At 24.5% G+C, this 246,779-nt stretch overlaps 4 protein-coding genes across 4 annotated transcripts; 1 reads left to right on the forward strand and 3 right to left on the reverse strand.

Moving 5' to 3' along the window:
* Positions 1–4,182: 4,182 nt before the first annotated feature.
* On the reverse strand, positions 4,183–31,067 carry LOC145831591 (uncharacterized). The gene is made up of 11 exons (XM_082938897.1): positions 30,910–31,067; positions 28,571–28,787; positions 20,961–21,209; positions 18,661–18,843; positions 15,474–15,564; positions 13,030–13,248; positions 9,488–9,585; positions 7,111–7,187; positions 6,575–6,738; positions 6,191–6,339; positions 4,183–4,740 (listed from the first exon to the last, which is right to left on the reverse strand). Exons 2-11 carry the CDS (start codon positions 28,775–28,777, stop codon positions 4,636–4,638), a joined length of 1,542 nt encoding a protein of 513 aa, XP_082795023.1. The 5' UTR covers positions 28,778–28,787; positions 30,910–31,067; the 3' UTR covers positions 4,183–4,635.
* A 14,953-nt stretch (positions 31,068–46,020) lies between these two features.
* LOC145831518 (uncharacterized) lies at positions 46,021–95,884 on the reverse strand. Its single transcript, XM_082938797.1, has 21 exons — positions 95,820–95,884; positions 95,443–95,521; positions 94,953–95,095; positions 93,565–93,597; positions 92,425–92,554; positions 88,896–89,099; positions 72,516–72,647; positions 72,054–72,245; positions 66,582–66,760; positions 63,968–64,142; positions 63,670–63,705; positions 63,228–63,301; positions 61,435–61,532; positions 61,324–61,369; positions 60,282–60,505; positions 55,331–55,502; positions 54,712–54,854; positions 54,235–54,325; positions 51,599–51,743; positions 50,515–50,666; positions 46,021–46,890 (listed from the first exon to the last, which is right to left on the reverse strand). The coding sequence occupies exons 2-21, from the start codon at positions 95,513–95,515 to the stop codon at positions 46,747–46,749; spliced, it is 2,586 nt and encodes an 861-aa protein (XP_082794923.1). The 5' UTR covers positions 95,516–95,521; positions 95,820–95,884; the 3' UTR covers positions 46,021–46,746.
* Positions 95,885–111,189: 15,305 nt separating this feature from the next.
* Positions 111,190–168,482, forward strand: LOC145831439 (coiled-coil domain-containing protein 146-like). The gene is made up of 24 exons (XM_082938696.1): positions 111,190–111,354; positions 112,766–112,848; positions 114,015–114,099; positions 117,115–117,242; positions 136,512–136,662; positions 139,256–139,413; positions 139,828–139,936; positions 140,343–140,461; positions 140,841–140,930; positions 141,232–141,328; positions 141,955–142,047; positions 146,173–146,282; positions 147,104–147,164; positions 158,838–158,963; positions 160,011–160,138; positions 161,750–161,887; positions 162,223–162,309; positions 162,968–163,087; positions 163,673–163,781; positions 164,172–164,300; positions 165,341–165,478; positions 166,526–166,681; positions 167,626–167,718; positions 168,088–168,482. The coding sequence occupies exons 1-24, from the start codon at positions 111,205–111,207 to the stop codon at positions 168,295–168,297; spliced, it is 2,868 nt and encodes a 955-aa protein (XP_082794822.1). The 5' UTR covers positions 111,190–111,204; the 3' UTR covers positions 168,298–168,482.
* A 9,274-nt stretch (positions 168,483–177,756) lies between these two features.
* On the reverse strand, positions 177,757–185,138 carry LOC145831784 (NADH dehydrogenase [ubiquinone] 1 beta subcomplex subunit 3-like). Its single transcript, XM_082939120.1, has 3 exons — positions 185,056–185,138; positions 181,046–181,178; positions 177,757–177,952 (listed from the first exon to the last, which is right to left on the reverse strand). The coding sequence occupies exons 1-3, from the start codon at positions 185,115–185,117 to the stop codon at positions 177,851–177,853; spliced, it is 297 nt and encodes a 98-aa protein (XP_082795246.1). The 5' UTR covers positions 185,118–185,138; the 3' UTR covers positions 177,757–177,850.
* Positions 185,139–246,779: the final 61,641 nt, after the last annotated feature.

Below are 246,779 nucleotides of genomic sequence, written 5' to 3' on the forward strand. Positions count from 1 at the left end.
GTTGTAAATTTTTAATATTTTAGTGAAAACTAAGTCAACTGTTAAACCTTAGTTGAGTTTAGTATCCTTAATAACTTTTGATAAAAACATAGACTTAAGAATTTAGCTTTCTTTTGCATATTTTAAAATGAATTGATATAGACATTTTATAACTTGGGTACTTTACACATAGTGAAAAGATTGCTAAGTTATCTAAATATGTAAATGCTTATGTATAATATGAATAAGTTATAAATAACTAACAACTTTAGTACTTAACTGTTGATAAAAAAGACATTCAATTTTTCTAGCATTCTTAAGGTTTTTTTTTTAAGAAATGAAATTATCAAGAATATTTATATTACAATATCTTTTGTATTTCACAAAAAAAATCCAACTCGATTTTAAATGAAGTATTTTATTATCTCCTTTAATAGAAAAGAAAGTATAATATTTTGTGTTTAGAACGCTAGTTTTGAAATCATCATTTGAAAAGAGTAATACATTAGTGAAAAGTTATAAATATACTTAATTTTTGATCTTCATATTACATTAAATGCAATTCAAAGTATTGAAAAGTTATAAATTAAAAATAAGTCAAGTATTGTAAATAAAAAATAATTAAACTAATTTATCAACTAAAACAAATTATGATAAGAACAAGTTTCGAGTTTTGTTAAACTTTTTTAACAATTTTCGATTTATTTCCCTTGTCACAAATATCATAGTTTTAGTTTTATCTTATATTAGTAAAAAAAATATAGTTATTATAAGTATAAACTATAGTTATTAAAAGCATAAACTAATATTTACATAGGCTATTTATAACATTAAGAGCTTAACAAAAGAATTTGTCATTTGAAAACCCCAGGTGAACTTAATTGTATATTTAAGAAATAATCTTTTAATTATCAAACTTATAACTTATAATAAAAAAATTAACACTACTTAAGTTAATATATTCAGGCGACTATCAATCAGTTTTCGGTTAGGGGATTTTTTTTGGTTCATTGAACAGAAAATTGGTAAAAAAAAGGTGCTCACCTTTCGGCGGCACCTTCAAGAAGTTTGAAACTTGAAAAAAAATATATTCATAAAAATAATAAGTGGAATGATAAAAATACAGCTACAAACGACAAAAAAAAATGACTCTCTTGAGGTAGCTAATTTGTAAAAAATTGGTAAAAAAAAAGACGCTCATCTTACGATGAACGTCTTTCAAAAAAAAATATGGAAGAAAAAGTTGGAAAAAATTCGAGCAAAAAAGGCCCCAATTTCGCCCGCGGGCGAAATTGGGGCCGTTTTTGCTCGAATTTTTTCCAACTTTTTCTTCCATACTCTACCAATCCTTCACTTTCCATTCAAAATTCAATTCTCACAACTTTTCGAAAAAACTCCCCCTCCCTTAATTTGAAAATATTTTTTCAAAGCTTCTGCTTACACCGCAAAATGCTTTTTATCAGCTCTGATCGTGACGGCGACTGCGAGATGCAGCCGCTTCTCTGCCCGTCACATTTTGAGTGCTTCACCTTTCGCCCCTGCATTTTCTTCCGCCTTCTCTGCTTCAGTCGCCCGCTTGAAGCTTCTATAAATGCACGGCTTTAATCACTTCATTTCTGCACTCGTTCTTTTAACTGGGCTGAATCATCTCAGAGCTTTATGCTTACTTCTATGGCTGCTTTCGGACGGTACTTGCCTTTATTCTTGCTCTAATTTCCCTCCCTACACATACAATCGGGTCTGCTATGCGACCTTAACTGCTGCGCTCTTTCGATGCCAGCTTAAGTCGACGGCCAGTCGACTCAAGCTATAACCAATCCCTGCCTGCATTAACAACCAAACCGCCTTGACGACTTCACGTCTACCCGCCTCGACGCCAGTCGACTCAAGCTATTACCAATCCCTGCCTGCATTAACAACCAACCCGCCTTGACGACTTCACGTCTACCCGCCTCTACGGCCAGGCATTTCCTCGTTAAAAGCCTACAACGCTTTGCATTATAAAATCCCTAAGCGTCAAGTCGACCGAACGCACGAAAGCGTATCTCTTACTAGTGTAACATTAAGCATACGCGTATGATGCCGAAATGCTCTTGTTGGAAATATTCTACTAGGCTACCTCAAGAGAGTCAAACTTTCACCTTTACTCAACTTTTTTTCATTACATGTACTTCTTTATACCTATATAAAATTTGTTTAGTCTTATAAAATTTTTGCCAAACACTTTAGAGACACCGATAAGGTACGCACTTTAAAAGGTACGCACTTGAGTAAAATTAAGTTTCAAATAAAGTGTACATCACCTCTTAACATTTTACCAGCAGTCTAACAGATTGTAAGGTTATCATACCTCTTTATAACAATTATTCTGATAAAAACTGTACTTTGAGCTAAATTGTTTGTTTATTACATAAGTATGCTGTATAATTGTAACGGTATACTATTAATTTCTTGTTTATTTTTGCTAACTAGTTTTTATTTTCTCACAACCAAACAAACGATAGTGGCAAACTTGCTGTGAAAATATCCAACATTCATCTGAGCACATAGCAGTCAAGTTTTACCTGCAACATGCACATTATTTCACGCAATTTAAATCCATGGTGATTGGAAACAAGAGCAGGAGAAACTCACATGTCAAAGCTGCATACAAGACTTTTGAGCTAAGTATATTTGAAGGTAAAATATATACAACATTTACAAACATGTACTTTAAAAGCTATTTGAGAAACCTACTAACTTGTATTAGTTTTTAGATAAGTGAATTTAAAAAAATGTATTATGTTTAAGGCTTTTTATATCAAATCAATTACAAACTGGTATTATTTTTTTCAAGGCAAAACTTAATAGATAAATAGTAATAATGTAATATTTAAACAATATTTAACTCTTTAAACAATTTTTATGACTATATTAAATTTTCACTAGCATTTGTTTTTGTATATTATATGACTATATAAAAGTTTGTTTTAAAGTACTAGTACACAAACAGTTGTTGAGCCTGATACGTTACAACAAGCTGTTTGGATTCATAGATTTGAATTAAAATGCGATATCATTTTTTCGAATAAGCACATTCCTAGTATAATTCAAGTTTTTATGACATATTAATTTACTATTAAATCTTAAACAATTATTTTGTAGGCTTAGAGTTTTTGGATAAACACAATTGTTTGTTAATACTTTGTTTCTCATCTTACTAAGTAGAAACCAATTTATAGTTTAAGCTGTCAATGAACTGTATGCTTCAAAAAACACTAGGTGGTACTTTCAATAACTGTTAAATATATTCTGTTAAAATGTACTTTATATTTGTTTGTCAGTAATGCCAGTTTGTATCCTGCTTAACATAACTGATGTTAAACAACATTTACCACAAAAACAAACATCACACATACAGAAAAGCTTTTGTATTCTACTACGATTGTTCATACCTTTGTTACTGAGAAAAGTGAAAAAGTCTTACAGTATTTTTTTCTGAAATAGCTTTATTTTGAAAAATGTACTACTAGTAAATAAATATGTTGTTAAGTTAATTGTTACATTAATACAGTATATAAAATGTAGTTGTTAAGCTGTAAGAGTTTGAAAAACTATAACAAAAAATGTTATGTCAGACAATTAAAAAAAATTAGTAGACATCAAGATAGTAAGTACTTAATTTTTTTTAAACTTAATCTTGACCATTCTGTTTTTTTAACTATATTGCTATTAATACATCCATTTCGTATTTAGACATTATTTCCTTTCTTTACAGTTTTTCATTGTTAAAAATTGCAATTCTAAATCAAAAAATTAAAATAAAGGGCTTTAATGTTTTCGGATATATTGTTGATTTCGTCAATACTTTTATATTTACTAATGAATTTAATTAAACAAATATTTTAAACTGTTGTTAGTTTTTACAGATATTATAATATCTAATCGTTTTTAAGTATACGATAGAAAAGGTTTGAGTTTTATTTATTAAACTAATTAATTTTTAAATATACAATAAATATTTCATGATTTTCCTTATTTAACTTAATATATTAGATAAGATTTATATTCTTTTCAACCACCATTAGTAACTTAAAATAAAACAAACATTGAAAGTTTTGACTAATTTATTCTCGCAACAAATAACAACTTAAAAATCTAAAACGCTAAGTTTCAAAGCAATAAATTTTCAAATTGTACTTTATTCAAGTTTTAAAAACTATTTTTATAATTAAAAGCTACAAAATTTTCTATATGGGAACTTTTCTTTGAGGTTTAGCCGGAACAAAAAGGTTTTAAGTTTTATTAATTTGAAAAATAGTTAAATATAAGAATTAAATAACGCCTAAAAGTTTAAAACTTTGTGCCTTTAACTTACAGAAACTTAAGAAAGAAATATTTAATAACTGGATAAATCGGTAAAAAAGAAGAAAAATTCAAAAACAATACGTATTCAAACTAAACTAACAAATATATTTTAATCTTTAACCACCAGAACTACAAACAACAAAAACTAAATTCATTAAATACTTTGTTCTTACGATATGTCAGAAATAGAATACTTTTTCGGAATATATAAAATATTTCTTCATGCATAGAAAGTGAAAAGTCAACAAAAGGGGAAATTCCCCGAGTCGAAAGTGGCGGTATTGTACTAAGCAGGGATAAATACGGGATTCAAGAGTGGTGGAGCTTGTGGGGGCAGTGGGACCCTTTTTTGATTCTTCCGTCGCAGCACACAGATATCGAGGGGTCGTACACGTGCAATCCTCCGCAGCAAGCCTGAAAAATGAAAAGAATAAATATTAATACTTGAGAAAAATGGATATTGCATAAAATTTATTTTAATTGATGTTTGCAAAAATAAATGTATTTCGGCTTTGTTATATGTAACAATATGTCAAATTTTACAATACTTGACCAAATAGTCATAAAAATTAAAATATCGATAAAACCAGTTTTTATGCATTTCAGCTAGAATAAAACAAATTGTAACCCTCCACAACAGACATGAAAACAGTTTAGAGATCTAAATAAAAAATACTTGTAAAATTAAGCAACATATTGATTTTTTTTAGGTTTAAAATATTTTTGAACTTTAAACAAAACTAAAATTTTTAACAGCATTACCTAATTTTTAAAGGTTGGTACAAGTAAATTAACCATCTTAGTTTATAACATATACTTAATTGTCTTTATTTCTTTAGAAAAGACACATTGTAATAAATTTCATGGTTTTATTATTAATCAAGCCCTAATCAGCTTAAATTATATTAATTGTACATTTTTTATTGAACACTGTTTTTGTAATTACGTTTAATTTTTTTTGTGTGCTGCGGGTTTTAAATAAAACAAACAAAGATTAATTAAATAAGAAAGACCTCTCCTCTTTACTTTGTTACATAAACACATACATTATTATGATCAGGTAATTTGTTTTTAACCTCAGACAAAAACCTTTAAGCTAAAAATCGTCTTTTGAACAAAAAAAAAATCAGATAAAAGCATTTAAAGAACAATTGCTTATGTCTGGTCTATACAAATGTTTATTTAAATACCAAAAAAATAATTGCTTAGCAGAAATTATGGTGAAGATAAAGATCTATCACGTGCTTTTGTTGTTAAATATCAAATTATAAATTGACTGATTACATTGTTAATTTCACTAGTTTAATATATTGTTCTGATAAATTATTTCAATTTATGTGTTAGACTATAGTAGTAACTAAGAAACAAATAGTTTTAAATTTTTTTCATTAACAAAACAAAGTATGTGTTTAAAAACCAAGTATACTATTTGTTTGACTCAACAAAAATTTATAATTTCTGATTTAATATTTTCGATTATTTTTACGATACGTAAAAAAGAAATAAAGAAATTCAATAACATTTAGTTTTTAATTTTAAGTAAGTTGTTTATATTCTTTATAGTTGTATGATGGCTAAACAAGTCCTAATTTTTTACTACATACCAAATGTTTAGAGTTAAATGGTATTATCCATCTTTTTTTTGGGAAATCAATAAAGAAATAAAAAATTTCTATCAAAGTCAACAGTTTCCTTAAATAATGCACATTACAATAAACAAATTATACCGTTATTTTGAAATTGAGTTTATTTTTTGAAACTTTTGATTGGAATTAACTTTGACATGATAAGTTTTTCTGCAATATTTGCTACTTTTTGCAGTTTATTATTATTTTTACAACCAAAAACTGTTATATTTACTCACTTTTTTAGAACTTGCGTAAGGAACTCCGTTGCAACCTCCGCAACAGGCATCAGGTCTCAGGCTCATGAGGGAAATTCCCTTTTTACATTTCTTTCCCGACCCCTCGCGGAAGAAACATATGCACTGCTGCAAGCACTTGTCTGTGTTTTCTATAGATAAAAAGTCAAGTATTATTTAATTTCAATTATATATAGTTTTTTTTCAGTAAATAAAACAAGAAAAATGCTTAGTTATACATTTAGATTTTCAAAATCATAACGTTTGTAAGTCTGTAAGAAATTTAACTTAATTGAAAAACATAACTATTTTTTATCAGACTTATTTCATTTATTTTGCATTTATTTACTATTAGTTTAGTTTTTACTGTATAAAACTAATACAAACCTTCAACGTTGATGGAATCAGTTTTAAATATTTCCTTCTCGCTGCTCAACAATGTTTTAAGTTGTCCCTGCAGTTCTTCAGCTTGTAGTTCTCTGTTGGCGTATGTTGGAGAAAACAATGAATACTTCACTGTGTATTCATTCTCTTCTTCCACTGCTTCCGATCTGTATGAGAGAATGAATATTAGTGTTAAGGGATGATTTATTAGAAATTTATACAAATACATGAGTTAAGTATAAATTTATGATGTTTCTTGTGAAAAATTGGTGTCGATATAGATTTAGTAGCAAGAAGTATGTGGAATGTATTTAAAAATGTGTAAATCAATAAAAATTAAACTTATATGTAACAAACTTAAGTATTATTTTTTATGGGGCTTAAAACAAAGGTTTAATTTAAAAAAAAAACTAGTAGTTGAAAAAGTTTTGAAAAGTCTGACGTAGCAAGACATCAAAACATCAGCACTAAAAAACCAAAGTTACTTCTTTAACTCAATATTTTTAATGTATAAAACATTAAAACTAAAAATAACTAACGAGATTCCGTTCTTTTTGACATCTTCAATTTCTACAACTATATCTGTCACTCCGGAGTTAGTCAAAACCTTCAATATCTGTAAAATATAGTTAAAGTTTAACTTTTTATCTATTTTACCTATTTAATCTAAAAACCTTCTATCTATTTACAAATATTGACGGTTAAAAGGTTAACAGCTGCACAAAGTGTTGTTTAAGTGATTAACATTCTAATAAACCTCATGAATGGTCAATGGAAGCTTTATCAAATGTCACAATTTACATCAAAGGTCACTAAAGGGCTTTTTACTTAATCGGATTTCTGAGCGAGATCGCCTGAAAGGTCTGTCTAATCTCCTTTTTATTGAGAATTGGCAGTAAAGTTTGTCGTCGTTAGTGTTTTGATTAGTAGTTGGTGGAAAAACGAGCTAAATTAGAAAAAAAAAATTGTAAAAATTAAGTTTGAGTCACCACAGGGAAACTAGTTTCAATTACAACACAATATGAAATAGTAAAGAAACACTGTTGACAATAGATAATGAAATCTTTTTTTTCTTAATGTACCAAAATTCATGAACTAATGTGCAAGGTATGCTAGATATTTTCGTGAAACTTTATGTTTTTGAACTAATGTTTGTTTTGTCAACTGAAATTTTTACGTATGTAATGATAAAAATAACTTATTGTGTACATTTAAAACAAGTATTGCAAAATTTCTGATCAAAGTCTTCTTTAAACAGTTTTAAAGTTCAAAAAAACAACACTTATGAAAGCTTATTTTGTTCATAAGTCTCAGTAAAAATAAAAACTTTATCTGCCTAGCACTGATTTATTTATAATTATTAAAAAAAAGTTGTAAAGTTTGAGAGCAAGATTTCTTCTGTTGTGTTTATAAGTTATTTAATCAAATAAAGATGTGAAAACTAAATACTTTATTCACAACCAGATTTTGGTGACAAAATTTGCGACCTTTTCAAGTAAAATAAAATAATTTTAGTTTAGATTTTTTTAGTGAACACAAATAACTATATAAGTTATTTATTCAAAAAGGCCGTCTAATGCAAAATAAAATCTGTCAAGTAAAGTAAATCTATTAATACTGTAAGTATTTTAAACTGTTAAAATGAAATATTACTAACAACATTACTTGAAAAAAACGTTATACAATACATTATTTTTAACATGTAGCTTTAAATAACTCTGTAAAATAATAAAAAAATGATTGATTGTAACCGAACACGTCAAATAAATCACAAGCACTAAAGTTTCTTGTTTTTGTAACTAGCATCAAAAGCGCGTTGTAAATTCTTTGGAATTCGTGTTTTTGGTAATAGTTGAAAAACTTGTTTTCAGTGAATTTTTAATAGTCAGAGCCTGTGCAATGGTCTTAATCTATGAAAGCGTCAGAAACAATATTTTTTTAAATTTATTTTTATGCTTATGCAAAAACAAACTATTTTTTTGTTTTTATTTATGTTTACAAGATATTAACATTTGATATACTGACAAGTTTAAATACAATTAACCACAAATTAGACTGTTCTTGTATTTATACACTTTATTGTACTTGTTAAAAAGATTTTACTTTTTTTTAAACTTTTATTTAAGTCTACAAAACATATAAAAGATTAATTATGAAATTATTTTACCAAAAATTTAATAAAAAGCATATTTTTAGAGATTAAACTTTGTGTCGCAAAAATACATCTGCTAAGAAATATAATAAATAAAAAATAGAAATATGTATATAAATTTTTTGAAACATTTTATTGCAGACTACATCAGTTTAATATCGGTATTCGAAATTCGCATGTAATAGGCAATTGGGCTACAATAAATAGATTAGAGACCACATATAACATCGGAATTCATTCAAAGTACTGTTTGATCAGCTGTAGAAATTTAACATTCGAACGTTCGTAGAGTTTAAAAATACCAGGGCAAAGTTAAAAGTTTTAAATAAGTTCGTTTTGAAGTGCTTACGTAATACAACAAGTATTGACCACTTAACTTACTGTTGAACTTGTTTGAAAATTAAAAATCTAAAACAACTTCTTGCAGAACTATTTTATAGAGTATTTTTTTTAATACGTTAGTCTTTGTATTATATGAAACATCACAAAAAGAAAAATGATGCAGTAAAAAAGGCTAATTGAAAATAATTAGCCTACAAAATATTTCATTTGTATTCTTTCTACTTAAACTAGCTACTTCAAAGCTAGTTGTTATTATAAGATTTTTTTCAGACTTTTTGCTAACAATTTTAAATCATACAACTCTTAAGCTCGCCGTTTAAGTTTTATTTTAAATAAGGATACGTAAATAAACCTATAAACATTAAAAACTAACAATTATTTTCAAATTTACAACTTTTTTAATTTTAGTATTAAAAACTTACTTCAGGTTTAAGTTCGTCCTTGTCAAGCTGGGATAGGTCCACACCGTTGGGTTTAATGTGGTCCATGGCGACCGTGAACTTTCTGGTGGCCCGCATGTCTGTTGTCAAGCAAATTTGGTTGCTATGGTGATAAAACAAGAACAAAAATGTTCAATTTTTTAAATTTTTGTCCATTGCTTTTAGTTATTTTAATTTTTGCAAATAGCAACTGTATATTTTATTCCATTGAGAAGACAATACTATTTAAATATCTATTAATTATATATCAATTTTTTTACGGAGTAAAAAAACATTTTTAACTTAAAACACTTTAAGTTTAGTGCTCAGCCTTCGAAAAGTAACTTAAATACCAATAAAGTTATAATAGTAAAAAACTATTCGATATAAATTTATTCGCTTGCGTAGATAATTGATTTAGCTACGAAAAAGTGACCGTTCAGACTTTCAAATTGATTTGCTATATATTAAAAACTTTATAAAAAACACTGTTTGAAATTTTTTAGAATTTATTTTAGTTTTATTAAAATTTAACGGTGCTTTAATTTGTATTAAGGCCGCGTGCCCTTTACAGCTATGATTTATTGAATATATTTCGAATTTGTCTGAAAATTATTCAACTTAATGGAAATTAGACGATTTATATCATCGTTACCATGGAAAATGTTTATATGAAAAAGAGTTCTACAATTTTTCTACAAAGAATTTTTTAGCATTTAAGAGTTATATTGAAATTAAATAATGAAATATTCCTACCATAAGGTTATGTAAGTTTAGTGGTAAAAGAATTAGTTGATTACATACTGTATTCAAAATATGACAATCCTAAATTGCTTTTAAAATTAATATAACTAATAAAGTCTTATACTTTTAAAGCCGCTCTGTTAAAGATAAAAAACTCTACTATATAAAAATATTAATATAGTATAAAGTCCATGTTACATAAAACCAATTGTTTTCAGCTTCAAATCACACGCATCTAAAACTCAGAAACGGTCAAAGTTCCGCAACATTTACAACAGAAAAGTGCCAATATAGTATTATCCTTTTAAAATATTACTACATTTTCTAAAACATTTCAAACTTACTTTAACTGAAATTATGTTCAACTAAAGTGAAAATACTGACTACATTACGTAAAAACGTTTTTTAGGTTCAAATGACACACATAGCACTCAGAACAATTCAATATTACGCAACAATTATAACTGAAAGCGCAATTAATTCCAGTATTCCACACAATTTAATCCTCACCATATACGCGATGTTAACAATCGGCTTTTGTGTTTACTGTCCGCGGGGCTTAACACAAAACACGGTTTATTTTCAATTTATTTGATTTCTTTAAAGGCGCGTTGGCCCGCAAAGAATGTTCAAGTTATAAAAAGCCTGATTGATTTTTCGAGTGTGGTGCGATTTTTCTTATTGGTGTTTACGCTGTGTTTTAACCAGAACACGAAAAAAGTGATTTAAATTACTTTTCTGAGGTTTTGTTTGAGCAAAGGGTAAGACATTGCTGTGTAAATAGAAAATTAAGCTGGGTGTAATTACTTTTTAACAATTTTATAGTTATTCTTTGATTTAATTACCAGCAGTAGTTGAAATGTTTTATGCAGTTAGTCTATGTATAGTTGTTTTTTAGGCCCCAAAAATAGGCGATTGTATATATTAAACTCTGTGAAATACTTTAAATCTCTATTCATATTTGTAAACAGGGAAACATAGTGAGATATCTAGATTTTAGAGCGGAGGGTTCAAGGTAAAACTTTGTGCACAGTAATTAGTAAACACTGCTCTTATTGTTTCTTGATTTTTTCATCGGCACATTCTACAAGACACCTCGTAGTCAAAAGTAGTTTTGAAAGTAAATTGTAATCAAAATTAAAAATTTTATAAACAGTTTCGAAATTAGTCAAAACTTCCAAAGCACAATAAAGTCATTTTGAAGCATTCTTCTTTCCGCAGTTAGATGAACACTGGATTGAGCTACAAATGTAAAAACAAATTCAGTGGCTTAATGCGTTTGTGTTAGCTTTTTAGTGAAACTTTAAAGTCATACAGTACACAAAAATGTAATTGTAATTTTTTGGGTTCAAAATAGTTTTGGTCTAAGTCTGTAACTGAATTTGTTACCAACTCTCAATTTAAAAATAAAAAATAAATTTTGAAGTTTTTTAGTAGGAAACAAATAAAAAAGTTTTTGCATAACATTTTATTCATTAAAATCTTTAAGTTTAATATTAACATTTTAGCTGTTCAAAATAAATATATAAAATTGATTTATTATTAATTTCAACCACATTTACGTAACACATTTAAACTTTTAATAAGTGTATAAAAAACAAGATTAAATCAAAAAGCTTTCTAATTTATTTTCCAAGTATTCACTTTTCCAAATGTTGAAAATTTGTTTTTTTTTTTCAGTTAAACCGCAAAGACGTAGGTTCAGAACATCAAAAAATATAACAAAACTTTATTAAATTCATGAAAGCTGACATTATCTTGAAATATAAGTTTAGAAAGTATTAAACTTTAAAATGTTTAAGTGGTTTATATTTAGCAGTATTTCGTAATATATATATTTTTGGAGTTTTACAGGTAGTTAGATGTAATTTTTAGCAATTTTCTATATTAAAAAAATGTCTATTTCTTTCAATACTTTTATTCGTAGCAACTTATGTGATAGAAAACTAACGTTTAAGGTAATAGAAAACCCAGTATGTACATGGTTTCTTAAACGTGTTTAAGACTTAAAAGTTTGAAATATGTATCGCCCTTATAAACTGATAAAACGTGTGGTAACTTCAAAACTTTTGATAGTTTTACAACGAAATCTACTTATAAGTTCATTTTTGTTAACTACAACTGATTGAAAACAATATTTTTCTTATACGCTTTTTAGATCTTGCGTTTGCTACTGTAAACGCAAACATTAGTTCTAAATGTTGCATAATTGCCAAAATAATACTATTTCAATGCCTTCTTTATTTAACAATCTCCTAAGGTATTTTTACAGTTTAAAAATAAAATTATGCTAAAAGAAAAAATGTAAACTTCTTAAAACCTCAAACCATTACTAACTAGTATTAGTAAACAAACTTTACCAAGAAGTACACGTTTTTACGGTTTTAACTTTCTTAAACTAGAAGAAATTTCTATATCAGAAGGTTACGTAAATAAGTCATAGCCACAATTTTTTTAGTTCTACAGGTTTATGAGTAACCTTAATGACTGCAAAACTTTTTTTTAACACTAAAAAGTAAAATTTAAACGCAGCTTTACCCGGAACTCATAAGGTATTATCGTTGTCAAGATATCTTTACAACTAACCAACTAGCCCTTCGATTTCGAACAAGAATATCTAACTCAAAGAATTATTTAGTTAATCGTTTAGAACATTTAGTTTCTAACAAAATCCGTGTAAAATCAATGTAAAAAAAACTAACCAAAGTTACCAATAAAACTGTATGAAACTCTCATGAAATCTCAAACTTAATCAACAATAACGCATATACAATATCTTGTTTTTCAATATATTTACTAACCGATGCACTCTTTAACTTCGAAGTCCCACGCGTACTCGTAATAATCAGGCTCGTACAAGCACTCGATCTTCTGTGACGTCACAGAAGGTGACAGTTCCAACCCTTCCTTGCATTTCAACAGTATGTGGAACGACCAACCGAGCATGTTGGAAGCAGTGTTGCTGAACACAGTCTCAATTGTGGTTCTGCTGAAACTCGGGGGTTCGCCACAAGGTGACTCTGTTGAGTGGTGAAAATTGATTAATTTAAAACGGAGAGGTGATATTTACGTGTAGTTAACGACGTATATCTAATCATTTAGTGTAATTTATAAAATAGTTTATTATATGAACACAGTCTCGTATGTTGTTCTGCTGAAACTTCTAACTTGTACGTCTTATCACGTGATTTTATAAAAAAAAGACTTCTTAAAAACTTAAAGCCACTGTAGCATATTTCCTAAAGCAAAACACGGTATTTGTAAAGCTATTAAAGTGCAAGTACACTCATCAAGTTACTCAAAGTATGAAACATTAAGCGCATAATCTTGACCTGCGCTAATTTAATGTTAGCTTTTATCACTACTAACATCAAAATAATCACGTGTTTAAATAAAAGTTCAGTCCATTAGGTGGATCCAGCGAGCAAGAAACATGTTAACTCTTCCGATCGAGTTATAGATCAATTCGTTTTTGATGGTATTTTAAATAAAACACTTTCGAGGTTTGTTTAGGTATAAACAAAGTTTTTGCGATTTGAAATAAGTTGAACTTTTTGGTTGTAAATAATTGATCACCGTTTGGTAAAGTATTATTGAAATGAATGAAATGGTTTAAATTCGTTTAAACTTGACTCTTAGTGAGCATATTTTCATCGACGTTGTTTAAAACAATCTTAGCTGATTTTTAATAAAATATCAATATTAAACAACTTAGTTAAGTGATGTTTACAGAAACCTGACTTGCGTAGGTTAATAAATACAAATAAGTTTTTGTTTTCTTAAATTAATGTTTTAAATATGCTATCAATAATTTTTTATAACTAGTTTGGTTGATGTTTTGATTTGAACTGAACATATTTATCGATTTTACCGCATTACTTATCTTATTTAGCAAAGTTGTCTCGTTGAGTGAAGTAAACTGAATGATTTTGAATTTAACTTCGTTTGTTTTGGTTATTAATATTTATAAACAGTTGCGTTTTTTTAAGCTGTTGGTGCAAATATTTTATACTTCCGAAAAGTTTTACGTAGTTGAAGAGTAATTTTGTTTCAACTACAAACTCTAGTGCGTTTAAAATGATTTAAACTTTTAGTTTTGAAAAGTATCAAATAAATGTTATATTTAGTTAACTATTTCACTGTTAATGTAAGCAACTACTTTAAAACATACTACTTGGTCCTTACTCTAGTACTTTCGCAAAATAGTACTAAAGCAATATTCATTAGAATTCTAAGTAACTTGAGTGAAAGATTTTTATAAACAAACAAAAAAGCTATGGTAAAAAAACCTTTTGACTAAGTCATTTAAGCTTTTTAAACCTTAAATACTAAGTTCAATATAAGGCCAGTCAATGCAAAAGTTCTAATTAGCTTGACGATCAATAGCAAACTTAGTGTTATTTACAGGTACTTAAAACTGCTATAATACGCTTAAAAAGCTACTTACTGCATACTTTCGTTAAGGTGTGTTGGTCACTTTAAAATTTTGCAGATTGTAGATAAGTTAAATTTTTATACGCTTGATGCTAATTAGCGTATGTTTACCATGGTTCAAAGCTATAACCTTGAAACTAAATTAAATCCTGTTACTTGCTACAAAGACTAATATTCCAGAGCAAATCTTGAAACACAGCTTAGATGTGTTGGTCACTTTGTTTAGATTTCCTGATAAGAGATAATCACACTTACACTGCTAATTAGCTCAATATTTACACAAAACACCTACAAATTCAATATTTTCCAAGTTGTAGCAACGCCTATAATTTATCATTTAAATTTTAAAGGTGTGTTTCCCATAAGCGCACTGGGTATCACGAGAAAACTGAATTTGTGACAAAATTGGCTCGTGACTTTCCTGACACGACTTTGCAGGTGATTTATAAAATTTTTCGTGAACTCCAGTAAACACGGGAAAACCTGATTTCTTACTACAGTGATTAATGAGTGCTGTGCCTAATAGTGCCAAAAACAAAAACTTGTAAGCTTTGCAGAATAATACTATTAAACTTTACAAGTAGGTTTTTATAACAAGAACTATAGTTGGGTAAACATTATTTAAAAAAAATAACTACACTTTATGAATAGAAAACATAAATCTTGTACTTTTGCGCTATCTATAACATACTTATACCTTAAAGCCAATAGTTTTTTTTTTCTATGTTGAGTATATACATAACTATGAAAAGCTTTAAAAATAAAAACAAAACTACAGAAAAAAGTAAATATAAACGAAAATATTACGAACCGAAACTGTAACACTCGAGTGGGTTTGAAACATCAAAAATGTGCTGCCCACGGACCGAAGACCCAGTGGAAGTTTCGGCGACTGTCCAGACCTGAGAATTTTTTTTTACTAATCAATGTTTTTATAAGATAAATAAAATATTTCAGTATTAAATTTTAAGTGTTTAAATTTGTACAAAAACAGTAATGTAACAGACATACTGAAAGGTAGAATGCTACTTTACATTTTAAAAAAATATTGGAAGCACTGTAATTTGTTAAAATTTTAAGTTTTAAATTTTATTTGATCTCAATTTAATAAAGCTTCATGAAAGCAAAGCTGCAATGTCAGTTCAAATTACTGAATTATGATTGATAGCTACTTTTGTAGAAATTTCAGACATTCTATATTGTGGGTTCCTTTAACATGTGTTTTAAGAGCACAAAGCGAAGTTTAAAAGCTGCAATTTGCTGAAGTGTTGTTTGCATACAAAAGAAGTAGCACAAATGTGTGCGGCTAACGACAGATTAAACTGCAGTTTACACCTCTCAGAAACGGAAGCACTTATGGTAGCAGATGTGACAATTTCGAAAACGACCATTCTACCGCAGTACAACAAGAAGTGTTGTTTGAAGACAAAACAATATACCAAAGCTACCCATATAAAGACGTATTAAGTAGCAATTTGCACATTTTAGAACAAGTTGAACAGAAACAGATGTGACAATTCCGAAATCGACCGTTTTAGCACACATTTTAATGAGCGTGTAATGACATAACAAACACTTTCAAAAGTGCAAATATTCACTGGAACCGCAAGACTGTTAGAAGCAATTGTAACTGGAGACGCTGTTTTAATTTGCAGTCTTTTTGTGGCTTTTTAGTATTTTGCCATCGCGCGCTGAAATACGTGATCTTTTTTGCTGCATTTTTCTGCAAGATGAAAATATTTTCAAGCGGTTTTTGCGCCCAAAACAATACGTCACGAAGAATTTTTGGTTTTCGATTGCATAAGGTTTTTTTTTCGGAAGTGTGTCATTGAATTAATTACTAAAAGTTAAGATATTTCTAACCGCAAACCTATTGCATAACAACTAATATTTTAACATTAATAAATTTCACTTTGACTTTTTGGCTATAGCTCTAAGTAATATTAATTAAACATAATCATACACTATTAGTCATAATGAAAACTCTGCACCCATTTTAGAACGTTGCAAATAAAAAATGCTTATATCCACAATTGGTTGTAATTTGTTGGACCCTAAAAAAATAGATACTACTTCATAAATGACAAATTAATGTATTTAATATTTTTTTAAAGAAAAAAAAACAGAAAGTTATTTAGTAGTACTGTTACAAAAAATTCTAAAAAAACCTAGACTTACAAATTGATCAAAAAAGTGAAAAGAAAGTTGTAAATTAAAAGCACTTATGTGTGTATGCCAGCGTTTAACCAGAGAGAAAGCTTCAACTTTCCAAGAAAAAGTAGTATAACGCCACAGATTTTGGAAAGTTGTTTTACTTGTAATACTTCTTGTTTCTCATAATAATTGTGCTCACAACTTGCTTTCTCAATAACACGACGTTTAATTTCTATCCAAGCAATTATTACCACTTTTTTATGAAAAAAGGAGTTTCCAATTTCTCTTACTTTTACTTGCTTTTTAAGCATTGTTAAACTTATCCTCTAAATAAAATTGAAAGGTTTTAATTCATGTTAACGTGTACACTTTTGAAAAACTAAATATTGTGTTTTAATGTTTTCAATTACTACATTTCACGGCTTTAAATGTCTTAAAGGAAACCAAAACATAAGTTTTTTTCAAATTGAGAAACAGCTGTTTTTAGTATAAGTGCAAATACAAAACGTTTCAGTTTTATTTTGGTAATTGAGTAAGTATTACCTTTAGCTATATGTATTCAAAGTCATAAGAGTTGCTATTGAGAAAAGTTATTTAAATGTTTACAAAATAGTTTCGCTATCAAATAGCAATCTTTGTAAAACTTTCAGCGTTTTCATATAACCTACGGGTATTCATACATTAGTTTAAAAACACTTAAAAAAAAACTTTGAATGTTCAATAGTCAAATAAGTGTTAATGTTTGTAGTTTTTAAACATTTGTAGAAAAAATAACAGAGTGTTTTAGAAACAAATCTATTGATAGTTAAAATTAGAACACCTGTTTTTAAAAAAGTAGTACATTAAGATTATTTGTGAATTTAAATAACTTTCAAAAACAATTTAACTATACTACGCAACTTTATAAATTTTAAACACGGAATAACTCTGGGTAAGGAGACAGTTACACCACGGATTTTTAAACTTAAAATTTATTCTCAATTTATTTTTTATAATTGACATAATCTTTTTACAGCCGAATTTTATGGTTTTTCGTGTTACCCTGTCAAACAAACGAACTTACATTTATTTCATGAAACGTTCTCTAAAACGTTTTTTTTACCAATATTTAGTGATTAACGTTTTCAAAACACGAATTTTTTACATTTAGGAAAACGTTTTGCCTAAAGTAAAGCTTATATACCCTTTCTATCAATTATTTTTGCAGGCGTTTTCTAAACATGAACTTAATGATCTTGCGTAATATTTCAGTTTATATATACTGCTTGGAATTTTTTTCAGATAATCATTTTATGGTTTCTTTGTCTAACTTTACAAGGCTTGAAATTTAAATTTTACGTAAAGTTTGAAAAGTTTGGTTGAACTTAGTGTTTCGTTGAAAAAACTAAGCGTTTTAATTATTATTTAAAAAAGTAAAATTTGAAACCCTAATCTGTAATGATATTTTAGTTTTAATTATGTAAGATAAGGCACCTTGACCTCAAAAATTAAAAGAAAACTCTCTTTTTGAATGAGCAGCCACAGATACAAGTTTTATTATATATTTAATTTTTTGTTTCGGTCAACTAATCATTTATCGAATCAATACATACCCTAAACACATTTTCCAAATATTAGTTTTATCTTTTTCTTTTTCATTTTATATTTTCGTTTGTTTAACAAAATACTGTATCGATATGCATTTGAAATGAACAATTTCTAAATAAGAAAAAATTTCAAATGTTATTAAGTTTGGGTAAAACCCACCGAAAAAAATTTATAAACTATAAAAAAAAAAAAAAATAATTAAAACAACATAAGTCTGTTTTAAATTGATCAAATAATAAAATCAAATTTCAACAAACCATATCAGTGCCCGAATTGGACAACGGCCTCCCGCACTTTTCCAGTAAGTCCCCGGATGCGAAAATCCCCGCGAATGCGAACTTGTCAACGCCCGACGACGTCCACGTGATGGCGCCGTCGTAGTTGATCGTGACGTAGGTGCGAGTGACGTCACTGGCGAATACTATTTGGTAGGTGTTAACCTGTATTGAGGAAATTGTTAAATAAAAGCTTGGTGTAATACATAACTTTATCTTTGTTTTGCTGTTTGTTGACCTAGAGAGAACATAAATTGTAAAACGTATAAAATTGATTGTATTATGTGTTTTGAATATTCTTATAACTGGTAGGTGTTAGCCCACGAGAAGACTTAAAATTAAAAGCTATGAAACAGATGAATACTTATCTAATGTACTATCATTAAAGTTTAAACTTTGAGTACATAAAAGTTTTAATTTGGGAAGTTCTGAGTAAACTGCCAAGAAAAAAATTTAATTTTGTATAAAAACGTATTGTTTAATAAGTACGCTTTAGTCATGGAGGTAATTATTGGCAAACTAAATATTAAGAGTAAAATCAATCCAATAATTAAAAAAAATTAATCACATAAAAACTTGTTAAAAATAAAAATCATATTTTTAATTTATTATACAGCTATATTTTACTAAAAACCTCTATAATGACAGTATGATTTAAAAAAAAAACAAGAACAAGATTAAGTAAACAGAGAAAAAATTGAAAATTTAAGAAAAGTTAGTTGGGTACTATTTTTGGAAAAACACAAGTCTTAACAAATTTTCTAAGTTAAACTTAAGTTTTTAGATATAGTTGTAATTAACTTTTAGATTAAAAGACAAAAAAGATTATATAAAAAAGTTTGGCAAGTGGTTAACAAAATAATTTAGAAAGTAAACCTCATACCATTTTTATGGTAAAAATTGATGACTTGGTATAATTTACACTTTCGATATCAAAGTGATAAGAAAACATTTTATATTAAAAAGTCAGTCACAAGGTTTAAAAAAACTTTAAAATGTAAAGTAAAACAAGCGTGCTTATTGATAAAGTTCTAACTTTTGGTTTCATTTGCGTTGTGAAGATTTAATCGTTTTCAGAGAAAAAGTTTAAAAACATGAACTAATCTTTAAAAATAAACATTCTGAAAGCAACACATTTAAAACAAAAATATATTATGTTTATTTGTAAAAATAATAGTGGAGTAGAACAAAACATAATATACTTTAAGAAGCTAAAAATAATAAACTATTTAAACATCTGTGAGCTTCCGTTATAACAAAAATCCACGGCAACTTACCAGAATTAAATTAAAATGTGTAACTATTCAATTAACACAATCAATTATGCATGCATTAACATTAATAACTAGTAAATAGACCACGAAAAATAATTTGTTTAACCAACAACAACTAACATATAATATATTGTTTAATTTAAAACAGTGTAACTTTAATCAAGTGTAACCGTACCTTTGAAAAAGGCTTAAAAAGCTTTTAGGAGATTTTTAAAATTCAGTATTTGTTATATTATACATCTATAGCTTAAAATGACTTAGCTTTATTGAAAATACTTAAGAAATATGAAGAATTTATTGTGATTTTTATGGTAAGTTCTAGCAATAAAATTGGTCACAGTGATTATCAATTTCAATAAAAATGTTTCTACTGTTGAAACTATTACGTGAGAATACTATAATTTAGATTTATCTTTTAGTTTAAAATGTGTTTCAGTTAACTTAAAAGATAAAATTTTGTTAACTAAATACACTTTTTTATTTAAAAAAGTTCAAACGTTTTTAGAATACCTTATCATTTAAAATCTAGTCTCAGCCCTTTAAAAAAGACTTTTTAACAATCCTTCAGACAAAGTTTAAAAACTAAAGCATATAAAAAATTTTGTTTACATCTAAGCTAAATGTTAAACACGAATTGAGTTTGTTTAATGACAAAGGTAGTCGTATTAAACGTCAATTTAAGATTATTAATTTTGAAATTACATTTAATGAATGCTGAATCTTAAGCAGCTTTAGTGAGCCAAATTGAATCTTAAAAATACAAAAACACCTCAACAAAATTATTTTACACACACAAACTTTACTAGAACCAGTACTTTACTAAAACTATAAATATAGTATGATGTAACAGAAGCTAAATTTTTACTACTAGTAACTAACATTTTAGTTTGCTTAAAATTAAACTTAACAAAAATAATTATAATAAACCAGCCAGTTCAGCAGCACTTAGTTTTTTTTTAAAAATCAAAAAAGTATAAAAACCAAAAAGTCCCCTAAATAAAAACTCACTTTTCCTTGCAAGTAATTGGAGGGCATGTTGGCCCACGTCGCCACGACGACCACTTTCGATTGGAACCCGTCAACGCCTTGATCCGCCAACACCTGATCAATTGTGACGTCACCACCACTCTGCCGGTACCACACGTCACCCCCCACGCCGGGCTCGGCCATGAACGGGGTCATTATGACGTTTGAGGTGAGTGACGTCAGCTTCGAGTTCATCAGCTTGTTGTAACTCAGTGTGCCGATTGAACTCACCTGTAGGCAATACGTAGTTTAGTTTTAAAGTTTCTGGTCGAAAAGTTTATAAATCAGTAGTTTTGTAAAAAAAGTAAATTTGTAAAAAACATTATTTTGTTTGTTTATCTATCCAGCTGTAAGCCTAGGTAACTTTAGCATTAAACCAAACTAAAAAGAAAACAGGAAAAGCAAAAAAAAATTTGGAAATAACATTAGACAAAGAACATGCCTGTAATAATATTTTTTTTTGAGTTACTAATTTTTTTTATAGTTTAAAACATTTCTAAAATCAAGCAAGAGTTTTTAAATTTTGTTTTTTTTAAATCAGTTTTTTTAAATCATTTAAATTAACAACTGTGGATAGTATCTACTTGGCTTGTATAAATTTTAAAAATCAGCTGTTAAACTGTATTTTATTTAGTAAAGTTCTTCAAAAGGACTACTGGTAACTTAAAAAAATTATTTTTCGACGCATTATAACATCATAAGTGCCATCTTTAGTAAAAAAATGCAATTTTTGTGAATAGAAACACAGATATTCAGAAAAAAATAGTTCGAAACCTTGCTTTCTAACCTTTGCACTAAGAAACAGAATACTTAATAACGTTTCCAACAATTTCCTCCTACAAATTAAGCATGTTTTTTCTATGAATAACAGATGATTACATGTGTAATAAAAATTACATATATTCTATTTGTAAAATAAACTTAAAAACGCATTTTCAACAAGTATCACACCATCTTAAGCTGAATTTGATGACTTTCTGGTGCCAGAAGAAAAATGTGTGGTCTTCAGACCAACTTTTAAAACCTGATACACTAATTATAACATCCATCAGCATTACTGTGATTTTATCTTGTCCCATTAAACAGAACTTTGCCAAGAAAAAATTGAAAGCTACTTAGAAGAAGTGTGTAATTCGATACAAGGTAAATTCCTATGAAGTTTTACAAAAAATTGTGAAATTTTTGTTAAAAACTGTAACTCTTGAAGTTTATTGTATATTGATGTTTATGCCTTTAGTCATTATAAAGTAATTATAAGTTTAAAAAGGTAAGTTAACTTAGTATAAAAATATTGATACCATATTAATTGTATTGCACTTAAAATAGTTTAAAAAATAACTAAGACTTTTGTGGTTTATGTTAATGTATGTTTATGTCTTCATTCATTATAAGCTTGTTAATACTTAAACTAAATTTTATTAACAATTAGATGCTTACTCTAGTAATACTTTATAACGTAGTTATAGATATTGCAGACAAATATTAAATTGCAAAAATGTTAACTTTAGAGGTTAGCAATTTATAAAGATAACAATTTGTCTAATAATCTAGTTATTAGTTAAATATCCTTAAAAATTAATATACTTACATCAAAGTAAAAAATATATTATAAGTAAATTAAGAATTAATATGTTTAATAATAACTTTTTAGGTTTTATCATTAAGCTAACCAAACTTTAATAAAATTAAACGTCTGAAGATGAAATAGAACTTAAGTAAAGTACAATTACTTAGTTAAATATTTAGGCTAAACGAATCTAAATATTTGTTTTTGTCTATTAAATAAAAATTCTGCGGAAGTATTTCAACAGAGTTTAACTTAAATTACAACTATACAACTATAAGTAAAAATCTTTGCAATACTGAGCAAAAACAAAATAAAAAAAGCTTAAATCATAAGATTGCAAGGTTTAAGTATAAAACAGAAGCATAATAAAGGTTTAAGCGCGTAAGTTCTTGACAGAGTCGCTCATTTTCAGTAGCAAAGTTTATAAACAAAAGAAGTGGCTTTCTTCCAAACAATTGTCAGAACTTTTAAGCATCTTTGAGTTTTTAGTTTGTCTTTTGATGGTAGAAATGTTTTAAATAAAATTGAAATTGTGTGATGTTACACCATGCTTGTTCATTAAAAAATATTTTTTATATTTATTTTATTTAGATCTTTCAAAAATTTTTGACAGTAGGTTTTGTTTTGAGTCAAGAAAAGAGTTCTGCTTATAATCAGCTTTATAGAAGAACAGATTGAGATATACAAAACAAAAACTCTAACAGCTGGTAATTTTTTTGAATGTTTTCAAACCAAATCAAGCAAAAACACCGGTATTTGTGTGAAACTAACGAAAAATAAACAAAAAGTGTTTTTACTCTACTTTTAGTTTCTCCAGCAATTTTTTGCATTATAAGAAAAGTTGAACATTTAGTTTTTTTTAGGAATTTTTTATGTAATGAAGTTAAATTGATTGACTTTAAAGACATTAAAAGTACTAATTTTATTGGTTGTTTTTAAAATAACATTAGTTATTTAGATATGATGAATTAACCTTAATTTTTTATTGCATAATCTTCAATTTATGTTGCAAACCAATAGTTTTAATTTTATAACCAAATGAAACACTTTTATTACAAAACTAAAAGCTCTTTTTAACGCTATTGTCAGTACAAAAACTTGAGATATTTATGGAAGCAAACAGTACAAAAATAAACAACAATTTTGCCCCGAAGACCTTTACACCTGTAAGCATAATTAGCAGTTTTTCCACATCTAGTATCACCTTATCAGCTTTAAGGTGATAACATAAATCTCGTTTTGTCAACAATTTCCCTTTTGATAATGGCTCTTTAAACAAATCGTGTTACTGAAGGGTTCAGCTAAAGATAATTTTCGTGTAAGCTGGAGTTTTGACATACTTTTCATCTGAATTTTTCGTGTACGAGGAGTTTTATTCTCAGGTATTCGTGTTTGGAACTGTTATAGAAACTTTGAAGTTTTTAATTGTTTGTCAGGTAAAATGTGTTGTTTTAATTGAGGCAAAATAAGTTTAAGTATTCCTTAATTTTTAATTATGTTAACTAATTGGCCATAATTGTATTTATAAAACGTTTTCAATACAAGTTTCTCCGTTAACAAATACCAATTAAATAGTTATTTGTTTCTTAAACCTGCTCTTGTTTCAAAAAGATAGAATATATTTTTATACAAATAAGTGAACTAAAAACAGGCTTCGTGTTATTATTTTCAAATGATCAAGCTGTTGTTTTAAAAGGAATTAGTGATGGATTAAAAAAGAAGCTATAACTTCCTTAAAGTCTAAAAGTCTAAGGAAGGTAAAAAAAAACTACAGTTGTCGAAACTAGCTCTGTAAAGTTATACATAAGGTTCAACGAAATGTCTTACCAATGTGATTTAATAAAGTAAAAAGTTAATTGATGTTTTTATAATTGCAAGACATTTTAAAACTTGAGGTAAACGTGCTTAAGTACCAACTTAAAATTGGTTCCCTTTTCATTATCAGACATTATTGGAGTAAAACATACAAAATACATATTAAACCACCTTTTATTGATACAGTTTAGACGTTGAAATCTGTTTAGCGCACGATTCTAAAGTCTGAAAATCTTAAACAACATTCATGCTTACAATCATTCACGTTTTTTTTAGCATAAATGTCAGTAAAATTTTGTTTTTAAGTTTTTTGAAACTAAACAATATTAAAGTAAAAAAATGTTTCAATATTGCTAGCCAATAAAGAGGTACAAATTCTTAAACGGTCTTTCAATATTAAAGCGTAATTTAAAAGCTTACTTGAAATAAACACATCAAATCTTAAAGCGGTCATTATAAATTACTGTAATACTTATTACTGGTTGGAAAAATCTCTAAACTAACTTAAAAACCGCGTTTTCATCACAAACAACGCTAAAACCTTGAAAATTTCACCAACTTGAAGGCACTAAGCCTCGGTAACACTAGAAGGCTAGTGGATTACTTAACTGCTATTTAGGCTCAGCAGGTTTTATTTAATTTGCGAGCTCTTCATGCGGCCCAAATCCTGTTACCACGGATCATTATTCATTATAACTTTTGGTGTTGTTTATTGCTAGTTTGTGTTTGCGAAACAGTGGACTCTTTTGTTAATTGGTTGCTGAATAAAGTTGTTTGTGAAGCAGCTGTTTTGTGAGTTAGCGAATTTGCATGCTTGGTTTTAATATGGTAATTATCGTTCAGAGGTCAAAAGAGTGTGATGTATTGTAAAATGAGAGTTCTAGCAATAAACTTAAGTTGTAGAACAAACAGCTTATTATTTTGTAGTACTTGCATAGTAAGTGAGATAAACTTTTGCAAACAATCTTAAGTTGATTTAATAAATATTTTTTTACTTAGTAGCGAAGATACTTTGACGAGAATAATTGTTTTTTATTTAAGTAAAAAGTTATTATGACGTTCTGGTTATATAAAAGTTTTGGTTTTATTTTTCGAAATACAACTTACTTTATTTAATCAAAAATATAACCACGTTTGTATTTCCTTATCATAGGAAATTAAGAAAGGAAAGAAAATTCATTTTATTTATTTAGTTTGAAATGACCAGAATTTTCAAAAACTAGTTTTATACGTTTGTTATTATTGGTACTTACAACTTTTCATTATATTTTTTACAAAAAAAAATCACTGCTCTAAAATTGAAAAGGAGTCAGCTAAAATAACAACTTTAATGTATGTAATTCTGTGTATACAAAATTATATAAAGCTATATAAAGTCTACATTTTATTAATAAAAAACTCTACTTGACACCCTATTCATAAGGTGAGCGTAAACACATTGAAGATACTCTAAACAAGGCTGACACTTTTATAATGTTGTAGTTTACAGCAAATTTGTGTGTTTACATCATACTCAAAATGCTACTAGTAGGTGTTAGGTACGCTGTATCACTAAACCAACTTGAACTTTTTTGTTGAGTAGTTTAACTACTTTTGTATACAAAGTTGACTTAAAGCTTTTTAGTGAGTAATGTCTTTGAATGAAAACAAGTTGTTTCAATTATGAAAAGAATTTAAAAATACTTAAGATCAAAATTAAGCATTGCAATAAACTAGTTCAAATTTTTGGACAAGAATTCTCTCTAAATTTTGTAAAAAAAAAGTAATTTAACGTTTAACTTTTGTACTTTCAGATAGTTTTTTTAGGATGCTTCGAGGCATAATACTTATCAATTGACTAGTTTACCTCTTGTCACTAAAAACTTTGATTGATTTTAAACTCGAACATAATCTATTGAATGCTACTGTTTTTTTATAACTTAGATTAAATATCAAAGTGAAAAGTTTCAAAGTAATAGTGTTTATTTGTTCGCCGTCACCTTAACCTACCACTTTGAATGTAACAAATTTATCAATCACTTTAAATAAAAGTATACATAACAAAAGAAAAAGAGTTAAAGCTTTATCTTTAAACTAGCTTGAACCTATTTTAAAGTGCTTTTGTCTGTTTGATAAATTAGATAGTTTTTAAAACTAAAAAAGGTAAATATTAAATGCTATAGCTAGAAATTTAAAATTAATCTCTTTTAAAATCTACTCTAAATTAATCATTTAAGAACCTATAAACTTGTGGTATTTCAAACCAAAAACATAACTAAAATATTGTAGCAAAGTTTTTTTATAATAAAAATAAAGCCTTTAAATAATATTCTGCTAAACTACTTATAATTACGATAGTAAACAGTTTAAAATGGTCGGTTTATAAAAAAAGCTAAGTTCTTAAGATAGTAACATTAAGATTGAAACATTTAAACATTTAAAGCTGTAATAAATCATATTTAATTTCTCAAAAATTGTTTTAAATATTATTAGTATATTTCAGAGTTTAAGTTAAGTTTTAGAAACCTCAAAGTTATTTCAGTACATTAAATAAACTATAAACTACTACTTAATTAAATACTAGATTTTAACCATAAACTCTTCTAAGAACTAATAAACATTACAGTAAAATAAGTGTGCTATAAATTAGCTATGCATGGCACTGTGCATACTAAGCACATGATTAATTTGTTCAGATATATTTTCCCAGTAAAAGTTTATAAAAGTATTTAACCACAAACATATTTGATTTACTAACTTTTATATAACGAAAACAAGATACCACATTGCATGTTAAGCAAACTATTTTGCTGGAAAATAATTGTTTGTATCAATTTTAAACCCGGTTAACTTTAACTTATACAAAGTTTTTCCTAGTAAACTAATTGTTTTGCTTTGAAATAACACTGTTATTTTGTTCTTAAGTTATTAAGTTATTTTTGTAATGTTTTGTGTGTGTTATAAAAAAGAGTATAATTGTTTTTGTTTGTGTAGTCGAAATTGGAAAACTATTCCAATTTGTTTAACTTAATGACAATTATATCAAAAGAGTTTGCCAATTTCTTGAATATTATTTAGCCAAAAGTCTATACGGGAATGTATATTATTAAACTATTGTATTGTGCAAAAAACACTGATCAAAAAATTTTTATAAAACTGTTTTACTTCACATCAAAACTAATTTTTAAAAAATTTAAAACATAACAACTAAAATAAATAAACAAAAAGTTCTAAAATTTTGTTAGATACAAGTAAAAAAAAAAACACTACTATTAAACCTAATTTTTTAATTGTACATCATGTTTTTTATATTTAAACTTAGAAACTTAAATCAAATGTTAAACAATAAATATAGTTGTTTTACATGTTAAAGTACAACAAATTCCTAATTTTAAAGCACAAAAAACATGGTTTACACCTATTTTTCAACAATCAAGCACAAAGTTTAGTGTTACAAACGCCAAGAAAATATTTTTGTCACAACTTTAAATAGCCGCATCACGAGTGAGTAATTTGCACGACATTAAACTGTACTTTCCTCCATTGGATAATTCGAAATCAATTAAGCGAAATTGACAATTTAAATGTGAGTTTGCACAAAACGACCTGTTTTCAAGCTTGATACACAGTGAAGCTTGTTGTTTGGAACTTTTTAATAAGAATAAGACTATTGTGATTTCATAAAAATGTTACTGTTCTAAACGCACAGTGTTTTTAGTATTTTATGGTTTTGGATTAACAAATTCTAACCATAAGTTACACAACTGTCGGTCTTAACAAAAACTTCATTATTTGTAGTATTTTATGTGGTATAAAAAGTGGAGGTTACAATTTTTGAATGAAAACCTTAAAAAGAACAAGGCGTTTTTATCTCAAATGTCAAAACAAAGCTAATAAACTTCAGCAAAAATACATACTTTACTGTCAAAAACTTTGTATGACCGCTTCAAATGTACTACAACATAAAGTGTATAAACAATATTGAATACCATTGGTTTAATTTTTTCTTAATCTGCAGGATTTTAAATTTAAGACAAATAAACTGAAGTTCGTTTGTGCCAATTTGTATACAAAAATATCACTCTTGTTCTGTTCATAACTTGAATAACCAACGTAAACACTGGCTTTTAAGAACATTTGTGTTAAGTAAAAAATCAATTGATGAATATATATTAAAAAAATTGTAAAAATATATTGATAATAGATATTTATAAAATAACTTAGAACTAACGTGAAGCTCTGACACAGTACCAGGTCCCATGAACCTCACAGGCTGACTCAAAGTGATGACGTCAGAAGCTAAAGTGACGTCATAATTCAACCTCTTGTCGCCCGCTTGATCACCGTACGGCAGCAACTCCGCATTCGTGAGGGAGGAAAGGAGGAGTATCAGGAAGGGTAAAACCCCCAAGTAGGAACCGTCGCTCAGTATACCCATTCAGTATTTCCTGTTGGAAGTATCTACATTAAACTTTTTGTAGGTTAACATTAATCTAAACAAATTGTTTTTCTTTTCGAAGTCAGTTTTTTTTTGTTAGATAATAGCAATCTAAACAAGTTATTTTAAAAATATTAAAGTGAATAATATTTTACAGTTTTTTATTAAAAAAAATCAAGAAGTTCACAACAATAAAAAAATTCTAAGATGCAAAAGAAAAAAAAAAGGTTCTTAAAATTAAAATTAAATACATAAGTACAAAGGACTGTTTTACAACATTCAAAACTAGTTATGGCTTTAAACATACGATTTAAAGCATAAGACAACAAACTTAACTATAATTTTTGTTTTAAGATAAAGGTAACTTTGTGTACCTACCTCTAATGTTTACGTTTGAAACTTTCAATTTATCACAATACATTTACACTCTTTTGTCTACATGTAAACAAAAAATATTATTACTTTAACCAAGCATAAATACACAAGTTCAAAATATACAAAATTAGTCACACTTATATTAAACCAAAACAATTCTTATGACACAGGTCTGTCAGAATAAAAGATTATAAATTAACTTAAAACTTTTTCATAACAATCAGACATTTGTAGGGGCGTTTAAACCCTGAGAGAAAACATATTTTTGATGATAAGCGTAAAATACGAAGTTTAATTTTACAAGTGAAGCTTGTAACTTAGAGAGGTTAGACAGTTCAGAACACGGTAAATTTTCGTAAGTTTTATTTTTGTGTTTTTATTTAAAATTTAAACTTGACGTTTTAGGTGTTGTTTGAACTTGACATTGTTTTATTTTGATGGAAAAGCATAAAATTATGACAATAAAGTTGAATTAGAATAGCAGACCACGTTTCATACAGTCTACAATTTATATGCTTTTTAAACAATGTATTTGTATTTAACTTTTAAACACTTTAATTTTTAAGTTGAAAAAGGATTTTGTTATGACAATGATAGTCTGTAATAGTTTTAGAAATACTTTTTACATCTAAAAGAAGCAAATGAAAAAATTTTTCATTATCATTAATTTACTAAAAATTGTTTATTAAAAAAAATCTTTTAATTAAGTTAAAATTTTTCTAACATTTTTAAAATTATTATATTAAAAAAATTGTTTTACAAAATTCAAGTTAAACATTAAACTATGACCTTTTATGCAACTTAACATGCAATTCGCTAAATATTTCAAAACTATCACTTCAAGGTGTAAAAGATAGTATCTTGGAGCGAAATTGTAAGCAATTATATATATTCGTTCGTCATACGAAATACACTACAAGTCTAACAAGAATGTTAACACCACATACATATATTTGTTTAATCAAACGTATCATTAAAACTCGTTTTGCTTCGCGAAAACTGTGAGAAATATTTCCCAGGTATGTTTTAGATTAATTAAAAAAGAAACCAGAATCATTATTTGTACAACTTGGTAATATTGTTTGTTTGACTTGCTAAATGTTGTTCTAATAGTTTTATGGTGACTTTATAAATTAAAAGCTTCTTTCATGTATTTTTATATACGATTTGAATGGTATTGGAAAAATTCCTATCTTATCTTCTAAAAATATTTTTTAATTTTAAATTAATATGTTTTAATAAGGTGGTTTTTAAACGATATGAAAACATTAAAATACCGGTTTTATATGAATTCTTATAATTAACAACAGTAACAATAATAAAAACTCAAACAACTTTAGCTAACTTATGTAGCTTTTATATCAATTTAAATTTAAAAAAATAGTAATCATAACTATGTATATTTAAAACTTGTGGTTTAACTAGTCATACTTCACAGTGTTATAAATTTTTGTCACTAGTTTAGTTAAACAAAAGAACGTATGGAAACTTTATCATTTCTCTACAAAATAAACTAAAAAATAAATTCGCATCAAAATCTAGCTTTTAGTTAATTAGTTTTAAAATTGCAAAATAATTAATTATTAAATCACACTAGTTGTTTAAGAAATCATAGATATGCCTTTAATCTTTTATGTATATGAGATTAAAACATTAACTATCTTACTGTTTTTTACCAGTATTCTTTTTATGCATTAATAGCATTACAATCTTCACATTAAACAATTTCAACGTTTTTACAAAACAAATCAACCCACCAACTAATTTGTAGGTTCTTTTTGTTGTTATCAACGATCAAATTCGCTTTTTTGATACTTCACTTTTCGACTTAAAATTTTAGGTCAATAGCATTCCTTTCTCTGAGAGCTGGCTAAAATACGTTTAAATCTTGCCAAATTAACTAACTGTTAACAACCTGTAAAAAATGTGCATTAGTTTTTACTAGTATTATAAAATAATCTAAATATAAAACCTTTTTTGAGATGCAAAATTCTATTGAATATAATTTATAATTTAATTAGTTTGTAAATGTTCTTGATAAAATATGTTAGCTAAAAATACAAGCTACATATTTTTTACCGTATAGTTTAAAATAAAATATTTAATTTTCTTCGAAGTTCATTTTTTCTACCATTACTTTAAAAAAAACAAATGAATAGAGCTTATACCTAAAAATAAACTTTTTACTTTTAAAGTTTTTACTAGACTGAGAAATAAAGTAAGTTCACAAAGTACAATTTGTAAACAATTTACTTCGATAAAAGCATCAAAATAATTTGAAAAAACAAACAAGATCAACAAATACACTATATCTTCAAAGACTACTGTATGCACACGCTTAAGATCAGGGTTAATCAAAAGATTATATCAGAAAAGAGCAAATAAAGGGGGAGATACAAATCGAAAAATAGTATATTGGGGAAGTTAATGCAATTTTTATAGCATGTTAATACACCATCAATAATAATAAAAATTCAGGGATAATGTGTTCTATTTTTTATTGCTACTTTATAAGTATAAAAAACTAGTTTAATTTTTTTTAAGGATTAATAGGAGAAAGTTATTACCAAACTGTAAAGTTTTAATAGTAAACGTTTAGCTTAACTTGAGCGTTTCATAAAAGCTCTGAACAGTTTACTGTCAATCTTTAAGGTGGTTAAACAATTGGTACAGGTGGGATTTTCTCTTTCATTTTTCTTCAAAGTAGTTAGTTTCAACTTTAGACTCTAATTAGTGTTAAGTAAAGTTTATAAATTTTCATAAACATATATGAAAATGTCATAGTTGCTTATAAAAAGAATTAACGTTTTTTGTTTTGAGCTTATCAAATTTTCTGCACATTTTCTTTTTTAATTATACAAATGTACTTTTAAAATTACTTATTAAATTTATGTAAAATTAATTATTCTTCAAAAGTCAAAAATTTTTACCTTTTTTAAATTGTTTACGAATTACATAAATAACTTGCAAAACTTTGCTTACTAAGCACTTTAGAAAACCCATAATACTAAGTAAAAAATAACAAACCATAGAATTGTACTATGTTATCAACAAAAGTCAGTGTTTAAATATTTTAGCGTGTTTACAAATTTTAATAATAACTTGTAATGAATAAATGAAAGTTGATATCTCAGCCACTTATAGTGGCGAATTCTTTTGTTATAATCAACTCTTTTTATAACTGCAGGGCATATTACTTGTAGTGTCAAACATCAGTAAGAAAAATGTGAGATTAATAAAATGCTTAACTACTTTGCACTTTGAAATTTAATAAATACTTTTGTATAAAATTGTTTAACTTTGTCACGTTAAATTGAAAAAGTTCTGAAAAACGTGTTACTCGTCTGTTCCTTTTAACAAAAACTTAAAACTTGAAGTTTTTTTTATTAATTTTATAACTTTGACTTAAGCTTAAACAATTTTTGCAGTAAAATAACAAATTTTCTTCCTGGCTAAAGTATAAATGTTTTTATGCAAAACTTTACTACTTTTAAACATATGCTAAAACAAACAAAACTTCAATCTATAAACCCTACTGAAAGTCTACTAGATCGAATACAAAAAAAAACCTCAAAGTATGTCTAAAATGAGAAAAAAAAACTAAATTCAAAGCTCTAATAAAACTAAATTAAAAAACAAAACAAGCTTTTCACTGGTTACAAACCAAATTAGTCAAAACTTACACTTAAATTTAGTGCCAGTCGTATAACGGTACAAAAATAATTAAGCAGCTCATTCGTTTGGCAAAAGAAAATTCTCCATCACTCAAAGTAGAACTAGATCCAAATGTTTATGTTACTCACTACGACCTATGTGACATTTTAGTACAAAAAACATTGTAGCTTTTGTTTGTATCATTTTGACTCTTGTTTGTATCATTAATTTGAGAATTAAAAGCGATTCTTGTTTTTGTGTGAAAGTTTGTATTTGACTCCAAGGTCACTGTTTACAGTAAACAAGCAGAAAACAAAAAGTTGTTTTTCCGCAAACAGAGTTGAAGTTTGTATAAAGTGATGTGAGAAAACTCTTCTGTTGTTTGTAACTTGGTTCAGAATCTTTCTATTAAATACTATGAAGTGGCTACTATAGAGTAAAAATCAGTTTCTTGTTTATTTATCACTTTTTTCGTTGTAGTATAATTATATGTACCCTTATAAACATACAAATTTGAAACAGCCTTTAAATTCATTTAGTCTATGTTATGTTTTAGTCAGTTCTATAAATGCATCTTTAAAAGTTTTATGGTGTTTTTTTTTAGCTGATTAAGAAATAAGTGCAGTAAATCGTTACAATCATTACGTCAGTTATATTAGCTGACTAACATCAAATTATGTGAGAATGTAAAATTTTTATAAAATAAAACAAATGAAAATTTATCAATAGTATCTCGAAACATTTTAACTTTTACCTTAAAACTTTTGAATCTGAATATTAATCCTTTTCACTTTAATATCAATTGAAGACTGTTTCATTAAATAAAGTTGAACAATGCACTTGTCAAAAAAAAAACTATAATCAAAACTGTTATTAAAAGTAAAATGTTATAATTTAAAACCAGACAGAAGTAAAAATAAATACGTATACAGCACTAAAATTTTAAGTATGGAAAAAAGTACAAATATTAAAGTTTTGTATAAAGATGAAATAGAATGTAACGTCAAGAGACACATAAGATCCCAGTAAGACTTTAAATAGATTAAGTAAATCTTTTAACTGCTGTTACGTTACTTGTAATAGCTCTAACAAGGTGACAATAAGTATAAGTATTTTACATTAATACGGATCATATTACCATGATTAGTATCTGTAGCTCTTTTCTTCATTTAAGTTACGTAAAAGAGATATCAAAGAAGAAAGAAGATTTCCAAGAAAAAATTGGGCACAGCAGACCGCAGTAGATCGAATAAAAAGGTAAAAAGTTCTATAGATGTCTAGAAACAATTAACACTTTACTGATTATTATTTCAGTTTCAAACAGTAACAAAAGCTATATTTTTAATATTAAAATTAACTAACTTTTAGTGACTACTTTTACTGATTACATAAAAACGATATCAATAAAAATAGAAAATTTCCAATAAAAACTTTCTAACAAGACTAAAAGAGACCAAAAATTATCGCAACAATAAGGAAGAAGACCTAACAGTTTAACAAATTACTAATGCTTTAAAACTACACATCTTTCACCGACTACCTTTACTGATTAAATAAGGAAAGACGTCAACCAAGAATGAATATTTTTAGTAAAAGAGACCCTCTAACAAAATTTTTAGTAGATCACAAAAGACTGAATAAAAAAGTATCAAAGCCTAAAGTTGTTACGAAACAACATGTATTACACGAACTATTATTTACACAAAATTTAAAAAATAATACAAAAGTTTATACTTGTTTTACCACAAATTAAATATCTTTTACCGACTACTTTCAGCGATTACATAAAATGGGGTCTAGCAAACTAGAAAGTTCCGAGTAAAAGAGAGAGGCCCTCTAACAAGACCAAAGCTGACCGCGAAATCGTTAAAATTAACATTAAGAACATAACACGTCCATACATTTCGCCATAAAATTAATATTTACACACAAACACCAAAAACCATGGCACTGAGCATGCCGAAGACGTGTTCCATGTTTTCTTTTGTTTCAATTAAAACTAAATATGTAAACTTTCCAGTTTTTCCTTTTTTCATTCTATGGCACGCGGTTTCCTTCACATTTTCCTGATCAATTAGCGACTAGAATTAAAAGTTCTGGAACTAATGCAGATATACAGGTATTGTTTATACTTTTACACAGGATGGTAGTGTGTCAATTTTCTGTGATTGATTACCTTTGTATCTGCAGGCTGTGTTTATGAATTGATCCGAGGAGACAAAAACAAGAAGTTTAATTAAATTCAGATGCGTTATTCTTGCGGTGTGGTGTTTTATTGTAAAAACACAAAAACAATGAATCAAAAAATATTAATAAATAAAAATATTCCTGGTTTTAACTAAAATGCTTATGCAACAAGTGAATATTAATGAGGCTAAACTTAAAAAAAAGAAACTTCCTTAGATACATTATCAGCCAAGGTAAAGAGGAACTTATTTTTTAATTACGTTGAAAATTGTCAGAGACTAAAATGCTTAAATTGTTACTTCAATTGCGTAATTGAGTACATTAAAAATGTAAAAAATTATTAGTTTTAGTACGACCAGAAAATCCCTTAATATATTTAGTAAAAAGTAAAATTAACATTTTAAAAACTTTTCAGTTTAAAACTTTTTTAAATGTGTATATATTTCTTAGGAGAAAAGATTTGAAAATTGTTTAATAAAAAAATGTTTGTCCTTTAAAAACGTTAAAGTTGAATAAATATCCTTGAGCTTTTGTATACCTAAGACAAATTATGAATTGAGATTTTCATTGTATGATTTTAAGTGTAACAACAAGGTTATACAAAAGTTGTTTAAAATCAACACTTGTATTGATAACACACATATTTTTACAAAACTATGCTTTAAATAAAGATATCAAAGAAATATAAACCACTTGGAATAAAGAAAAAAAAAAGTTAACACATATCATAAATTTTTAAGAGTTATTAGTCACGAAAACACAAAAAGAAACTAAAACAACTTAGCATATTAAAACTATAAACAACATAATAAAAGATCAACCAAGTTCTAAAAATGTTACATGAGTTAACCGAGAGTCACGACTCATAGGTTTGCTTTAACTGTAAACAAGGGAACAAGATTTTTAATAACAAGTCATTGCATTATGAGTTATGTAATGTTTACTGTAAATATGATTCCGTTTCAAATCTTTATTCGACTTAGTTTACTACAAACAATAATCCTACAAAGATCTGAAACAACAACAGTTACGTAGTATTTACCATACTCGTAATCACTTCAATATCCTTGTTTAGATCATACTTAAAAGGGTTTTACATATAACTAAAAACTGTTTACTACACCATGGTTTACGTAATATTTTCTGTAAACATGACCAATAAAACTAGGTTTAAAGTTTTCTTCTTAGAATTTTACTCATAGTATTAAATATTTTCTACATCATGAGCTACGTAATGTTTACAACGCTTAAAATAACTTTGTTATGATTCTATTAAGTATAATAACTTAATGGTAGTCAGCTAGTTATTTAAAACGAGTCACTACACCATGACTGACATAATATTTACTGTAAATATGGTCGCTTACATGTAGGTTTGATGCTAGCTTTTAAAGATTGTAGTTAAAAAGGATTTACTAGTCTAAAATTAGTTGCTACACTATGAGTTGTTTAATGATTTTCTGCATTAATTCCCACTTTAGTATACGTTTTTACTCCATATTAAAATTAGACTTTGGTAGTTTTATACTGGGTAATAAATAATAAATCTTTTGTACCTTTATGATCTTTTATAAGATATAATGATTTTTTTTTATTAAATACCTATATTATAATTATGACATAATAACTTTTGTATTAGAGTACAACTTAGCTTTTGTAGTATAAAAGTATTTTAAAAATGCTTGATTAAAAATATTTTTTAATATTCACAACAAACTAGTTTTATAGTTTAATAAAAACCAAATTATATGAACTTTAATTGAGTACTTTTTCAGACTGTTTTCAATTCGACTTATTTATTTTGTTCTGTACTTGTTATTGTAAAATGAGCTCATGACTTGTTGAAGAACTATAATTTATCAACAGTTTAACATTTAATCTTGAATTTTCAGACACACAAACTATTTTATCAGTTTTGCAAATTATATTTAGAAGAAATTATGGATTAAAGCGTAATTTGTCATACATTGTGGCTTTCATTTATAACTTATTGGTTATTATTTCGTAAGGCATGACAGTTGTTGTGCAAATACAAAATGAATTTAAACTTTATTTAGAGTTATATATTTTACTTTGTTTCTTGCTTGAGTCTTAGCGTTAAATTAACTGCTAAAGACGAAAAATGTTTAATTATGGATTTAGTGTAGCTATGAATGTCATTTTTTATTAAATTTTGTTTAACAGTTTATTTAATTGTAATTTGTTTCAATAAATATTTTAATAAATTTATATTGGCTTAATAATACTTTCAAGAGTAGTCTGCCTAACAAGAGTACAGTTCAATAAAAAGCTTAAAACTTATTTGCAAAAAATATACTTGCATTTTGTAATAGCAAAAAGGCTTATTGCAAAAACCACTCACAGAATATTCGCTTACAAAAATTATTCTGCACACTTAATATCCAGTTACAATCAAAACAACTTGAAATCACAGAAACACCAAGCAATTATTTGTCAGGGTTGCCCAGGTTTACAAAATAGCTTAATCGCTTATTTCTGCATTGCTAGAAAAATAAACAATTTTTAAAGTTGTCGTTTATTAGCACAATGTAGCTAACGGTTTACCAGGAATTTCAAATATAGTATATATTTAGAAGTGTTTTAAAAAATAATTACGGATCATTTTCAGAAAGTATAAAGGTAAAAGTAAACTATTACCGTTTTCTTTTGTATATTTTTAAGGTTATCAAATACGATGACTTTATACTTTATTCAAAAATTTTAGCTGATCTTAGTATGAAATTTAAATTGTTTCATTTACTTTACATAAAAACAGTAAAAAACTCGAATAGTTTTATACAGTAGAGTTAGAATCAAACATATTTCTACTATTTTTTTTGGTTTTTCAAAATTCTCAAATCTTTAAAACAAAATTAATATGCAGAAACTTTTTTCTCTAATCACATTTACCTACTTCTAAATCAATTACTTATCACCAACAGAACAATTGAAGTTTCTTACAAACTTCAAATGTCGTAGTTAGTCACAGTACACTACGCGTAGTAATTACGTTTCGAAATCCCGTATGAACACGGCATTATGACGTAACAGAACGAAAATAAAGCAGACCACGTGCTGAGGGCAACATCTCTGAGCTATCTTACAGGAAAATGTGCAAAACAGAAACACTGTTTGTTGCTAGAGAAAATACCACAGCAAAGTAAAAACATTCCGGTGTAAAAGTTTCAATGAAAGTGTTGTTTGTATCTTATTAAAAACCTTATTTTTTGCAGTCACATGTATACACACGTATAAATAACATTCTTGCGTTGGGAAAAACTCGTGTTTTTTACTGTTTTAAACATGTTTCTTATGCTAAAAACAAGCGGATTACGTTGGCAACCGTGTAAAAAATAAATTACAAGTGTGTCTAAACAATAAAAACTTTGCTAAAAACAAGTTTAGGGCTGCTGAAGAAACAGAAACATTACATTTTAGCTGACAAAGCAAGTTTAATAACAAAATAAACCAATATCTATGTATAAAATAGTTGTTAGACATCTTATGTTTAACCTTTTAAAACTAAATTCAATCTTATTTTCCGAAAATAACACTTAAATATTTAGGTTAAAATCTTATTTCTATAATTATTTTTTTAGTTACAAAAAGACTATAGAAAAAATTTTAAAAGTACACAACTAATTACAATTAAATAAAAAAATCTAAAACTATTGAGAAAGCTCTACTACAAGTAGCTGCAGAACAAAATACTCTTTAATTTAAAGGCTATGAAAACTAAAACTAAATTATTTTATACTAACTAATTTTTTTGCATGCTTAAAAGACAAAACTTTAGTTTTATGGTTCGCAAATAAGAAAAAATAAATTTGAAGAAAATTACGAAATGAAATAAAATAGCTCATATAAAACTATTATTATAACAACAAAAAGTAATTACTTGTAGTCTAGCTAAACCGAAACTAGAATACAACTTTGCTATTATAAGGCTTTTATTCTCAAAGACTAAAACTTTGATTTAACAAGTTACTAAAGAATGATAAATTAAAAATTATAAATAAATTAAGAAATACTATATTTCTATTCTGTTTCAACTTTCTCTTTCACACTTTCTTCAAAGTGACGACGATCATCTCAAGTGCATGCTACTAATGCGCAATATTCACCACCAGGTGTCGCTGTTACCGCCCCGGGCAAGTATTGTGACGACACAAGCGAGAGAGAGCCTTCCTTCATCTCTCGCCGTGACGCAACAACCTGTTCAGGTTTTGTGACGTCACAATGATATTTTGTCGCGCGCATTTTGTTGCAATTTTGCGCCCGGATTTTTATCTGAATGCAGTCTGTCGGCTCGTGATCAAAAAATGATTGTGTTATTTTGTTTGTAATTAATTAAAATTTGTTTTTGTCGATTAAACATTGTTATTATATAGTTTGCACACTTTTATAGTTCCCAATAGCTTTTGAAGTACGAACATCGTGCTTTGTTTATAAATGATTATTTATTTATAGGTCGATTATAATTTAAATATATTACATGTTTTAAATAAACTATTTACTGCCTATTTTATTAAATTAAATGCCTATTATTAAGAAACTGCACGCATCTGATGATCAAAAGATAGTTGTTTTGTTTATAAATCATTTGATAAATATGTTTGTATACTTCACATTAACTACTTTTTATTTACTTATTTATCTACAAGTTTCAATATTGTGTGTGAACAAGTAATTTTTGTTTTTAATTAGTGGAACATTGTTTCATGATTACAATTGTATGATTATGGGTTAATAATCGATGATTTACTTTTTTTCTTAATTATATACTAGTATTCTTAATAATTTTTGTTCAGTACTGACTTCAAATAATTTTCTATTAAATAAAAAAACATTTACATTATTTCAATATATTTTTGACAAAAAAGATAGTTATCTCGTTTTATATGCAACTATTAGATCAAATATGAATTTTTTGTCCAAAATTAGTTTAACTAATAAATAAAACTAACTCAGGATGTTTTGTTTATGCACGCTTTTTTATTTTCTCTATTGGTTATTATATTTATAATTAATCAATTGTAAGTTTTTAATGTAAACATTAATGAATCTAAAAGTCTGATATGCACACTTCTGTAAATAATTCTATTAATGTTAGTCAACTTATCATAAACAATTTTCTAATTTTTGCTATTAATGCGATGATGTTTATAAACAATAAATAAATGATTGTAAAGTAACAGCTGTTGTTAAAAAAAAATAGGTGAAGTTATAAAAATCTATATTTAAACTTTTATGACAATTAGATAGATTATGTTTGAAACTTTGTACTAAAGATTTTATTCTTTTCGCTTATTACTTTGCTAACTTATATGATTTCTATATAATCAACTTTATGTTAAATTTTTAGTTTCAAAACCTCTATGTCAAGATTTTTATATATCCTTTTTAAAAATTGATGTTGTTTATCAATTACTAGTTCTAAGTATAAAAAATGTAAGAAGGTTTTCGTCATACTTTTTCATAATTAAAAGTCAAAAAACATAGTTAAAATCTTTTAAAATTGTAGTTACTGCTAGTATGCTAGTATTCTAATTGTTTACATTTATTCAAGACGATTAAATTACTTCAAGTAATTTTTGATTCGGTTGTTCAAATAATTTGTTGCAATTTAGTTAAGATCTATCTGATAAAGTTTATTAATCACTCAACTACTTTTTACTTTTTTGTAAACTGTGTAAAAAATTCATTATTCTTTTTAAGACTTAACTTAAAAATTAAATTTAATGTTTAGTTTTCTTTTCTTTTAACTAATTTTTAATTTTTTTAATGTACGTTATTTACAATATTGTATCTCAAATTTTATACCACCATTTTAATTAAATCTCTTTAGTTAAGTTTAAAAGTATTGATGGTTGTCATCTGTTAGTTTGTTTTATGTTTATTGTCTTTGTGTGCATTTTAATTGATTAATTTTTTTTTCTATGTATAACTAGTAAAGTGTTTTTTTAAAGTTTTCTGAATTTAAATGACAATTTAATGACCACTGAAACATCACTAACAAGATTCTGTTAATAGTGACAAAAACTTGGAGCTTTTCTATACGCGTAGTCTTTGTCGTAAACTGTGCAACATTTGTTTTTTGTGTATAACTATTTTGCTGCAAATTAAGTTTATTTACTAAAATATATATTTTACTATTACAAAAAATTTTTCAGTGATGCACTTATTAACAAAAAAATTATTAAAATTTTTTAACTTTTTTACCTTATCAATCAACAGCTTAAAAGGCTCTTTAAACAAAATATTGAACGCCTAAAACTTCACTCGTGCTAATACACACACCCAAACAAACATGTTAGATTTATTGTCAAATAAAAACTAATACGTCGATTTACACGACCACAGCTATATGAAATTACGTTTGTAACTTATACCCTTTTTATCCAAATTTTTGAAATTAAAATATTTACTTAAAATGTTTTTCCGTGTTAAAACTAATAGCTAAATAAGTTGTACGAAAGTTTGAGATCATAATTTTACTTTACTTTTACTTTGTTGTTGACTTAAAACGCTGAAAATATTTGTCGACTGTGTGTTTTGTTTTTGCTTTATTTTTCTAATGTAACTATTTTTCATAACTAAATTCTTAAAACTGCGCAGTTTAAACACAAAATGAATATTTCAAGCAACGTTTTTGTTAGTGTAAACTTTGCAAAACTCAAGCTAACTAATAAAAAAATGTATACTAAAAAACAATTTGAATTTAGCATAACTAAACAATTGTTGACAAGTAAAAAACTTTGTAATAAACCTTTTTAATGCAACTTCAGTTAATGAAAACCCTTAAGTATTACTAACTAACAGTTGTTTTTGTTTTAACAATTTAAAATTAAAACTTATCGAACTTTTCTTAACCTTTATTTACTAGTACATATACTCTTGCTTTTAACAAAAATAGTGCTTCTTTTTTAAACAAACTACATACCTGGGTACTTTAAAACTTAACCAATTTTTTAGAAACGCATCATGATTTTTATTGCACACAACTCAAGTTATGCACTATAAACTTTTACATCGCTCGTCCAATGTTATATAACAAGAAAACTATGCAAAGAAATAACAAGCAAATTACATTTTATATTACGTACATTTGATATGCATGTTTTATAAGTTGAATTAACTAAACATTTTTTATTACACACGAAAACTGAGCAACTTTTATAGAGTAAAATACATTTCAAATCACTTAGTTTGTTTGACATGCATTCTTACACAATAAAACGACCACTTTAATAATTTCTAATACTCACGAAAAGGGCAACTTTTATTAGCCTATCAATTGTCCATCAATCATAAGTGGCATGAAATTAGCACAAGATTTGAACTCTTATTACTTAGTAGATTACGAAGACCGCCATGTATTTATCCAACCAAAAACAAGGTATTTAAGTTTCAACCATTTCGGTTGCCTTGGTAACATAAATTTTCCACTGTCGCCAGGCAAAGAAAGTATTATTTCCATGGTAACCGGATACCCAAGGACCCTTTGGAAGTTATTTGAAGTTCAACATTCGAAATGCACGCTTTATGCGGTATTTGTAACGAATATATAGTTTGAAGTTTTATCACGTACTTCTTTGATGTTATTTTCGCTTTCAAATAATTTTGCTTCATATTACTAGGTTTGGAGTTTATTACAAATAATATTGATGAACTTTGTTAAAACTTTTTTTTTCGTCTTTAGAGTAAAATTGTTGGATAAAAATTGTTTTTAATGTACATGTTGTCTGTCTATTTTCTTTGCGTAAATCCCGCTTTAAACGTTTATTTTTTGTGACATGATTACCTTTTTTATCCAGATTTAAAAACCTCTGTACCAAACTTAAAAGTTTTAACAAGAGTTTATAACCTTTGTGATTTTATTTAACTTTTTTTTTTTGCTTTTTTTTTCATTAACATTTTTTGAGGTGCTTAACGTAATTTGATTTACTTTGTATCTAAACGTTTTACTGACAATTTTTGCTGTAACATGAATACTAAACTTTATTAAGATTTGAAAACCTACTGGTGCTAAAACTTTTTACAAGATGTTACAAACTTTTAAACTTTGTTATTACTTTTTAGAGAAAGTTTGTTGGCATTAAATATAATTTGACTAGATTTAAACACTTTTAATAATCGTTTTTTTGCAGTATAAATACTATTTATTAGTTTTAAAAAGATTACTTATTTAAAACCTCTACGGCAAAGCTAAGCAGTTTTTCACAAAAATTTACCAGCTTTAAGTTTTTAATTCCGTCTTAACTTTACTTAGAATTAAAAACCGTCATTTAAATGTTTTTCTGTTAAGTAGAAAATAAAGTTTCGAAATTAAAACTTTTTAATGTGATGTTTTTTCTATTTGTACAAACTAAAAAACCTGTATTTATTTAAGTTTTATTTAATTGCATAAACCGTTGAAACTTGTTAAATATAATCCGACTTTATCGCATACTTAGCAAAATTTGTATTGCTGGAAATATTTTTGGCTTCAGTTTAAAGACTAAACATATTTGTATAACAAGCAAAAAATTATTAATGTTGATATTGAATAATTTTGTACCGATGTTGTTTATTACCTTCACATTTTCCGGCGCTTTTATAACTTATAAAACAGTCTAAGTTGTTGCTTCCAAGTTTATAAAGTATAGCTAATAAAGTGTTCCATTTTATTTAAACATTCTTAGAGTAATACACTTCACTAAATTTTTAAGTTTGGAAAATAAGGTAAGTCACTAGTATAAGGCTTCAGGCCGAGTTAGATGTCTTATTACAATTGTGTTATAACCAACAGTTTGATCGATGATCTTATTATTTTTACATCACTCACAGCGCTTTTGTAAAGTAATAAAGTATTTGGTGTAAAAATGTTTAATTGAAGGTTTGATAAAGTTGTTTTCTACTGATCTAATAATATATTTTCAAATTATTATTCGCATTTAAACAAGGATTGTTAAAGGTGCAAACCAAGTACGCATTTTCAATGTATGGACTAATAACTGTTTTACTGTTGGTAAAAAATTTCTCTAAACCTAGGTTTTAATTAATTTTTTTTTATTAAATTAGTTTAACTACTCTTAAAGGTCGTTTGGTCTGAAAATCAATTTTAAAGCTACCAAATGAATTTAGAAGTCAGTTTAGTTTAGTCTGCTTTCCAAAACTTTTGCAAATGAAGCTTTTGTCTAACATTTCATTTTTTAAACAAAAGCATTTAATTTTAACTACCTTTGAAATAAATTAAAGAGTAAATTATATCAATATCTTATGTAGTAGTTTAGAAATTAACAAATAAATGACAAAATTTAACAGCCAAAAGGCCTGTACAAATCACAGCTTAGAAATATTAATTATTTTCCAACAACTAATTGCGTAAAACTAAACTAAAGGGTATACAAACTGGAAAATAATCACCTTTGATTTCTTTTAATATAACTTTTAAAGTAAGTTAGATTAAAAACCATTTTGTTTAAGTTTTTTTTTTTTTCGATTGCTCTAAATACAAACTAATTTCACAGACTTTTAATTAATAAAAAAGTTTATTTCAAATGTTTTTAGCTAACTACAATTTTCACTTACTTCAAAGAGAAGAATAAACGGAAGTTAAACAAACGGTGTAATACCATTCAGCATTTGTTTAAATTTGAAAATATCTTATCCCGCAACGAATTGTACTAAACTTACAATAATTCAAAAAACTTAATTACTATACTGAATGAAATTAGTTACAGAACAAACTTTTCAAAAACAAAAATTAGTCTAAACAAAAGATCCAAGTCTAAATGTCAAACAAAATACATTGACAGAAACGAAATCTAAACTAGTGTGTTACATTTATAATAAAGCTTGCAAAAACAATGTTCTACAAAATACAACCTACTGCCAAAGAAAACTTTGAAGTAAAAGCCAAAGTACATCATGAAATTATGAGCACATGATATCAGATGGCACAGAATTCCCACCTAACTTGAATAATTACCTGTGACGTCATAATGAAAACAACGCCTAAATGATGAATGCTACAGACACCAATGTACTTTGCTGGAAGATATTTTATGTAGGATTTTTAAATATAAATTCATCTAAAAGAAGTAAAAATTTTTAAGGAGTTTTAACAACACTTTTTAACGCTATTAAATATTGCTATTTTCGTTCAAAACAAACGTAAATAAAAATGAAAATTTACTTGTAATATGACTTTTTTAATTAAACCTGTGCAATTAAAACTATACAAAACATAAAACTATATATAACACAAAAGCTTTTTAAGACTATTACAAAAAGGTTTATGCAAACAATTTTAATGTTATATATCAACTTTAGCTAAATTTATTAACAAAATATTTGTTTTACGACTTTTTTTGGTTTATGCTTAAGAGTCAACTTGAAAAAAGATTGTTTACTTTAAATTCCCTACTTTATAACCAAACAGATAAATAGTTGTTGTTAAATTTGTTATTTAAATGTTAAATGTTAATAAAAAAAACTAAAATTGTCTACTTTAAGCAATTAAAATTTTAAATTAATATGTTAAGTCACCTTAATGAAGTTTAAAACTAATTTTGAAAAAAAAAATTTAGATTTTTATTTTAGATATTTAAAGCCATTTTAACTCATTGTAACTACATAACTGTTTAAAAAAAAGTACTTTTAAAGTTTAAGTTTTTTGTTCAGTTTATTACTAAATTCCTTCTACGGAAAGCTTATATAACCAGGTGATTAACAAAAGGCAGTAGTTATTTAGTTTTTCTAAAACAATTTATCTACTTTTGTTTAACGTTTTGGAGTAATTACTTTAAACACACTCACTTTAGGTCTTATAGTTTTTTCGAAAAATATAAATAATGCTATTTTATACTTTGTATGAGGATTAAACCAATAAAAAGTGTGATCCTCAAAGTATGAGCTATAAGTTTCAAGGTATATATATATATACATAAGCTGAACAAAATTTTAAAAATAGATAGATATTAAATTTAAATATTTATTTATCACACACCATGCGTTTATATTTTCTAGTACGTTTTGTTTTATTTTTTTCAAATCGAAAACATTGGGACATGCTAAAAATACATCAAATATAAACAGAATAAAGTGTTACGATACACAAAAAACAAATTAAAGATTTACTTAATAGAATACTATTCAAGTAAAAGATGTAAAACCAATTAACTTTTTTTGTCTAAAAACAATGGTTAATAAAATAATATTTATGAACTCTTTTATACTTTAAGAAAACTTGGTTTGAATAAATTGTTATAAAAGACGTTCAACAATTTTTACCTTAAAGTCATGCATGACGTTTCGTCAATACACATTTGTTACGTCATCACTTCACTTTAAGATATTTAAACTAAGTGAATTATAGAAGTTAAAACTTTTGTTAGTATACAAACTAAAACAGCTAAAATACTTGATGTTCTCGGCAAATGAAAACTAAAGAAGAAGCTTAGATTTAAAAACTGTCTTTTTTTAAACATAGAGCTTATAAGAGCACAAATAATACCAGTGAAGTCGTAAAACCGTGAAGCTTTTTAATTTATAACAAAATTAAAAAGTAAAACAGTTAAAAGACGTAAGTAAAGTTTACAATATAAAAACAAGTAAATTAATTGTAATGTTAATTTTCATTGTGGTTTTATTAATACTAATGAAGTCCTTAAACTCTTACAAAACCTTTATTATAAAATCAAAGTTAATAACTTGACAGTATTTTGTTTGAAACTTATACTTTTGTTATAATCATTATTATCATCTTATTACAACCGGTCTTCCTGCACTCCATCTTCGCTACTAGATGGAGTTGCTTTCTGCTCGACTCTGGAGGAAACGGACAATGTTTCGACGGTAGGAGGGGTTATACTGGGGACGGGGATATGGTTCTTAGACACTTTCAGTTTTGTCTGTTGATAATATTTAATTAGTATACCAGAGAAAGAAATATACACTAGAGGTATTCAACTATGTATTTAATTAATAATAAATATAAGTATTCTAATATTGTTATATTTATAACAAATAAATAAATAAATAGATAAATGATATTTTCAGTATATATAAGTACTTAAGCAGTTTATGTCGAAAATTGGATTTTAAAAGCAATAAAAGTTTTCATGATCCTATTCAAATTTGATTAATTTAAAAACCCTTCAAGTAGGCTCTGTCAAAGATGATTTAGTTAATCTAAATATATTATTTTCTAAGTATTTAAATATATATTTATGTGTTTGTAAGATACTGCTTGCTTTAAATTGCTATTTAATTTTCTTAGTGAGAGTATTTAGCTTCAGTGAATTGTGTAGATAGTTAATAATAACATTAGTATAATTTCTGGAAGTGAACGTTTTTTGAAAACTTGCTAACAAACTGCTGATTTTAAAATACTTTTAAATAAAGTATGTTTCTTACAGGTCTTACTAAATATTATGTTGTGAAAAATTAGTTTATATAAATATAAGTTTAAAACTTTAGGCGTTAATTTTTAAATTAACATAAAACATTTAACGCTACTTTTAAAATATTTAAACTAGTTTTATTTTTTTCACGATAATTGTTTTAAGATACTGCTTACAAGATGACATGATGTTAATTGTTTATTATTTTTATGTTAAAAGATTGAGTCATTCCAAAATTAAAACACGTTTAGAGTAAACGAACTTAAAAATTCCGATTACTTTTGCTATAAATAAATCCTGACCACAAATCTTTTAAATTAAATTCTTTAAAAACTGTCAATCAAACACTGAGAGTTTGTTCTTAATGTATTTGCATACTAGCTTTAGATTATATTGTGTTACAATAAGTCTTACTCAAAACCAGTTTTAATGTTCCATGTAAAAAGATCAAATAGCGGACTAAGATATTTTAATTTTGTAGTCTGTTATTAGCACCTTGTGGAACTGTTTGCCATTTAGCTTGATTTTAAAGGTGTGTAATTCCAACATAAAACCATGGAAAATTTGAAAACTGTTAATTAAGTCATAATAGTTCATTTGTATTCTAATTTTTAGCTACTTTTTGTAAAAATAGACTCTTGTAAAAAACCATGCAATAAGATAAAACAACTTAAAAGTGTAATATTTTAATTAAAACGGATTTTCAAATCCTCAACCAAGTGTGGCGGTTTGGTCTTTACAACTTGTACACCCATTTGCATTTTAGCTTTTAATATATCTACTGTAGTAAGTCTTAATAAAAACCAAGTGTACCATAAAATTTGAAAAGGGAAAAATTCAAAGATTGTTGTTTAAAAGTTAGAGAACTATTTGCACTATAGCTTCTTATGTATCTACTATTAAGATAATTTCTATTCTAAATTAGCATTACTCTACAGCAAAAAAAAAAACAGAGTCCGTAGTGTAATCTTCTGATTAAACTTTATGAATGTTGTAAAAAAATCTTGAAACTTTGTTCTTAACCACAAAGACAATTATTTATACTCTAGCTTTTCTTACATTTATTGCAATTATGTTAAAAACTCATAACTTTTTTCTATAGAACTATCATTCAAGTCTTTAAAGCTTAACCTTTAAGCATTAGAAGAATATTTGCATACATCAATTGAAATAACTGATTTTAAAATACTAAAAACTGAATTTCTGGGTAATAGGTTCTGCAAAAAAGCGAATAATAAGCTGTGGTATGTTTTTGTTTGTCTAAGGTCATTTTATAAGGTCATTCTAAATAAAATTTAAGTTGAAGTTACAAAAATTGCTGACAAAGTCTCCAAACATACTCAATATTGTAGGTATTTTGTTTCAATATCTTAGTTTGATTTATTAGGAGCTAGTAAAAAAAATTCTAAATTAAAATAGGCTTGTGTGAGTAAGGTTACCTACACAATTTTGAACAAAATTTCAGTGGCTATTATTTTCAAAATGCTGACACAGGTATCAAAAAACAATTAGTTTCTATTATATGTTTTTTTTTCGGTGAAATTTTGAAAAGTTTTACAGAAAGAAATTAAAAATTAAAATTGAAAATATTTTAAAACTCATTGTTTATACGTATGTTTATACGTCATTGTCATACGACACCATAATATCGGATTTTCGAAAATTAACACGAAAATACAGTTGAGTAAAAAAACTTAAAAATTCTGTTTATTTTGGCTAAAAGTAAATCCTAACCATAAATATTTTAAATTAATCTCTTTGAAAACTGTCAATAAAAAACTTTAAGTTTGTTGTTTACGTTTTTTGCATACTAGCTTATGGTAATTTGGTGTTACAATAGATTATATTGAAACCCTATAACAATTTGCCAGATGTTCTAATTTTATAATCTGTAATTAACACCCTATTTAACAGAACTATTTGCATGTTAGATATCAACTGGAAGTTTTATTCAAAACCAACACACCACCATAAAATTTTCAACGCGTAAAAAAATTCAATCATATTTTAAAAGTTGTTTGTAATTTAGCTTTTAATTATTATTTTTTTAAATCAGATCATGTTAAAAACCATGTGATGAGATAAAAAGTTTCACAATATAATAACTTAATTTATTTTTAAATCCTCAAACAGTTATTAATAGTTTGATTTTTACAACTAGTTTCACCATCTGACTTTTAGCTTGTGAGTTATCTATAGTACACACGACCTAATACTCGTTAAAACTAAAATATAACTACAAAAAAAAGTTTACAATAAGTAAAAATTGCATGTTTGTTCTTTAAAAAGTTGAGAATTATTTTTATTTAAACTCCTTTTATATCTACTGTTGTAGTGAGTCTTTTCTACAACAATGTAAGATAAATAACTCCTAATATGATCGTTTGATTTAACCTTTTGAATGTTGTAACAAAAATTTGAAGCTTTGGAATTTTTATAGACTAGTTTCGAGGAAGTTTATAGTAAACATGTTGAAAGCCAATAAGTTTTTACTATGAAATTTTTTGATTTTCTCAATCAAGTTTTAAAAGCTTAAACTTTACAATTTAGAAAATTGTTTGCATACTATGATCAATTGAACCAAAAAAAAAATTAAATACTAAAAATTTTAAACCATAGTAGTATATTTTGCATTTAAGCAAATCATTAACTGTATTTTTCGTTTTTTCAATCTTTTTTTGTTTGTCTAAGGTAATTTTTATAAGATTTATAAAAACTAAAAATAAAAGAAAAGTGGAAATTCCAAAAAACCCTAACACAGTCACCAAAGATATTTTTTTGTATGCACATTTTTTAGATATTTTATTTTGATTTATTGTAGCCTGTAGAACAAGCTTAAAAATATAAAAGTAAAGCAAGGCTTTAATTACACAAACACCTGAAACTCAGTGGCAACTATAAAAAATGCTGACACAGGTATCAAAATAACAAAATTTATACTATATGCTTTTTTACGTATTCCTTTTAAGAAATTTAACAAACTAAAAAACTATTAATGAAAGTTGAAAATTATTTTAATAACCTATAAAGATATTTTATCTATAAACACATATTTATCTACAAGAAATTATAAAAGAGTATATATATAAATTAATTAGAAATTTTTTATTATCTAAAAAAAATTAAACAAACGTCATTGTCGAATGATGCCATAATATCGCTCTTGGTTCTCCTCATCCTCCAACCCAGCTTAACGATGACGATTGTTGAGAAGATGATGACGAAAAGCAAGACTATAATAGCGGCTATTATGATGTCATCGCTGCTGTTCGATTTGATTTCCTCTGTTAAATATTTGCTTGGTTGTTAAAGAAAAGTTATTAAACCAATAGTTTCTTTTCAATTTCATAAAATTATACAAAAAGTTTTAACTTACTAGTATAAGTATTGTGTTATTTTTTTTTAATTGTTTTGTATTTGTATTTAAATCTGAGGTTTTTGGACTTGCAAAAAAATCTTCAAGTCTTACTGTATTATTTTAACTTATATGACGCTACTTGCCAATATATTACAATTTTTATATAAGTTACGGAAAAAGCAAGTATTTGGTTTTTTTTTTTATAAAAATAATCTGATTAACACTTTTAGTGTAAAACAAATCCAACGATCTCTTTTTTTGTTAGGTTTACGAGTAGTTTTAGTTACTTAAAAGCTTCGTACAAAAACATTCATGCTAAAAGTTTCTTTTAAACTATGATTAAAAAATTGGTATCAAAACACAATTTGAAAATTAAAGTAATTCAAAAAGTTTTTACGTTACTAATAGTCAAATTAAATTACCTCACATTGCAATTTGGGTGTTACTTTGATCAATGTTGTCACGTTTTAGACCAACAAATTTGCCATAATTGACGTTAGATTTAATTTACAAAACTTTTCAAAAAACTTTATTCGAAACATACGTGCAAAACGACTCTTTAAAATACTCAACTATATGAAAATGATGAAACTGATGTTTAGTAAAAACTAACGTTTCAAAACAACTTAAAGCAATTTTTGAAATGGTTGAATGCATACGTTCATTTGCTAAAATTTGTAAAATTTTTCAAAGATTATAAACGAGTCAAACGAAAAATTGTTTTTTTTAACTCAAAAACTTAAAAATTTTAGCCTATGAAATTATCAGCTCTAAGTTTATTCTTCAAAGGCTCGTAAAGATTTCAGCCGTATTTTTTACACTTTTTAAACAATTTTGACAAAATGACGTCACACAAACGTTTAGGCGCTTCCTTGGTGGTTGCGTCATCGACGGTCATCCTGATGACGTCATCCTTCTTGATGGGTCCTGCCGAGATGACGTGGCTGTCAGGATCTTGTGCGCTTCTCCTGTTGCGAGCATCCACTTGGTCATCGGGACAGTACTGAAAAATGATTTTAAAAAAGTTGATTTTATAGTTATCATTGCAGTTTTTAATTGAAAAGTGTAGTTTATAAATTTCGTTGTATATTTTGATGTGTAAGCATCAAACCTGTATCATTAAAAAACGAATCTTTGTTTTATACTAAATATAATATACTGTAAGAAACAAATTTAAAGTTCATGTTGGCTAAACTGTTTTCAAGTACATGGTTTATCTTCTTATGTTTGAAGAATTTTTACTGTCTTTAGGACAAAACTAAAAAGATAAGGTTTTTAGCTAGTATAGTATTTATTCAGTTTTTCCTTACAATTTTAAAAAGTTAGAGATTTTAGTGTTTATGGGTTTTTATGTTTGTTATCTTTAGTAAAACTAATATTTGAACTACTAAAGATATTCTATATTGTATAGATTTGTAAGAAATGTAAGGGTTTTATCTATGGACGGCAAAGAAGTATAAGTAAAATATTTTGCTATAAAAGTTAACGTGTTTAAAATATCTACAAGTTCGTTACTAAGTTCGTTTTTTGCTGAACTTCTGAACATCTTTATGTTTAACTAAAACAAACATTTAAAGCAAATAGAAAACTAATATTTAAAGCAAGTAGAAAATTAAAAAGTACGTTTTTAAACGCAGTTAATTTGCTATGTTTAGCTTATGTCAATCAATGTTTTAAACGTTGTAAATAGTTTTCAATAATTGATCGTTTATCTCAATAACAGTATAAGTTATTAAAAACTTAAACTTGAAAGTTGGTTTAAGTTCAACCTTAAGAAATACTTATACGATTTTAAAATGCAGCTTTATATAAATAGTTCAAAAAAATGTTAAAATAAGTCATATGACTTCAAATGAAAGTAGTTTATTTTAAACTTATTATAGATAATTCTTACGCTTAAACTTTTCATTAAGTGTTTTTATTTTGCATCATTTTTGTGCAACATTAAAAAAAATATATATAAAATGTTACAAATTAATATCTTTTTAGATATTTAGCACTAATCAATCTTTTACCATTGTTTAGTGTTAATTAGTTTTCAATTGTTCTATATACAAGAGTTTATTATTACTTTTAATCGTGACTTGAAAGTAATTTATCTTACAGTTTTGTAAACCTTGACTAAGTTTTCACCACAAAATCTAAAAAGATGAAAATATTGTTTGGAATCCAATTAAAACTAAAATAAGTTTGGTTTTGTGCAATCAGTTTTAAGGTGTAGCCGCTATAAATAAATGATTAGCCTTTTAAAAACTTTATCTAGACGATGTAGAAAAACTTGATAGATTAACCAAAGCACATAATGAAAGTTATAAGGTAAAAATAAAAATGTTCATTTTAAAGAACACATAAAAACTTCTTTCAAAGTTATTTTTAAGTTGCTGTCTCAATAGAATAGCTAAGATTTTATTCAAACCAAGTGTTTAACACTTTAAGTGCCTTTATATTTTCAGTAAATGTCTGTTACTAGTATAAATACTAGTTACTAGTGTACTATTTCTAATTTGAACAAAGTAATACAAGACTATGCTATAACAATACTTAGTCGTCAATCCAGGTAAAAGTTTAGTAATGATATTTTTTTTAATCTTAATGACTGTATAATTATTAACAAAAAAGTTCTTGCAAAAGCAAAAGTTTAACTGAAAAAACACAACTTGTGAACAATAAGTTTAATAAGTTTACAGGTTCGCAGTCCTCATGAAGGAAAACTTGTAAAGAGCAATGCAACCAAACGATTACAATAAACAAACAAAAAAAAATATTTATTTATTTATTTGATTACATAAAAAACAATAGGTTTATACGACCGTTTCGTATATGAGATAAATAACCTCATATACTTATCAGTAAAGTTTAATTACAGTGTTTAACAGGAATTTAGAACTTAAAAATTTTATAACTATAATATTTTCTAATAAAAGCTTTCAAAACTTCTCAAAATACATAAGTTCTTAAACTAACAAGATCATATTTTCAAACTTAACTTACTTTACTAAAATCTTCATTATTACTACGTCATAATTATTAAAGACATTTTCAAAATCTAAATTTCTGTTTAACTTTGTTAATAAACTTTAGCTTTCCTGATGAGTATACGAGGTTATACATCTTATAATATGAAAGGGTCGTATTTTTTTATATTGTTAATTTGTAACCAAAATGTAAAAATAAACAATTCTTAAAACTGTAAGTATTCAGTTAGCTGTAAAGCTAGTTACACCAACTTTGCTTTGAGATTAAAACCACTTATATAAAAATATGATATATGTTTTTTATATAATCAAACAAATATTTAGCTCCCATTCGAATTCTCGAGCGCTATCGACCAGAACGTTTTAAAAAATCTGCTAGTCTATATATTTATATATATATATTTATAAACTCACCGGCTCACAATCTTTGTGAAAGCACACTTGTAATGAACAATGCAATCAAACAAATAAAGATGTATATATATATATATGTATATATACATGTATGTATATACTTACCGGCTCACAATCTTTGTGGAAGCACACTTGTAATGAGCAATGCAACCAAACTTTTTCATCATCGACAAACTTGAAAACCGGTCCCTCCCATCTGCGCAATTAAACATACAAATATAAAAACATATATAAATATTAAACATATTCGAATAAGGTTTCATCAAAATACGCAACATATACGTATATAACAAAACAAAAATATTACTAAATATCTTTTCAAGTATGCATTTTTTATTGTATGTCCTAACTTTACGAGTTGTATACAAAAGTTATTAAGTGTTTAAAATAATAGATAAAAATTAACGTTTAGTACAATATACAAAAGCATAAAATTTATATAAATGAACTAACTAAACGCTTTCAATAACAAGAATTTAAGCACACTTTAATATATCAAGTTATGTAAAAAAAAACAAGGTTTCATTAAATTTTTTCAAAAACATATACCAAATTGGTAATAAAAATATATTTATCCCCAACCTAACATGGTGCCCAGCCCCGTTGTCAGTAACAACCAACCCACCATCCATGGACCCTGGTATCGGGCATCGGTCCTCGATTATCGGGTAACTTACAGGGAAGTTCGGGTCCTCCTGTGGCGTTGCCCAGCAACGTTTCACTACCTGCAGAAATGTTTTGATTTAGGGGATTTTGTTTTTGTTTATCTTTTTACTTGTACTTGACGTTTTTAAGGAACTTTGATTTACCCTATTTCTTTCACCTGATAGTTTTAGAGGAGTAGATAGCATAACTCTTAAGTCTTTACAAGTACTAACAGAAAAATGTTTATAAACTTATTAACTTTTAAGAAAACAGAACATAAAAGAACAGCAAAGTTTCACATATGTTGGAAAATTCTAAAAAAATGTATTGCTTACTGTTAGTAAAGTTTTTTTATTATAATGCTGTAATATTTTTTTTTGAATTTAAAGTTTAAAAAAATATAAAATTATATATGTTACAATTATTTAATTCATCTTATTTTGTTAAATTAAGCATTGTTTTATTTATGGAAATAAATCAAAGTTTTACAAACTGATGTTTAGACTAAACCAACTACTTTTTTTAATTATTTTAACAAAACTAAAAAATCACTCACAATTTTAGTATCATTGTCAGCTTTGAGCAAATCAACTTGGACGTATATAGTGTCATATGCAAGTAACGAAGGTACGTATTTATAAGGCTCTGTATACATTCCACTCTTGAACAATCTCATTCTTGCAAAGAACTCTCCGTATCCTTTCTTCTCGAATGTGGTCACTGAGTAGCTGTTGGTAAATTGTTAGCTAAAATATCTTAGATCAAAAAACGGTTTTGGAAAATACATCTAAATGTATTATATAAGTTTTGAAAATTTATATCTGTTTGTGATAAATATTAACATTTGTTATTAATATTTTAACTGCTTAGTATAAAAATAATATAATAGTTTTATATTATTTTAAATAGCTTAACCTAGTGTTAAACCGTTTTTAAATTTTTTATATTTGCATGTGAAAACTATGAATATTACAAACTTTAAGTTAAATAAAAAAATAATTTAAAAACGATTATAACTAAAAAAGTACAAAACCCAGCAGATTTTAAGATTACAAAAGTAAAAAAAATAATAAATAATAAAAGACGTTAAAGCGCTTATACTAAAGTTTTAGATTGATAAATTTCTAATTATTTACTTAAAATTTGTTCTGTTTATTATTTGTTACGTAATAAAAGTTATAAAAAGTTCAAATAAACTGTATACTATCAGTTTGAACTTCAAGAAACTACCTAGTAAAAGTAATTCAAAACTCTAATTATTATATAAACCTAAACATTTACAAATGTTATAGATAAAATATTTAATTTTTACAAAGTCTTTTCTTCATTGTGATAATGTTTTTTAATGCTAAAACAAAAGAAACTAAGGATAAAAATAATCTATCAACAATTTAATAACTATAAAATAGACGTTTTATAACAAAAAGTCAAGATTTTAATAAAAAATTAAACTTTGTACAGTCATAAGCGAAATTACTTAATAAAGTAAAAATTTTTACCGCAAAAACAGTCTAATAGTTTTATAAAAAAACAAAAGAAAAACTTAAATAGTAATTGTTTTAAAAGCTAATTTTTAACTCTATGTATAACGGTATAACTTTAGATAATTATAAAAAAATCATTATGAGAAATAAGATAATTCTAAACAGTTCAAAAGTATTAATTAAAGGCTTCAAGACTATAAAAAATACGTTCCGTATTTTATTTATAAACATTTTTTATTTACATTATTACCAATAAAATAATTAATTTGTAATAATTATCAGTCAAATAAGTCCATACGTCAGTTTAATAGATTTTGCTAATTTTAAGCTGTTTACATTAAATAAGTTCGTTTGTTAACTAAAACTTTTTTAATGCGTTAAAAAATTTTCAAAATTAAAGTTTTTTTTGTATTAACTATGAACTATTAAATATATTGTGTCTTAAATTCATCAAACTTAACGAATTGGTTTAATATATAAAGTGGTTTAGAACTTTAAATTTCAAGTGTTTTTAAATTTGTTTTTGTTTGTGCATAATAAACTTATAATCAATATATTTTTTAAACTTTTTTCACTTCAATTCTTAATTCAGATTAAACTGCATGCTTTTAAAAGTTTAAATTTTTTTGTCCCTTTTTAGCATAATGATAAAAATTTTGAAATAAAAACTGGTTTTTGCTAAAATAAACATATACTCCCTGATATATAAAGTTCGTATACTTTTTTCGTACAAGCGTCAACAACGCACGATTTCCAAAAACTTAAAATACGCTTTTCTTCTTATTAAAACAATAACACTTTTACATAAAAGACAAACTTTTGATTAAACATTAAAAGAATAATACTTAAAACTTAAACATTTTAGAATAAAAAATATCAAATTTTGCAAATTTAAAAAAAAATAAAAAATAAGATTTTTAGCTTTTAGATGCTTAGTTGCAGAATATATCAGTGGTATAACAATGAAAAAAGATATTAAAATCTTTTAAAGATCAAACCAAAAATGATACACTGAAGTTGTACTTGTATAAAAGTATAAAGCTAGTTGATTTTTTCCATACAATCGTCAACAATGAAAATGTTTTATAGGTTTAAAATACTGTTCTATTAATGTTTAAATGATAACACTCTTATATAAAATACAAACTTTAAGATTGAACAGTTAAAAGTTCTTTTTGTATGTAGTTGAATAAATTTTTTTTTTTTATTTTAAGTTTTTCAAACTTTAAAAAAAAACTAAGATATACGATCTACAGCTAATTACAGCATATATTAATGGTACAACAATGAAAAAGCCATTAGAACTATAAAAGATCAAACCAAAACTGATAACCAAGTCCTAAAAGCTTTTGGAATACATTTTAATTGCAGCAAATAGACATTACAATGGTATAATAAATCCATAGTTATGAAACTTTTAAACATTAAAAAATAAATTATACTGATGAAAATTACTTTGGAAATAAACCTCTAATATATTAAATGTACCGATTACAGCCACATTGTGTGGCACTAAAAGATTAAACTTGCTGATTTAATTGTTGATTAAATTTTAAAGTTCGGTATAAGATCTTTATCAAATTAAAGGTTTTTTTTTCGATACCGTTTTTAGTTTCAAATGTAAGTAATCATTTGTAATTTTTAGTTCCATAACTTTCAAAAATTTTATAAAGTTTTTTATTTGTTAAACACTGCAACAAAATGCTTATTGGATGAATTTATTTTACTTTGGTTTATAATTGTTCTTTTAAACTAAATTGAAAATTATACACTTAGTGTTTTAAAATTATTCTCTGTAATGTTTAAGATAAGTTAGTGGGTGTAACTTTATGGCAATTTACAGTAGGTTTTTACTTATCTTCTTGAATTATTAAGCTTTTTTTATTAATTATAATACAAGTTAAAATATGTTAGACTTAACTGACACTCTATTAAATTTTTTTTTTATTTTGACTGATAACAAAATTGTGACAAATATTAAACATTAGCTTTAAAGCTTTAAGCTCGCAATGATAAATGTTAAAGCTTTAGGTAAGTAATTTAATGAAATTTAAGCTCCTGGAATTTAATCATAAGCATGAAAAAGTGCACTTTAATTATCAATATGATTAACAATAGCTTTCTTTTAAAAGTTTGAATAAGTATCGCTAAGTTTTTATACTTTTTCAAATTTACAAACTTTTTGCTTAACTTTATTTTAAAAAAGAATTTCACATCATTATGTTTGTAAAGTGAAGTTTATATTAAAATAAAAATTTTTATGACACAAAGTGTAACAAACTTAGCTATTAGTTCTACTAACATCATAGCACTTGATTGTAGATATCAAAGTATTTGTAATAAAAAATGTATCAGTTTACGATTATTTTTAATTTAATAAAAAAAGGACTTAAACATTAATTAAAATCATTTACCTACAAAACGCATATTTTATATTTTAATCATTAAAATCCATTTTGATTGTAAAACACTCATAAATATATGCATAAAAAAATATCACTTCACAGCTAAACAATAAGGCACAATTTGTTTGTATAGAAAAAATAACTTTGTTAATTTCCAATTAACATTTTAAAGCTTCAAAATAACTAGAAAGTGTCTCATCAAAATAAATAAATTTAAAGTATTTTTATTAAAAACAAGGTTTGTTTATGCAAAATATTTTACGAAATTAAGAAAAAAATTATGATAATAATTTCATAACATAATCAAAAAACCAGAAACTGTTGTGTGGTCTTGTAATAACAATATAAATGTTATACTTGTTTACGATATATTTTATTTGAAAATTGAAAAAATATTTCTTGTTTTAAAATAAAAACTTGAATTAGTCTTAGTTGATTTAAGAGTATACTTGTTAAAAAGTAGAAAATGTCTTAAGATATGAGTTCGATTTTTCTTCTGCTTTAGTTTTGATGCTTAAACAGCTTTGTTTACCATAAAGTATTTGTTTACATTCAGTGTCTAATAAAGCCTATAAACATTATCAAACTATATTGTGGTATTTTAACGATGTTTTCCATTTCATTTAACTAATTACAAGTTTGAAAAAACATAAATGTTTTTAATTTTGCTTAAACATAGACTTTAATTTAAAATTTATATCTTTATGCTGTATGATCAATCAGTTGGTCACCAAGTTTATAAGTCAGAAAAATCTGCATCAGACTACATTCCAGTAAAATCACAATTCATACAAATATTTAACATATAACAAAGGAAGACAGTCGGCTCTCTCCTAAACTTATCATTGTTTATTGACTAATTAATGAAAATCTTCCAAGCTTTTTTTTATTTATTACTTTTTATGTGGTCGTGTTTTTTACAAGTCTGATAACAATCAAGCCGCGTATTTGTAAAGTAATTTTCTTTATAACTGCACATTAGTTGTACTTCAAAGAATAAATTATAATTAGACATAAATGCGCAATACTCACTTTACAAATGCTAATAAATACACGGCGTGATTATCACAGTTTTGCAAACAAGACTAGATAAGAAAGTGTAAGTAAAAAAACAACTTATTAATACGTTTATAAATCTATAAACAATAATAAACTTTGCACTTTATGAATAGAGGTAAAAAAGTAGAGTGCAGACTGTAATCGGTCTTTTAAGATAAATAACAACTCAGTATAATCGATGTTTTATAATAACTTAGTACACAAGTACATATCTTTTTATAAACAAAAACTATTACCCAGTAAATAAAAGCAAGTATGCGGTATAAACATTAATACCCGTCTTGTAAGTAAAATAATAGAAACCAACATGATAAATGCCTCACTAAAGTCAGTGTTGTAAATAAATTTATAAAGTAATAATGCTTTCTTAATTAACATAGCAGATATTTAAAGTCAGAAAATATAATCGGTTTCGTATGTGCACCTCACTTTATAACAGATTAGAATAAATAAAAACATCAATAAATGTTTAACCAACTTGATAAAAGCGGGCAGGTATTTGACGTGCACGTTGTAGTCGGTCTTGTACAAATTATATTAATAGAATCATACTACTTACTTGATAAAAGCGGGCAGGTATTTGACGTGCACGTTGTAGTCGGTCTTGTAGATGCACATCACGTTCATCTTGAAGTCGGGCATCTGCTCGTTCCCGCCAAACTGTCCAAACTGTCTCCTGCCGAATATGACCGTGTTAGAAGGGTCAGTCACTCTCTTCATGTACTCCTCTCTTGCCAGTCCGTTGGTTAGCACGTTAGTGTAGTTGACGTGAGTGTCGTTCACCTGTGTGACGTAATAGTGTTGGTTGATATGACGTCATAGATAGTTTTCAATTGAAAAAGAAAGTTTAAGATCACTATCTCAAATATTGATGTTCTTAAGTATTATTAACTGTATGTCCCCACTACAAAATAGTTAGACTTTATTGTTGAATTTACTTTAAAAACCTTAAATCTATATTTTGATGTTTCTACTTCTATCAGACTAAACGTTCACAGGTTGTTTAATAATTTTTAACTTGTCAAAAGAATTTACAGCAAGCAAGCGTCATTAATTGATAACATTGAATAAGTTGAAGTAATACAAGTTTTCAGTATGAACACCATACTTAATCAGTTCATGTGAAGAAAAACTATTTTTCTTCTAAAATTTCAAGATGTCAGCTGCAAATGTTAAAGTATGTACTTGTTTGCAATAATAAACTAAAACATAAAAACAATTTGTTTTGATCATTGTAGTTATTTAAATACGTCATTCAAAACCTTTTTTAACATAGTTGAATTGACATAAACTAATGTTTAAGAGCAGTGGTAGATTTTTAATAAAGAACAAGTATAACTTAAACGTAACACTAAATAAAGTTGTACATATTTCTTAAAGTTTATTTTAATTTAATTGTGATAGTTGAACAATATATCTCTTGAAAAGATAGAAGATACAACAAAAACTTTAGTATAGTAAAAGAGTAAACAAAATTAATTTTTTGAACATTTAAATTAGAACTTTCTTATTCGTAACAACAGTGACACATAGGTAAGGGCATGTCAAGTGTGCTATTAACTTATTTGTATGATAGTTGTCTACTTAAAACTTTAACTCACAGTGTAAGCAGTGTTGCATGACGTCAGGGCTGGTCCTATGTGGTATCTAAAAACGTTTTGAAGTTTTAATCAATAACAAAAACCAACATTTAGAATAAAATGTCATCATACCTGAAGTAAGTCTTGAACTCGGTACCATAGCAACTAGGGTCGTCACCATCACCAAAATAAAGGGGACCAAATTTCTTTTCGAACTTTTCGTACATCACCTGTCGGAAATCCAATATATTATTAAATAAAAAAATTCAATAGTTTGAAGTTTATAGTTAAAAAGTTAATAAAAAAGTAAACATAAAGTTTATGAGTTTGAAACGAGAAACTGATGTGATTTAAACTAACATGCATAAAGATGTATAAAAACACGTATTGATATGAATTTTTAGTAAAGAGTATGTATATACTTACTTAAAGTATAATTAAATTTTAATTTAGATGCTTGGTTTAAAAAGCGTGAAATGGCGTATTGTGATCATGTACATATGTTCTAAATATTTTTTAGATTTAAAACGACTAAATACTAAGACTTATCATACGTAAACAGTTATAAGATACTTCAGTGTACCTTCAGAACCTCTGCTTGCTTTAAGAGTTTACATCTCTAATTAATGAGCATACTAAAAATGTTTCTTTAGTTTTATAAGTATTTGTTTATAATTAAGAATTTTTAAAAGATCTAAGAAAGTTACACACAGTTTTTATGTAAATTTTTAAAGGTTATATATTAAAAAATTAGTATCTAATCTTGTTATTTCCATGTAATTTATAGTTTTTTTTATTATTTTTAATCGTTTGAATTTTTGATTTTTAGACACGTTTTTATATTATATTCTCAAATTACACATATTTTAAACCAAAATAGGTAATAAAGCAACGTAAAAAGCAACATATCCTTAACAAATATTTTTTGTGGTGGTATTCAAATTACCTTACTTTAATTAGAGTCTAAAATATCCACTCTATACTTAAATAAAATGTAAAAAAAAATAATATTAACTTTAAGCTGAATGTTTTAGTTTTAACTTTAGATTACGTTACGTATTAAAGCTACTTAAATTGACTATCAGTTTTACAAACATATGCATATGTATTACGACTACTCTACTAATAACGTTTATAAAGCTTTTTTAATGATGAAAAATTAGTTAAAGTTAATCTAAAACTTTTTTAAGGTATTTTATAGTTGTAAAACATTGACAAAAAAAATAAAGTTTTAATTAAAATTTCAAATATGTTTGTTTAATTTAGTTTATGTAAAACAACCAAGAATTCTTTTTATAAAAAAAATTGCTCTGTCCATATTTTAAGGTCATAAACCAAAATTTTGTAAGTAATTTCCTTATTTCCATGTAATTTTGAATTTGTTTTACGATTTTCAATCGTTTAATCACATAACTTCGAGGCACGCTTTTGGATTAACATTAGTTTTTTCCGGAACTTTACTTGAAAAAATCCATGCAAAATTGATGTTCAAGATTATACACGCATCAAACATCAAAAACGAAATTAATTTTAATCTGTATTAATTTAAAGCACTTTACTGTTATCAAAATTGGGTTAAAGGTTATTGTTAAAAAACTGTTATTGCGCAAGATTTTTTGATAGAGTTTTAAGATATACAATTTAGATAACTTATGAAACCAGAGTTTTTATACACTTATAAGAATTTTCCAAGTACAGCACAAAATCTGTTTGACCATTTGAGCCACGGGTTTCATAAAAAACTTTCATGGACGCCCCCTTTAAGAACCTTAGTAAATAATAATTAGTTCATTACCCATTTTTATTTTTGCCGCCTCACTAACTAACGCACCTTGATGGCCAACCCTGACACCCTTAAAAGGCGATATTTTTCACTTTGAAAAACCCTGGTTAAAGCGTTGTGTATAAATTATATTTTAACCTACCTTTTTTAGATACAAAGTTATTCCATTTGATTCGCACATTATTGTTGCTGTTTTGTTTTCTCCGAGAGTAATAGCTGTGTTTAAGTAAAACAGTTTTAGTTTTGTAAAGGTAAATTCGTACTACATTTTACTAATGTATTAACTAATTCATATGAAAAGTATACTATGTTAGTACAAAAAACTTACTAACTAAACTGATTACATTATTAATAATATTAATTTGTTCTAACTTATTTTAAAATAATAATTTTATTTTTCTAATTACAAGTTTTTTTGTACTTTTTGTGATAAGTATATGAAAATTTTTTTTTGACACTAGAAAAAGTTTTAACTTTGTGTAAATAAATGAAAAACATTTATAAATTTTTTTAGCACTATTTTATAATATTTATCTAGTATGTTAAAAACTAAAATATTTTTTAAATATAGTAATTCAAACTACCGTCAGGAGCAACTCCATGGTCAATCGGTTTCGGAGCTGTAAAAGTTTTACGATGATTTATTTTGTTTATATGTATTCTTATAAGTCATTTTAGTACTTTATTAAACTAAAATTCATAGACTTTGTGACACAGTTTTGGAATAAAAAACCGTAAAAATAAACAGAACTGTTCGGTATTTTTACAACTAATTAAGCTTCACTCCAAAAGCTCTACACCGTTTAAGTGTTTTTAGATTTTCTTACTTGGTTTAGTTCTGTAACTAAATCCATTTAATTATTTATCATTTGTTGTTCTCACCTTGCTTAGTGAACACTGACGTCACAGTTGGGTTCATGCTCCTCACCCCGTTGCTGTATGACGTCACGGACAACAAATACTCCGCTCCCTCCTCCAAATCACTCAAGCGGAACTCTTCATCGTTGACCTTTAAAACGATTGAGGGACCGTTATCCTCCGGTTTGCTGTACTCGACCTAATCGTTATTTATATATATAAGTAAACTAAAAGTTCACGATTTTTTTTATTGTATTTATCTATGTACTTTTATTATTACATATACTATTTTTGTTTGTTGACTTTAAGTACGATGGAGGCACCTTTGTCCTCCGGTTTGAAATATTCGACCTTAAAATGGGACAAAATAATATTTGTTTGGTCCACCATCTTAATATTAATTTATTAACTTTTCAATTAATCTTAAATAGTTATTTATAATGTTTTACTAATACTTTTTGTTATACTTCAGCACTATGGAGGGACCTTGTCCTCAGATTTACTTTTATTCGACTTATAGTTGAATAATTGTATATTAAACTGAAACTTGTACTCGAACCGAGATAAGATAATAGTTTTTATAGTTGTTTACATATATTAGTAAATCGAAAGTAATGTTGTTAATATTTAATTTTTATATAGTAACTAATCATTTTTATTTTATTTCAGTAAATAACACGTTAGTATATATGAAGGGACTGTTATCTTCTGGCTTGCTGTATTCGACCTGGATTATGATACTTTAATTTTTATTTTACTTGACCTTAAGTAGAGTAACTAATTTTCTACTTTAACTAACAAATTAATATTACATTTACTTGAACAGAACTAAAAATACTAATTAATTTATTCGTCATATTTTTTTACTCAGTTTAAATTTGTCGATTTTTAATATGATAAGGGTGGGGGGGCGTTTTATACCACTGTACCCAGCCTAAAAAAGTGCAACTTAACTGTAAAGTTAATAAGGCTGTATGCAACCTAAAGTACAGGCGATTTGTTTCACACTCTTACTTTAACTGTTAGGTCAAGAATAATTAATAACTTTTACTTGAAAACAATGAAAGTATTTTGCACTGGATTTGTATTTGTCACGTTTTGATAAATTGTTCCTAGTTAGCTTTGAAGATAAGCAACTTAACTTGTTATTTTTACAATAAGTATAAGTTGTTTTAAATTACATTCTCTTTGATTTAAAAAAATATTATAACTATCATTAATCTAATATCATTAGTCTATAATCTAAAATATCATAATTATTATAAATATCAGGTTATAACGTTTTGAATTTTGCGTATAGAAGATTTACAAAAGGTATAACAAAATCGCTTGAACTGCAATACCGAATGACTTTTTACTTAAAAATTCTATATACTATATTTTAATGGAAAAAACCGATACTGTGTGAAATTAACTTTTAATCAGCGATATAAAGTTAAAAGTTTGTTCTTAGTACTTTTAAAAGCGAATTACTATCATTTAAAGCAACAAAAAAAATACTTAATGATAAAAGTATTTCTCGAAACTCAATGACAAACATTTTTTTAAAGCAGTTTAATCATAAAAACTTAATCCCTAAAATTTCGTGTTATACAAGCGATTAAGTAATTAGTTTTAGTTCGTGTTAATATAAAAACATGAAAAAACAGGTGCTCCGAAATTCCTGAACACTAACATGTGTTTGACATGAAAAATATTTTGTGAGAATTGCGAAATTTGTAATTATGTTCTGTTTAAGTTTAACATATTTCATTAATTGACTGAAACTTTACATCAAATTTTTACTTTGAAACGAATGTGTTGCTTAGTTTAGTTACATATGTTTCGTTAATTACTGGAGCTGGGTGAACTTAAATACTTTAGTAGAGTTCATATTAAAAATATTTCGCAATTGATAGCATACTGCTATTAAACTTGTGTAGTTGACAATTATTTTAATGACAATTAAGCGTTTCTGTTATATAAACTGATACTACATAGATAACTGTGTAAATGTTCTTTTTTAATAATCTCCATCATACATTATCATACCTTACTTTTAAATCATTTGTCATTACCAAGTAATCATTTAAACTTTTAATAACTTGTAGTTTTGATTTTATTTTTCTATAAACTTACAATTTTACTTAAGTTTTAGTAATTTGAAAACCAGTTTTTATAATACATCTTTTAAAATACTTTTAAAATATTTTAAACCAAAAACATACTTTGATTTTTTTTTTATCAAAGCATTATTAAAACTATAGTCTCAAAATAGTTTTCAACGATTTGTAAGTATCATTTAATTTTTAACTTGACTTTTTTTATGTAAAACTATTTAAATATCAAAAATTGGTTAAAAGTTCAAAATGTCTTTACAAGTATTTAAAAGTTTATTAGTTCATAAACAGTTTTAAAAAAATAACAAAATTCTGAATATTATACTGTTTAAAAAACAATGTGCCTTTTCTACAACTATTTAGTATATAAAAGGATTTAGGCTGTTTAAGTATAAAAGTAAACAAAACTTTAAATAAAAAATAAAAAAATTTGAAACTTTTATAATAACCTAATTTATATAACTGATTCGCTATATGTTTATTAAAAGTAAAATATCAAAATAAAGCATTTAATTATTTTAATAAACTATTTCTTTCACCTGATAAAAGTCGACTTCTCCCATTGGCTTGTCCCACTTCAAGTCGATAAAATTGGCGCTTTTCAGAACTTCCCTGACACTAGAGGGCGGAAGAGGGGGAGCTGTCCATCGGAGCACGGACGCGTTGTTCGATCTGGTGTAGTTAGACACTGACCATACCGCGAACTCGTAAGTAGTTCCTGTGAAAATTCTATGTTTTTAATGACTAATTAATTAACAGTTATTCGTATATAATTATATGATTTTTTTTATTATCAATATAAATTTATATATTTTATTTTCTTTTTATTATGCTATTGTTCGATTTGGTAAAGTTGGATACACCACGTACAGCGAACTACTATAAGGTTCCTGATAAAAAAAAAAGTGTAAAACTCGTTGGCTAATAAAAAGTTACAAAGATTTTAAACTAGAAAATCTAACTGTGTGTACATAATAAATTGATTTGATACGATCCGAAGTTAAAACTTATATGCAGTACCTTTGATAAGGTATAACAAACTTTAAACTACTTTAAGAGTTAGTCTACTAAGTCTTGAAGTAGTACCTAATAACTAAAAGGAAACAAAGTAAATTATTATATCAACAATGTAGTTGATTTTAAAAATCAGGTTGTCTTATATAAGTAAAACTGTTATAAAATCTGTTTGCCAGTTGTTTATGCTAAACATGCTGGGTCATAATGGTTTATGAACTAAAATATAATAAGTTGTGTCGAGCCATTGAGTTGCTAAACCCTGCACTGTTACTAAAACTAAATAAAACAAATACTAAAATGTAAATGAATTAAACTAAATGTAAATAAATAACTATGATGTAGTTAGGTAAGCAATATAAAATTTGTAAGTATAGTATTTTTGGTCAAAAACTGTTTTACAAAATCAAATAAGTAAGAATTTTTACTTTGAGTTTTGTTGGTTGAAGTTATCTAATTAGAACTACGCACCAATGTTGTTTTTAAAAAAAAAACAGCTTAAGTAAATGTTGTTTACGTTTTTAAATTGGATATAAATTATAAGCTATACTCTAAAAAAATTCATATGCAAATTAAATACCAGTTTATATAAACTTTTCAACATAAAAAAACACAAAATTTGCTTAATTACACTTTTTTATACTGTGTGAGTAGTATTAGTTTCGTTTTAAGAAGTAACCACAATAAAATTTATCATTCATGCTTACGATTTGTTTACGACAGTTCTAATTAGTACAACCAAAAATTCTAAAAAATAAGGTAGCAGTACAAGTCGGTGGTTTGTAAGGTTTTAAACACTTGTTTTAATTACAGCATTGTCACAATATAAAGAAAATAAAATGCTTTTAAATATTTTTTATTAAACGTTGTTAATCCTCTTACCACCATCAAAAGGTTTTTATTAGTTTATCAAACTTTGGTTTTTCGTTTTAAAAAAACTCAAGCTTGAATTTTTACAATATTACTTTCTTCAACAAATAAATTTCAGAAATTTATTTTTATTACATCTAATGACAAAATCTTTATTAAACTTAATAAAGTTTTATCATAAAATTACTCTTGTTTATCTATTTTTCATTTGTAAATTGCTTAAAATTGAGTTACTTTCGAAAAATCTTAAATTTTATTTCACTTCTAAAATTTCTAAAGTATCTAGGTCAGAGGTAAAAAATTTTAAACAGTTTTAAATTATGATCTTGGCGAACTTCTGATTATTAAATAAAAAAGGGTTACTTTTAAAATCATCTCAACACATTAGTTATCACGAAGCCAAAACTAAACATCATAAACTTACATTGAAAAGAGTAAGGCAAATAATTTATAATTTTAATAAGTTGGTTGTAACTTCTAAGTTAAACATAAAATAGATCTCTGACTTTAGTTACCTTTTTAGATTTGGAAAACGGTGCAATATATAAAAAGTAACTTAAGACTGTAACATATGCTTAATGCATTTAAAATTGTAATATAACGTCTTGTATACGGAAAAACCTTAGCTTACAAGCTTAATAATACAAATATTTTCTGTAGAAGGACTTTGCGTGTTTGAAAATGTATGCTTAACAGTTTACTCTCTTAAAACATTTTAAGTGCACAAAGCTATTTGTCACAAAACACTAAAATAAAAGGAAAGTAATCAAATACGGATTATTTTAACGCTTTAAAAAAAAATTAAAGCACCAAAACTAAAAAATGTATATTTAAAAACTGGCTAAAGTAATTTGAGAAATTGAATTGTTTTTTATATATAAAAATTATCAGAAACGATTTAAAGTTTAAAAAAAGAAAATTTACACAGTATCAAAGTATTTTTTGAATACTTTGCAAATCAATCACATTCTATAAAATCACTAAAATCACCAAATTTTCAAAAAGTGTATTTTAAAGTGCTCAAATTGAAATAAAATGTGTAATTTCAAATTTACCAAGATCTTTTAATGATAAAAGCCGTGTAAATTTCAGATAAGAAATTCAAACATTAAATTAAAACACAAAAAACTTGGAAGTAAGACCGCATACAGGTTATACTGCATTGTTACTTCTTGTTACTTGGTTACCTCTATGCGCAGTCACACCTTGCTTGTATGATTGAATTTTGTGTTTTTGAAGGTTGGAAACCTATTTTTGTTAATCTGTTTTTTACTTGTCGCTTTTGTGGAAAGGAGCTTTGATGTCATGTTTTTGAAACTCAGTAAAACGCATAAGTACTACTGATTTACTATAAATACACTTAATTAAAACTACTTTCTAATTTCAAATACGTTTTTCAGTCTTGTTTGATTACGATTACAAGAGTTCAAGATGTTACTGTTACTCTATATATCTTTTATACATGTTACTAAGTTGAGTATAAAATAAGTTGTACTATAATTTAAATTTATTTATCCCTAAAGTTTCCAAACAATACTATAAAAATCTTTATACATTTTCTTCTTAATACTTTTCCTGATTACTTTGTTTTTTACTAAAATTTTAAGTTAGTTTACAATAAGTTATGTAAGTTCAGACAAACTTTGGTATAAAACAAGACCATAAATTTTTGAAAATTTAAGTTGCTTTTAACAAAAATGTCATTTTTAATTTAGCACGAGTTATTAAAAGCTTTCATTGAATATTACCAATAAATTGATTTACAAAAGTCAATAGCGCATGCTAGTGTAAGTTTTAGTTTTACTAAGTTTCCATTTGCTTAACTTATGAAGAATATGACTTTACTACCCACTAGAATTTGTAAAATATTAAAGATTTGTAAGTAAAGTTTTATTTAGATTAAGGGTGGGCGAATTGTTTTGAGTTTAGTTGAAACTTACATTGCTGCAAAATTAAAAATTTTTAATACTGCTATTTTGAGGTTTTGTATTTATCAAATTGTAATTTTGGTGCTTATTAACAACTGAAGATTTCGTTCGATTAAAATACTGCTTCGACAATAAAATCAAAAAATGAATAAAGCTATAAGTTTTAATTCAAATTAAAAAAGAAACCGGTCAAAAGTTTATATTAGTTGCCTTAATTTACAACTTTTAGACCATTTTGCGAACATAATTGTTCAATTTTTTTAGTATTAAAAAACATATAAATTACAGTTATCTTTTTTAGATAAAAACTTTTTATTAAAACAGTATGTATTTTAAAACCATATTACCACGTTTATTTGGTAGAAATACCAAAAAGAGTATTTTAGATGTAAATTAAGTTTTTACTACGTATATTTCACACGTTTTAATTAAATCGAAACCAGCATGAAATCTCATTTTATTAGAAGATTATTTCTGATCAAAGAGTTAAGTTTTCATGCACTTTGAAAAAATTGTTTGTTTTAAAAAACTTTAGAAAAATAAGTTGTAACATTTTTCCAACTAACTAACTACCTTAAACATTATTTTGAAACATTTTTTGCAGCATAAACCAAACACTTTATATTGCATTAAAATTTATCTAAAGCGTTTATTCTCTTCTTAAAGTGTTTAATTATAATGTTTCTGCAATACTTTTAAAAACTAGTTTCAATAGCATCTTCCGTACAGACCAATGCAATTTTTTTTTTTGCCTACTTAATTGTTATAAATATGGTAAACACGCATTAACTAACCGCGGTAATTTAAAATATGTGGATATTAATCTTATATAATTACACTAAAACTAAATTTTGTTTTGTATAAAGAGTAGGAGTTATATTTTCTTTTATATTTGCTTTTGCTTTGCGTTAAAATATGTTTTTTTAAAAAGCTTGTGATGTTTTAGATAAAACAAACAAAATTAAAGAAAAATCATATTGTCTTGTTGTCATTTTTGAGAATTTTCTAGTCTTATATATCTTAAATATTTTCATTAACCGGAATGTTATTTTTTTATATACAGCTGACTAAATCAGTTTGATAAGCAAGCATTAAAGAACTCTTGAAGTTTCAAAATAAAAGCAAGCTTATTTTATTCGGTCATGTAAACTTATCATTACGAAAAATAAGCAAAACCAAATTTTATAAGACTTCAAACAAAACTATTTTAACAACGTTTACATTTTGTTTATTTTAACTTTATGAAACTTTTTTAAAGCAGTTATGTGGTTTTTATACATTTTCTTGTTCTTTTAAGTGAAGTAAAAGAACATAGATGGTAGTTTATGAAGTTATATTATATATTTATATATTTTTATATATTTGACTTTTAAATAAGCATTCTTAGCATATTAAGGTCGACGTAACTTCCAGCTGTTCTACTTAGATAAAAGTTTTACCGAAAGGTTACAAAACTGCAAACTCCAATATTAAATGTACAGTATTTTACCACGTATATATCACACGTTTGCCAATTGTTTGATCAGAAATTAAACCAGCGTGAAAATCGTTTTTATTGAAAACTTCGACAACTTGCTATTCTATACACGCTTAGTAAAACAAACTATTTTACCATACAACAAAAAGTTAAACTAGACTTTTATTTAAACTTACATATATAATAGAATAAAAACTTTAGATTTTATGAAAGCTTTTATTCTTTTTTTTTAAGAGTAATCATAATAAAAACAAGAACTTTAAAGTGTAAAGTATAAGCAACGATCGACAATGGCTACCCACCTTTATACTTATTTCGAGGTATTTTATCCAAGGCAATCTAACCAAGTATAATGTTTTAGATATCTTTGGCTTATTTTATTGAAAACTTCGACAACTTGCTATTATATACACACTTAGTAAAACAAACTATTTTACCATAAAAAAAAAAGTAAAACTAGACTTTTATTTAAACTTACGTATAGAATAGAAACTTTAGATTTTATGAAAGCCTTTATTATTATTTTTTAAGTGCGATCATATTAAAAAAAGAACTTTAAAGTTTAAAGTATAAGCAACGATCGACAATGGCTACCTACCTTCATACTTATTTCGAGGTATTTTATCCAAGGCAATCTAACCAAGTAAGGTGTTTTAGATATTCTTAGTTTTTTTATTAAACTACTTACAACTAAATATTTCAAATGTTATCATTTTTCAAACCTGGCACGATGTTTCTGATGACTCTGAACTTCTGGTCTTTCTTCTTCGCCTGTTCAATTATGACGTCACCGCCTTCCACCATTACGTCATAGTCGTCGATGTAACCGATGTGGGGAGAGTTCCAAGTCAGGTAGAGTTCCATCGATTCCTGCAGGTACTTTTCTATCTGCAGCGTCGGTGGAGTTTGGGGCGCTGGAAAGATAACTTTTATTTATAAAATTATTTAATATAATTAAAAAAAAATTTAACTCTATTTTTTAATTGTTTATTAAGTGAACACATTCTCAGTCGTAAAATATTGACCAAAGGTTTGTCAAAGTATTTCAGAGAAAGAAATTTAGGACAAACTACTTAGTATCAAAATAAATTCAAGTAATGGATAGTCATAGCAGCTTTTTTCAAACGGAAAATTGAAGTTACGCATTTTTATGTGTAAACGCTTAATAAATATTATAAACTAACGAATAATAGCTTTCACGGATGATGTTTCACTCTGGACCCCATTACTCTCTGTGGTTACCATGACAGTGTACTCCAGCCCTGGCAACAAGTCAACTATGACCCTCTCCTTCGAAACATCCAAGTATCTTTTTGCTGTTTGGAATAAAATGATAAAACATTATAAGTATGTAGTTTGAAAATAACAAACTAATAAAAATTGTATATTGTACGTTGTTTTAAACTGTTTGTTATAAGTAAAATAAACAGTTTAACTCTTTCCTTCAAAACATCCAAATACCTTATAGTTGTTACGAATAAGATGACAATAATTAACAAATAGAAATATTAAATAAAATAAATTGTTTATTACAAATCAAGTATAACCATTTCTTTCGAATCGTCCAAGTTTTTGATGTTACTGTTCAAAATAATAATATTAAATATTATCATAAACAGACGTATAATAATAAATTTTAAAGAGACCTTTACAATAAAAAATACATCGAAATGATTTTGTAATTTCCAACCGGGTCGAACAAGCTTTTTAAATAATTGTTGAAAAAAAAAGAACAACAACTTTTAAAAACTTAATATACTATAGATAAGAATAGTAAAAATACGATAATAAAATTGTAAAGAGAGCTGATATCAAAAACCATGCTGATGTTATTTTGGGTTTGTATATTGTTTGCCTGCCGAATCGGGCAATCTATCTAAATAACTGTTGAGATAAAAAAGAACACCGACTTTTAAAACTTAATATAAAAAAGTAGTAGTTAAGAATAGAAATTTTTTCCAAGCAATAACAACAAACCAAAACATAGTGAAGCATCTAAAAATAAAATTAACAATAAGTTTCGATGAAGACTACTAGTACTATTCATCTTTTACTAAAGTTATTTAGCGAGTTTAAAATGTGTAAGGTTACAAAAGGACTTTTAAATATAAGTTAAACACAAAAAAAAGTTTTTGCCCGGGCAAAAAGTAAGTTTTAAGCAATATTTATCTAAAAACAAAACTCCTTGAAAACTAACCATATCTTATTAATCTATATGTGCTAATTGCATTATTATTGCTTTTGGTCAAATAAAAACATTATAGCTTATGTTGCAATATTATTTGGTCACATTCTATTAAATGATAAAAATTAAAGAACATTTTAACGTAAAAGTTGAAAAACGTGAAAATTTAATTGTCTCTGGTTGAATTTTGCTAGTTTATCCCAAAACAAAAGAAAGTTATATTTTTCGCTTAAATCTTTCCGCAAGTTTACATAAATTAACACTTCATAACAGATAAAGGCATTTTGGGTCAAATACAAAACTTTTTCTTGAAATAAAAACCGGTAGAACAAGCAAATTTACACGTAATCAGCTACCTTTTACTTAAAAAATACACTGAAACATTTAGAGGTGTTAGTTTGGTCAGTATTGTCAAGGAAAACCGGTATTTTTACCTTTAGAAACATTTAATACATCACGATCTTCCATAATTAATTGATGTAAATTAATACTGGTCAGTGATCCACCATTTTGCCAGCGTAAAGTTAAGATTAACTTTTACTGACCAGATAAGTTTTCCTTATGCCGAGTATAATCATGACTGCTTTATTTATTTTGCATTGAAATACTAATATTTATACTGATTTTTTTTAATTGTTAACTTTTTAAAACAGTTACAGCTACAACACGTGTGTATATTTTGTGTAATTGATTTTAGAAAACACCGGTTTTTGCTTTGAAGTATGTAATCTATTATTCTCTGCTAATGTAAAAGAATGAAAATTTTGCTGTATTTTTTTTTTGTCATTCGACGGTTATTCGTCAAAAGTAATCAAAGAACAAACCGGTATTTTTGTTTTCAAAACAAGATATCCATCAAGGTTTCAGAAAAAATCTATGTCAATTAATATTGGTCAATGTTCCAATATTTCGTCAGTATTCCAATGTTTTACCAGGATTACGCAAGATGGCTATGTCTGCTGACCATAAACTGACCAAATTAGATGAGGTTTGTCTTATGGATCCGTGAGGTTTTCCACATGCAAAGAAGTGTGCTATAATCGTGATTAGGCACTGGCTAGAGCGTGTTTTGTAATTAAAATAGTTGAACCACGTTTTGTTAAAATCTTACATAACTAAGTTTCAACAATTTGTGTTGGTTTTGTATTACTAAAAAATAATAACTGTTTTTTTATATAAAAAGGATTTAAATACTTAGTTTAGTAGCTTTTTCATGTGTTTTCATTTAAATCGCTGGTAATATTGTTTTTACTTCAAAACAAAAAATCTACTTGTATCATAATGCTGTAGCTTTAAGTAAAGTAGTGTTTATTCTTTACTAGTAAACAAAGCTTGAAAATTGGCAAAATACTCTAATAAAAACAGCTATTAGTTGTTTTGTGATTAACATTTAGTTGATAAGTCACCAATGATTAATATACACTTAAAGTGAAAAATAGTATTCTTATAGAAAAATTGCAAAAATGTTTAAAATACATTTTTGATTTTAGTCAAAGTTTTTAGCTACATTATCTAGTATTTAACCAATGAATAAATTTGATTGTTATCAAAATGCTTCAATCTTCACAAAAAAGTTTTATAACTTGAGATTAATCAGATTAACAAAGTATAGCACGGGCAAAAAATTAGAGACATCCCTTAACGCATATTTAACTACTACAAACGAAAAGTTTAAGTGCAAATTGTTTAGCATGAGCGATTTAGACCACAATTGTGTTGATAAACTACGAATAAAATTTAATTAAGTTGTAACTTTTGTTATCTATTTTTAATCAAGTTGTTTTTGGAAAATTAAGGCTGCTGTATTTGATAAGTGTGCAAAGGAACTTTTAAGGATTATTGTTTAATTGCTAAATACATAAGCTCAGTAATACTGACTGATGTAAAATAAATTAAAACAAACTGTGCTACCTGTTTATGTAAGTAAAAAATTTAGTATACTTCACTTAGATTAAAGCGATCAGCTGATGAAAAAATAAACTCACTGAAACTAAAAATTCAAGTGTTTAGTTATAGCTAACATTGGATAAAAAAATATTTACTATTTCACCTAATACATATCATAAGTATACTCATATTACAAATAAAAAATATACATCCCTTTTTCAAGGTATTTTATGAATTAATTAACTAACTATTATTATTGTCTTATTAAACAGCTTCGAAAACTGTTTTTTCCTTTCTAATTTTTTTTTTTTATTTAGAGCTTGCACATAATAATAAACACAAAAGAATTCTTTTACATACTGTTTTAAGTATAAGATAATAAAGATGACTTTAGTAAATTAGAAAAATATATGAACTAAAAAAGTTATAATAACAAGTCAGACTAAATTTTTAAATATTTAGTTTATTTTCAAGAAATCAAAGAAGTTAGTTTTTCTATTCAAAAATACACACAGAAAGTAATAATAGTCTAAAATGAATGAAAAATATTGAAAAACAAATGTTGGAACACCAACACAGTAAACCATTTTTGGACAGATTTAATTTTAATGATAAACAATCGACAATCGATAAAAGGTCTGTAATTTTTTAGTTGTTAGTCTCTAAAAAAGTCTACTAGAAAACATCTAGCGATATCTTTTAAGAACTAGTTTGCACTAAGTACATGTTTAGTTTGTAATAAATAATGTATTACAGATGCATCGCATGTATAAGATAAAATGAAATGTATATTGTATTAATTACTAGAAATCTACTACAAAACATAAACTTTACATATTATGTACAAATGTTTAAAACTTCTTAAAATAAAACATACTATAAGTTTACTTTTATAAAGAGATACCGACAGTTGAGCCGATTTAGGTTTTGTTTTGCATTAACAATATTTGGTATTACCGATTATTTAGCATATTTAAGTAATAGAAGCTTTAAAAAAGTAGACCTAAAAAATTTTTAACTGTACGCAAAAGTGTTGGTTAATTATTTTGGCTTAAGCAAGTAAGTTGCTATTGAGTAACATTTATTACAAAACAACGGTACTTAATATCAATAACACCATTATCTATTAATTACTCTGTTTCTAACAAACTTGGTCATATTTTTTAATAGAGACAAAATTAGAGCTTATGTTGCAATTTCAATTCGTCAAGACTCATTAATTAATACAAATAAAGAACGTTTTGACCGAAACTTAAAGAACATGAATACTTAATTGTCTCCGGTTATATTTTGTAGTTTACCCGTTAACAGACTTAAGTTTTGAGCACAGCTCCAGCTAAACCTTTCCCGCAAGCTAGCTTAAATTAACAACATTGAAAAGAAGAAAACTAGGTCAAAAAAAATTTTCATTGGAATACCGTTTATTGTTCACCACAAAACCAGGTATTTTTCGTTCACAAAAGTATATTTTCATAGAAATGTAATTTTATGTCGGTGACTCTATAACCGGTAACAGTCTTTAGTGTGCTTCTTGTTTAAAAAACTTTTGCGTGTAGTTTATTGTTTTTAAATATGAAAATCTGCTGATCAGTATCCATTCAATGTTACGTAATAAGAAGGTCGATAAGTAATGTATTTACAAGGTAAAGTTTTGTTATACTGAGTAGCATATTATATACATTTGATACTGTTTTTCAATTCATAGCTAGTAAATAATTGACTCGACCAGCATTGCAGTACTAAAAGATGCAATGCTTTAAACGTCATAAAAAATAACGTGTAATCTATCACGATTTTTGATAATAAATTATATGTTAATTAAGAGTGGTCAGTATTCCAGTTTGTCCACAGGATTGCGTAAAGTTAAGGTCGTTTCTACTGACCATATAAGATTGAGTGGCGAGTTTTTCCACATGCAAAGATACGTGTTAAAGTTGTGATTAACTGATGATTTAAATGTGTTTCATGTTTAAAATGTTTAAAACATGCTTTGTTTGAAACTTATAAAAACTTACATAATTAAACATTCCATTGTGCTTTAACACTTTGTATTGGTATCGTAAGTTGAAACACAAACGATTTGACTTTGTATAACAATAAATATCTCTACTACAATGTTTTTATGTTAAAACGTTATTTCTTACTTTACGTATTCTTTTTACATTTACTAACATAGTTGTTAGAGTTTTTTTATAATTTAAGTTAAATTAAAATATTTGATCATTATTATCTAACTAAAAGCTTGACTGTTTGATAATTAAAAATATATATAACGCAATTCTGAAAAATTTAAAAAACGTTTTAACCAAATCAACCCGAAAATTGCAAAATTTTAAGTTTAAAAACTTGCAAAACTTTTATCAAAGTTAACTAGCTACCACATTTAAAACTCAAATATTTTAATATAAGTGGTCATTATTGTAATGCTTAAATCATTAACTATTATAAAGAAGTTATTTAACTTAATATTAATCTGCTTGATACGCGTGCAAAAACTAGACAGACGTCAAATAATGAATGTTTTAACTTTGATACAAAATAAAAAAAAGTTTTAATCTTTGTTATTCGAAAACCGCATTTGTTCTGATTAAGTACAACTCAATTAAGTTGTAAATTGATTGTTATGTTTTGATTGAGCTGTGTTCGATAATTTAATTTGTAATTTATTTAAAAAACATGCAACAACACAAATATGTTTTTGTTAATTAACATTGTAATAACTTTGATAAGTTTTTAAAATTCAGTTGCTTGTGTATTAGCTAACATCACTTGACAATAGTTATACAATATAATTATTTCTTCTGTAACTAATTTCATTGATAACTGAATTTCATAACTATCATGAAAACAATAGATTAAGTTATAAATTCTACATGATTCGACTAGCTTCGGCCTTTTTTTTATTAAAAACAGTAATAAAGTTAAACAATCTACAATGTACATTATTTTAATGAAGATTTGAAAATGTACTGTTCAACTAAAATATAAGCTATATTCTAGGTCCATTGCTTTTAGATTGTGTTAAAATAAATTAAGAAAATAATTTTGAAAATGAGTTTACTAATATCAATTGCCCGCAAACTTTTTAAATGTAAATGTCAAACTAAACTTCAAAGATAAATTAAAAATTACATGACTACATAAAGTATTTAAGTTTCAAAATAAAAAATTTAGCAAAAGAAAAAACGAGCTTAAACAACTTACTACACATAAACAAGTTAAAGAACTTTTTTAAACAAAGTTAGTTTTTAATTTATGCTGTTTTTAAATTATAAACTGCACAAGAACAACTTAATTTTGTAAAAATTTTGCAAACGACTAACTTTTTGTAAAGCTTTAAAATCACCTCTTAGTAACTTGAATAACGCAAAATGTTTTACATGCAAAAAAAAAACAAATAACATTAGTTATAATGTTTATTGTTGCTTTGTTTGTTTCATTAGTATTATAGATACAATATTTTATCGAAAATTTATCGCCTTGTTAAATAATAAGCGTGCTTAAATACAATACATTATTTTTTTTATTTACTCTGTGTTTAGTTTTTATTAATTGTTCAAATTCTAACTGCAACAAAAACTACAAATTTCTTACTTATTACAACCTCAACCGCGATTTTAATGGTAAGTTATAACTGTATGTTAATTAGAATTTAATATGTATTGTTAATGGTTAGTGAAGTTGTTGTGGTATTTAGGTTTCCGTTATTTGGTAACCATACTACACCATATTAATAGTTTACTTTTAACAAACTTAACTGTTGTAGGGTGCTAGTGTAAATGATTAAATTTAGCAAAAATATTTGCTAAGAACTGTAGTAGTAAAATTTTCCTTAGACCTATCTAGCAACACAAAACAAAAAAGTTTAATACCAAACCATGACAATGCTGCTTAAGGCTGATATTATTTTTTTTTCATTAGCCAAATCATATTTTCGTAAAGTGTTATAAAGTGGCTTTTAAACGACAAAATATATTAAAAACTAAATAACAACGTAATGAATTGAGAGTCACAAGTGCGAAAAGTATTCAGTAACTACGGTGAACATAAGTAGTTAAATAATATTTAAAATCATAATCCAGCCGTTTCCGGATAGCAAACCCGGTAGATCACTACTTACAAAAAAATACTTATCAACTAATATTTCTAAATAACAATCTGTTTAACAATTTTACGCATACAAAGAAAAAAAATTATTGTTTTATAGTTATAGTTATTTTTACCGCAACTTTTAGAAAAGTTATATTTGCACTGATCAGATTTTGTAGTGAGTGAAAACAATTTTTTACAAAAAAAAACTACCGTTAACGGTGATTTTTCTACCAAATGATAAAGCTTATCTGAATTTAAATTATTAATGATTTTTAAATGTTTTTGTTTTTGAAACTAACTGTTGAAAGCGAAAATAGTGTACCGATTCACAGAGAGTGGTCCTACACAGACAAATGATTTTCTCTGTATTGAATGTATAAAAAATAAATACCAGCAAGTATAAGTTTTATTAAATTTTGCTTGAGAGCTCAATCAATAAAGGCAGTATTACTAGCTAAACGAAAAGTTTAGTTTAAATATATATATGTATGTAAATATGTTGTATGTCTACGTACAGGCTATACTAAAATAGCATAAAATATTAATATTACCTATAATACTAATATATTAATATATATATATATATATATACTATTAAAATAAACTTTAGGGCATATAAACTGCGCTTTAACTTAATGCGATGAAAAGGGTTATAACTATTTTGTTTTTTTACAGGTATAAAGTAAAAAATAATTAAATGTTTTGTAAGTTAGAAATTTCAAAAAAGATTAAGCAGTTTTTGCACGATTTAAAGCTGTATTACTACATTATTTTAAACTACGTAAAACTTCAAAGCCTATCTTTAACATTAATAATATTTCCAAACAAACGTACTTTAAATTACTTAAACAATTAAATTTTGTAGTTTATGATGATTAAAGAAAAATTATGTATATTTTCATGATTGATTTTCAACAACGTTGGATGTGATTTAACTAAAACTTTTTTGCACGATTTCAAAAGTAAAATTATTGCATTTTGAACAGCACAGTGGTCTAAAAATTTTTACTGTTTTAAGAAATAACAAGAAAAAAATAAAACATTGTCATTATTGACTGAAAGTTATTAAACCTTTTAGTATTTTTTTTTCTTTATTAATGCTTTTTTTTAAGGATTTAATAATAACTTGGAGCAGTTTTCAACATTTTGAAAATAAAGACAATTAAAACCACATTGTTAGAAATATTAAATTTTATTACATTAATAAACTAATTAAAAGTCAAATTGTGCAATACATACAAATACTAATCCCTTTCCAACCCTATTAATCCTTTTATTTAACAAACAACTTTAATTTCTTAGATATACAAACGACAAACAACAACCGTAATTCTAAGCTGACAATTTTACTATTTTAAAGATAATTATATCATGATTAAAGTAAAGTAATGAACATTTCCATTAGATAATTGATTTTTAAGAAGGTTAGGTGTGTTTTAATTAAAACTATTTTGCACGATTTTACACTAGAAATACTGCATTTTGTAACAGCACAAAAATCTCAAAACCTTACTGTTCTTTAAAAATATTTGAAAAATATTATAACAAATATAGGTTGAAAATTTCTATTTATATTTAAAAAACAAAACAAAAATTTTTTTTGTTTGGCTAAAAGTTAACAATGCATCTTCAATTTTTTTTCCTGAAATATTTGCATAAATGATTTTTGATAAAGGTTTCAATAAAGCTTAGAAGCAATTTTTCAAACTTTTGAAAATAAACCGACAACTAAAACCAAATTCCTAGTTAAATTAATTTTTTCTCAATTAATTTATTAAAAGTCAAATTGAGCAATACATACAAATATTAATCCCATCCCTATTAATCCTTTTATAAAACAAATATTTTTTATTTTTTCAGACAAACAAACGACAAACAACAACCGTTTCGATTCTAAGCTGACATTTTAAATAGGTTTTAGAAAATAATTCGAGCAACAACCGCTAAGCTACTTTTTGTATAAATTAAGTTTAAGATGAATGCGATAAACGTATTGGGGTTTATTCGTTTATTGGAGTTTTATCAATAGGAAATAAATTAGTTCTGGTGAAAATTTTGCACCCAAAAAGCATTATTTTAACAGTTATTTAATATAACATTTGCATACAGCTTTGTTTTAGTATTTAAAAAATAACTCATGAACGCTACTTGGATATTGTTTGCCTGCTACTCAATTAGACCGTTTGACGTTGATAAACAGAAAACTATTTTTCAATAAAGTTGATTTATTGATTAAGCAAAAGACGTAATTAGAGATTTATTATGAAAGTTTATTAGTAGCTGTTTATTTTCTACCAAACTTATGAACGCTTATTTATTCTCATCTTAAATTAGTATTTGATAAAAGTTAATTGTAATAATTATTTCGAGCTAAAACACACTAATGATTTATAGCTTTGGATTTTTCAAATTTCAATATAAACTGAATAGTCTTTGATTAGAGTTTGAATTGAATGATGCAAAAGTATAAAGTCACAAGTAAAAACTAACATTCTTTTTTTAGTAATAATGTATTACACTATTGTATCGTATAAACTAATGAAGTATGTACTATAAAGTTTAAATAACTTAGATAAAACTTATACGAGTTTTTTGTTTTATGAATTTAAAACTACAAAAAATCAATTATCAACTACAAATTAATCTTAAAACAAGCTAAATTAGAGTTTGAAATTATCTAAGGTTGCACAATAACATAAAAGCTTAAACGTTAAATAGAATCAAACAAATACTTACAAGCATTTAAATTAATTTAAGACAAAAAAAAATGTATGTAATTAGAATGGAGAATATTAATTATGATTTTTATATACAAAAAGTCAGTAGTTCCAAATAGTAATCTAACAAATACGGGAACGGGTCATGAAAGCACGGGTGACACTTTAGCACAGAGTGACACTTTAGCACGGAGTGACACTTTAACACGGTATGACAATTTAGCACAGAGTGACACTTTAGCACGGTGTGACAATTTAGCACGGAGTGACACTTTAACACAGAGTGTCACTTTAGCACAGAGTGTCAATTTATCACAGCGTCACCTTAGCACGAAGTGACACTTTAGCATAGAGTGTCACTTTAGCACGGCGTCACTATAGCACGGAGCGACACTTTAGCACGAAGTGTCATTTTAGCACAGAATTTTTTCTGTTTTTTTTTCTTTGCTTAAATCACACTAGGTACTGTACTGTTTAAAAATCTAAAAACGAACTATGCAACATGTAAACTAAAATTTAACAAGCTTTAAATGAGTTACAAGTTTAAGATTTACTTAAAACTAATACATAAGTTTATTTAAAAACTTTATTAATTTGTTTTAGTATTTAAAGTTAGATGAAAACATTTTGATACTTTTACTTTAAAGCTTTCGGCATAAAACTATTTTGATAAAGCTAGCAATAAATGCAAGCTCTAAGATTATTAAGGACGATATTTTAAATGTGTTAGAACAAATTTTCACAATTGTTTGTTTGTTAAGTTAATTATTTTAGGTAATAAAACATCATTTAATTAAACATTTTAAAAGACTTAAAGTTTTTACGTGCAAAAATGTCATTCCGTGCTAAAGTGACGCCGTGCTAAAGTGACACTCCGTGCTAAAGCGTCGTTCTGTGCAAAAGTGACGCCGTGCTAAAGTGACACCCTGTGTTAAAGTGTCACTCTGTGCTAAAGTGACGCCGTGCTAAAGTGTCACTTCGTGCTAAAGTGTCACCCCGTGCTAAAGTGACGCTGTGCTTTTCTGACATCTACCCAACAAATATTTTAAGTATTTATATCTTAAAAAGGGATTTTTTAATCATGTTAGCTTAAAAAAATCTAGAAAACGTAACTTTGAATACAAATTTGTAACATTATAACAGATTATACAAGTCTAGTAATTATGACGTTTTATTTTCTATGTAAACTTTCAGTTCAAAAGTTTACTTTTTGTGATTGCATTTAAGATTACTTCTAGTTAAATGTGAAAGGAAATTTAAAATATCTAGACACTAAGAATCAATAAAATTATCAAATAGATAGGAGTATAATTTGAAACTAATTTGTATTTTTAAGCAATTTTGTAACAAAGTGTATTGGAACAAATATTTATAAACATACAAGGTCACAGACTGTATTGAATGAGCAAATTACTTTATATGTAGCAAAGCTGGACTATTTTAAGCCGACAATCGTAAAGTTTATTATACTAAAGTTATATGAAATAAGGTAAACAAATTAAATTTCTTACTTAGTTTTTGTATATACACATTTTAATAACTTAAAGTAAATACGAAAATAAACTTTTATGAATTAAAAACATAGTAAAATCAAGTTTATAAACCTTGTAACAAATTTAAACTAGAATTAAGTTTAATGTAACCGCTTAAGTTTTTACAAAAATACAACTTGGATAGTTATAGTACACAACTATAATGTATCATTGTAAAATATAACTTTTACATGTCATACTGTTATTAACGATTCTATATGAAATAATATTTTACTATTTTATTCCTTAATTATATACTAAAATGTATATAATAAACAATATAAGCATTTGAAAAAAGTTTCAATTGTTGATTACTACTTATAAAGGCTTAGATAGTTTTCTAATTTATTTCTACTTTCTCAGTACACCAGTTTAAAAGTAAAGTGATTAGAGTAAAACAAAATCAAGTTTAAGCTGAAAAACCAAATAATAAAATCTTTTATAAAATTAAGGTTTAGGAATGTTATAGTCTTATTTTATAACGTTGAAATTTTTATAACTTATGATACTATCCGGTATTTTCATTTCGAAACTTAACTTTTATTGATTGCTATTTAGATAACTACAAAGTTAAATTATATCGGAACGAAGTATGCAAACAACTAGGTAAGTTTTAGTAGTAATAAAAAACGCATTTTTATAAATATGTCTTGATGTTGTCAAGTTTTTTTTTGAGTTTTGTTACAACTTCATTTTATTGTCTAAATAAAGTACACCTTTTTTTGAAAATGTACGTTATACTTTAAATCATTTTTTTTAATAAACTATCTAAAATTTGACTTAAAATTACAAGTGTTATACAAAAGTTGATAAATTATCTTTGTTAATAAGTTTTGTTACATTAACGAAAAGCTGTTCTTAAAAGTTTTTAGCTAATACTGGATTATGAAAAGAAAAGTAAATTATAAAACTATGCGGTCATAGGTAGACAAAATTTTTTATAAAAAATTTATAAAAATGTATAACTTAAATGACCTTCGTATTTCTAAGAAAACTTTAGTGGTTTAAATAAATACTTTTAAAACTAATTGTCAAGAAAAATGATGTACAATGATTGTAAAAGCATTTAAATGCAATTACCAATTATAAAAATAAGATTATGGTCAAGCTAGAGTTTTCAAAGAAAAACTTTAACTGTGATAAAAAAAATAGATTTAATGATAATAAATAATTGTTACCAATAAGTCTAATTTATACAATTTAAAAAAATTTACGCAAATATCAAAATTTCTAAACAAATACCGTAATCTAAGATTATTGAAGTTTACAGGAAGTTTTTTTTTTATAATTAAAAGTAAACAAAAGGAAACTTTTGTTGCAAAATTTATATTACAAAAGTATTTGATGTTTTACAAACCTGATCTTTTTAGCGATTAACATTTGCTTTTATCTAAATATCTAAAAACCTAACTTCTAATAGCTCATAGAATAGTTTAGCCTATTATCAACTTCGTACTAAAAACGTATTACCTATAAATTTTGATTAGTTAAATAAAGAAAAATAGATATTTTGGAAACAACAAAAAGAAATCTACACACAGATAACTTTTATGGTTTTATTTGTTTAAAACCAAGTATTTTTTAACCTGTATACTTATTCAAACTTTAAAGCTAAACCCTTACTAATCCTAGTGATTAAAAGTGAATATTCTCACAGTTAAGAGCATTTTATTTTAAATAGAATGATTTTGTACATGTCTTAATGCATAAATGTGGTAAAATTATTATTTTTCGATCTTTCAGGGTACACTCAGGCTTAAACAAGCTAATCCTTGTTAATACATAAATTTGTTAATTTTGTATTATTTAACTTTGAATAAACCTGCTGCTTATTTTCTAAAAAATATACATAAAAATACAAATTAACGAAAAAAAGTTGCATAAAAACGTATTTCAATACTCATTTTTGGTCGTTACTTAAATTACTTACAAACATTTGGATTTTAAATTCATATTCAAAACAAAAACACTAGGTTAAACATATAATAATGCTACAATAGTTGTACTACTATTTAACTATTTTGGTTGTAATATACTAGATAAGTACAAATATTTTTTATCCCTTTTTATCAAGATTTTAAATCATAATAAAAAGCTTTTTATATATCGATTTTGTTTTCTATAACTAAGCTCCTAATAGGAAAATAATATCTTGTACTATGTAAAGGGTAGAAGTTACAAAATAGTTAAGTACTTTGCTTTTTTTTAAGCATCTTAATGTTATCAAGGTATTTTCGATTTGAAGTTATTTTGGTTGTATAGAATTAAACATGGGGTTATGAAACAAAAAACCTTCTATCACCACAGTTCAAAAGTGTTTAGTGTTGGTTTTAGAGTTTTATGTGTTTTTAATCACTTCCAATATAATGTAACACAGTTAACCTTGGTAAGTCGAAGAATTTATTAGTGACTTATCAAGTATTTGTAAAATAATAAGTTCCTAGACATTGATTGCAGCAAGAATTACGTATAAATATTATTGTACATATATAATAACGGTCTAAGAGAAAATTTTAAACTATGAAATTGAAATTGTCTACCAAAACGAGGATTATAAAAACTTATGTAATACATAAAATTTATATCAAAATACATTTTTATGATCGTATTTAGTTTTAATAAAGTGGAATTATTAGTAAGTAGTTTATAACACCTTATTTTTTAATTACTGTAAGTTTGGTTCAAGTAATACAAGAAAAAAAATACACAGAAAACATTTAAAAGATCACAAAACTTTTATTTTGAGATTTATCTTGATGGATTTTTTTTTGGATAGATTAAAAATTTTAGACATTGTTCATAATGATAAGTATAAATACTTAGCATATAGCAATTATATTAACATGATTATGGTCAAATATACAAGAAATAAAACAGTCTTGTGTTTTATTAAAACAGACTTATAGACTGACTTAAAAATTTAAATTCATTTTTTCATAAAAAGCATGCGGTAATAAAAAAGTATGTTTAAAAAATATACAGCTGTATGGTTTGTTTATTAAGCTTTTATTAAAAAGTTTGATTAATTATACGTTTTTTAACAAAACCCAATACTTAACCTAACAAGGTTTTTTTCCATACACTTTTATTTTGTTGAAGGTTCTCGAGTTTGAGCAAACTAAATAAGCAAGCTTTTTAACGTCTACCTATTTTATATTAGCTTACAGGTTTCGAGTTATAAAAATTTTATAGAGTATAAAAACCAAAAAACTATGAATTTATTTTAAGTTTGGTTTAATTTAAAAACAACAAAGTCGTTTAAGTAAAGTAGAAAAATGTAAAAATATGTGTTATCATTCTTTTTAATGTAGTTAATTCAAGTAAACTCAGAAGCATAATTAACTGATAAATGACTTATGCTGTCTTTATCAGTTTTTATATAAACAAAAATTATTGTTTTTATTTCTAACTGGTTTTGAAACACAAGTGTTACAATTATTATTACAAAATTAAAGTTTTAGTAAAACACTTCAAAACAAGGTTTTTTATTCCAATTTAACTTTTTGCGTTTTTTGATCGCTGATTAGATTATCAGTAAGTTTAATGACGTCGAAAGTTTAAAAAAATTACAAATGGACAAGATAAATTAGTAATACGTCTGGAAATAAGTATGACTTCAAACTAAATTGCTTGCAATAAAGTACATTTGAAATTCCTGTTTATTTGAACAAAGGTCATGACTAAGTATGTAGTTATATATTTGTTTGTTCTAAAACTATTTTATAATTATATTTCCATTTCAAACAGATCGGGTAACATGACAAAGATAAAATGAAAATAAATAAATAATTTAATATAATTAGTTTTCTACGATTTGTGCACAGTATTGTAAAAAACTTGCTTTTAAAGCTTTTGTAGACATTATGCATGAAAGTAAGTAAGTATTGTTGTAAAATATTAGATAAAAAATTGTTTTTTTTGCGTTAAGTTCAGTAGTTTTTTATTTTCACATTACTTAAGTTAAATTTTATTCATTTTGTTATATAAGACCAAAAACACAAACTATCTTGTTTTTGTTACTTCAATGAAGTATAAACTTTGTATACTAAAAAGTAATATGCTATTGTGGTGCTTTTGCATAACTTCAAGATAAATTAAATACATTGATTACAACACTGGTTACGAAGAATTATAAATTATACAAACAAGATTGCGGTCTTGTTACACAATGTTATGAAATAAGTTTTTTGTGCAAGTGCAGACAAAAAGTACAATTGCATTTAAAAAACGGATGCACCTTTTCAGACTAAATTTTTGCGGTGCTTGAATTAAACAAACAACTTCTTTGGTTTTACGTTAAGACCCCTGACTAATCCTGGTGATTAAAATAAATTTCCCACACTGTGAATAAAGTTGGCACAATAAAACAATTGAATGAACATTTTCAATCAAACATGTGTGGTCATTTTTTTAGTCTTTTTTGAAAAGACGAACTTGGGTTAAAATAATGCTATCAAAAATTAGTCGGTTTATTATTTTTTCTAACCTGCTATTGTTGTAAAATAGTTACTACTAAATAAGTTTAATATACTTCTCTTTGTTTATGTACTACACCACCGTAACTTAGTAATCAACAGTTGGAAGGAGTGTTTATTTTTTTTATAAAAACAGAATAACCAAAATATTTTTATAATTTAAAATTCAGTAAACATAACCAACCTACTATCGTGGTCAAACCGCTACAAAAGTAATATCAAGCAATTGAGAATTTAAAACATATTAGTATATAAAATTATTTAACTGTTTGTTGAAAATAAAATTTGAACACCTTATTTTTTTCAACCTATAACAATTTACTATGATGTGCACCTAAACTCAATAACAAAGCATAGATATACCAACCTCTCCTCTTGATCTTGCCAATTGCTGACTTTAAACATTAAATTTCTTTCAAGTTTTAAGACGTTTAATACATTAGACCTTTTTTTACCTAACTACCGATCATATGATCTAGTTTAAACGAAATAAAATTGTTCAAGTTTTACTTTAAGTTGTTTCAAAATGAGTTCAAGTCGCCCTTGTATTATCATGGGGCAGAAATCAAGTAGAAGAATCACACTTAATCACCAAATACGAACTTATACTATTTGTACAAGATTACTAGATAAATCAGATGTAAATTTTATATTTAAATGAATCAAAAAAAATCACCTCTCTTCTTGATCTTGCCATGCGGGGGGTACAAGGACACCATGAAGTGGTCGTAGAACCCAACAACCGGTTCCTCCCAGCTAACCATCAGACCGTAAGTGGGGTTGTGCTCTAGGGTGTTCTTGTCGATGTTGAAGTCGTCCAAGTACATGACGTCGTTCGTGGAGAAGGGGACTGCTGAAAGGTCTGACGGGGGCATCGGTCCTGATGAAAAAATATTTTGAAGAACATGTGTACAACACAGTGGTGATTTAAAAACATGAGGTTCAACTTGAATAATGCATACATATACCGAGGGGGGGGTGCCGACGCGTGATGACGTCATAGATTTTTGGAGCAATTTAGATAACATCTAAATTGATAGCATGCATTCGTATATGTTGAATTTATTACGTTACACCGGGGGCGACGCGTGATGACGTCATAGAGATTCAAAGAAGTATAAAAGTTTAATGGAATAAAGATAACATCTTCCAGACAGTAATATGAAAGTAAAAAATAATCTATTTAGCTATTGTAAAGCATTTTTTAATAACTTATCAAACTAAATGTCGATTTTAAAGTTGCAGTTTACTTTGAAATACCAGTTTTGTATAAGAAAACGTGCTTAATTCTACTAATTACAGTTTTAAAGTCTAATTTTGATTGTAAAGTAGATCTCGTACAAAATGTTGTTTGTCGAAAAACAGGTGTCTTTGACAACCGTGAAACTTTCAAACTATTTAGTAACGTTTTTAATATTTTTGAAAATATGCTACACTTTTTACAAAGCTTGATGGAATTAAATTTAATTTTTCTAAGTCTTTTTTTTACAGTAAATATTCAAAGTTTACTGATATAGTAAAGTAATTTTGGTTCAATTACCAACATGTTTATTTTTTCAAGGATAGAAGATGCGTTTTAGAAAGCGTTGAACTAAATTTGAATTGCGTGTATATGCTTTAAAAACAAAGGAGTATACGAATACAAGCTTAACATAAATACGTTTTTCTAACTATTTACGTTTATTGTTCATTTAGTCCTTGAAATAACTAAACTAAAAACATTTTAAAGTAAACTTAGTAATCTAATCTTTCATTTTTTAAATTTTATTTTTTAAAATGTATCAAACAAATTGTGCTAAAATTTAGTAATGCTATAACTACAATTGTCTATACATTTTATCAAGTTTGTTGTTACAGCAAAACATTAAGATATTTCAGGTTGTAAATAAAACTTATATTACCTAATATCTTGCATTAAATACTTTTTAGAAACTTTCTTTTTTAATAACTTAACTTTATTTTCGAAACACCTTTCATTGCCTGTTTCTTTATAAATAAGTATAGTAAATTATATTATATCAAAAGAAACTTCTAAAAGTTTTTTGATTAAGAAAAAAAAACACAAATTAATTAATAATAAAAAGTCTATCTCACATAACTTTATATATTTCTCTACGAGTTAGCTGTACTTCATAAAACTTTAGAAAAAAATTTCAAGTAAGCTGAAAAGTAATCTAACAAGCCTTTAATTTCTGAAGCTACCTTGTCATTTTCTCTTTATATTTTATATACTAAAATTTTTAAAAGTAAGCACAGTATTGGAAATATTCTTAAGTTATGATAAAACGTTTAGCCTAAATATCATTATATATCAAACTCCTATTCTTCTGGTTTCCTTTTTGCTTGTTTTCTATTTAAGTTTTCTAGGTTTTCTTCTTATATTAATGTTTTTAGAATTTCTTAAAAATAATAAATAAAAACAAATAGAATAAACACTGTTTACCTTATACTTATTGACATACTAACTGTTTGTTGATATTATTTCAACTATAACTTATTGCGGTAAATAGTGTTTCTAATTGCTTGCTTGCGGCTAGTAACTAGCATAACTTGTTGATATTTATCAAAAATCTTGTTAATCGATAAAGCTTCAAATATTTAACATCTGTCACTAGATAAGCAGTTCTTAAACTTTTTGAAGGAAGTTAAGATACTTCGCTAGATTGCTTAGTGTACACTTATTATAAGTATTTTTAAGAAATATGCTTTTAAATTTGTCAATTTTTTTTTATTAAAAACCATATTTTTTTGAAAATGTAAAGTATGTATATAACTATATACAAATTGTTAAAATACTTTTAAATTTATACCTGTTTTGTGTTCAATTTTTTTTTTTTTGCACAAAAATTGATTATAAGAGACAGGACTTTAGCTTATAAGCTTACTTTTCCATACTGTGTTGTTTATATACTTTCAATACTTGTTAAACTAACTATTAAGGATGTAAGCTTTCCTGTTAAACTTGACACAAATTTGTACTTGATGATATTTTTACGTATAAAATACACGGTGACAGACTGTTATTAAAAACTTTAGCTGGTAGTATCATGTTTATTTTTCAAATTTATAACATTAGATAGAGTCTATAAAATATATTTCCTATCTTTTTAGCTTTTTTATAAGTAACTAAGTACGACATAAATCTACTTATTTTAAGTGGATTACTTTATTCAAAATAATGGAGTTAATTTAAAAAAATTTACTTAGATTAAATGAGCAGTTTTTTTTTGTTAAATCAAGAAATAATAAAAGTATTCGAAATATGACATAGATAAGTTTCGTTAGAAATATTTTTGGTATAGTATGATAAGTCTTTTTAGCTGAAAAAGTAAAGTAATAACATATTGTTTACTATATTTGAATAAATTAAATAATTTACTTGATATTATGTAATCTATATGGGTTTAGGCCTGTATGTAAAAAATATAGTTTATCTTACAAACCAATATATAAATGTAAATATATCTAAACCTAAATATACCTACAAAATGTATAATCGTTTTCTTTCTATATGTTTTATTTAAAAATGTTTGCTACTCTGTACTATTTTTGTATGATTTTTTGCAAACTTAATTATTTAACTTAAACAATAAGTATATATGTATAGTTAGGCTTCAAACTTGTAGTAATGTTATTGATGCTTTTATGAAATATAAAAAATATAAGTACATGCTTTAATAAAGCTAACTTTTGTTTGCTTAAGTTTTATGGCATATACATTTTGTTGTTTGATTTGTTCTGTGAGTATATAAACATAAATGCGTAACTAAGTTGTTGTATCAGTTTTTAATAAGAAAATACAACTAATATAGCAAAAAATATATTATTAAGCTCAAGTCAATTTGTAGTTTTATCGTTTTTTGTTATAATTCTAACTTCTCGTAGTACCAGTTTTATTGTAAATACTTTGTTGTTTGAAATTTGTTATAAGTTAGGACCTAATTAGCAGAACTATTACCTTTAATTAAATAAATAGTTTGAAATAAAAACAATATTTTTGATAAAGCTAACTTGTATTAACATCTGCTTATCCGTACATATTTTGTTGTTTAACTTTCACATAAATATATTTTTATAATTATACATATATTAACATTAATCTTAACAAAACAAGCTTGTAATAATATCGGTAGTTTGTGATTTTCAACTTGATAATATACAATAAGACTTACAATATATTATACACACTATTGAATAAAACCAACTTGTAGTGATATCGGTAGTTTGCTGGCTCTCACTGGACACCTCTTCTTCCTGAGTTACGGATACCACGGATATCTGGTAAGTTTTACCTGGAACCAGGTCAGTCCATGTGGCAAAACTCTCGTTTATATACTGTTGTAAATAATAAATTATGTTCTTGGTTATCCAAACTATAAGTGTATTTTATATAAACGATATTTAGTAAGATTGAGTAGTTTTGTTTTACTATAATCTTGTTTACACACTCTGACAAGTAATATTAGTATTGTGATTTGTGATAAACATAAAATAAGTATTAGCGATGTAATATTTAAAAAACTATGACGCTATTAGTAGTCTAATCAGTAGTTAGTTTAGATATAGGGCTCACATAAAATAATTAGCTGTAGTTAATTAGTTTTAAAATGTATAATTCATTTGCTTCTTCACAAACTAAACTTAGAGTGTCGCAAACGAACGGTCTAAATAAGATAAGTTTTTCAGAATAATTTTTTAGTCTTAAATTTTTAACTAAACAATACAAGCTGTGTATTTGCACATAACCTAGAAATAGGTGTTGCTTATTCATTATTTATACTTCTTTTTGAAATATTTTAGTTGTAAAGTTGGCATTTTATTTTTCAAATAAAGTATTACAAAAACTTAATTTTTATACTTAGTAGCTAAAATACTTTACAAAGTAAGAGTTTTTATTTTTTTCAACAATTATTTTTTTATCGAGTATTTTGATGGTAAAGTATTATCACACTCTAGTGATAGCTTTATTTTTAAAAAATAGTTGTATATAACGACTTTTTAAACCGTTTGTTTTTAATAATATTATACAAAACTATAGTAAACTATGATCTTCATTTAAAAAAAAAGATAAAACAACTACTAGTTTTTAAATCAAAACTAAATAAATTTAAACCGAAAAAGTAAACGAGTTCATTATTCCAAGCTCTTAATTTAATTCAGTTACTTTTTAAAGTAATATTAGAAGTAAAAGTTTAATAGTTTTGCTTAATACAGTTTAAACAGTCAGATAGTAGTTTTAAATACTTAAAAAAAAAGTTTAATATAAAACTTCTAGTCTTTTATTAGAAACTAGAAAGTATTATTAAAAATGTTCACCTTAAAATGTATAAAATTAATAAACTCACCACTAGTAGGCAGTTTTTTATAGCTTCCACACGCTGAAAAAAGGTTATACAGTTAAAATAATTAATCGATGTTGATAAATATATAGTAAAAATATAGTTACTTATAAATTAACGTAAAAACTAATGCATAACATACCTTCTTTCAGTTTATTTCTACAAAAAATGTGCATGATTTTTTAATTTTTCGGGTATTTAAATTTTAGGAGTTAAAAACACCTCAGGAAAAACTCTAAGATGAAGCATCTTATGATATTTTTTGTCTTTACAAATTTTGTACATGATTACTATGTATCAACTTTAATAAACAGAAAAAAATCAGAATGATATCAAAAAATCTTAAGTTAAAACCAATAGAGAAAGTTGTTTCAAATTAATCTAAATACACTAAAATAATAATACTATACCTTAAAAGTATGTAATACATACATTTAAAGTAATTGATCTACATAACTATAGGAGCTATATTTGTTAAAAGCTACATCTTACTTTTTATCTGAAATTATTAAAGAAATGACAACTAACTTGGGTAGAGCTACTCAAATTTCAAAAAAAACTAAAAATAAATTATTAAGCAAAATTAACAAGTTATAAATGCTGTTGGATGAACGGCTAATGGCACTAAAAGCATGTATAAATGTTTGTAAAGTTAGCAACTAAAGCACTAAACTCTTTTAAACACAACTTTAACATTTTCATTGCAAAATGTTTAACTTTTTAAACAAGTTAAAAAGTGCTACTAGAAGTTTTTTGAAGTCTATTTCTAACTTCAAAAACAAACTTTTAGCTAACTATGGGAATTGCACTGATTGTAATTACTGTAGGCCGACAAAGTAATAAAACAACTTAAGGTGATTTATCACAATTCTATTAAATATTTAGTAGTAGAACCCTTGTCTACAAGATTTTTTTATAATTTTTTTTTTGTAATACTAAGACAGTTTGTTATTATTTTAACTAAAAACTTGGTTACTTTTTATTAAAGTATACTACCTTTAAACCAAAGTTTTCAAGTTTAAATACATAGTTATTTTAAATAAAATTAAAATGAATAAATAAACAAATTAGTGTTCTTCTAAGATTAATCAAATTGAAATTTAGTTATTTGTTTAATGGTTTTTACGATTTTTCAAAAGCATCTACTTTTTAAGCGTGATATGTATTTTTATTTCTTAGACGGTTCTTAACTCGTACTTGCCAGGACTTAACTAACTTGCACTTTTTTTTTTTTTATTTGAGGAAAAAAATTGTTTAAATACTATAATATGAAATATACGTAACAAACTATTTTAACAACATGAATTAGCACTATTCATAAAAAATAAATTTATTTAATGTCCAATTTAGTTCTTTGATTGGTACGAATATTTACAAAACAACCATTTTAGTACCTTGTAGGGCTCCTGAGTGGTTTCCCCCGAGTCGAGAGGACTTATGGTCGCCACGAACGCCTTGGCTTTCTCGTCGAATGATTTCCAAGATATTGACAAACTGTGAGTTGACAGTTCAACAGTCCGCACTTCCTTCGTACCATCTGGTAAAATGTTGTAAATCTTTTAAATAAATTCCATTCAGCCTTTGAGGGGCAATAACTATCAAGGGTAGAGAGCGTAAAGGGAAAACAAGTATTGAAGGGGTGTTTTTTCATAAATGGGGGAAGGCTACCCATTTTTTAAGTTTCTGTTGTGTTAGAGATTACAAAAATAAGTTTATGATCTAAATCAACTTTTTTTTTTAATTTAATTTTTTTTTCTTCAAAACTATGACTTTTGATCTTTTAAAACTATAATCAACTTGAACTAAAAACAACCCAAGAGCTGATATACATAAAAATTCTAGTACAAGTTATTCTTCGTGCAAAACAGTTTCAGTTTAACTTACCTGCTTTAGCAAATATTGAACAAATGACCCATATGATGAACAAATTTAGTGAAGTTCTTTTTGAATTGTGCATTTCACTCTGTTGAAACAATAATTTATTAAAACTAAAATCTAACAAAATAAAACTGATATATGTAAGGCTACAAAAAACACAAAATATAACTATGTGCCAAGTTCGAGTTATACATAAATTAACGCAGGTAATATACAAAAACAATAAAAAAATGTTTGAATTATTTATATAACCTAAACAAACAAGAAAAGTACTAAAAACACAAAAATCTTGATGCTTTAGCTTGTTTTTTTTTTACTTTTTGTCTGCATTCAAATTTAAAGAAATATCTAAAACTTATAATTAAAATTTTTTTTAGTTAAACCTTTATTTCAAAAGGAAAACTTTGAAATATTTTTACTTCTTTTAGCAAACTATGTTTAAGTTCATTCTGTAAACTAAAACAAAAACTACTTCTAAAAATTTACACGTACACACTTTACTTTAGAAATTTTAAAACTTTCACCAGACGTTTTACTTTTATCTAAATTATAAATCTTATAAAATTTATACTTTTTATTCCTAATTCTTGGCACAGTTTGGCTTTTTAGGTAATTCCTTGACAATTGTTATGGAGCGAAAACGTATTAAGGACCTCATATAAACACTGAATTGATGAATTATGAATGTCGAACGTCGTGAATTATTAATAGAAGAAACAAAAAGAAAACTTCAGCGCTGACAGCGAACGTTTACTAATTAAAGATAAACTCTTTAGTAAGTTAATTTGAAACTTTCTAAATATAGGGCATAAACTTTGTTTATATATAGTTATGTATACCGTAAGTAACTTTAAGACTTTTACTTGAACTAAACATTTTTTTTAAGTATATTAAAAAAGTTTATTAAAATTATTGCTACAAAGTTTACTAATTAAAGTTAAAAATTTTAGTTACTTAATTTTGTTTAATTTTTAAAATAAGTTTTATAGGCCTTAATGTTTGCGTAAATAGAAAAGTAATTATATTTAGAAGGCATATTACTTTATTTCTTTGCAAAAGTTTATACCATGTCATAAAGTAACAGTAAAATTTCAAAAAGAAGTTTAAACTAGCTGTTTATTACACGTATACATATGTTTTAATAAGAATTTTAACACGTTTTAAACACATTACATTTTTTATTATAAAAAGTTTTGATAAACGATCGACTTTTTTATCTTTCTTAGATTCGTTATCAAAAAAAAAATTTTTGTTTAACATTTTCTACTTCCCGAGTTAAAGTATTATATTTAACGAAAATGCAGATAACTTTTATTTGTTTAATATCTTTACAGTAAGTAAAAGTTCTTCAGTAGTAAAGTTATGTTTTAAAGATTTTCAATGAAGCAAAAAACGTTAGACTTTAAAATTTACAGCTTTTAATATATAAAGTTTTGTTGTGAAAAAAGATTTCAATAAAATACAAATAGATTTGTTAAGTTAATAAAATTTAAACGATTAACTTTGAATTAAATTTTGGTATTCAGCTAGCACAAGCGAGTAACTTCTACTTTCAACTTCGACTAAATATTAAGCTTATTTGACTTCAAAGTTTACAGCAAACTGAATTTGTAACAGGAAACTTGAACTGTATAAAGCTCAAAACCATATAGTAAGACTACAAAGACCGCACGAGTTTTGTGATTAACAGTATGCTTTAAAAACTTGATAAATTTAAAATTATTAATTTTTTTAAGCTTCAGTTCTCAACATAAGGAGAGGTAAGGCACCGTTTTAGTAATTGTAAGCTTTAGTTACGAATTTAGGTACAAATTAATGATACTTTATTCCCAAAATATGACAGTGTCGCTTCTTTGAAAAAAAACTCTCTAAAGCAAGGCTTTCCTAAGGGTGCAATTTAGAAATTTTTGGCAGTCATAGAATTTTTAAATTTTAACTACTTCACTAACTTTATATTGCTTTTTTATGCCTTTCCATGAAGTAAGATTTAAACCAGGGTTTCTAAAAGTGAGCAAAACTACTTTAAGGGGTGAAAAAGTGAATGGGTAAATAATAAAGGGTCGATATCTAACAATAAGCGATTGTAAGTTATTTTTTGCCTAAGGGGCGACAATGAAAGTCACTTTGAGAAACCCTGCTTTCCTAAAACAATAACTACATTTCCAGTTACAAAAGTCCATGTGTAGTTGTTTTATTTTTATAGATTTGATTAGTGTTTTAATTTTCATTTTAAACTAACTACCAAAGAAGCCAAAAAGCTAAACTTAAATTTAAGTGCTAATATTTGCAATTTGTTAGTAAAATTTTATAAACAGTACAAAGCTGGATTAATTTACATAACAAAGTTAAGAAACATCTTAACTTTAGTTGACTGAAGTTTATCCTACTTTTAAAAATCTAAAGAAACTTTTGATCACCTTTTATTTGTTGTCATCTATTTTTTGAAATTTAACATAAGGCTAGATGGAATTTCACACTATTTTAGTTTGAAAAGTATAATACTATATTAGTACTTTCTATAAAGATATTTATTTTAAGATAAAAAAAATAAAATTATTAAGTTTATACAAGTATTTATATTCAGTTTGTAAAACTTAATAAACTTTGTTTTGTAAATTAAGCCAACTTTGTACTGTTTATAAAATTTAGCTTACTAACTTACAAACAAACAAAAATTTAAGTTTAGCTTTTCGGCTTCTTTGGTAGTTAGTTTAAGATAGAAATTGAAATACTCATCACATATTAACAAATTGCACAAAAAACACAGTAAACATGTAATTTTTTTACATTAATTCGTAAAGTTTAGACCTTTTAGCTTGTTTCATTTAAAAAGACCCAAGTTTTGGAACTAACATTTCTCGTTCTTGTTCTAAAGTTACGTAATAATGCTTTTAGTAATTTTTTTCACAATTTCTTAAACTTGTGTAATTTTATTTTATGTTAAAGTTTGAAATCAATAACTTAGTAAACCTTAAGAAAAACTTAAGCTTAGTTTTGATCATTTGTAGTAGGTGACCAAATTTTATTTGAATTCTTCTAATGGAGTTTACTAACCAAAAAAAAAAACATTAATCTAATCACTAATTAACTATTTTTATATAACTTCTGTTGTTGTTAAGTATATAACGTTTTAAACTGTAAAGTTTGAACAGAGAGTTTTTAAAACGTATCTTAAGCTTTTTTTAACATTTACAATTAAGAATTATTATAATGAGCAAAAAAAATTTTTGTAATAAACATTGTGACATCATTTAACAGCGTATATTAATTATTTTCATTAATCAAATTTTTACATTTATTTAAAAAACACAAAATAAAACTTCGTAAGATATAAGTTGTACTGTAAACAAACCTTTAGTTTATATGATATTCATACCGATTTTAAATATACATACAGTAACCTCTCGCTTATTCACGCGTATTGTGTCCACAGAAAAAATGCGTAAAGATACGAGATATCGTTAAGATACGATAGGTACCAAGTATACTTACTATAATGGCTGTTTTTCGATATTGCTTCTAGTTAAAAGCAGACTGGGTACTTTCCCACTTTTAACAATTTGTTTACTTTATTTATAAATTTTAAAACAAAAGATAAAACTATACATCTATTAAAAATGGAGGATTTAAGTTTATTTAAAATAATAATACTTTTAGAAAATTTTTACTAACTTTAAAAATAATTAGATTTTATCTTTAACTTTATTTATATGTGACTTATTTGATACTTAACATTTATATTCTATTCCTTTTAGCAAATTCAATTTATAGTTAAGCATATGTTTACAATTAAGAAACGGTGTGATGTATATATTACTTTGTTTCCACAGCCTTCTACAGAAATATCCATTTGGTGCTGTAATGGATTTCTTTTTTTGAACAAAAATATATTAAATTTAAAAAAATGTTTAATAAAAATTGTTTATGTTAATTTGACTTTTTCCAACTTAAAGATAAACTTGTCTTGCATTGTATCAAAGATATATAAATGAAATTTTTGAGTAGGAATGAAATTTCATGCCATAAAAATTTTGAGGAATTGAAATAAAAATTTTTACCTTTTGAATTTTTTAGAATTCTAAAAAGCGTAACTAAACGAGAGTGCGTAACGTCACGAGTGCGTAAAGATGCGAGAGGTTACTGTACTCAAAAAATTCAACTTTTGTAAAAATATTTATACTTAAATTTAGTTTTTATACGAATTAAAAACTGAAAGCTATTCACAAAAAAACTTATATAAATTAATTTCTATTTTTTTTTTCTTTTAACACTGTTTCAACTAGACAACAATAAAATAATTAACTAACCAAGAATAAATTACTTTCAGAATAAAAAAAATTCAATTCTTTAATGACTCAGACAAATGAAATAGTGCTAAAACCGCACATAGGAATTCAATTTCAAATTCAAACTTTTTTGTCATTTTTCTTCCATCACCACTTCTCTCTTAACAATAATATAAACCATATCGTCACAAAAAAATTATCACTTGAAAAGTTGGCACACCGTTCGAAAGTCCAAATAAGAAACTTGAACGAAAGAAAAGAAAAAGAAAATTTGCATGCAGGCCGCGAATGAATATTTAATCAGCTTTTTTAGTGAAATTTTGTTTTTGATCCAATTTCTAAAGTGTTATTCTATGTAAACAATTTAGAAATATTGTGTTTCGAGCTTATAATTTAATTTCAGCCTTTAACGAGCAATTGTTTGTAAAGTTAAAATTAAAGTTTATTAATAATATCGTAGAAGTTGGGCTTCCTACTAAAATAAATTAGTTTTGGCTTTTTACACTATTCTTTTTTCTCTTACTTCCAAACGTTCTGATTTTGCAGAAGCATAACAACAACAAACATTGACTAACGGTTTTACAAAAAGTTTTCCATTATTAATTTAACCTAAATATTAAAATGTAAACTCATTTAGAACGGTGCTCTAAATAACTCTAATACTTTTACACAAAGAGTTTTTTGCTTAAGTTATACTACAATTAAAATTTTAGTTATTCTAAAGCTTTTGTAAGCATTAATTAAGTACCGTTAAATAGTAATCTACTAACTTTTACAACCTTAAAAATGATTAAAACTTGTTTTATTTTTAATACTTGCAAAATTAATTTCAACTTTTTTAATGTTAAAGAACTATATAAACATTTAATTTAATCTTATATATTTGAAAAAATGCATTAATAAATGGATCATTAACTCTATCAAACAGTAATATTCAACTATTCTAAAAGTTTGAGCCACACTGTTTATGAAATAAAGATATCATTATGTTAAAAGCTAAATTAATTGGTATCAAACAAACTTTATAACAAGTTCGTTTAAGTTTAAACTGTTAAAAAACTTGTTTTAACTAAATTTATTACTAGCTTGGAAATAGAAATTTTATTAATATTTAATGAAGCGGCCTTTTTGACAAAATATTAGAAATAAAACAATGTTTTTGCCAAATTTTCATTCAAACTGTTACAAGTAAACAACTTTATAATTTACGCCGCTAAAACTCATAAACTCGTGTTGACCTTTTTATGTTTTATAAACTGTTATTGTCACAAAATACTTAAGTTTTTCTTAAAGTAAACTTAGAAGTTACTTATCGTTGCTTTTTTAAATTTCAAATAAAAACTGGTTGCTAAAATCAAAAACTCGTAAACGTTTGTATACGATATGTATTTTTTGATACAGACTAAGCAATTAAAAAATTACCTAATAATAAAAAAAAACTAATAAAAGTTAAAAATGAAGCGAATTAAAACATTTGAAGTAGTGAAAAAAGTGTATATTTTTATGATATCTTAAAGCAAAAAATTCAAAACTAGATCACAAATTTTGAGTAGAAACTGCTTAATTCAGTAGCTGTACTAAAATATAACACATCGCGTGAAAGATTAAATCACTACAAACTAGCTTATTACATTCATGAATATGATAAACATGACAAAATCTGCTTTCTTGATAAAAATTGAATTTTATCATAACACTTATGTAGAACAATGCATTAATATAAACTATCAAAAAAATATTGTTACATAACAATTACTTGTAATAAAGCTCCATTTTAAAGAGCAATTAAACAGTAAGGAAGCGTTAGTGTAGTAATTTTGACTTCATTAAATTTTTGCTTCTAGCTATCTTGAAGTATGCTTTTATGGTAAATTTTTTTGTTAAACAGATTGTTTTTAATTTGTATATTAGTCAGTTTATGGTATTTGTTTTACTTTACTTACTTTGCTATATTTTGTATGTTCGTTTAATGATTTTAGTAACTTATTGTGTTTATTTTTAAACTATTACGATTAATACACCATGATTTAGTTTTGTCGTAACAAGAAGTTTTATTTTTAGCCCTTGTGTTTTAAAGTAGCTATAACTTTTTATTATATTTTTCATGTTTGCCGTTACATCTGTAAAACAACTTTACGTTTTATAACACAGATTTTTATTAATAAAATAAAAACAGCTTAAAGATAAACTTAGTTTAATTTAGTTTTTAGAAAATGGTCGGTTATATTTATCATGAAACTTAGTTAACAAGATATAGAAAATAATAATTATAATAAGTTTCGGTATTTTTTAAAATTTAATTAAACTTTATAGATATTGAATTTTTTTAAGCTAAACATAATAATTTATATAATAAAAACTCAATTAGCTATATTCACGTTTAAACCTAAAATATCCATTTTAGCTAACCTATCAGTTTACATTAAGTTATTTTGAAGAAATAAGCAATCAAGTTGCTGTAAAATTCATTCAATAAAGTACAAAACTAAGTTTGCTCTTTTACTGGTACAACTAAACAAATCAAAAGTCTGAGTGTATGTTTTAAATACTCTAAACATTAGTAGATTGGACATGTTGTAAAATACTTTTTTTTGTTTTTATGACTCACTCTAGCGCAAAAAGTATTTTAAAAGTTGTTACTTTACTTTTTTTTTCTATATTATGCAAAATCGGATATTTCAATACATATTTCACTACATAGAAATTAAAATATTTATTGACAAAAAAACTAGAGATTAAAGAAAGAAAGTAGTATAAAAAGTTTTGTATTCCAGTAATCATAATGGTACTACCTTTAGATACTTTTAAATATTTCTAAATGTTACCATTGGTTTTCTTGTTCATGCATTTTAGCTGCATTAATTCAAAGCAAATAATATATGATAAAATACATTTTAATAAGGAGCTAGGAGACGGTGAGATTATTTCATTCTCGTTGATGTTTTTTTTTTTAATAATTTTATCAAATATTAGTTTGTACATGGTATGGTAGAAATGCTATTTTGTAATAAAAGAGTGTGCATGGAAACTTTTGGTTAGCAATCAAATGACTTTTAATACATGTTTTATTTATTTAAAAAATTTTAAATTTTGAACTATGAGCAAATAAATTCATTAATATTAGCAAGCTGCTATTTAGCATGAAACTATTTTTTTTTAAATGACCTTAAGTTAACTGACAAAACTTTAAAATGACCTTTAAGGAACAATATTCAGAGTTCCGACATGAGTGGTCCAGTATCATGATAGCTTGCCCAGGCGGCGCTCGATGCAGAGTAAACATTTGGGGTCTGAGCAAAAAAGGAGCTATGGCAGAGTGCTACTGTGATGGTCAGAAATTGCTGGTCACTAAGAGCAACAGTTAGTTGTAAACTTTTTTATTCTGGTCCGTTTTGGATTTTGTTTTCATTTATTACGTTTTAGTTTAAAAATAAATAGTTGGTGATGTTTGACAAAGCTTAAACGCTTGAAAAACGAGTAAAAAAAAATCAGCTTTAAGTCTACTTATAAAAGTTTAAAAAATTGTTTTTGCTTCCATTTTTTAGATCATCATAAGTTCATGGCTTGCGAAGAGTCAACAGATCTAGTTTCTTGTACTTCCCTAACGGATAAAAAGTTAAAAAGTAAGTGGCTTGTTTTAATAATTATTAATTTTTGGACTAACTTGGTTATTTAACTTGAGCCATTATTATCGTTAAAAAATAGTATTTATTAGTGTATTATTTTAGTATGTCCTAAAATTAATTTTAAAACATTTGGTGTAATTTTTGTCAAGTACTTTAAAATTTCACATAAAAAATTCTAATTGGATTCAAAACGTAACTAAAAGTTTTCTGCTTCGTTTGAGACTAACAGTAAGCTAAGCACTGAAGCAAAAGTTGACAAAAAAGTTGAAGCATAAAGTATTTTAGCACTTTAATAGAACTCAACGTCCTAGATTAAATTTATTTGATGAAAGTTGTCGAATTCAATAACAAATTGTTTTATGTTACAAGGCATCGGTATACACGAAAAGTCTTACAGTGTGTAAGTAACTCAAAACATTAAAACGATTCTAAACGAAATCTACATTTTAAAGTCTGTGTACAGAATTTATTTTCAAGTAACATATTGTGAAACTTTTATAAGGTTTGAAGAAGTTTTACAGTATTAATTATAGCTAAACTTTAAAAAATGCTCACTTTAAGGCCAACATTTAATATTCTAATTGTTTTATTTTTGTCTAACTTTACAAAACTATGATTTTATACAAAATTGTAGCGAATTTTATATAGCTTCACAAAGAAAAGTATCAAAAGTTTTTTTTACGCACAGACGAGTATTGTTCTTCTGATAAATTTTGGAAATCAACCTATTGTGACCCTACATATAAAGTATGTTTGCAAAATCGGTACATTCAAGTGGATGGTAGCTTTCAAGTCTTTAGTCCGTCTACAGCAAACTATTCAGGAAAAATCGAACCGAAAGTTAAATTTCATGAGATATGGTGCATGGAACAAAGAGAAATGATAGATCTTAGCATGGAAGTTGATAGTATAGGTTTGAAATTATGTTTAGTACTTATGACTCATAAGTTATGAGTCTCAATTACATTTAAAATTACATTAATCTTTCAGTTGAATCTGAACTTCAACGATAAGCACCTTTGTGCAAAAAAAAAATTGTTCAAAATTCAATTATCCGTTTCTCCACTTCTAGGTACGCATTATTTTAAGTACGTATCATCTACTGTGTTCAGCGGAGTATTTAACAGGAAGATTAATTAATTTTTTTATATAGCTTATTTAAAAGTTAAAGTTCCATAGAATTTAAAATTTATCATAAATAATGTTAATTATATTATTTTCAAGCAAAAAATAATAATTCATTAACTGAATAATATTAATGGAAAAAACAAACATAAACTAAATGCTTAGATCTAGCGACAGAAATTTTGCCAAAAAAAACAACCTATACACTTATAAAAATATTTTTTAGAAACACCGATGACTCACCTAGAAGGAAGTTTCAACTTTTTGAGATTTACTAATTCCAGTACAAAAAATTACTGCTATATTTATAACAAATCTACTTACTGTAAAATCTTGAAAGGCTTTATAGCTATTAAAGGTATACATACGAGTTTTATTTTATATAAATACTAAAAAAAAAACAAATGTAAACAGTAGTATTTTTATGTTTAAACTTATGCATCTTCACTTATTTTACAAGTTAACTTTTTTTTTAAATTATTTTCAGTAAAGTTTGGTAATATTTAAAATTATTTTGTACGCGTAATAGTAAATATCATTTTTATTAATTTTCAATATTGTATTCACAGGTTAAACCATATAAGTAAAATACCTGCAACTTAGAAATATATATTTATACTTATTAGTTATTATTATTCAATTTTAACAGGTGCAAAGCAACATATGTATGCGAGGGAAATATTAATTGAATTTATGGTATGCTCTGCTTCAATTTTACAAAAATATAAGCCATGCATAAAAGGAAAAGGTTTATTGAAGAAAATAGATAGTTAGTTTCAAAACCGAAGTAATAGTCAATTCTAAACAAAGCAAATGTATAAACAGTATTAAAATAACTTACAGGTGATAAATGTAAAAAGGAACGTATAGAATCTGGATATAATTGTCTAGCGCACAAATACTCTTTCAACAACTTAGACTTAGGTAGTCGCGAGCTTTTTAACATTTTCGAAAATTCTGAATTTGTTCTACATGAACAAACTCTAAGAACAAGTAAGTTGAACTTAAGTATAACCCTACACTTAAAACTTGTTTGATTATTTTTTAGTAGAAATTACCAGTTTTAGGGAAATTTATATTGGTAGCTAAAAAATTATTTAAATTTTTCATAAAGTGTTAAGAGAAGAATGTTTTATTAAAATAAATATAGATTAGACCAAACTTTATTTTTTTTACAACTTTTGAAATAAACTTACAATTTTTATTAAAGTCTATAAGTAATTTTTATCTTTAACGTTTTTGCATAATAGCCACGGAAACAAAAATTGAGGAAAAAAGTACAAAAACTTCTGATGTAACAGTACCAGCAAATAAGCATAAAAAACAACAAATGACGTCAACTGTACATACACACAACTTTACCATAAGTAGCGCAATAGCTAATTTTCGTACCAGCAAGAGTAAATCAAACTTTCAAACTTCTACAGAAATAAACAAAATAAGAGGTAAAACATTTAAAAATAATTTACTTCTAAAAATCAGAACAAAATATTTAGCAAAATAACTTCGTAAAAAACACAGAAACAGAGCTACTTGAGATTTCATTAAATACAGCAATAAACCTAAAGCCTAACAATTCTATCAAAAGAAATAGAGAACAAAAAGAAAACAAAAGTTTAGCAGGTAACTTGTATGTATGGATAACTGCTGTGTTATCTGCTATTATTGCAGTTTTTGTGCTGATGAAAATTGTAAAAAAGTAAGTTAACAATACATTTTCTATTTTATTTTTTTAATTTTAATATAAACAAGTAAATATTTTTATGTTAAGTTTGGTAAAAAAAAACATTTTTTTTCATAAAAAAATATTTTTTATAAATTTAATTTTAACAAAACCTTTTAACCAAAAACAAATTATGATTTACCCGAAAATTATTTTTTAGGTTTTCGAAATTAAGATTTCAAGCACAACGAAACAAAAATCATAGAAAAGTTCAAAATAACAAATTTAAGGAAAATATAAACTCCGAAGACAATTATGAAACAATACCTGAAAGTAACCGAGTAGATAACGAAGTCTATGAGTCAATTAATGATATTAATGTGGTGTACGAAGATTTTGACAACAATTCATAAGCTTACATTTAAGTAAAACTGTTTTTGTATCGGCTAATTGATACACCATGGTCTACTAAAATTTAGAAAAATATTATTATTACTAAAAAGTTTTATTGAGTAAAAACTATTTTTGTTGTCCAATTTTGTATTATAAACAAAAAGTTAGCAAGCCGCAAATTTATATTCGGCAGAAACCTTCATTTTTTAGTTAATACCTCTAAAACACTGTAATGACATTGATGTTTTTTGTTTAATAGCTTAAAATATTAGTTATGATTTATATGATTTATATTTGCTTTATAACTTTTCATTTTTTACAAGTAAAATAAAACTAGTCAAAAGTTATTTTCAAATTTTGTCCGAGAAACTTTTTGTTTTAATTTTCAGCTATTGATAATTATTGTAATGTTTTAATTTTTTGAAGGTCTTTTTTTTTTAAACTCACTTTACTATTGCAGTATTTATATTTAGATTAAAATTTGCGTAAAACTAATTCAAAAACACTTTTAAATACATTTTGTTAATAAAAGTTCTTATTTTAAATTCTTTTCTATATTTTTTATAGTAGAAAACTTATGACTTATGAGAGTATCTTTAACTTTACCTACTTTCTGATCTTTAGTTTTGTTTTAAACTATTAAAAAAGTAAAAAATTGTAAAAAAAATGGAACTCGTTCAAAATCCACTTGCGATCTAATTCACCCAGTCAAATTTACCTCATCGAAAATTCGAGAACCGCATACCGATCGAGAGTAAGGGTTAAGGATAACTTTGATAATGTAAAAAATGAAAATTAAGTACAAAAAGGGCAAAAATATATAAAATAAATAAAAAAAAAAAGAAAAAAAAGGTTGATTTTGATCGGGTGTATTTAAAACGGGTGGGTTTTGAACGCGGGCGGATTTTGATAATATACAAAAGAAATGTACTTAATAAAACTAAACTAAACTAAAAAGTTAAAAATATTTTTCAAATAATTAAAAAAAAACATTCCACAAAAAAATTGTTTTGTAATTTTTTTGATAATAGATGACATCAATTCCGTTACAAAAAAAAGATCACTGACATTACAAATCTTGCCACAATAAAAGTTGTACAACAACTTTTATTATATATCGATTTAATTATGGATATTCCAGTCGTTATCATTAGCTACTATTTTTTTTTGTAATTTTTTTAGAAGTATATAAGATTTTAATCCGATATAAACTATCAATTGTTAACATTCAGATTATTTTGGTTTATTTTATAACTGCGAAAGACTTGTTGAATTGTTAATCTTTTTTTATTTTTGAATGATTTAAATAAAAAATTAATAGTCAGAATAATGTTATCTACAAAGTTTTGACAAAAACATATATACATCATATTTAATAGTTTTGTAAATATTTTCTCTTACATATTAAACTTATCGAAAAGTAGTTATTTATATTTCTTCACAAAAGCAAAATTTTCATACAAATTAGAATCACTTAACTTTGTTAAAATTGAATTTATTTTAAGTTTTAGTTGCCTAATGCTTTTTGTTTTTCTTACAATTATTTTTATACTTTAGAATTACTTCATATGCTTCTTGAACTAGTTTTGTGCATTTTGTACTTTTTGTGCTTAAGCTCACCATCACCATAGAGCTAAAATGCTGTTGAAGGGGAATACCCACAAAAAGCTGACAAAAGTTTTTTAAATAACAAAGTAGTGTTCTAAAAAATAAAGTCTCATAATTACTATAAAAAGCTTATTAAGAACCAAAGTGGTTTTCAAATAGTTTTTCTATAACTAAAAGTTTTATTATTAATAAAAAATAGGAAACTAGTATATTTTCGATAAACAATGGCAGTGTTCACATTGTTTGGTTGTAGGTTTGATTTTTTGTTGTACAGCCTGGTAAAAACTAGCTTGGGGATTTGAACTTAATGATTTGTCAACATTTTGGGTTTTTGTTTTGATGTTTTGGGATTTTAATTATTTTCAACAATGGTTTTTTGTTTAAAGATAGTTTTGTTTTTAATTTATTTTTCTATAGTTAAAGTTTTGACATTAATGGAGTAGCTTAAAATGATGTAACTACTTTACTTTTTCCCAGAAACTGTTGATCTTTGCTAAGGGTGGAGTCTTAGAATGATGCTCTTTCACCATTCATAATATATTGTTTCCTTTATCTCTGTATACAACCAAAACTATGTATATATATAGAACAGTATGTTTAAGGTATTAAGTATACTAGTTTAGAAAAAGAACAATTGACCATTAATTTTCATGCATAATTGCATTTGATGAGTTATATGAAACATTAAAAAGAATTAATTATGTATGTTTTGAACCAAACAAAATAAATTAACATTTCAAGTGTTTTAGTTACTCTAAAAACCCATTGTTTTAACCCATTGCTGCAAAATATGAACTTAAAAACTGTATGCCACTAGTGACACATATTGTTTCCTCTCTAAAGTTTTGATTTTACCTTCATTATTGTCCACACATCTGTTGCATTTCTTAGTAACTTCAAAAAGTACAACACACGACTAGATATTAATTAAAAATCAAAATAATGTGTACTTCAAGTTTATTACTGCTTTAATTTTATAAAAAAAAAATTTAATAGTTACTTAAATTTATATGAAAAAATATAAGTTCAAAAACAAAAAGTTTTTGTACTTTTAAAAAGTTTTACTACTAAAATGATACTTTTCTAATTTATTTCTTATTATTTCTAAATGCTAAATCCTGATATTTCATCAATTGTACAAACAGTTTCTAAAAATTTTAGGGTTTTAGCAAAAAAAAAAAAGATTTTTAGTAATTTTTTTTTCAGTTTTCTGAGAAAATCTTAAAATTTTTACTTAAAAAAACTTGAAAAACTTATACTTTCATATGTAGGGATTGTATTTTTCTCAAACCTTATTATTTAAAAAAAATATTTATTATTTTTTATCTTATAAATAGTATCCTATAAGTTTTTACTTAATGCTATTAAATAGGGGCTGAAAAAATTTTGGGGCTAAAAAGTATTTTGGACGCTCTTTGGCTTTTATTAATGGGTAAGTTTCAGATATTTTAATTTAAACTAATGAGTCCAATTTTTTTTTAAGTTTTGCATGGTCAGACAAAGGAAATACTGTGCAGACTAGGAAATAAAGTAAACTTGTTTGCATACATAGTATAATAAGAAAATAAAGGCAAAACATAGGTTGTATGGCATAGCTTCAAAGTCTGGTAACTTACAATTTTTAATTCTTATTTTATGTAAACAGCTAATATACCAATAGATTTTTACCATGAAGAATAACTCTCTGTAACTTTAAAATATAAGGAATTAAAATTTGAGAGTTTTATAAATAGTTTATTGAGGGGCAAGCTTAAAAGGCAAAAAGCAGTATTTGACTAGAAGTTTATCTTCTACAATTTTTCAGTAAATTTGAAAGTTTTCCTTAGTCATATGTTTATAAAATTAAGAATATACGTTTCAGAATAAATTTTAAACCGATTTTTGTTTATCTATAAAAAAAGATGTTTCTGCTCTTTTTTGAAAAACATTAAATTGTTTTAACTTGTTCAAAAATTTACTTGTTCAAAATTATTTCATATTGCAAGAAAAATTTGAGCTCATTAGCTCAAAAACTAAACAAGTAGAATTTTATCTATTTTGAGGTTTCTTAAAAATTTTACAAAAAAATAGTGTAAGACCTCTTTATTTCTTTAATATGACTTGTTGTGTTTATTACAAAAAAAAGTTCTCAAATTTAAAAAATAAAAATATTAACTGTTTAACTTATTCAAAAATATATAGTTATTTGAGACAAACTACTGATAATCAAGTAACGAACAACTGAAAACTTCCAAACAAAGTTTATTGAAACTGTAAGAAAAATAGATTTTTTTTGTAAATAATTTTGTTTGTTATTTTGGTTTGCCACCTAAAAGAACCTCTTGAACTTCTAAGGTTGATACAAAGTTTTGCTAAACATTCAAAAATGTATCAGATAAGCAATACTCTATATAATAAAACTAACTTGATAAAGTCAAACTGGACTCCATATGCCCCTATTATAGATAATAAATATAATTACGTAAACAGTTTCGTAAATACCTGTCTCAATCCTTATTTTCATAAAAAAATATCTTTTTAATTAATTTTTAATACTCAAATTTTAAATTTGTCAGTAGTCAAGTTTTAATAGTTTAAGATTGTTAGTAATGGGTGAAAATTTACTAATTTTTTTTTATTAAAAAAAAAGCTTTTTTAAATATATCTTTATACTTAGTAAAACTTCCAAAACTTGCTGCTTTTTGTTGGACTATGTAACATAATATCTTTTATTTTGCTAATCAAGTAAAATTATACACCAAGATACATATACAATTAAATGATATTAACTAAATAAAACAACATCTTTTCATAGCAAGTGAATAGCACTCAGTGTTGACAGTTTATATACATAATCTGTTTATATATGTATACTTGATTATCAATAAATAAGTAGATTCAAAATGCATGTTTAAAATTTAGAGCAGGTAAATAAAAACAATGAACAATAAGTGTTGAGGGCTTATTTAGTAAATATAAAGTTATTTCAACAATGTTACATTTATAATATATTTTTTTAAAGTAACTGATTCGAATAAATTAAAAATAAATACTCATGTATTTTCACAGCAACTAACAACAATGTACAATGAGTAATGACAGCTTATCAGAAATTTCATCTGATGTTTCAGATGAGAGCAATCCCCCCTTATACGCAATTCCTCCTCAAATGAGGAGGGAGGAAGCATCTCATCGTCATGAGGTTGGATCAAGTCCCGCGTACCAGTGCCTTGAAGAGGTAATATTTGATGTACACTGCTTTCAACTTTTCAACTCGAAGTATAACTACTGTTACAATTAAATTAAACCTGTAGTTTTTTTTTAAACAATTTCAAGTTTTTAAAACAAGTTACAATGTCATAAAGACTTATCTAATGATTTATGTTTATAATATTTGGACGTTTTGTTACTTGTTTTATTTAGTTGAGGCCATAACATAAGGGATAGGGCTCTTTTAAATTTTGGTTTTACTTTGCAGTTATTTTAACTAGAGTCACTAATAGTTGTTTACTTCTTTAAAACTCTTATTCTATTTTGAGATATAGTGGGTAAAAGTTGTAGAGCTTAAGGCCATAGGGGGGGGGGTAGACCATGTTTTTTACAAGTTGATCTTGTTTTATAGAGTTTTTACTAAGCTTCAAGATGCTTTTTACCGTTTTAAAAAATTCGAATTAGTTTTTGAGATATGACCGGCCAAAGTCGGGCCGCATAACAGGTTCCTTATTGGGAAGGAAAACTAAAACGGCGAAAAAAGACTAATGCATTCAAAATCTATCTCCTCCTTCATTTTTTAAGCAATCTTCTTCAAACTTTCACAGTCTATTCTTTATACAATAACAAAAAAACGTTATTTGTGACTTTGAAAAATTTCAAGTAAAAATACCTTTTTTTTTGTAATTTTATGACAAAAATTAAAAAAAAAAGTGAATTTTCATCAAAAAAAATTTTTTTTTACAAAAAAAAGGTATTTTTACTTGAAATTTTTTAAAGTCACAAATAACTGTTTTTTGTTATTGTATAAAGAATAGACTGTGAAAGTTTGAAGAAGATTGCTTAAAAAATGAAGGAGGACATAGATTTTGAATGCATTAGTCTTTTTTCGCTGTTTTAGTTTTCCTTCCCCATAAGGAACCTGTTATGCGGCCCGACTTTGGCCGGTCATATCTCAAAAACTAATTCGATTTTTTAAAAACGGTAAAAAGCATCTTGAAGCTTAGTAAAAACTCTATAAAATAAGATCAACTTGTAAAAAACATGGTCTACCCCCCCCCCCCCTATGGCCTTAATATGTTCTATATTTAAATAAAAAAAATGTATCTTTTTAAAAAATATCTCTTTTTATTTGTTCAAGTACGATTATTGAAAATTATCACAGCTTTACTTGTATAATAAGGTAAATGAAATATTATTTAAAATGAACAAAATTAAGACATTTTATAACTATATTAACAAAGGAAACATTATGAAAATATTTATCTATAGAAAAAAAAAATATTTATAATAGCATAAAAATGAATCTTTCAAAGACTTTAAGACTAATTTCTGCTGTACAGAGGTACAATAATAAGTTTTCTTAACTAAATAAAGATAAATTGAATATACTTAATCATTCCTTAACTTTTTTATATTAATATCTATCTTTTAAACAGTTGTTTGAAGAGGGGAAGATAAGTAGCTCAAGAATGATGGAACTTAAATCAAAGTATGAAGAACTTCATAATAAATTAAAAAAGTTAGTTATAGTTTGTTAAGTTTTTTAACTTTAATTTTTTTATTTTTTATATATACTATCACTTTTACATTAACCCTTACCCTTGGTCGGTAGCTTTATTTTTTTATTAATATTTCTATTTTTTTATTTTTGTTAATAATTTTTATTAGTTATTTTTCTATTTTTACCATCACTATTTCCCCTAACCTTTACCCTCGGTCAGTAGCTTTTTTTTACTTTTTTTTTATTAATTTATTTTTTATTTTCATTTTCTGATTTTTTATTTTTTCTGTATTTTGTTACTCTTGTGCAAAATTGTCTTTGTGCAATTTTGTGCCCTGGTGAAAATTTGGCTTTGTGAAATTTTGTGCACTCGTGCAATTTAGTAACCTTGTGCAATTTTGTCTTCGTGCAATTTAGAACTGTTCACGTTTTTTTGATATATATATATATATATCAAAAAAATATTTTTCACTACAGTTTTATTAATTTTGGCTTTTTAAATTTTAAATATTTTTACTTTCATATAAGTTTTCGAGGTATGGCTTTTTGGAAATCACAGAAGAATTTGAACTGTAATGTTACCCAAGTAAACATGCTCACTCTAACTTCTTTAGTTTGAGAACCTTTTTTTAGTGTGTAAAGTTTTAGTTAAGTGTATTAGTTGTTTAACATACATATTAGGATCAAATAAATTTTACCAGTCTTGTATACAACACTTAGTAAGTAAATTTTTGTGTTGCGAATATGTTTATTCTTCCTACTTTTTTACTAGCTTAGATTGAGAAACTAAATAATAGCTTTCCTAATTCCAAACACAGTATTTAAAAAAATAATTTTACAATAAAGTTTGTACTAAAAGTTGACAGTCTAGATTAGCTCAACCAAAATCTTGAAATTTCAAAACTCTTTTTCATAATAATTGAAAAGATAAAATGCCGCTTTACTAGTTATTGCTTCCTGCTAACCAAAATTACCCATGAGGGTTTATTTTGTTTATTTGTTGCAACAGGTTTTATGTTGTGCTTTTTCTGTTTTATTTTTAGTTTGCTTGTCTTAAAAGATTTAGATATTTTACACTTGGATACAAAGTATTTATATTTCCATATTCAAATTTACAGCAGCTTATACATATTTTGACTCATTATTTACGTTTTAAAAAACTAATTTACGTTTAATTCTTACAGAGTACGTCAATCTGAGAGTATCAACATGGAAAGAGCTAAAAGGTACACTTTAATGTTAGAAAAGCAAAGAGAATTATTACAAGATGCAAGTTTATTTAAATACTTACAATTTAAAGCCATAGGGGAGTTCAACATTATTTTTTACAACAAATAACATTATCTCTTACATGAAAGCTTTAAGTATAAACTACAAGCCAGTTTTTTAATTAATAAAAGTTATTTTTGAGATTTTGTTTCTGAAAATTTTTCTGAAAAGTTTCTGAGAAAAATGTATGAACGGTAAATTTTTTACTATCAATATTTTTGGAAACTTAAAAAATCACTAAAAGTCTATATTCTCCTTCATTTTTTGATCTATGGACGTCAAGTTTTGCGGAATCTTTCTTTATATAGCTTAAAAGGCTTAAAATTTTGAATTTTTTTTAACAAAAAAAAAAATGTAGGTTTTTGACAATAATATTTTTACTCAATATTTAAAAAATCCCTGCCTTCAATACACATTCTGTAAAAGTTCAAGAAAAACTACTGAAAAAATGAAGGAGAAGATAGATTATTAGTGAAATAGTCTTTTTTAATGTGTTTTTGCTCTCATAAGGAACTTATTGTACTCTCTTTTTTTCGATGGGTTACATCTCAAAAGTGAGTTTGAGTTTTGTTAAGCGGTTAGAACAGTTTGATAGGTAAGTTAAAACTCTACAAAATAAGATAAACTTGCAAAAAACAAGGTATACCCCCCTTTAATCTTAATAAGTTTGTGCAAGATGTAAAAAATAAGTTCTATCTTTATATATCTTTATTTTAACAATAGTTTTGAACTTTTCAATGAATTAAGTCTGTAAGTTAAAGTTTATGGTTATTTTTAGTTTTACTGGTGTGTAATTTTAGTTTGATGCTAAAAAAGCAAAAACAGTTTCTACAACATGAAGTTTGACAGTACTTAAACTCATGAACTAATTACTTGTTTAATTATTTAAATTTTTAATTTTTACACATTGAATGTATGAAACATGTAAAAAACTGTAATTTGACAATTTAGGAAAAAAAAGGAAAAACATGGGAAATGTTGAAAATAACCTGGAATTTTAACAATTTTGACATGTTCAGTAGTAAAATTTTGATCAAAAAACCTATCATACAAATGAAAAAACTTTGTCTACATCAAATTCTTTTTTGACTAAAAAAAACATTTAAAGTAGCTTTACAGTATCTTTTCAATGTTTTTATACTACTTAACACAGTTTCTTACCTTATACTTAAGTTTAAACTAAAAATAGACCTAGAAATGTGTACATCTAAAAACCTGGAAAAATTTTTGAAAAAACCAGTGACGACCCTGTTGAAAATAAATTAAAAAAAAGCGAAAACAAACCATCTAAAAGTATTTTGTTTTTGGTCTAAAAACTTCTCAAACTTTCTAAGCAATTTTTGAAAACCTAGTAAAAAAAAACTGTGATAATTAAAGAAAATTGGTTTAAATTGTAGCAGAAAAGAATAAATTTTCAATTAAATAGTTTTCCCACCTATTTAGTATGAACCTACTGAACTAACAAATTTGTTAAGTGATATTTTAAAAAATACGTTTAGTGTAAGCTGTAAAATTAACTGCTAGCTAAGGTTGAAAATAACAAAAATTTACCAATAGAAAAAAAGCTATTATAACCTCTGAAAACATTAACTTAAGTTTTGTATCCTATAAGTCATGAAAAAAACTTTGAGATTACAATAGTTATGGCCATAGGGGGGGGGGTCCAACTTTTTTTTTACTATAATTAACTTTGGCTTTTATATGAAAGCTTTAAATACAAACTACAAGCCAGTTTTTATAGAATTCAAAAATATCGTTTAACTTATGACATATTTAATGTTTTGTAATAATTTTCCAAAATAAACGTATGGACCGCAAATTTTCAAGGTCAGTTTTCTTGGAAATTTTAAAATTCACTAAAAATCTATCTCCTCCTTCATTTTTCAAGCAATCTTCTTCAAATTTTCAGGAAACATTCCTTATAATAAAATGAAAAAAATATAATTTAGAATTTTAGTAGTTTAAAAAAATTAAAATTTTGTTACAAAAATTAAAAAAAAAGTGTTTTTTTTTTCAAAAAATAATATTTTTACAATTTTTTTTTTTAAATTCTAAAGTAACGTTTTTTTGTTATTGTTTTAAGATTAGACTGTGAAAGTTTGAAGAAGGCTGCTTGAAAAATGTAGGAGGAGATAGATTTTGAATGCATTAGTCTTTTTTCGCTGTTTTAGTTTTCCTTCCCCATAAGGAACCTGTTATGCGGCCCAACTTTGACTGGTCATATCTCTTAAAATAACTCGAATTTTTTGAAACGATAAAAAGCACCTTGAAGCTTAGAAAAAGCTCTTTAAAATAAGATCAACTTGTAAAAAAACATGGTTTACCCCCCCCCCCCCCCTATGGCCTTATTGATTAAAATGAATAGCTGGAGTTTAGAGAAAAATAAATTTCTTCATTATTTTTAAAACTCTGTAAAATTTGTAGTTATTCATAATTAAATTTATTTAGATAATGCAGTGGTTCTCGAAAGCTGTGAATAACAGATCACTCAAAAAATAATTACAATTGATTATTTCGAATTAATTTAATGGACAAATCAATATTTACTATAGAGTGTTAATCAACTAAAAAAGCTTTTAAATTTTAAACAAAATTGGACACATACCAAAAAATAAAGCTTATATTGTTATTTTTTTGTAAAATATTTATTTATTCTACAACAAGAAAGTCTCTTTTTTATAAAAACCCTAGTGCACACTACTGTGCACACTTTCAGAACCACAAAGCCAATGTGTTTTACATAATATTTCATAATTGTGAAAACTTTACTAAACGATAATCATGGTGTTAAAAAGAAACTAATGTTTATTGCTTTTATTGAAATTACTATACTAAAAACGTTTTTTAGTAGTATAGCTGAGCAATTAAACATTATCCTTTTAAATAGTTTTGTCATACGTAATAACTACATTTATAATACATATTTTTTAAACTCTATTGACTTTTGCATAGGATATTTATCACTTAGTTTTCAATATTATTTGTTTTATACTTTTTATTTCTTTGCAATCACAGGCCGACGACTCATCACTGATAAACGAAGATCAGGAAATCGGAAGGATCCGGCAGGAATATCTGAAAAAAATAAACGAACTTGATCAGATTGAAGACAGGAACGAATTGTTGAGAATTCAGACTGAAACGTTTGTTTTGTTTTAATTTACACATAATCATAAGTTAAGGAATTACGTCAGGTTTTAGATAGAAACGGGTTGTAGAAAGTTGAACTGGAACTTTTGTTTTTGTTTATTTAAGTTTTTAATATTCACCTCAAAAAACTTTAAATGAACTTGATGAAAAAGGTAGTTGAATAGACAATTGAATTAAACTGTATTTGTTTTTAATTTTAATTATATCTAAAGATAACATAGGAAGTCATTATAAGTGAAATGCTGTCTTTGCACTTACAATAATTCAACTCTACTTTTCACCCCTATCTTAAAAACTTGACTCCTGTACCTACAAAACTATGAAACTGAACTATTTTTTGTTTTAGCTTAACTCTATACTTCTATCAATTATACCAAAAACTTTTAAGTTGAAGAAAATTTTTCTTTTTTATCAACTCTAGTATAAAAACCCAACTTCTTTTACTTATAACCTAATCATCAGCTTTTAACCATAGTTGCCATAAATTAACCTTTATTAAGTCTAGTGTTTGTAAAATATGTTTGATTCAAGATACTTTTTTTGATGAGACATAATTACAATTAATACACAATTTTAAAAACGTTTTATTTTAAGAAGCTTAAATTTTGAAAACTGTTCTTTTCAAGCAAAATAACAGAGTATGAATGGCACACTAATTGACTTGTATAGGAATTTATGTTACCCTTATAAGTCAATGTTTAATTGGATTTAAAATTGTTTATCTAGAACAGGTTTTCCCAAACTTTTTTTTATATGACCAATTTAAAGAAAATTTAAAAGGCAATGGGCCCCTCCAACAAGATTACTCGAAATACTACCATTAAAGCCAACTAAGACCTTTTTTTTTACTCTTTATCATCAACTCCAGAATATCTAATGTAAGATTAAATTTATGATCTCATGCCCCCCTGTGGCCCCTTTGCTACTCATGTCCCCTTTATATCTGTTATGGCTTACTTTGGGAAACCCTTATCCAGAATAATCTTGAACTTTAGCTTCTTACCATTGTACTTCATACGTAACTAATTTTTCTTCCGATGTTTAATTTTTTTTTACCTAGCCTTTTTTTCTTGACGCTGCAACCTTAGCGCTTTAAATTTTTCCAATAAGAATAAATCTGTTGACTTGGTTAAAATGAATCAATTTTTGGTTGAAGTTTTGAAACGTTTCTTTTATTGTTAAAACGCTTAGATTTGTTTTTGACATTTAAATTGATTTACATGTATCTAGTAAAATTAATTTATTTAAATTGATGCACTGACGAGCGCTTTAAGTTGTAAACAAACTTTTCAAAGTAAAAGTTGCTACATTCAAATAAAAAAGTTCAATTTGTTTGAACTTTTTTCGTTAAATTTTTTTTTATATTTATTGTAATTCTGTATTTAAACCTTAATAGATGGAACTCTTACTTTAAATTAAAATATATATATCAAATCATTGAAAGTTAAGTCGTTGTGTATGTGTTATACAAACTAGCAAAATTAGGATAAGTTTACTCAAATTGGCTTTTTTATCAGTTTGGTTTGTAAATAAGAGTGTTAAAAAAAATTTTTTGGGGAGACTTTTTTTCAATGCGCAAAAATAGTTTTACTTAAACTTTTTGTTGATATGATCAATTTCGTCGGCTCAAGTTAAATCGTTTTGTTTTAGAATCAAAAAATGTTATCGTTTGTAGATAGCCTCATTAGTGCGTTTCTTTTAAATTTTTAAAATAATTTCCACTGAATAAGCATTTTAAAGTATTAAGATAATATAAATTTAGCAGCATTTATTTTTTCTTTCGAATATTTGATATACAATATAGTTTTTTGTCAAAATAAACTCTGCCACGCTTATTGACGTCATTACTTTTTTACACATAATTTTTGATTTAATTTTATTTTAAATATTAGTTATAGATTCAAATACACTTGTGAGAAAATCAATCAATAACAGTCTTGCCGATAAAACAATAACAGATATATGACAAATTAAAAAAATTTAAGTTGTTTAATATCTTTATTTTAAATTAACTATATTGTTAATTAACTCAAAAATAAATTTTCTGTTTTATGTAATTACACTTATTCTGAGTAAGATGTTTTATGTAAGTTTAAGATTTGAACGTAAATCCAAATTTTACTTTTAAATAGTTATATCCCTTATAAAACTTAGTGTAGAAGCTTTGTTATAAAACCTTAACTTCCCTGTGAATTTGTGCTTAAACTTTGATTGTTTTAAACTTGAACCGTATTTTGTTTACTTGTTAGGATCAAAAAATAATTGTAGCTAGCCTCAGTAATTTTTTTATGTTAATATCTTTATAAGTTTCACTGAACAACCACCAATTTACATTAACTGTACATAAGCTAAATAAATGCCTATCTGCTCATAAAAACTGTCTATTTAAACAGAGTAAGATAATTTTACGGAAGACTGTTTTCCTCTAGTATTACTTGTTTCAATAAGTTTCACTAAACAGCCATAAGTTAACATAAATTGTACATATTCTTAATAAACGGTTATCTACTCATTAAAGTACGTCTATTTAAATAGTTTGTTTAATGCTTTTATGGCGAACTGTTGTCCTCTAGTATTTGTCTTGAAATAAAAAAACACAGTAAATTCTCCCAAGCTTAGTTACGTCACTATGTTTTTAAACACAAAAAAATGTTTGCATACATATAAATAGATACAGTATACCATAAGCATTACTATTGCAAAATTTAATTTAAATTTCAAAGGCAATAAATGCATGCATTTTTACCTACAAAAATAATCACAACTTTTTATTCTGGGAAATAATTTTGTCAGGTATTAAATAATCTTGAAATTTCTATCATCGAAATATTTTTAGGAAAAAGTTAAATGAAGGTTTAAAAAAATAGTGATAAATGTTCACAGACAAATACTTTTTCAACAGTAAATTAATTTTCATATTTTTTAAATTTTTTTTAATGAATCTTAATTTTTTTTATACATAATATATACGTTTACTGTCCGTTTAAACGATGTCACCTTAGTCTATACCCTCACAGTAGTTTAAAATTGAGGATCCATTGTTTTTTGTGACATAAAAATCAAACCAATTTGTAAATTGTTGAATGGAACTGAATTTTTATTTTAAAAACTGTTTTTTTATTTTTTTTTTTTTTTTTGCTTTTAGCATGTTTAAGGTTTTATTTAACAAGTTTTATATGCATTACAATTTTTGACCAGTGGGGCTCAGGACAAAACTTTAAAAAAACAAACCCAGTTCTATCAAGCAATGCAAAAATTTAAGTTTGATTTCTATCCACCGTAAAAGTCAATTTTACTGCTAGCCGGCGTAACACTGTGTACCTTACATATAAAAAACTAAATTGAAAACAAACAATTGTGTGAAGATGAAAAGTCCAGCAAAAATTACGAATGTAGTATATTTAATTACTTATTTTATCAAATAAGTACAAAAAGAACTGGGCTTTTGTTTGAACGCTCTGTTTTGTTTGTGTTTATTTTTATGTGAGCAGATTATATTGTTATTTTATAATTTTAAAATGTTTATTATCGTAGTGTAAGGTATGCTTTTATTGTTCAGCTTTTGCTTAAGCTTTTATTGTTTCTTTTTTGGTAAGTACAATGAGAGTAGATGTTATGCATTACTAAAATGTACGTTATTAACTACCATATAAAAATGTTTTTAGACTTATATTTAGCAAACAAAACATTAAACTAAAAAACTTACAATATTTACTATTTTCTTAATAAGCTTAACAAATTTCTTCGTGCAGTGAAAAATGTTTGAAATAACTAGTGTTGTTAAGCCCGAGATTTTGCCTAGATTTTACTTGAAAATTTAAACTAAAAAAATATTGGAGCATTCTGCCACGTTTAGTGACGTCATTATTTTTTTGCACACAGAAAAAACGATATATTTTTCTTTATTTTGTGCTACAACTTAATACACAATTTATTTTATATACTTAACATATTTGAAAGGCAATGCATGTCATATTGCCAAAAAAAGGAATTTTTTGATTGGAAAGTCGAATACTTAATAGCACGTATTTCTCAGTTATTGAGTACAATCATCGAAAAGTTTGTATTGAATAGTTCAACCGTTGGTGTATTAGGAAAGTTAACATTTTTTATAGCTTACTGATAATTTTTAATTGTAATAAATAAACTTTTTAGATGTTTGTGTCTAAATATTATTTTTATAAATAGTATCTACATCTACTATGCTACCTAAATGTTTATCTTAAGCTTTTTTTGACGTATAAACTGGCACTTTTAAACAAATCTATTGAGAAAAGTGCTTTTCAAGTATGACAACTCGTGAAAAATTACAAATTTAATGTAAAAGTTCACTTAAGTTATTAAATTTTAATTTAATACTTCAATGTGTTTCTGTGTTTTGTTCAATTTTTTTTTTTTTCATATTTTTATAATAATAAATGTACTTTTCACTGATTTATAGTTTAGTGTTGCTTACAGTTCAATTATGTCCTGTTATATATTGTTTAGAAATATTGTGCATCAAGTAATCAAGTAAATTGTGAAATATAAGAACATTTTTAAGCTTCAAATTCTTTTAACGAATTATATTACATCAGTGGCTATGTTTATAACAAAAGTTATTGCTTTTTAAAATGTATTTTGTTTTGATAGGTAAATAAGTTTTCATTATTTTTATATATTATAAAGTCTTATTGTAAATAATAAGTTTGTGAATTAGTAATAAAATAAGGTTACTATAAGTACTTTTTTTTGCATTTTACTTTGGAAATAAGAGTTACTCAAGAGTTAAGTATGCGAAATACGTTTCTTCATTTAAAAATTTGGTTATTTACATGGTTATTTTTCTCAATTTAAGTTGTTTAAAACAATGATACTGTTTGTATTGAAATAGTTCTCACTTCTGACATTATTGGATTTTTTTTTAACTGATGTTATAAAAGCAAACTTTTACTTCTTTGTAAACAAAGTGTACAAATTTCTCTCTGGAAAGATAATTTTAAAGAATCAAACATTAAATATTATTGAAAAAAAATTTTTTTTGAAAGGTTCAAAAATAAAGTTTTTTCTAAAAATCAGAATACATTCTGCCACGCTTAGTGACGTCATTAATTTCTTACACATAGAATGAAGACAGTTTGTTAAAAATAAATTGTGCTGTAAACATTAATAAATAAAAAAATAAGTATCTATAATTATTTTTAAAGGCAATGCAAGCTAAATTGCCTATAGATGTAATCTTCTCATAGTTTTAATTATATCATGGGACAAACATTTATTACTTTCGGACTTTCAATCATAAATAATTTTTGACAACTACTTTGGTGTTATTGAAATTTTAAGATTGACTTAATCATTTACCTTGCAATTAATATTTCTTAACTTTGATATGTAAATCATAGCTTTTGTAATTATGTATAATATCTACAGTACTATTCTATAAAATATTATATCCTAGTCTATACCAATAACGTCTAAAAATAAAAACAATATTTTTAAGATTGATGACTCAGGCCAAAGTTAAAAATGTAAAATGAAGACTTTGAAATATTCCTTATGCTGTTTAGTAGAAATTAAAATAATTTTATATGTTTCAACTCAGAGTTTTTTGATTGTTTTTAGATTTTTGTTGTTGCTTGTGTATTTTTATTGTAAGTAATAAGTTTATATTGACTTTTAGTGTATTGGTCACCTAAGGTTTTGTTATGTCTAGTTAACTAATTTTTAGAACAACTATATATTAAGATGCAAACGAAGCAAAACGTTTTAATATATCAGTGGCTGAGTTGTAAAATAGAATAGAAGTAAAATCAGTATTGTTTGTGTCTATAGTTTGGTAAATAATTAAGTTTTTTTTATATACTAAATGTTTGTTTTAATCAATTGTTAGATTGTTTTGTTTATGTTCTACAAATGCAAAGTGATATATAAATGAGTTCAACCAAAACCTATTAAAATCATATTATTGCAGCTTGGCCTATAAAAAAAAGAACCATTCAAAAATGCGCAAAATCTGTTGAGCATTTAATTTTCAACATTATTTTGATGTCAAATCAATTTATATAAATCAAGCATCTTAATTAACTTGGAAACCAAAAGTAAAGATATTTGGTAGCTCAAATCAATAGTTTCCTTCTACAGATATTTTTTTATTTGTAATTTTTACAAGCTTCAATTTGTCAAGAAGTAAACGTTAAGCTCAATAATTTTTTTTATAACAATAAACTTAATAAACAACTTTTTTTTCCCTTTAACTGTAAACATAGAGTCCTTTTAAATATAAGTACAACTAATTACTTATAGAAATTATTTGTAATAAAACTTTCTGATAAAATAATAACAAAAGTATGAAAATTTAAAAACTATGATTTATTTGATATCATCATTTATTAATTTTACTGTTACTTATTAAATATATTTAAAGCATTTAGTGTTATTAAGCTCGAGTTTTTATCTATAATTTAATTGGCCTGAAAGTTCAAACTAATGTGCATTCTGACACGTTTAGTGACGTCATTATTTTTTTTCCACACAGAAATTTTTTGTATAGTTTTGTATAATACTCGATACAATTTAATTGTGACGTCTAATTATACTATTCATAGAATTTGAAAGGCTCAATGAATTGCCTAAATAAGTTATATTTAATTGGAAATTGAAGTACGAAGTAGCAAGTATTTCTCAGTTCCAAATTACAATCATCGGAAAATTGTATAGATTAGTTCAACCGCTGGCGTATTAGAGAATTTATTATTACTTTTTTAATAGCCTACTGATAATTTTTAACTATAACATTTTAGTTACTATACATTTGTGTATAAATTTTATCTTTATAAATAGTATCTACATCTATTATACTACCTAAATATTTATGTTAGGCTTTTTTTGACGTATTAACTTGCATATTCAAACAAATCTGTAAAGAAATGTGCTGTTCAAATGTGATAACTCGTGAAAAATTACAAATGTAATGTAAAAGTTCATTTAAGTTATTAAATTTGTAAGTTTAATACTTCAATGTGTTTGATTTCTGTGTTCTGTTCCATTTTTCCTTCAATTTTTTATTATAATAGATGTACTTTTCGTTTATTTTTAGTTTATTGTTGCTTACAGTTTTCATTAAACTTGGAAAAATTATACCTCAAGTAAATTGTAAAACGTAAGAAATTTTTTAAGCTTAAAATGCTTCAAACGAATTATATTATATCAGTGGCTATGTTTATAAAAAAAGTTATTGTTTTTTAAAATGTATTTTGTTTTATCATATTATCAATTAATATCAGAATTAGTAATAAAATAAGGTTACTATAAATATTTTTTTTTTGCTTTTTACTTAGGAAATAAGAATTATTCAAGAGTAAAGTATGCGAAATATGATTCTTCAATTAAAAAATTGATTTACATGGTTATTTTTCTCAATTTAGTTATTTAAAACAATAATTTTGTTTGCATTAAGATAGCTCTCACTTCTGCCTTTATTGAAACTTTTTTAAACTGATATTAAAAAAACAAACCTTTTACTATTTTGAAAACAAACTGAACAAATTTCTTTCAGCAAAGATGACTTAAAATTATCAAACGTTTAGTGTTACTTAGAAAAATTTTTTTGATAGGTTTGTCATAAAAATCAATTTATAATTATTGTACAATTTCATAAAATAATCTATTAATAATTCAATAAAATCAAAATACATTCTGCCACATTTAGTGACGTCATTACTTTTTTGCACATAGAATGAAGACAGTTAAAATAAAATGTGCTGTAAATATTTTTAAATATTTAAAATCAATAAGTTTTAATGATTATTTGGTAAGGCAATGCATTCTACATTGCCTATAGATGTAATCTTCTCATGGTTTTAATAAAATCATGGGACAAACATTTACTGTTTTTGGACTTTCAATCATGAACAATTTTTAGTAACTACTTTGGTGTTATTGAAATTTTAAGATTGACTTAATCATCTACCCTGCTGTTAATATTTCTTAACTTTGATATGTAAATTCTACCTTTTGTAACTATGTATTTATAAATCTATATTGATATTTTAATAGAATAGTATCTATAGTACTATTCTGTTAAAATATTATATCCTAGCCTATACCAATAGCCTCTAAAAATAAAAATAAAATTTTTTAATTTAATGACTTAGGCCAAAGTTAAAAATTTAAAATGAAGACTTTGAAATATTCCTTATGCTGTTTAGTCGAAATTAAAAAAAAAATATTCGTTTCAACTCAGAGTTTTTTGATTGTTTTAAGTTTTTTTGTTGTTACTTGTGTATTTTTATTGTAACTAATGTGTTTTTATTGACCTTTAGTGTATTGACCACCTAAGGTATTGTTATATCTAGGTATGTCTAGGCTGTAAAATAGAATGAAAAGTAAAATCAGTATTTTTTGTGTCTATATTCTGGTAAATACTAAAGTTTTTTTTTTATATACTAAATGTTTGTTTTAATCAATTGTTAGATTGTTTTGTTTATGATTTAATTTTCAAGATTATTTTGATGTCAAATCAATTTATATATTTCAAGCATCTTAATTCACTTGGAAACCAAAAGTAATGATATTTGGTAGGTCAAAACAATTAATTCCTCTCTACAAATATATTTTTTATTTGTATTTTTAACAAGCTTCAATTTGTCGAGAAGTAAACAATAAGTTCAATAATTTTTTAAAACAATAAACTTATAAACATATTTTTTTTTGCCATTTTTGTAAACATAGAGTCCTCTTAAATATAAGTACAACTAATTACTTATAGAGATTGTTTGTAATAAAACTTGCCGATAAAATAATAACAAAAGTATGAAAATTCAATAACTATGATTTATTGATATCTTTATTTATTAACTTTATTGTTACGTAACTCAGAATAACTGTAATAAAACAAAACCAACAATTTTGTTTTGAGGCAAGTTAAAAAAACTGAAACGTAAAACCAAACATTGTTTTTAAATAGTTATAACTTTTATAAAATTTAGTTATAGAAACTCTATTATAAAACCTAAGTTTCACTATAAATTTATTGTAATTTATGCTTAAACTTTGATTGTTTTAAACCTGAACTGTATTTTGTTTACTTGTTAGGATCAAAAAAACTTTGTAGCTAGCCTCAGTAATTTTTTTATGTTAATATCTTTATAAGTTTTACTAAACAACCAAAAATTTACATTAATTGTACATAAACTTAATCTATCACATATCTGCTAATAAAAGTACGTCTGTTTAAATAGTTTGTTAAATGCTTTTATTTATCATTCCGAACTGTTATCCTTTTTTATTTGTCTTGAAAATAAGAAACACAGTGAACTCTCCCAAGCTTAATGACGTCATTATGTTTTTAAACACAAAAAAAAAACCGTTTGTATACATATAAATAGATACAGTATACTATAACTAGTTTTTACTGAACATCTTACAATTTTAAAGGTAATATATGCATGTATTATTGCCTATAAAAGTAATCACGTCTAACTAACTTGGGAAATAACTTTCGCAGGTAATAACTAATCTTTAAATTTCTATCATTCAAATTTTTTTAAGAAATAATTCAACTGATTGTGTTTAAAATTTTGGAAAATAGTTAGAAATGTACACTGACAAATACCTCAACTATTAATTAATTTTAATATATATTATACCTTGATGAATAAATTCTACCTTTTTTTATATACATAATATATACGTTTACTGTCCGTTTTAACGATGTCACCATAGTCCATTTTTGGGGGTCCATTTTTTTTAGACTTAAAAATCAAACCAATTTGTAAATTGTTGATTAAAACTGAATTTTTGTTTTAAAAACTAGTTTTGCTAGTTATGTTTAAGAATTTATTTAACAAGTTTTAAATACATTACAATATATGACCAGTAGTGCTCATGACCATACTATATAAAAATCAAACCCAGTTCTATCAAGCAATGCAAAAGTTTAAGTTTGATTTCTAACCACAGTAAAAGTCAATTTAACCGCTAGCCAGTGTTACACTGTGAACGTTACATATAAAAAAACTAAATTGAAAAGAAACAGTTGTGTGAAGGTGAAAAGTCAAACAAAAATTACGAATGTAGTGTATTAACTTATTTATGTTATTTTAAAAGTAAAAAAAGAACTTGTTTTTTTGAACGCTCTGTTTTGTTTGTGTTTATTTTCATGTCAGCAGATTATTGTGTTATTTTTTGGTTTTAACATATTTTTTATCGTAGTGTAAGGTATGCTTTTATTGTTCAGCTTTTGCTTAGCTTTTATTGTTTTTTTTTTGGTAAGTATAATGAGAGCAGATGTTATGCATTACTAAAATGTACCTTATTAACTACCATATAAAAATATTTTTTGACTTATGTTTAGCAAACAAAACATTAAACTAAAAAACTTACAATATTTACTGTTTTGTTAATTAGCTTAACAAATTTCTACGTGCAGTGAAAAATGTTTGAAATATTTAGTGTTAAGCCCGAGTTTTTGTCTAGGTTTTACTTGAAAATTTAAACTAATAAAAAAATTGGAGCATTCTGCCACGTTTAGTGGCGTCATTATTTTTTAACACACAGAAAGTTTTGTATAGTTTTATATAAATTGTGCTACAATTTAAATGCTACAATGAAAATAAAGTTAAGCGATTTTGAAAGGCAATGCATGCAATATTGCCAAAAAAAAACTTTTAAATGAAAGTATAGTACTTAGTAGCAAGTCCTCAGTTTTAAAGTACAATCATCGGAACATTATAACGGGTTTGTTCAACGCCTGGTGTATTAGAAATAATATTATAAAATTTTTTAAAAGCTTACTGATAATTTTTAACTATTTTATCTATAGTTATTAGATATTTGTGTATAAATATTAACTTTATAAACAGCTACATCTACTATGCAACCTAAATATATATCTTCGACTTTTTACTTATAAGCTGGCACTTTTAAACAAATCTATTAAGAAAAGTGTTGTTCAAATGTGATAACTCGTGAAAAATTACAAATGTAATGTAAAAGTTCACCTAAGTTATTAAATTAAAAGTTTAATACTTTTACGTGTTTGATTTCTGTGTTTTGGTCCCTTTTACCCTTCATATTTTAATTTTAACAAATTATAAATTTCATTGATTTTTAGTTTAGTGTTGCTCACAGTTTAATTATGTCCTGTTCTATATTGTTAAAAAAATTATTATAAATTGTAAAATGTATGAAATTTTTTAAGCTTAAAATTCTCTTAACGAGTTATGTTATATCAGTGGCTATGTATATAAAAAAATGTTGCTTTTTAGTGTGTATTTTGTTTTTGAAAAGTTTCTATTATTTTTTATATTATTAGTTTTAATGGTAGTTAATCAGTTGTTAGAAGTAGTAATAAAATATGGTTCCTAAAGCTTATAAAATCTTTATTTTACATTTTACGTTGAAATAAGAGTAAAATATGCGAAATATTTTCTTCAATTTAGAATTAGATTTACATGGCTATGTTATTTAAAACATTCATTTTGTTTGTGTTAAAATAGTTCTCACATCTGCCTTTATTGATTTTTTTTTTTAAACTGATGTTAAAAAAGCAAACATTTCACTATTTTGTAAACAAAGTGAACAAATTTATTTCAGCAAAGATAACTTCAAATAATTAAACGTTAAGTATTACTTAGACACATTTTTTTGATAGGTTCAAAAAATAAGTTTTTTTCATAAAAATCAATTTATAATTATTGTACAAATTCATAAAACAATATTAATAATTTAATTAAATCAGAACACATTCTGCCACGCTTAGTGACGTCATTACTTTTTTACACATAGAATAAAGACAGTTTGTAAAAAATAAATTGTGCTGTAAACCATATTAAATATTTTAAAATCAATTTGTCTTAATTATTGTTTGGTAAGGCAATGCATGCTACATTGCCTATAGATGTAATCTTCTCACAGCTTTAATTATATCATGGGACAAGCATTTATTATTTTCGGACTTTCAATCATGAATAATTTTTGATAACTACTTTGGTGTTATTGAAATTTTAAGATTGACTTAATTATATACCCTGCTGTTAATATTTCTTTACTTTGATATGTGAATTCTACCTTTTATTAACTATGTATAATATGTATAGTACTATCCATTGAAATATTATATCTTAGCCAATACCAACAACGTCATCCACTAAAAAACTTTTTGAAATTCGATGACCTAGGCCAAAGTTAAAAATGTAAAATGAAGACTTTAAAATATTCCTTATGTTGTTAAGTAAAAATTACAAAAATTTTATACATTAAACTATGAGTTTTTTAGAATGTTTTTAATTATTTTTTGTTGCTATTGATGTATTTTTTATTGACTTTTAGTGTATTGACCACCTAAGGTTTTGTTATGTCTAATTAGTATTATTTAGAACAATTTATTATTAAAAAGCAAACTATGTAGAACGTTTTAAGGTTAAAATATATCAATGGCTAAGTTTTAAAACAGAATAAAAAGTGAAATCAGTATTTTTTGTGTCTTTAGTTTGGTAAGTAATTAAGTTTTATTTTTTTATTTACTAAAGTCTTCTGTTAAAAAAATCAGTTGTTAGAATGTTTTGTTTATAATCTACAAATGCAAAATAATATTTAAATGAATTTTTCAAAACCTATTAAAATCATATTTTTACAGCTTAGTCTATAAAAAAAGAAATATTAAATTGTGCGCAAAATCTGTTGAGCATTTAATTTTCAACATTATTTTGATGTCAAATAATTTTATATAAATCAAGCATCTTAATTAACTTGGAAAGCAAAAGTAAAGATATTTGGTAGCTCAAATCAATAGTTTCCTTCTACAGATATTTTTTTATTTGTAATTTTTACAAGCTTCAATTTGTCAAGAAGTAAACGTTAAGCTCAATAATTTTTTTTATAACAATAAACTTAATAAACAACTTTTTTTTGCCTTTAACTGTAAACATAGAGTCCTTTTAAATACAAGTACAACTAATTACTTATAGAAATTATTTGTAATAAAACTTGCTGATAAAATAATAACAAAAGTATGAAAATTTAAAAACTATGATTTATTTGATATCATCATTTATTAATTTTACTGTTACTTATTAAATATATTTGAAGCATTTCGTGTTATTAAGCTCGAATTTTTATCTATAATTTAATTGGCCTGAAAGTTCAAACTAAAGTGCATTCTGCCACGTTTAGTGACGTCATTATTTTTTTTCCACACAGAAATTTTTTGTATAGTTTTGTATAATACTCGATACAATTTAATTGTGACGCCTAATTAAACTATTCATAGAATTTGAAAGGCTCAATGAATAGCCTATATAAGTTATATTTAATTGGAAATTGAAGTACTTAGTAGCAAGTATTTCTCAGTTCCAAATTACAATCATCGGAAAATTGTATAGATTAGTTCAACCGCTGGTGTATTAGAAAATTTATTATTACTTTTTTAATAGCTTACTGATAATTTTTAACTATAACATTTTAATTACTATACATTTGTGTATAAATTTTATCTTTATAAATAGTATCTACATCTATTATACTACCTAAATATTTATGTTAGGCTTTTTTTTTGACGTATTAACTTGCATATTCAAACAAATCTGTAAAGAAATGTGCTGTTCAAATGTGATAACTCGTGAAAAATTACAAATGTAATGTAAAAGTTCATTTAAGTTATTAAATTTGTAAGTTTAATACTTCAATGTGTTTGATTTCTTTGTTCTGTTCCATTTTTCCTTCAATTTTTTATTATAATAGATGTACTTTTCGTTTATTTTTAGTTTATTGTTACTTACAGTTTTCATTAAACTTGGAAAAATTATACCTCAAGTAAATTGTAAAACGTAAGAAATTTTTTAAGCTTAAAATGCTTCAAACGAATTATATTATATCAGTGGCTATGTTTATAAAAAAAGTTATTGTTTTTTAAAATGTATTTTGTTTTGAAAGGTAAATACGTTTTTAATATTTTTATATATTATAAAGTTTTATTGTAAATAATAAGTTGTTAGAATTAGTAATAAAATAAGGTTACTATACATATTTTTTTTTGCTTTTTACTTAGGAAATAATAATTATTCAAGAGTAAAGTATGCGAAATATGATTCTTCAATTAAAAAATTGATTTAAATGGTTATTTTTCTCAATTTAGTTATTTAAAACAATAATTTTGTTTGCATTAAGATAGCTCTCACTTCTGCCTTTATTGAAACTTTTTTAAACTGATATTAAAAAAGCAAACCTTTTACTATTTTGAAAACAAACTGAACAAATTTCTTTCAGCAAAGATGACTTAAAATTATTAAACTTTTAGTATTACTTAGACACATTTTTTTGATAGGTTCAAAAACAAGTTTTTTTCATAAAAATCAACTTAAAATTATTGAACAAATTCATAAAATGATCATTAATAATTTAATAAAATCAAAATACATTCTGCCACGTTTAGTGACGTCATTACTTTTTTACACATAGAATGAAGACAGTTAGCATGAAATAAAATGTGCTGTAAAAATTGATAGAATAATTAATCTAGCTAACTGTGTTTTACAATTTGGAATGGCAATGCACTCAATATTGCCTACAAACACAATAATTCATAATAATAAGTAAACTTATTCGGACTTTCATTCATGAATAACTTTTAATGACTACTTTTGTGAATCTTCAAAAGTAATCATTTAACCTGCTGTTTATATTTCTAAATTTTTGATATGTATATTCTACCTTTTGTAACTGTGTATGATATCTAAAACACTGTCCCATTAAAATATGATATCTTAGTCTTTATCTATAACGCCAAAGCATAGAAAAAAACTATTGCAAATGCGATGAACCCAGCAAAAATTACAAATCAAGTTTGAAGTTCTAAAATGTTACTTTTATTTAACTCTGAATTTTGTTTGAATGTTTTTTATACAAAATTAAGTATATTTTATTGTGTTAAATTTATTTGTAATTTAAGGATTGCTATGTCTTTTTAGTTATTGTTTAAAACAATTGTAAGTTAATATACATTTAGTAATTGTACAATTTTTTTAAGCTTAAAATTGGATTCGTATCACAATACAGTTAACAAAAAAATACGTTTTTTTCGTACGTACTTTGTTTTTAATAAATAAGTTTTCATGTTTTCATCTATTATACTTTTATGTTTTAAAAAATCAATTGTAAGATTGTTTTGTTTATGATCTATAAAAGTAGACTAGTATTTACATAAGCTTACTCAAAACCATTTAAGATTAACATTTTGAAAATTATTTTGTAAATAAGAGTAATACAATTGTAAAGTAGGTGAAGTATATTTTTATGTTGAGCATTTGATTTTTATGTCAGTTCAAGTAATTTAAACCAATATTTTTTATACATTTAAGATCTGTATTTTGCCACTGTAATTTCTTACATTTAACATTATAATTTCTTACACAGAGTTGGTTAGTATAATAATTCAATAAATAAAGCAAAAAAATAATGATTTAAAAAGCAATGCATGCATGTCATATTGCCTGAAAATTAGAACATCTCAAAATATTGAAAAAATGTTTGAAAGCATTCACTTATGGTATTTAAATCTAAACATTGCAACTAATTAATCATTTTAAAGATTAGTATGACTTATTGATTATTAAAAGTTGAAAATCTTTCAACTTTTTAATAAGTTGCTAATTTAAGATCTTACCATGTTTCTAAAGTTTTTATATATGTCGTTTACTTTTATATACCGTATCGTTATCTACTAATACTTTTAACATATTATTCTACCCTTTATCGTAAACTTCTAAACCAGGGTTTCCAAAAGTGGGGGCGATTTTAGTAAGTTGGGGGGCAATAATTAGTAAGGGGCAAAAGGGGAGGCGATTTTAAAATTTCGAAACTTACACTAGAGACCCTTGGAGTTGCAGGTGAAGAGCAAAAAGAAAAAGTTCTTAGACGTTATAAATGGTAGCTGAGTAGTGTTGTTGGAGGGGACAATAGCCTTTGATTTATCTAAAGGGGACCATTTGAAAAAAAAAATAGGAAACCCTGGTCTAAACCGTGACACTTAAAAAATAAAGTAATAAGAAACAATAATGTGAAAAATTTCGAAAGTCTACTTTTGTTATAGAAATGAAAGTAAAATAGCTAAATTTGTTTCATTTCTGAGTTTTGTTAAAATAAAGTTTTTGTGTGAACGGTATATATGTTTATTCTGAAACAAAAATTCAAATGCTTAAATAACTTTTATTGAGCTTTATCTTGTTATGCTGATAGTTTTATCATGTCTCTTTAGTTTTTGTTCCCAATATATTTTATTGTTCTACTTTTACAAAATAATACAGTTAATATATATTACAGCAGTGGTTGTGTATCGAAGTAGAATAAAATGAAAACTTTAAAACTTCTTTCTAAATTCAATATATCATTCAAGTGTTTATTACAAAGTTCACTTAAATGTAAAATAAGTCAATATGTATTAAAACTTATTTGTGTCTTTTACATTGATTGTTGTTCGCAATATAGGTTTTTTATTCTCATGGCTTTTTTCGCCGTTCAAAATTATATTAAACAAGCATCTTAGTTGATTTAACTTCAAAAAACGCTTAGACTAGTTAAATAGTTTTCTGCGCTATATAAGTTTTATCTAAGTTTTCATAAACAAGTATATTAAAACCATATTTTTTGCCGAACTTTGTTTAGATATAATTAACAGTATAAATATAATGCTATTTAGAGCTTTTTGCATTTGTAGTAAAAACATACATTCTGCTACGATTGGTGACGTAACAATACTTTTTCACACATAAAAGTTGTTGTTACAAATAAATATGCTGTTCAATCTCATTAAGTAAAGGTAATTATTTTGCTAAAAATAAATTTGTGAGGCAATGCACGCTACGTTGCCCATTAAGTACCAGTTTCAAATGGATTAGAAAAATGTTTTTGTAACAAGCATTTTTATTCAAATTACTAGAATCATATCATTAAGAAATATAATTAACTGGTTTTCCTATTAAATTGAAAGTTTATCTTATTTTAATAAAATTCAACTTTTTACTATGTTGTTATGCTATTTCTTGAATTTTGAAATCCAACTCCCTAACTCATATATCTATATATCGGGTCGGTGTCAAACATGCGTTTTTGTTTTGCAAAAGTTTAAAACTTGTTTTTATTTTTTATTATCAATGTTACCCTTGGCTGGTATTTTTTTTTATTAAGATTGTTTATATTTTTACTACCGTGCAAAATAACCCTTTGTGCATATTTGACCCGTTACCTAATATATGTTATCCTAGTTTACTCACTTGTATATAATATTACTCTATTTTTGAATATATTTCCTTAGCCTTAAATATTTATCTTTGACTTTATTTTTAACTCCTAAACCTTGGCACCTACACCTATTCGAATAATAAACAAAATTTTGTACTTATGTATTTACTTGTTTGTACGAAATCTGATACATTTCTTAATTGATGTACTTTTTTCTATACTTTTGATAATTTGAATGACAATGCGTGTTATGTTTTCTACCAACGCAATCTTCTAAACCTGATTAAAAACTCTAGAAAATAGTAATTTTGCATATTTAAATAGTCAGTATCATCGAATATTTTTCTTAATTAGTTCGACCGATTAGGTGGTAAGTTTTCAAAATCTTACAAATAATGAATATTTTTCACCCTATTGTTTATATATCCTAAAGTTTCATTCTTAACATCTTACTCTCCTATATATAGTAAAGCATCTACATTTATTAGTCCACTTCAATATGTTACCATAATATTAAGTATATTATTTTAGTCTTTATATATTTATTGTTTAAATCTTATTAATATATTACCGTATAATGAGATAAATATTAGGTTAAAGTTTTAAAACTTTTCTTATCGTGATTCAAAATAAAAAAAAATCATTTTGTTTCGATTCACAGTATTTTAACTGTGAATAGTTTTATTTTTTTCTTTTTTAATTTTAGTTTATGAATTGTTTATAGTTTTACTACATATTCTTAGTTTTGTTCAAATTTGAATTAATTGAGCTTTAATTACATTATGAAATGGTAAAAAACGTCTTCAGCTGATAACTCTTAATTCAAATTTTTAAGGTAGTCTATGTTTTAAAAAATTTTACTATTGTACTCGCTGCTGTATATACTGGATATACATGTAATAATAACTTTGTTTTAGTTACTTAAAACAGTATTTAAACTTGACTGAAGACTATTTTATAGCTATTCTAAGAAACATAATGCATTCTTCCAAAAATTGACGTCATCGTTTTTTTTTACACAAAAAAAGTTATTTTTTGGTATAAATACCTCTGCAAATCCTAAAGGAGTGATATAATATATGCCATCTAAATTTCAAAAGCATTGCATGTTATAATGCTTACAAAATTAATTACTTCAAATCGCTATTCACAATAGTTCAGTAGAGAGCATTCAACAAATCCAAATCAATACAATTAACTGCTCGTTGATATGTTTAAATAATTATTTTTAAAACATTAAATTCTAAATGCAATAAAAAAAATTTTTACAATTTGCAAATCTTTATCACTTCAAAAATTATAATTTTAACATTTTATTTGATACATATTAGTTATCTTTAAAAACTTATTTCTCGAAATATTTATCAAAAACTTACATCTCAAATTAAAAAATTCTTTCTAATAGTTTAAAATCTTTATAAAAATGACAGTATTTTCTTAACACTTTTTTTTTGATTAAATTTGGATTCTATGAAACTGTTTTTTTTTATTCACTTGTTAGTCTTTACGTTTAAATATTGTTGTACAATCTTTAGTTATAGCTTCAAATGTAAGAAAATCTGTTTACCAGCGGAACTTTTTGTCCTTAAATTTTTGTATCAGTCAAAACTTATTAAGCAATAGTAAAAGTTTAGTAATTTTGTAAATTTTTAAATGATTTTTTATAAATATCACTAAATTTCTTTGTGATATTTAGTAAGGTTCCATTGAAGTTTTTTTTATATGTTAGTATTTCATAGTAGTTCAATCATTACTTTCACAGAAAGTATGAAACATAGTTTTCTACAACATCTTTTTTGGTAAGCTATATAAAGAACAGTAATAAGTATAATCTTTAAATAGTCAAATATTTCTTGTATTTCTAACCTTGGTTGAAATGTTTCACTATTTAATTTTTTCTGTAGATTAAACGAAGAAAGATAAGAAATGCGCATAATAGTCTTGGAATATTCGAGAACTTAATTTTTTAATTTTTTTTTAGATTAAACGAAGAATTGCGAATAATAAACTTGGAATATTTGAGAAATTTATTAATTTTATATTTGCAGATTAAACGAAGAATTGCGAATAATAAACTTGGAATATTCGAGACTTCCAAAAAAGCACGAATTGGAAAATAAAGAAAAAAACATGAAAATTGAAATAGACGAGATGAAAAAAGAAGTTCAGCAGATTAAAATTGACATCGTGAATCAGAAGGTTTGGTTTAAATTTCTAATTAATTATTTTGTTTCATTAAAACATTTTTTAAAATATAAAACTATTTTTTATTAAAAATTGATATTTTTAATCAGTACGATTATTTTTATAACACTATTTTAACTATTATTAGTTTTGTATATGTACTTTATAAGTAAGCATTGAAAATGAAAATTGATATTGTTAGTAAAAAAATTTGTTCTTACTTAGTTACTATTTTATTAAAGTTTTGATTTTATATAATCTTTATTAACCTTTTAATAAGATATACTGTAATAGTAAGCATAGAAAATATATACTTGCTCTTTGAATATTATTATCTTAAATTGCTGTTTGTTAGTACTTATTTATTCGTCTTTGTTATTAGTGAATAAAAACTAATTGTAAAACTGAAAAGTTAGTTTCAACTTACTTGTACTAACTGTAAAGACTAATATTTTTCATTGTGTTTCTAACAAAAAACAATTTATATTGGTCTTTTATTTTACATATAAATGTGTCGTACTGTTATATACTTTATATGTAAACAATAAGTTTACTTGTATTATTAGGGTGCCACATTAAACCACGACTTTATGGTAAAATTTTACGGTAGTTACATATGTTATTTTTTTGATCACTTTTCAGTGATGTCAGTAGTTAAAAATTATGTAAACGAAAGAGGATTTAAGTGCTATCAGGTATTTATATTTGTCTTGTTTGTCATAAAATGTTAAATATAAAAATTTAAAATTTTGAGCTCAGTAGTCATTCCATACAATAGTAAATATATGATTAATACTTTTAAACTTTAACTTTATAAACTAGTACATTTATTATTCAAAATATTTTTTTAAGGTTTACAGGTTTTTTAAAAACTCTTTTAAACGTTTAATAAGTTCTTAGTTTTAATTTCAGTGAGTTTTAATTAATACAAACATTTTCAGATATGCTATTTACTATAATTGCTTTCAAATCATAATTTTTGAATTATTTTATCAGTGCAGATCGTAAAGCAAATTTCTATAAAATTTTAACGCCTAAAAAAAAATTGTTCTGTAAAGCTTAGTGACGTCAGGATCATATACACACAAAAAAAAAAGAATACATATATTTGTTTATAAAAATGAATAGTATTTTTTTTTCGATTTTAAACAAAGCAAATATTTTGTACAGGCCCTCTAACTAGCCTGAAAAGTTTACTTTATAAATATTTAACCGAGCTTTTATTATGCATTTTTGTACAGATTTTATCATTCTTGTAATTAGTTCGTGCATAAAGTCAACCGAGAACGATATTTATGATAAAACATATTTTACATTTCAATTTTTCCGCCTTTCTTGCTAAAGAGTGGAGCGGAATTTGTATTGTTTTTTTTTTAACTTTCTGAACAAATCATTCACGCGATTCAAACTGGCCGTTTCTCAACGAAATTAGTCATCAACAGGAACCCTCAGTCTACGTAGGGCTTTTGTTTTGATGATCGGAGTGGTTTGATCAATCCCTTATGTGTGAACTCGAGCTTTTTCACAGCACACTCAAATCCAGACTTTGCCCTGGTAGACCTTAAACGATCAAAAAGATAATTTACAACCACATAGGAATGTCACTAAGCATTTTGATAAGTTTTATATTTAAAGCACTTAATTTATTTATAGGAAATATTTATAAATAGTTTTTTAAATTTTTTACTAAGTTACAAAAGTTTTTATTTTATGTTACAAATACGTAAAAATACATAAAAAATTTCTACTGCATCACACCAGGTCATAGTTAAATAAAAAACTATATAAATATTCTAATTCTTAATATCGTAAAGTATAATTTAGTTGTTACGTCACTTAACCAAATTAACGACATAAAAGGAGTCAATAATGGAGCAACTGTTAATAAAGCTTATCAAAAAAATAGTTTTCAATCACTCAAAATTATAAAGATTAAAATGTAGTGCGAACCGTTATATTAAAAATATTTTTAAAATCTTAACAACTGCATTCATAACAGGAGTCGTTGTTACACAAGTAGCAACTTTTGCACGCTAACAAGCAATTATTTCATTATTACGTCACTAAAGATTATTGTTGCGTCATAGGAGTCATTGTTAGACAAGAAGCAGCTTTTGCACGAATACAAGCAGTTATTTTATTTTTACGTCACTAAATTTATTGTTGCGTCATAGGAGTCATTGTTAGACAAGAAGCAGCTTTTGCACGAATACAAGCAGTTATTTTATTTTTACGTCAATAAACTTATTATTACGTCATAGGAGTCATTGTTAGACAAGAAGCAGCTTTTGCACGAATACAATCAGTTATTTTATTTTTACGTCACTAAACTTATTGTTACGTCATAGGAGTCATTGTTAGACAAGAAGCAGCTTTTGCACGAATACAAGCAGTTATTTTTTACGTCACTAAACTTATTGTTACGTCATAGGAGTCATTGTTAGACAAGAAGCAACTTTTGCACGAATACAAGCAGTTATTTTATTTTTACGTCAATAAACTTATTATTACGTCATAGGAGTCATTGTTGGACAAGGAGCAACTTTTGCACGCTTACAAGCAGTTATTACATTATTACGTCATACTTAACCTAATTATTACATCATAGGAGTCATTGTTGGACAAGGAGCAATTATTGCACGCTTACAAGCAAGACGTTGAAGCGAAAGATGACGTACTGACGAATTTGAAGGGAGAAGTTCTCAACATTCAACATGAACCTGCTTTGATCATCAAACATACCGATAAAATATACAGGCATGCAAGGTTGTAATGATGTTTTTATTTTTGACAATACTTATTTGTTGCTGTTTTGATTATAAACATACTGATACAATATACACGATTAAAAAAATATATATCTTTTTTTTTAAGTTGAATTATTAATTGCTATTTTTATTGTTAAACACACTGATAAAACATACATTTTTCAAATTTTTTTATATTATTTATGTAATGTTACTTATCAACTCAGTTTTGATTATTAAACACGCTGATAAAGCATATATGTAGTTATACGTGTATGTGTCTAACTTTTTATTGCATGTATCAAAACTAATTGAAAATAAATTAAATGAAGTATTACGCGAAAAAAACGAAATAGTTCGAGGTTAAATATACTTTTAAGCTCAATAAATTTAGTTCACAAAGTAATTAAGTTAATATATTAATTACTTTCAGCGAAGTAGCAAGCGAAGTCAAGCAAGAAGAAAAAAGAATAGAAGAATTAAAAGACGAATTTATTTTGTTGAATGCCAAACACCACAAATTGGAATATGAAAAAAATGAGGTCAGTTTTAGTTTTTTATTGAAATAAACATAAATTTTAAAAGTTAAAAACTTCTAGGCTTCTTTTAATCAATGTTTTATTATTTTTAAGTCATCGCTTTAAGTGTTTAGTAGAACATAGTTAATTCTCAACAATACTTCAAGATTAAAACTAGTTTTTATAATGCTTAAAACTGTTAGAGATTACCTTTTATTTATTTACAACTTTTAACTGCAAACATTTTTTTGTTCTCAAACATTTGCTTACAACATATAAACTAAAGTAATCTACTCAAGTCATCTATACTTATGAAAATTAATGATAACTTAATATTTTGATACCGTGGTTTTTAAATGACAGTTTCAAACCAATTCAAGCGTTTTTTAAGATCTAACGAGTATGAAATTAATTTATCAATCTTTATCAGGTTGGTAAAGATGTGGAGCATTTGAGGGGGCAACTGAAAGCCAAAGAGTATGAGTTCAACACTCTGAAAAGAGATTACGAGTTTGAAAAGGAAAGGGAAACTTCTTTGTTTGGTGATAGGTTGGTTTTGTTGATACATGTGTCGTGTTTTGTGTACATGTATAATCGAGTGTATTTGGGTTCTTTTATAAAAGATTAACTGAAAGGTTTGTTTTTTAAACACCAACATAAACCATTAAATTCTTTAAAGAAAGTTCAGTAAAAATTTGCTTTCTAAACATAAGTTTTGGAACAAATAAACTGTTTTTTTTTTGCATATCTACAATACACAGTTTTTTTTTTATATACCATTTAACAAACTTTTTATGACCATAGTCCAAAATCTTTCTGTCGTATACTCAATTATCTTTCTAGACTCTGATAATAAGACAAATGCGTCTATCGGCGCAGTAATTTTTTCCAACTATACTTATGAATATTTTTTTATTCTCTTAAACAGAGCTGTGATTGAGATGAACCTTCGACACGCTTCGATGAACAAGAAAAGTGAACATGACGAATTGTTGAGGCGCCAGAGAGGAAATGACAGGTGAGAATTTATTTAGTTAAATAATATTATTCATTATGATAAGATGTTTAACATAAAGCATAACATAATTAATTTGTCAAGTTATTTACTTTAATGATAGTTATATGATGATGTTATAGTGAACTATCTGTTACGCTAATATGAAAATAAATGTATGTAGTTACAATCATTGTATGAAATAGTTATGACAAGTTAATAAATACTTCTTTTTTGGTAAAGTTTATCTAATTTTAAATTAATAACAATTTGTAAAGAAAAAAACAGTTATTAAAATACAATGAGATACATATATTAACGACAGGGATCTGAAAACATTGAAGGGGAAAATCATACAGGAACAATATGCTGTTGAAATATACAATAAGATGAAAGCGCAGTTGGATAAATTAAATGAAGAAGTTTGTTTGTTTACTTTTATTTGTTATTAAGATTTAATTACTTCAATTTATTTAATAAAATTTTGATATTTATAACAAGATGATGGCGCAACTTGATAAATTGAGTGAAGAAGTTGGATTGTTTATTTTATATTTTAAGTAGTATATTTTGGTAGTTTTAAAAAATAAGGGTACAAATCAATAGCTTGTTGCTTAAGTTTTTATCTTAAATTTTATTAAGTTTATTGATAAACGGCTGCTGAAAAATTATATAATTGGTAAGATGAAGGCACGAATGGATAAATTAGTTAAAAAGATTCTTGTGTTTTAATTTTTAAAAATTATTAAATTAAATTTAATGACGGCTTAGGTCTTCATGTGTAACTGTATCACCATGAGTAGATAAAACAACAATAAAAAATTGCTTAAAAAAAAAAACAATTTTTTGTGCTACTATTAACAAGTTGATTTATCAGTTTGAAAAAGTTACGAATTTAAACAAAAAAATAAACAAAGTTCTTCAATCAATTTCAACATGAAAAGTAATATACATAAAAAGAAAATATTGTTTCATTTATTTAAAACCAGATAAATCTACAACTAGGTTTGAAGAATTGAAATAATGATAAATTATTAAATTCCAACAGAAAGAAAAATACCCGGCCGACGGGCCTTATTATCAGAAAAGAATAAAACTTGCAAAAGAAGTTAAAGAATTAAAAAAGAAGTTCGCTCAAGAAGTTAGTTTTTTTTTTTAATTATCTCCTTCTAGTTTTACTTTTTAAAACCTATAATTATGTTATTTTTAAAAAGTAGTTGAATTCCTTACTAAGAAGTTTATCCATTAAGTTAATTATTTTACATAAATTATACTAAAGTTGTTAATATTTTTTTCACTTGCTGCTAAAAAAGTTAAACAATGTAAAAATAACTTTTTTTATGAAGCTATTTTATCAAAACATTAATTAAGATACTGATAGTAATCTAACAACTACAAAGTTTAAATCGATTCTTTTTACCCAATTAATGATTTAACATAAGATTTCTCGAAAACTTACTTTTCTCAAACAATTCAAGAGGTTATGTTTTAATTTTTAACATAGCTACTTCATACATTAACAAAACTACAATGATTCTTAAATGCATTGTTTTGAGATATGTTTTTTATACTTGAAAATCATTAATTATGTTATAGAATAAATTGATTGCTTAAATTATTACAGTTTATTAATATAAATATACTACTAACTTAACTTTTTTACACGATTAAAGTTGCACATTTTTATCCTTACTTCTGTCTGTTCGTGTTTAAAATCGCTCAAAGACAAAGAGTGCAACTCTGCCACGCTTAGTGACGTCATAAGTTTTTTTTTCTCGCGCATAAAATTTTTATCTGCATGTATTTAGCCTTGGTAATTATAATTTTAAGATAAAATTTTTAATTGTTGTTGTATTTATAAAGGCGTTTATACTGCCTTGAATTATCTGCCGAATACCCGTACTTAATTCTATTATGGAGAATATATTCAAGTAGTAGCGACATTAATGCTTTAGTATTCACCTAGTTTTAATTATGTTTTGTATTACAGACTTTATCATTCTCGTAATTAGTTTGTGAATAAACTCAACAAAGTAAGATATATTTTTTAATTACAACAAAACTACTAAGCACCGCTTAGTAGTTTATTGTATTAAAATTTTGTTTAACTTTTGTCAAAAGTCAGTAAAAAACTGTGCAGTAATTTTTGTAATCTGTTTTGATAAGTTGTCATAAACCTTAATAAGTCGCATACTTTTTGTCCGTGTGTGAAATGTGAATGCATTTTTTCTACTTGATTTTATTTAATAACTGTCTTACTTTAATTCAATTTTATTTCGTCAATATTTTTTTAGATAGTTTTTAAACTTACTAACTGGTTAATTAAAAGTTTTATTTAAGGTTATATTAAGTTATTATTGCTTCAAATTAAACTTCTGTTACAATATCACCTTAAAAATTGTTAATAGTACTTTAAATATTGTTTTAATTTTATTACAGTTTTGAAAGTTTTGCAAACTTTGTTTAGTATTTTTTTGTGTACTTTTTCTTTTGTTAATCTTTGTGTGTAGAAATTAGTCTGATTCTAAATTTAGCGAAATATTGCAATGAAGCAAAGCTTTTTAACTTTCTTAAACTCTTGTTAAAGTGTTTACTTATTTTTTTAAACCTTTTAATATAGTTTTCTCTAATAAAAGTATAATTTTTTATTAAATTTTAAACTAATTAAAGTTTTCTGTTGTAATTTCTCATACTTACGAGCTCGATAAAAATAACGCAGTTTTATTTTCGTACAGTTAGGTTTGTGCTTAGCAAATAATTTTTCGTCTCATGTTAAAAAACGCTCGATTATCTCAACGATAATTGGTGCTCGCTTAGTGACGTCACAAGTGGTTTTTGCGCAGAAAATTTTCATTTTTAAATATATTTTCAGTTAAAATTTTAAATGAGATGAAGTTTTCCACCTCAATTAATTTAGCTCTATATTTTAAAGGCATACGTGAAAATCATGCCTTAAAAAGTTTTGATTTTAACTATCGGTAATTCTTAGTGTGATAGCAAAGCTTGTTTAAAATATAATTTTTCAATTTATATTTTTACTATTAATATTGTGTTTAACTTCTATAAAAAGTCATATAAAAATATTCAACAAATACCTATTTCATTAATATTCCATCAATTTGCATTTTTATTTCATAATTCGTAGGTTTTTACCTCACCTTTTTTGTGAATATACTCATTGTTATTTTAATTCTACTTTATTTCATCAGTTGTATTACTGGATCTTTTAATAAAAACCTAACTACTGCCGACTTGTTAGGTTAATTTCAAATAATAAAGTTTACTTTGATCAAACTTTTACAAAATTTGACACTAATTTAATTTGGAATAAAACATCTTAAACTTTTTAAATACATTAGTGTATGCTTTTTTTTATTTAAGTTAACATTTTTTTTTCTATCAATATTTTAAAAATAAAAGTCGAAAAAAGTGTTAGTTAATAAATAGTTTATTTCAAAAATGCAAAATGGTTTATTAACACAAAAACTTAATTTAATCAACCCTCGAATGTATCAAAAAATAGCTATTATTTATAATACAGTTTATTAGTGTTATAACATTCAGGAATATTTATTTTTTGTAAATAGTTTTGGATTGTTTTAAGAACTTTTGATACTTTAATAAAAAGTAAAAGCAAATCAGTAAGGCTTCAAAAGGTATGTACTCAGAAGCATAACATAGTTAAGGGCATAAGGGAGGTAAATCACTTTTTTTACAACTTGATCTTATTTTATAGAGTTTTAACAAGGCTACCAGATGCTTTTTACAGATTTTAAAAGTTCAAAATAATTTTAGAGAAATAGCCAGTCAAAGTCGGAGGCAACAATAGGTTCCTTATGTGAGGTTCAAATTAAAACGGCAAAAAAAGACTGTTTCACTAAAAATCTATTTTCTCCTACGTTTTTTTAGAGACTATCTCAAACTTTCAGGAAATGTTCCTTGCAATATTAAGAAAGTTCTGTCGGAATAAAATTTTAAAAAATAATTAAATTAACAATTAAAACAGTTGTTTTTTTGTCATAAAATTTTTTTTTAACTTTTTTAAATTTTGTATCCACAGAATTTTTTAAATATTGCAAGGAACATTTCCTGAAAGTTTGTGGTAGTTATCTCAAAAAAAGTAGGAGGAGATATATTTTTAGTGATTTATAGTTATTTGCTGTTTTAGTTTGCGCCCCACCCCTTATAAGGAACCAGTTGTAGTCTCCGACTTCGACCGGCTATTTCTCAAAAAATATTTTGAGTTTTAAAAATCTGTAAAAATCAACTTGTACCTTATATAAAACTCAATAAAAAAAAACTAAATTGTGAAAAAAGTGATTATCTCCCTATGTCCTTAATTTTATTTATTTAAAACATTAAAACTGTTTGTGAAGTTTGTAAAAAAATAACATCCAAAATTCATTTATCACTATTAAATCAAAATAAAACATACAAGAGGCTCTTAACTTGTTTTGATTGTTTGCAGGCTTCAAAAACAGCCGAACATTACTTTTTGGCCTTTGGTGTTATAATTTAAAATTCAATATAGTTTTGAATGAAGCTTTACGTTCAAGCTACTGATTTGTTAAAAATATTTCACAAGGTAATTTTTTATTCAACATCCAGGGTTGCCACTTTACCTGGAAAAACCTGGAATTTAAGAATTTTTGAAAAAACTGGAAAAACCTGGAATTTTGAACAAGAATCACTAAAAAAACCTGGAATTTTAGCAATTTTTACATATTTAGTAGTAAAATTTTGATTTGACGCAAAAAATCTATCATATAAATAAAAATATTTTGTCCTCGTCAAATTTTTTTTTTATAATAAAACATATTTAAAGTAGCTTCACAGTATCTTTTCTAGGATTTTATACTATTTAACACAGTTTCTTACCTTTAACTTAACTTTAAACTAAGACTAGACCTGAAAATGTCTACTTTTGAAAACCATGAAGAAATTTGGAAAATCCGGAAAAAATTTTGAAAAAAACGAGTGCCAACCCTTAACATCGCTAACTTCAAGTTGTAGATTTCTTAAATAATAAGAGAACGACTAGAAACTATTTTAAATTAAAAATAGACCCCGAAACCTGTAGTTTTAAAAAGTGGAAGAAAATTTGAAAACCTCGAGAAAATTAGCCAAAAACAATTAGCAACTCTGAAATATATGTAACAAAACAATGAATAATTTTAAGGCCTCACTAACTGCTGAGCAACAAGTAAAAGATTTCTTGAATATCTAACAAAATTACATAATAAAATAAATAAGTATTAATTTTCAGGCCTCACTAACTGCCGAACAACAAGTAAAAGTTGAAGATTTTATGAATGTCGAGCAACGACTCGTCAAACAACAGAACGAACTCAGAACCACCGTGGTCGATTTTCACAGGTAACTAAAATTAAATTAATTAAATTGTTATGTGTTTTAATTTTAGAAAACAAATAAAGAGATCTCAACTGCTAGAATGGAAAAAACAAAATATATATTCTTTAAGTCTTTTTTATGCAAACTAAGTTTCGGTCAGAGACCTTGCCAGTGCTTTAATAAAAAATGTTAGTCAAATATGAATCAATTAAATTGTTTAAAACTGTTGATTTCAGGAGCTTAAAATTTTTACAATTTTATAAATGTTTTTTTAAGATGTAAATAGGTAAGTTGCTTTAAAGTATTGGACCTTCACATTTATAAATTAAGTGAAATATTGAATGTTTTTTTTTATTTTCACGGGTAAAAAGTTTTTAAAAAACTTGAAAATTTTTTAGTTGTCATAGGTAGAATACTATATTTTAAATTTAAACTACAAGCGTGCTATATAACATAGTGGTGAACAACTTATGGCCTGCAAAAATACTAAAATGTCGAGTATCTATTAGCTTGAAAGTTTTTTGTGGAAAGAAAAATAAATAAAATAACCTAATAGCAAAATTTAGGAAACAAATTGTGTTTTTGTAAGAAACAGTGGTAAATAAATAACCGTTTTTCTTAATATTTTCTTATACTTTATACCCTATAATTTTTTTTATAGTTTTTCGGCCCGCGAAGATTCATTTAACAAGAAAATGAGTTTTTTTAGTAATTTTTTTTCACGATCTTGGTTTGTTATATTGGTACAATATGAGACGTTTAGCTTAATAAAGCATAAAACTTAATTCACTTGACACTATACGAGACGTTTAACTATAACTTGATAAAGTATAATACTTTTACAGATTGGCGCAAATAAAGTCTGATGAAAGGGAACAGAAGAGCAGAGACCTCATGAGAGCCACGGTTGGTTTTTTTTTTTTTTAGTTTTATTAATACTTTAATTTGTTGTGAGATTTACGGTTTGTTTGTTTTTATTTAAATATCAGTAAAATCCAGTAATGTTTATTTATTTGTTTTTTAATTAATGTGACTAGTCGATAATTCTAGTTTTTGTTTTAACTAGTCTTTTAGTGATCACCATACTTTTACTATTTAACAAATATATTTTCTAATGTGAAATAACAGTTGCGAATACTTTAACTGTATAATTGTAAGAAATTTTAATTGTAAAAATACAGCTACCTATTATGTAACTTCACATATTGAATTCAATGTTTACTTTACGGTTTTGTGACCTTAAGTTGAAGTTTAATCTAACTAGTTTTGAGATAAAAACTTCAATTAAAACTGTATAATTGCCATCAGTCTGCCAAGCTTAGTGACGTCATCAATTTTTTTACCCACAAAAAATAATTTTACAGCTAGAATATAAAAAGATGTATTTTCCCTGAAGCATAAGATAACGACTTGACAAAACATTTTGTAAAGACAAGGTAATCAGTCTTAGCTCCCTTTGCGATATGTATGTATACCTGTATTACAGCAGCCTAATACGATATGTTAGTTAAGTGTCAGAATTTTGATTTTTTTTATCTGAGAATAATTATCACACCTTAGAAAAACTCCAAAGTTTAAAAAGCTTACTTAAGCTTAGAAATTGAGTGTAAAATTTTGTGTTGCTTTCAAATTTAAATCTTTACGATTTCATTTGAACATTTCACAGAAATATTAGGATTTTAAGCACAATGCTTTTTGCCAATTGTAGTAGCATCACGAAATTTTAAAAAAAAAAAAAAAAAAACATCGCCTAATATGTATTACCACGATGTTTTAATAAGTCACACATTTATTGTATTTAAATCGATAAAGGCTAAGTGACTTCTCAAATAAACCTGAGTTTAAAGTGCAAATCTATACACCAAGTGCTTTGAATAAATAACTTTAGCTTTAAACGTCATCTTCACGGTTTTTTTTTATGTTTATTTCAAGCTAACGTGATAGTTTTGAGTATGAAAATTGTAATTTTTAATAGAAAAAATAAGTTACTGACAAAAATGCATTCTGCCAAATTTAGTGACGTCATAAGTTTTTTTACACACAAAAAATATTTAAACTGCTTGTTTATTTTACGCAACAAACTGCAGTTGATTAAAAATAATATTTATCAGTAGGTTACTTAGAACTTGTTAAGGCAAGTTAACTTGCCTCATAGTTCGATCTCATTCCATGTCTTTTGATAGGGCTTTATACCTTCATATGAAAGAAATCACAAAGTTTGAAGTTTTTATTTTCATTCTGAATTTTAAACAAGTTTCTTTAAAAAATTCCAAGAGTGTACGGTTTATCTAATTCCGTTATTTCTTTTATTGTTTTTAAAGTAACGGACTTCAACAAAATGACGGACAACTCTGTAAATAAAAGGGTTGATCATACCAATTCGATCATCAGTCTACCTAATGCTAGTGGTCTGATGATTGAATTGGTATGATCAAACCTTATGTTAAACTTGAGCTTGTCTCACGACATAGGAAAGTCCAGGCTTAAGATCTACAGACTTTCGCCGGTGTTTTTGTTACTCTGTGAATATATATATACATACTTCTTAACTTTAAATATTTCTACTTGACTAAAACAATTTTTGTAAACTGTTGCATCAAATACTTAGGCATTAAATGTTTGATTTTTTTATCTTACATTTAAAGTTATTATCAAGTTGCTACCAGCTTGATATTCAAGTTGCTATGTTACCAACCTTGGCTGAGTGAATTCGGACATCCACTGTAGGTCCATGTTGCAAGCCAGCACAGGAACTCTCTGTTCCCCGTAACCACTGGTGTCGTTACTCAATGAACCGTTTGTCATCAGGATGTCGATTATGAGCTGGAGATTTGTCTCCCAGTTTGTAGGTTCTCCCATGAGCACAACTGCGTCAATGATGGGAAGGGTTTCAGCACTGTACTTTGAAGGCTGTTTGGAAAAAAATAGTAATATATTTTTAAAAACCACTGGTAATATTTTACTATCTATTTTTAAAACAATAGTGTTTCATCTGTATTTTGATGGTTATCAAAATAAAATTTGTGTACATACTGTAAAAGTTGAAATACACAAAAATATTTGATAATGTCTCGATACAGATGTGTTATTAGGAGGGTAATAAGATTATTAAAGTAGATTAATACAACAATCAAAACAACACTTATATTTATTTACATAAACTAAACAACACAAAGATACAATTACATCACTCTATACGAGAACTAAAGTTAAACACACAAGAAAATATTAGTTCTTAAATCTAACGTGTTTAAAATGCATTTTAACTTAAAGCACACTTGCCGAAACTGCTACTGCACTGTAATTGCAAGTCAAATTCCGTTTTATAAGCACTAAAACAAATGTAACTCCTTTAAGTAAACAATATTGTTTATTGTTTTAGAAAATTGTTTTAAGAGTTATAAAAATTGTTTTGCAAAAGCTTGTTTTGAGAATAATGAAAATTGTTTTTATTATTACAAAAAATTCCATATTTATTCACGAGCTTTAAAATATTAAAATGAGATGCTAATATCATTACATTGTTTCTTTTTAAATTTTCAATTTTAACGTTTAAAGCCTGGTAAAATTAATTAATTAAAAAATAATTAAAATCCTTAAAATTCTACTTAACTTTAAACTTTTTAGACAGTATCAAAAGTCCGGTTTAAAAAAAGTAAGAAAAAGAAACTGTATTTCTTATTATCTCAAAAATTACATAATCTACAAAAACTTAGATAAAACACAACATAAAGACAAAGTAAGTAACAATGATAGTCATTTAGTTGTCCTCCAGCTTCTTATCCTTGGGGTTCTTGTCCTTGTGCCTGTTGTCCTCGGGCTCGTCGTCGGGCTGTTATCCTCAGGTTGTTAATAGAGGCTTATGAACCATCAATTGGATCATTGACAACGTCTTGTTTCTTTTAGGAAACATTTGACTTTCTGTCTTCTAGCTGGTTTGTTGAATCAGCAAAACACCACATCGATTGGCTTCGGAAACAATGACAGCAGGAACTTGATTGTGACGTAATAGAACAAACACAAAATCTTCATTCAATCTTTTGTTTATTGTCGTACTTATAAACAAAAAAAACTTTTAAAGTTTCATGCAGTAGCAAGGTGTTAGGTGTGCTAAAAAGTTGTGGTTATCAAACAACAATTTGCTTCAAACAATGTTAAAAAGATATAAACGCAACAATTTATTTAACAAACGACGACTGCTAAATTTAAGGGGAGTTTATTTTTGATTTCTTTCAAAGGGAAAATTTTAACACAACTTTATACTTGAACTTGAAACGAGTAATAAAATGTGGCAAGAAACTTGCCATTTTACGACTAAGAAAGATGAAAACTCATTCAAACATATTTTTAAACTTCAGAAACATTCTAATTTAAAACAAATACAATCTATACTTTAATACAATCAATCAGCAGATCAAAACAATAAACTAGTAGTAGTAAACAAATAGACAAATTTGTTTTATCAGCTAAAACTCAGACGTTATTAAGAAGAACAATTCTGCTGTTGTAATTCTAAATTTTAATGCGGTTCTTACTTTACATTTCTATGCTAAGAAAAATATAATAACTGCGCTCTCTTGGCAACTTATAAAATGCAAATTTGCACTAAAGTACTGCGTCCCCTGACGACTTATGTAAATTGCAACATCTTCAAAGAACATTGTGCACTAGAGTAAAAAGACTGTGCTTTTTATAATCGAAATACTGCGCCCCTATGCGACTTATGTTAGTTGCAACTTATATTATACCCTTAGCTAAAAAGATTAAGCTTTTTAGGATCGAAATACTGCGCACCCATGCGACTTATGTTAGTTGCAACTTATATTATACCCTTAGCTAAAAAGATTAAGCTTTTTAGGATCGAAATACTGCGCACCCATGCGACTTATGTTAGTTGCAACATATATTGTGCACTAAGAAGAAGAAATATTATGCTCATTAGCAAATAAAATAAGCACCTAAGCACTAAAAAAGCATATATAAAACTATACATAGAAATCACCGCAAAAATTATATAGTACTTCCAGCAAAAAATCCTTGACATCAAGCTTCACTTTTAACAAAACTAAATAAACCACTACCACACACTTGTATTATAATTGTAGACTTGCTGTTTCAAAGTAGAAAGTTATTCACACAATTTTTCTTACTATTATCATAGTGAAATGTCGCAAAGTAAAGTATTATCGCAAATTATACTGTCAAAATTTTAAACTCGTTAAAAAGTTGTTTAGTAATAAACTAAAGTTTTTTTTTCGCTGCGTTTTTTAATTGATAAGGCACCTAATTCCTAAATATCAGAAGATTCCTAAAATACAGGTCCCGGCGTGGTCTCCAATGTCTCGATACAGATATGTTAATAAGGGGGTAATAGGGATTAGTTAAGTAGATTAGTACAACAATCAAAACAACACTTATATTTATTTACATAAACTAAACAACACAAAGATACAATTACATCACTCTATACGAGAACTAAAGTTAAACACACAAGAAAATATTAGTTCTTAAATCTAACGTGTTTAAAATGCATTTTAACTTAAAGCACACTTGCCGAAACTGCTACTGCACTGTAATTGCAAGTCAAATTCCGTTTTATAAGCACTAAAACAAATGTAACTCCTTTAAGTAAACAATATTGTTTATTGTTTTAGAAAATTGTTTTAAGAGTTATAAAAATTGTTTTGCAAAAGCTTGTTTTGAGAATAATGAAAATTGTTTTTATTATTACAAAAAATTCCATATTTATTCACGAGCTTTAAAATATTAAAATGAGATGCTAATATCATTACAATTTTTTGAATAATGTGATTTTCTTCACATATTCAATTATGAGTTAAAAAAGCGAGCATAGGCTTAAAATGGTCAGACTAAGATTTTGTGATGTCAATTGTGAATATATTCAAATACATTTTAGTTAAAATTTTTTAACTTTATTTTTTTTCAATCAGTTTGAAAATAAAAATGCACTTTGCCAAGTTTGTGACGTTTAGTTATTTACATATGGAAAAATTAAATAAGTAAATTGACTACCACAATTTGTAATGACAAAGAAATATGGCTTAAAGGTTGACTTTTTTTAGATTGATCGATTAGATTTATTTATTTTAGAAATTTTGTAACTTTATTTTTTAACGAAAATTTCAGAATTTAAACTTATTTATAAACGGTTAAAATATTTCAAGTGTTTTTATTTTCGGATTTGTTTATCCAGCAATGTTAAAAAAATTGATTTAAAACTATTTTTAATTAGTCATACTTAAATACTTTTAAAAGTATCAATTCTTTTTCTTTCTAGTGTTTGAGGAAATACTAGTCTTATACAAAACTTAAGATTAATCAAATTACATTATTAAAATTAACTTTTTCTTACGCTGTTGCACGAATTATTTTGATAGAAAATAACTCAAAAGTATTATTGATCTTATAATACTTTTAAGTTATTTTTAGCTTTAAAGCTCAATTATAGTACTAAATAATTTTATTAACGTTTAAAATATTGCACATTAGTAATGTTTGTTAACAAACTGAACAAAAAAAGTTTGTTAAAGTGTAATAACATATAATTTTAAAAATATTTTTCTGATTTAAAACTGATAATTTTTCTCAATGTTTAATTAACTACCACTTTTTGGCATAGTTTTTAAATTTTTTACTAGTTTAAAGTAAACAAAAAACGTAAGTTAAAATAAACTGAACACCATTTAAACCTTCTTTTTGTGATTTTTTTTAATAAAGTTAATAGTAATTTTCTTTAATAATTTTATAAATTTATTATCAGTTAAAAGACTGCACTCGGCCTGTTTTAGTGACGTCATTATTTTATAAACACATAAAATTGAATCATATAAATAATATTAATACGATTACTTTTTTTTGTTAACATATCACGACTGTTGTCGTCATTTTAAAATGCAATAACTGCTTATGCTTATATAACGATCGAAAATAAATGAAAAATTGTTAAAGTATTGGATCGCTCTAGAGCTGTTAAATTATCTTTATGATATTATTATACGATAAACAACTGTTTGTTATTTTCGTGTATATACACTATGTTAGACATTTAGAAATACTTCTTTTTTTTTCTCGTATAAACTGCATTATTGTAAATTTTTTTTTTATATACTTACTTCTGAAACTAATGTGAATTTAACATTGACTTTAAAATAAATTCCATTTTGGTTTAAAACAAATTTTATAACTAACAATTAACTTTTATTTTCTTTAAAGGTAACTTTTCTAACAAAGTTTATAAAACTACATAAAACAAATTTTCAAATAATTTCACAAAACAAAAACGTATTAGTTATATTATTCGTCAAAACTCTTCATGATCAATAGGCATTTGGAAATCGCTGCTTTCATTTAAAGCGTCAAAATTCTTAATTTTACTTGCATAAAAATTTGATTCATTTTAATTTAACTAAAGTTTTTATCCCATAAGGGCTTAATTCAAAATTTTATTTACAAATTCCTTTACAAATGATTTTAATTTTTGAAAAATTGCTGCTTTATTTTTATTATGGAATTTAAAACGCACTTTTCTAAATTAAAACTTTGATTAGATTTTTTGAATTAGCTCACATTTAATATTTTTTACCTAAGGTTCCGTTAAAAAAATATTTCAAACTTTGGTTGAAATCTACTTTTGTTAGTTGACAAGCATTTTATTATATTCACAGAACTAGATAACTTAAAGTTTAAAACATCTATAGTGTTCCAAAAGACATTTATGATTAGCATCAGTAACAAAGTGAAACATGTAGTATTAAGTGACGTCATAAAGTTTTAACACACATTAAAATGTTATAATTGCCGAATTTTAACCTATACAATTTTTAATTTGTAGGTTCGCTGGAAAAGCTTTATTTTAAAGGCAGAAAAATTTGCCTTAAGTTTATATATAGATATTAACAATATATTTTTAAGCAGCTGCTTTTTTTTGAACTCACTGTTTCGTATAAGCATCATATTGTTAGGTATTTTCCTAATAAGTATATTCTTTTTATTTAAATGGTGTGAAGTTTCTACTTGTTTACCAGTTGATTTGTTTAATTTACTAATTACTTATCAATGACATAAGTTGCCACCGCTACCAATGACTTTATTAACGTCTCATTCGTGTTAATTTGTTTCAGTTTTGTTTTTTGTTGTCTTTCTTATTTTCCTTTATTTTACATTCATATTTATTTTAGTCATGGCTACAAATTGGTAATTTGTAAATTTCTATCTACATGCTTTACAAACCCGTATAACTACATTCACCTACCGTGTAACTTCGCACTTTTAACTCCCAAGTGCGAATTTAAAGTGATGTGTGATGTTCGATTGAACTTAAAGTGATTTTCATAATTTCTATTAAAAATAAGATCATTGGCAAATGCATGCTGCCAAGTTTAGTGACGTCATTATTTTTTCAAACAGAAAAGTATTCAATTTGATTATTTATATTGACACAACTTTCTAAAGACTGTTATGAATGCATTGGAAAAAATATTTTGTAAAGGCAAATTAGTTTGTCTCAAAAGTCGTACTAAATGTATTATAGCCTATATTTAGAAATAAGAATTTGTTGGATGCGTTTATTCTACGAAATATCTGCTACAAACAGTTTATTCCTATACACTTATAGATGTGTTTTATTATTACAGTGACCTACTGCGAAACTTCGTTTGTTTAACCTTTAGTTTAATATTGCAAACTTAGGCTTAAAATATTGTAACCAAAATTTTATGATGAATAATTTATAACAAACTATGTGTATTAAGTTAAAAAATATTAATGAACAGTTACAATATACACTCTGCCAAGTTTAACCTTTATAAAGAATGGTTGGCCTTATGAGCATAACAGAAGAGTTTTTTATGTAGTCTCTTGTTTTATTGTTTTGTAAATCCTATAAGCTTTTTTATTCCTGTTTCAATAACTACATCAAGGTTTGTTTATTCTATAATAGTAGTTATAGCTGCGACTCAATAAAATTTCTATGTAATTTAAAGCTAATAACTTTTCAATTATAATTTATTTTTAAGAACTTAAGGCCATGAGGGGGTAAAACACTTTATTTTCCAAAAAAACAACTTCGGTTTTTATATGAAAGCTTTAAGTACAAACTACAAGCTAGTTTTTATAAAATTCAAAAATATCATTTCACTTTTGAAATATTTTATTTTTTGTAAAAAGTTTCCGATACAAACGTATGGACCCAAAATTTTTCGGGTCAATTTTCTCAGAAATATTTAAAATCACTAAAAATCTATCTCCTCCTTCATTTTTCAAGCAATCTTCTTCAAATTTTTAGGAAATGTTCCTTATATTAAAAGAAAAAAAAAACGTTACTTATGAATTTAAAATAATTTAAAAAATATATATATATTTTTTTACATGAGTTTTTTCAATTCCAAAGTAATCTTTTTTTGTAGTTGTATAAAGATAAGACTGTGAAAGTTTGCAGAAGATTGCTTGAAAATGTAGGCGGAGATAGATTTTCAATAACTTAGTCTTTTTTTGCTGTTTCAGTTTACCCTTCCCATAGGAAACCTATTATGCGGGAGACTTTGACTGGTCATATATCAAAAAATAATTTAATTTTTTTAAACAATAAAAAGTATCTTCAAGCTCAAAAACAACTCTTTAAAATAAGATCAACTTGTAAAAAACATGGCTTACGCCTCAATGCACTCTGCCAAGAGTAATTACGTCGTGAGTTATTTACGCACAGAAAAACAATATTTTCGGTTTATTTACAAAAGATGTTCTTCCAACCTGTAAATTTTAATGAACTACTACATTTTGTAAAGACAAAGTAATGTGTCTTAAAAGTTGTCCTAACTAAATAATTTAGACTTATAAAATAAAGATCTATTAGGTTTTTTAGTTTTATCTTGGCAGTTTTGAAACTTTATTTTTATCGAAAATCCCAGAATATAATACTTGTTAAAAAACGGTTCTTTACCTAAAATTTTTATCGCTTGTTAAGTTAATTACTACAGTGGAATAGTATGACTAGAGGTAACAAGTACTTATAAAAAAATAAGTATTTCTTAAGTTCAAACATAAGATACTTGATTTTTTTTAAACAAACGTTTTTCATTAAAAAAACATATTTTCGAGTTTTTTACGTTCAGTTGTTTTTTGAATATTTTAAAGTTGAATGAATCAAGTTTGAATTTTACTTAAGTTTTATGGTAGTGTTTAGGCAAGTTCGGTTTAATTATATTAAAATAGTCCATAAATGTTTTACTAAAACATTAAAACGTTTGTTATTTTTGACAAACTTATCTTATGCTTTATTTTTTAAGTTATCAAATTTATTTGTGTTTTAATGGTGAACAAAGTCGAGTTTATCCATGATTTAGTTTATAAAGTTTTGTTTAGGCGCTCTCAAAAAAATTATTTACTTGCGTTAAAATTTTAGTAAAAGCTATTTGAAGACAAACTAAAGATTAATTAAAACCTGATGAAAATAAACTTTTTGTAAACTGTAGTATCAATTATTTCAAACTGACCGTCATCTTAATGATGGTACTCATAAAAGTTTTTATCACGGTTTGGAAATGATTGCGTTTCTATTTATCTTATTCTATAGCTTAATATTTTTTTAGCTTTTTGTTTGATATCCTGTTCTACTATAAATTAAAAAAAAAACATTCTACAAATATATAGATATTTGATAACCCAATGTTTTTGTTTGCAATCTAAGTTTTAGATTTGCTGAATTGAAATTTTTATTTTTTTTGTCGATTGCTTCGAGCAAAATACATATCTGATAGTTTTGTTTTATGTGATAGCTGCAAACTTAAACTGTAAAAGTTCAATCTAAGATTTACTTAAAAATTGCGTAGTTATACTGTAGCTAATTGTACTATAACAAAAAAATGTATAGTTACTTTCATTAATTGTTCTAGAAGTCAGATGTTTTGCGTGTCAAACACAACTTTAAAAAAAGTTGGTTAAGCAGTAATATAATTGTTTTATATAGTTTTTTGTGTTATTCTACCGATTTTTTTTTTAAGTAAATGCATTTACTTGTTACTCTACTTCATGTCAATAAAACTAGTATTTGAATGTTAAAATGTTTGATTGTGTTGCTATTTATTTTTCTACATATAAAATTTCATTTATTCCTCAATAACAGCTATTAAATAATCGAATTATTTTTGAAGACTATAAAATATATCTATAAAACAAATCATATAGAATAAATTTGTAGTTGTTAATCAAATTGTCATTCAATTTTTTATCTATTTGATGCCGTGAAAATCACAAAATAACGTTGACTGTTTGTTTGAAAGAAGCAAAGAGGTTCGAGTGTTACATTCTGCATATAAAGCTTGATTATAACAGTATAAGTTTTAATGGATAGTTTAACGTGATAAAGGTTGATTTTAAACTTTTCGTAACTTCATATTTTTTTTTTAAGTTTAACACCAGTTTATATATAGTTTTAATTTACTAAAATATAAACTTAAGTTGAACCACTGTTGTTATACTGATTTTGTTATAAAATTACTTTTTCTCAGAGTTTTTTTTATTAGGTTCTATATGTTTGTTTCAATCTTCTTCTAAATATAAATACCTGTTTATAGTTATAAATAGGTTTTCATGTTTGCTAATTTGTAAATCTTTTGACTGATTTCTGACTTACCAGCTAAGAATGCTTCTTTCTAAGACTTTTTATTTTTAGTGTTTTGAAGTATATAAATACTCATTTTGTTCAAAGTGATAAGGTTTTGCTTTTTTACTGATTTAAAAATTATAATTGTAATAATAAATAATAATAGTTACTACTTGAAAACTGTTAATATTTTAAAACTTGTTTCATGTACTCAGAAACAGCCTAATCTAATTCTATTACATGTATAGGTAAAACAATAACAGCAGACGTAGATTTCTTTAAAAAAATATTTAATAAGTTTAAACATTTCTATTCAAATAGAATGTTTACTTGAATAAGCGTTTTTGAATAGTCTATCTACTTAGATACATTGTAACAAAACTGTTGTTGGACAGATTTAACTTTTTTTAATACAGATTAGTTTTATACTTCAAAAAATATATTTTATGTTTTTGACCGAAAGTTAAAAGCGATTTGATAATTATAATAAGTACAAGTCATTCAAACTCATACTTAACATAACCATTTTATTATAGCGTCATATATGTTAGTTTTTTTTTATAAGCTATACTTTTCAAATTACATTTGCAATATTTTTCTACAGTTTATATTTTTTACTTACTTACTGGATCGTCTGTGACGTCATTATTTTTTACACACAAAAAGTATTAAGACAATCTAATATATTAAAAAGACGTTATTTAGTGAATGACATGCTAAAATTACATTTGAATTTGTAAAGGGAAATTAATTTGCCTTAAATTTATCGTTCGTAACTGCCTTATGAAGGCAGTTGCATATAAATAGATGTTTAATGTTTTTTTTTTAATTAATGTAATTATCGAACAAAAAATAAGTAGTTGTTAAACAATTATTTTGTTTAAGAATAAAATTTAAATATAAAATAATAATCTTGCCAATTTATTTCATATTTAAATAAGTATATATAAAACTAACAGACTCGATACAACAATTCAGTTCAAGAGTTGAGAAATAAGAAACTGTCTCTAGTGGACCATCACAAAAAGCATATAGAAGTCAGAATAAAACAAGGAGAGTTCGCTAAACTGTACAATACTATAAAGGTAAAATTGTTTAAATTTTTTTAAATGTATATTGAAATATGTTACGTCGTTTTGTATAAAATAATCATATTTTTTGTGAGATTTACGTTTATGAAAGCCAGAAGAGTTTTCTAAATTGAATAATACAATAAAGGTAAAAACAATAAAATAGCTCTGCTTGAATTTTAATAGATCTTTATTTAAATATTTGTTTTTGATATAGTTTTTTTTAACTAGAGATTTATTTTTACTTAAAAATATACAAATTTCTTTTATGATTTATTTGCGCTCAAGTAAAACAAAACGTATTCGCCAAACTTTGTATTACTACATTTTAAGAGGCCATAGTATAAAAAAATCCGTTTAAATTTTTCATGTAATCGTTGTAAATAGTAGTACACTTTAAAGTTCTTCAAGTTTTAAAGATATATTTTATTATCTAAATTTTGAATTGAAATTTATCAACGAATATGATATGCAATTTCTAAATTGAGTGTCATAATAAAATGTAAACATATTTGTTCAACAAAATTATTAACTATTCTGTAATTTTGAAACACAAATTATTTAATTATTTGATATTTAACAAGTATTCGCTTTAATTTTAGATACTTAACAAGAATTAAAATCTCAAAAATATTACGATTTAATAAAGAAGAAAATACTTTTTATTGAACAGTTTAATGAGTTGCATTTTGAATATTTGGATTAATAATGTTGACTTATTTTTATTTAACCATTAAAACTTAAATTGAGTATCAATTAAGAGCTATTAGTCTAAGATTTATATGCTTAAACTATTTATTTAATTTCAAGTTGTCTTTTAAAAATTTTAATTTTTCATGATACATAAAAAAGCTTTCAGGAGCTGAAAAAAATTTTACAAAAAAAATAATAGTTTCCAGTTTAATTCAAAGCTTTTAGTTGTTTTGTGACGTCAAAATCAAGCTGATAAAACAAATAAGATTTATGTTAAAAAAGTTCTGTAACTAAGACAAAAATGCAAACACAAGAAAATGACATGATTTATTTATTTAATAAATTAAACATATACATATATTTTTTTAGAACGAGAGGAACAAATTGGTGAATCAAATTCAGTCGTGCACACAAAAGTCGGTGGAATTGAGGGAAAAGTGCAGGATACTAGCAAATGAGTTGGAAATATTGAGAACTTCAGCTGTTAATTACGATAAGTTTGTTTATTTATTATATACATTGTAGTAAAGTTTTTATATTTTTGTTGAATCTATTAAGTTTGTTAGTATTAAAATTTAAATTATTAAGTTCATGTGTTTAGTACTTAACAATGTTTTTAATATTTAAATTTGAAACAACGTTTTAATTTATTAAGTTTTTTAGATAAATTTAGTTGATTTATATTTAAAACTTTTTTGTTTGTATTAAAAGTTAAAGTCCTCAGTCACCTTTATTTTTATGTCTAAAATTAACTGTTTTATTTACTATGTTCAGCTAACATGAAGTTAATGTATTTTTGAATTTTTTTTGCAATGTCAGCTAAATGCATTGTGCCTCGCTTAGTGACGTCATAAGCGTTTTACACACAGAATAAAGTTATGCAATATATATATATAAATATTTCTCAAGATAAAAGTTTAGAATTTCCTCGGTAGAACTTTGCAGAATTTTTAAAGGCATGCACATCCTACTATTCACTCTATTACAATTACATTATACCACTGTACTATACGAATTTAATTTTTAATTATGAGAGTATAATAAAACTACTAATTTCGTATTTCACTATAGTAATGATTAAAATTTTTTATTAGGTTCCACAGTGTTTTACATAATTAAGTTTGTTTTAAAAAGTCATCAAAACTGTATTTTTTTATTTTAAATAATTCTGTTATAAAATAATTTTTCACTCTGTTAGAGATATTTAGTTGTAATTTAAAAATTAAGCTGTAATAAAGACAGTTCCTTATTAAAGATAAATTGAACTATAGCAGACTTTTAAATTATATCTTGTACAAACTAACATTAATTTTTAATGACAAATCAATAGACAACTTAAATTATATAGTTTTACTGTTATAATATACTTGTTAAATTAAGTTAATTTTTTTTTAGTTTTTAAAAACTTTCTTTTAACTTATTTACTCTTTTAGTAAAAAAATTTTTCCCAATAAAATTTGTTAGAAACGATTAAATTTTATAATATAAAAAGTTATATTATTTATGTTATTAGATTTTAATTTGTAAAAAATCTGGCTAACTGTTGTAATAAAACTATTTTTTCTTTTTTCAAAAAACTGGCTTAATTCAATCTTTAAAAATATAAACTTGTTAATTTGTTTTACTTATGACATTTAAAGTTTTATAGTAATCATAATATTATTTTCTTCCTATTTCTTTAAATAAGTTTCAAGTATAAAATGTACAGAAAAAAAAGTTAGAATTTGAAAACTAATGCACTCTGCCAGCTTTAAAACGTCATTATTTTTGCACACAGAAAAAATATTGTTTGCATTTTTATATACAAAAATAGTTTGATTACAAGCAGCATACCTACCATATATAAAATGTTGTATTAGTAAGGCACTGCGCAATAAGTTCTCGAACCTCAATCATCATAAAACGAACACAGAGCCAAATTCGTAGAAAATAAAATTACCTTGCTTGCTAAATTAACTATCGGTATTTATTCATTTAATTGTGTGTTACACACATTTAGTTTACTATTTTGTCACAATTTGATAATTATTACATTACGGAGAAGTACAAAGAATAAGACTGGTGAACAATATTTAATTTATCATCAAATTAATACTTTTTTATTACAGAGAAGTACAAAGATCCACATTACGGTTGATGAACAATATGGTGGGAAGAGATAACTTGAGAGGAGAAGAAAATCGACAAATTAAGGTGGAAGAACAAATTCAGGAGGAAAAAGAACAGCTTAAAATGGAAATTGGAAGGTTTGTTAATATTTTAGTTTAAAAAAGAATTTTGAGTAATTGTAAAGAACAAGTAGTTATAGAAATTTAAAAGATCAAGTCTGTTTAGTATTATTACTACTAAATTTATTGTGAAAGTTATTTGTAGTTGTAGGAAGAAAACGAACTACTTAATATCAAATGTACAAGTAATTGTAACAAAACGAATATTTAAACCTATATTTGAAGTTAGGTAAGTTACTTCGTTAACAAATGCCACCTGTCCAGTTTAAATAACCATTGAGACTTTATTTAAACCTTTTTGTATTGCATAAACTCCATATATCTTATGTAAAATGCTGTATTTTAAATAACAGATTGAACATGTTGAACAATCAAGCGGAAGACCAAATGTTGCAGTTGAGAAAAAAATACGAACAAAATGTACAACATAGAAATGATCGGTTTGTTTGTTTTAATTTGTTTTATTTAAAAAAGAGTTAAAAAAATATATTTATCAACTTTTTATTTCAAATCACTGCTTGAAGTTTGCTATTAAACCCTATTTTGTCGATGAGTTGTTTTTATTACAAAAATACTCATAAAAGTATGATATTTCAAACAATTTTAATGTAACTATCAGGAAAATCTAATTTTTCCTGGGTAAAAAAAAACTATCGTTAGTAATTTATTTATACGTTTGTTCCAAGAAAAATATTATACTTTTATAAAGTTTTAAAAAAAATATTTATTTAAAACTTGATATATATATATAAAAAGGGACTAATATAAATAATGCTGTGAAATAATCTTTAAGATAACTTTATCATAGTATGCTATTAGTAGAACAAAAACAATAATTTTCAATTTAATGAGGTATTAAGTAAAATAAAAATCATATTTAAATTATAACTGTTCAAAAATATAGTACATGTTTTACATGAGTTTTCTTTCCACTAACAACCCAGTTGAAATGTGTTGATTCGTTAACACACAGAAACATATGTTGGTACAATAAAGGAATATTACTGTACAATTTGTTTTTATTTAAGTTATATAAATTAATATGTGTATATATGCATATATAAAAAGTTGTTAAAATAATTTATATATTCATTACAGAGGAGTGCAACTAGTAGAAAGAGAAGAAGAAGTTTGTATTTTTTACGAAAAATTAAATGTACAAGAATCGATAATCACAAATGCTGAAGTGAAGCTTCACGAAGCGCAAGATGAAGCCAAGTTGCTATTTTTATATTTATTTTAAATCTTTATTATCATTAAGTTTTGTAAATATAGTGTTTTTAAATGTATTTTATTTATATATTAAAATTTGTTCAAAAAAGTTTGACATAATTAACTAACATTAAGTTTTATGGAGTTTAAACTTTGAAAATGAAGTTTTTTTGAATTTAATTTTTTAGTGCAACAAAATTCTACAGTTAGTGTTAAATATTTATATTAGTTTTTTTGTTTAAAAAATCAACCATACATATTTAATATTTTATTTAAATTGAAAAAATATATTTAGTAAGTTTTTAGGAAAACAAAATTCTCTGTTTATCTACCTAGTTTAAAAAAGTATTGTTGTAAAGAGCATATTACATAAGACTTTTTAACATTGTTAACTATTATTTTTATAATGGTTGTAGCTTTTTTTTTGTAATATGTCAAGTATATGTAAGAAATTTTCATTAAATACTTCATAATTTCGGGTAATAAAACTAACAAAAAACAAAGAGACTAGTTCTATTAAAATTTTTCTAAATTAAATTATTTACGGCTTCAGCTATACTTTTTGTTTGACGAGTATTTATCAATTAACAGATATTTGAAATTGCAAAAATCAGAAGACTTGAGATTGTTGGAACTGGCAAGAAAGCAAACACCAATGTTGAAACAATTAAATGAGGAACTAGTCAATCTACAGATACAAGTTGGTGATGTTTTGTACAAAATTATTTTGTGTTATTTTGAAATAAATATCAATACACCAATGTTAAAACAACTAAATAAGAAATCAGTTAATCTTCAGATACAAGTTGGTGATGTTTAGAATTTGCTTGTAAATCACTCTTGTAAAATTTTTTTGTGTATATCTTTTATGGTAATTTAATCATACTTACACAACAGTTAACATTTTTATATAAGGTTTTACAACTACCCCAAAGTAAACGTCAGCTTGATATAAAATGCAAACTAATATTTTTTCTCATACTATTATTTAATTTGCAGTTATCTCAATGCACTAATAGAAAACGTCAGCTTGAAATTAAATGCGAACTAATATTTATTATTCATATTAATTTACATCAAACATTTACAGTTATCTCAATGCACTGATAGAAAACGTCAGCTTGAAATAAAATGCGAAGATTCGACGAATGATGAGAGATTCAGAATGTTGGGAGGATGCGATCCCAGCCCGGAAGATCTCAATAAAACAATTCAAGATGTAAGTAATTGTTTTTATAAATAAAAAATCATTAATGCGACCCAAGTCCTAAAGATCTAAACAAGACAATACAAAATATAAGTAATTTTGTTAATAAAATATTGTAATAAGAGTGCTACATATCACTTAAATGCGATCCTACTCCGGAACAATCTCAATAAAACAATTCAGGATGTTAGGGAACTTTTTCGTTAACTTAGTTTATTAATAATTATTTTTATTAGTTAATTAATTAATCAATTTAACAGTACAGGGTATAAGTTATTATATTATTAACAAGTTTAAAAAAAAGTATTATTTATGAGTAAAACTCGATCCCAATTAGACAGATCTTAATAAAACTATACAAGACGTTAGTTGGTAAAACTATTTATAAAATTACTTTATATATTTTAATTATTATTACGCTTTAACAATAAGAACCCTCTCCGGAAGACCTTAAAGATTTTAGTAAAAGTTTTTGTATACAAAGACATAGATTTTTATAAGTTTTACAAAATATATACTTAATCAATTGACTCATAAAAACTCATTGATGAGATTTATGATATTTTAATTTACTTGTGTTTTCATTGGAAAGTTTTATTTTTTTTTTTTATTCTTAAAAATATCAAGTCCCACTGTGTGTAGTTTTAAATAATTTATACAAAATCTGGCTGAAGTAGAACTTTATTGTTAAAAGTGTGTGTTTATTAGTGATATAACTTTAAACTTACAGTTTTGCCTGGCTGTAATAAGCGATGTGTTGGTATTTTTATAATTAAATAAATTGTAGTTGAAAACATAATGTATTTAGTTAATTAGATCCTTTGAAGTTGGAACAATATTTTTTATTATTTATTAGGTAACAGTAACTAAAGTCTACTTCAATTCTTACTGTAGATATATGCAAATACTTTGTCTTTAGCACCTCAAAATGACAATTGTCTGTTTATGGAATTTAATCTAAGAATTTTAAATGGAACAATACATTTTGGTATTACAATCAATTTTAAAGGATTTAAACACAATAAATAAATTAATTGAAATTTTTATTACAGTTGGAAATGAAGTTAGCTGAAAAGGAGGAGAAGTTGTTAGAAATGGAGCTTGTATTCGATCAGAGTCAGAAGTTAGCTGATAAGTTGGAAGAAAAAGTTGAAAGTGGGAAGAGTGATTCACTCGGATTAGCTAAGAAGGTTGTAAATGTTATAAAAAAAATATTATTATTTTGTATATTTTATATTTTTTCAAAAGTTGACAGTGGGACTTGCTAAGAGAGTTTAATGTAATATTAGATAAACATTTCATACAATATACAATCATGGACCAACTATCAAAATTGTAACAATTATAATAGCGCTATATGTTATACATATAATAGTGTAACAGTAAACATTTTATTTATTGTGTATACTTATAAAAGAAAAATAAGTATGGAAAAAGTGATTTACTGGAAATTATTGAGGGGGCTCTATGTTAACAATTATTATAAGTTTTACAACTAACTTAAAAACTTTTACATTTGGACAATAGAACAAAAATTAGATAATATATGTTTGTTTATTTATTTATAAAATTCTGTATATTTTTTTTTTCTAGATATTTATCAAAAACTACATTTGCTTTTACTGAATGCTTCAGATTAGTTTCAAATTTTTTTGTTTTATTCAAGTCTAAATTAATCTTTATAACTTATGTATTTAATATTACAATATAATTTATTATTATACGGTTTTTTATAAAGGTAAACAAATACTAATTATACTAACTTCAAGCTAAAAAAAATCATACATAAAATGATAATAATTTATATGTTTAACCTTAAGTATGTGGATCTCAAGTAGTAAAATTACATATAATGTCCTTTTGAATTAGAAATATCGATAGTTTTAAGATTTAATGTTAGGTAAATAAACATCAATCCAAACCTATAAATTTACCTCTTTAAATGATTAGTATTCTTTAAAAGTTATAATAGTTTATGTCATTTAATACTAGGTAAATTAAAACAAGTCTAAGGCTAAGAAAAGTTTTCAAATATTAGCAATAAAGTAATAACAAATAGTTCATATAGTTTAATATTAAATGAATGATTACCAATTTTAAACAAATAAAATCACATTAAATATTAGCAACAAACATAAATAAAACATAGTTCTTGTTATTTATTTTGAGGTTAAAGATCACATAAAGAATTAGCGTTAAAATTAAAATAATTAATAACTCTAATTGTTAAATACTAGGTGAACGATTATCAATCTCAAGCGAAGAAAATAACTCGTAAAATGATGGCCATAGTATCTGAACTTTCCATGAAGCAAGCTCAAGTTATTCAGTTGCAACAAACTGTTAAGAATCAAGAAAGTACAATACAACTTGCTTATCAAAAACTTGAACAAGTTTGTTGAAAAATTTCATATTTATTTAAAATATACAAACTCTTAAATATCAAGTAAATACAATACAACTATCTTATCAAAAACTTAAGCAAGTATTTGAAAAATTTCATTATATGATATTACTATATATAAGTCCTTAAGAAAGTACATTTAAGCTTGCTTGTTAGAAACTTTAAAAGTGTTTAGAAACAAATTTACTTTTATTTATTTTAGATAAGGTTCGTTAAAAATATCAAGACTTAGGATATTAGAAATTTTATCTAGTATGTTATAATTCTTAATATCTATATTAGTACTCCCTGTACTACTTATGTAGTACTAATAAAAAGGTTACATAAAGAAGTTCCCTGAGTCTTTTTTGCAAGGGTGTCTTTTTTAACTACATCTTAATGGTACTTATCAATTGTTGGTGGATTGATTATTACAAACTTAGCACAATTATTAGTATTGACTTGTTACAAATTTATGGATTAAAGAAATAAGGGTTAGAGCAGGGGTCGTCAAACTGTGGCTCAAATGGTATACTTACAACTCCCTACCAATTTTTTTTTACTAACAATATTACCCCTTGGTCGGGAAGCGGTTTTCAGGTTTGATCGGGTGGGAAATGATCGGTTCCCGACTCAAATGGTTTAAGTTTAGTAACAACTATATAAAAAGTAGCACGTTTAAGCCTTATATAGTATAATTTTACAAACATGCTTTTTGTTTTTTATTAAACAGTGCAGATTGCCTTGTGTTTGTTTCATATTCTTTTTACTTATGTGTATACAGTTTTTTAGTATATGCTATTCCTGCGTAGTGCTTTTTCAGCTGGCCCTTTTTCAGCTGCTAACTCCAGTTTTTATGTTTACAGTAGATTTTAGGATAAGTTATCCTTGCAAACTTGGTACCGCTGATTTATTTAAGGAGATTTATATATATATATTTATTTTTTTTTTAAGGGAGAAGCTCCTACTGAGGAGATTGAAAATGAATGGATTAAAATGGTGAGGAGGCAGCAAAATGAAAAAGATGACAGAATGAGAGCAGAAATGGTTTGTTAAAATAAAATCAATTATCTTTTAAATTAGTTAACCATTTTCTTCAAGTAGAGGCTTTTTTTCATTTTTTAGTAATTAGTATTTAAAGTACTAAATTTATGTAAACAGAATCTATAAATACAATTAAAACTAAGCAGTAGCTTTTCAAGCGAAGTATATTTATATATGACCCTTACGAAAGTTATACTACCATGCCTAGGTTAAGTGTATGACATATTTCAACAAAACATAAATATTTAGAATACTAACAAAGTCCTAGAAATCCAAAATAAAATCATTGTTTATTTGGTAAACTAAGTTATTTAAAAAACAAATGAAAAATCCTATACATTTTTCAAAATTTTACCATATTTTTTTCCATAGCAACAATCGTACGAACCTGAATACCACCAACTTCCAGACGGTTCCCTGACGACCTGCGAACCCCGACCCAACGCCTACCTGCCCACTAGCGGAGATAACACTTTGGATATTTCGAAACCTTACGGTAAACACCAACCGTTCAAACCTAACAAGCAAGGAGCTAATATGAGGCATATTAGGAAACCAACACTTAAACCTATTGAAATATAAATATTGATAATAAATAGTTGTTCTGTTTTTTTTTATGTATCTGAGTCTCTTTTAAAAACTTTAAACACTAGTGAAGTACAGATTGTTTTTCAAACGTACAAATAAAATCAGAAAACTACAACTTAAACCAATAGAAATACAGGTTTTTGTTTTGGTCAAAGCAATTTAGATGCTCTATTTTAAGACATATGTGTTTTTTTCACTTTTTTGTGTCAAAATAGTTTGTTAAGCTTTTTAAGCCTTTATTATCAATTAGAAATTTTATAAGATTGATAACAAAAAAAAATTCTAAGTTTTCTGTAAATTTATTTTTTTAAACTTCAGTGTTGTTGAAAAAACATAACTTGTTTGTAGAACTGTTTAATTGATTATTTAAAATCTTCAGTACTATACATAGTTGGTATTTACACTCATTACTGTGCCTTAACATTTAATTATTTTAAGCGTATGTTTCTCTAAAAAACTGTGAATTTTTAAATTAATGTGTCAAAACTTTATATTGAATTTAATGTTGTCTGTATTTATTTGTTATAGAATTAATTGCCAACAATTTAATTTAAAAATATATTAGTTTTTATAAGTTTTTTTCAAGATCAATTATAATTGCCTTTATAAAAAATACTGTGGTTTTTGTAAAAAAGTTTCTGTGTAATTTTTTTATGTTGCAATAAATATATAGTCACATTAGTGTTTAGTTTGTTAAATTAAACAACCAACAATAATTCATTTTCTCACATTGAATTTCATAGCATATCATAACTCTTTTTTTTTTCTAATTTTAGTTTAAGTAATGGTTGTTGTAAGTAGTTTATTTTCATCGTTTAGATTGCGTAATACAATTTTGTTTTTTAAGTTTTAAGTGTATTTAGCTCAGGGTTTCCCAAACTTTTTTTCATAATGTCCCCTTTAAAGAACTTAAAAAAGCTATGGCCCCATCTAACAAGATTTCTCAAAAAATTACCACCGAAAGCAACTAAGATTTTTTTTGCTCTTTATCACTAACTCCAGAATATCTAGTGTAAGTTTCAAATTATGGCCTTGTGGTCTCCTTTGCTGCTTATGGGCCACTTTGAGAAATTCTTTTAACCTTATAAAATGTAGTTCAATTTGTAATGTAATAATGAAATTTTATGATTATTTCATAATCATATTATTATTTTTAGAAAAAATGAAATTAAAATTTTTTTTTTTTAATTGTAGATTATAGCTAAGTATGAGTATTTAATGTTGTATAATAATTTTAGAATTTTAAGAGTAGAAAGAATCTAATATAAAAATAAAGTTTAAAAGTAGAGTTTTTTAGTAACGTTCCTAACGCTTAAGTAACACTTTAATTAAAATTTTGAAAAAAAACACCAAGTTTAATACTGTTGGTGATATTTGTTGTTTTTACTTACATTCCTTTCTAGATAAACTTTATTTTTATAAATAGTTATAATTTTAGTTCACTATACTCAAAAAGTGAAAATTGTTTTAAATGTTGAAAGGTTTAATAATCAATAAGTGTTTGTTTTTATACTTTTGTATTTACTTTAAACGTGTTGTTTATAAGTTTTCATTGGAAATGTCAGTTATATTCTTAAATAAAAAAATGTAAATTTTATTACTAAAAAAAATATTACACTTTAAAAGCTGGACTATGAGTAAATTCAAGGCTGTTATTGATTAATTTTTGGAATAGTGTATTTTATAAAACAAAAACGATTTCAATATTTTATAAAAAACATCTAACAAGTATTTGCTTCTTTTAGTTTTTAGTTCATACTTTTAATAACAAAAGAGTATTTTTTAATTTTCTTATATATGAAGGCTTAAGATTTATTTTGTTTGTTTATACAGTTAATAAAATAAATCTTAAATATTTTTAAACAAATCACAGAAAAATTGTTTAGCCATACTTGCAATAGAAATCATTCGAACAAACATGATCTAAACAATCATACAAAAGTTTATTCATAAGGATTTAAATGTGTTATCCGTACCAAAGTTTTTTTGCAGAGAAATCAAAACTTCAATGACATTCAATAACTAATACAGGAGAAAGACCTTTTGTTTGTCAAACTTATAATAAAAAAATTTGCTTGGGAATAGAATTTAGTTAAACATTAAGCTACTCAAAGTAATAATAGACCTTTTAAAAGCAGTATTTGTCCAGAAGAAATATATTTTACAGCAAACAAACACATGGTTTATCACTATACGCTTGTAGCAGTAATGCATGCTTCACTGCTTTCTTAATTGTATAAGAGAAGAGATTGCAAAAAAAAGATTAATTTCTCAATGCTTAAATATGACAACTTTGAATAAACGTTGCTTTTGGTAGAATGGTGAGCCGAAGCCACCTGTTAACTCTTTTTAAGCTGAGTATTATTTAATCAACTATTATGTTTATGTATTCTTTATAGTGTGTGTTTACTTTGCATATAACAAACTGTGTAATAAATTGTAAAACTTATTGAACAGTACTTAAGTAAATATCACAAAGAGATCCTATTTAGAATCTATTAGCAAGGTTGGCTTTTTATAGTAATACTTAGTTTATATAACAAGTCCTCAGGTCCTCTATCACTATACGCTTAAATTTACATGCAGTTGCTGTGATCATCAAAGTTTTGCAAAACGACATTATACCAGACACGAATAAACTCATGTACACAGTAAAACACTGAGTTAATATAAATGGGTGCGCAAAATTACAGACCCAAGACAAAATAATGATTGTTTCAGACTTGAAAATATCTTTTCTAGAATAAATTTTTTGTATACAAAACACAATCTATCTTTAAGTATTTTGAATTTATTTCATGAGTTTACATTTAACTTTTTGTGAGTAACCTTATTAATTACTAAACATATTTTTGTTTGTAAGTTGTAACATACTTTTTTGTAATTTAGATGTTTAATAAAGTTTAGAAGTTTACCATTCTAATTAATCGAAAAGAGTTAATTTTCCTAAAAACTGTTATAGTTTTGTATGATTCAATAAAAAAAAGTAAATTAAATGGGTAAATACAAAAGACTTCTTAGAAGTTTTACCATTTAAAGCTATAATAAGTTGTTTAACTTTAAAAGTAAAATGTCCATCTCTTAAAGTTATTAAACTAGCTAAAAAATGGTTTTAATTTAGGTGAACTATTGAAGTTCAAAAGTTTTTCCGCCTTCCAAAATTTTTTTATACTTCACAATATTTCTTCTAAAAAGTATCAAAAATTAAATTTGTAATTTTCTAACATATTAAGAAGTAAAAAAATCTAAACTTTATTTTTTTTTCGATGCGCCGTAAAATTAAAGTTAAAACTTAAAAGATTACAAAATTCAGTTTATTATATTTCTTTTCAAACGTTTGTGTTTTAATTTTTACACAAGATGCATGTAGAAGTAAACTGTTTAAAATATTTAAAACTTAGTACGTTACCTTATTAGATTATACTTAAACACTAAAGTTTAAAAAGTTCTACTGTCTTACTATGAAGCTGCATGTTAAAACTATAAAAAAAAAAAATCATATGTTAGATGATATTTATTTGAGCACTTTGTGTTTGTTTATGACTTTATGTTTATGAATACATTAAGTAAAATCTAAAAATCCTTTTCAGTAAGGGATCTATTTCTTTTTTTATATTAAGAAATGATGGTAATTGTTAATTTAAACTACATGTTTTTTATTACAGGTTAATTATAAGTAAGCAAGTTTAATTAGTCTGAATTATTGCTTTTTTTTTTGTCTTTATAACTTTATGAAAACTTATAAAAATAATTACTCACTCAGAGGTAATAATAGAAAATATACATACAAATATCATTTCAACATTGTTGGTTGGCAAAGTTCTTTTTTTTTATTGTTCGGTAAAAATGTGGAACGAACTTCAAAAAGAACTAGAATCGTGCAAAAATCTTGAAAACTTTCGATTAAACTTTAGAAAATTTGATTTAACTAAAATACTTACCAGTAAAGTTTATAAGTAATTAGTTTTGTTCATCTCTTTAACCATTGATTTGGTGTATGGTATGTAGTTTATTGGTAGTTTGATTTGTAAGCAACACCTTCCCCTTATAGATCTTAAGTACTTTTTATTTTTGATTTTTTGGCAAGTCTATTGTTAATGTGCTTGGGGCTATTGGATGCTCAGTTGACTCGTAAGCTAGATTTGTGAATTGTTTCTGTCACATGTTTGAAGTGATTTTTAACTGAATTTGCCGTGGTGAAACTTTGAAAACGTTATGAATGGCGAATAGTTGTTGAGATCAATTTTCTGCAAAATGAAGATTGTCTAAATTTGAATATAAATGTCGTTTTGAAAGTTCTTGTTTGATGAAGAGTGGTCTTCAAGATGGTTCCTAGAGTTTCGAAGGTTCTGAAGAATTTTGACAAGAGGTGCTTCTTTCAAAGATTTGTTGTTTTGGAATGTATAATTGGAGATTGGAGACTTTGGAATCGTTTAACATTTTGGTTGTAAAAGTTTTAATTTATTCAGTTTGTGCCTTGTATAAGTTTTATGTTTATGTTTATTTAATCACTGTAATTTGTTTTTTATTTTTATGTTAGTGTCTTTCAGTTTAAGTGGCTTAGGTTTTAATGCCTAGGTCCTTCGTTTGACAATAAACTTCAATAATAATAATAATAATAACAATTACTTTTTTACTCATTAACTTTAAAGTACAATACATCTTTAAATTTAAAAACAAAACCTGTCCACCGAAAGCTCATGGTCTAATGATTGAAGTAATGTGATCAAACTTTATTAATAAACTCTCTTCATTAATAAAATATATAAAATACTATGGTTTTTATATTTTGTTTAAAACTATATTTTAGTCATTAGCTAACTTTACATTCAGTAAAACAACAAATAAGAAAGTACATTTTATGTATTTAAACAGTAGTAGAAAAAATGTATGATATAGGTCGAAATATTCTAGCAAAATCTCTTTGCCAAAAAAATGTGTTTATTTCATATCAGTGTATGTTTATCAGAAGTATCTTAAAATGTAAATATCATAAAATAAAATTTAAAAAAAAATGTTATCAAGAGGATACGTTAAAACTGGCAAAGCAGTTAAGATTTTAAATAAAAAATATACCAATAAAATGACAACGACAACATATATGTGTACAACTTCAAACAAAGTGAACTAGAAACTGTGGTAAGATATCTGCTATGGCTACTATATACAAATACATTTTTCACTTGTGCAACTAGACAAATATTTTAACACAAACGGTAGCATTCAACCTCTATAAGCTGGAAAAACTTTAAAAAGTTAAAATTGACAAAAAAATACCCATCGACGGAAACGGGTTGATATGTTGCAGTTCCAACTTGTGATCGTTCCCATCTGCGCACTATTCCCATCCCATCAAATCGTAACGGTGATAATAAGAAACAAATGAAAATTTAAAAATTTAAGATTTAAAAAATAGTGAAAATAAAAAAAAAAAGTAGGGGGGAATTTAGCCTAGTGGGAAATGATCGCGGGTGGGAATTGCTAGTATACCACTGCAATAGTTCAAAAGACAATTTAGTAGGGCCGTTGCTTGAAAAACCTCTCGTCCATCTGAACTTTTTGATAAAAATTATGAATCAACGGAAGTTGTTCCCTCCAAAGTTGTCATGTGGAGCTTGTGGAACAACTTTTTCAAGATTTTTCAGTTTTGTCAAAAAATAAATAAATGTTGAGTTTAATAAAGCAGTTGATCACGCTTTAAAAACAAACTCTCAAATATTGTCTATTGAACAATAAAAAAAGCACTAAAAACGTTTGTTGTAGGGACCTGATGTACAAAAAAAACTTTCGGTTATCGCGTCGTACACCACAATGGTGGTTGGTTTGGACTCAAAATATTTTTGCGTTGAAGTAGCACGGAGCGGTTTACTGTGAATTGGCCGTTACTTTGCGGTAATAGACAAAAACCACATCGACAATAATATTTTTTAAATTTGCAACCTTAGGGTAAAGTTTCATTGCTTGATATATTTTTTTTTCCTAAAAACTTTTCTAATTTAGAAATGTCTTACTTTGACAACAAAACTTTTCAGTACCAAAAATAATATTTTTTGTTAAATTACAGCATAAAAAATCAAAATACGAATTCGTTTCGTCGGTTGTAACTTGATAGTTATTAAGAACAAAAAAAAAGTTCTTACTAATTTTGTTGCAAAACCCAGTATTTAAATAACAAAATACTTTTTCATTGCCACAAACGGTGATAAAATGACTGAAGTAACAAGCACTCTCGCAACGATCAAAACTAAAGATTAATATAAAGGTCGTTCAGGGAAAATTTGAAGAGTGAAAAATACAATTCAGTGGTCGTACTGACAAATGCGGTTCAGACTTGAAAGCTGTGAGAAATGCAGGAAGTATTTAGAAAACGGCAGAAATGAATTTATATTTGGCTGGCCGCGTCAAAGGAGTACTCAGTTGAAAAATCAACGAAAAGAAAAAGTGAAAAAAATTTAGCAAGCGCTGATTTACTGGTATTTTGCAGTTTTGTTAAAAATTATCTTATACAAAGATACTTTTTTAATTTTATAAAATAATAGTTAAATCAGACTTTTTATGGTAGTTATAACATTTTTAAAAAATTAAACTTTTTTCTAATTATAATTCTTCTTAGTAAGACATTTAGTAAACGGGTCAACATATCTTTTTAAAGACATTAGCTGTGCTAAATCTATCAACGAAAAATATTCTTCAAAAAAAATTGTTTTTGAATGAAGTATATGTATGTCTTACTATAAGAAATGTAACCAAAAATTGCTTGCATTTTAGTCTGTTGTTTGTCTAGAAAAGTTGATAGCTAATTTCCGTTTAAAGTAACGGAAATGTAATAAATTTTCCACCAATGATCACGTTGCATTTTTTTTATTTAATGTTATTTTTAAAAAGCCAGATCGTTTATCTGTTTTTAAATTATAAATAACATTTTTATCTACACGAAGTTACAGAAATGTATATAAGAGCTATAAATAATACTTGAAAGTATTCTGATTCTAATTTGATTTGCAAAATATATGTAAATTTGTAGTAAATACTTTAGTGTTTTTTTTTTCATTTATTTACTTTTTCATCAGTTGTTTTGCTTTTGAATTTTAGTAAAGTTTTTTTTTTGACAACTTATATGATACACTTCTAATTTTAAAGAGTGTTTTAGATATTGACTAAAAAAAGATATGTTTTGTCAAAGACAGGGTTGCCACTAGTTTTTGAGAAATTATTTCCAGGTTTTTTAAAGTACACGTTTTCGGGTGTACTTTTAGTTAAAAGTTTAAAACTATGTTAAATAGTATGACAACATTATAAAAATATTGTGAAACTAGTTTAAATGTGTTTTTTATTTTAAAAAAAAATTGTTGTTGATGACGAAAAAACTTATCTATAAGATAGATTTATTATTTCAAACCAAATTTTACCACTTAAGAATTAAAAATGGTTTTAAATTCCAGATTCTTTAGTTACTGTTGTTCGAAATTCCACGTTTTTATTTTTCAATTTCCAGGGTTTTTAGCCTTAAATTTCAAGTTTAGTTGCAACTCTGCAAAGAAAATTCAAAGTCGTTTTATGAAATATTTTGCTTGTATCGATAAAAAATTTACAAGAATAATATAAAAATTACTAACATTTTAGTTTTATCCAGTATTAAATTGTACAAGTAAAAAAATTTTTTAACAACTCTATTTTCATAGTGCAGTACTTTTATATTGCTTAAATAACTAGTAAAATAAATAATAAGTATGATAAACATTTTAAAAAAGTTTAATTAAGTTATCAAACTGTAAACTCTTGTTAGTATTTGTAAGTAATTTATAGAAGATGTATTATTATTGTCCTACAGAAATCTAATTTTTTTAGTGACTTTCTTCAACTTTAAACAAACTTGTTTATAAGTATAAGTTAAAACTAATAACTAACTAGTAGAAGCTTAGTTAGAAAAATGGTTAACTTAACACTGATTAGAAAATGCATTTAGGAAAACTATTCAAAGCTTTAAACTTACTGTATAAAGTTTCAATTACTACTGAAGAAAAAAGGGTATTAAGTAAACAGATTACAACAGAATAATAGTGATTAAAAGCAAATTTCTAAATTAAAAATCTTGTCGAGCCGTAGCTGTAGTCAAAACTTTTTTACTTTTCATTAACTAAAATCAAAATACAAAACAGATTTGTCAGTTTTTGTTTTTTTGAAAAAGAAACAACTTTTATAATTGACAATTTTCGTGAAAGTTCAAGACCTCAGATCCCACTACTACTTTAATCGTGTTTTAAGCTTTTTAAAACAATTTTCATATTGTAATGAAGGACTGTAAAAAAAAGTATAAAAAACTAAAAGGATTTAAACACTGACACTTTATATTGTTAGCTTTGTAGAGAATTATCATTTATACAAGTCTGCTCAAAATAAAGGTTTAAGTCTGTTCCTTTGAACCAAAAAAAAATAATAAATCACTTGAGTTTTAAAGAAAAAAAAGTAAGAACTTGTCTTAAACCCTTTTGATATTATATTCTCAAGTCTAAAAATTGTTATGCATATGACCAGAAAACAAAACTGTTTAAAGTGAAAAAAAAATCTTATTGAGTGATTGTGTAAGCTAGATTTGACTTCACATAATTTTAATTTAGTATTTACAACTATATTTTTCTCTAGATATTTTAAATAACTAAATCAGTTAAACAAAGTTAAAATTGGGAATTTAAAAATAAAAACAATTTCAATTTAACTTCGACTAGTTTGAATTTTTTAAAGTAAAACTTAGATAGAATAAGTTCAAAGATATATATAGTTTGGAGAAACAGGGTTGCCAAATTTTTTCAGAAAATTTCCTATGGTTTTTAAAACTTCCTCCAGGTTTCAAAAGTATAAGTTTTTGGGTCTATTTTTAGTTTGAAATTAAGTTTAAGGTAAAAAACTGTGTTATATAGTATAAAAATATTTAAAACATACTGTAATTAAAGCAACTTTAATTGAGTTTTTTAATAAAAAAATTTTAAATGATGACAAAAGCATTTTATCTATGTGATAGATTTTTAGAGTCTTTTAAGTCGGAATATTACTACTTGACATGTAGATTTTGTTTGAAATTCAAAATTTTTTTAAACTTTTTCTTAAAATTTCTGAAATTCCAGGTTTTTAAAGGTATTTTAGCCTAAATTGTCAAATTCTAGATTTTCCAGGTTTTTTGGCAACCCTGAAAAATTGCAACTGTGGAAAATTGATAACATTTCCTAGCTACACTGGAAGCTTTTAACAATAAAGTTGTATAAGCTTAACAACTATACATTTTTTAACTGATTAAAAAGAGTGTGGTAAAACTGAAAATAAGTTGAATTAAAAAAAATTTTATAATATAGACAATACAATTACAAAACATTTATTTTCTCAAATCATATAAGCTAATATTTAAACTAATCTGATAGTCAAAATATTTTTAAATATTTTCTAAATAAAAAGAAAACACCATAAAAAAAATTTTTATTACTACAATTTGAAAACGCATAGAACTGATTCAAAAATTATCGTTAAATATTAATCAATAATACTAATTAATTAACTAATGGTGTGCAGAGTGCAGTCTTTCAGGGAAAAATGTTCTCTCGATGACGCAAGCACCTACGAATAACACGAATCCTGGAACCAACCCAGCTCTGAAACTCTGTTGGAAATAGTGTGAATGTTTAAATTGTATACTAGTTATGTTTCAGTTCACGTTCATTATTGTGTCTACAAGCATCAATAAGTGTTTTGTTTACTTAAAATTTTGTAAGTAATTATTAACATCTGTTGAAAACATTGTGAATGTTAAACCTTAATATCAATTTATTCAGTGTAGTGTTAAGGCCATAGGGGGGGGGGGGGGGTCCACTTTGTTTTTCACAACTTGATCTTATTTTGTAGAATTTAATCTGAGCTATCAGACACTTTTAACCGCTTAAAAAAAACTCAAACTAACTTTTGAGATATAAGCGATCAAAGAAAGGGCGTTCAATAGGTTCCTTATGGAAGGCGAAAACTAAAAATGCGAAAAAAGACTATTTCACTAAAAATCTATCTCCTCCTTCATTTTTTGAGTAATCTTTCTCAATTTTTTACAGAATGTGTATCATTAAACTTTAAAGAGATCTATTGTAGGATTTTTTTTAATTTTGAGTAAAAAAAAATTATTGTCAAAAAACTACCCTTTTTTTAGTTTTTTGTAGATAAAAATTTTATCTTTCAAAATTTCTAAAATTCCAACATTCAGATTCTTCAAAATATTGAAAGGAACATTTCCTGAAAATTTAAAGTCTCTAGGTCAAAAAATGAATGAGGAGATAGGTTTTTAGTGAATTTCTAAATTTCCGAGAAAATTGACCTCGAAAAATTTGCGGTCCATACGTTTGTATTGGAAACTTTTTACAAAAAATAAAATATCTCAAAAGTTAAATTATATTTTTGAATTCTATAAAAACAGTCTTGTAGTTTGTATTTAAAGCTTTCATATAAAATCCAAAGTTATTTTTTGTAAAAAAAAAAAGTCGGACCCCCCCCCCTATGGCCTTAATGGTTTATCTTGCTATATTTCAAGTATATATATGTTTGTGACATTATTAAAATCTATGAAGGTTACGGCCTGAACAAAATTGTGGATGATGCTGACATATGAGTTTTTTTTTCTCATTAGCACACCAGTTGCAACGTGTGATGATGTCATAGGGGATCTATTTCAACTTTCTCAATAGTTTTTTGTAGTTTATGTTAGTATATGCAGTTGTGTTAAAACTACAACTAGTATGTAAATAATTGTAATAATGTTAGATTAGGTTGGTGACGCTGCTTTTATGACGTCATCACGCGTCGCCAATGTTAACTATTAAGAACTTGAGTGTTTTTGAAATTTTGCTGGTTTATTTTCAGTATAGAAAAATTATTTGATGTAAACTATTATTTGATGTAAAACAACCTTTCAACACATAAAGAAACATAAAAATGTTTATAAACAGAAATTCTTAAATAAACAAATTTTTTTATAAGTTTATCATCTTTAATACCAATGCTATTAAACTTTTGAGCTAATATTGTATCTGTAACAGTCACACAGAAAATTTTGTATTTTGTAAATTTCTAACTTATAAGTAACCTTATTACTAGTTAACAAGTAAGTTAATTCAAATGTGCAAAACGTTCGAAAAAGATAAACTCAAAATATTTGAATTTTAATAATTCTAATAAGGTACTTAATCCAGGTATTAAATAATCAAAAAGGCTAAAACTAAAAGCAAGAAGTGAAACATTTTTAGAAAAAAAAACCTAATTAAGTTTTTATAATATTTATACATACAGACAATTGAAGACTATTTCAAAAGTAATTGTAACTTAAGTATTTTTTACAATGCTTGACTTATAAAATTTGTGTATATAAAGTAAAAACAAGTAAAGTTAGATTAAAAACAACAATAAACTTGCTTTCAGAACATTATAAAAAATATCTTTGTTTAACACAAACACATACTAAAGACTATAAAATAATAATTATGCAGTAAAAAAATATAAACAATTACTTTCAACAAACATCAATTTACAAAAATGAAAATTGGACATCTAGTTTATAATTGAGGTACAAAATCTTTTTGTTATGCATAAACTACTTTACCTTTAATAAAAATGGCTAGGCAAACAATCTTAACAAATCAGTAGAGTATATATTTTATAAAAGATTCAAAGATTTTATAAATTGACCGACATATCTACTACACATATTTAGAAACGTAAATAAATAAAAAATTCTAGAACTATGATTAGCACAAAGTTTAACAATGTTTAGAAAAAAAAGGACAGTCCTACGAAGGTAAATTTTAACACTTCAAGAATTGTACTAAACTTTATAATTCAAAAGACAATAAACTTACAAAAATTAATGACATAATTAAATTGCATTTTTTGAGGAATTTTATAACTACATATTAAAACTTTGATAGAAAATGCATAGTTTTTACTATATTTTTAAAATAAACTGTATCTAAATTCCTTAGAAAATAATTATTTTAAAAATCACTGTATATAAAAACTAGAAATTAAAAACAGATAAAATTTTAAGTAAGATAATCTCTTCAAGTACAAAGAAACAAAAGTTTTAATTATTACATTTAACTAGTGGATATCAAAATTCACAAAAACTTAAGCTGAACAACTAAAAAATGTTCAAACTTTGAGAAATACCTTATAAAATGTCTAAAAAATTTGTTGGAGTTCCATATACTTACTAATTGACGAACACATGGCTAGTAAGTTTTTTTTTGAAAACACATACTATATAGATATGTTATCAAACAGAAACAAAAGTACAGTTAAAAAATAAAAAGGATACAAATATAATAAATGTACACAAACAATACAGTTAAACAATAAGTAAATGATAACTACACTTAATTAATAGTTACTCACCCTCGTAAGTTGCTGGCTACTGAAACACTTCGGGTACTTCCAATACAAATATAACAAGTACTATATATACAGGGTTGCCACCCTTTAAGTCTAAAAATCTTTCCAGAGTAACCTTAAACTTCCCTGAGTTTGCTTAAGTTTTCTCAAGTTGTTAAAAATTTTATTATTTATTAAAAATTTACAATGTTAATTCTAAGAATATTGAAATACAAGCCGCAAGGGTAAAATTTTTTAAATAAGCACTTGAAAATAAATACAGTTTTTAAATTACCCTTTCCCTGAGTGTGTGGCAACCCTGTATATAAACATAACAAATTTTACTCACCCTCGCAAGTTGCTGGCTGCTGAAACACTTCTGGTACTTCCAAGCCTCGTTTCTCAGCCACGGATCCTTCAATCCCTTCTGCGCCAGTTTGCGTTGCACCTCTTCCAGTGGTGTGCCCTCAATCTTCCATACACTGTTGAATAAATTGGTAATAAAATTTTAATAACAAATAAATAATATGGTAAAAATTTCAATACACTGTTAGATAAATATGAACAACCTAGAAAATAAATCAAACTAATTTAATTTAAATTATAAGTTTTTAACTGTTTTTTGTTTTTTTTTTTTAATCTTCTATCTGACAGAATTTTCTAAATATTGCAAGGAATATTTCCTGAAGTTTAAGGTATTTATCTTAAAAAATGTAGAATAATATATATTTTTAGTGAAAAAGTCTTTATTTGCAGTTTTAGTTTGTGCCTTCTGTAAAGAACCTATTGTTGCCTCCGTTTTTGACCTGCTATATCTCAAAAATTATTTTGAATTTTTAAATCTGTAAAAAGTACCTTGTAGCTTAGTTAAATTTTTATAAAAAAAGATCAAATTGTTAAAAAAGTGATTTACCCCCTCCCTCTATGCCCTTAATACAAATTTTCCATTTACCAGTTATCAGTTTATGCCCTAGTTAAACTAAACCTACTCAAAATTCAGGGCAGACGTGCCTGTTTTTGAGTCAAAAACATTTTTGAGTGACCAAAAACTGTCCTGAGTCATACTAAAATTTTTAAATGTTAAAGAATTTTTTTTTAGTTTTTGAAACTATCAAAAATAAAGTTTTTCAAAAAATAGGTCATAAAAAAAATATTGAAAATAAATCAACTAAATTTTATTAAAAACCTAAATCAGTCCTAAGATTATTAAAAAAAACTAAACCTGAGTTTTCCAAAATAAAAAACAAAACTTTTTTGAGTAAGCCTGACAATGAAAGTTCAAAACTTCTTAAATTATCTTGAGCTGTCTCAAATCATACTGATATTTTTAATAACTTCAAAAAATCCTTTGTGTGTGGCAACCTTGGCATTGATTATCTTATTTGCTATTATATTTAAAAGGAGATGGTGATTTGTATTTAAACATATATTTTCCAAATATTTAATTATTAATCTGCATATTTTTTTTTACTTAAAAAACCTAGTTTACTTCTAACAGAAAACTTGTTAAAACTTAAGTATTTTCTCAAACAGCTTTTCATTCTACAGTTAATTAACTTTTTTATATTGTAATACATATAAACTAGCTTTAGCATAAATTATATCAATAGTAATAACTAAAGTTTATTATGTACAATTTAAATCATTATTTTTATAATATATTTCTAAATTTACTCTAATATTCTTTAGTGCGACAGCAAACAAGCTAAAAAATCAATAAGAATTTGCTTTTTATTTTAACTTTAATAACATATAGGCACCTATTAAAGGACCTTTTATTTGTTATTTTAAATGTTAATTACCCATGATTAAATCAATAAGAAATAGTCTGAGTTACAAAAATTTACCAGATATTATGAGTTTAGCTAAATTTATTTTTAAATTATCAAAATAAGAAACTTAACATTTTTCATGTTATAATTATAGGTTTAATTTGATTTTATCAAAACCAGCATACTATAAAATTTTAAGCTTGTACTTAATTCCATAGTAATGTAAATTTTTATAAGACCACAATTTTATATATTAATTGTATTTTTTAGTGTACAAAACAAGTTTTTTTATTGGTAAAAACATGTTAAAGAAAGAAAAAAAAGCAAAATTTAAATTATTATGAAATAATTTTAAAATTCATACAAATTTAAGTACACAAGAAATTAATGTCAATGATCAAACATATGAATAATTTGAGATTTTAGATTTCAAATTGTATTAACTTTCATTACAAGTAAGGTAATTTATTTTTTACTTCTTTTTTTTTTCTTCTTCCAGTATTGTTTGTATTTTATTTTACTTTATATTTATTTTAATATTTTTCTTACTTACAATGAAGTTGATATTAATTATTAAAAAATTTATCATTAAATATTTTTTTGACTTCTAGTAAGGTCTGTATCTTTATTTATTTAGACTTAATTATAATATTATTTCTTACTTCTACTATAGTTGGATTTATTTTTAATATTATTTTTATTATTTTTAATGTGGCAGTTTTATTATCTAAGTTATTATAATTTTAATATTTTTTTAATTTCTAGTTTGGTTTGTACTATAACCAGGGTTCGTGCGCGAAATTTTTTTCATTTAGCCTGACTGAGACCAATTTAGCCTGACATTTTTCAAAGTAAGGAAAATCCCCTTTAGATGTCAATTTAGGAATTGGGGGGTCTTGATTAGTACTATTATAGTCTCCGACTTCAACCAGCTTTATCTCAAAAATATTTTGAACTATAAAAATCTGCAAAAATCAACTCATAGCTTAGTTACAACTCAATAAAATAAGACTAAATTGTGAAAAAGGTGATTTACCCCCTATGCCCTTAACATAACAAATTCAGTGATAAGTTTTAAAATGATTGTTATATGTCATATTACTAAACACAATTATTCAATTTAATTAAGCACTAAGTAAACACATTACAACTATAAGATTTATAATAAAAAGACGTGCATTGTCGTGTTTTATTTAAAATGAAACGCTTACATTAGTATTAAAATAAGTAAAAAATGTTTATTAAAGTATTTTGACTAATACTTAAAATTGATACATAATTATGAATCCTAAAATTTAAATAAATACAGTGATTGTTGATGTCATATCAGATTTAAAAAGCTTACACTTAAATAAAAATAACCTTTAATATTTTGTTCTTGTAAATAAAAATGAGTAGTACCTAAAATTTGTACTCCCACAAAACTTAGTACTTATATCTTAAAGCTAAGTTTTAGTGTTGTGAATATCTCCAATAACTTTAAACAAACAGTAAAATATATGAATAAACTACTAAGAGATTTAATTTAAAAACTATTTGGTATAAAGTCTTTAAGCTAGAAATTAAGACAATTCAACCAACTAAGCTCTGAGAAACATAGCTGATGTAAACAAATTCAAACAAACAGCTAAGTAGTTGAACTAAACTGTAATGTTTAACTGTATTTTTTTTATGAATTTTCATAATTATGACGTGTACAATCTACTAAAAACAAAATAATGAAGATTCTTAATTTTTTTTAGAGATTAAACAAAAGGTTTTAAGCATTTATTTTTACAAAAACTGACTGATTTTGTCTTTACTCACTAAATATTTATTTAGAATTAAATTCACATCTTAATTTGATTTTTAAAAGATTTTTCAATTTATCTATCAAAAATTTTCAAGCATTTGAACTGAGAAAAACTGAGATTCTCAAATATTTAAATAAAAAAACTGATTTAGCCTGACGTTTTTCAACTTTTTTCAAAAAAACTGATTTAGCCTGACTTAGCCTGATTTAGCCTGACGCGCACAAACCCTGTATAACCCATTTAAGTTATTCTATTTTGTTACTTCCAATGTGATTTATATGAATTACTTTTATTCAATTAAAATACTTATTTTTACTTCCAGTGATACTTTTTTTCTCTTAGTTTCAATGAAGTTTGTATTAACCTTCATTTATTTTAATTGATATTTTAATTTTTCTTACTTACAGTTTGTTTTGTACTTTTTGGTTTTATTTGTGACTATATAAATTTTAAATACATAATAACATAATATTATACTTTTTCCTACTTCCATTAAAGTTTGTACTATTGATATTAAATTATTAAATCAAATTTTTACTTTCTTCCAATTAGGTTTGTTGTATAAATTATTCTACTTTTTTTCTATTTCCAGTGAGGATTGTATTGTAGTTATATTATTTTATCTAAATACTTAATCAAAAATTTTAATTCAAATGAGGTTTGTATTCTTATTTACTTTTTTTTACATATACTTATTTAATTTAATTTATACATTTTATTACCAACAAGGTTTGTATTGTTATTCATTTTATTAACAGTTATACTTATATTATTATTTATTTTATATCTCTTACTTCCAATGGGGTTTGTATTCTTTTGGCATTTTTGTCCATTCTTCTGGTCCGCCACCACCCATTTTTATTTTTATTTATTTTCTGTGAAAGATTATAATAAAAAAATAATTTACTTCTAATCAAACTATGTAGTTAAATTGTATTGTTTATAGTATTTACTTTTGGTTACAGTTTGAGTTTATATTGTTTTAATATACTATTCACTGGGAGAAAGAACATAGTATATTTATTTTCTTTAAAAAGATTTAAGGGCATAGGGGGGTTGAAACTTTTTTTTCACAATTTGATCTTATTTTATATAGTTTTTACTAAGATACAAGATACTTTTTACAGATTTCAAAAGTTCAAAATAATTTTTGAGATATAGCCAGTCAAAGCCGAAGGCAACAACAGGTTCCCTATGGGAGGAGCAAACTAAAATTGCAAAAGTAGACTTAATCACTAAAAATCTATGTTCTCCTACGCTTTTTGGGATAACTACCTCAAAAATTCAGGAAATGTTTCTTGCAACATTTTGAAAATTCTATCGCACGGACTTCAAAAAAAATTAAAATAACTAAATTTTATTTAAAGAACAACAAAAAAAAATGTTTTTGATTTTTTGTTAAAAAATGTTTATATATTATTTTTTTAAGTTTTGTTCCGGTAGAAATTTCTAAATATTGAAAAGAACATTTCCTGAAAACTTGAGGTAGTTATTTAAAGGTAGGGAGATTTCTAGTTATTTAGTTTGCCCCTCCCATAAGGAATTTATTGTAGACTCAGACTTTGACCACATATATCTCAAAAACTATTTTGAACTTTTCAAATATGTAAAAAGCATCTTGTAGCTTATTTAAAACTCAATTAAGATATTAAAAACCATAAGACAAAATTGTTAAAATGTCAATTAACCCCCCTATGCCCTTAAACTAAAAATTAGAAGTATTATTCTTAGTTTTTGTTTTCATTTATTCAAAATACAGACTGTTTATAACACAGGGTTGCCACTGACTTTTGGCAAATTTTCTCTAGGTTTTCAAAATTTCTTCCAGGTTTTTGAAAGTACTTGTTTTTGAACTATTTTTAGTTTAAACTTAAGTTTAAGGTAAAATACTGTGTTAAATAGTATAAAAACATTAAAAAAGTTACTGTAGAGATACTTCAACTGTGTTTTTTAATAAAACATTTTTGATGATGACAAAAATGTTTATCTATATGGTAGATTTTTGTGTCAAATCAAAACGATCTACTTAACATGTAAAAGTTGTTTAAATTTCAGTTTTTTTTTGCCTAAATTGTCAAATTCCAGGTTTCCAGGTAAAGTTGCAACCCTAATAACAACCAATTTTTGTTGTATTTTTTTTTGTAATTTTAAACTTTCAATATTGCAGCACTTTATCATTCAAAGGACTACTCATTGCAAAAAAGCAAAAATCGATATTAAGTTCAAGGTATAAGTTTAAAAATATATAAGTGTCATTTGGTTTAAGCCACCTTCATGTTATGTTAATTTGTAAGAAACTCATCAAACCAGGAAACAAATGAAATAGTAATATTTTATACTAAGCGCCTTTCATCAGACTTTAAACCAGAGTTGCTACTTTTTGAAAAAAAAAGCCTGGGTAAGAGGGACTCTTAACCTATCAGAAGCAATAATTAGTAAATAAAACTAAATAAGTAATTTACTAGTCAAAGGGAAACAGTTTCAATTGCTCCTCCAAAGTGAGCAATTAAATTTGGTAGACCTTGTTTATATTGTTTCTTTTATGCTGCATATTTTACTTAATTTGTAATTTTCAGGGTTGCCACTCTTTGAGCCAAAAAATCTTACCTGAGTGACCAAAAATTTCCCTGAGTAACCTTAAATTTCCCTGAGTGTCCCTGAGTATTTTTCAAATTTTAAAAAATATTTTTTCTCATCTAACACAAATTATTAATACCTCATTCTCATTTTTCTTCTTTAATAATAAAAGGAAGGTTGTATGTGTATGCTTCTGCATTAAATTTATGAAAAAAACTGTTTTCAAAAACTCAATCTTAAAAGGTTTTAACCAATTAAAAATTAAAAACTAAATTTTTGCAAAACTTTGTGTAAACTTGTTAGTTAACTTTCTACATAAAAGAGTAAAGTTTAATTTGTTTGACATTTTAATTGACAAAATTTAATTATACTATAATAATAATTTCACATAAAGAACTCACTTAAATGCATACATAATAACTTCATTATGACTTGTATGTCTTTCCTAGCAACTGTTCTGAATGCAGTAAATAAAACTTAAAAGCTTAACATTATTGTAAAAAAACCTGCAAAAAGAAAGTTTAAAGAAATAGCTAAAGAAATATCTCATATCAAAGTACAACTTAATACCTAACAACTGATACAAAATAATCTAAAATTTTTTTTTATGTCTTTTAGATGTTCATACACAATCTATTTTAAATAACTAAAAACATAATTTTGATTTTAAAACAATTTCACATTACCTAATAAAAAAATCTTAATACTGTTTTTTTAAGTATGCAATTTCTAAATCTATAGTTTTAGTTTTGTTTTCAAGTTTATTTGCGTTGTCCTTAGCAGCTATTTCTCTTGCTAATAATTCTTTCATTGCTTCTAAATCAGACTGTTTGTTGGCATCTGCAGTATATTTATCATAGTCTTCATTCAAACATTTGAGTTGCTTTGTAAGTTTACTTTTTTGTTCTCCTAACTTGCTCAAAGCATCACTTTTATTTAAAACATTTTTAGCAAAGCACTGTTGCTCAAGATATGCCAAATATAAGGGCCCTAGAAGATTTTACAAATTTTAACAATTTAGAACTTAGTTCAACTGTGCTTGGTTCTAGACTGTTTGCATATAGATGATCTTTGATCATTCTTCGGGACCTTATTGTCATCTCTCCCATATTAGTTGATACTACTTACTTATTTAAGCTAAAGCCCCGTTCAACACTTGCCTGGCCATTGTGAAGCACAAAAACAGCCTCAAGGACTCTTGTTAAATCTTTATACTTGCTTGGGATATTATTATAAAATTGGGATATTATATTAAAACATTCACACTAAAAAATTAATTACCATTACTGCTACTACTTTTGAAATTATTATTTATAAACAAAAATTTAACCTCTATTTTTTTAACAAAAGTAATACAACACTAATCTGTATTCATTTTAATTTTTTTACTGAAAACAAGTAGTTGTAAACAAATAACAAATAACTTTATTATTTAAAAACTAAGAACTAATAGTACAACATAGTTTTTTTTAAACTACATAAGTAACTAAAAATAAAAAGTTTATCAGAACTTTTCAATGAATAGTTAACAACAACTTTCATTTCTCTAAACTGTTTGATTTTACTCAAATAAATATAAATTTAAAACTTAAAAAAAACTACAATGTTAATACTAAGAATATTGAAGAACTAGCCACAAGGCTAAAAAATTTCTAAATAACCACTTAAATAATAAAAATTACTACTTTTGAACAAAATATTGAAACTGGATTAACTAAACCTCATTCTAGATCTAGAAAAAAATTTCCCTGAGATTTTCAAAAACTTCCCTGAAATTTAGAGAAACAATCAAAACTTCCCTGAGTTTCCCTGAGTTAAAAGAAAAATGCCAAAATTCCCTGAGTTTCCCTGAGATTCCCTGAGTTTCCCTGATATTTTCTACAATTTGAAAATTCCCTGAGATTCCCTGAGTTCCCTGAGTGTGTAGCAACCCTGAATTTTAAGGAAAATTTAAGTTAATTAGTTTGACAGCATAGCCACTAGTTTTTTAGAAAATTCCTCAGGCTTTCTTAATTTCTTCCATGTTTTTAAAGTACAAGCAGTTTGTTATTTTTGGTATGAATTTAAAATCTGTAAAAATTTTTTAAAGAGTATAAAATTTCTGAAACTATAGTTCAAATGTGTTCAATGGCATAGGGGATGCATATTTACAAAAGTTTATATTAGCTCTTATATGAAAGCTTTGAATTTTTACTACAAAGATATTTATATAGAACAAAAACAATATTCAATTAGTTTTGATGTATAATCAGTTTTGTAAAAAGGTCTGATACAACTGTACAGAATTAAAATATTTTAAGGCTGATTTTTAATCTTGTGCCTTGATTGTGCAAAGTATATCCATAATTGAAGTACTTACACTTTGAGGCCATAGGGTTTTTATTAAATCATTTGGACCTCAGGCCAAAGTTGTTTTTCTTGTTTGAAATAATTTTAATAAAATAACTATAGTATTGTGGGGGTTAAAAAATACAACTAGTTGAAATGGCAGTATTAAGTGTACCATGTAAATGAGAAATGTCAAATTTAAATGTGGTTATCAAGCTGAAAAAGAGTTTGATCTTGCATTGTTCTACTCAAAAGAGTTTTTCAACCACTCAAGCCAAATTGTTTAGATATTAAAAATTATATATCATTCAACTTTGTTAAGTTTTTTTTTTAGTTTTCATTGGACTATTATCTTCAATAAAATTCCAATTAAGCAAGCATATGCAAATAATTACTAAGGATAATTTATTATTTTTGTAGCATGCTTTACAATGTCAGGTTATTGTTGTTTGTAGAATATCAAATGCTCAATGTTCAAAACTTACAAAAACACAGTGATTAGATGAACTTATTAATAAAAATCTATATAAATTTATAAATTATTTTTTTTATAAAAACCTACAACTGTACCATAGAAACTAAATTTCAAAAATACATTCAATAACTTTTTTTTGATAGAAATAAAAAGTTAAAACATCTAAAAACTTTTGAAGTAATTTCTAGCTAGTTACGCCTTTACCTATAATTCCATTTATTTTAAGAGTTAAAAACGCGAAATAAAAAAAAAGAACAACTTGTGTTTGTTTTAATGAAATAAAGTTTATGCACCTTTAGTTTTAGAATAAAAATTCTAACTAACTTTAAAAAAAGAAGAAAACTTTTATTTTTAAAGTTAATTAAATATTTGAAAATAAATATTTAATTTCCTTTTTACAAATCCTAATCATGGTAAAACATTATTACCTCAAAATATTTTAGACACTAAAATACAGCAGATTATAATTCACTTAATACTTCGTTATTGTTTAAAATACTTAAAAAATAAACGACTTATGAAAAAATAACAGCTAGATTTATTCTTATATAAGTTAAGTTCAAGTGTAACTAAGAATATCTTATTTTTGATGTTATTTTGTTTATCTGTTAGAATATTTTGTCTGACTTTTTAGAAATTAAAACTAAGCATGTTACAGTCAAAAAATGTTTTTAGATTTTTGGCCGTATTGCCGTAAAATCAATGTTGATATTAAGGATATTAGTTTATTTTGTTCACTTCAAAGCATTATACTATCTCTTGAGTATACCGTTTAGTTATACCGAGCATTTACCGTTTAGTTCGCAATATTTCCCAAAAAACATTGTGTACAATGTGAAAATGTGTATTTTTAAATATTAATAATAAAAACTCTAATACTATTTAAAAACAAATAAAAAACATTTTTTTTAATCATAAATTTAACTATTTACTCGAACTTAACAAAAAGACAACATCTAAAAATACTGATAACGCCTTAGTAAAACCAAAAAAAAGTAAAATAATAAAACATACAACAGTGTAGTTTACATCTAAAATATCAATATTTTAAATAAATAAGTTTTTTTTGTACTGCATGGAAAATTTTAAATACTACTAAAGGTATACATATGTGCGTCGATGCTAAAAATGTAATTTATTAAGTGTTCAATAAAAAAATATTTGAAATTGACTCAACGAAGTTAAACCAATTTGTAAATTAAAATACTGATTCAAACGTAAATACCAATTTACATTTAAGTTTTATAAAATATTATAACATAAGGAATTTTATTTGAATTAAGAATTAAAAACAGTTTAAAGATATTACAAAAATTATGAAGTTTGAAGTTTGTATTGATTGTCCGTATGTATTATCAGGAAAATATAAATATTTTTAGTTTGGTTTTGTTTAAAAAAGTACAAAAAATATTGATTACAAACAATTCGTTAGAATTTAAGCCTAGTTATTTATAATGATAATACTTTTTAAACGTGTTTTTAGTATTACCCGAATTGAACTTCTAAAGTTTAAAGATCAAATTTTATTTGTTTAGAACGGTATTTTTGTTCAAACTTTATAAAAGTTCCATTAGTAGTACTTTATTACTGGTATAATAAATATACACTAATAAGTATAATTTCAGTTTATGTTTTAATGATTAATGTCCATATTCATTGTATAACACATTTAAAAAAAAAGCTACTTTAATGCAACAGTTAAAATTTATAGTCTTAATATTCCTAATAGTCTTAACAGTCAAGAAATTAATTTAATAGCCTGACTTAAGATAGGTTTAAAAATCAATTACTAAACTATTGTACTTTTACAAAAAAAATCGTATACAATAATTATTATTTATAATATTCCGAACTTGATATATTTTGTTGCTACTTTTCGACTTTCAATTTTTTTCAAATAAAAGATATTTTATTGCTTTTTTGTGTAAATAAAAACTGCGTACATTTTTTTTACTTGTGCAGACTAAAACGTGTTATTTCACGTACTTCCGCTTTAGTTTAGCGTCACAACTTCCTGCTCAGTTATCAGTATCAAAGTTGAAATAAACTAAAAACATAATTTGATCGTTTTATACAAAACTGTTTATTTATATGTAACTTTTTGGTAGCAAAAATCACAATTAAAAACTGTAGGAATTTAAAGAACTTAGTTATCAATAATAAATTTAAATAATTTTTTAGTACCTGTTAAATTTATAAATTTATTAGTTTTTGTGATCTTAATTTAAATCTTTGTTGATAAAATTCTGTATCAAACGTCAAAATTATGCACCCTTTTTGATAATTTATTGTTAAATTAAAAAATTTAAAGTTTTATACTTGTTAATAAGAATTAAACAAGTTTATTTTAAATTTCTTTTTTTCCGTATTGTATTATAGAAAATATCAAATCTATCTCCAATAGTTGAAAAATTCTCATCTAATTTTAAAGATTGTTATACAGCTAAATGTTGCATTTAAAATACCAAGCAAAATACAAACTTGATCACAAAGTTTTTAAATAATAACTAAACTAAAAGGCAGTTTTAAGTTTTTTACAATTTAAAATAAAATTACCTTCATGTTGGCAAGATTTTAACTTGTAGCTTTTTTATAATAAAATAGTTTAAAGTTACTTGTTGCCTGAACTAGTTGAAATATTGATAAGACTAGAAGTTACGTTATATAAAATTTTAAATCAAAATAATTAAGCAGAAATTTACATCACTTATACACAGCTTTAAAGTATTTTATAGCAAACAAACAAAAAAGCATGTGAAAAATTTCATAAAAGGTTGTTGTGTTTTTTGAATAATTAAAATCTATAAGTACTTGTTTTTTCTTAACTATATAAGCATCGATTAGAAAACTTTTTTATGAAAAAAAATACTTATAACTATAATTAATTTAATTTTACTCAAACTTTAATACGTCTTAAAAATTATAATTGAGAAGTTTTATAGAATTAAGGTAATTTGAAATAAAACAAAAGTTTAATATTTGGTTAAAATAATTAAAAAATTACTTTTATACCTTATACTAAGCGAGTATGAACATTAAAACTGTTTTTTTTTTTTTAAACTTAATAACTACTATAAAAAATAGCTAGTAAACTAATAAACTCTAACAATGACTGAAGTTAACGGAAACATGTGCATAAATCACGTTTAAACTAAAAGTTTTTGTCTATACTAGTAAAAAATTGTATGCAATTTTGATTTATTCAAAAGTTTAATTTTAAGTATATATAATTTTTTTAATATTTAACCAAATTTTATACCTCAAAAAATACAACAAAAAAATTTTTGTTAATTTATCAACACACATAAACATGTAACTGTATAAAAGAGAAAGAGTACCGTTTAGTTTTTGTTATTAATTATATATATTCCAGTGAACTTTTTTGCTAGGATCTTTATTAGCAAACGGTTAACATTATATTTTGAATAGCTTTACAATGTTGTATTAGTTCAAGCAAACTATAACTTTCACATTGAAAATATTGTATGGAAACTTGTTTATAATAATTGAAACGACCCTTTTTTAAACCAAAACAAAATAGATATACTAAATAAATAGTAAAGAAATTTCTAAACTCAACAAAATCGACAAATTATTACTTTTTCAATTCAAAACTGTTGAAAACACTATCATTTAAAACAAAGAAAACTATAACTAATTTTTGTTTGTACATAAATAAAAATATTCTTAAGTTAATCTAAACTGAATTAAACATTTAATAATTGAATTTCCTTTAATCTAACAAACACAAATGATTGCTTCACATGTTTCTTATAATTTCTATATTATACATAAAGTTTCAAGCGAAAAAAACACCAATAGTGAAAATAAGTTTTATACAAGCGTGAGCTTGGTATATCTTTTTAAAAAACCTTTAACTTGTTTAAAAATCATTTTAAAGCTTATTTATGATCGCTTATTTTTTATTTTAAAATTTAGTGAATTCAATACAAAACAACTGAAAACTTTATTCTATAAACTATTAATTAAAAAAAAAACATCTAGTTTTTGTGTTTTCACTTTTTTTGTTAAAGATTCCACAAAGAAGCCACTATAAATACTGACCCGGATACAAAAAGTTTTAAGTATTTTTTTCCTAACCTAGATCAGTTTACAACTAAGTAAAATTTTTGTTATCTACATTTGTACATTTTATTAATTTTATCTAGGCTTAAATATTAACTACTACATCAACAAAGTTTTACTGTTGGATTGAATTTCCTTTTCATTTTTTTTTACTTACATCGTATGTATTCTTTTAAAACTGAAAACAAACACCTTTAGTGGCGTATTGTAATTTGTACTCGATAACTATTTAACTCTTTAAGTTTAATTATTTTAATTTATTTAACACAAAATTCTAACCACCTATGGCGTAAACGAGTTTATTTTTATGACTCACCATAATGTGAGTGACATTAAAATTAATTAAAAAGTTTGAGTAAATAGAAAAAAAAACAATATATTTAACTTCTTATAAGCTGCTTTATATATAATTACTCATTCACAAAAAAAATTAAATATTTTTCAAGCTTCTAAATTTTTTTCTTACAAATAAGGTTTTATATAAACGTTAGAAAAAGTTTTTGTATTCAAACAGTTTGTTAACTTAGTTTTGTTTGATTAAAAATTTATTTCTTTTTTTAATACAAAGACAATTTCATTTTCTTTAGCTTAATATGCTACTTTTATAACTTTTTTCTTTTGAATTTTGTTGGTCTAACTTATTAATATTTATTTTTTAAACTTTAATTTATATTTTTAGTAGTTAGCTTTTTTAAACTAAACAAAATCAAACTTTAAAACCTTTTAAAACTATAAAAAACAACTGATTGAGTATTACAAAATGATAACAATTGCCTGATACTACTTTTACTTTATTAATCTCATCACTATTCATCAAGTTTTGCTTGCTAGTAAAGTAATTATAATCTGTAGTTGTAGTTGTTTTATTTTAACAAATGGTTTATCAAGTATGATTATAAAATGCGTCAACACAAAATTACTATTTCAATGTTAAACAAACATAAAGTAACATTTGAAGTGAAAAAAATTATATTTAAAAGGGTTTACAATTGTTTTAAAACACCTGTTAAAAATAAAAATATAAGTTTTAATTTAAAAAAAATAAAATAAAATTAATTAGTTTTATTGAAACTGTCTTGTTAATCTAAAGCAAGTTATATTCATAAAAGTTTAAAACTTAAATCGCGTACAATTTAATCAGTTCAGACTTTATTTCACCACCGATTGAGTAAACTACATCATCTAAAATTTTTAAATTCATCATTTTGTGGATAAAAAAAAAATAAACAATATACTTAAAAATAAGAAGATACTAAAGTTAATTACCAAATTTGCTAATATTTATAAAAGATAGCTGATTATTGCGCAGTATTAAAACTTCAAAACACATTTAAGCTTTTAAAAAATTTTATTTTTTAACCTTCAACTAAAGACTTTTGTTCAGGTATTTTGTTTGCTTAGTTTTGTTTTTTTAGCCTATAAAAATTGTTCTAAAATTAAAAGGTTGGAAAAAAGCTTTAGTAAAAGATTTTATTAAAAGTTATACAACCGAGTTTATTTTATGTTAGTTTTTCTAACAGAAAGTAATTTAAACCATGCTAGATAAGTAAGCTGTTAAGTTTTAAACTTTTATAAAGAAGCTAAATGTATCACAGTATCTAAAAAAAATAAATTTTTTATTATTTAATTTAACCATTAGTTGCGGCACTTACTTTTAGATTTTGTTTAACTATATGTTTTTATTTACTTTTGTTCGCATGGCAACTTAATACAAAAATAAATAGTTTGTTAAAGTTCAACACTAATAAAATTTATACTTAAAGCTAAATTTAAAGATATTAAAACTTTAAAGTACTTCTAGAAATAAACTTTAATTTAGATTAAAATAGAAAAGTTTTTCAAAGTTCTAATTTTGAGAAGATTTTATATCTAAACTAAAACTTACTCAAAATGTTCACAAATACTTTTGTTTTTGACTGAAACTTAAAAAAATAAATGCAAATGTCTTGTTTATGCAATATGATCTATGCAAATAAATTTTAAATAAAATAAATTTACTTATATTAATTCAATTTGTATGAATTTTCAACCTCCTATTAAATGCACTAAACTTTTTCACACTCATTGTAGTATGAGTAATAATAAAGAAGTTTGATTATTTGTTTTACCATATTTACTTACTTTATTAAATAATATATACTTAATTTGATTAATATCTATATTTATGTAGTAAGTTTCATATTGTTTGTTGAAAATGTTTGTTAAAAATGTACATTTTTGATGATAACTTCAAACTATCTTTATTCGCTTTATATAAAACATTGTGATTCTAAAACAATAACATAAATCTCTTGTATGAAAATTGTTTGTTAGAAAATTTTTCTTAAAAACTTAAAAATTTATTTAAAACTTCAAAGAATTTAAGTTTCGTCTGTAAAACTTTAGACTTTGATTTGTAAAAAAAAGTTTTGTTTGTGACAGTATCTAAATTTGAATTTAAACTTAAGTGTTAAAATTTGTTGAGATATAAAGTTGGTTTTTTATTTACAGATTACATGCAATATAAGAATTGCAATTATTTAATCTTTTATAAAACTTATAGAAAAGAATGTTTTAATAACATTCTTGTGAAGTAAGCTTAGTTTTTCTTGAAAATAAAAATTTTAAGCAAATTATAAAAGAAATCCCAAAAAGACTTTAAGTATTTTATTCTAAATAAAAACCTTTTTTATTGGTTTTAAGCAAAATTTTATTATCTTTAGTCTATTTTTTCCCATCTTTTACTAACAAAGAGTTGTGTTAAAAAATATACAATAGAAAAATTAACTTAAAAATTATTTGTGAGTTAAATGTGAGATAAATTTACGAAAACTTGAAAAAACTTAAAGTAAAAAGTAATATGTTATTGTTTATTAAATATAATGTTAAATTGACTTAAAATAATCTTAGTTTGATAAAAAAATACTAAAAATTCATGTTAAGAAAAGCATATAGTTTAAATTTAAGGAAGTATTATATTTTTCAAAAAAAAAGAGAGATTTCTGCAAAATAAATCTTTTATTACATTATTTAAATTACATTTGCAAAGAATAAATAATGTAAAATGCATTTTAAATACTTTTTCATCAAAAATTTTTAAATTCACTTTAAAAAAATTTATCAAAACATTAACAAATGTTTTTTTAAACTTTTTTTTTATGGGAAAAAAAAACTTGCTGATATTTGTTTAAAATAATTGTTCCTTGTGTAGTTAGTAAAATTTTCAAAACACTTATTTAGCTCTTTAAATGATCTTGTTGTTTCGGCCGAACAACATAGAAGTCTTTTGTTACGGTGTTTTGTTTGCTTAGTTTTGTTTGAACAGTGCATGAAGTCAACGGCTTGAAACAGTTTATTGTAAACGTTTTTTAACTAATTAATTTGTACAAACATGTTTTGTTTTCTGTTAGATTTTTTATCTTAAAGCCATAGAAAAACAAGCTAGTTAATTTTATTTAAACTTTTAAACTTTCATAAAGGTGGTAAGTGTACCATAACAAGTAGAAAACTAAAAAATTATTTATTTTAATCAGTCGTTTTATCAATTAGTTACAAATTTTGTTCAATGTTAATTGTTTTACAGGAATTTAAATAAAATACTTTATAATGACTAAATTAAAATTAAATTTAAATAAAACTTATATCTACAACTAAATTTAAGATTATTTAAAGCTTCATAGTGTTATAAGGATTAAAAGCTAAATTAAATTAAATTAAAGTGCTCATTAGTTTATTAAAAATTATAATTATATAATATTTTAGAATTAAACTAAAACTCCTTTTAAATGTTTTCAGAAAACTTATTTATAATTATTACTTTAAAGTTTTAAAGCAAAGCTCTTACCTACGCAATGTAACTCTAAACGTATATTCAAAATAGTTTACTTTACTTATATTAAAAAAACAAAAATCTATTATGTTCCACCGATCGCATAAATGTAACTTTTTTATACTCATCATAATGTGAGTGATAATGGATTAGTATAATTTTTTCTTGATTTTTATTCATTTTTGTTTATGGGTAAACTTACACACTATTATGTTTTAAATAATATTAAGGTTAAAATCCTTATAACTGTTTTAATTATTTGTTTATTTTGTAAAATTATTATGCAACAAATCTCCCTTTTTAGCCTATTGTTTTTTTTTTTACTTAAATTAAATTAAAATAAAATTTTACTTAAAATTTTTAAGACTATAAGAAATTTCTGTAAAAATATAAACTTTAAATTTATTGTAAATTTACTGTTTTAAATTAAAAGTATCAAACAAATTAAAAAAAGTTTTAATTTTAAAGTTTACACTAAAAGTTTAGTGATATCAAATAAAATAACTTACATGAAAAATATAATTTGATTGTAACTTATATTATTTATTCTTAAAGTTACGAAAATAAAGTATTTGTTTAGAATTCATTATTTCGTAACAATTATTTCTAGAACAAAATATTTTGATAAAAAGCAGACTTACTTGTGAGATAGAGTTTTAAGTTTTTGTTAGAAATGCAATTTTTGAGCAAAAAGTAGATAACTATAAAAAATATGCTTTTTGTTTGAAATTTAACTACTTTTAATACTTTTTTAAAATAAATCATGTTTTTTCACGTTTTTTTTTGTTTATCTATTCTTGTTTGCTTAAAAACATACTTGACAACAATTTATAAAAAACAAACCTTTTAGATGCTTTGTGACGGGTAAAAGTTAAATTTGTAAAAAAATATTTTGTAATTAAATTAGTTTAAAAAAAGCTCAAACTTTTTATTTAATTTTACAGAAATGTTTTCATTTTGTTTTTTGAATGTCAATTAAAAAGTGGCTGCATATTTTTATGTTGAATATGCCTACAAAAAAATTATAGTTAAGATTTTATTTACTAGTAGATAAAATAAATAAAAAAGTAATACCACAAGGCGTGTAACAACTCAAAAGCTTTTTTTTTTTATTTTGGTTCATAAAATTTGATTTATTTTAATTTAAACAGTTTTTAGCTTTAACAATGGATAAATTTTCGAAATATTAAAATTATAAATTTAATTTTTGTGTTTAATTTGTTTCTAAACCTGTATTTTAGAACTTTTTTTTTAGTTATCAAGTTTGTTTAATTTTAAAAATTTTAAACAAAATATTCAATCAGCTCAAGTTTCTAATGGCTTTTATGAAAGTACTAAATTGACGTTAAAAATAAAAATTGTTGTTTTATAATATTTGGACGTTTAGTGACTAAAGTTAGGTCTATTTATTCTTATTTGCTAAGTTTCAGGTTTTGAGAAGAAAAAAAAAATGTTTTTTAACACTTTAATGATGGAAAAAATAATAATACTTTTAGTATACTACTTTTATTACTAACTTATTTTATTGTAATTTTTGAATACGATTGCGAAGCTGCCATCGTTTTTTTTTCTGTTTTTCAAAACTAAAACTAAAAGCGTGTTTTTAGAATACTTTTACACCAAATATTTTAAACACTTATATGTGCAATATTTTCTGCTTTAATATTGTAAAGTAAAATTTATGAAATATTGACAAATTTCATAAAATTTCTACTCTCAACTTAAAATGAAGTTTAGAAAATTTAGTTTCAATCATTTTTGGTAATTATTAAACAAAAAATTGATGAAACTAGGAGTTTATACAGGGCTGCCTAAAAATAATAAGCTCAAATATTTTCAAAAGCCACATTTTAGTAAACATTTAAAGTATAAATTATTTTAAGAGAATTAAAATAAAACTTCTTTCTTTTATAATATTTGCTTAAACGAAAAAGAAACTCGTTGACATAACATCTTAAAAACAGTAATTTTCAGTTTATGTATTTATATGTACTACTTGTTTCTTTTTAAATATATATTTTAAAGTATAAACTTATTACAGTTAGGATTAAAACAGACATCTATTTTTTATTTCAGATATTCTTAAACACCCATTGACGTCATATTTAAAACAAAAATAAAGATAAACTTACATACGTATAAAAACTACTTGCTTTATTTTTATTTAACTAATGTAGAATTTGATTTTCCATGCACTCCAATCGTGAGGTCTTAAACTGAATTTTAAAAGTCACAAAAGTGACTATATTTATAAAAAAAACACTAAAAAATAAAAAAAACTGGTTTAAAGTTGAAAGCAATGTGCGTAAAAGAAATAAATAAAATACAACTAGTACAAATAAACAAAAATATTAAACAGTTGCAAAAATTCAAATAATTTTTAATAATAAATTTTAAAACTTTAGATGGTGCAGCTTAATGCTTGCTTGATTATGAAAAAAAAATGTTTGAATAACAAAAAAAAAAACCTCAATTTTTAAAGTAATATATTTAAGTTTCTTTTGTTTCAAATTTATGATAAAAACTACTGATTTAAATTTGAACAACTAAGTATTTGTATACTATTTGATAGAGTTGTTTTTGTTCTGATCAAACATACCACGATGTGTATTTATGTTATAATTTTGACGAGCTGTATTTAATTTTTATGTTTATTAAATGAAATCTATAAACTCTTGATACAAACAGATTTGAGTGTTTACGATTTTTTTTTCTGATTGAAATTATCATATATTGAATTTAATTGACAACTTTCTTTAAAAAAAATAAAAGAAACCTTTAACTTTTTTTAGGTAGTAACATGAAAGGTTTAGTATTGCTATTAAAACAGTTTGTTTTTTATTCACTTCATTTTATTGAAGCAAGATTAAATAAGTTGAGCCAAATTTAAACTAATAAGAATAATTTATATGTAAATAGAAGTACACTCTTGTACTCTAAAAAAATATTTCAATATAATAAAAATTTATTCAAGTTTTGTATGTAATTTGATGTTATTAAAACATTCATTGTAATGCTTATATTTGTACGTTAGTGTGATCAGGAAATACCTCTTCTTCAAGTTGCTTTTATATTGAAATAGTACAAAAAATAAAGTGATTAATTATGTAATAAAACAATATTAGTTATCAAAACTAGAAAATTAAAACAATATCATTTTATTTAACAGTAATAATTTGTTTTGAGTGTAATTTAGATGAAAAATTTCAAATTCAAAATTTATATATAATATCTTTAGAACGGTAGGTTTAATTAAACTTTTAAGTAGTATCAGTAGAATGAATAAATATCAACATGTATTATTGTATTTCCTTTGTTTTTTATTCTAATATTTTTATTTATTTTAAGACAAATATTTTTTACTTGTTATAGCCTAAAAACTAATTTAAACAAGTTGTAGTATACTGGTTCTAATTATTAATATTTTTATTATTTCTATTTAAAGGTTAATCGTTCATTGAGTTTACTTTAAAAAGTAACTTTAAAATAATTTCATTGTATTTTTGTACAATGAAAAGTCGCTTACAATACTTTTTATCTATTATATTCAAACTTGATTTTTTTTTTCACTTGTAACAGTCATTAATTACGATTTTGATTGGTGGGTTTTGTTACTGATAAGCTGCTCTTAAATAAGATTATTAATAACGGTTATTTAAAATATTAGAGACGTTTAGATGGAACGCCGGCTTAATTTAATATACTAGTACTTACTATAAAAATAATGTTATAAAACTGGTTATATTAGTGAACGTGATTTATGTAAATGCACAAGATTAATAAACACACTGTGAAATAAGTGAAATAAATGAAAAAACAATTAATTAAAATACCAATGACTTCTAAAGAGCCCAATAGTCACATATACTAACTACTAAACATTTTCTTGATATGGACAGAAAATAGATAAGATGGTAAAGTTTCCTATCCTCGTTTAATTACCAAAAGTCTTAAACAAGCTTCATTCGCCTAGCCGGCTCACTCGCCTTTCCGTCGTTGTGCTGTTTCCACGTCGTTGTGTACGTTCGCTCCCCCGGCAATAATCCGCCCGACTCGCGTCTGCAAGCTGAGTTTTAAATTTTTTTTTATCAAATTTATTTTAAGCTTCTTTTTCTCATTTTTATTCTCAATACCAATCGTGACGTCAATTAAAACATAGAATTTTTTAAATTTTAACTCTTCTGAAATAAAACGAATCATAAAATTTAATGAGTGGTTTGTTACACACTTTTCGATTAAAACATATTCTAAACAAAATATTTTATACTGTACTTTGTGTAAATTAAAACTGAGTACAACGCAGACTAACCGTGATATGTGATGATTATCTGCTTGAATAAATATCCTGTTCGGTTATCAGTATTTAAAACTACAAAAAGTAAGTTTATTTGATATTTTTAAACAAAGTTGTTTATTTTTATATAACTACTGGTAGCTAACACTCGCTCTGCAAAAGCGTTTTTTTTTTAATTTTTAATATTCACGAGCTGTATTTAATTCTTTTGTTTATTAAATCAAATCTATAAACTCTTGATACAAACAAATTTGAGTGTTTAGGATTTCTTTTTTATGATTGAAATTATTATATTATATTCTCTAATTGATAATTTCCTCTTAAAACAAAGTGAATAACCTATAAATTATTTCAAGTACTAAACATAAAAGCTTTAATATTGCTAATAAAACGTTTTTTTTTTTTTAATTCAGTTTGTTTTATTAAAACAAGCTTGAATAAGTTGAGCCAAATTAAAACTAATAAAAATAATTTATTTGTAAATAGAAGTACACTTTTGTACTGTTAAACAACGTTTCAATATAATAAAAACTTTATTCAAATTAAGCCTGTGTAAAATTTTAAGTGATTAAAAACATTTATTATAATGCTTATATTTGTATGTTAGTGTTATCAGGAGAATCTCTTTTTTAAGTTTCTTATAAAATGAAATAGTACTAAAAATAAAGTGACTAACTAAATAATAAAAACAATATTAGTTATCAAAACTTTTAATTTTAACAATATCATTTTTTTTCGACAGTAATAATTTTTTTTGAGTATAATTTAAATATAATATCCTTAGAACGGTAAGTTTAATTAAACTTTTAAAAGAATCAGTACAGTGAATAAATATCAACATGTATTATTGTATCTACTTTTTTTGTTTTATTGTCTAATATTGTTACTTATCGTAAGACATTTTTTTTACTTTTTAAAGTCTTAAAACTAATTCAAACAAGTTATAGTATACCAGTTTTAATTATTAATAGCTTTTTTTCTATTTAAAGTTTAATCGTTTATTGATTTTACTTTAAAAAGTACTTTAAAATAATTTCATTGTACTTTTGTACAATGAAAAGACGCTTACAATGTTTTTTATGTACAATACTCAAAACTCGATATTTTTTTGTTTTCACTTTTCGATTAAAACTTTTTTCAAGTAAAACATTTTATAGTAATCTTCGTGTAAATTAAAATTAAATACAACGTAGACTAAACGTGATGTGTGACGAATATCTGCTTGAATAGTTTTCTCTTCTTTCATCAGGATTAAAACTACAAAAAAAGTTTAGTTGATAGATTTAAACAAGATTGTTTATTTTTATGTAACTACTGGTAGCAAAAGCGTATTTTTTCCTGATAAGTTCTCAATTTTAAAGTTTTATAGTTTTTAAATATTATTTGTAAGTTTAAAAGTGTTTTTTGTATTTTTTTATGCAAAGATCAAGGATGTTAATTAAAAAAAAAATCTTAAACTATGTTATTTATAGCAAATTTGGACAAGTTTTTTAAAACTGTTTAAATTAAAAATTGTGGCTAAAAAATTTAGTTAAAAAAATCTTAAAACTCTCTTTTATCAATGAAAAAATTAAATATTTATTTTGATAAGTATTTTGATAACATAAGCTGAAACTTAAATTTTTCTTGTTGGTTAACAAAAATCAAATAAGTTAATTTTCACTTTTTATTTCTATTTAATGTTTTTTTAAATTTATGACGTTAAATCTCGAATAGTTTGAAAATCCACTTCTTATTTTTCACATTCATTTAGTAGTAAATATCAAACTTAAAATTCTAAAAAGGCTGCAAGGTTGATTACAATTATTTTATATAAAAACCACGATAAAGACAGGTTTCGGTAAGTTTTTAACTATTTTTTAAATTTTCTGAAATTGCTTGCTGCCTAAACTAGTTGACATTAGAAGTTAAAGTACCTAATATTATAAATAAAATACTTTAGCAGAATTTATATACATCTTATAATTGTTTAGCACACAAGCTAAACTTTTGCACACAAATGACTGTTGTGTTGTTGGTTTTCGGAGTATACAACATTTAAAAGTACATAACTGCTTTTTCTTAGCTGAATAAGCAACAATTATAGAAATTTATTTTTTTTTCTTGCTAGTTATAGTTATTTTATTTTTGCTCACATCTAAGTGAGAATTAAAAACATAGATTGGGAAGCTCAATAGATTTAAGGTTGTTTAAAATTATAAAAAAATTAATGTTTAGATATAAAAGTTAAAAATTTACTTCTCTACTTTGTATTGAGCCAGTAAAAACATTAAACTTTTTTCTAAAACTCAATAAGTACTATAAGAAATAGCTAGATTATTCGCAACAACTTGATAAAAGCTCTAAAAATGACTAATATAAACGGAAACATGAGCTTTCAAATAGCATCATTAATCTTGTCTAGTCTGTACAAGTAAAAAACTGTATACAACTTTAGTTTACACAAAAGTTTAATTTAAAGTACACATATTTTTTCATTACCAAGCCAAGTTTTTGTCTCAAAAAATACAACAAAAAAGGTGTTTAGAGTTGTTAAAACACAAAAATATATATAACAAAGAAAGAGTATTGCATTGTTTAAATTTGTTACTATTGTATACTCCAGTAAACTCATTTCGATAGGACCTTTATTAGCAAACAATTAACTTTAAATTTCGATTAGTTATCTAAGTTTGTATTAGTTTTAGTAATTTATAATTTTCACATCGAAAATACTGAATAATAGTTTGTTTTCGTTAAAGTAAAACGACCCTTTCCTAAATCAAAACAAATTTACTATTTTAAATAAATAGTTAAAAAAGTTCTAAGACAGATTATTTGAACAAAAAATACTCTGAAAAAGTCAAAAAAACTATTATTAAAAAAAAAACTAACTTTTGTTTACAAACAAATAAGTAATTACTTGAATCAGTTTAAATTGAATTAAACATTTAATAATAATAATTTCTCTTGTCTAAAAAAACACAAATGCTGGCTTCACAAGTTTTTTAATATTATTATTTATTTACATTAAACTTTATATCTATAGCGAAGAAAATTCTAATAGTGAAAATAAATTTTGTAAAAGCGTAAGCTTGGTATATCTTTTTTTTAAAACTTTGATTTGTTTAATGATTTGTTTAAAAAAAGCTTGTTAAAGCTTTTTTTTGATCGTTTAGTTTTTACTTTATAATTTTATGAATTCAATACAAAACAACTAAGAATTACAGTTTTGTTATATACTACAAATTAAAAACAGCATTAGGTTTTTGTATTTTTTTTTGAAGGGTCACACAAGGATATCAGTATAAATACGAACCTTATACAAATTGTTTTAAGTATGTTATATAACATATTTCCCAGTTTATACTAATTTGCACCTAAGCAAAAGTTTTATACTATGGATTTGTACTTCTTTTAAATTTTTTTATTTTTAAATATTAACCATTCCACTAACTAAACTTTACTCATAGATTAATTTTCGTTTCATTTTTTATTTACATACACTGTATTCTCTTAAAACTGAAAACAAAACACTCATAGTGGCGTATTGTACTTCATCCTTGATAAATTTTTAACTATTTTAATGTTTTTTTTTTGTTTAATTAACACAAAGTTGACCACCAATGGTTAGCTTACACTAAGACTAAAGAATATATTTCAAAATATTTTAGTTGTACTTTTATCATAAAAAGTCGCATACAATACAATTAATTTATAAAATTCAAAACTTGATATTTTTGTCGCTACTTTTTTGCAAAAGGATTTTCAAGCAAAATATATTAAAAAGTACTTTTTGTGTAAATAAAAACTGAATACAATGTTTCCACTTGTGCAGGCTGAGACGTGCTGTTTTACGTATTTCCTCTTTGCTTCGGTGACGTAACTTTTTGTTCACTGCTAGTTTTTTAATCACACATAATTTTTAATTATTTTTTGTTAGTTTCAAATTATTTATTACGCAGCTATAAAGTTAAAAATCAAAGTTTTTATTTTATAAAAAAATTTAAACTTGATTATCAACAACATTTTTTTTTTCTAAGTACCTATTTAATAATAAAACTGTTTAGTAATTGTTGCTTAAAGAATTCTAGTTAGTAAAAATGTGTTATATTTTTAATCAATATAAAATCACTGTAAACTTTTTAATAACTATTTGTTAAATTAATTTAAAAAATTTTATTGTTTAATAATAATTAAACAAGTTTATTTTGAGTTTTTATATTTCCATATTGTTCTTACAATTCAATATGCTTTATTTTTATTAACTATAACAATCTCAATATTAACAAACAAACCTCATACAATTTTTCAGGGTCATATAACGTTTAATACAAAATTTAAAATACTATACAAAATACACTATTGATAAGAAAAAACAAAATGATAACTAAACGAATAATAGGTTTAAGTTTTTCACGGCTTAAAATAAATTTAATATTAGTTTTTGTAAAATTTTAAACAAGCTTGTTGCTTGTTTGTAAAAAAACAAATGAAAACTTTTGTTTCTTAAACTAGTTGTTTATTAATAAGACTAGAAGTTAAAATATCTAAAAATGTAAATCGAAATATTTTAGCAGAAACTATATAAACAACTTTAAATTATCTACTTGTTGTTTAGCACACAAATCAAAAAAGGTTGTTTTTACTCTTTTGAGTAAACAAAAACTAAAAGTACTTGTTGTTTTAACTGAATAACCATCGATTACAACATTTAAACAAAACTATTATCTATAGTTTCAGTTAGTTTTTACTCACATTTTTATGATCTTGAAAATTTAAATAGTTAAGTTTAAAGTTTAGTAAAGTTAAGTAGTTTAAAGATTTAAAGTAATTTAAATTAAAGAAAATTAACATTTGAATTAAACGATTTAAAACTTACTACTCTACTTTAAATTAAGCCACTAAGAACTTTATATGTTGTTCTTTTAACTTAATAAGTACCATAAAAAATAGCTAGTTTATTAATGAGATTTTGATAAAAACTCTAACAATGACTGACGTAAACGGAAACATGAGCCTTTTAGTAGGAGCATGAATCATGTTTAATCTATACAAGTAAAACTGAGTGCAATTTAGATTTATGCAAAATTTTAAGTTAGAGAATATTTTTTTTAAATATCAAGCCTAGTTTTAAGTCTCAAAAATACAAAAAATAGTGTGTTAACTTGTTTACACACAGAAACATGTAAAAGTATTAAGGAGAAAGAGTACTGTTTAGTTTTTATTATTTTGTTATATATTCCAGTGAATGCTAAGATTTATATTAGCAAACGATTAACTTTAAATTTAAAATAGTTATATAATTTTGTATTAATTTCAGCAAGTTATTTTTCACATTGAAAATATTATATGCAAACTTGTTTTTATTAAATTAAACAGACCCTTTTATAAATCAAAACAGATTTACTATTTTAAATAGATAGTAAAGAAACTTTTAAGCTAAGTACCAACAAAATATTACTTTAAACAATTCAATACTATTGAAAAACACTATCATTTAAAACAAAGATAACTATAACTAGTTTTTGTTTGTACATAAATAAAAAACTTAAGTTAATCAAAACTGAATTAAACACTTAACAGTTAAACTTCCTCTAATCTAACAAACACAAATACTTGCTTCACATATTTCTTATAAATTCTATATCATACATAAACTTTATAGTGAAGTAAATACCTATAGTGAAAATAATTTTTCTACAAGCGTTAGCTTGGTATATATTTCAAAATAAACTTTTAACTTGTTTAAAAAAAAGCATTTTAAAGCTTATTTTTGGTCGTTGAGTTTAAAGTCTTTAAAGTTTGGTGAATTCAGTACAAAACAACTAAGAACTAGTGCTTTTTTCTATAAACTATTAAAAAAAAAGTTTTTGTGTTGTCACTTTTCTTATTTTTAGGTTTTCCACAAGGAAGCCAGTGTAAATACGGACCCACTAACAAAAATGTTTAAGCTTTTTTTTACCTAACCTGAATCAGTTCACAACTGAGTAAAATTTTTGTTATTTACATTTGTGGCTTTTATGAATTTTATCTAGGCTTAAATATGAACTACCACAGCAACAAAGTTTTACTGTTTTGTTATATTTCATTTCAATTTTTATTTACTTGGAGCGTATGTAGTAATTTAACACTAAAAACAAAACACCTTTAGCGTTGTATTGTAATTTGTGCTTGATAATTATTATGCACTATTAACTTAATTATCTTAACATTATTTGTTGCAAAATTCCAACCACCAATGACGTATACGACTTTATTTTTATATCTCATCACAATGTGAGTGACGTTAGAATAAATAAAAAAGTTGTTAATAACTTATTGGTATTTATCAACCTTTCTTCATTTTTTGTAAGTGATAAACTTTTACATGATCATGTTTTTTAAATTGCTTTTTTGTCATTAAAGTAATTCTTGACTGTAGTTCTAGTTGTTTTCAACAAATAAAAACTTTGTAAATTATAGTATATTTATATATTTTTTTCTCACCTAAACCAGTTTACAACTAAGTTAAATTTTTGTTATTTACGTTTTATGACTTTTCTTAATTTTATCTAGGCTTAAATATTTCAGCAACAAAGTTTTACTGTTTTGTTATATTTAATTTCAATTTTTGTTTACTTGCAGCGTATGTATTCTTTTAAAACTGAAAAACAAACACCTTTAGTGGCGTATTGTAATTTATACTCGATAATTAAAAACTTTTTATTTTATTATTTTAGTTTTATTTAACACAATATTCCAACCACCAATGGCGTAAACGACTTTATTTTTGTAACTCACCACAATGTGAGTGACATTTAAATTAATTAAAAAATTTGAATAGTTTAAAAAAAATTACTTTACTGATTACAAGTTATTTTAGTTATAGTTACTCATTCATAAAAAAATCTAAATATTTTTTCAAGCTTTTTAAACTTTTTTCTCACAAACAAGCTTTTATATTAAGATTGAAAAAAAATCTCATTTTCGAACATTTTTTAACTTAGTTTCGTTTGTTTAGATATTTATACCTATTTTTTAAATACAATGACAGTTTCATTTTCTTTAACTTGAAGTACTACTTTTTTAACTTTTTTGCTTTTGATTTTGTTAGTGTAATTTATAATTATTTCTATTTTTGAACCTGTTTTTTATACTTATATATTTTGTTAAAAAAAACTAAACAAAATGAAATTTCAAAAAGTATTACTAATAAAAATAAAATAATTATTTAAAAGCAATAACAACAACCTAAACTTATCTAACTTGACAAAGTATTAGTATTGTTTCGTAATTAGTTTATTGTTTTCCAATTCTTTTTTCCAGTAGTGTTTTTCTAACCTATATTTCTAGTTGTTTTATATAAGAAATACTTTATAATGTATGATTACACAGTGTAAAAAAAAAACCAATATTTCAACATATAGAGTAAAATTGAAAAAAAAAAGTTCACAAAAGTTTTGTAACACGTGTTAAAAAGTGTTTAGTTTATAAATGTTTAACCAATAATTATCTTTTTAAAACAACATCTAACATTTTTTTTACAAAACTCTAGTTGACGTAACGTAAGCTATCGCCGTAAAAACTTAAAACTTAAGTTGTATTTATTTTAATAAGTTATAATTATAATCAACCGCCGATAGCGTACACTATATCATCTAAAATTTTAAAGTTCACCATAATGTGGATGATTCAAAAAAAAAGATTAAAACATGATAAAATAAAATAATTAAACATTTACTTTTGCAGAACGTGATTAAAAATAAAGTTTGTTGTGTGGTTGAACCTATTTTTAAAATAAATTTTGAACTCTTGAAATACTCTCTTTGCTTCAGCCTTCAACAAAAGCCTTTTGTATTTTGTTTACTTAGTTTTGTTTGTTCTGCGCATAAAATTCCTTATGATTTTGAACGGTTTGAAAAACAATTTAGTAAAGTTTTTAATTAAAGTTTTATACAAACGAATTTATTATGTGCTAAATTTTCTAACAGAAAGTGATTTAAAATATGGTAGTTAATCAAACTGTTACGTTTGAAACTTTTACAAAAAAGTAAAATATATCAAAATACTAAAAAAGATGCTATTGTATAATTTAACCAGTAATTGCGGCAATTAGTTACAAGTTTTGTTTAACTATATACTTTTATTTTTTTTTGCTCGCAATGAAACTTTGTAAAAAAACAAGTACTTTGACAAAGTTAAACATATATAAACTCTATACTTAAAGCTAAATTTAGAGTATTAAAACTTTGAAGTACTTCTAGCAATTACCGTTAAATTAAATTAAAATAGAAGAAATTCTATTTTTGAGAAGCTTTTACATCTAAACTAGAACTTACTGAAAACGTTCCCAAAACCTTTTATTTTATACTGAGATTTAAAAATTTTAAGTACGTCTTATTTATGTAATATGATCTGTGCACATGGATTTTAATTAAATAAAACTTACTTATATCAATTCAATTTGTATAAACTTCCAACCTCATATTAAATACACTAAACTTTTTCACACTTATTATAGTATGAGTGTAAATAAAGAAGTTTTTTTTTTTTTTTTTACCTTGTATACTTACATTATTACATAAGTATATTTGATTTAATTAATATTTAGGTAGTAACATTGTTTTGTTGTTTAAAAATGTACTTTAAGATAAAACTTCAATATATTTTGATTCGTTTTATATAGAATATTGTGATTCTAAAAAATAAGAAAACTCTGTGTATGAAAGTTTTTTTTTAGAAAATTCTCCTTTAAACTTAAAAAGTTATTTAAAACTTCAAAAACTTTAAGTCTTGTGTGTAAAGATTAACCCTTGATTTGTAAAAACAGTTTTGTTTGTTACAATTATTAAACTTGCGTTTAAACTAAAGTGTTAAAATTCGTTGATATGTAAAAATATGTTTCTTATTTACAGATTACATACATTATAAGAGTTAAAGTTTTTGTAACGCTTCTTGAAAAGAATATTTTAAAGAAAGAAATCTTATGAAGTAAGTTAAGTTTTTCTTGTAATACAAATTTGGAGCAAGTTATAAAAGTAAGCCCAAGAGGCTTTAAGTATTTTATTCTAAAAAAAACTTTTTTTTTACAGATTTTAAGTAAAACTTTATTATCTTTATTTTTTTTTTCATCTTTTGCGAACAAATAGTTGTGTTAAAAAACATACAATAGAAACATTAACTTGAAAATTATTTGTGAGATAAATTTACAAAAAACCTTATTCTAATAAACATTTAAAAAATATTTTAAAATTTGATGTTTTTTAAAGATAATGTTAAATTTACTGAAAAGAATCTTAGTTTGATAGAAAATACAAAAAATTCATGTTAAGAAAAGCATCTAGTTAAAGTTTAAAGTAGTAGTATATCTTAAAAAAAAAGGTATTTTTGCAAAATTATTGTTTTATAACGTAATTTAATTACATTGCGAAGAATAATTAATTAAATATTTTAACTTCTTTATCATCTAAACTTATTAAATTTACTTTAGTAAAATTTATCAAAACGTTAACAAATGTTTTATCTAAACTTTTTTTAAAATAAAAATAAATAAAAAACTTGCTGATATTCATTACGTAGTTTTAGTATAATTTTCAAAATAGTTTTTGAGCTTTTTAAATGATCTTGTTGTTTCAGCTAAACAACATTGAAGTCTTTTGTTCGGGTATTATGTTTGCTTAGTTTTGTTTGAATTGTGCATAAATTCAACGGCTTGAAACAATTTGTTGTGAACGTTTTTAACTAATTCTTTTTAATTTGTACAAACATGTTTTGTTTTTTGTAAAATTTTTTGTCTCAAAGCCATCGAAACACAAGCTAGTTAATTTGATTTATACTTTTAAACTTTCATAAAGTTAGTAAATGCATAATAACAAGTAGAAAACAAAAGAGTTCATTTATTTTAATCAGTCGTTTTAGCAATTAGTTACAAATTTTGTTCAATGTTAATTTTATTGTAGGAATTTAAATAAAATACTTTATAATGACTAGATTAAAATTAAACATAAACAAAGTTTATATCTACAACTAAATTTAAGATTATTTAAAGCTTCTAAGTGTTATAAATATTAAAAGCTAAATTAAATTAAAGTGCTTATTAGTTTATTCAAAACTATAACTTAAATAATATTTTAGAATTAAAGTAAAACTCCTTTTGAATGTTTCCAGAAAAAAGTTATTTTAAATTATTACTTTAAGTTTTAAAGCAAAGTTCTTAGTTACGCAATGTAACTCTATACGTATATTTAAAATAGTTTACTTTACTTATATTAAAAAAACAAAAATTTATTTTATTCCACCGATCGCATAAATGTAACTTTTTTATACTCATCATAATGTGAGTGATAATGGATTAGCATAATTTTTTCTTGTTTTTTATTTATTTTTGTTTATGTGTAAACTTACACACTATTATGTTTTAAATAATATTAAGGTTAAAAATCCTTATAATTGTTTTAATTATTTGTTAAGTTTAAAACATTATTATGCAACAAACCTCCCTTTTTAGCACATTGTTATTTTTTGTAACCAAAACAATTTTACTTAAAATTTTTAAGACTATGAGAAATTTCTATAAAAATATAGACTTTAATTTTATTGTACATTTTTTTAAATTAAAAGTATCAAACAAATTAAAAAAGTTCTTTTGTTAACGTTTACACTAAAAGTTTAGTGATATCAACTAAAATAACTTACATGAAAAATATGATTTGATTGTAACTTATATTATTTATTCTCAAAGCTACGAAAAAAAAGTACATGTTTAGTATTCATTGTTTTGTAACAAATATTTCTAGAACAAATATTTTGATAAAAAGCAGACTTACTTGTGAGATATAATTTTAAGTTTTTGTTAGAAATGCAATTTTTGAGCAAAAAGTGTGATAGTTACAAAAAATATGGTTTTTGTTTGAAATTTAACTATTTTTAATACTTTTTTAAACAAATCATGTTTTTTCACGTTTTGTTGTTAACTTATTCTACTTTACTTAAAAAAAATTATATTTAATTCTATAATTAATTTTATAATTGATAAGAATTATAAAAAAAAAATTCAAGATACTTTGTGTTGGAATGTAAGTAAAATTTCCAAAAAAAATTTTTCTAATAAAATTAGTTTAAAAAAAGCTCAAGTTTTTTATTTAATTTTACAGAAATGTTTTCATTTTGTTTTTTGAAAGTCAATTAAAATCTGGCTGCATATTTTTATGTTGAATATGCCTACAAAAGAAATTATAGTCACGTTTTATTCACTAGTAGTTAAAATAAAAAAAGTAATAACACAAGGCGTGTAACAACTCAAAAGTTTTTCTTTATTTCAGTTTATTAAATTTTATTTATTTTAATTTGAACAATTCTTAGTTTTATCAATAGATAAATTATAAATATTAAAAGAATAAATTTATTTTTTTTTTAATTTGTTTCTAGAACTTTTTTTTCTAGTTTTCAAAGTTAGTTTAAACTTTAAACAAAAACATAACATAATAAAAGTAACATAACATAAAGTCTAAAATAAATAACAAATATAATATAAACAAACAACTTACGTTAATAGGAAAATTAGGTGGCCTCATTTACATTGTGACGTAATTATTTTTCGTTAGTTAACAACCGTAAATTTTGATTTAGTTATCTTTCCTATTAACGTAAGTTGTTTGTTTATATTATATTTTGTTGTGTAATTTAGCTTACTTATTTATTTTAGACTTAATAATTACAAATATCATATAATTTTATAACAGTCGGATTTAATGTTAAGTATTTCACCTATTAATAACTATTATCTGTAGAATATATCTTATTTTAATGAAAACATATATACACCTACTTTATTCTATGCTTCTATTCTCTCATTACAGTAATTATTTTTTTACAGAACCCAGTTGAAGTGTGTTGATTCGTTGACACACAGAAACATATGTTGGTAGAATAAAGGAAGATTACTGTATAATTTGATAAACTTACGTATGTATAAATGCTACTTGTTTTTTTTTATTTAACTAATGTAGAATTTGAACTTCCATTCACCCCTATCGTGAGGTCTTGAATTGAATTTTAAAAGTCGCAAAAGTGATTAAAATTAAAAAAACTATTTTAAAATTTAAAAGCAAAGTGCGTAAAATAAATAAATAAAATACAACTAGTACAAATAAACAAAAGTATTAAATAGTAACAAAAATTTAAGTAACTGTTAATGATAAATTTTAAAACTTTAGATCGTGCAGCTTGATGCTTACTTGATTATGAAAAAAAGTTGTTTGAATAATTAAAAGAAAAAACAAAACCTCGATTTTCAAAGTTAAATATTTAAGCTTCTTTTGTTTTAAATTTTCTGTTAAAAACTACTGATTTAAAGTTAAACAACGAAGTATTTGCATACTATTTGATAGAGTTGTTTTTATTCTGATCAAACATACTACGCTGTGTATTTATATCATAATTTTCACGAGCTGTATTTAATTTTTTTGTTAATTAAATCAAATCTATAAACTCTTGATACAAACAGATTTGAGTGTTTACGATTTCTTTTTTCTCATTGAAATTATCATATATTGACTCTAATTGATAATTTTCTTTTAAACCAAATAACTTTTTTTAGCTACTAAACATCAAAGCTTTAATATTGATAATAAAAAAGTTTGTTCTTTATTTAGTTCATTTTATTGAAACAAGCTTAAATAAGTTTAGACAAATTTAAACTGATAAGATTAATTTTTATGCAAGTAGAAGTACACTCTTATACTGTAAAACAATGTTTCAATATAATAAAAATTTATTCAAATTAAGTTTTATATGCAACTTGAAGTTATCAAAAACATTCATTGTATTGCTTATATTTGTATGTTAGTGTGATACTCTTCTTCAAGTTGCTTTTATATTGAAATAGTACAAAAAGTAAATGACTAATTAAGTAATAAAAAAATATTAGTTTTCAAAACTAGTTAATTAAAACAATATCATTTTATTCGACAGTAATAATTTTTTAAGTATAATTTAGATAAAAATTTTCATATAAAAATTTAAATATAATATCTTTTGAACGGTAGGTTTAATTAAACTTTTAAGTAGTATCAGTAGAATGATTAAATATCAACACATATTGTTGTATTTCCTTTTTTGTTTTTTTGTCTAATATTAATATTTATCGTAAAACAATTTTTTTTTTACTTGTTACAGCCTTAAAACTAGTTTAAACAAGTTATAGTATACCAGTTCTAATTATTAATTGCTTTATTATTTCTATTTGAAGTTTATTGATTTTACTTTAAAGGTAACTTTAAAATAATTTCATTTTAATTTTGTACAATGAAAAGTCGCTTACGATACTTTTTATTATAATACTCAAAACTATATTTTTTTGGTTTCTACTTTCCAATTAAAACTTTTTTCAAACAAAACATTTTATACTATTCTTTGTGTAAATTAAAACTGAGTATAATGCAGTGTAAACTTAACTTGTGACGAGTATCCGCTTTTAACAATTTTCTGTTCAGTTATCAGTATTAAAACTAAAAATTTGTTTGATATTTTTAAACAAGATTGTTTATTTTATGTAACTACTGGTAGCTAGCAACCGCTCTGCAAAATCGTAATTTTTTCCTGTTAAATTCTCAATTTTAAAGTTTTATAGTTTTTAAAATAATATTTGTTAGTTTAAAAGTATTTTTTGTACTTATTTATGCAAAGATCAAGGCTGTTATTTAATAAAAAATCTCAAACTAATTCATATATAGTAAATTTGGACAAATTTTTATATCTGTTTAGTTTAGAAATTCCTTAGCTGCGTGGCTAAAGAATTTAGTTCAAAAAAATCTTAAACAGCTTTAATCAATGTACAAATAGCATAATGTTTTTGATAAATATTTTGATAACATAAACTAAAATTTAATTTTTTTTTTTGTTGGTTAACAAAAAATGAACAAGTTAGTTTTCACTTTTTAGTTTTATTTAATGTTTTTTTAAATTTAATACATTTTATCTCAAATAGTTTGAAAATCCACATCTTATTTTTCACATTCATTTAGAATTAAATATAAAACTTGGAATGCTAAAAAGAATGTAAGATTGATTCCAATTATTTTATATAAAAACCATATTAAAGACAGCTTTCGGTAAGTTTTTAACTATTTATTAATTTTTTTTTAATTTCTTTTTGCCTAAACTAGTTGACATTAGAACTTAAAGTATCTAATATTATAAATAAAATACTTTAGTAGAAGTTATATATATCTTGTAACTGTTGAGCACACACGTTAAACTTTTGCACACAAATGACTTTCGTGTTGTTGGTTTTCGGAGTATACAACATTTTAAAGTACATAACTGCTTTTTCTTAGCTAAATAAGCACCGATTATAAAAATTTAAATTTTTTTTTTTTCAAGTTAGAGTTATTTTATTTTTGCTTAAATTTTAGTGAGAATCAAAAACATAAGTTGAGCAGCTTTACGAGCTTAAAGTAATTTAAAACTAAATAAATACTTAATGTTTAGAAACAAAACTTCAAAATTTACTTCTTTACGTTATATTGAGCCAGTAAAAACATTAAACTTTTTTTTTTCTTAAACTTAACAAGTACCATAAAAAATAGCTAGTTTATTCGTGACAACTTGATAAAAGCTTTTACAATGACTGGTATAAACGGAAACATGAGACTTCAAATAGCATCATGAATCACGTCTAGTCTGTACAAGTAAAAAAAACTGTATGCAACTTTTGTTTACACAAAAGTTTAACTTCAAGTATACATATTTTTTAATATCAAGCCAAGTTTTATGTCTCAAAGAATACAACAAAAAAAGTTTGTAAAGTCGTTAAAACACAGAAACATGTAAAAGTACAATAAAGAAAGAGTATTGCATTGTTTGAATTTGTTACTATTGTATATTCCGTTAACTCATTTTGCTAGGATGTTTATTAGCAAACGATTAAATTCGAATTTTGATTAGTTAGTTAAGTTTGTATTAATTTTAGTAGTTTATAATGTTCACATCGGAAATACTGAATACTAATTTGCTCTCATTAAAGTAAAACGACCCTTTCTTAAATCAAAACAAATTTACTATTTTAAATAGATAGTAAAAAAAAATCCAAGTACAGATTAATTCAACAAAAAAATACTATGAACATGTCAGCAACTCTATTGTTTAAAACAAAATAAAACTAACTTTTGTTTGGAATTAAATAAGTAATTACTTGAATCAACTTAAACTGAATTATAAATAGTATAATTGAATTTCCTCTAATCTAAAAAACACAATTGCTGGCTTCACAAGTTTCTTATTATTATTATTTAATTACATTAAACTTTATATCTTTAGCGAAGAAAATTCCGATAGTGAAAATAAATTTTGTACAAGCGTAAGCTTGGTATATCTTTTTTTAAAAACTTTGATTTGTTTAATGATTTGTTTAAAAAAAGCTTGTTAAAGCTTATTTTTGATCGTTTAGTTTTTACTTTATAAATTTATGAATTCAATACAAAACAACTAAGAATTACATTTTTTTTTATATAATAACAATTAAAAAAAGCATTAGATTTTTGTATTGTTTTTTTTTTGAGGTGTCTCGCAAGGATACCAGTATAAATACGACCGTTTACAAAAAGTTTTAAGTATGTTGTATAACATATTTCCCAATTTATACTATTTCGCACATAAGCAAGTGTTTTATAATTTAAATTTTTACATCTTTAAACTTTTTTAGAATTAAATATTTACCATTCCACTAACTAAACTTTACTCTAAGATTAAATTTCGATTCAATTTTTATTTACTTAAACTGTACTCTCTTAAAACCGCAAACAAAACACTTTTAGTGGCGTACTGCAGAGATGCCATAATTTAAGTACTATAAGCTCGTCATGCTTGAAGAAAGCAAGAGTTGCTAGAGTAAATTAAGTAAGGAGAAAGTAGTCAAATGAGCTTAAATAAAATTTTAGAATAGAAGTTCTATCTACATGTAAATTAATGATTTTAGGAAACAAAAAAAAAAGTTTATAAAACAGTTTTGACGTGTTAAGCAGTGATTTAATAAATAGAAAACTAAAAATATTTAATTCTTTTTATTACATGACATAATTAGTTAACTTTTAAATAAAGTAAAGTATAAAAAATTTATTGCAAATATAGTGACTAATTTTAATTATTTTACTAAACGATTTGTAAAACATGTTTATTAACAATTTAAAATATATATTTATTTTTGAGTACATTTTTTTGATCACAACACAAATAGACACGTAGAAATTTCTACTTAAAGTAAACAGTTTTATGAGGTTTTAGAGCATAATTTTAATATCAAAAATATTAAAATAAGCTCAAAAGTCTTAGCAAATTAATTAAAACTTATTGCTTAGCTTAATTAAAAACTAAAATTTTAAGATGCAGATGAAATCATTTAAAATTATTCTAATTAATTAAGTGAAATTTGATATAAAAAGTTTTTGATGTAAATAATGGCAATAATTAAAAAAACAATTTTTTTAAGCTTAAATAATTATTGTTCAAATATTACTAATAGTTTAAAAACAATGTTATAAAAAGAAAGAAGCTTAGTAAACATAGCGATAAGAAATGTTATAAATGTTTGTATTAACAGAAAGAATATAAACAGTTCAACATTTAAAAACTTCAGTTTTTAAGAAAATTTTTACAGACTATTATTTAGATAGCCAAAAAAAAATTATCTAATAAAAGCATTATTTTAATTTTTTGCCAAGTTTTGTAATGTGTTTTTGTTTATCATATAAATGAAAAACATGTACATTACAGCTTTTAAAATTTCATGCTTTTTTCATACTTTTAACTAAAATTTAAACTATAGAACAATTTTTTAAGGTACAAAATTTAAAAGGTTTCATAAAACAAACTAGTTTAATAAACCAAAAACTGTTAAACTATAATTTTATTATCAACTTAATCAAAGTAAATAAAAAAAATTAAATGTTGTAATTGGTGAAAAAAATTGTTGTGTATAAACTACTGAAGTGCGAAATTAAAATACAGCTTGATTTTCAAATGAAAAAAAAAACATAAAACAGGATAGTTTTGAAAATAAACAGTTTATATCTAATTCTCTTAGTTTGAAAAAAAACTGTTTTGTTCTATTAAAAACAATGGCGACGCGTGTCTTTTTGTAGGGGATTGGCATGGTAAAGTAAAAAATATTCTAGTTTAAAACATTAAAATGAAACTCATAATAGTTTTATAAAGAAAAAGCCAATAACGAAGTGATTAATTTTTAGGTTGTGTATAAGTGTGTATTGGTGAAAAAAATTGTTGTGTATAAACTACTGAAGTGCGAGATTAAAATGCAGCTTGATTTTCAAATGAAAAAAAAAACATAAAACAGGATAGTTTTGAAAATAAACAGTTTATATCTAATTCTCTTAGTTTGAAAAAAAACTGTTTTGTTCTATTAAAAACAATGGCGACGCGTGTCTTTTTGTAGGGGATTGGCATGGTAAAGTAAAAAATATTCTAGTTTAAAACATTAAAATGAAACTCATAATAGTTTTATAAAGAAAAAGCCAATAACGAAGTGATTAATTTTCAGGTTTTAAGCAAAAATTTCTTGTTCATAATAAATTGAATAAATTTTATTTGAAACATAAACAAATAAATACATTAAAAAAATTTTTCATGAATTTATATACAATTTTTAAATAATACGCTAAATTTTTTCAAAAGTATTTCAATACACATAACATTAATAACTGTATTTCAATAAAGTAAATTTGTTATAAGCTACTAAACATTGTTATGATCATACAGCTTGTAAAATTAAAACATGTCATAAATTTAGAAAAAAATTGTAGGAATAAACATAACTTAAATTCAAGAACAAAATAAGTATGATTTTACAAAAGTTAAGACTAAAATACTTTTTACAAACAAACTAAAATTAAAACATGTTTCTAAAACCCAAAAAAAATTCAATTTACTACACAACATTTTTGTTCATATAGTATGTATAAATTCTTTTTTTTTAGTATATTTTCTGAGGTAGAAAAAATTAAATTACATGTTGTAAGCAATTTACTACCATCTAGCTTTAGAAAAATAATTAAAAACTAAGCTTTTATTTTAAAAGCACTTTTTAACTGAAAATTAGTTGGAAATTTGTTTGTTCTACATATAAAAACATTTTAAAACAAGTTTTACTGTTTTTAAACGAGGGAAAGTTGAGATACAAGATCAAGGTCTAGAAAGAACTAAAATTATTATGTAGTTTTTCAGAATAATAAATTGCAACTTAGAAAGCAAAAGTCAAAACTTTTGGTGTTTCAAGGTTTCTTTAAGGCAGAGGTCAGCAAATTAATACCTGCCAAAAAATAGTAAGAGGTCATTAAAGTGTTTAATTCACTTGTATTTCAAAACTTACTTTGAATTTTTAAAACAGTAAAGAGTAGCTTATTAGTGAGTTTAAAAAATAGTACTAACTTTTGAAAAAAGTGATTACTTACTAACACCTTAACAATTCAATAAGTATTTTTTTAACTAAAACTTTTCAAAAAATAAAAAATAATATACACAGAAATATAACAAGAGTTTTTTTTTCCCAAATTTTAGTATTTCAAAAGTTATTGTGAATTAAAACCTAATTTCCCCTAGGTTAAAATAACAAAACATTTAAAATATACTTTGATGTAAATCAAATGCACAAAAGTTTTTGAATTTTTTCTTAAATACCAAAAAGCCTCCTTAGAACATTAGAAACTAAAAAAAAGTAAGTAAGAGTACATGCTGAACAAAAGAGTATCTCAAGCCTTAAAAAAATCATAATAAAAAACTTTGACATGATATCTAGAGAAAGATGTAGTTTAAGAAAAAGTTAATTAAAGACTCAGTGATTTATGAAAACTTACTCTTACTTTTATTTAAATTTTATATAACATCTTATGTATTGGCGACAAGAAAAGGGGTTTAAAAGTCTTTTTAAACAAAATTAAAATAAGCTCTTGTATGAATACTCAAAGTATACATTATAAAATGTTTTCCTTTGAATACTTGAGTTGTAATTAAGTATAACTTTGAGGTATAGTTCAGTAATAAGTTTCTGATACAAACTTACAATGAAGAAGTTCTGTATTTCCAATTTTATCAAATTTAATATAGATCAAATAAATATAATACAAATTAATTCTCTTCTTATTTCTCAAGAAAATAAATGCAAACTTTTAGGAAATATTCCTTTCATTAAAAATAAAATAAATAGTAAAAATTACAAAATATTGAAAAAATAAACATTTTATAACCAACAAGTAAAAAATTATCATATAGTTTTTTAAGTGAATTTATTCAATTTTTTTTAAAGCCTAGAACAGGGCTTTTTATTGATAAGTCAATGTACACTGAGAATGTTTAAGAATGATTGCTTAAAAACTTTATGAGGAAAAATATTTTCAACGAAATAGCCTAATTTAGTTATTGTAATTTGTGCCACTGTTTTAATAAGAAATGAATGAACTCTCTGACTTTGTTCCCTTCAATATTAAAAATTAATTTAAGCACAAAGTGACTGTAAAAACTTAATTATAGTCAAATTGAAAACCTTAAATTTCAACTATTTGTTAAAAAACTTTCTTACCCCTCTTTGGCCTTAACTATTGTAAAAAATATCCTCTTATTACCTTAATCAATTATTTTCTATGAAACTTAATGAAAATAATTTAACAATATCAAAAAAATTTAATCTGCTTCATAGTTTTGATTAACTTTCTTAAATATAAAAAACTAGTTAAAGTAAGTATTTTTATATACAACAGTTTTACAGCCTAATTACTTAAATAAATGCTTATGTTTGATTTTTCATTTGACAAAAACAGATGGCAAAAAATCTAAACAATGCTCCAACACAAATAATTTTTTGTAAAAACATTTCAAACATTGGGACGTGTTGTTATACTTACAGTCAATATTTTTTTTATTGCCCTGATAATGTATAAAAATTTTACAACTTTCCAAGATTAATTTATAAATAATACACATATTTGCTTTTACAAAGCGTAGGTCATTACTAAAAGCACTTTAACACGTACATTTCTTCTGAAAAAAAGTTTTTATTTTACAGACATGTTGATAAATGTAGAGTTATTAAGGCATATTTTTTAAAATTAATGTATTAAAAATATTATGACTACCTGAACTTTACCTTAAGAAAAACCTATACTTGTCCAGTTTTATTTTTAATACAAAACTATGTAAATAATTCCTAACAAAATAGTTGAATAATACTTGTAATAAAATAGTATAAGAAAATTATTCAAATGATAATTTTCTTCTTTTTTTATAACTTTTGCTAACTTATTTAATAACATTTACTGGTTATGTGCTCCTAGAGTAAATGTAGTCAAGTTGAAAATGCTGAAGCTTAAATCAAAGCTTTAGTAATGATATTTCTTTAAAACATTTTTTTAACTTTTATAAATTTTAGGTAACATAACTTTTAAGAAAATTAACATGTTAGTATAAAGCTATCTTATCTGATTATAAGTTGTTTATTGTATATAATTTTTTTAACAAATTTATAGAAATTTGTAATGTTTCTGATGATTAATCAAATATATTTAATAAAATGAGATTTTGTTATTAAAATAATAAAAACTACAAAAGAAACTCTTACACACAACTTTAGTCAATTGAAAACAATTCTAAATTAACTTAAGAAAAAATATTTATATACAAAAGTTTAAAACATATTTTTAATTTTTATAATCAAAATGAAAAAAGAAAGTTATTCTAAACTCATGTTTTAGTAAAATTATACTGTTAAAACATGATACATCAATATAAGCTATAAAAAATAATCATTGAACAACTTACCTGATTTTTTTTACTTCAGCTGTACTTATTTTCAAGTTAAAATGTTTTTTTTATATGATTCTGTATTTCAATATTTGAAGTCATGTGCACTTTGAAGACAGATTTAGAATTTCTTTGGTAAATCCCCTTTTCATTGATCTTAGTTTTGGCCTTGAGTCTAAGGTCGGATCCCATTTATGCCGTACTGTACTTAATACTCGATAAACGTAAAACACTTTTAATGTTTTTTTTTTTATTTAACACAAATTTGACCACAAATGGTTGACTTAAACTAAGATTAAAAATTATATTTCAAAATGTTTCGATTGTACTTTTATAAAAAAAATCGCATACAATACTTTTAAATTATAAAAATTCAAAACTTCATGTTTTTTTATCGCGTATTTTTACTAAAATTTTTTCAAGCAAAAGATGTTATAAAGTGTTTTTTTGTGTAAATGAAATCTGAGTACAATGTTTCACTTGTGCAGACTGAGACGTGCTATTTTACTTATTTCCGCTTTGTTTTGATGACGTAACTTCCTATTATCTTCAAAATTTTAAACCACACTTAGTTTTTTTTTAATACTTTTTTGTAACCATTAAATTAAAAATAAAAGTTTTTATTTTATAAAAAAAAATTCTAAGTTAGTTATCAACAATATTTTTTATTTATTCTTCAAGTACCTGTTTAATAATAAAATTGCTTAGTAATTGTGGCTTAAGAACTCTAGTTAATTAAGATTTTAAAACTTTTTAATCAATGTAAAACAACATAAACTTTTTGATAAGTATATTTTAAATTTATAAAAAAAATTTTTTTATTGTTTAATAATAGTTAAACATTTTTTTTTTCTGTTTTTATATTTCCAAAATTTTTTTACAATTCAACATGTTTTATCTTTAATAAGGAGAAAATCTTGTACAACTTTTCAGATTTATATAAAATATAGTACAAAATTTAAAATACTATAATGAATACACTATTGATAAAAAAAATTGAATAATAACTAAACTAATAATATGTTAAGTTTTTCACAGCGTAAATTAAATTTAGTATTAGTTTTTGTAAAATTTTAAACAAACTTGTTGCTTGTTATTAAAATAATTTAATAAAATATTTAAAAATTTTTGTTCTTTAAACTAGTTGTATATCAATAAGACTAGAAGTTGAAATATCTAAAGTTGTAAATCAAAATATTTAAGCAGTATTTATATGTACAACATTATATTATCTACTTGTTGTTTAGCACACAAATCAAAAAAGGTTGTTGTTACTCTTTGGAGTAAACAAAAACTAAAAGTACTTGTTGTTTTAAATCAAATAACCATCGATTTCAACATTTAAATAAAACAGTTATCTATAGTTTTCATTAATTTTCACTCACATTTTTATGATCTTTAAAATTTAAATTGTTAAATTTTAAAGATATAAGATAATCTAAATCAAAACAATTGTTTAAAACTTGAATGAAACATTTTGAAATTTTACTACTCTACCTTATATTGAGCCACTAAGAACTTTATATGTTTTTCTTTTAACTTAATAAGTACCATAAAAAATAGCTAGTTTACTAATGAAACTTTGATAAAAATCTAACAATGACTGAGGTAGACAGAAACATGAGCTATTTAGTAGGAGCATGAATCATGTTTAGTCTATACAAGTAAAAAACTCAATGCAATTTAGATTTATGTAAAATTTTAAGTTCAAAAATATTTTTTTTTAAATATCAAGCCTAATTTTAAGTCTCAAAAAATACAACAAAAATAGTGTGTTAACTTGTTTACACACAGAAACATGTAAAAGTATTAAGGAGAAAGAGTACTGTTTAGTTTTTATTATTTTGTTATATATTCCAGTGAATGCTAAGATTTATATTAGCAAACGATTAACTTTAAATTTAAAATAGTTATATAATTTTGTATTAATTTCAGCAAGTTATTTTTCACATTGAAAATATTATATGCAAACTTGTTTATATCAAATTAAATAGACACTTTTATAAATCAAAACAGATTTACTATTTTAAATAGATAGTAAAGAAACTTAAAGCTAAGTACCAACAAAAAATTACTTTAAATAATTCAATACTATTGAAAAACACTATCATTTAAAACAAAGATAACTATAACTAGTTTTTGTTTGTACATAAATAAAAAAAAAAAAAACTTAAGTTAATCAAAACTGAATTAAACATTTAATAGTTAAATTTTCTCTAATCTAACAAACACAAATACTTGCTTCACATATTTCTTATAAATTCTATATCATACATAAACTTTATAGTGAAGTAAATACCTATAGTGAAAGTAATTTTTCTACAAGCGTTAGCTTGGTATATATTTCAAAAAAAAACCTTTAACTTGTTTTAAAAAAAGCATTTTTAAGCTTATTTTTGGTCGTTGAGTTTAAAGTCTTTAAAGTTTGGTGAATTCAGTACAAAACAACTAAGAACTGGTGCTTTTTTCTATAAACTATTAAAAAAAAGTTTTTGTGTTGTCACTTATTTTTTTAGGGATTCCACAAGGAAGCCAGTGTAAACACGGACCCACTAACAAAAATGTTTAAGCATTTTTTTTTACCTAACCTGAATCAGTTTACAACTGAGTAAAATTTTTGTTATTTACATTTGTAAATTTTATGAATTTTATCTAGGCTTAAATATGAACTACCACAGCAACAAAGTTTTACTGTTTTGTTATATTTTATTTCAATTTTTATTTACTTGGAGCGTATGTAGTAATTTAACACTAAAAACAAAACACCTTTAGCGTTGTATTGTAATTTGTGCTTGATATTTATTATGCACTTTTAACTTAATTATCTTAATATTATTTGTTGCAAAATTCCAACCACCAATGACGTATACGACTTTATTTTTATATCTCATCACAATGTGAGTGACGTTAGAATAAATAAAAAAGTTGTTAATAACGTTTGGGTATTTGTCAACCTTTCTTCATTTTTTGTAAGTGATAAACTTTTACATGATCATGTTTTTTAAGTTGCTTTTTTTTACCATTAAAGTAATTCTAAACTGTAGTTCTAGTTGTTTTCAACAAATAAAAACTTTGTAAATTATAGTATATTTATATATTTTTTTCTAACCTAAACCAGTTTACAACTAAGTTAAATTTTTGTTATTTACGTTTCATGACTTTTCTTAATTTTATCTAGGCTTAAATATTTCAGCAACAAAGTTTTACTGTTGAATTAAATTAAATTCAATTTTTATTTACTTACAGCGTATGTATTCTTTTAAAACTGAAAAACAAACACCTTTAGAAGTGTATTGTAATTTATACTCGATAATTAAAAACTTTTTATTTTATTATTTTAGTTTTATTTAACACAATATTCCAACCACCAATGGCGTAAACGACTTTATTTTTGTAACTCACCACAATGTGAGTGACATTTTAATTAATTAAAAAATTTGAATAGTTTAAAAAAAATTACTTTACTGATTACAAGTTATTTTAGTTATAGTTACTCATTCATAAAAAAATCTAAATATTTTTTCAAGCTTTTTAAACTTTTTTCTCACAAACAAGCTTTTATATTAAGATTGAAAAAAAATCTCATTTTCGAACATTTTTTAACTTAGTTTCGTTTGTTTAGATATTTATACCTATTTTTTAAATACAATGACAGTTTCATTTTCTTTAACTTGAAGTACTACTTTTTTAACTTTTTTGCTTTTGATTTTGTTAGTGTAATTTATAATTGTTTCTATTTTTGAACCTGTTTTTTATACTTATATATTTTGTTAAAAAAAACTAAACAAAATGAAATTTCAAAAAGTATTACTAATAAAAATAAAATAATTATTAAAAAGCAATAACAACAACCTAAACTTATCTAACTTGACAAAGTATTAGTATTGTTTCGTAATTAGTTTATTGTTTTCCAATTCTTTTTTCCAGTAGTGTTTTTCTAACCTATATTTCTAGTTGTTTTATATAAGAAATACTTTATAATGTATAATTACACAGTGTAAAAAAAAACCAATATTTCAACATATAGAGTAAAATTGAAAAAAAAAGTTCACAAAAGTTTTGTAACACGTGTTAAAAAGTGTTTAGTTTATAAATGTTTAACCAATAATTATCTTTTTAAAACAACATCTAACAATTTTTTTACAAAACTCTAGTTGACGTAACGTAAGCTATCGCCGTAAAAACTTAAAACTTAAGTTGTATTTATTTTAATAAGTTATAATAATAATTAGCCGCCGATAGCGTACACTATATCATCTAAAATTTTAAAGTTCACCATAATGTGGATGATTCAAAAAAAAAGATTAAAACATGATAAAATATTATAATTAAACATTTACTTTTGCAGAACGTGATTAAAAATAAAGTTTGTTGTGTGGTTGAAACTATTTTTAAAATAAATTTTGAACTCTTGAAATACTCTCTTTGCTTCAGCTTTCAACAAAAGCCTTTTGTATTTTGTTTGCTTAGTTTTGTTTGTTCTGCGCATAAAATTCCTTATGAATTTGAACGGTTTGAAAAACAATTTAGTAAAGTTTTTAATTAAAGTTTTATACAAACGAATTTATTATGTGCTAAATTTTCTAACAGAAAGTGATTTAAAATATGGTAGTTAATCAAACTGTTACGTTTGAAACTTTTACAAATAAGTAAAATATATCAAAATATGATGATGCCATTGTTTAATTTAACCAGTAATTGCGGCAATTAGTTACAAGTTTTGTTTAACTATATGCTTTTATTTTCTTTTGCTCGCATGGAAACTTTGTAAAAAAACAAGTACTTTGACAAAGTTAAACATATATAAACTCTATACTTTAAGCTAAATTTAGAGTATTAAAACTTTGAAGTACTTCTAGCAATTACCGTTAAATTAAATTAAAATAGAAGAAATTCTATTTTTGAGAAGCTTTTACATCTAAACTAGAACTTACTGAAAATGTTCCCAAAACCTTTTATTTTATACTCAGATTTAAAAATTTTAAGTACGTCTTATTTATGTAATATGATCTGTGCACATGGATTTTAATTAAATAAAACTTACTTATATCAATTCAATTTGTATAAACTTCCAACCTCCTATAAAATACACTAAACCTTTTCACACTTATTATAGTATGAGTGTAAATAAGGAAGTTTAATTTTTTATTTTACCTTGTATACTTACATTATTACATAAATATATTTGATTTAATTAATATTTAGGTAGTAACATTGTTTTGTTGTTTAAAAATGTACTTTAAGATAAAACTTCAATATATTTTGATTCGTTTTATATAGAATATTGTGATTCTAAAAAATAAGAAAACTCTGTGTATGAAAGTTTTTTTTTATAAAATTCTCCTTTAAACTTAAAAAGTTATTTAAAACTTCAAAAACTTTAAGTCTTGTCTGTAAAGATTAACCCTTGATTTGTAAAAACAGTTTTGTTTGTTACAATTATTAAACTTGCGTTTAAACTAAAGTGTTAAAATTCGTTGATATGTAAAAATATGTTTATTATTTACAGATTACATACATTATAAGAGTTAAAGTTTTTGTAACGCTTCTTGAAAAGAATATTTTAAAGAAAGAAATCTTATGAAGTAAGTTAAGTTTTTCTTGTAATACAAATTTGGAGCAAGTTATAAAAGTAAGCCCAAGAGGCTTTAAGTATTTAATTCTAAATAAAAACCTTTTTTTTACAGATTTTAAGTAAAACTTTATTATCTTTAGTCTTTTTTTTTCATCTTTTGCGAACAAATAGTTGTATTAAAAAACATACAATAGAAACATTAACTTGAAAATTATTTGTGAGATAAATTTACAAAAAACCTTATTCTAATAAACATTTAAAAAGTATTTTACAATTTGATGTTTTTTAAACATAATGTTAAATTTACTGAAAAGAATCTTAGTTTGATAGAAAATACAAAAAATTCATGTTAAGAAAAGCATCTAGTTAAAGTTTAAAGTAGTAGTATATCTTAAAAAAAAAGATATTTTTGCAAAATTATTGTTTTATAACGTAATTTAATTACATTGCGAAGAATAATTAATTAAATATTTTAACTTCTTTATCATCTAAACTTATTAAATTTACTTTAATAAAATTTATCAAAACGTTAACAAATGTTTTATCTAAACTTTTTTTAAAATAAAAATAAATAAGAAAACTTGCTGATATTCATTACGTAGTTTTAGTATAATTTACAAAATAATTTTTGAGCTTTTTAAATGATCTTGTTGTTTCAGCCAAACAACATAGAAGTCTTTTGTTCGGGTATTATGTTTGCTTAGTTTTGTTTGAATAGTGCATAAATTCAACGGCTTGAAACAATTTGTTGTGAACGTTTTTAACTAATTCTTTTTAATTTGTACAAACATGTTTTGTTTTTAGTAAAATTTTTTGTCTCAAAGCCATGGAAACACAAGCTAGTTAATTTAATTTAAACTTTTAAACTTTCATAAAGTTAGTAAATGCACCATAACAAGTAGAAAACAAAAGAGTTCATTTATTTTAATCAGTCGTTTTAGCAATTAGTTACAAATTTTGTTCAATGTTAATTTTATTGTAGGAATTTAAATAAAATACTTTATAATGACTAGATTAAAATTAAACATAAACAAAGTTTATATCTACAACTAAATTTAAGATTATTTAAAGCTTCAAAGTGTTATAAATATTAAAAGCTAAATTAAATTAAAGTGCTTATTAGTTTATTCAAAACTATAACTTAAATAAAATTTTAGAATTAAACTAAAACTCCTTTTGAATGTTTCCAGAAAAAAGTTATTTTAAATTATTAATTTAAGTTTTAAAGCAAAGTTCTTAGTTACGCAATGTAACTCTATACGTATTTTTAAAATAGTTTACTTTACTTATATTAAAAAAAACAAAAATTTATTTTATTCCACCGATCGCATAAATGTAACTTTTTTATAATCATCATAATGTGAGTGATAATGGATTAGCATAATTTTTTCTTGTTTTTTATTTATTTTTGTTTATTTGTTATTTTATTAAATAATACTAAGGTTAAAATCCATATAATTGTTTTAATTATTTGTTTAGTTTGTAACATTATTATGCAATAAACCTCCCTTTTTAGCACATTGTTATTTTTTGTAACCAAAACAATTTTATTGAAAATTTTTAAACTATAAGAAATTTCCGTAAAAATATAGACTTTAATTTTATTGTACATTTATTATTTAAAAATAAAAGTATCAAACAAATGAAAAAAGTTCTTTTATTAAAGCTTACACTAAAAAGTTAGTGATATGAACTAAAATAACTTACATGAAAAATATGATTTAATTGTAATTTTTATCATTTATTCTTAAAGTTACAAAAATAAAGTATATGTTTAGAATTCATTGTTTCGTAAAAAATATTTATAGAAAAAAATATTTTGATAAAAAGCAGACTTACTTGTGAGATAGAGTTTTAAGTTTTTGTTAGAAATGCAATTTTTGAGCAAAAAGTGTGATAATTATAAAAAATATGGTTTTTGTTTGAAATTTAACTATTTTTAATACTTTTTTATAATTAATCATGTTTTTTTAGGTTTTGTTTTTTATTATTCTAGTTTGCTTTAAAAAAAATTGATAACAAACTATAAAAACAAACTTTTAAGTTGCTTTGTGACGGGTAAAAGTTAAATTTCAATAAAAATGTTTTGTAAATAAATTAGTTTAAAAAAAGCTGAAACTTTTTATTTAATTTTACATAAATGTTTTCATTTTGTTTTTTGAAAGTCAATTAAAATCTAGCTGCACAATATTTATGTTGAATATGTCTACAAATAAAATTATAGTTACGTTTTTATTTAATAGTAGATAAAATAAAAAAAGTAATAACACAAGGCGTGTAACAACTCAAAATCTTTTTTTTATTTTGGTTTTTTAGATTTGATTTATTTTAATTCAAACAGTTTTAAGCTTTATCAATAGATAAATTTCATAATATTAAAACTATAAATAAAATTTTTTTAATTAATTTGTTTCTAAACCTGTGTTATAGAACTTTTTTTCTAGTTATCAAAATTTGTTTAATTTTCAAAATTTTAAACAAAATATTCAATCAGCTAAAATTTCTAATGGCTTTTATGAAAGTACTAAATTGACATTAAAACTAAAAATTGTTTTTGTTATAATATTTGGACGTTTACTGACTGAACTTAGGTCTATATGTCTTTATTTGCTAAGTGTCAGGTTTTGAGACGAAAAACAAAATGCTTTTCAACACTTCAATGATGCAAAAATTATCAACACTTTTAGTATTTTACTTTTATTACTAACTTATTTAATTGTAATTTTTGAATACGATTACGTAGCTGTCATCGTTTTTTTTTCTGTTTTTCAAAACTAAAACTAAAAGCGTGTTTTTAGAATACTTTTACACCGCATATTTTAAACACTTTTATGTGCAATGTTTTCTACTTTAATATTGTAAAGCAAAATTAATGAAATACTGAAAATTTTCATAACATTTCTACTCTTAACTTAAAATAGAATTATAAAAATTTAGTTTTAATCATTTTTAAGAATTTTTATACAAAAAACTGATGAAACTAGTGGTTTATACAGGGCTGCCTAAAAATAATAAGCTCAAGTTATAAGGTTAAAACTTTTTTATCGAAAATTTTTTTTAAAAGCTAGATTTTAGAAAACTTTCAAATTATAAATTATATAAAGAGAATTAAAATAAAACTTCTTTATTTCATAATATTTCCTTAAACGAAAAAACACTCGTTGACACAACATCTGAAAACCAATAACTTTAAGTTTATGTATTTATGTGTACTACTAATATCTTTTTAAATATATATTTTAAAAGTATAAACTTATTACAGTGAGGATTAAAACAGACATCTGTTTTTTATTTCAGATTTCTTAAACACCCATTGACGTAATGTTTAAAACAAAAAAAAAGATGAACTTACGTATGTATAAATACTACTTGCTTTCTTTTTATTTAACTAATGTAGAATTTGAATTTTCATGCACCCCAATTATGAGGTCTTGGATTAAAATTTGAAAGTCACAAAAGTTATTAAAATTAAAAAACTTTAAAAGTTGAAAGCAAAGTGCGTAAAAGAAATAAAAAAAAACAACTAGTACAAATAGAAAAAATATTAGATAGTTGCAAAAGTTTAAATAACTGTTAATAATAAATTTTAAAACTTTAGATGACGCAGCTTAATACTTGCTTGATTATGAAAAAAAAAATGTTTGAATAATTAAAAATAAAAAAACAAAACCTCAATTTTCAGAGTAAAGTTTTTTAGCTGCTTGAGTTTTGTTTTAAATATACGTTAGAAACTACTGATTTAAAGTTAAACAACTAAGTATTTGTATACTATTTGATAGACTTGTTTTTATTGTGATCAAACATACTTCGCTGTGTATTAATGTTATAATTTCGACGAGCTGTATTTAAACACTTTGTTTATTAAATCAAGTTTATAAACTCTTGATACAAACAGATACGATTTCTTTTTTCTAATTGAAATTATTATATATTGACTTAAATTGATAATTTTCTTAAATAAAAAATAAAAGCAACCTTTAACTTTTTTTAGGTACTATCATGAAAGGTTTAGTATAGCTAATAAAACAGTTTGTTTTTTATTCACTTCATTTTATTGAATTAGCTTAAATAATTGAGCCAAATTTAAACTGATAAGATGAGTTCATATATAAATAGAAGTTAACTCTTATACTGTAAAACAATGTTTCAATATAATAAAAATTTGTTCAAGTCAAGCTTTGTATTTAATTTGAAGTTATTAAAAACATTCATTGTAATTCTTATATTTGTATCTTAGTGTGATCAGGAGAAATGTCTTTTTCAAATGTCCTTTTCAAGTTCCTTTTTTATTGAAATAATACCAAAAATAAAGTGATTTGTTATCTAATAAACGCAATATTAGTTACGAAACTAGTATATTCAAACAACATTAATTTTTTCGACAGTAATGATTTGTTTTGAGTATAATTTAGATAAACTTTTAAATTGAAAAATTTAAATATTGTATATTTAGAACGGTAGGTTAAATTAAACTTTTAAGTATTATCAGTAGAATGAATAAATATCAACACGTACTATTGCATTTACTTTATTTTGTTTTATTTTATAATATTAACATTTATTGTAAGACAAATATTTTTTACTTGTTATAGCCTTAAAACTAGTTTAAACAAGTTATAGTATACCAGTTCTAATTATTATTAGCTTTATTATTTATATTTAAAGTTTAATCGTTCATTGAATTTACTTTAAAAAGTAACTTTGTAATAATTTTATAGTACTTTTGTACAATGAAAATCAACTTACAATAGCTTTTATTTATAGTATTCAAAACTTGATTTTATTTGTTACTTTTTGATAAAAACTTTATTTAAAAAATATATTTGAGACTATTCTTTGTGTAAATTAAAACTAAATACAACGCAGACTAAACGTGATGTGTGACGAAAATCTGCTTTGAATAATTTCTTGTTCAGTTATCAGTATTAAAACTACAAAAAATTATTTGATATTTTTAAACAAGATTGTTTATTTTTATGTAACTACAGGTAGCTGACACCCGCTCTGCAAGACTATATTTTTTGTCAACTTCTCAGTTTTAAAGTTTTATAGTTTTTTAATTATTATTATTATGTATTTTTTGTATTTATTTATGCAAAGATCAAGGCTGTTATTAAAAAAAAATCTCAAACTAATTTATGTATAGTAAATTTGGACAAGTTTTTATACGTGTTTAATTTAGAAATTCCTTAGCTGTTGTGGCTAAAAAATTTAGTTAGAAAAATTTCTTAAAACTCTTTAATCAATGTAAAAACTACATAATCTTTTTGATAAATATTTTGATACCATAAACTAAAATTCAATTTTTTTTTGTAGGTTAACAAAAATTAAACAAGTTAATTTTCACTTTTTATTTTTATTTAATGTTTTTTTAAATTTAATACGTTTTATCTCAAATAGTTCGAAAATCCACATCTTATATTTCACATTCATTTAGAATAAAATACCAAACTTAAAATGCTAAAAAGAATGTAAGATTGATTACAATTACTTTATATAAAAATCATACTAAAGACGGGTTTGAAAGTTTTAAAACTGAAAATAAAATTAATTTTTGTTTCGGTAAGTTTTTAAACATTTTTTAGATTTTTTGAAACTGCTTGCTGCCTGAACTAGTTGACATTAGAAGTTAAAGTACCTAATACTATAGATAAAATACTTCAGCAGAAGTTATATATATCTTATAATTGTTTAGCACTTAACCTAAACTAAGGAAACAAATGACTGCTGTGTTGTTGGTTTACGGAGTATACAACATTTTAAAGAACATAACTGCTTTATCATAGCTAAATAAGCACCAATTATATAAATTTAATTTTTTTTATTGCTAGTTATAGTTATTTTATTTTTGCTCACATTTAAGTGAGAATTAAAAACATAAGTTGAGCAGCTTTATGAGCTTAAGGTAATTTAAACTAAATAAATATTTAATGTATAGATACAAAAGTTCAAAATTTACTTCTCTACTTTATATTGAGCCAGTAAGAACATCAAACTTTTTTTTCTTAAACTTAACAAGTACCATAAGAAATAGCTAGTTTATTCGTGATAACTTTATAAAAACTCTAACAATGAATGATATAAACGGAAACATGAGCTTTTAAATAGCATCATGAATCACGTCCAGTCTGTACAAGTAACAAACTGTATGCAACTTTGGTTTACACTAAAGTTTAACTTCAAGTACTCATAACTTTTTAATATCAAGCCAAATTTTATGTCTCAAAAAATACAACAAAAAAAGTTTGTAAAGTTGTTAAAACACAGAAACATGTAAAAGTACAATAAAGAAAGAGTATTGCATTGTTTGAATTTGTTACTATCGTATATTCGAGTAAACTCATTTCGCTGGGTTCTTTATTAGCAAACGATTAACTTTATATTTTGATTAGTTAGTTAAGTTTGTATTTGTTTTAGTAATTTATAATTTTCACATCAAAAATACTGAATACTAATTTGTTTTCATTAAAGTAAAACGACCCTTTCTTAAATCAAAACAAATTAACTATTTAAAATAGATAGTTAAAAAATTTAAAGTACATATTAATTCAACAAAAAAATACTCTGAACAAATCAACAACACTGTTATTTAAAACAAAAAAAAACTAACTTTTGTTTGCAAAAAAATAAGTAATTACTTGAATCAATTTAAACTGAATTAAACATTTGATAATCATATTTCCTCTAATCTAAAAAACACAAATGCTGGCTTCACGAGTTTTTATTATTATTTAATTACATTAAACTTTATATTTATAGCGAAGAAAATTCCAATAGTAAAAATAAATTTTGTACAAGCGTGAGCTTGGTATATCTTTTTTTAAACTTTAATTTTTTTAATGATTTGTTTTAAAAATGCTTGTTAAATATTTTTTTCGATCGTTTAGTTTTTACTTTATAAATTTATGAATTAAATACTATACAACTAAGAATTACAGTTTTTTTTATATTTTTCTAATTAAAAATAACACCAGGTTTTTGTATTGTATTTTTTTAAGAGGTCACACAAGGATACCAGCATAAAAACGACCCATCATACAAAATGTTTTAAGTATGTTATATAACATATTTCCAAATTTATACTGATTTGCACCTAAGCAAAAGTTTTATAATATGAATTTTTTACTTCTTTTAAATTTGTTTATACTTAAATATTGACCATCCCACTAACTAAATTGTACTCATAGATTAATTTTTGTTTCATTTTTGTTTACATACACTGTATTCTCTTAAAACTGAATACAAAACACTCTAAGTGGCGTATTGTACTTCATCCTCGATAAATATTAAAAAATTTAATATTTTATTTATTTATTTAACACAAAGTTGACCACCAGTGGTTGACTTAAACTAAGATTAAGAAATATATTTAGAATTATTTCGATTGCACTTTTTAAAAAAATAAAAGTCGCATACAATACTTTTTATTTATAAAATTTGAAAACTTGATATTTTTGTCGCTATTTTTTATTAAAAGTTTTTCAAGCAAAAGATATTAAAAAGTATTTTTTGTGTAAATAAAAGCTGATTACAATGTTTCTCTCGTACAGACTGTTTTACGTGTTTCCGCTTTGATTTAGTGACGTAACTTCCTATACACTGCTAAATTGTTAAATCACACATAATTTTTGAATTTTTTTTTTGGTTTCAAACTATTTTTTACGTAGCTATAAAGATAAAAATCAAAGTTTTTATTTTATAAAATTTTTTTAAAATTAGTAAACAATAATATTTTTCATTTTTTTAGTACCTGTTTAATAATAGCTTGCATAGTAATTGTGGCTACAAGAATTCTAGTTGAATTTTTTCTTTAACTTTAAATCAATGTAAAAACAACATAAACTTTTTGATAAGTATTTGTTACACTAATAAAAAGTATATATTGTTTAATTATAGTTTAACAAGTTTATTATAAATTTTTATGTTTCGATACTTTTTTTACAATTCAATATGTTTTATCTTTAATAAGGGAAAAATCTCATATAACTTTTCAGATTTATATAAAATTTGATACAAAATTTAAAATACTATAAAGAATACACTATTGATTAAAAAAATTGAATAATAACTAAACTAATAATAGGTTTAAGTTTTTCACAGCTTAAAATAAATTTAATATTAGTTTTTGTAAAATATTAAACAAACTTTTTGCTTGTTTGTAATAAAATTAATTAAAATTTTTGTTTCTTAAACTAGTTGTATAATAATAAGACTAGAAGTTAAATTATTTTAAGTTTTAAAACAAAATATTTAAGCAGAAGTTATATGTACAACTTTAAATTATCTACTTGTTGATTAGCACACAAATCAAAAAAGGTTGTTGTTACTCTTTGTAGTAAACAAAAAATAAAAATACTTGTTGTTTTTAATTAGATAACCAAGATTTCAACATTTAATAAAACAGTTATATATAGTTTCAGTTAATTTTTACTGACTTTTTATTTACTAGAAAATTTAAATTGTGAAGTTGTAAAGATTTAAGGTAATTTAAATCAAAACAATCGTTTAAAATTTAAAAAGAACATTTCGAAATTTTATTACTCTACTTTATATTGAGCCACTAAGAACTTTATATGTTTTTCTTTTAACTTAATAAGTACCATAAAAAATAGCTAGTTTATTAATGAAATTTTGTTAAAAAATCTAACAATGACTGAGGTAAACGGAAACATAAGCCTTTTAGTAGAAGGATGAATCACTTTTAGTCTTAGTCTATACAAGTAAAAAACTTAATGCAATTTAGATTTATTGAAAATTTTAAGTTTAAAATAATTGATTTTTAAATATCAAGCCTAGTTTTAAATCTCAAAAAATACAACAAACATGTATAAGTATAATAAAGAAATAGTATTGTTTAAATTTATTGTTATTATATAGTCCAGTGAACTTGTTTAGCTAGGATCTTTATTAGCAAACGATCAACTTTATATTTTCAATACCTATATAATTATATATTTAATTAAATTAAAATTTTCATATTAACAATATTGTATGCAAATTTGTTTATATTAAAGTACAACGACCTTTTCTTTAATGAAAACAAAATTGCTGTTCTAAATAAACAATAAAGAAATTTCCAAGTTTAGAAAAAAATCAATAAAATAATACTCTAAACAAGTCAAAACTGTTGAAAAACTTTATCCTTTAATAAAAAATATATTTAACTTTTGTTTGTATAAAATAAAGTTTACTTGAATTAATCTAAACTAAATAAAACATACAATAATTTAATTTCCTCGAATCACAAATGCTAGCTTCACAAGTTTCTTAATATTTTTATTTTATACATAATCTTTATAGCGAAGAAAATTCCAATAGTAAAAATAAATTTCAAACGAGCTTAAGCTTGCTTATCTTTTTGAAAAATCCTTTAATTTGTTTAAAAAACACATTGAAGCTTATTTTAGGTTGTTGATTTTTTATTTTTAACATTTAAAAATTTCAATACTAAACAATCAATTTTAAGAGAAAAACATCAATTTTTTTGTGTTCTCACTTTTCTTTTATAGGAATTCCACGAGGAGGCCACTATAAACAAGGATCCGGGGTACAAAAAAAAAAAACATTTATATATTTTTTCCTAACTTAAGTCAGTTAATAACTAAGTAAATTTGTTTTGTTATTTACATTTGTAAATTTTCTTAATTTTATCTAGGCTTAAATATTAACTACTACATCAACAAAACTGTTGGATTAAATTTCCTTTTCATTTTTTATCTTAAATTTCTATTTAAAGAAATAAACAATATTCTAACTATATATATGTTTAACTATAAAATATTTAACAAACGAAGTTTTAATTCGGTTTAATATTCTTTTGTTTTTATTTACTTACAGCGTATGAAATCTATTAAAAGCGAAGAACAAACACCTTTAGCGGCGTATTGTAATTTATACTCGTTTAAATTAAAAACTTTTTTATTTTATTGTTTTAGTTTAATTTAACACAAAATTCCAACCACCAATGGTGTAAACAACTTTAATTTTGTGACTCACCATAATGTGAGTGACATTAAAATAAAATAAAAATATTAATAGTTAAAAAAAAATACTGATTATAAGTTATTTAAGTTATAACTACTCATTAATATACTTATCGGTATACTTATATATTTTATTTAAAAAACTTAACAAAATTAAGTTTCAAAAAGTATTACTAATAAATATTAAATGATTATTAAAAAGCAATATCAACAATCTAAAATTATAAAACTTGACAAAGTATTAGTATTTTTTCGTAATTAGTTTATTGTTTTCCTTTTTTTTTTTCCAGTAGTGTTGTTCTAACCTGTAATTCTAGTTGTTTTATATAAAAAATACTTTATAATGCATGATTACACAGTGTAAAAATTAAAACCAATATTTCAACATATAGAGTAACATTTAGAAATAAAAAAAAAGTTTACAAAGGTTTTGTAACACGTGTTAAAAAGTATTTAGTTTATAAATGTTTAACCAATACTTATCTTATTAAAATAACATCTAACAATTTTTACAAAACTCTAGTTAACGTAACGTAAGCTATCGCCGTAAAAACTTAAAACTTAAGTTGTATTTATTTTAATAAGTTATAATTATAATTAACCGCCGATAGCGTACACTATATCATCTAAAATTTTAAAGTTCACCATAATGTGGATGATTCAAAAAAAAAGATTAAAACATGATAAAATATTATAATTAAACATTTACTTTTGCAGAACGTGATTAAAAATAAAGTTTGTTGTGTGGTTGAACCTATTTTTAAAATAAATTTTGAACTCTTGAAATACTCTCTTTGCTTCAGCTTTCAACAAAAGCCTTTTGTATTTTGTTTGCTTAGTTTTGTTTGTTCTGCGCATAAAATTCCTTATAAATTGAAACGGTCTGAAAAACAATTTAGTAAAGTTTTAATTAAAATTTTATACAAACGAATTTATTATGTGCTAAGTTTTTTAACAGAAAGTAATTTAAAATATGGTAGCTAATCAAACTGTTAGGTTTTAAACTTTTACAAAAAAGCAAAATATATCAAAATACTAAAAAAAGATGCCATTGTTTAATTCAACCAGTAATTGTGGCAATTAGTTACAAGTTTTGTTTTAACTACATGCTTTTATTTTATTTTGCTCGCATGGAAATTTTGTAAAAAAACAAGTACTTTGACAAAGATAAACATATATAAACTATATATCTAAAGCTAATTTAGAGTTATTAAAACTATAAAGTACTTCTACCAATAAACGTTAAATAAATTCAAATAGAAGAAATTCTATTTTTGAGAAGCTTTTACATCTAAACTAGAACTTACTGAAAATATTCCCAAAATCTTTTATTTTTGACTGAGACCTAAAAATTTTAAGTACGTCTTTTTTATGTAATATGATCTGTGCACATGAATTTTAAATAAATAAACTTACTTATATTAATCCAATTGGTATAAACTTCCAACCTCCTATTAAATACACTTAACTTTTTCACACTTGTTATAGTATGAGTAAAAATAAAGAAGTTTGATTTTTTATTTTACGTTGTATACTTACTTTATTACATAATTATATTTGATTTATTTAATATTTAGGTAGTAATATTGTTTTGTTGTTTAGAAATGTACTTTTTAGATAAAACTTCAAACTATTTTGATTCGTTTTATAAAGAATACTGTGATTCTAAAATATAACAAAATTCTCTGTATGAAAGTTGTTTGCAAGAAAATTCTCCTTAAAAACTTAAAAAGTTATTTAAAACTTCAGAAATTTAAGTCTTGTCTGTAAAGTTTAGACTTTGATTTGTAAAAAAAAATTTGTTTGTGTCAGCATTTAAATTTGAATTTAAACTGATGTGTTGTAATTCGTTGATATTAAAAGTTATGTTTATTATTTACAGATTACATACATTTTAAGAGTTAAAGTTTCAATGTTGTATAACGCTTCCAGAAAAGAATACCCAAAAATCTTCAAGTATTTTATTCTTAACAAAAACCTTTTTTTACAGATTTTAAGTAAAACTTTATTATCTTTAGTCTTTTTTTTCCATCTTTTGCGAACAAATAGTTTTGTTAAAAAACATACAATAGAAACATTAACTTGAAAATGATTTGTGAGTTAAATGTGAGATAAATTTACAAAAAATTATTACTCTAATAAACATTTAATAAATACTTTAAAATTTGTTGTTTATTAAACATAATGTTAAATTGATTGAAAATAATCTTAGTTTGATATAAAATACAAAAAATTCATGTTAAGAAAAGCATCTAGTTTAAGTTTAAAGTAGTAGTATATCTTCAAAAAAAAGATATTTTTGCAAAATTATTGTTTTATAACGTAATTTAAGTTACATTTGCGAAGAATAATTAAACTAATATTTTAACTACTTTATTATCAAAATTTTTAAGATTACTTTAATAAAACTTATCAAAACGTTAACAAATGTTTTATTTAAACTTCTTTTTAAATGAGAAACAAAAAAAATTACTTGCTTTATTTAAAATGATTGCTCCTTGTCTAGTTAGTAAAATCTTCAAAACACTTTTTGAGCTCTTTAAATGATCTTGTTGTTTCAGCCAAACAACATAGAAGTCTTTTGTTCGGGTATTTTGTTTGCTTAGTTTTGTTTGTACAGTGCATAAAGTCAACGGCTTGAAACACTTTATTTTAAAGTGTTTATTTTTTTTTTAATTTATACAAACTAGTTTTGTTTTGCGTTAAATTTTTTATCTTAAAGTAATAATAACATGCTGGTTATCAACTTTTAATAATAGTTGACTTAATTTTAACTTTTAAACTTTCCTAAAGACTACAAATGTAATATAAAAAGAACGTTTTATATATTGTACCCAGTCTCTGTAGCAATTAGTACGACTATTTTATTTTAAGTTTTATTACTTTTATTGTAAAAAATTTTAATAAAAACTTTATAGTAAATATATTATATTAAACATTAATAAAGTTTATATCTATAACGAAATTTAAGAATATTTAAAGCCAAATAGTATAATAAAGTATAAAAAAATAATAAAATTAAAATAATAAGCTTAAGTTCAAAATTCTACTTAAATTTATATTTTACACTTAAACTAAAACTCCTTATAAACGTTCCTAGAAATTAATTTATAATTATTACTTAAGATTTTTAAAGCAAAGTTCTGAGTTACGTAACATAACTCTTTACGTATATTTAAAATAATAACTTTACTTATATTAAAAACGCGAATACATATTTTATTCCTCCTATCGCATAAATGTAAATTTTTTATACTCATCATAATGTGAGTGATTTAAAAATTTCATTTTTTTTATTTTTTAACTTTTGTTTAAGTGTTAACTTACACACCATTTTTGTTTAAAATGAAATTTACGATTTAAGCTAAAATATATTAAAGTTGTTTGAATTCGTTTGTTCAATTTGTAATGTTATTATGCCATTAACAATAATTAAAATCCCTTGTTTGAATATTATTTTTTTCTTGACTAACAAAAATTTTATTCAAAATTTCAAAGAATTCAACACTTTTATGTTAAAGTCTAGGCTTAAAACTTACTAAAATAAAAATATATTAAAAAAAAAAGTGTTTTACTTAACCTAATTTAACAAAATATTTTTTTCAATGGTAAAGATAATCTAAAGATCTTATTTAAAATAAACAAGTACTTACAAGAAAAACATAACTTAAACGTATTTTACATTATATTATAAACTAATATTTTTTTAAGTTGTAAAAATAAAATAAATGTCCAGAAATCTTTTATATGCAATAGTTTTTTTAGAACAATATATTTTAATAACAAGCAGACTAACTTGTGAGGTATAGCTTTTAGTTTTAGTTAAAAATACAAATTTTTAGCGAAGTGTGATATTCATCACAAAAAGTTTTAGATTTTATTAGAAACAATTTTTTTTTTTCAAATAAAACATCATGCATTTTTTTAATCTTATAGTTAATTTATTCGTGTTTGCTGAGAAAAAGTTTTGGTCAAAACAAATTATTAAAAAAAAACTTTTAGAACACTTTGTGAAGAAATATTACTTAAATTTAAAAATAAAACATAAAATTTATAAATAACATAGTTTAAAACAGTTTTCTAAATTAGTTTCTTAGATAAATTTTCAAATTGTTTTTTAAAGTTCAACCAAAAACTGACTGCATAAGCATAACTTTTATGTGGAACATTTCTACAAAAAATTATAATTAAGTTGTTATTTTTTTAGCTGATTGTTTTAAATTAAATCTAAAAAAACAACAAAAATACAAGGCGTTTTACAAGTTAAAAGTAAGTTTAACTTTGTTTAACAAAATTTAATTTGTTTAAGTTTTTAGATTTATCAATAGATAAATATCAAAAAAAATAATACATTCAGCTTTTTAATTTAGTTTGTTTCAAATTCTGTATTTTATATACTTTGTTTTTACTAATTATCAATATTTGTTTAATTTTTGAATTTTTTTAACAAAAAATTCAATCAGCTCAAAATTCTTATGGTTTTTAAGAAAGTACTATTTGGTTAAACTAAAAACAGATTTTAGTTATATTATTTGAACCTTAGTTGATTTATTTTAGCTAATTGCCTGTTTTTGAGACAAAAAAAATTGTTTATTCAATACTTCAGTATATCAAAATTTTTACTTTTAGTATTATACAATTCTGAAAATTTTTTTCTTTGTGTATCTTGTATACAAATATAAAGTTTTTCGTCGTATTTTGTTTTTAAAACTACAACTAAAAGCGTGTTGTAAGAATACTTATACAGCATGTGTTTCAAACACTTATGTTTGCAAAATTTTCTTTTTTAATACTGCAAAATAAAATTTATAAATACTTCATAAAACTTTTAGTTTGTCTTAGAATTAAGTTATAAAAACTAATTTTAAATAGTTGTTGATATTTTTAAACAAAATGTAGATAAAATTTAGAATTTATACAGGGCTGTGCAAAAAATAATAAACTGAAAATTATAAGCTTTAAACGTTTTTTATAGATGATTGTTTTTAAAAGTTATATTTTAGTAAATCTTTAAAGTATAAACATACTTTAAGAGAAGTAAAATAAAGCATCTGTTTTTTATTTCATTTGTTTAACCAAAAAAAAAACACGTGGACATAACGTCTCAAAATTAATAATTTTCTACTCATGTATGTAAATATTCTACTTGTTTTTTTTTTTTATTATTTTTAAGTATAAATTTATTATAATGAGGATTAAAACCTCTGCTTTTATATTTCAGATATTTTAAAACACGCGCTGACGTAATATTGAAAACAAAAATAAAGATAAGCTTACGTATGTATAAACACTACTTGTTTTATTTATGTACACAACTAAAGCAGAATTTGAATCTCCATGAACCCCAATCGTTAGGTCTTGGATAAAATTTTAAAAGTCACAAAAGTGACTAAATTAAAAAAAAAAGATTTTAAAGTTGAAAGCAAAGTTCGTAAAAGAAATAAATAAAATACAACTAGTACAAATAAACAAAAACATTAAACAGTTGCAAAAATTTAAATGATTGTTAATAATAAATTTTAAAACTTTAAATGATTCAGCTTAATGCTTACTTGATTATGAAAAAAAAAATATTTGAATAACTAAAATTAAAAAAGACAAAACCTCAGTTTTTAAAGTAAAATATTTAAGCTTCTTTTGTTTTCAGTTTACGTAAAAAACTATTGATTTAAAGTTAAAAAAACTAAGTATTTGCATACTATTTGATAGAGTTGTTTTTATTCTGATCAAGCATATTACGCTGTGTATTTATATCATAATTTTAACGAGCTGTAGCTAAACCCTTTGTTAATTAAATCAAATTTATAAACTCTTGATAGAAACAGATTTGAGTGTTTACGATTTATTTTTTTCATTAAAATTATTATATGTTTACTTTAATTGACAATTTTCTTAAAAAAATTAATAAAAGAAACCTTTAATTTTTTTTAGGTACTAACATGAAAGCTTTAGTGTAGCTAATAAAACATTTTGTTTTTTATTCAGTTCATTTTATTGAAACAAGCTAAAATAAGTTGAGCCAAATTTACACTATTATGAATAATTAATTTGTAAATAGAAGTTCACTCTTGCACTGCAAAACAATATTTCAATATAATAAAAACTGTACTAAAATTAAGTTTTGTTTGCAATTTGAAGTTATTAAAAAAACTTATTGTAATGCTTTTATTTGTATTGTAGTATGATCAGGAGAAATACATTGTTCAAGTTGGTTTTAAATTGTTTTAGTGCAAAAATAAAATAAAAAAATAATTTAATAAAAACAATACTAGTTATTAAAACTAAAAAACTTAAACAACATTATTTTTTCGACAGTAATAGTTTGTTTTGAGTCTAGTTTAGATAAAAAGTTATATTTTGAAATTTTTTTATATTATACATTTAGAACGGTAGGTTTAATTAAATTTTCAAATAGTATCAGTAGATTGAATAAGAATCAACACGTATTATTGTATTTACGTTCTTTTGCAATAGTTTGTTAAACTAGTAATTATCGTAAGACAACTTTCTCCTACTTGTTATAGCCTAAAAACTAGTTTAAACAAATTATAGTATACCAGTTCTAACTATTAATAGCTTTATTATTTCTATTTCAAGTTCAATCGTTCATTGTTATTAATAAAAATAAATTTCAAATAATTTAATTGTCCTTTTGTACAATTAAAAGTCGCTTTCAATTTTTTTTATTTATAATATTCAAAACTTGACTGTTTTGTTTACACTTCTCGATTAAATTTTTTTCAAAATAATTACTATACTTTGTGTAATTTAAAATTTAACACAACGCAGACTAATCGTGATGTGTGACGAATATCTGCTTGAATAACTTTCTGTTCGGTTGTCAGTATTAAAACTACAAAAAAAAAGTTTATTTGATATTTTTAAACAAGATTGTTTATTTTTATGTAACTACTGGTAGCGAACACCCGCTCGCAAAATCGTAATTTTTCCCTGTTAACTTCTCAATTTCAAAGTTTTATAGTTTTTTAATTATTATTTTGGGAGTTTAAAAGTATTTTTTGTATTTATTTATGCAAAAATCAGGTTGTTATTATAAAAAAAATCTTTAACTCAATTATATATAGGAAATTTGGACAAGTGTTTTATACGTGTTTAATTTAGAAATTCCTTAGCTGGTGCGGCTAGAAAAATTAGTTTAAAAAAATTCTTAAAACTCTTTAATCAATTTAAAAACTACATAATCTTTCTGATAAATATTTTGATAACATAAACTAATTTTTTTTTTGTTAGTTAATATAAAATAAATAGGTTAAAATTTACTTTTTGATTTTATTTAATGTTTTTAAAAATTTTATACGTTATATCTCAAATAGTTCGAAAATCCACATTTAGAATTAAATACCAAACTTAAAATGCTAAAAAGATTGCAAGATTTATTACAATTATTTAATATAGAAATTATTCTAAAGACAGGTTTAAAAGTTTTAAAACTGAAAATAAAATTAACTTTAGTTTCGGTAAGTTTTTAAATATTTTTGAAATTTTTGAAATTGCTTGCTGCCTGAACTAGTTGACATTAGAAGTTAAAGTACCTATTATTACAAATAAAATAATTTAGCAGAAGTTATACATATCTTATAATTGTTTAGCACACAAGCTAAAAATATGTAAAAAAAAATACAAGTGACTATTGTGTTATTGGTTTTCGAAGTATACAACATTTAAAAGAACATAACTGCTTTTTCTTACCTAAATAAACACCAATTATAAAGTTTTTTTTTACTTGCTAGTTATAGTTATTTTATTTTTGCTCACATTCAAGTGAGAATTAAAAACATAAGTTGAGCAGCTTTATAGGTTAAGGTAATTTAAAACTAAATAAATAAATAATGTTTAGATACAAAACTTCAAAATTTACTTCTCTACTTTATATTGAGCTAGTAAGAACATTAAACTTTTTTTTCTTAAACTTAATAAGTACCATAAGAAATAGCTAGTTTAGTCGTGACAACTTGATAAAAACTTTAACAATGACTGATATAAACGGAAACATGAGCTTTTAAACAGCATCATGAATCAAGTCTAGTCTGTACAAGTAAAAAAACTGTATGCAACTTTGGTTTACACAAAAGTTTAACTTTAAGTATACATAATTTTTTATTACCAAGCCAAGTTTAATGTCTCAAAAAATACAACAAAAAAGTGTGTAAAAATTAAAACACAGAAACATGTAAAAGTACAATAAAGAAAGAGTATTAAATTGTTTGAATTTGTTACTATCGTGTATTCGAGTAAACTCATTTTGCTGGGTTCTTTATTAGCAAACGATTAAATTTAAATCTTGATCGACCTTTTCAAAAACCAAAACAAATTTACTATTTTAAATAGATAGTAAAAAAAATTCCAAGTACAGATTAATTGAACAAAAAAATACTCTAAACAAGTCAACAACACTAATATTTAAAACGAAAAAGAAACTTTTGTTTGCAAATAAATAAGTAATTACTTGAATCAAATTAAACTGAATTAAACATTTAATAATCATATTTCCTCTAATCTAAAACACACAAATGCTTGCTTCACAAGTTTTTTATTATTATTAATTAATTACATTAAACTTTATATCTATAGCGAAGAAAATTCCAATAGTGAAAATAAATTTTGT

Source organism: Thalia democratica, chromosome 3 (assembly GCF_965202585.1).
Source record: "Thalia democratica chromosome 3, ktThaDemo2.hap1.1, whole genome shotgun sequence".
Lineage (NCBI taxonomy): Eukaryota > Metazoa > Chordata > Thaliacea > Salpida > Salpidae > Thalia > Thalia democratica.

Coding starts and splice junctions, on each gene's coding strand:
- LOC145831591 (XM_082938897.1), bottom strand. CDS start 28,777: ATGGGTATACTGAGCGACGGTTCCTACTTGGGGGTTTTACCCTTCCTG. Junction 18,844..20,960: donor CCAATTACTTGCAAGGAAAA/GTGAGTTTTTAT, acceptor TCCTCAATACAG/GTTAACACCTACCAAATAGT. Junction 13,249..15,473: donor ACTCGAGTGTTACAGTTTCG/GTTCGTAATATT, acceptor ACCACTCAACAG/AGTCACCTTGTGGCGAACCC.
- LOC145831518 (XM_082938797.1), bottom strand. CDS start 95,515: ATGCACAATTCAAAAAGAACTTCACTAAATTTGTTCATCATATGGGTC. Junction 61,533..63,227: donor TAACTTTGTATCTAAAAAAG/GTAGGTTAAAAT, acceptor GATTTCCGACAG/GTGATGTACGAAAAGTTCGA. Junction 60,506..61,323: donor CATGCAACACTGCTTACACT/GTGAGTTAAAGT, acceptor TACGTCACACAG/GTGAACGACACTCACGTCAA.
- LOC145831439 (XM_082938696.1), top strand. CDS start 111,205: ATGAGTAATGACAGCTTATCAGAAATTTCATCTGATGTTTCAGATGAG. Junction 111,355..112,765: donor CGTACCAGTGCCTTGAAGAG/GTAATATTTGAT, acceptor TCTTTTAAACAG/TTGTTTGAAGAGGGGAAGAT. Junction 139,937..140,342: donor TGGAATATGAAAAAAATGAG/GTCAGTTTTAGT, acceptor AATCTTTATCAG/GTTGGTAAAGATGTGGAGCA.
- LOC145831784 (XM_082939120.1), bottom strand. CDS start 185,117: ATGGGTGGTGGCGGACCAGAAGAATGGACAAAAATGCCAAAAGAATAC. Junction 181,179..185,055: donor GAATACAAACCCCATTGGAA/GTAAGAGATATA, acceptor TTTATTCAACAG/TGTATGGAAGATTGAGGGCA. Junction 177,953..181,045: donor GCAGCCAGCAACTTGCGAGG/GTGAGTAAAATT, acceptor TATTTCCAACAG/AGTTTCAGAGCTGGGTTGGT.